The sequence below is a fragment of the Trachypithecus francoisi genome, unplaced genomic scaffold (assembly GCF_009764315.1).
Source record: "Trachypithecus francoisi isolate TF-2019V2 unplaced genomic scaffold, Tfra_2.0 Lachesis_group10, whole genome shotgun sequence".
In the NCBI taxonomy this organism is placed as follows: domain Eukaryota; kingdom Metazoa; phylum Chordata; class Mammalia; order Primates; family Cercopithecidae; genus Trachypithecus; species Trachypithecus francoisi.
In genome coordinates this window covers 10432967-10701626 of record NW_022681455.1, presented here as the reverse complement: position 1 = coordinate 10701626, position 268660 = coordinate 10432967, and the positions used below count along the sequence as shown (strand labels likewise).

Genomic DNA, 268660 nt, shown 5'->3' with positions numbered 1-268660 from the left:
CCCCATGGTTTCTCAGCCTTGGCACTATTGCCATTTGGGGCTGGACACTTCTTTGCTGTGGGAGACTGTCTTACATGTCCTGACCTCTACTACTAGATGCCAGTAGCACCCTGCACTGCAGTTGTGACAACCAAAATGTCTCTAGACATTGTCAAATGTCCCCTGGGGGCAAAATCCCCACCACCACCACCCAGTTGAAAACCACTGGAATAGGGCAATGTTTTCAAACTCTAGGATGTATCAGAATCTCCTGGAAGACTTGCTGAAACGCAGATTCTTGGGCACCATCCTGAGTTTGATTCAATAGGTTTGGGGTGGGACCTGACGATTTTCAGTTCTCTAAAAAGTTTCTGGATAACAACACTCTGAAAACCACTGGCACAGGCATATTTTCCACTAGTTCAGCTTAGTTCTACCTAGAACAGAGGGTGGAGTTCTACTTTCACACTCCCCTCCTTAATACAAGGTGTGCAAGTCCCTATTTTCCTACAGGGCCCTGGCTTGACCAAGTATCCACCATCCTCCTCTAGCCATATGTTTTGGGGACCAGCACTATATTCAGCTCCAGGGAATGGCTCTTGTAGCATCTGAGCGATATGGAGTGATCACATTCCTCTTGCCAGTGATTGATAGACACATATGAGAAAATTCTGGCTAATGACATATGAGGTGATGTTTTATCTCATTTTTAAAGGGAACAAAAAAGAGACAACTACAGTCTCGTACTGAGCATTAGGTTTAGATGCGATGCCTGGTGCTTTGGCAGACATATTGTGACTATTAGGGGAACAATCTTAGGGAAGTGCTCATGCACCAGGCGTGGCAATGAAGGAAGATGGAAGGGACCTGGATCCACGATAATGGCATTGAAGCTGTTGAATTAGCCAACCCTGGATTCTCTCTTATCTGGACTTATGTTTAATCCACTCTGAATTTTTGTTATTTGTAGCAAAAGTATCCTGACCTAGCATGGGTAGATACAGAGAGCATGTGCAAAGGGCTTGATATCCTTGAACCAAAAGGAGGTCTGAGTGTCTAGAGTTGTGTGGTCTGATATGGTAGCCACTAGCCACATATGGCTATTGAAATTTTATTTAAGCAAAATTAAAGCTTTGCTTTTCCTTTTGCACTAGGTATGTTTCAAGTGTTCAGTCGCCACATGTCACTAGGGGCTGCCATATTGTGTAGCACTGGTCTTACAGGTAAGGGGAAGAGGAACCTGAGATTAGGTTAGGTGGATTTCTCAATTTTTCTTTAAACTCTTTTTCTAATTGCTCCCCCTCCGTAAGATTTTAATTCCATAGATATTATATATGTTCTACTTATACCTGTTCTTTATACACCGGAAAGAGAAAGATTTACTTTATCCCCTCTCTTCCCCTCCAGAACCAATATTCACCTCCTTGGAGGTTGATCTTGTCCCCTGTTACAAATACATGGCTAGTGTGGTAGTCATAAGTAATTTTAGGCAGGGATTTTAGGTCACTGTAAAGAATTTGGATTTTATTAAAGTTGTATTAGCAGGCAATAAAACAATTTTAAGGATGGGATGGGCATGGTCAGTTTTGCCTTTAGAAAGTCACTCCAAAGGCAGAGGGGCCAAGATAGCTGATTAGAAGCAGCTGCAGTACTCATGGAGCGGAATGAAAATAGGGAGTTAATTTAGCACCTTAAACTGAAATGTCAAGCTTCTTGCATTGGGGCTGACTAGGCAAACAACTTGACCCACAGAGAACAAAGAAAAGAAGGGTGGGGTGATGGCCCAACTGGGAACAGCATGGAGCCAAAGGAACCCCTGCCCCTAGTCAAAGTAAGTGGTGAGTGATTGTGCAGTCCCACTTAGGAAACCACAATTTCCCCATGGATCTTTGCAACCTGCAGATCAGAAGATCCCTTTATGAGCCCATGCAACCAGGGCCTTGAATCCAATACACAAAGCTATGCGGAGTCTTGGCAGAGCAGCTTCTCAGACACACAAAGACCCAGGAGTTTTACATACTCTGACCCTGGGATCCCTGGCAAGGCAGGATATCCGTCTGTAAATAATCCTAGGAAGGGACTGAATCCAGGGAGCCAAGCAGCATTGTTCTGTGGGCCCCACATCCATGGCACCTCACAAGTTAAGACACACTGGCTTAGAATTCCATCCAGCCAATGGCAACAGTCTGCCAGAGATGGGACTGAGTTCCCAAGGGGAGCAATAGCTGCCATCTCTGGTTTGGTAGACTCAGCTGTTCCAGCCTGTCAGCTTTGTACAATACAAACGGTCCAGACAAGGAAGGGTTCCCCCCAGTGAAGCACACCTGCTCTACCAAAAAGCAGCCAGAGTGCTTCTATAAGTGGGTCCCTGATCTCATTCCTCCTGGCTGGGTAATAAGGCCCTCCAATAGGGGTTTCCAGCCACCTTCTACAGGCATGTTTGGGCTGGCAACAGATCAGTACGCCCCTGGGATGGAACTTCTATAGGAAGGAGCAGGCTGCCATCTTTGTTGTTTTGCAGCCTTCACTGGTGATACCTCCAGGTATGGGAAAAACTGAGGCAACTAAGGGTCTGGAGTGGACCCCCAGCAAACAGCAGAAGCCCTATGGAAGAATCTCCTGACTGTTAAAGAAAACAGCACCAACAAAAAGACCCCACAAAAACCCCATTCAAAGGTCAGCAACCTCAAAGATGGGAAAGAATCAATGTAAAAACACTGAAAACTCAAAAAGCCAGAGTGCCTCATTTCCTCCAAATGACTACAACATCTCTGCAGCAAGGGCACAGAGCTGGGCTGAGACTGAGATGGCTGAACTGACAGAAGTAGGCTTCAGAAGGTGGGTAATATTGAACTTCATTGAGCTAAAGGAGCATGTTGTCACTCAATGCAAAGAAGCTAAGAATCTAAACAATATAGGAGCTGATAATTAGAATAGCCAGTTTAGCCGGGTGCGGTGGCTCAAGCCTGTAATCCCAGCATTTTGGGAGGCTGAGACGGGCGGATCACGAGGTCAGGAGATCGAGACCATCCTGACTAATGCGGTGAAACCCCATCTCTACTAAAAACAAAAACAAAAAACTAGCCGGGCGAGGTGGCGGGTGCCTGTAGTCCCAGCTACTCGCGAGGCTGAGGCAGGAGAATGGCGTAAACCTGGGAGGCGGAGCTTGCAGTGAGCTGAGATCTGGCCACTGCACTCCAGCCTGGGCGACAGAGCAAGACTCCGTCTCAAAAAAAAAAAAAGCCATTTTAGAGAGGAACATAACCAACCTGGTGGACCTGAAAAACACAACAAGAGAACTCCACAATGCAATCAGAAGTATCAATAGCCAAATAGATTAAGCATAGGAAAGAACCTCAGAGCTTGAAAACCGTTTCTGAAATAAGGCAGACAAAAATAGAGAAAAAGTGAAAATGAACAAAACCTCTGAGAAATATGGGATGTAAAGAGACTGAACCTATGACTGATTGGGGTACCTGAAAGAGATGGGGAGAATGGAACTAAGTTGGAAAACATACTTCAGGACGTCATCCAGGAGAACTCGCCCAACCTAGCAGGACAGGCCAACATTCAAATTCAGAAAATCCAGAGAGCCCCAGTAAAATACTCCATGAGAAGATCAACCCCAAGACATATAATCATCAGATTCTCCAAGGTCAAAATGTAAGAAAAAATGTTAAGTGGAGCCATAGAGCAAGCCGATTATCTACAAAGGGAAGTCCATCAGACTGATAGTGGACTTCTCATTGGAAACCCTACAAACCAGAAGAGATTGGGGGTCAATATTCAACATTCTTAAAGGAAAGGATTTCCAACACAGAATAATTTCATATCTGGCCAAACTGAGCTTCATAAGTGAAGGAAAAATAAGATCTTTTTCAGACAAGCAAATGCTGGGGGAATTCATCACCACCAGACCTGCCTTTCGAGATCTCCTGAAGGAAGCATTAAATATGGAAAGGGAAAACCATTACCAGCCACTACAAAAATGTACTGGAGTACACAAACCAGTGACTATGAAGCAACCACATAAACAAGTCTGAAAAATAACCAGCTAGCATCATGATGACAGGATCAAGTTTACACATAACAATACTAATCTTAAATGTAAATGGGCTAAATGCCCCAATTAAAAGACACAGAATAGACTGGATGCAGTGGCTCATGCCTGTAATCCCAGCACTTTGGGAGGGCAAGGCAGGCAGATCACTTGAGGTCAAGAATTCGAGACCAGCCTGGTCAGCATGGTAAAACCCCATCTCTACTAAAAATAAAAAAATTAGCCAGGTGTGGTGGCATGCACCAGCTATTCAGGAGACTGAGGCAGGAGAATTGCTTGATCCTAGGAGGCAGAGGTTGCAGTGAGCCAAGATCACGCCACTGAATCTTGGCTCTGGAGCCTGGGGTGACAGACTCCCTTGGTGGGGATGAGGTGGGGTGGGGGTGGGAAAGACAGAGAATAGCAAGCTGGATAAACAGCCAAGGCCCATCAGTATGCTGTCTTCAAGAGACCCATCTCATGTACAAAGAAACACATAGACCCAAAATAAAGGGATGGAGGAAAATTTACAAAGCAAAAGGAAAACAGAAAAAACGGGTTGCAGTCCTAGTATCTGACAAAACAGACTTTAAACCAATAAAGATTAAAAGAAGACAATGTCATTACATAATGGTAAAGGGTTCAGTTCAACAAGAGCTAATTATCCTAAATATATATTCACCCAATACAGGAGCACCTAGATTAATAAAGCAAGTTCTTGGAGACCTACGAAGAGACTCAGACTCCCACACAATAATATTGGGAGTCTTGAACACCCCACTGATAATATTAGATAATTGATACAGAAAAGAAGTACATTCAGGACCTGAACTCAGCTCTGGATCGAGTGGACCTGGGAGATAACTGCGGAACACTCCACCCCAAAACAATAGAATTTACATCTTCTCATCACCACACAGCACTTACTCTAAAATTGACCACATAATTGGAAGTAAAACACTCCTCAGCAAATGATAAAGAACTGAAATCATAACAGTCTCTCTGACCACAGCACAATCAAATTAGAACTCAAGATAAAGAATTTCACTCAAAACCACACAACTACATGGAAATTGAACAACCTGCTTCTGAACAACTATTGGGTAAATAATGAATTTAAGACATAAATCAAGAAGTGTCTTTGAAATTAATGAGAACAAAGAGACAACATACCAGAATCCCTGGGACACAGCTAAAGCAGTATTAAGAGGGAAATTTATAGCACTAAATGACTACATCAAAAAGCTAGAAACATCTCAAGTTAACAACCTAACATCTCAACTTGAAGAACTAGAGAACCAAGAGCAAACAAACCCCAAAGGTAGCAGAAAATGAGAAATAACCAAGATCAGAGCTGAACTGAAGTAGATAGAAACATGAAAAACCCTTCAAAAATCAACAAATTCAGGAGTTGGTTTTTTGAAAAAATATTGTTAGCTGGACTAATAAGGAATAAAAGAAGAATGAAATAAAATCAGAAATAATAAGGGGGATATCACCACTGATCCCACAGAAATACAATCATCAGATAATATTATAAATGCCTCTATGCATATATACTAGAAAAATCTAGAAGAAATGGATAAGCTACTGGACACATACACCCTCCCAAGACCAAACCAGGAAGAAATTGAATCCCTGAATAGACCAATAATTAGTTTTGAAGTTGAAGCAGCAATTAATAGCCTAACAACCAAAAAAAAAAGCCCAAGATCAGATGGATTCACAGCTGAATTCTGCCAGAGGTACAAAGAAGAGCTGGTATCATTTCTACTGAAATTATTCCAAAAAATTGAAAAGGAGGGACAGGGATTCCTCCAACTCATTCCATGAAGCTAGCATCATCCTGATACCAAAATGTGGCAGAGATACAGGCCAATATTCTTGATGAACATTGATGCAAGTATCCTCAATAAAATGCTGGCAAACCAGTTCCAGCAGCACATCAAAAAACTTATCCATGACAATCAAATTGGTTTCATCCCTGAGATGCAAGGTTGGTTCAACATACACAAATCAATTAATGTGATTCATTACATAAACAGAACTAAAGATGAAAACCACATGATTATCTCAGTAGATACAAAAAAGGCTTTTGATAAAATTCAACATCCCTTCATGTTAAAAACTCTCAATAAACTAGGTATTGAAGGAACGTCCCTCAAAATAATAAGAGCCATGTATGACAAACACACAGCCAATATAATACTGAATGGGCAAAAGCTGGAAGCATTCCTCTTGGAAACTGGCGCAAGACAAGAATGCCCTCTCTCACCACTCCTATTCAACATAATATTGGAAGTTCTGTCCAGGGTCAGGCAAGAGAAAGAAGGAAAGGGTATTCAAATAGGAAGAGAGGAAATCAAATTATCTCTGTTTGCAGATGACATGATTCTATATCTAGAAAATCCCATCATCTCAGCCCAAAAGTTACTTAAGCTGATAAACAACTTCAGCAAAGTCTCGGGATACAAAATCAATGTACAAAAATTGCTAGCATTCCTATATACCAACAACATCCAAGCAGAGAGTCAAATCATGAATCAACTCCCATTCACAATTGTTACAGAAAGGATAAAATACCTAGGAATACAACTAACAACAGAAGTGAAGGACCTTTTCTAGAAGAACTACAAACCACTGCTCAAAGAAATCAGAGAGGGGCCAGGCACAGTGACCCATGCCTGTAATCTCAGCACTTTGGGAGGCTGAGGCAGGTGGATCACCTGAGGTCAGGAGTTTGAGACCAGCCTGCCCAACATGGCAAAACCCCGTCTTTACTAAAACTACAACAAATTAGGCAGGTGTGGTGGTGGGTACCTATAATCCCAGCTACTTGGGAGGCTGAGGCAAGAGAATCACTTGAACCCAGGAGGTGGAGGTTTCCCTCTGCACCAGAAAGAGGAGGATTAAATCAATAAAGATGCCTATCAATGGAGAAGGCACTGACTTTTAAATTTGCATGATGAAATTTACCCTTGCTTACTGTGTGTTTCCTGGTCACCTCTCCATAACCTGCCTCCCTCAATTTCCTTTGAGATGAAGATGGTGTTAAAGCCTGAGTTCTAAGCCATCTCTCTGAAAGTCACTTATTTTTCCCTGGGTATCTTCTGGGTATGGGTATGTATACATGTTAATAAATGTCAGCTTTTCTGTTGTTAATCCATCTTTCATTATGGTGGGGAGGGCACCTAAAAACTATGAAGGGTATAGGAAAAAAATATCTTTCCTCCCCCATAGAACTTTCAGAGGACTCCAGCCTTAGCGGTGATCCCACATGAGAAGCCTGGTCTTTATTGCTGATCCTATTTAAAATATTTCCACAAAGATGACACTATGATTTGGCAGTGAAATGAAAAGGGCACAAAAAACAAATCAGCAGGGCCAAAATTTGAATTTAGTGGAGCAAATGTTTGTTTTTACAGAAATGACCACAAATCCATGTTTTCTTGCATATTTGTTGTAAAGAAATGACCAATTTATTTCATTTATATCAATCTTGTGTATAAATAAAAAATAAAGTATGATTTTTAAAAGTGTGTCTAAATGAAGCAAGAGCAGGGGTTGGCCAGATAAATATTTCTGACTCTGAAGGCATCCTGCAGAAGCAGCCAGAAAGGAAACCAGTGAGCTTAGCTGCCTCCCAGTTAAACTTCATTTACAAGAACAGGTAGCAGGTTGGATTTGGACCATGAGCTATAGTTTGCAAATCCTTGATCTAAAAAACAACTCTTGAAATTTATTGATTGATTGATTTTTTGAGATGGAGTCTCGCTCTGTCGCCAGGCTGGAGTGTACTGGCGTGATCTGAGCTCACTGCAACCTCTGCCTCCCCGGTTCAAGCGATTCTCCTGCCTCGGCCTCCCGAGTAGCTGGGATTACAGGCACGTGTCATCACATCCAGCTAATTTTTGTATTTTTAGTAGAGATGGGGTTTACTGTGTTGACCAGGATGGTCTTGATCTCCTGACCTCATGATTCACCCGCCTCGGCCTCCCAAAGTGCTGGGATTACAGGCATGAGCCACTGCGCCCGGTCTAAATTTTTTAAAATAAAAATTATAAGCGGTTATAAAAAAGCATTGTCATAGTTTAATTGGCAAGCTTTTATATTTTTTAGTGGTACAAGAAATTATGGAACTTATAATTAGTAGAATTTTAGGTTCAATAACACAGTGTGTATGTCTGTAAGGGACATAGTATCACACAATAAGGCTTGATGAGAATGAATAGAAGTTAACAGATTATGCTTCTAAAGTCTTGGGCAGCATTGTGAAACTCAGCTTGGTGGAGCAGCATATGACATGACATGCAGAACTTGATGAAGCTTGATTAAGAAAGTCTAGATTTAGGGTGTGATGAGGGAGCTCAGGATAAAATGAAAGCATCAGCATACATTCATATGTTTAAAAGGCTCCTGCTCTGTGGCTGGAGTAGCCCACACTACACGCTGCCTCTAATATCATTCTGCTCCTCACTAGTACTCCTGTGAAATGATAAATATCCAGCTTAATCATGAAGGCTGTCTTCACACATGTTCTTTTTTTTTCAAGATGGGATTTTCCGGCTGGGTACAGTGGTTCACACCTATAATCCCAGCACTTTGGGAGGCCACGAGGGATGGATCACCTGAAGTCAGGAGTTTGAGACCAGCCCGGCCAACATGATGAAACCCCATCTCTACTAAAAATACAAAAAAGTAGCCAGGCATGGTGGCGGGTGCCTGTAATCCCAGCTACTCAGGAGGGTGTGGCAGGAGAATCGCTTGAACCCAGGAGTCAGAGGTTACAGTGAGACAAGATTGCACCACTGCACTACAGCCTGGACAACAACAGCAAAACTTTGTCTCAAAAAACAAACAAATAAAAGATGGGGTCTTGTGCCTGGGTACGGTGGCTCACACCTGTAATCCCAGCACTTTGGGAGGCTGAGGCAGATGGATCACCTAAGGTCAGGAGTTTGAGCTAGCCTGAACAACATTGTGAAACCCTGTCTCTACTAAAAGTAGAAAAATTAGCCAGGTGTGGTGGTGTACGCCTGTAGTCCCAACTACTTGGGAGGCTGAGGCAGGAGAACCACTTGAACCCAGGAGGTGGAAGTTACAGTGAGCTGAGATCATGCCACTGCACTCCAGTCTGGGCGACAAAGCGAGACTCCATCTCCAAAAAGAAAAAAAGAAAAAAAAAATACAAGGTCTTGCATTGTCACTCAGGCTGGAGTGCAGTGGTGTTTATTAACATGTATACGGCCAGGCATGGTGGCTCACGCCTGTAATCCCAGGTATTTGGGAGGCCGAGGCAGGTGGATCATGATGTCAGGAGATCAAGACAATCCTGGCTAACACGGTGAAATCTCATCTCTACTAAAAATATAAAAAATTAGCCGAGTGTGGTGGCACGCACCTATAATTCCAATTTCTCAGGAGACTGAGGCAGGAGAATCGCTTGAAACTGGAAGGTGGAGGTTGCAGTGAGCCAAGATTGCACCACTGCACTTCAGCCTGGGCAACAAAGTGAGACTCCATCTCAAATTTAAAACAAACACAAAAACAACAAAAAACATGTATACATACATAGAAGATATACCCAAGGATCATAACTCACTGTAACCTTGAACTCCTGGGCTCGAGCACCTCAGCCTTATGAGTAGCTAGGACTACAGGCATATACTGTCACACCTGGCTACATATATATGTGTGTGTGTATATATATATATATACACATTTTTTTTTTTCAGAGACAGGGTCTTGCTATGTTGCCCAGACTGATCTCAAACTCCTGGGCTCAAGTGATCCTCCCACTTCAGCCCTCCAAAGCACTGGGATAACAGGCGTGAGCCACTGTGCCCGGCTGACGTATTTTTTTACCAAATGGGATCAGGGTAACTTGGAAGGTAACCAAAGCTGGGGCAGAGAAGGCAAGAATGGCCCTGCTCTCACTGATTGTTGGAGAATGATAATTCTTTCAGAGTCTTCTGGGTTAGCAATGATGGGAACAAAAAGTCTAAGGCGAACAGTGAGGCTCCCTGTTTTGGCAGGGACAAAACGGGGGCAACCTATGTATGAGAAGCAATGATTGCAGTCCATTGAAACAAGCTACCAAAAAAACGTTCAATGCTCCATGATTCTAAAAAGGAGACAGGTGAGCAAAAGCACAGATTCTTACATAGTGTTGATTATTTCCATCCGGGGTTGCTGTAGATAGTGAGAGGCCTGTGCTTAAGTTCTGGCTAACAGCTGTGTTATCAATCATTGATTGTTGGGACCCTACCAAGTCCTACCCTGTTTAAGTCCCTCTGTTTAATAGTGAGTGAATGAATGAATTGTGATAAGCCTTTCCGGGCCTATTTTGTGAGCAATGTAGGTAATAGATCATCAATAGTGAACGCTGTAGTTTTAGTTGTGATGATCTCATCCACAGGGATGAGCATATGAGAACAAGGACAGGCAATGTTTCTGTGCTGGGAGTAGAGAGATAAGAAAGGAAAAGCCATCTTGTCTTCATCATGGTTGATGACCACTGCCTGGAACAACGTGTTGATTTCTAGTGCTGATATGTTCTGCTGGGATAAGACAAAGAAATCCACTGGGTCAATAGGATGGAATCCCCAGGCTCTGATGAGGCGGCTTTAGGCTTCTGTGAACCAGTATTCAGTAGATCCTTCCTTCTGATTTAGTTGCCTTTGGGGAGATGGGGTCTGGAAGAATTAGGCTCTTACTTGTTATGAAATTGGTGGCAAATGCTGAGAACAGACTACCGCAGTCTCCTGGGTGGGACTGCTGTAGTGTACCTGATGCTTTGAGACCTGTGATATGCCTTAGCTTCTCCTGAATGAGCTGCAATTGAAATTACAGCGGCAGACACCCCAGGCCAGCTAGAGTTCTATAATTATTAAGATATGGTCTCTTTTAGAAACAAGAAATGGCAACTAGAGGGAGAGGGTATGTGTGGCTCCTGTCACTACTTCCTTTGTTACTGTATCTTTGTACACAGGCTTCTGCCTCAAAGAGTCTGGATGTTGTATAGTGGGGACTTACTTTTGTCTGCCTGGGCCTCTTTCACCCTTTTTTAGGAAATGCTTTTCTCACTCAAATCTGGCTATTCTAGTAGGGCGCAGTGGCTCATGCCTGTAATCCCAGCACTTTGGGAGGCCAAGGCAGGAGGATCACCTGAGGTCAGGAGTTTGAAAACAGCCTGACCAACATGGAGAAACCCCATCTCTACTAAAAATACAAAATTAGCCGGGCATGGTGGCGCATGCCTGTAATCTCAGCTACTTGGGAGGCTGAGGCAGGAGAATCGCTTGAACCCGGGAGGTGGAGGTTGCAGTGAGCCAAGATCGCACCATTACACTCCAGCCTGGGTGACAAGAGTGAAACTCCGTCTCAAAAAAAAAAAAAAATCTGGCTATTCTGGTGAGGACTTCCCTATTTTCATAAACCCTTCCTCTCTGGTCACAGCTGAAGACTGGTCTAGGAACTGGCTCCAACCCAACCTATCCAATGTTGGGTTGGCAGGTATCTTAGTCCTTTGGGGCTGTAATTACAAAAATACCTTAAACTAAGCAGCTTATAAACATCAGAAATTTATTTCTTATACTTCTGGAGGCTGATGAGTTTAAGATCAAGGCACTGGCAGATTCGGTGTCTGGTAAGAGGTTCCTGGTTCATAAATTGTGCCTGGTTCATAGATTGTGCCTTCTCACAGTGTCCTCTCACGGACCTGTTTTTTTTTTTTTTTTTTTTGGAGACGGAGTCTCGCTCTGTTGCCCAGGCTGGAGTACAATGGTGCGATCTCGGCTCACTGCAACTTCCACCTCCCAGGTTCAGGTGATTCCCCTGCCTCAGCCTCCCGAATAGCTGGAATTACAGGTACATGACTCCACACCCGGCTAATTGTATTTTTAGTAGAGACGGGGCTTCACCATGTTGGTCAATCTGGTCTTGAACTCCTGACCTTGTGATCCGCCCACCTCATCTCCCAAAGTGCTGGGATTACAGGCATGAGCCACTGCTCCCAGCCTTCCAGGGCCTCTTTTACAAGGACACTAATTCCATTCATGAGGGCTCCATCCTCAAGACCCAGTCACCTCCCAAAGATCCCATCTTTAAATACCGTCACCTTAGGGGTTAGGATTTCAACTTACAAGTTTTTGAGGGGACACAAACATTCAGATGATAGCAATAGGGTGGCCACATGACCTAAGCTGAACCCATCTATTCTTCCCTGGAATTTTTTGAACTGGAATTAAAAGGAAGCTCAGTCATCCTTGATGGTAGAGCTGGAGGAGATGAGTTCCATTGCTGCCGTAGCAGTGTTTCCTGCTGTGGCATAAAGTTGATTTACAGAGAGGAGCAGGGAGTTATGCCAGAGCAAGAGTCATGTGGTTTCTTCTCTGGTTTTTCGGTTTCTGCATCCTGTTTCTTTTGGAAATCACAAAGTTTCCAATACAAGTCTCTTGGTTCAGTTTCTCTCACTGGAACACAAAGTGTCCCGATTGAATTCAGTCCTTAATTTGGCCATCTCATGTGGGTGGGTTAGAAAGACTTGGGTGATATTTCCTCCATTTTCATTCCTCCAGCTAACTCAGTCTCTTCTGTCTCTACTTTCCTCAGGGTGAGCTTATCCATTTCCATTCCAGTCTACACTTTCTGTGCTAGGAGCCTGCATTCATTTTTGCAGCCCAGCCTTTCTTTTGAGCTTCCCATTGTATGTCCTGCTGTTTATTTGATAACTCATTTTGGGTGCCAAATAGGCATTTCAAAATTAGCATATTTGTAATGCATTGCTCCCAATTCTACCTATGTCAACAAATGCCACACTCTATCAAGAAATGGGGTGAATACTTGGGGATCCCTATGCCCTTGACAGGGAGGGATTTGGACCTGAGAGAGGGGAGGGGGACAGCTTCGTGAATTTACTGCTATAGCTGGAAGGTGAGTTTTGAGCTTTTGACTCTGGGGAAAGGAGGAGAAGGGGGCTGTAGGGGTGGTGAAGCACCTGTCCACTTGAAAGAAATCAGGCACATTCCTCAGTCCTGGGCCCAGTACAAACAACATTTATCTCTCAATTTCCTGGGCCCAGTACAAACAACATATATCTCTCAATTTCCTGGGCCCAGTACAAACAACATATATCTCCCATATCTCTCAACTTCCTGAGCCCAGTACAAACACGTCCCACCATATATCTCAACTTTAGAAAAACACCACCTGTAAAAATCCCGGATAACGACACAGCTGTTTGTAGTTTTACTGAAAGCACGGGAACCAATAGATCACCGCTAAATGTATAACTTAATATGTTAACCAATTGTAATGCTGTAACCTAAAGAATTCCCTTGTTCCTCTGTAACCTTACAAGTCCCATCTACATTGGGCTATAAAAAGCGAGCGCACGCATTGTTCGGGGCCCTCTTGTATGTTGTGGAACCGAGGGACCAAGTTCGAACTTGCAGTAAAGATCCTTGCCACTTGGCTTTGACTCTGGACTCTGGTGGTCTTCTTCGGGGAATAAACGGTCTGGGCATAACACACTCTCTACTGAAGGTCTGGTCCAGGTGCTATGATGGAGCCTGACCCCCTGCTGTGGTTGACCTTAAAGGTTCTGGATGGAGCAGAACATTTGTGTGGCTGTTTTGTAATTTGAAAAACTTTTTTATTGAGGTAAAAATCAATATAACATAAAATTTAAGATCTTAATCTTTTTTTTTTTTTGAGATGGAGTCTCACTCTGTCATCAGGCTGGAGTGCAGTGATGCGATCTTGGATCACTGCAACCTCTGCCTCCTGGGTTCAAGCAATCCTCTTGCCTCAACCTCCTGAGAAGCTGAGATTACAGGCACGCACCACCACACCCAGCTAATTTTTGTATTTTGAGTAAAGACAGGGTTTCACCATGTTGACCAGGATGCTCTTGAACTCTTAATCTCATGATCCTCCCACCTCCGCCTCCCAAAGTGCTGGGATTACAGGCATGAGCCACTGTGCCCAGCCGATCTTAACCATTTTTAAGTGTACAGTTCAATGTCATTAAATATACTTGTGTTGTTGGCTACCATCACCACCATCCGTCTCCAGAACTCTTCATCTTCCCAAACTGAAGCTTTGTACCCATTGAATAATAACTCCCCATTCTCCCTCTCCTCCCACCCCCTGGCAACCACCATTCTCTGTCTCTGTAGATTTGTTTATTCTGGACATTTCGTATAAATGGAACCATATAATACATGACCTTTAATGTCTGGCTTCTTCCACGTAACATAATGTTTTCAGGGTGCATACACGTTGTGGCATGTGTCAGAATTTCCTTCCTTTTTCAGGCTGAATCATATTCTATCGAATGTATGTGCGCCCCATTCTGTTTATCCATTTGTCTGTCCAAGGGCATTTGGGTTGCTTCTACCTTTTGGCTATTGTGAATAATGCTGCTATAAATACATGAGATTTTTAAGGGAAAGTAATGGCTGAGGGTTACATTCTGCCAGCAGATCAGCTTTGACAAACAGGCGTGAGCCCCAAGCAACAGAGTTCCACTGTCTTCTTCTTGGTGGCCAATTCTTCCACTAAGAAGTGAGACTAATTTTCACAAAGCTCTCAAAATTCAAAGAGCTTGGTTAAACCTTTTTCCCAGAATAATAAGGCTCTTGGCTCTGTACTTACGTAAGTGTTCAATCATTTAGTGGTTCTTGGCACAGCAAGAAGGAACTACTTTGCTTTAAGGTAACTTCCCATTCTTGCTTACATATCAAATAGCTGGCAGCCTAGGCAATATGGTGAGACCCTGTCTCTGAGCCCAGGAGGTCAAGACTGCAGTGAGCTGAGATCAAGCCACTGCACTCCAGTCTGGATGACAAAGTGAGCCCATCTCCAAAAAAAAAAAAAGAAAAAAAGAAAGCTGGATTTCTCTCTCACTAAGGGAGACAGGGAAAACTACTAATTTCTGGAGGGACACTCCTTAATTAGGGCATTCTACAACATATGTAATATAATATTTAAGACTATGATAAGAATGGGTTAGACTAGGAGTTAAGTTAGATTGGGAGTTAGGAAACAGCAGCTCATGGCTAAGGTGCCAGCTGCAGTCAATTGAACTTTCACGCCTTCCACGTTCACATTGACCCAGGGATGTTCTTCCTGCAGGCTCATAGGCGGTCCCCAGGGCTGCCATGTGTCCTAGACAAGATGTATGAGGAAAGTAGGGCACATATTCCAAAATAAGAGTTATTAGAGTTTTTTTATTGTTGATATTTTATATTTTCTTTGAAGTAGCTCTTACTCTTGGAGCAAATACCAGTCTGGTTCCACTGGGACTTCACCCTGATTCAGAGTTTTCTCTCGAATCCTCAGTTCTAGGCATTCCACAGTAAGTGGATATGTCTCCAACTCCAACTTGTTTGCGAACATGCTGGAAGATTCATAGAGCCACTTTAAATCCTCAGGTCCATAGATGCAGCTGTCTCGCCGATAGTGGCCTGCAAGTAAACAAGAAGACATCAAGAGAAACCAAGTGAAACAATAACCAAACAAAAACATCTTGCATCCGGAGAGAGAAAGCATTCTGGATTCTTCCAGCTCTCTGAGATGAGTGTTTGTGGTGTAAGATATGCTGCTTCACTTGCAAATGAATCTCTCAACTGCATTTATTTGCAAAAGCGGCAAGGGTGAGTCTGAAATAGAATTTTGTGGGTGAATGCAAGTTTCAAGCTGACGAGTTGTAGAAATTTTTAGCACGAATTCATTCAGTAAATATGACAATGAGTATTCCTACTACCAGGTGACACTTCAGATTTGCAAGATGAATCAGGCATCTGATCACATCTGGAGAGGCATATATAAGGAAAAGAGAATTTCCCCAAATACTAAAGTACAGAATAAAATATGCTACATGCCCCAGAAACCTATGGAGTACTATGGAAGTTAGGTCAAGGAGTACAAATAAAGGCCTACATGAGGTAGTAAGTTTTTTTACAAAATTGTCTCAAATTATACTTTAGTTTCCTAAGCATCTTTGCATAGCCAGTAAGTGAGAATTTGGATGACTAAGCACACGTTGTCTTATACAGAAGACAGCACCATCATGCTATGTGTATGTGTATCATGCTATGTGTATGGTTCCAAATTTAGAAAGTGAAGTATCTCTCTTCTCCTAATGACCCTAGTCAGTACATCCTTTCCAAAGAATCCTCTCCACTCCATATAGCCCCTTCTCACTGACTACCTCCTCTGTCCAACTCCAAGCTGGAACTAGAAGCCACACACTTCTCCCTCCCTCCCACAATGCTTCACCTTCACAGAAACCTGGGGTGCCCCAGAAACCATGCTGGGAAGCCTGATCTCAAAATGCCATGCCCTCTTCTTTTCCTTGTTTTATCATATTGCTCCTTTAGCTGCTATCCTGCCCTTAGGGGGAAGCTGAGACCCAAAGGGTTCACGGGGTGTGACCACGCAATGGTGGTGGGAGATGGTTCAGGGTTGGCAGGCACAGGGTTGAAGAGGGACACTATGTTCTTGTGTGTCGAAAGGACCCTGTACATGGACAGTAGGGAAGAACTGTAAGCCCTGCATGGTGTGGTTAGAGGCGTGGCTTTAGAAGATGACTTTGACTTTGGCAGGAGTGTAAAGGAAGGATTGAATGGATAAAGATGACTTCTCTTGAGAGGCACATGGTGAATTTACGTGCACAAAAGGAAAGGACGAGACACATCAACAGTAGGAAGGGGCTGGGTGAGCTGAACCGGAGAAAGGAGAAAGGTAGCAAGGCACAGGAGCTTTCACTGGAACCACGGGTGCAGGTCAGAGAAAGGAGGCAAGGTTAGAAGTGACATCAATTGGCGTAAGGGAGAGGAAAACACTGGGTTAGTTTTGCTACCGATGAAGTAAAGTTGTAGGAAGAGATGTGGGCACACAGACACATCCACATACTGCAGTGTGGCCCATCTCAGTGTTCTAAATGCAAAGCTGGCCTAGGGGGCATGCCATCAATGTTCTCTCCTAGAAAACAGGCAGCTGCTGTTTCAGAGCATGGTTTCCCAAACTGCGATCTGTGAAACATGAGAGTTAAGAGAAAGATGTGAACGAGATGAACTACTAAAAATAGGGGTGGTGGTTCTCTGGTCAAATAAGTTGGAAAAAGATTGCATGTTGCTCCCCGTATCACCAGATGAATGGCTCTGAAATTTCTGCATTATTTTCTCAGCATTTCCCAAATGGATTGGGCCATACCTCTTCTCATCACATCCTTGCAGAGTCTGGTGTTACAGAGTGTGATGTTCTAACTTCATGTACTGCAGGGGTGTCCTACAGATGGGGGCTGTTTTCCCAACTATTTAACCGCTAGTCTGCAGTAAGAAAATGAAGAAATTGTGCAGATAGGGGAACTTGTATAACAATCTGACAGTACCACAACATCTAGGCAGCATTTTGGTTTTTTTTTTAATTAATCCTTTTCATTTATTATAATGTTGCTGCACAACTGATTGGAAAGAAAAAATTGATATGGGTAAAAGCACTTTTAAAAAAAAGCACCGGCTTAAAGACATTGTTCTCATAGTTTTTTTTTTTTTTTTTGGAGACAGAGTCTCGCTGTCTTGGCCAGGCTGGAGTACAGTGGCACAATCTCGGCTCACTGCAACGTCCACCTCCCAGGTTCAAGTGATTCTCCTGCCTCAGCCTCCCAATTAGCTGGGATTATAGATATGTGCCACTATGCCCAGCTAATTTTTGTATTTTTAGTAGAGACGGGGTTTACCATGTTGGCCAGGCTAGTCTCAAACTCCCAACCTTGGGTGATTCGCCTGCCTCGGCCTCCCAAAGTGCTGGGATTACAGGCATGAGCCACTGTGCCAGCCCTGTTCTCAGACATTTGAATCTCATGGATTAGAAATACTAAGAAGATTAACAAATATATAATGGCCAACTTTTTGTTTTGCCATTTAATTAAGTGACTTCCATCATCTATTTCTTTTTTTTTTTTTTGAGACGGAGTCTCGCTCTGTCACCCAGGCTGGAGTGCCATGGCCGGATCTCAGCTCACTGCAAGCTCCGCCTCCCGGGTTCATGCCATTCTCCTGCCTCAGCCTCCCGGGTAGCTGGGACTACAGGCGCCTGCCACCTCGCCCGGCTAGTTTTTTGTAGTTTTTTTTTTTAGTAGAGACGGGGTTTCACCGTGTTAGCCAGGATGGTCTCGATCTCCTGACCTCGTGATCCGCCTGTCTCGGCCTCCCAAAGTGCTGGGATTACAGGCTTGAGCCACTGCGCCTGGCCTCCATCATCTATTTCTATCATTTCATTTCTAAATATGATATTTTAACATACATACAAAAGAGGAAGGACTTAATTTCAAATAAAGGACAGTCCTTTAAACTTCAGAAACATGGCTTATTGAAAAACTTGCTACATCGTCCCTTTTTCTCATTTTGCCGCGGTTCAGTGAGGATTTTATCACGCAGTAGCATTCTTCATAGACTAGGCTGTGAAAATGACTCTGAGAAAAATCGTGATTGATTGAGTAAGCAGGGGGTGCGTGACTGGGGGCTGCATGCATCGGTAATTAGATCTGAACAAAACAGGATGGGATTTTCACAGTGCATTCCTATACAATGTCTGTAATCTGTAGATAACAGAACCAATTAGGTCAGGGGTCGATCTTTAACTACCAGGCCCAGGGTGCGGTGCCGGGCTGTCTGCCTGTGGATTTCATTTCTGCCTTTTGGTTTTTACTTCTTCTTTCTTTGGAGGCAGAAATTGGGCATAAGACAATATGAGGGGTGGTCTCCTCCCTTAAGGGAAGGACTTGAGTGTGCATGGATTTTGGTATATGTGGGGGTCCTGGAAACAATCCCCCCATATACTGAAGGACAACTATATAGTTTCACATAAATACTAAATCTGCCACTTCACCATCTCCTTCTTCTTTTCTGATGTTTCCCTTGGTGGCAATTGTGAAACAGTCTGGACTAACATCCAACTCCTCCTCATCCCACAATTTTTTATAAAGACAGTCCTCTCTTATTGATTTGTAATTGGCCACTTTATATAAAAAGATGATTAAATCTGTATCAGTTACATAAGCTGAACATTTTTTTTCCCCACCTTGTCTTTTATCTCAAACATTTCTTGTTTAAATTGTTTATATGTATTTTACGTTAGTGGGATCTTTCCCCATTACATTTCTTGGTGATTATTATAAGAAAGTTGTTGAATGTCTTATGTTTTAGTTCCTTCCTATCTTTTTAGGAAGTCACACAAAGATGGGAAGAAATAAGAAGTCCCAGGTGACTCAGCAATTGCCCAGACCTCTGACCAACTGTCAGACAACACTTTGGTCAGTCTCTGACTCTGCCGAAAAAAGTGAGTGTTCTGTGGACCGTGTGCAAAGGAGCCCCAGACCTTGAAGAAGAGAGGGAATTTGTATCATAATGTTCTGGTGTCTTGCCATAATTACAACTAGAAGGAAGGCTGCTTGGAGGGCATCTCTGTACTTCTTTGCACTACTAGTGAATGGATTCTGTCCAGTCTAGATATCTAGAATAGATAGCCCACAGATTTAGGGAAAATGCAGTTAGTTTTTATAGGATTCTGTTACAGCTTCTGGCCAACATTTTCAGAATGGAGGAGCCTAGATAGATCACATAATCTGGTCTTTGTAGCTAACCACACTGTGTCTCTTTTCTAGGCCACAGGTTATATGAGAGAGAGTGCTCTTAAGCATGTGGTCCTGGCACCTCCTGCCTTAACAGGAGTATGCAGAGTCAGGGTCCATTAGCAAACAAGTGCCCATAACAATGAAGACAAAAAGCCTAGAGCATGATTTTAAGAAAGATAGCCCAAGAGGAATGCGAGGTTCTAAAGAACAAGAATCAAACAACATTGTGACCAATGACTCCAAAAAGAAATTAGACACAGGAGCTATTTGATCATCTGTGTTCTAAAATGGTAGAGACAGATGGCATAAAAATAAAAATAAATAGCATGAACCCATGTAAGTATTGGGAGCAAATTATGGTCATAAATGAACTAAGACTTGTGGCAATTGAAAGGAAAACAGAAAGGGCACTTCAGTTATGTTTAATAGAAAGAGATAAAATAATAGATAAAGTTTAAAAAGTCAATGACTCCAAAAGAGCCAAACAATCTTTAAAAAGGACAAAAATGAAGAATTCACACTTACTGATCTTAAAACCTACCATAAAGCTACAGTAATCAAGACAATGTGGTATTGACATAACAGTACAGATGACATAGATCAAGCCCATCCAACCCGTGGCCCATGGTGGCTTTGAATGCAGCCCGACACAAATGTGTAAACTTTCTAAAAAACATCATGAGTTTTTTTGCAATTTTTTTTTTTTTTTTTTTTTTTAGCTCATCAGCTATCGTTCGTGTTAGTGTATTTTCTGTGTGGCCCAAGACAGTTCTTCCAATGTGGCCCAGGAAGCCAAAAGATTAGATACCCCGATATAGATAACTATGGTCAATTGATTTTCAACAAGGTTTCCTGAAGGGGTGGCCTGCCCCTCCACACCTGTGGGTGTTTCTCGTTAGGTGGAACGAGAGACTTTAGAAAAGAAATAAGACACAGAGACAAAGTATAGAGAAAGAAAAGCGGGGCCCAGGGGACCGGCGCTCAGCTTACAGAGGACCCACGCCGGCACCGGTCTCTGAGTTCCCTTAGTATTTATTGATAATTATCTTTACCATCTTAAACATAAGGGAGTGGCTGGACAATAGGATCATTGTAGGGAGGAAATCAGCAGTAAGACATATGAACAAAAATCCCTGTGACATGAATAAGTTTAAAGGAAAATGCTATACCTTGACATACATATGCAAACTCTCCACAAACCTTTTAGCAGCATTGCTCCAGCAAGTCCCACCTTATTCCTAAAGGCGGTTTTCTCCTTGCTCAGTAAACAAAACACACAATGGGTTTTACACCGAGATGTTCCATTGCCCAGGGACGGGCAGGATTTTTAACCAGCAAGCTACCTTCAGGTACTTGTTTAACAAAGACACATCCTGCACAGCCCAATATCCATTAAGCCTTGAGTCACCACAGCACATGTCTCTTGCAAGGACAAGGTTGGGGGTAGGGTCACAGATTAACAGCATCTCAAATACAGAACAAAATGGAGTCTCTTATGTCTGCTTCCTTCTATATAGACACAGTAACAGGCTGATCTCTCTTTCTTTTTCCCACAGTTTCCATGGCAATTTGAGGCAGGAAAGAATAGTCTTTTCAACAAATAACACAGAAATAACTGAATATCCACATAAAAAAAAGAATGAATTGGGATCTCTACCTCATATCTTTAACAAAAATTAAGTCGAAATGGATCAGAGATCTAAATACAAGAGTTAACAGTAAAACTCACAGAAGAAAACATAGGAGTAAATAAATCTTCATGACCTTGGGTTAGGCAATAGTTTCTTAGATAGAACACAAAAAATGCAAGTGACAAAATAAAAAATTTGACTTCATCAAAATTAACAACTTCTGTGCTTCAAAAGATACAATTAAGAAAAGACAAGCCAGGTGCAGTGGCTCATTACAATCCCAGCATTTTGGGAAGCTGAGATGGGTGGATCATCTGAGGTCAGGAGTTCGAGATCAGCCCTGGCCAACATGGTGAAACCCTGCCCCTACTAAAAATACAAAAAATTAGCTGGGCGTGGTGGCCCGTGACTGTAATCTCAGCTACTTGGGAGGCTGAGGCAAGAGAATTGCTTGAACCCAGGAGGCAGAGGTTGCAGTGAGCCAAGATCATGCCGCTATACTCCAGCCTGGGCCACAGAGCAAGACTGTCTCCAGAAAAAAAAAAAAAAAAAAATGAAAAGAAGACAACCCACACAATGAAAGAAAGTATTTGCACATCATATATCTGATAAAGGACTTGTATCCAGAATACATAAAGAACTCTTACAATTCAATAATAAGACAAATAACCCAATTGAAAAATGGGCAAAGCATTTCTGCTGAGTAGATACACAAATGGCAAATAAACACATAAACAGATGCTTGACATAATTAGTTATCAGGGAAATTTAAATCAAAGCCACAATGAGATATCAATTTACATCCACTAGGATGGCTAGAATTAAAAAGTCAGATAATAGCAAATGTCGACAAGGATGTAGAGAAATTGAAATCCTCGTGCATTGCTAGTGGGAATGTAAAATGGTACAGCCACTTTAGAAAACAGTCTGGCAATTCCTCAATTAAGCAAGAATATGACCCAGAAATTCTGCTCCTAGGTATATACCTAAAAGAAATGAAAGCAAATATGTCCACACAAACATTTTTACATAAATGTTTATAGTAGCATTATTCATACTAGCTTAAAAGTGGAAACAATTCAAATGTCTATCAACTACTGAATGGACAAACAAAACGTGATATACAATGAAATATTATTTAGCCATTAAAAATGTAGTACTGATACATGTTACAATATGGATGTACCTTGAAAATATTATGCTAAGTGAAAGAAGCCAGTTTTTAAAGGTCACATATGATATAATCCTATTTATACAAAAATCCAGAATAGACAAATCTCTAGAACAGAAATTAATCTAGTGCTTGTTTAGGGTTGGGAGATAGGGATGGGAATGAGAAAAGAGGAGAGGGGAGAGAAGAATAGAATGATAGCTAAAGGGCATGAAGTTTCTTTCTGAGGTGATGAAAATGTTCTAAACACATTGTGCTGATGGTTGCACTTATGTGCGAATATGCCCGAGGCCACTGAGCTGTGTACTCCAAATTGTATTCACCCTTTCCATTTTCACCTTTACCTTATCTTGTCAAAGGGTGGTCAGTAGTCAACTAGTATACATTTTTTTTTTTTAACAGAGTTTCATCTTGTCACCTAGGCTGGAATGTAGTGGCACAATCTCGGCTCAGTGCAACCTCTGCCTCCCAGATTCCAGTGATTCTCCTGCCTCAGCCTCCTGAGTAGCTGGAATTATATAGGTGCCTGCCACCATGCCCAGCTAATTTTTGTATTTTTTAGTAGAGATGGGTTTTTGCCATGTTGGCCAGGCTGGTCTTGAACTCCTCACCTCAGGTGGTCCACCCTCCTCGGCCTCCCAAAGTTCTAGGATTACAGACATGAGCCACTATGCACAGCCTAGTATATCCTGAGGATCCTTTTTGGCAGCGAAGCAATCCACATATTCCTCTTTTCTTATGGTGATATAATGTGGAATTGAATAGACTTTAATTTTTATGGTAACGGAGGAGTCTTTACTATTACTAAAAGTAATAGTTTTTACTATTTAGTAACTATTTACTAAATAGTAAAGGAAAGTATACTTTTGTATTCAAAAATTAAAATCAATGCATTACTAGGTTTTATATTCAATATCCCGTTGCTAAGTCTGGCTTCTTATGAAACTTACCAATCTCGTGAAGCTCCTACTGCATACGCATGTGAATGGATCTCATTGGAACTCCATAGGGTACTTTGTTATCAGTGTAGTGCTGAGCTGGTTTTGTTTTCAATTGCTTTTCTTGTTTTTAAATTATTATTAGTAGTCTTACAATTTAATTTGTTACAGCCTGCTTTGCTGAAGCTAACCCTAGACTGCAGAGGTGTATGTTTGGCATAGCAATATTTGGGTCTAGAATGTTTCAATGTAAGGCATCTATCACTTAAGGTAAAGCACATGTTTTCCTAAAACTTACTTATACAGTCCCACTTCATTGGTGATATGTGATGCCTGAATCTGCTATTTGAATAACTTGGGTCACACTCTTAGAGTAAGAGTAACACTGTTTCTGTATTAACGATTTATGTGTGAGTTTACTGCGTATCAGGCCAGGACTAGGGTCAAGATGAGGAAACATGCTCCCTATACCCTCCAGTTAAGACTGCAGCCCTGCCAATGCCTTGAATTTAGTCTAGTGAGACCCGCGTCAGACTTCTGACCCATAGAAAGGTAAGATCATAAATTTGTGTTAAAACAGCTACTGAGGCCAAGTGCAGTGGCTCATGCCTGTAATCCTAGCACTTTCAGAGACCGAGGCGGACAGATCACCTGAGGTCAGGAGTTCGAGGCCAGCCTGGCCGATGTGGTGAAACCCCATCTCTACTAAAAAAATACAAACTTAGCCGAGTGTGGTGGCATGCTCCTGTAATCCCAGCTACTCTGGAGGCTAAGGCAGGAGAATGGCTTGAACCCAGGAGGCGGAAGTTTCAATGAGCCAAGATCGTGCCATTGCACTCCAGCCTGGGTGACAAGAGCGATACTCCATCTCAAAAACAAACAAACAAACAAACAAAACCAGCCACCGAGTTTTTGGTAATCTCTTACAGCAGCCGTATGAAACTAATACACATCCTGAGATAAATGAACATTTTAAGTATTGTTTTTTGGTTTTTATATACTGTAGCTTGGTGGGCTAGATGGTGGGGTCTGGCTATACTATTTGAGGTGCGAATAGCACTTCCAGAATCCCCACTTGTTCTGATGAGCAGAACAAGCTGCTTTCAGGTGGAAAGACTCCAGGGCCTCCCTTGGTGCTGCAGTGCCAGCTGTGACGCTACAGTTGCTGCCCCCAGAGCTCTTAACTGGATATTGTTGCTGAAACTCAAGGCCACGTGGAAAGATGTGTCTATTCTGGTGGGAACCAGAGTTCACTGCCACTTTCCGAAGCCCCGTACCTCTATTTGAATGTAAGAGGACCTATCAAAAAAATTTAGAAAACCATTTTCAATAGCTAAAGAAAAATTTGAATCTTTTGATTAAAAGTTCCCTTTTTTTTTTTTCTTTTTATAACTTGAGGTGGAGTCTTTCTATGTTGCCCAGGCTGGTCTTGAACTTCTGGGCTCAAATTATCCTCCCACCTCAGCCTCCTGAGCAGCTGGTATTATAGGCATGTGCCATTGAGCCTGGCTTGGAAAGTACCTATTGAGTGCCAGACAGTTAATTTTTAAAAGAAATCCACACATTAGATACTGTCTCATAAAATTTCAAGTCTTCAAAGTCAAAGAAGAAAAGATCCTAAAAGATTATATAGTGAATAGATTATCAAGAAAGGGAAGAGATCTAATTAGTAACAGAGTCATTAGTGACATTTGATACAAAAAGTGATCAGAGCAAAGTTCCAAGGGAGATTATCTTAAATTCAGAATTATGTACCCAACAAATCTATCATTCAAGAGTGAAAACAAATATAAGAACTCAAAACATGTACACTACTTTCACAACATTTATTAATAATTACCCAAAGATGTACTCTAATTGTATAAAATACTAATTTAAGAAAGAGCTAAATGGAATATAAGAAAACATAGCAAGCAGAGAAATAAGTTAAACTCAAAGTTAAGTGTAAGTAGTTGTTGCTAACATTACTTTGATGCTCATGGTAATTGTGAAGAAATTGCCTAAGAACTGCCTAAAAAGTAGAAACAAAGATTAGATAAATCTGGTGTATTCTCTCTTCCTGCCCCAATTTCTACTTTTGACAGAAAAGGTCTTTCTCTTTCAACTCTTATAGCTTTTTTCTTTTTCTTGCCTTATCGAGCTGGCTACAGTTTCCTTTAAAATGTTGAATATGAAAGTGGTAATGTCATCCTTATTACTTTAAAGAAAATACTTCTGACATTTCATCTTTAAGAATGACATGTTTGGGCTGGGCACAGTGGCTCATGCCTGTAATCCCAGCACTTTGGGAGGTCGAGACGGGCGGATCACAAGGTCAGGAGATTGAGACCATCCTGGCTAACACAGTGAAACCCTGTCTCTACTAAAAATACAAAAAAAAAAAAAAATTAGCTGAGTGTGGTGGCAGGCACTTGTAGTCCTAGCTACTTAGGAGGCTGAGGCAGGAGAATGGCGTGAACCCAGGAGGCGGAGCTTGCAGTGAGCCAAGATCACACCACTGCACTCCAGCCTGGGCAACAGAGCGAGACTCCATCTCAAAAAAAAAGAAAAAAAGGAATAACATGTTTGCAGTAGATTTTTGGTAGGTAGTTATACATCCAACTTATCCATGAGTTTCCTCCTTTAGCCTCTTCTCCTTTGCTTCTTTGGAACCAAACCAGGTCCATAGACATTCTTTCTGTCAGTTCAGGCATTGTTATCGCACTGCTATAAAAAGAAGCCAGGACTTGTGCTTTTGTTCCTCTAAGAGTGTCCTCTCACCTTGAAGAAATCGACTTTGCTGGCTCTTTCTGAGATTTGTGGAAATCAATATCCCCTGCCTGCTTCTTCCCACATGCAACACTGTTTGATCTTTGCTGCTTTGGAAGCTCCTTTACATACTTTGTGGTTTACAGTTTCTATTTCTTCTAGTTTCAATAAAGTTAGAGTTTGTAGTTCTCATTTTCCTTATGGCTTTTGGATATTATCCACTGAAGGGGATTGCTAACTTTTTATTGACATCATCCAGTAAAAATCACAACCAAATTCTTATCAGAACCTTACAAGCTAATCCTAGTACTAATTGGCAAGTGCAAGGACCAAAAATAGCCAAGAACATTTTGAGCATAATAACTGAAATGATGCTATTGGTATTAGAAAAATAGACTAATGGAAAATAATAGCTTAGAAACTGACCCAAGGAACTTAGACTGAGAAGGAAATGGCATTAAAAATCAGCACTATTCAATAAATGGCACTGGAAACATTAGCTATCCAAATGGAGAAAGATAATATTAGATGTATTGCTTTTGCTGCCCCCCACAAATAATTTTCAGATATATCAAAATGGTAAATCAAAACCAGAAAAACCATTAATAGAAAATATGGGAGAATATTTTTATGGTCTCAGGGTAGGGAAGGATTTCTTAGAGAAGGCTTAAAATGTATAGACCATTATAGTACCAGGATGGCTGGAGTAACAAGGGAGGAGGTGCAAGCTGGGTGTGGTGGCTCATGCCTGTAATCCCAGCACTTTGGGGGGTCAAGGCAGGAAGATTGCTTGAGATCAGGAGTTCAAGACCACTCTGAGCTACATAGGGAGACCCTGTCTTTTCAAAAAATAAAAATAAAATTAGCCAGGTGTGGTGGCACACACCTGTGGTCCCAGCTACTCAGGAGGCTAAGGCAGGAGAATTGCTTGAGCTCAGGAGGTTGAGGCTGCAGTGAGCTGTGATTGCACTACTGCACTCCAGCCTGAGCAACAGAGTAAGAAGCTGTCCACCCTGCTGCCCCACAAAGAAAGAAAGAAACTAAGGAAAGAAAGAAGGAGAAAGAAAAAAAAAGGAAGGAAGGAAGGAAGGAAGGAAGGAAGGAAAGAAAAGAAAAGAAAAAAAAAGAAAGAAAGAAAAGAAAAAAGAAAGAAAAGAAGGAGGAGGAGGAAGGAAGGAAGGAAGGAAAGAAAAGAAAAGGTGAGAGGCCCAAGTTGAAGAGGGAGGGACAAGAGTTGGGCAGACCCTGTGGCAACCTGCAGGCTTTAATGAGTTAAAGACTTTTTGGCAAAGTGGCAAAAGTGCTTGAAGCAGGAAAGTAATCCTATCACGTCTGTGTTTTTAAATATTAGGTTGCAATAGGTTGCAAGGGGACGGGGAGATATTAGGAGACCATTCAGGAAGCAGTTGCTAAAGAGCAAATGATGAAGATGGCATGGTTTGGAATTACTGCAGAGTGAATGATAAGAATAGAATGGTTATAAGAAATAGACAGGATGTGGGCTCAGCAGAACCTGGTGCTTGTTTGGATTTGTGGAGTGAGGGAGGAGTTGGGGTCATTTTGGGATATGCTTATTTTAAGGACCCAGTGAGACACACAAGAGGAGAGGTTGGGAAACCAGTTGGGCATGTGTGTTTGGAACTTTTAAAATATATTTGAGCTCCAGGTTTAAATTTGGAATTTTTGTGTGTAGATAGTAATTAAGGTTATAAGGGTGACAAGAATATCTAGAGCAAGGCATAAACTCTGATCCTTGGGCTGGCCCTATGTTTCTGTATAGCCTACTAGCTAAGAATTGTCTTTATATGTTTGAATGGTTAGGGGAAAAATCAAAAGAATAATAATATTTTCTGACATGCGTTAATTATATGAAATTCAAATTTTGTATCTATAAATCAAGTTTTATTGGAACGTGGCCACACCCATTCATTTGGCAGATGGTTTGAAAGTTTAGTGGCTGTGACAGAGACCTAGAGACAGTGTAGTCTGCATAGCCTAAAATACTCACTGTGTGGCCCTTTTACAGACACTCTGCTGACCCCTGACTTAGACGAAGACCAAAGCATGATAAGTAAACAGGGCTTTAGGCCACTTTCTGAGAAGTGTCCGTATCAGTGGTTTATTAAAGGATAAGGAACTGACAAAAGAAGCTAAGAAGCTGCCAAAGAATTAGGAGAACCAGGCGTGGCTCACGGGTGACCAGTTGATTTATCGACACAGAGGTCATTAATGTCCTTTTTGGAGGTTATTTGAAAGAAGAGGTCAAGGGAGGAAGAGTGACAGAATGGAGATGAGGTAGGTTGAGGAGCAAGGCATATATGAAGAATAGAAGGAATTGGAGATGGCAGCTATTGACCGCTCCTTCCAGAACTGTGGCTGGATGAGAGGAGATGAAGTGTCTTTGAGGAACATAAAGGCCTAAGGCAGACTAATTTATCTTTTATTTTTATTAAGATGGAAGAGACTTGAATATATCGAAAGGCAAAAAGAAAGAAGCCATTAGAATAGAATAGGACGAAGATTTAGAAGAGAAAGGATCATCGTTTGTACAAGTTTCCTGAGAAAGAAGTCTTGAACATGGGTAGGTTTTGCTTATTTCAAGATGTGCATAAATAGATTCTTCCTCACCGGGTGCAGTGACTCATACCTGTAATCCCAGCACTTTGGGAGGCCGAGGTGGGTGGATCACTTGAGGTCAGGAGTTTGAGACCAGCCTGGCCGACATGGTGAAACCCCGTTTGTACTAAAAATACAAAAATTAGCCCAGCATAGTGGCACATGACTGTAGTCACAGCTACTTGGGAGGCTGAGACACAAGAATCGCTTGAATCCAAGAGGCAGAGGTCGCAGTGAGCCAAGATTGTGCCATTGCACTCCAGCGTGGGGATCTGAGCAAGACGCCGCCTCCCAAAAAAAAAAAAAAAGGTTATTTTTCTCAGCCTACAAATTTTTTTTAACCAATCCCATCACCCTTGTTGCTTCTGGTCCAACGTTCCATTAGCCCCTCAGGTTTCTTTCTGTTGTTTCCTTAATGAGGCCCAATTGTCTAACCCTATCCCCACCAATCTAAATTAGACCTCAATTGTCTGAATAAATGAGGAGATGCAGGGCACAAATAAGGAAATATTTTGGCCAGGCTCAGTGGCTCATGTCTGTAATTCTGACACTTTGGGTGGCCGAGGTGGGAGAATTGCTTGTATTATAAATATTATATAATACAAATATATAATACATTTAATATTTATATATTATATAATATGCAAATATATAATATGTATTATATATAATATTTGCATCATAATATATAGTTATTTTACACACACACGTATATATGTAAAATAAAATCACTATCACGGCGTGGTGGTGCACACTTGCAGTCTTAGCTATTCAGGAAGCTGAGGTGGGAGGATCGCTTGAGCTCAGGAGTTAGAGGTTGCAATGAGCTGTGATCGTACTACTGTATTGGGTGACACTCTGTCTGGGTGACAGAACGAGACCCTCTCTCAAAAAAAAAGAAAAAGAAAAAGAAATACTTTGACCTTGAATGGAAGGATTCTTCTCTGTTGTTACAAGAAGAAAGAATGTATACAAATTCAGACAGCTGAGGGAGTTTCCATCTGTATTCTCTGTTTTGTGTTGCTATAACAGAATACTACAGATGGTAATTGATAAACAAGAGAAGTTTATTAAGCTCACAGTTCTGGAAGCTGGGAAGTGAGAGATCAAGGGGTTGCATTTGCTGAGGAACTTTATGCTGCACCATCCCATGGTGGAACAGAGAAAGGCAAGAGGGGGTGGAACTCACTTTTATAACCAACCCACTCTCAAGATAACTAATCCACGCTCATGATAATGACATTAATTCTCTCATGATGGCAGAGCCCTCCTGACCTAATCACCTTTTATTAGGCCCCACCTCCCAACACTATTGCATTGGAGATTAGGTTTCTAGCACATGAACTTTGGGGAACACATTATAATCATAGCACCATCTGTTTGTCTGTATTTGCTCTGTGAATTTGGAGGCAAGACGATTTGTAGCAAGTGAGGTTGGTAGGGGAGGCTGGAAGTTTGAGAAGAGTGGAGAAAGTCTGAAGTAGTCGTTGCTGGTAGTGGAAATGTGTGATGATCAGATCGTCATAGCAAGAGCCTGGCTGGAATTGAGGACCCAGTTGAAGTGGTAGGTTGAGAACATACAGAGATAACATTCTGCTTGGTTGTGCAATTTCTGTGCTAATACTCAGCCGTCTAAATATAGAGATGATGGATATCTGAATTCGTTAGACTGTGGATTTCCAGATGGGTACAACCCAAAAGACAGAGGGGCAACAAGAATGTTTGCAAAAAGACAGATTGACAGTAAGTATTATGAATGGCAAAGAAAAAGAAGCTAGGAAGAGACGAATGGAGAAGGGGAAGGTCAAGGGAGTAAAATGTGTAAAAAAGGGGAAGTGATGGTTAGTTATGCAAGCTGCAAGGGATGAAGGAAGTGGTTAGATTAAATCAGATTGGGGCAATGGGCAGGTTTGGGGGATGTTTGTGAAAGTTTGTTTTAACATGATAATGTCCTTACACTAGAAAAGAAATGTCAGGTTTTTCTGGAAATGGAAACATTGTCTATGCCATCACGAGATGGGGCCAGAAGTACTTACTTCGTATCAAATAGTTTGGTTTGAATCTTCGTTTCACTGCTTGTTGGCTGTGTGACAATGTCTGCTTCTATAAAAGGAAAAATCATCACAGGGCCTGTATCCCTGGGAATGTCAGGATGATTAACTGAGACAGCCTTTCGAAAGCACTTAGCGCAGTGCCTGGCACATACTAAGAATTCAATAAATGTTCATTATTGATGTTGCTGATGTATTACAGGTTGAATCTGTAATGCTTGGCACCAGAAGTGTTTCATATTTTGGATTTTTTCAGATATTGGAATATTTGTGTTATGCTTACCGGTTGAGCATCCCAAATCCAAAATCTGAAGTCCTAAATGTTCTAGCGAGTATTTCCTTTGAACATCATGTTAGTGCTCAAAAAATTTCAGGTTTTGGAGCATTTTGGATTTCAGAATTTTGGATTTGGGGTGCTCAACCTATACATGGAACCAAATCATTATCTCAAGTTTGTGTGTGTGTGTGTGAGATGAGGACTTACTCTATCACCCAGGCTGGAGTGCAGTGGCACAATCTCAGCTCACTGCAACCTCCGCCTCCCAGGCTGAAGCCATCCCTACCTTCTCAGCCTCCTGAGTAGCTGGGACTATAGGCACACACCTCCATGCCCAGCTAATCAAGTCCTTTAATCTCACAACAATTGTGAGCCTCAAAAGTGACTCTTTTGTACATATCCAGCTGATCCTGAGTAACTCTGATTTCTCTTGGAATTTAAACATGAATTCTATGAGAGTCACATGGATCTTATAGTTAATAGTTACTACAAACATGGCCCCAAAGCCTTGTGACCAGCATTGCTATAGTCTGTGAAATATTGGATTGTGAATTTTTTCTTATAAACAAGATTGCTAGCACAAAACTGAATTTAATATTTTAAACATTTAAATATAATTTAATATACTAATAAAAAGAACTGGAAAAGATACTACTTATTCATATTGTTATTCAAATGTTTACTGTTGCCTGTAAGGGAGTACTACATACAGTACTCAATAGTGAACATTTAATTCAACCATGTATAAGGAATTAAGGGCACTGAATATGACTGACCCTTTTCAAAAAGGATTCCCAACCTGGATATGAAGAGAAACAGACGTGGCCGGGCGCAGTGGCTCAAGCCTGTAATCCCAGCACTTTGGGAGGCCGAGACGGGCGGATCACGAGGTCAGGAGATCGAGACCATCCTGGCTAACACAGTGAAACCCCATCTCTACTAAAAAATACAAAAAACTAGCCGGGCGTGGTGGCGGGCGCCTGTAGTCCCAGCTACTCAGGAGGCTGAGGCAGGAGAATGGCATAAACCCGGGAGGTGGAGCTTGCAGTGAGCTGAGATCCGGCCACTGCACTCCAGCCTGGGCGACAGAGCGAGACTCCATCTGAAAAAAAGAAAGGAGAAACAGACATTAGATAAACTGTCAGAAATCCAGTCACAGAGGAGAAATAAAAGTGATAAGGGAGTAGAGGGGAAGAAGGATTAATTCTGCCTGGGACAGTCAGGTAAATGAATCTCTGTCCTTAGATCTGTTTATTTTAAGCCTACTCAAATATCTCAATGGCTTCTTCCTGGCCAGGGCAGTGTGGCATGAATGGAGAGGAAGGATCTGATCCAAGAAATGCTCCTGGTTTAGAAACTAAAAGGAATGTGGGAGTCATTGAAAAGGGAAGAATGCAGGATGTTTCAGAAGATTCTGCCTTGAATGAAGACAGATGAATAGAGGAGGGTGAGAAGGTTGAGAGTGTGCGGGAGTTCTCCTGTTCAGGCAGCAGTTGAAAGAAGTGCCTCTGGACTGGGTGTGGTGACTCATTCCTGTAATCCCAACACTTTGGGAGGCTGAGGGAAGCTGGATCACTTGACGTCCAGAGTTCAAGACCAGCCTGGGCAACACAGTGAGACCGCATCTTCACAAAAGTAAAAAAATTAGCCAAGCATGGTGGTGTGTGCACCTGTAGCCCCAGCTAGTTGAGAGGCTGAAGTGGGAGGATCAGTTGAGCTGGGAAGGTTAAGGCTGCAATGTGCTACGATCCTGCCACTGTACTCCAGCCTAGGTGACAGAATGAGACCCTGCCTCAAAAAAAACAAAACAAAACAAAACACAGAGAAAAGAGTGCATCTGCTGAAGCCAGTTATTAATTGTAGTCACCTAAAAGTGAGACAGACATTATATGCATTCTGATCCTATGCAGCATGAAGCTCTCAGCACCGCCCCCGTCCCCCCGCCCCGCAGAGTCTTCTTGCCTTCCTAACCAATTAAACCGTAATTCAATCAAGGTTTTACATCTAATTTCCAGTCTATGGAATATATATGGGATAGAGAAACAAGTTAAAACAAGAAGGCAGTCAGCCACATCTCAAATGTGGGATGTTCTACAAGGCAAAACGTCTATTCTAGAAGAAAGGAAAGAAAGATTTAAGAGACATTATGAACACATTCAGTGAGTGATCCTTATTTCAATAAACCAACTGTATAACATTTTTTAGACAACTTGAGAAATTAGAATTTAAATTGGTTATTCAATTACAGATGGTTCCTGACTTACAATGGTTTAACTTAGGATTTTTAGATTTTAGGATGATGCAAAAGCAATCCACATTCAGTGGAAACCATACTTTGAATGGCCATGCAACCGTTCTATTTTTTACCTCCAGTACAGTATGCAATAAATTACATGACATACTCAACATTTTATTATAAAATAGATTTTGTGTTAGATGATTTTGCCCAACTGTAGGCTAATGTAAGTGTTCTGAGTATGCTTAAGGTGCGCTAGTTATGATATATTCAGCAGGTTAGGTGTATTAAATGCATTTTTGACTTAAAATATTTTCAACTTACAATGGATTTATCAAGATGCAACCCCACTGTAAGTTGAGGGGCATCTATATATTAAAGAGCTATTGTTAATTTTGTTATAGGTGTTATCAGCATTATGTTGGGTGATAAATGTCTATTTTTTTCTTTTGAGATGCACACTAAAATATTTAGGGGTGAAATGACATAATGGCTTGGATTTGCATGAAAATATTGCAGTTAAAAAATGTGGAGAACCATAAACAAAACAAGTATAGCATTATATGGGTGACTGTGAAAGTTGATTGATAGGCTTATGGAGGTTCGTTGTACTGTATTTTTGAAATATGTTTGGAAGTTTTATATTAAAACATTAAAAATAAATTGCATCAGAAAAGAAATATGTATTGGGAAATGAGGAGAGAAGATGGGGCTAGTGATAGAAACAAAGATTTGAAAAGCTGTCCCAAGGCAGAGTACTTGGTGTGCATGACATGCTGGTACTGTTTAACGTGGACAGCTGCAGCTTTATAGACCCCACCAGGGTGACACTGAAGGACAGTGGAGAAAGAAAATTCTCAAGCCAGGCACGGTGGCTCAAGCCACCCTGGAAAGCTGAGGCAGGCAGATCACTTGAGGCCAGGAGTTCGAGACCAGCCTGGCCAACATGGCGAAACCCAGTCTCTACTAAAAATACAAAAATTAACTGGGTGTGGTGGCACATGCTGTGATCTCAGCTACTCAGGGGGCAGAGACACGAGAATCGCTTGAACCTGGGAGACAGAGGTTGCACTGAGCCAAGAACACAACACTAGGCTCCAGCCAAGGTGACAGAGTGAGACTCCATCTCAAAAAAAAAGAAAGAAAGAAAAAGAAAAAAAAAGAAAATTCTCTGGTAGTTAGATCTTTAAGTAGTTCATTGCTAGTCTGTCTACTTTGGAGAGACAGTTGGCCAGACACATGGCTCTATACTCATTACATGAGCAGTTGCATCATTGGTCTCAATGTTTAGACTTGGAAAAAACAGGATTGAAAGATTGGTGAACAGAAGACCTGGGGAAGAATAAGCACAAACAATGAAGATATTTGTGTCCCATGTGAATTCTCACCAGACAGCACACACTACAGAGAAAGAAGAGAAAGCTTTTGATTATCAGGTGAAACAAATGACACACTCTGTGTATATCAGCCAGCCACTTTCTCCAGAAAACCCAGTGCTTCCTCAATGGGCCCATAAACAAAGTGGCTATGGTGGCAGAGATGGAAGTTATATATGAGCTTGATAGTATGGACTTTCCATTACCAAGGCTGACCTGGCCAATGCTACTGAGTGCCTAATCTGCTAACAGCAGAGACCAACACTGAGCACTGAAATGGCAGTTTTCTAAGGGGACCAGTCAGCTATCAGGTGGCAGGTTCATTATGCTGGACCTCATTCATCATCAAAGGAATAGAGATTTGTTTTCACTAGCATAGACACACATTCTAAATGTGGATCTGACTTCCCTACCCACAGTCGTCCTGCTAGCACCACTATCCATGGACTAACAGAATGACTTGTTTTTTTGTTTTCTTTTCTTGAGACAGAGTCTCGCTCTGTCACTCAGGCTGGAGTGCAGTGGTGAGATCTCAGTTCACTGCAACCTTCACCTCCTGGGTTCAAGAGATTCTCCTGCCTCAGTCTCCTGAGTAGCTGGGATTACAGGTGCCCGCCACCATGCCTGGCTAATTTTCATATTTTTAGTAGAGACAGCGTTTCACCATGTTGGCCAGGCTAGGCTGGTCTCGAACTCCTGACCTCAGGTGATCCACCTGTCTCAGCCTCCCAAAGTGCTGGGATTACAGGCCTGAGCCATCGTGCTCAGCCTCAGAAAATGACTTATTTGTGATCAAGTCACTGTAAAATGTTAAGAAAACTCATTCTGATCCTTCTTATCAAGGAACTCATTTGATACAAAGAAAACATGTCAGTTGGCTCATGTCCATAGAATTACCAATTCTCAACACACACATATCTCCTCAACTGGAAGTGTCTGGCCTTGTTGAAATCTGTAATCGCTTACTGAAGGCTCAGTTCTAGAACCAGTTGGGAGACAACTCCCTGAAAGAATGGATCTTTCTCTTTCCAAAGTAGACTACCAAATGTATGACTTGAAGTACTGCTTATTGGAGGATTTTCCTTCACCACTGTCCTTGGGTGCCATATATACTTTGTCTAAGGATACAGTACATGTTTTGAACCAGAGACCACTCCTATAGTGCTATCTTCTCTATAGCTAGAACACAAGGGTCTGGGAATGAAGGACTGAAAGTAGGAGTGGCTCATAAAAACCCATGCACAGAATTTTGCTTCCTATTCTTACAACTTTGGGCTCTGCTGATCGGATGATCTTAGTTTCCAAGGAGGGAAGTGTGGTCACCAGGAGGCACAACAGTGGAGCCATTGAATGCAAAGATGATGTTGCCACTTGGCCATTCTGAACTGCTCACACCACTTAACCAACAGGGAGAAGAAATAAGTTTCACTCTACTGGCTGGAGTGATTGATCCAAATCTTCAAGAGGAAAATGCATACTCAGCGAAGGCAAGGTGGACTATGGAATTCTCTGGCAGGAGGATCTCTCAGTACTTCCATGCTTAATAGTAAAGAGGTTTTTTTTTTTTTTTTTTTTTTTTTGAGATGGAGTCTCGCTCTGTCACCCAGGCTGGAGTGCAGTTGTGCAGTCTTGGCTCACTGTAACCTCCGCCTCCCAGGTTCATGCGATTCTCCTGCCTCAGCCTCCTGAGTAGCTGGGATTACAGGCGTGCTACCATGCGTGGCTCATTTTTGTATTATTAGTAGAGACGAAGTTTCACCATGTTGGTCAGGCTGGTCTCGAACTCCTGACCTCCTGATTTGCCTGCCTTGGCCTCCCAAAGTGCTGGGATTACAGGTGTGAGCCACCATGCCTGGCCAATAGTAAAGGTTAATGGAAAACTACAGCAACCAAAAAGAGGCAAGACTATCGCAGACTCATACACTTCAGCAAAGATGATTTAGTTCACCCCACCAGGTAAAGAAACTTGACCAGCTGAGGTCTGGCTGAGGCAAAGGAAATCTGGAATGGGAAGTGGAAGAAGAAAGTCATAGATATGATTTTATAATTGATCTTGTGACCAATTATAAAAGTGAAGACTATAGTAGCTTTACATATTTTCATTTTGCTTGTATATATTTATATATGCTAACCATTTCTAATTTTCCTTCTTCCCATTGTTATTTTATATACTGGTTGTGGGAGGTTAACTCTATCATTTATTCTTTAGGTAACAGAATATTCTGTTGGACTGTGACTACATTGGAGGAGTAATTAATTCATATAGCCAGTGATGGGTATGATGACTTTCAAGACTGAGCGTCTCCTAGTTTTAGAGAAAGTATGAAAACTTCCTCAGTTGCGCAAAGAGTAGATGTGTCCCAGGTGGAAAGAGAGTTGTTTTGTTGTTATATGGAAGTCCAAATTCCTGTAGGGATACAAATGGAAACAATAGCCAAAGGGGTGGACTGTGCCAGTTACTAGCTTGTTACCTTTCAGCTGTAAATGTATCCTTCTTTGTGATCATGGATCTGGATCCTCTAAATTGTAAATATTTCTTCTTTGCCAGCTCACAATTGTTAGAAAGGCAGGAGAAGGGCCAGGCATGGTGGTCATGCCTGTAATCCTAGCACTTTGGGAGGCTGAGGTGGGTGGATCACCTGAGATCAGGAGTTCGAGACCAGCCTGGCCAACATGGCGAAACCCTGTGTCTACTAAAATTAGCTGAGCATGGTCCTGGGCCCCTGTATCCCAGCTACTCGAGGCTGAGGAAGGAGAATTGCTTGAACCCAGGAAGTGGGGGTTGCAGTGAGTCTAGATTGCGCCACTGCACTCTCCAGCCTGAGTGACAGAGCAAGACTCTGTTTCAAAACAACAACAACAACAACAACAACAACCACCACCACCCAGGAGAAGGACACTGCAAGAGGAAGAGAAACAAAGTTCAAGTAGGCTTAACTTCCCTTTAGTTAAGCATTGACAGAGCCAATAAACAGATTACAAAAAGTTTTAATACCTAAAACATACTAAATAAGGCATATTAATTTATATGAATATATGTAGAATTTTATACCTTGAAAACCAAGAATACACATTTTTTTTTCAAGTGTCCATAAAACATTTGCTAAAACTGATCGTAGATGCAGCCACCGAGCAAACAACTTTCCCAAAGTAGAAATAATACAGATAACATTATGTGATCAAATGGAATAAAAGAGAAAAATGAAATACTAATTTAAACACACACACACACCCCAGAAATTTTTTAAATGCCACTTGACACTTTAAAAAAACCTTTTTTTTTTGGCTGGGTTCAGTGGGTCATGCCTGTAATCTCAGCAGTTTGGGAGGCTGAGGCAGGCAGATCACCTGAGGTCAGGAGTTTGAGACTAGACTGGTCAACACGGTGAAACCCCATCTCTACCAAAAATACAAAAATTAGCTGGGCGTGGTGGCAGGCGCCTTTAATCCCAGCTACTCGGGAGACTGAGGCAGGAAATCGCTTGAACCTGGGAGGTGGAGTTTGCAGTGAGCTGATATCGCACCATTGTACTCCAGCCTGGGTGATAGAGCAAGACTTCATCTCAAAAAAACCAAAAACCGAAAAACAAAACAAAAAAAAACAACTTTTTTTTTCTCACACAACTCCTTGGTCAAAGAGGAAGCTGAAATTAAAATTGTACGATATCTAGAAAATAGTGATGAAAAGCCTACTTAGAACTTATGAGAATCTCATACCTAAGGCAGTGACCAGAAGAAAATTGTAGCTTTAAATAATTAATAAGGAAGAATAAAAGAAAAAGAAATAAGCATCTACCACCAAATGTTAGAAAAAGAATACCAAAGTTCATAAAAGCAAAATGAAGAATTAATAATAACTACAAATTAATACTTTGCAAAGAAAAAAATGGCAGAACCAATAAGTGAAATCCAAGTGCTGGGTCTTTGAATCTCAACAAACAGCAAGAAACTGTTAGCTGAGCTAATTTTTTAAAGAAAAAGAGAAAAATCACAGTTACACAAAGTAAGAATTGATAAGTAGGAAATTAATGGTAGACATATAACAAATTTAAAAGATGTATAAGAGATGCATATGTTCTACTCTGCAAATGTATTTGAAAATCTAGATGAAATGAATAATTTTCCAGGGAAATACAATTCATCAAAAACCAACTCTAGAAGGGCAGAAAGCTCTAAAGAGACAATTGCTTTGGAAAAAGTAGGGAAAGATGCTAAAGGCTCCCTTCCCATTCCCAACAAACAAGTATGCACTCACCAAACACACACCTAGAAAGTTTCTTATTACAGTTAAGTACAAGAGAATTACCATTATGAGTACTATTATTCTGAAAGTAGTTGTTAACAAATTAGATAAACAAATGAACCTTACCTTTGGAAGTTAGGTTAATTTATCATTTATTTGCACATTATAAAATTGAATACATGGGAAATTCAAGAGAATCAACTAGAAAACTGCTAAAAAGGATAAGACAGGACGGGCTCACACCTGTAATCCCAGCAGTCTGGGAGACCAAGGTGGGCAGATCACCTGAGGTCAGGAGTTTGAGATCAGCCTGACCAACATGGTGAAATCTCGTCTCTACTAAAAATACAAAAATTACCTGGGTGTGGTGGCGGGTGCCTGTAATCACAACTACTCGGGAGGTTAAGGCAGGAGAATCACTTGAACCTGGAAGGCAGAGGTTGCAGTGAGCCGAGATCGTGCCTTTGCACTCCAGCCTGGCCGACAGAGCGAGACTCCATCTCAAAAAAAGAAAAAAAAAAAAAGGATAAGAGAATTTAGCAATATGGCTGAATTTAAAAATAGTATACAAAAATCAATAAACTATAAGTAAAATAATCAGAAGAATGTAACAGAAATTACTGTCCTATTTATAATAACTTCAAAAAAGAAGCAACTATTAAGGTTTTAAATTCTTCTTACTATAGAAAATTTTAAACACATGAAAATTGTAGATCAATAATTAACTCTGACATACCCATCATCCAGTATCAATAATTATAAACTAATCACGATTCACTTCCCCATCTACCCTCAGATTCTTTTGAAGCACATGTGTGAGTTCGTATTATTTAATTCTTAAATATTTCAAGATTGATAATAAAGATAGATATAAAAGATAGATAATGTAGATTCTATGGAATATAAAATTCAACATCATAACAAGGAAGAGAGTTCCCAGGTAAGATAAATGCTGACAACAGGCCCATAGAGACAATGTCCAGATTGAGAGGGCATAAGAAGTTGAACATTGCTGGGTGCAGTGGCTCACACCTATAATCCCAGCCCTTTGTGAGGCTGAAGCGGGTGGATGACTTGAGCCCAGGAGTTTGAGATCAGCCTGCATGACATAGTGAAACCCTATCTCTACTAAAAGTACAAAAATCAGCCAGCCATGGTAGCACAAGCCTGTAGTCCCAGTTACTCAGGAGGCTGAGGCACGAGGATGGCTTGAGCCTGGGAGACAGAGGTTGCAGTGAGCGGATATCACACCACTGCACTCCAGCCTGGGTGACAAAATGAGACTGTCTCAAAAAACAACAACAAAAAGAAGAGTTGAATATTAAAAGAGATAAGTGAAGGAAAGTTTGTGGGTAGAGGATATAAACATTCTTAATCACTATAACAGGATATTGCTACCTAATATTAAAATTAATGTGTCAAGAAATGGCAGTGTAAGCATGTTCTTTGCATAGTAGTCACTGATAGGAGGAACAGCTAAAATCCGATAGTTTTTTTTTGTGAATTGGGATTGCACATGGGGAGAAGCAGGGCATAAGGCCATAAATCTTTGTTATAAGAAGGCTTTTAGGCCGGGCGCGGTGGCTCAAGCCTGTAATCCCAGCACTTTGGGAGGCCGAGACGGGCGGATCACGAGGTCAGGAGATCGAGACCATCCTGGCTAACACGGTGAAACCCCGTCTCTACTGAAAAATACAAAAAAACTAGCTGGGCGAGGTGGCGGGCGCCTGTAGTCCCAGCTACTCGGGAGGCTGAGGCAGGAGAATGGCGTGAACCCGGGAGGCGGAGCTTGCAGTGAGCTGAGATCCGGCCACTGCACTCCAGCCTGGGCGACAGAGCAAGACTCCGTCTCAAAAAAAAAAAAAAAAAAAAAAAAAAGAAGGCTTTTAATAATATTTGATTTTAAAATCATAATTATACATCACCTTGATTGAAAAATAAAAATTGGTTGGGTGCGATGGCTCATGCCTGTAATGCCAGCACTTTAGGAGGCCGAGGTGGGTGGATCACTTGAGCCCAGGAGTTTGAGACCAGCCTGACCAAAGTGGCGAAACCCCATCTCTACTAAAATTGCAAAAATTAGCCTGGTGTGATGGCACACGCTTGTAATGCCAGCTACTTGGAAGGGTGAGGCAGGAGAATCGCTTGAACCCAGGAGGCGGAGGTTGCAGTGAGCTGGGATCATTCCACTGCATCCCAGCCTGAGTGCTGGAGGGAGACTTTATCTCAAAAAAAAATAAAAATAAAAATAAATTAACAAAAAAGAAATGAGAAAGGAAACCACACTAACCTGGAATATTGTTGAGTGTAATCCAGAAACGTTCATCTGGACTGTAGGTATCTTGAGACCACTGGAGTAACTCAAAGGCTATTTTATCATAAAGAGCAAAATGGACAAATTCCCTTGTAAGGGCAACATAAGTTGAGCCAAAGGGGATTTTGAGTTGACGTGGAGGTGGGCTCTTCTTTTTACGCTTCTTTAGGACAAAAGCTAGTGCTCTGGTTCTGTACTCTCTATGGGTATATTTGATCCTTTCAGTAGAATTCAGAACAGACACTAAATTAGGTGTAATATTTGTCCAATTCATTGTTTTCAAATACTGAACTATCTCCCTGTTGGTTTTTAGGGGGAAATCGTGATCACCAATGTTAATGACATATCCCCACTGAACAGCTGATGCTATAAGATCTTTCATGCAGGCCAGGTCTGCCTGGAGCCTGGATTTGCCCCATAAATAATATACTCAGACTGTGAGGATATAAATGCATTTGAGAAGCACTCCAATGTGAATACAGTAGACTTTTTGAAGCATGTAAATAGCTTGGAAAAGCTGTTCAAAATATCAAAATCTTGACTGATGCCAAAGGGAATGCAGCTTCTTCCGTGGACAAAGGAGTTGTGATATAGTGGTTCTCTAGCACATAGTAAGGGCAAGAATCTATTCCAAACATTGTGGATACAGCACTTGGCAATGCTTGCACCATCTTCCCATTTAGGGCTGTGTCATCACAGATGTGCAGTCAGGAAAGGGCTTGATATTCACCGCCTACATCATCATTTGACCACAGTCTGGTTGACTTACATACCCATTGTGTAATACTGTGACTATGATTATAATTTGAAGAGTAATGATACAAAGATAACTGCTCCAAAACTTCAGTTTAGTTTTTGACACCTTGGGGTAGAAGGGTGGAGAGAAAGAATTCTTCTTTAAGAGTTAAAGAAATAAATCATTTCTAAAACATTTTGCTTCTCTACAAGTCTCTACATTTGGTCACTTTATCAGTTTCACTCACTTTTCCAGATCCCATTTGCTTATTTTGATGCCTGGCCATTCCTCAGTTGAATGTCAATTCTGTGATGTTTCTTACTTCTTGCTCTGTGAATGTTCTGATCTTTTAGTCAATGCATCCTCATCCAGGCTGGGCTACCAAGACTACTCAGTGTGACTCACCCTCCTTTCTGTCTTTTGTGGCTGTAACTGGGGAGATGGGTAAAGGGTTAGTTCCCATTTCCTGTTTCTATTGTTGAATCATCTAATTTGTCATAATTGTGTAAAGTTACATACCTGTCTGTATCCACCCCTCCTTTTGTGGCTAACTTCTCCCTCAGTATGCATATCTGGAATATTCAAGTAATTTCCCATCTTGCTTATCATTCCTAACCTTTTAAGCAGGCGGATCCTTCCAGATTTCTGTCCATTCAAGTAAGAGTACTACATTAAGGCATAGCCAGGTCTTAAGAGTTTTTATCCAAAGTGCTCAGCATAGTGCCTGGCACATTTGGGTACTCAGCTGATTCTTCCAATGAATAATTGAATGAGTGACTCATTTCCCTCATTCATTTAGTTTTTGAAGGGTCCTGCGACATTGGATGGCAAAATCTCCCCACAACTGGCTGTGGATTTTAGAGGAGACAGTTTCCATATAAACTGCTGTAGATCGTGGAGGATTAGGAACTAAGTTTTAACATGACCTGTTACTCATATATATTAATAATTTTGATTATTCATACAATTTCAAACTATTGCTTTTACAGGTAGACTCATGTATCCTCATGTGAATTTTCCAGATAACTAGAGTGCGTTTCTTTATGGGCCAACTCTCTCTCTCTCTCTTTTTTTGAAATGGAGTCTTACTCTGTTGCCCAGACTGGAGTGCAGTGGTGTGATCTTGGCTCACTGCAACATCTGCCTCCTGGGTTCAAGTAATTCTCCTGTCTCATCCTCTTGAGTAGCTGGGATTACAGGTACACACCACCATGCCCAGCTAATTTTTGTATTTTTAGTGGAGATGGGGTTTCATCATATTAGTCAGGCTGGTCTCAAACTCCTGACCTCAGGTGATCCACCTGCCTCAGCCTCCCAAAGTGCTGGGATTGTATGTAATCCATGGTAGCTGAGCTACCATGCCCAGCCAGCCCAACTCTCTTTTAATTTTTATTAGTTTTTCTAAAAGTTAATATGTTTTCTCTGCCTTCTTTAATAAGCTATATGAAGATAAGTGCTTCTTGATGACTCCCCAAATCACATAATAAATATTATTATTATTTTAAGACAGGGTCTCACTCTGTCACCCAGGCTGGGATACAGTGTTGTGATCACAGCTCACTGCAACCTCAACCTTCTGGGCTCAAGGAAGCCTCCTGCCTCAGCCTTCTGAGTAGCTGGGATGATGGGCATATGCCACCTTGTCCAGCTAATTTTTTGTTTTTTTTCTTGTTAGAGACAGGGTATTGCCATGTTTCCCAGGCTGTCTCAAACTCTTGAGCTCAAGAAATCCTCCTACCACAGTGCTGGGATTACAGGTGTGAGCTGTGGTGCCAGGCCTACTATTTTCTAATTATTATAAATTCTATCCTTTAATGCACTCTAGATTTCTTTCCTTTGCATTTGTAGCCCCTTTTATCTCTTTTTTCTCCCTCCTGCTTTTTCTATGATATTGATGATGACAATGACAGCAAAACAACAGCAAATTCATTGAGTTATTTCTAGGAGCCAGCCACTGTACTAAATTTCATGTCAAACTGTAACCCCCAGTGTTGGAGGAGGGGCCTGGCGGGAGGTGATTGGATCATGGGGACGGAGTTCTCATGAACAGGTCAGCACCATCCCCTTGGTGCTGCTTTTGTGATAGTGAGTGAGTGAATTATTATGACTTCTGGTTGTTTAAAAGTATGTGGCACCTCTCTGCCTCTCTCCCTCTTCCTCCTACTCTGGCTACCTGAAATGCCTCACTTCCCCTTTGCCTTCCGCCAAGATTGGAAGCTTCCTGAAGCCTCCCCAGAAGCAGAAGCCACTATACTTTCTGTATAGCCTGCAGAACCATAAGCCAATTAAACCTCTTTTCTTTATACATTATGCAGTCTCAGGTATTTCTTTGTAGCAATGCAAGAATGGACTAATACAGAAAATTGGTACTGAGAAGTGGGGCATTGCTATGAAGATACTGAAAATATGGAAGCAGCTTTGGAAATTGAGTAATGAGCAGAGATTGGAAGAGTGTGGAAGGCTCAGAAGAAGGCAGGAAGATGATGGAAAGTTTGGAACTTCCTAGAGACTTGTGACCAAAATGGTGATAGTGATATGGACAGAGATGGCCAAACTGATGAGGTCTCAGATGGAAATCAGGGTCTTATTAGGAACTGGAGCAAAGGCCTCTTTTGTTACACCTTGGGAAAGAATGTGGCTGCATTGTACCCCTGCCCTAGGAAATCTGTGGAACTTTGAACTTGAGAGTGATGGTTTAGGGTATCTGGCAGAAGAAATTGCTAAGCAGCAAGGAGTTCAAGTTGTGGTCTGGCTGCTTGTAACAACATATGCTTATATGTGTAAACAAATAAATGACCTGAAACTAGAACTTATATTCAATAAGGAAGCAGAGTGTAAAAGTTTGGAAAATTTGCAGGCTGGTGATGTTGTAGAAAAGATAAGCCCATTTTCAGGGGAGGAATTCAAGCAGACTGCAAAAGTTTGCATAATAAAAAGGAGCCAAGTACTAATATCCAAGACAATGAGGAAAAGGCCTCAAAGGTATTTCAGAGACCTTTGCCGCAGCCCCTCTCATCACAGGCCCAGAGGCCTAGGAGGACTGAATGGTTTTATGGGCCAGGCCCAGGGCCTCACTCCCCTGTGCAGTCTTAGGACACTGCTCCCTGCATCCCAGCTGCTCCAGTTCCAGCCTTGGCTCAAAGGGACCAAGATACAGCTCAGGCCATTACTTCAGAGAGAGAAAACTGTAAGTCTTGGCAGCTTCCACGTGATGTTAAGCCTGTGGGTGTCCAGAGTACAAGAGATGAGGCTTAGAAGCCTCTGCCTAGATTTCAGAGGATGTATGGAAAAACCCAGATGTTCAAGCAGAAGCCTGATGCAGGGGTGGAGCCCTCATGAAGAACCTCTAATAGGGGAGTGCAGAAGAGAAATGTGGGGTTGCAGCCCCCACACAAAGTCCCCACTGAAGCACTGACTAGTGAAGCTATGAGAAGAGGGCCACCATCCTTCAGACTCCAGAATAGTAGATCTACCAGGAGCTTGCACCCTGCACCTGAAAAATCTGCAGGCACTCAATGCCAGCCCATGAGAGCAGTTGCAGGGCCCAAACCCTTTTAAGTCATAGAGGCAGAGCTGCCCAAGGCTTTGGGAGCCCACACCTTGTACCAGTGTGCCCTGGATGTGAGACATGGAATCAAGTGAGGTTATTCTGGAGCCTTGAGATTTAATGACTGCCCTGCTGGGTTTCAGACTTGTGTGGGGCCTATAGCCCTTTTCTTTTGGTTGATTTCTCCCTTTTGGAACAGGGGTATATACCCAATGCCATTGTAATTTGGGAAGTAACTAATTTGTTTTTTATTTTACAGGCTCATAGGTGGAAGGGACTTGCCTTGTCTCAGATGAGACTTCGGACTTTGAACTTTTGAGTTAATACTGGCATGAGTTAAGACTTTGAGGTAACTGTTGAGAAGGGATAATTGTATTTTGCAATGTGAGGACATGAAATTTGGGGGGCCAGAGGTAGAATGATATGGTTTGGATTTGTGTCCCCACCAAACCTCATGTTGAATTGTAATCCCCAGTGTTGAAAGTGGGGGCCTAGTGGGAGGTGATTGGATCATGAGGGCAGAGTTCTCATGAATTATTTACACCATCCCTTTGATGCTGCTTTAATGATAGTGAGTGAGTTATCGTGAGATCTGGTTGTTTAAAAGTGTGTGGCACCTCCCTGCTCTCTCTCTTCCTCCTACTCTGGCCACATGAAGTGCCTCACTCCCTCTTTGCCTTCCACCATGCCTAGAAGCTTCCTGAGGCCTCCCCAGAAACGGAAGCCACTATGCTTCCCATACAGCCTGCAGAAGCAGGAGTCAATTAAACCTCTTTTCTTTATAAATTACCCAGTCTCAAGTATTTCTTTATAGCAGTGTGAGAATGGACTAGGACACCTATATTACAAAGTTTAATCCTCACAGCCCCTCTATGAGGTATTATCATCTTCCATTTTATGAGGAGATGAAGAGCTGTGAGAGTAATTTTCATGTCCAAATCACACAACTACCAAGCGATAGCAGAAATCAAGCCAGAGTCTTTCTGATACCACAGGACATCTCTCAGGAACAAATGAATATTTGAGTAATCTGGCTGCTCACAAGGCACTTTATTGGTTGTGGCTACTTGTCTTTCCCACCACAACTGGCTATGGATAACCACTGCATGGCAGGTCACCAGCATGCTCTCTCTTGGATGTGTATCCTTGGCAGAACCCAGCAGCTTCTATATTGTCCAAGTTCTCTGACATGGGATGTCAGGACCTGGCTCAAACTCTCCCACAACTGACTAGTGGGTAGTCTTCTGGGGAGGCTGCAAGCCCCTCTCTGTATAATTAGGGCAGAACTGATCAAGTCCAGTTTCCTTCCATTGTGTTCCCTGGAGCCAGGGGAACCTCACATGACTTTGTCATACCAAATAGTTGCTGCTTCTCTCTCTCCATTTTGCCATCTCTCTGCCCTGCCAACTTTATCTAGCTCATCTTCCTTGCTCACCTACATGAAGTGCAGTACTGTAATTTCATTCCTTGGGTGAAGATCTAGCTAGAGTAGCAGATGCCAGTCTTCCCTTTCTGCACACTCTTTTTTTTTCCAAGTTATTCTCCTGATTCCTTAACTTGGCTGGAGGTCGTAGGTTGGGGGACAGGGCTAGCCTTCTCGTTAGGCTGATAATTCACACTTAGGATGATGATCTTTCCTCCTCTTCGGACTGAGACTTACATTGAGGAAGAAGAAATGTTTAGAGCAGGGGTCAACAGGCGACAGCCCCGGGCTGTAGATAAAGTTTTATTGGAACACAGCCACATTCACAGTTTGTCTATGACCCTAATGGCATTAGAACAATGACAACAGAAACTGCTGTAATTGTAGTTCTCTATGCAACAGAAACTGTGTGATCCACAAAGCCTAAAATATTTACTCTGTCCCTTTACAGAAAAAGTTTGCTTGTCTCTGGGTTAGAGAATTACGGTTGATTTAATAAGGTTGGTTTTGCTATCTCTCAGTAATCCCTAGTGGGGATGTCCAACTCCATTTATGTGGAACTTAACTTTTCTTTGACCTCAGTTCTAGCTGTTGTCATTAATTTCAATATGCTATAACAATGGCTTAGACACATTTTCACACACACACAAACACACACACTCATTTGAAGTTTGTCTCTTTGCTTGATAGTTTGTTCTTTGGTTCATAGATTGAAGTCACATTTCAATAATATTAATCAAAGTATTTATATCCAAGTTTCAGTATGAGTTTCAGTGGGAGAGAGGAGGGGATGAAGAAACTTATAATTCATGAGATCTCTGAGTAACAAAGAACTAACCCTTGGCTTTGTGAGTAGTCTTCATTGCGTGGTTGTTTTCTATTTCATTAATTTCTGCTTTCTTTGTAATTTCTGCTCTTTTACTTTCTTGGGGTTTATTTATTTTTATTTATTTATATATTTTTTGAGACAGGGTCTTGCTGTGCGCCCAGGCTGGAGTGTGGTGGAGCTATCACAGCTCATCGCAGCCTTGACCTCTGGGGCTCAAGAGGTCCTTGGGCTTGGTGCAAAAACTCAATCCATGTCAGTGGTCTCTTATACATTTTATTTAATATATATGCACACATATACATATATAACACACACACACGCATGTATATATTCATGAATTCTTATTTTATTTACTGAATTACAGTCTATTACTATCATCGTTCGTTTTGATGCTAAAAGTGTTCCAGATTTTGCTTATAGGAGCCCCTTCAAGGGGATTCCTGTGCCTTTTGACATATTCTCCTTAATCTTTGAGCACTACTCTACTTTCGGGAGCAATAATATGTTCCAGGCCCTTCTTAACCTTTCCCTGCACAAGCGCTGGAACCAGTTTTTACCCAAAGGAACCCTTAAGGATTGGCTGAACTTTTGCTAAAACCAGGGAACACAATGGTAAAGGCAAGTCCTAACATCCAGTCACAGCTTTTGTGATCACTTGCAGATGGCAAAACTGCAGTCTGAAAATGTCTCTTCGGTCGAGAGGCCTTCCCTGACAGGCTAATCTAAAGCCCTCACCCCCAATTCTGGTGACCTATATCACCGCACCCTGTTTTATTTTCTTCACAGCACTTAATGACTATCTAAAATTTCCTTGTTGGTTGGTATATTTTGTAATTTCCCTATCAATCTCCCATTCGAATATAAAGGATCTTTTTTCCTTCTTAATTAATAGTGACTAATCAGGAGAGATCATGTTAAATTTATTTCAAGTAATAGAACGAGTGACAAACACTAAGGATAGATCATTCAGAATCCTTTACATCCTTTTGCAAGAAAACAAAATACAAAGTGGTCTTTGAAATTTACAAAGATAGTTTTGTAATGAGTTCTACCAGGGCAAGATTTTGTCTCTGTTAATCTTCAACAGTCAGCCAAATGCCTGGCAGGTAGGAGGAGGTGCTTAAGTATTTGCAAGTAAACAAAAACAAATGCATGGCTTTACACATATGTGAGTCAAATATTCCAAACAAAGCTTCAAAAGGATAAAATGGGCTGGGCGCGGTGGCTCATGCCTGTAATCTCAGCACTTTGGGAGGCTGAGGCAGGCGGATCATGGGGTCAGGAGTTTGAGACCAGCCTGGCCAACATAGTGAAACCCCGTCTCTACTAAAAATACAAAAAATTAGCCAGGTGTGGTGGTGGGCACCTGTAATCCCAGCTACTCAGGAGCCTGAGGCAGGAGAATGGCTTGAACCCGGAGGCAGAGGTTGCAAGGAGCTGAGATTGCGCCACTGCACTCCAAACTGGGTGACAGAGCAAGACTCTATCTCAAAAAAAAAAAAAAGGAGAAAATGATGCCAAGTAAAAAACCGACCCCTTTGTAATGTGCTTAATCGGAATCAGCTGTTCCTTGTGAGGACCTGTCAGTCTTAACACATAGCTATATACCAAGAATGTGAACCTGGCAGTTTGTTAAAGACATAAAAGAACAAATGGAATATTCCTGCTCAAAAATCCTATGAAAACACAATGTTAGGTTTTTACCTCCATTTTATATTTGCGGAAGTTTTTCAAATAACCTTTCCTCCAATTCCCACTATTCCTTAGCAAAATTTCTCAGTCACATATCCAGATAGAAAAGCTTCCATGCGGCCGGGCGCGGTGGCTCAAGCCTGTAATCCCAGCACTTTGGGAGGCCGAGACAGGCGGATCACGAGGTCAGGAGATTGAGACCATCCTGGCTAACACGGTGAAACCCCGTCTCTACTAAAAAATACAAAAAAACTAGCCGGGCGAGGTGGCGGGCTCCTGTAGTCCCAGCTACTCCGGAGGCTGAGGCAGGAGAATGGCGTAAACCCGGGAGGCGGAGCTTGCAGTGAGCTGAGATCCGGCCACTGCACTCCAGCCCGGGCGACAGAGCGAGACTCCGTCTCAAAAAAAAAAAAAAAAAAAAAAAGACACCAGTGTTTTAGTAAGTTTCCTCCCTTTTCAAGTCTGTCTCTAGCAGCCTATATGGTACTCAAGTCACTGTGCTTTCAAAAGAATCTCATGCTGTTAACCGTGGTTGCTCTTTAAACCATTCCTTTTCCACTGGGTCATTGCTGATAAGCAGCCCAGCTACTGGAAAGTCTAACTTGAATACTTTCTGCTGGGTTCTCTTTGAAAGCCACTGTGTGAATGCTAATTACACCATTACCTCAGCTCACTGGCTCAGGGTATGTGGAAGGAGCTCACCAAAAGTATTAAGCACCAGAGGTTAAAAGCACAGACATGGCAGGAATCAATGGTTTTCCTCCTGTTTAAGACTCATTAAACCTTCTTAGGAAAATCCTGAGAAAATGAATCTGAATCTTGGTTTTCTGGCCGTGATTTGTAAGATACAAGTCCTGTTGTCATTAAGGGAGGAGTCCACCCTCATACTGTCTTATGCCCAATTTCTGCCTCCAAAGAAAGAAGAAGGCCGGGCGCGGTGGCTCAAGCCTGTAATCCCAGCACTTTGGGAGGCCGAGACGGGCGGATCACGAGGTCAGGAGATCGAGACCATCCTGGCTAATACGGTGAAACCCCGTCTCTACTAAAAATACAAAAAAAAACTAGCCGGCGAGGTGGCGGGCGCCTGTAGTCCCAGCTACTGGGGAGGCTGAGGCAGGAGAATGGCGTAAACCGGGAGGCGGAGCTTGCAGTGAGCCGAGATCTGGCCACTGCACTCCAGTCCGGGCGACAGAGCGAGACTCCACCTCAAAAAAAAAAAAAAAAAAAAAAGAAAGAAGAAGTAAAAACTAAAAGGCAGAAATGAAATCCTCAAGCAGACAGCCAGGCACCACACCCTGGGCCTGGGAGTTAAAGATCGACCCCTGACCTAATTGGTTATGTTATCTATAGATTACAGACATTGTATAGATAAGCACTGTGAAAATTCTTGTCCTGTTCTGTTCCAATCTAATTACTGGTGCATGCAGCCCCCAGTCAAGTACCTGCTGCTTGCTCAATCGATCATGACCCCCTCAAGTGGACTGCCTTAGAGTTGTGAGCCCTTAAAAGGGACAGCAATTGCTCACTTGGGGAGCTCAGCTCTTGAGACAGGAGTCTTGCCCATGCTCCCGGATGAATAAACTGCTTCCTTCTTTAACTCGGTGTCTGAGGGGTTTTGTCTGCAGCTTGTCCTGCTACATCATCACCACACATCTGCTTTCTTCTCCACCGTCTTCTGAGGGATGTGACTATGGACTTGCTCTCTCTCTCTCTTCCGTCCTTTTCTTTCATCTCATTTTCATAGTCTGGAATAGAGAATTTTCTTTTCCATATGTCAGCCTGTTTAGCTGCTGTAACAAAATAGCATAAGCTGGGTGGCGTAGAAACAACAGAAATTTCTCTCTTACAGTTCAAGATGCCAGCAGATGTAGTGTCTGGTGAATCCAACTTCTTAGTTCTTAGATTACACCTTCATGCTCTGTTGTCACATGATGGAAGGAGGCGGCTCTCTGGGGACTCGTTTAGAAGGCCAGTAATCCAAACACCCCAAAGGCCCCACCTGCTAATACTGTCACCTTGGTGATAAGGTTTCAGAATATTAATTTGGAGGCGGGGCATGAATATTCAGTCTATACCACCATAGTACAATTTTCACCAGGAAATATCACTTGAGACCAATCCCTTGCTGTCATTTGGTCTACTCCAATGTCTCTACATATTATTGGGACTCACCTTACCTATCTCGTCTGTCCTGTGCAAAGGTAAATGGCAGCTGTTACCAACTCTCAACACACAGCCAACATAGAATTAAAAACACAGCAAAACTGATTTTGATAATAGAACTTTGTTTCTGTAAGATGCTGACATAAGGAGAAACTGAGTCAAAGATCGAGAACTCTGTATGGTTTTTATAACTTTTCTCTAAGTCTAAAATTATTTCAAAATTAAACTTTTTTAAAAAAGTCCTCTAAAACCTTCATTTTTGCCTGGCTTACAGCCAACGGCCTGAACTTGAAACTATTCACTTTAACTAACCTGGCGTTAACTTTTTCAGTGACTTCTCCTAATATCCTGAGTCCTCCATCACATTACGCCCTGCGCTCATTTCTGCAGTTTGATACTTGATGTTGAATGTCAGTTTTTGAGTCCTGTCTTTCTCAGGAACTCTTTTGGATTGTTCTGCCAGCCCGTCTCCTATAGCCCCCCAGATCCTTCCCGAGATGCAGGTTGGGCTTCCTGGGCTCAAATAAGATTGTCGAGGTTGACCTTCCATTCGGCCACTGTGGATTCCCACCACTTTCAGAGCTTGTAGGTGTTCCTCATGGAAAGGTGAGCAGAGTCAGCTTCACCCATGTCCTCCTCCTCTCAAAGACATCCTAGTTCCAAAGTCAGAAGTCAGCGCTCGTTGGTTGTCCACTTACGTGTTTTCCAATTGGCTTGACCTCTGAATCCCTAAACCATCCCATCCAGTATAGGGAGAAGTTACAATAGACACCTTCCAGCTCAGGCATTTGTGTTTCCCAAGCTCCAACTGTGTGGCTCTCTGTTTAAATGGATCCCTGCTCCAATCTTTTGCGTGGCAAATGCCACTGTACTCAATTCTAGCTGTTAAAAAAAAAAGGCGGGAGCAGTAACCTTTTTCCTTACCTTTTGAATTAATATGTGGGGAAAAAAATAAAAACAACAACACATTGTCACCCATAATTATATCAGCCAACAAAAAAGAAATAGCAACTGGGATTTTAAAAATTAGAATCATAACATTTATATTTATTTTCTGCTACTGTAATTCTTTTTTTTTTTTTTTTTTTTTGAGACTGAGTCTGGCTCTGTCGCCCAGGCTGGAGTGCGGTGGCCGGATCTCAGCTCACTGCAAGCTCCGCCTCTCAGGTTTAAGCCATTCTCCTGCCTCCGCCTCCCAAGTAGCTGGGACTACAGGCACCCGCCTCGTTGCCCGGCTAGTTTTTTGTATTCTTTAGTAGAGACGGGGTTTCCCCGTATTAGCCAGGATGGTCTCGATCTCCTGACCTTGTGATCCGCCCGTCTCGGCCTCCCAAAGTGCTGGGATTACAGGCGTGAGCCACTGCGCCCGGCCTGTAATTCTTAACTCAATAAAAGGTATCTACTAAAAAGCTATATCAAATCTCCAACAGCAGTAATTCAATGTGATTTTCAATGTTGGAAACAACACAAGGAAAGCTGCTACCACTGCTACTATTTAAAATTGCATTATGGGCAGGTGCAGTAGCTCACGACTATAATCCCAGCACTTTAGGAGTCCATGGTGGGAGGATCGCTAGAGACCAGGAGTTTGAGACCAGCCTGGAAAATATCGTGAGACTCCCATCTCTACAAAAATTAATAAAAAAATTAGCCGGGCATGGTGGTACACGCCTATAGTCCTAGCTACTTGGGAGGCTGTATGGGAGGATCACTTGAGCCCAGGAGTTTGAGGCTGAAGTGAGCCACGATCATGCCACTGCACTCCATCCTGGGTGACAGAGCAAGACTTAGTCTCTCTTAAAAAAAAAAAAGTCTAAAACAGTAAGTTGCAAAGATATATTACTTCTCTTATTTATGTAATCAATTCATTTTGAAAAAATATGCCAGCATATCTATGTGTTTATGGTATTCCCACTGTATATACAAGCACATACATATAACTGATGTTTGCTTCTATAACTGTGCTGTCCAATGGTAGCCACTAGTCACAGGTGGTTTTCTAAATTAATTAAAGTTGGCCAGGTGCAGTGGCTCACACCTGTAATCCCAGGACTTTGGGAGGCTGAGGCAGGTGTATCACCTGAGATCAGGAGTTCGAGACCAGCCTGGCCAACATGGCAAAATCCCCTCTACTAAAAACACAAAAGTTAGCCGGGCGTGGTGGCATGCACCTGTAGTCCCAACTACTCAGGAGACTGAGGCAGGAGAATCACTTGAACCCAGGAGGTGGAGGTTGCAGTGAGCCAAGATCACGCCATTGCACTCCAGCCTGGGTGACAGAGTGAGACTCTATCTCAAAGAAAAAAAAAATTAAAATTAAAGCTAAATAAAATGTAAAAGAATATTTCCCAGTCATACTAGTTGCATTTCAAGAGCTCAATAGCTTGTGTGAGTGGCAATTATATTGGGCAGTGCAGATGTAGAACATTTTTATCATTGCAGAAATTCTATTGGACAGCACTGCTATAGACTACATCAGTACACTGAGAAAGTACTTAAGAAGATATACCAGATATGACCAGGTGTGGTAGCTCAAGCCTGTAGTCCAGCACTTTGGGAGGCTGAGGCAGGTGGACCACTTGAGCCCAGGAGTTTGAGATGAGGCAGGATAACATGGCAAAACCCTGTCTCTACAAAAAATACAAAAATTAGCCAGGTGCGGTGGTGCATGCTTGTGGTCCCAGCTACTTTGGAGGCTGAGGTGGGAGGATCACCTGAGCCCAGGAGGTTGAGGCTGCAGTGAGCCATGATTGTGCCACTACACTCTAGCCTGGTTGACTCTGTCTCAGAAAAACAAAAACCAAAAAAGTAAATAAGTGATTACGTCTGGAGAAAGTAGTGTACTTTCTATTCTATATTCTTCATTATTTCCATGTTTATGAGCATGTATGTATTTACTATTATAGTTTAAAATGTTTTTCACTTCAGTTTTAAAGTATTTTTATTTGAAAAAATATGATGGATAAGATGTCCTTTAAATGATTTTTTTTTTTTATTTTTAGTATTGATCATTTTCCATGTGTCTGTTAGAGGCAATATTTAGCAAACTTACAACTGAAATGCTGCTCAAAAACGTTGGCACTTGATCAGTAACTATGGTAATATTAACATAAAACTTTTTCCTAATGTATATCTTGATTTTTTCAAATGAATAATAAAGGCAGGTAAATAATAAGTTAACCTATTCCTGTCTCAAATTTTAAAAACAGTTGTACCCTTACCCCCCCAAAAAAATTTATACCCAATTCAAATGACACTGATCTTTTATTGCGTCCTCTTCTCTCTATCACTCCCAGTTACTGTCCCCAACACCCCACAATGGGAAAGTGTAATGATTTTTCAGTGGATGGATGTTTCTTAGACAGGTATGCATGTATGTATGAATGTAAATTTTGTTTAATACCAGGAGAATTGCCTTGTTAGACATACCCTTTAGGGGATTTTTAACCAATTGTCATATAAAAATACACAGTATCCCCAAAGTGGAAAACAATATATTAATTTATTCCCAAGAAAACAAAACATGGAACCTCATTGAAAACAAACATCAGATACAGTAGTTTCAGGACATTCCCATGGCTGTCAGAAATCCACTAGCCCAAACACCATGCTCTTCCAACATTAAAGTGTTTAAGACATAAGAGAGATGACCAACAACATGCATGTAAACATCAATTCCAGAAAGATTTCTCGTTCTACATGAGAAACATCCAGTGTAAAAAACGTTTCTTCTTCTCAGGTGCTGTCATTGAAGTAAGTTGAAAAGAGACAATTTTTAAACTTCACTGCTGACCCTGAGTACGCTCCCTATCCCCCCATCTATTTTGTTTTGAGACAAAGTCTCGCTCTGTCACCCAGGCTGGAGTGCAGTGGGGCACTCTCAGTTCACTGCAACCTCCACCTCCTGGGTTCAAGCGATTCTCATGCCTCAGCCTGCCATGCCGCTAAGCCCAGCTAGTTTTTATATTTGTTAGTAGAGACGGGGTTTCACCATATTGGCCAGGCTGGTCTGGAACTCCTAGCATCAAGTGATCCACCTGCCTCGGCCTCCCAAACTGTTGGGATTACAGGCGTGAGCCACCGCGCCTGGCCCAAGCCAGTGCTTTTATAAGGGGACTCATCCCATCATGAGGATCCCACACTCGTGACCTCATCTAAACTTCCCTTACCAAAGGCCCCATCTCAAATACCATCACATTGAGGGTTAGGGCTCCAACACGTGAATTTTGGGGGGACACAGTCCCATCTATAGCAATGGTAATTTGTGCTTGGAGCCCACTCTGGTCACCTTAGCGGGGCTGGCCTCTCTGCATGTGGCCTTCGAGGGTTGCTTGTGTGACCAGCCTTCCCTATTCCTTAACTCTTTACCACCCAAAACAATTCCATTTTTTTCAGTAGCAAGAAAAAAGGTTTTACTTCAAAGTCATTCCCTTTAAATATGATTGACATTCAACAGGCACAGTTATAGAAAAAAAATAAAATTGTTCATTAAATGTGTCATCCATTGTAGTAACTGCTTTTTGTTAGAATAAATAAATATTTAGAAACTCAACGGTTTAGTATTACAGGAGTAGTAAAGTAGACTTCACATTTTTTCTGAGCTGACAGGAGTTCTTCTCAATATTAACACTGAGACCATTCTTAAAATCTACCCTCTCTGGTATACTAAATATGGCTTTATTTCACCTTCTCTCAGTAAATCCACCTCAGGAAATGAACCGAGAAGACCAGTAACGGAGTCCTAATTCTCACACAGAGAAATTGTTCCCTGGTGCTATTACCTTTCTAAGCCTCAGTTACTTCATCTGCAAAATGGGAGTAATTATAGAAGGTCCTCAGAAGACTGTTGTGAGGTTTGAATGAAATTAGATACATAAAGGAATACCAGAATGGCTGGAACACAACAGGCTCTCTCTCCCTCTCCTCCTTTCTCCCTCTCTGTTGAATAATCTCTGATTTAACCCTTAATTTGTGATTACTGATCTCCTGGGTCTGGTATCATGCTACACAGCCCTGTGCATTCCTGTATTAAACTACAATCACTCTGCAAGATTCTCCAGAGGAGGCTTTCTGGTGTTGACATTATTGCCAAGATTTTTAGAGTGAAAAAGCTCTTGTGTTTCCTTTCTGTTTCAGTACATGTCCTGTGCATAAGAGACACTCAAGAAATGTTTATTGAATGTAGGCTGAATGAATGAATGGATGGATGAATGAGGGATAAATAACAGAGATGCTCATCTACAATTGAAGGCTTTTAAAAATCGAGCCACTAGTATCAGTACCAGGCATTGTAAAGCTACTCAGAGCACACTATGGTTCAATTAAAAGCCTCACAGGATAGAATTCGGTCTCTATTTTGCAAGTAAGATAATATCAGGGAGAGGGGGGATCACAGAAGAGGAAAGTGTTCCAGACTTCAGACTAGATCTATGTGATAGCACCTCTCTTGAATGCATATCTCCATTCTTGCAAGGACTTTTTAGTGTTCTCAATGGAAGACATGACATAGGGACCAGCCTACATTCTGGCATATAATGGAGAAATGTTCTATTTCCCCGAGGTCCTTTTACTGAAGCAACAGACAGTGAATTCTGTCTTAAAGCATATCCTGTTTCTTGTTAATGACTTTATACTATATACAGAGCTTTGGCCATGAGTAAACCAAAAATGCTAGTGTTGAAACTCAGAAACAAGATCAATTCTCCATTCAGGTAGCTTATGTTTTAAAGGAAATTGGTGAATTACCCAGAAAGCTGTTTCAGTATCTGTCTGGTTGAGCACAGTGGTGACAGTTAATGTGTTATAAAAGATTCCTTCTTCAAAGAAACCTAATTCTTAGTTTCCTAGACAGTATTATCTACAATTCTCTTTTTTATTAGAACATTTGAATATGATGAGTATCTGGTTCAAAGATCTGAGGTCATTTAAAATTATTGTTGATCCCAACAATAAGCTAATATGGAGGTGAGCATCAAGAAACAGCAAGACTAAAACTGGCCAAAGTGCCCAGATTGCTCTACCCAGCCATCCTGTTAGTGTATTTCACAGTGTCCAGTGGACATTTTAAGTATAATTATGTAGCCAAGTCCTGAAGCTATAAACGTCCTGAAACCATTAACATTACGAAGGCAAAAGTCTCTCACAAAAACGGGCTCCTCTTCCCAACTGCCATTTCCCTTCAGTCATGAGTAGTAGCTCATGAATAGCTCAAAAATACCAGCTGGGCTGTATCGCAGTTTCACTCTGATTGAGGGTTCTTTCGCGATGCCTTAGTTCTAGACATTCCACGGTAAGGGGGTAGGTATTAAGCTCAAACTTGTTAGCAAACAGGCTTGGTGAATTAACCAGCCACTTTAAGTCTCCGTTTCCATAGATACAAATACCATGTACATAGTGGCCTGCAAAAGAAAGAACAAGAAACAGAGTCAAAACATGCTTGCTTTCAGAAGGGTGATGAACTTACAGAATACTAGAGGTACTCTCTGACTAACGACAACTGTGCCGGTGCTATAGGATTCAAATGAAATATGATTGTGCAGTCTCAGCCCACAAAGAACTGGAACTCTATTTAGAAGAACAAGAGGTACAAATACGTTATTTGAAAAAAACGAGTTAAATCATAGAAGGCATAAAATAACAGATGTTAATATTTTGATTATGTTAATTACTGTGTTTATTATGTCAATATTAATATTAAAATTGTGTTAGTAACAAAATAGGTGTTACAAGGCCATTCATGTACAGTAGTCCCCCTTTATCTGCAGTTTTGCTTTCTGAGGTTTCAGTTACCCGAGGTCAACCATGATCCAAAAATATTAAGATATTTTGAGAAAGAAAGAGAGCATATAACTTTTATTCCACACAACTTACTTTTATTCACATAACTTTTATTACAGCATATTGTTATAATTGTTCTATTTTATAATTAGTTATTATTGTTAACCTCTTACTATGCCTGTTTCAAAAATTAAACTTTATCATAGATATGCATGTACAGGGAAAAACAAAGTACATTTAGGGTTCCATACTGTCTGTGGTTTCAGGCATCCACTGAGGATCTTGAAATGTATTCCCCGTGCATAAGGGGGGCCTACTGTATTACTAAATGAGAGTTACAGATGAGAAGTCCTACAGTGGTACAGGTGGAAGAGGTCTTTATGGATTGCATAGGGTAAATCTTTTTCCTGAGTTCTAGTCTATCCAAGTGCCTACTTGATATCTCTGCCTAGATGTGTAATAAACCTCAGTGATGTAACATGTCAATATTGAATTTTTTTTTTAACCTCAATAGCTTTTGGGGTGGGGACTTTCTGGGAGAGGTGGTTTTGTTGGGAATAGGTTAGAAACAAGAATAGTAGGGAGTTGCAATCATTTTCCAGAGATTCCTCTGGGCACACAGTAGGACAATTGCTGGTTGACCAACTTCACAGACTGAAGGGTTGGGCCTTGTATCTCATAAGTATGGACAGGCCTTAAAGATTTTTGAATAGAAGAATCATATGATGAAACTGATTTTAGCAAGATTAATTTTGAAGTGTTTTGCAGGGTACATTAGAAACCAAGAGGCTGCAGTAGTAACATAAACTGGAGAGCTCGTTCAAAGTTAATGTCTGTGATGAGTGAGAAAGGGAGGATATTGAAGATGCTAGTACAGACGGACAGACAGAATGTGGTGATTAATTCAGTGGGCTGGGAAGAAGCATAACAGAGAGTGGAAGTCACTGGGGAAAGAAGCCAGAATTGTAGGAAGTGAAAGAATGACCAGGCGGCGAGAACCGAAAACACAGGTCTTAAGCACATGCTTAAGGAAATGGAAGTGAACAAGGAAAGAATCTTTCGGCCTGGAGAAAGCAGAGGGTTCATAGACAACTCGATGTCTTCAAGATAGGGGAGATGAGTACACACTTTTGGAGAGAAGGAAAAGAGGCAGCAGAAAGGGAGAGGCTGAGAATGCAAAAGGGTAAGGGTCCGAGAGAGGGGGCCCACAGATAGCTGAGACCATAGCTGGTGGCTTTTGTTGGGAGGATGGGTGACTTTTCCTCTTGAAACAGGAGGGAACAATGAGAGAATGTGTCCAAACCGCTCTAAGACGGTGGGACAGGATGACATGACAAGGGACTAGATGATGAATTTTGATCACATATCTTGAAAGTTCTTTTTCATGTTGAAATGGTTGCTTTTGAGAATAGGAAAGGCTGTTTTAGCATAACCTTGTGATATGGTTTGGCTGTGTACCCACCCAAATCTCATCTTGAATTGTAGCTCCCATAATTCCCACGTGTTGTGGGAGGGATGCAGTGGGAGATAAATGAATCATGGGGGCGGTTTCCCCCATACTGTTCTTGTGGTCATGAATAAGTCTCATGAGATTTGATGGTTTTATCGGGGGCTTCCCCTTTTGCTTGTCTGTCATTCTCTTTTTCCTGCCACCAGTAAGATGTGCCTTTTGCCTTCTGCCAGGATTGTGAGGCCTCCCCAGCCATGTGGAACTATGAGTCCATTCAACTTCTTTGTCTTTGTAAATTACTCAGTCTTGGGTATGTCTTCATCAGCAGTGTGAAAACAGACGAATACACGCTGGGAACTTAAAGGTGAGAAGGAAAGCTGAAAAAGTGTCCCTTAGGAAGGGCAGCAGGAAAATAATGAGGTAAACAAAAGGATAAGTAGGTAGCCAGGAGGCCTAGCTGAAGTTAGGTGACAGGACGCAATGATGGGTGTGTCTTAAGAGAGTTCCGCAACACCCTCCACCAATACTCTGCCTAGGGAAGTACAAATGGCAAGAAAGGCAGATGGTGGTAATGATTAGGGTTCAGAATCAGCTTTGTAGGGTCAAAATGGCAAAGGGACCGAAAATGTTGGTGAGGACATCTTGTAGTGGCTGATTACAATACCCGGGTCAGACAGGGAGTCCTCAGAAGGAAGCTCACAGAAGGAAAAAGCTCGAAATGTCGAACCTCTGGAAATCCCAATTCAAACCAAAAATAACATGGTTTAGGTGTGGACATAAAACAGTGAACAAACTGGTCAAATTTCCTAGCTGTCTTGGAGCTTCTGCTCTGGGAAGAAAGACAGTAAAATAAGTAGGTGAAGGAAACTAGTAGAGGTGACAAAGACATTGTAATCAGAGATGGGCACTCCAAGTTGAAGATCATTCTAAGTGCTAAGAGGGCTGATGAAGGTAGTACAGGCCGGGTGTGGTGGCTCATGCCTGTAATCCCAGTACTTTGGGAGGCCGAGGCAGGTGGATCACGAGGTCAGGAGATCGAGACCAGTCTGGCCAACATGGTGAAACCCCGTCTCTACTAAAAATACAAAAATTAGCTGGGCGTGGTGGTGGGTGCCTGTAATCTCAGCTACTCAGGAGGCTGAGGCAGGAGAATCACTTGAACCCGGGAGACAGAAAAGAACGTAGGCAGGTGGCATGCATTTCTCCTGAAGAAAATATGGACTGATTAAAGTAAATATATCAACATGCTTCAGAATGGACCGAAATTTCTTTGCATGAGAACATTGCTGTCCACAGTGGGATGAGACCATCAAGAGACACATGAGAAAGAAGTTGGTGTAATGGAGAGTTTTAGAGATGGAGCAACTTGGAAATTTTCACCTGAAACATTTAACATTTAGGTACAGGTAAGATGGGGCTGGGTGTGGTGGCTCACACCTGTAATCCCAGCACTTTGGGAGACCAAGGGGGGCAAATCACGAGGTCAAGAGATCGAGACCATCCTGGCCAACATGGTGAAACCCCGTCTCTACTAAAAATACAAAAATTAGCTGAGTGTGGTGACATGCGCCTGTTGTCCCAGCTACTTTGGAGGCTGAAGCACAAGAATCCCTTGAACCTGGGTGGTAGAGGTTGCAGCAGTGAACTGAGATCTTGCCACTGCACTCCAGCCTGGTGATAGAGCGAGAATCCATCTCAAAAAAAAAAAAAAAAAAAAAAAAAAAAAAGATGGACTGATGAGTAGAGGCAAAGCCTTGTTACCATAGGGAGAAAAGGCCAAATCACCATATTGTCATTCATTCACTGATTCATTCGTTCAAACAATCACTTACTAAATAAATATTTATTACATACTATGGGCTGAATTGTCTCTTTAAATTCATATGTTGAATCCTAATGCTGAGTGCCTCAGAGTAGAGACAGGGTCTTTAAAGAGGTAATTAAGTTAAAATGAGACCTTTAGGGTGAGCCCTAATCCAGTATGACTGGTCTCCTTAGAAGAAGAGGGGATTAGGACACAGACACACACAGAGGGAAGACCATGTGAGAACACAGGGAGAAAATGCCACCTACAAGCCAAGTGGAGAGGCCTCAATAAACCAGCCCTGCTGACACCTGGATCTTGGACTTCCAGCCTCTAGAACTAAATAAATTTCTATTAAGCACCCAGTCTGTGTCACTTTCTTATGGCAGCTCTAGCAAACTACTACTCGTGCCTGATATGTGCTGGGCAATATTCTGAATGCAGTGTGTGCCAGGACTGATACAAACTCTTCTTCATAAAGTTCTATAGAAATGGAAATAACTTAGGATTTCTAGTTCTTTTCCATTTGGAGAGGAACCCTTCTTGCTAGTGTCACCTGCCATCCATCATGCCAGAGCTGTGCAAACCCCAACAGCTCTCCAAGCCACTGGGAAGGCTGCCCAACAGCTCTCCAAGCCACTGGGAAGGGGAGCAGGGACTGGCCTGAGGGTTAGGGGCCCAGCTTTCTCTGTGGTGAGAACATGACATCACTTCTCCTCCTTATGGCTTTCCCTTCTGAATAGCTGGACTCTCAGAAGGCACAGCAAGAGGAATAAACAAGAAGAAAGCTGACTCTATAAGGAAAAAAAAAATTAGCCAGGTGTGGTGGTGCATGCCTGTGGTCCGAGCTACTTGGGAGGCTGAGGTGTGAAGCCTGAACCCAGAATGTTGAGGCTGCAGTGAGCTGTATTCATGCCACTGCACTCCAACCTGAATGACAGGTGAGACCCTGCCTCTAAAGAAAGAAAGAAAGCTGAAAACTAGCAAGGAGAAAAAAATGTCGCCATGATTTGAACCCATCTTTCCATCTCCCTAGGTAATTATAAGTTGGAGAATATCAGTGAGATGTTTAAACTTATTTTTGAAGGACTGTGTCTTGAAGCCTTTGGCTTCTCCAATAACTAATAGATTGGTCTAATTATAGCAGCAATTCTCTCTCCATGAGAACCCTGGATTCCACAGCTCCCTTCCTGCTAACACCAACAGGCAGTGGCCTAGAAGTATGGAACGAGAGCCTCACCATGACAGCCTCCGTGACTGTCTTCCATATCACTCCACTTTATAGCTCTGAGGTTTCCAGTCCAGGATGCATTTGGCATAGAGCCAGGAACACCTGCAATGTTGATAAAGAAAAAATGTAGAGATGAGAACCACGAGAGAAGGGCATCAACTGCATCAGGTAAGCCTCTAAATTAGGCTTACTTTCTTTCAGTTTATTACCTTTCACATTTCACACAGATTGGTATGTACTGATCTACCCATCTTCTGTTTCCTCCAGATGATCTTTTGACCAGAATTTTAGTTGTGACTCATCATCTAATTAGTATAACATCTAATTCAATCAATATACAAATCAGTATACTAATACAATTCTGATCCATTTACTAATACCTAATTCAGTTGGGGGGTGGGGTGCTGTAGGTTGGCATCTTGCTAAGCTAGGGTTTCTCCACCTCAGCGCGATTGACACTTTGGGCTGGATGGTTCTTTGTTGTGGGGGCTGTCCCGTGTTTTGTAAGATGCTTAGCAGCATCCTTGGCCTCCACCCAATAGATGCCAATAGCACCGTCTCCTCAACTGTGACAACCAAAAACATCTGCAGATATTGCCAAATGTCCTGTGGGTGAGCAAAATCACCCCATTTGAGAACCACTGTGCTCAGTGTTTCTCAATAACCCTGTCTATAAAATAAATTTGGTAGGTCATAGAGATTGAAGGGCCTATTTAATCATAGTTAGACTCCAAGATTATAATATATAAATCATTACTAGAGAAGAAGTTGCCAGACAGAGTGGCTCATGCCTGTAATCCCAGCATTTTAGGAGGCTGAGGTAAGAAGATCCCTGGGCAAGAGAATGAAACCCTGTCTCTACAAAAAATAAAAAATTAGCTGAGTGTGGTGGCACGTGCTTGTAGTACCATCTACTTAGGAGGCTGAAGTGGGAGGATCATGTGAGCCTAGGAAGGTCAAGGCTGCAGTGAGCCATGATTGTGCCTCTGTACTCCAGCCTGGGCCACAGAGCAGGACCCTGTCTCAATAAATAAATAAATAAATAAATAAATAAATAAATAAATAAATAAAAGAAAAGGAAAACATGGGAATCAACATAAATGCAACTAAAGAGAAATACTTTGCTTTAGAGTTATAGCATTTTCCACCAGTGAGTAATGCAATCTGAATGTAATTTTGATGCAATGGCACTATGCAAATGCTATCTGTACCCAAATTACAATAGTCCTCTCTTAGAAGATTCTTTTTAATTATTGAGAAGACATATTGTGGTAGGCAGAATAAAGGCTTCCACCCACCCCCTCAAACACACACATACGGAACAGACAAAGATGCCCACATCCTAATCCCTGGAACCCGAGAATATGTTATTTTACACGGCAAAGGGGGATTACAGTTGCTGATCAGCCAACCTTCACATAGGGAGGGTGTCCTGAATTATCTGGGTGAGCCAAATGTAATCAATCACAAGGGTCCTCAATGTTGGAAGAGGGAAACAGGAGAGCTGGACAGAGTGACGCAATGTGAGAAGGCTCTACTCTGACTCTGCCTTTGCTGTTTGAAGATGGGGGAAGAAGCCACCAGCCAGGAATGTGAGTGGCCTCTAGAAGCTAGAAAAGGCGAGGAACTGGATTGTATTCAGAGCCTACAGAAAGGAACCTGACCCAGCCAATGCCTGGATTTCAGCCTAGTCAGGCTTTTGTCCTACAGAATTGTAAGACAATATATTTATGTTGTTGAAGCTGCTAAATTTGTGGCAATTTGTTGCAGTGCCAGGTAAAAAGCTGATACACATGCTAATGAGAAAAAAACAACTCAAGGGCTGTGTGCAGTGGCTCATACCTGTAATCCTAGTGCTTTGGGAGGCCAAGGCAGGAGGACTGCTTGAGGCCTGGAGTCTGAGACCAGCCTGGGCAACATAGTGAGACCCTATCTCTACTAAAAAAATTTTTTTTAATTAGCCAGGCATGGTGGCTAATGCCTGTGGTCCCAGCTACTCAGCAGGCTGAGGCAGGAGGATCACTTGAGCCCAGGAGTTCAAGATTGCAGTGAACAATGATTGTACCTCTGCACTCCAGCCTGGGCAACACAGACAGACACCATCACCACAAGTTTTTGTTTTTTGTTTTTTTTAAATTAGCCAAGCATGGTGGTGTACTCCTGTAGTCCCAGCTACTGGGGAAGCTGAAGTGGGAGGATTGCTTGAGCCTAGGAGCTCAAGGCTGCAGTGAGTTTGAGTACCACTGTATTCCAGCCTGGGCGACAAGAGAGGGATCATTCCTAAAATAAAAGAAGAAAAAAGCTACTTAAGACAATGAGTATTTTTAATAAAGAAAAAATTGGACAAGACCAGTATTTTAAAGAAATTTAATTAAATTAGGCTTTTAAAAATATTAATAAAAATGTGCATTTTCAGAAGAAAAAAGGTCTGTTCTTTTGCCCTGATGTTACATGATTATATGATGATCTGATTTGTAACCAGGTTTCCTAACTAAAATTAAATTTTGTTACAGCCTTTCCTGTAAACAGCATGAGTCTTAAACCCTAAGGGCTCTCTATAAGGCAAGGATCTTTTCTTCTTCTTACCTAAACTTGAATGTATTTAATAAAAGTATTCAAGTTTTCGAGAAAAACACTATTTATTAAGCAATATTTCTATTTCTTTAACTTGCATTTTAATACTTTACAATTATTTTGGTGCTTGCCTATCTAAAAAGAAGCTACCTTGTTTTGTTCTTAACACACATTTTAAAAGAATTGAAGTAAAACTTGTCTGGTTAAGCTGTGGGATGGGGAAGGAGAGTCTGGAAAGCAAAGAGAGAATCTGGCTTATTTACCTACATCTGTGTGATTAGCTGATGTGTTATTATGAGCCAATGTCTATTAAATAACTACATCATAAAAGTATGAAGAGTACATTCCGATGGCAAAAAGTCATTTAATGTTGAAATGACTGTATTTTTGAAAGCACAAGACATTTTTCTTCCTTTTCATTCTCTTTAATATTGATAATCCCAAACTGACTCTTACTCAGAAACAGATTCCATTATTGCAGAGATAAGATCGTGACATTTATAATTAATGACTTGCTGTCTTTATAAAATGAACACATAACACCTACTAACCTCCTGTTACTGAAATTTCAAACATCAACTTCCATACTTTCTGTTTGATGACAGGTGTCAAACACATCTGTGCTTAGATCTTATTCATGTTTGTGCATTAAACCATTACATTTTTAACAGCAGAAGGGGGGAGAAGGGCAAACAGAACAAGTTGAATTCTACTTTTTTTGCAAAGAATCCTGGGGCACAGAAATATCTGGCAGAAGTAGGCACAAAGCCTTGCTATTCGAGTGTGGTTCTTAAGAGTAGGGGCATCAGTAGCACCTGGGAACTTGTTAGAAATGCAGAATCTGGCCAGGTGTGGCGGCTCACGCCTGTAATCCCAGAACTTTGGGAGGCCGAGGCGGGTGGATCACCTAAGGTCAGGAGTTCAAGACCAGCCTGGCCAACATGGTGAAACCCCGTCTCCACTAAAAATACAAAAATTAGCCAGGTGTGGTGGCACATGCCTATAGTCCCTGCTACATGGTAGGCTGAGGCAGGAGAATTGTTTGAACGTGGGAGGTGGCGGTTGCAGTGAGCCAAGATTGCACCACTGCATTCCAGCCTGGGTGACAGAGTGAGACCTTGTCTCAAAAAAAAAAAAAGAAGAAGAAAGAAATGGAGAATCTGGCCAGGCGTGGTGGCTCATGCCTGTGATCCCAGCACTTTGGAAGGCTGAGGTGTCAGAGGCATGTGAACCAGAGCAACTCCATCTTAAATGGGAGCTAAGTAAAAAGAGACTGAAACCTACTGGGCCGCATTCCCAGACGGTTATGGCATTCTAAGTCACAGGATGAGATAGGAGGTCAGCACAAAATACAGGTCATAAAGACCTTGCTAATGAAACGGTTTGCAGTAAAGGAGCCGGCCAAAACCCACCAAAACCAAAATGGCAATTAGAGTGACCTTTGGTCGTCCTCACTGCTACACTCCCAGCAGTGCTGTGACAGTTTACAAATGCCATGGCAATGTCAGGAAGTTGCCCTCTATGGTCTAAAAAGGAGTAATAATCCACCCCTCGTTTAGCATATCTTCAAGAAATAACCATAAAAATGGGCAACCAGCAGCCCTCGGGGTTGCTCTGTCTATGGAGTAGCAATTCTTTTATTCCTTTACTTTCTTAATAAACTTGCTTTCACTTTGCACTGCAGACTCGCCCTGAATTCTTTCTTTCGCGAGATCCAAGAACCCCCTCTTGGGGTCTGGATCGGGATCCCTTTCCTGTAACAGAGGCAGGTGTATCTCTTGAGTCCAGGAGTTCGAGACCAGCCTGGGAAACATATAGAAATCCCGTCTCTATGAAAAATACAAACATTAGCTGTGCATTGTGATGTGTGCCGGTGGCCCCAGGTACTCGGGAGACTGAGGTGGAAGGATCCGCTGAGCCTGAGAGGTCAAGGCTGCAGTAAGCCAAAATCAGGTCACAGTGAGAGCCTGAAAAAGAGAAAGAAAAGAAAGAAAAGAGAGAAAGAGAGAGAAAGAGAAAGAGAGAGAGAGAGAGAGAGAAAGAAAGAAAAGAAAGAAAGAAAAGAGAAAGAAAGAAAGAAAGAAAAGAAAGAAAGAAGAAAGAAAGAAAGAAGAAAGAAAGAAAGAAAGAAAGAAAGAAAGAAAGAAAAAAATTGAGATCCACGCCAGGCCTCTTGTACCAACATCCAACGTCAGCATCTTCACAAGATCCCCAGAAGATTCTTGTGCATGATCAAGTGTGAGTAGCTCTGAGCTGTAAGCAACACTGGAGGAGGATGCAGCTTTTCCTGGGGAGCAACAGCACTGTCCTTTTTTCCTCCCCTCCTTGACCTCCCTCCCTCAGTCTTCATCAGGTTTCTAGGTTAGTCTCTTACTGACTCTATTCTCACTCAAAATCTGCTCTTATGAACGAATCTGGTCCCTATATCCTTGGGTTAATTGCAACTAACTTGTTCCCACTGCTAGGAATATATGCATTTTAACAGACCTCTCACATCACCTCCTTGAAGGCATCAGCCCACCTGTTATAGGAGAAAGCTACACTGAACAGAGGGCCAGTTCTCACAGTGCCTTTGACTTCATAGCACTCGGCCACCAGGAGACTCTCACCCAATCTTAAAGGAACGAATGAGCGTCCATTCCCAACGCAAGGGTGGCCTTATTGACTTAGTCAGTCTTTAGTGCTGATGGGAAGGACTGTTTAGCTTGTGTGAGGATCAGACAGGCCTGGATCCTGTCTTGATTTCCCAATAGGACATGGCAACTTAAGGTGTAATAATCTCTACTTCTCAGTACCAAAAAGCATTTCTTCTTCCTCTTTTCTTTTCCCCTTCCTTCCTTCCTTCCTTCCTTCCTTCCTTCCTCCTTCCTTCCTTCCTTCCTCCTTCCTTCCTTCCTTCTTTCTCTCTCTCTTTCTTTCTTTTTTTTTTTTTGAGACAGAGTCTTGCTCTGTTGCCCAGGCTGGAGTCCAGTGGCATAATCTCAGCTCACTGCAACCTCTGCTTCCCAGTATCAAGTGATTCTCCTGCCTCAGCCTTCCGAGTAGCTGGGACTAGAGGTGCATGCCACTAACGTCTAGCTAATTTTTTGAATTTTTAGTAGAGACAGGGTTTCACCATGTTGGCCATGCTAGCCGCGAACTCCTGTCCTCAAGTGCTCCACTCGCCTTGGCCTCCCAAAATGCTGGGATTACAGTCGTGAGTCACCATGCCCGGCCTCTTCTACCTTCGTAGCAAGCACCAACCCATTTCAGTTTGCCCTTCAATAATGACCTGGGTGACCAGCAATCATCTCATCTCCAAATCTGTCCTGCTTGGTTCAACTTGCTTAGGGAAGTGAGAAAATATTCAACAAGACTTCTGGTGACAGCTCAATTTGAATACTTAGTAAGCATCACTTGGTTATTACTTTAAGGAGATAATGGCAAGCTTAAGATTGAAGACCCTGAATGTACAATGTGCCCACTGTTCAGTAAATAATCTAATTTGGCTTGGGCTGAAAGATACACAGAGATCCCAAAGCTACCAGTCCCATCACTCTTGCCAATATCCAGTTGCTCCTTCTCTACTCCCCAAAAGCCTCTCTATTAAGCCTGTTTCCTGTGTCCCCCGCTGCCAGAGACTGATCCCAGGCTGAGGACCATGATGGAGTAGACACTGGCCTAGGGATTAGGGAACTTCCATTCTCATTCCAGCTTTGCCATTAACCAGCTGGGCATCCCTGGACATCATCTAACGTCTCCAAACCTCACCTCTCAAATGAAGTAGGTAGATTTGATCAGTGACTTTTCAACCTTTTAGACTGCAACCCATAGAAAAAGCACTGTATACTGTCATACACACACGTCTATAAAGCAAACAAGTTTCATAAAACAATACCTGTGCTTATTACATGCGATACACTTGTTAATTTTACGTTGTTTTCTAGTCTCGTTTCATCTTAAAACTTCAGATCAAAAACTACTAAAGTGATTTCTGTATCCTCTAATGGGATACAACCAGTAGTGGAAAAATACTGGACTCGATTCTACTATTATTGTATTTGCTGTTGGGATGACTATTCCTATTGTTTGTCAGGACTCTGGGAGGGTAGTTACAGGGAGTGTGGGTAGGAGCGTACCCTTCATTCACCAGAATCCTAGCAAAGGCCTATTTTTCACTATTTCTAGGACGGGGCAAAAAAACTGTCAATATTATCTGAGAAAACATTTTAAACTATAAAATCCAATGATCTCATTTGCTCCTCATAGGCTTAAATAAACAGAGCTTTTGAGGCAAAGTTTACAGAGTAACAGGCATGTTTTTCTTGGGGCTCAGCCTTTCTTAGTCAAATGACTGCGTTTGTTAAATATTCTTTGAAATGCAAGCTTATTTATATTGACTTGACGGTCTCCTTATTATTCTTACACAGTTTGGTCCTCATTTTGGGAGAACTATCTGTGGTAACAAGTTCCAGAAACTGCTTCTGATTTAAGCTCATACATACACTTTTTAATTTCTTAAGTAAACAAGGAATTTTGTTTTTAAATGTCACATAGCCAATGCTGATGACAATATATTGAAAGAGCTTTCTCACAATTCAAGGTGGTGCTGACATTGGTTCAGTCGTAGAAAATCAATTTAGAAACATGTAGGAAAAGCCACCATAACTGCCAATTCCCTTTGACTCTTTAAACTAATATCTTCAAAATAAGCTAAGGAAGTCACTTTTAAAATGCAGAAATCTGTATCTGAAGGTGTGCATTATGACATGACATACAATAACTGACAGCACTGGCTTTGAAGTCAGATAGAGAAGCATTGCTACTACTCACTGTACAACTCTGAACAACTACTGAATCTTTAAGACATGGTATACTCGTCCTTAAAACCTCACAGGGATTTGGGAGGGTTAAGTGAGAAAAATCTAGGTGCAGTGCTTTGCAATGCCTGGCGTACATAAACACCAAATACATAGTTGAAAATATAATCCCTTTAATAAAATCACGGCGATAATGTATCTGTGGAAAAGACTGCTTTTTTACTATAATCTAAAGCAGTTTTCTCAGCCTCAGCACTATTGACATTTGGGCCAGGTAATTTTTTGCTGTGGGGGCAGACCTATGCCGTTTAGGATGTTTAACAGCATTCCCAGTCCCTTTCCACGAGATGCCAGTAGCAGGCCCCCAAACACAGATGTGACAGATCAAAATCTCTCCAGACATTGCCAAATGTCCCCTCAGGTGCAAAATCACCCCTGGTTGAGAATTACTGATCTAAAGTTATAACAAAAACAAAGGCCAGGTGCAGTGGCTCACGTCTGTAATCCCAGCACTCTGAGAGGCTGAAAGGGGTGGATTACCTGAGGTCAGGAGTTCAAGACCAGCCTGGCCAACATGGCAAAACTCTGTCTCGACTAAAAATACAAAAATTAGCCAGACATGGTGGTGCACACCTGTAATCCCAGCTCCTTGGGAGGCTGAGGCAGGCAAATTGCTCCAACTAAGGAGGCAGAGGTTGCAGTGAGCCGAGATTTTGCCACTGTACTTCAGCCTGGGCAACAGAGTGAGGCTCTGTCTCAAAAAAACAAACAAACAACAACAAAAAAACCCCCACAAAAACACCAGAGTATGAAATTGTATACTATTAACAAACCATGCACACATATTTGCATGTGAAATGTGAGTGGAGGCAATACCAGTGTTTTCCTTACTTATAAAACTTTCTTTAATGTTATATTGCTTTTATATTTTTTACAAAAGTTTATTGATATACATCTGAGTTTCATTTGCTTCATTGATTTAGTAATTGTGACTAATTCTAATAATTAAATTGATTAACAACAAAAAAATGGACAATTACCCAATGGCAGGGAGTTGTAGTGTTAAATAACTTGTAGCCTCTTATTCTGATTGCTAATTTGGGTCACTTTTAGAAATTGAAAGTATATATTTGTTTCCACCCAGTACTTGTTCATTGATCAACTGATAGGATTTTTTTTTCCCCCAAACAGATATGGATCTCACTATGTTTCCCAGGCTGTCAAACTCCTGGACTCAAGCAATCCTCCCACCTTGGCCTCCCAAAGTGCTGGGATTACAGGCATGAGCCACCACGTTTGGCCTATTTAGGATTTTTAACACAAGAAACTTACTAAAAGAGACCCTGTTTTGTTTGATGTGGATGTTTCTAGTTTTGTAGTCCCTGAGACAGTGGTATAGCATTCTTAATATGACATCTCTGCGTTCCTCTCTCATAACTACCAACAAATTCACTCCTTCTTAGTTTAAAAGGAGAAGATGAAATGAAGGAGGAAAACCCCTGAATTTTAGAACTAAATGGATTTTAAAATTTTTCTAATGTTTCCTCCTTGTTACCAAGCTATGTAAACTAGAGCCTAGAAAATTCACTTAAATTTTCTAGGCTCTAGTTCAGGAGAGTGGACGCACTAAAGAACTTGTTGATTTTGTTTCCAGATAATTTACTCACTTATTCAAATACTTTCTTGCATGCCTCCAACATTCCAGAGTAGATGGTGGGGGTAAAGCCATGAATGGGATAATCTTGGGGTTTTCAGCTTAATGTATCTAGAGAATTTATATTTATCAATATCTTCAGTAGCAGCCTAAATGCCTTCAAGCCAGAGTCGTTCTTGGACAGTTTTCTGGTGAAGACTAGGCAACGTCAGTAGAAAGTCAACAAACATGCGCAATCCTTGGCTCAGAGCAGTTCAGATTTCATTACAATGCTCACATGGTCCATTGGCCGCCTGCCTACGCATCTCTGCTCTTTATAATTTTTAGCTTTTGTCAAACACTCTTCTAATTATAGCAGATTTTCCTGAGGTGGTGAAGGCCTTCAGCTTCCATACTCCCAGACACGAAGCCTGAGAATTTTCCCTTCTTTGCTCCACTAAACCCTGACATACTTCAAAATCTTTCACCTTCGTGATTAATCTGATCCACTAATTATTCCCTTCCAGCTACGACTGTTGAAATTTTGCACAGTACAGGAGTCCCCAGTGGATTTCCAATCTACCATCAGTTCTCCAAACTGGTTGATAATAGTGTTGCTCAAACACATACCTTTTGCTTTCCTTTGATGCCACAGTCCTCACTCAGGTGCTCAACGTCTCTCATCAAAACTACTGTAATTGCCTGCCAATGAGTCTCTCTGTCTGCAGTATTTCCACTAGATGCTGTCAATACCACCAGATGGCTCTTCCTATAATCAGCACTGATCCTGTCACCCTTCTACTTGCAGGGAACAGGTTACTTTGAATGTATCTGATTTTTCAAGCTAGCTTGAGATGCCCTACAACCACTCACCTTCCAGTAAACAAAAGCAAACTCAGACTTGCCCTCATCCCAGACCTCTTCTGCCACCTCTTACCACCTCTTACCAGAATTCCAACTCCTCACCTCATTTCTTATTTTACATTTCTACATGTGTTCCCCCTGGACCCAGCTTCATGCTTATCTCCTCCCTCAAGAGCTAGATTCTCAACTGTCATTTCTTTCCTTTGCTTCAAACTGTCACTAACCAAGCAGACTGCCCCAGCCAACTCCTCAGAATTATAACCCTGGCCGGACCCATCACTTCAGTTCTATAGATCACGTCCTGGCCAGGAAGATCTCAAAATGCTGACCACAACACATCAGAGGTTTTACAATCTTGCCCTCTGCTATGGTTTGAATGTGTCCCCCAAAATTCTTATGTTGGAAACTTGATCCCCAGTGCAACAGTTTTGAGAAGTGGGATCTTAAGAAGTGATCAGGTCATGAGGGCTCTGACATCATGAATGGACTAATGTCATTATTTTGAGTATGAGTTCATTATTGCAGGGTTGGGATCATTATCACAGGAATGGATTTAGTGTAAAAGCAAGCTTGACCCTCTCTTGGTTCTCACTCTTACGTGCTCTCTTGCCCTTCCTTCTACTTTATGCCATGGGATGATGCAGCACAAACGCCTCACCAGATGCCACTGCTGTGCCCTTGAGCTTCCCAGCCTCCAGAATCAGGAGCCAAATACATTTCTTTTCTTTATAAATTACCCAGTCTCAGGGATTCTGTTACACAGCAGAAAATAGACTAAGACACCTCCAGACTACAAACAGCAGACTGGGAGCCATAAACCACATTTGATTGGTAGGCCTGTTTGGTTGACCCCCGCAGTAGGGTGGAATTAAGCCAATATGGAAAAGCCAGACTTTCTATGGAAGCCTGAATTCCTATTGTCCCTTGACAACAATTCACCAGGGCATCCAGGAGCTCTCTGGCTACCCTGGCGCCAGTGTGTTTCATTCACCTACTTTGTCTGGCCCTGTGGACATGTAGTTTGCAAAACTGGGTTCCAGGCCTCATCTTTCAACACCGTCCACACATATCCAACTGTCCTGCCACACATGTGGGAATTCCTGAATTGGCCTTCCATTTTCACATAGCTCTTTGCACCTTGGCTTACACAAATGTCTAACACAAGAAAACATGCTCAACCTCATTAGGAGCCAAAGTTATGAAAGTTAAAATCCTAAGAGAGCCTCTCTTTTTGTGTTTGTTTTGTTTATTAGAGATGATGTCTCTGCTGTATTGCCCAGGCTGGATTTGAACTCCTGGATTCAAGGGATCATCCCACATCACCCTCCTGAGTGGCTAGGATTACAGACATGTGCCACTGCACCTGGTAATTCCTCTTTTTATACTTATCAAGCTGGCAAACATTTAGAAAATAATAATGACCCATGGTGGAAAAGGTAGAGTGAAATGGAGCTCTTAAACCTGCAAGTGGGAGTATAAATTGGTACAATTTTTGGAAGAGCAATATGATATTCTGGATTAAAAGCCTTAAAAATGTGCATATCACCATTAAGTCGTGGTGGCTCATGCCTATAATCCCAGCACTTTGGGAGCCCGAGGTGGGCGGATCACCTGAGATCGGGAGTTTGAGACCAGCTTGACCAACATGGAGAAACCCTGTCTCTACCAAAAATACAAAATTAGCCCGGCGTGGTGGCACATGCCTATAATCCCAGCTACTCAGGAGGCTGAGGCAGAAGAAACACTTGAACCTGGGAGGCGGAGGTTGCAGTGAGCTGAGATTGTGCCACTGCACTCCAGCCTGGGCAACAAGAACGAAACTCCATCTCAAAAAAAAAAAAAAAAAAAAGGTGCATACTATTTAACTCAGCATTTCAATCTTTGGCATCTGTCTTAGGGAAGTTATTTATAATTATTATTATAATTATAAGGAAGTTATTATAAATTATTATTTGAGGTAGAGGAGATATTCTGAAACCTAAGCAAGTTCTTGAACCTAAGCAGGATTCAAGTGCCTGCTCTGTCAATTACTGTGAGACCATTGACAGGTTATCTAATCTATCTGTTCCTCAGTTTCCCTATCTGTAAATTAGAGTGAAAACAGCACATTTACCACATGAATTTATTGTGAAGTACATAATATACTTAAAACACTCTGAATGGTGTTTGGTACATAGTAAGTGCTATTAAAGTATCTATCATCATTAATTATCAACTTTATTAACAAAACAATTGATTACCAATAAGACCTCCCAAATGTCCATAAGTTAGGGCTTTTCTAAATAAATTATATTACATTCAAATGATGGCACACTACAGAGCTATTAAAAATTATGGTGACAAATTCTTCATGACATGGAAAGCCATGACATACTGTTAGGTGAGGTGAAATGGTTTGGATCTCTGTCCCTGCTCAAATCTCATGTTGAATTGTAATCCTCAGCATTGGAGTTGGGGCCTGGGTGGGAGGTGATTGGATCATGGGGACGGTTTCTAATGGTTTAGCACCATCCCCCTAGTGCTGTCGAATTCTCATGAGATCTGGTTGTTTAAAAGTGTGTGGTATCTCCCCATTCTGCTCTTTCTCCTGCTCCAGCCATGTGAGATGCTTCCTCCGTCTTTGCCTTCCACCATGTTTGAAAGTCTCCTGAGGCCTCCCCAGATGCTGAGCAGATGCCAGCATTTTGCTTCCTGTACAGCCTGTAGAACTGTGAGCCAATTAAGCCTCTTCTCTCTATAAAATACCCAGTCTCGGTGGATCACCTGAGGTCAGGAGTTCGAAACTAGCCCTGCCAACGTGGTGAAACCCCGTCTCTACTAAAAATACAAAAAATTAGCTGGGTGTGGTGGTATGCCCCTGTAATTCCAGCTACTTGGGAGGCTGAAGCAGGAGAATCACTTAAACCCAGAAGGCAGAGGTTGCAGTGAGCTGAGATCACGCCATTGCACTCCAGTCTGGGCAACAGAGCGAGACTCTGTCTCAGGAAAATAAATAATAAAAATAAATAAAAAAGTAAATAAATTACTTAGTCTCAGGTATTTCTTTATTGCAATATGAGAATGGACTAATACATGAGGAGAACTGGTCACAAAAACCAGTGAAGCCATGTAAAACTATGCTTTAATATAAAAAACATATACTGAACTATTATCTCTGAGTATTGAGTTTAGTGACGGTTTTTATTTTAGTCTTTACAGTTTTCTGCTTTTTCTTTATTTTATTTATTGATTTATTTTGAGACGGAGTCTCGCTCTGTCACCCAGGCTGGAGTGCAGTGGCGGGATCTCAGCTCACTGCAAGCTCCGCCTCCCGGGTTCACGCCATTCTCCTGCCTCAGCCTCCAGAGTAGCTGGGACTACAGGCGCCCGCCACCTCCCCTGGCTAGTTTTTTGTATTTTTTAGTAGAGACGGGGTTTCACGTGTTAGCCAGGATGGTCTCGATCTCCTGACCTCGTGATCCACCCGTCTCAGCCTCCCAAAGTGCTGGGATTACAGGCTTGAGCCACCGCGCCTGGCCGCATTTTCTTTATTTTTAAAATGTTATTGGGCAGGTAGTGATTTTAAAATTTAAAAATTTCTTAACCACTATTAAATTTCTTATAATGGAAGTTAAAGATACATTCCCAAAATTAACTAGAAAAAAATTATTTTTAAAAGAAATCCCAATAAATATCTTTCTTTATCATATGTTTCCGCTAAACAAGGATATATTTTGATTTGTTGTGGCAGACTGCAAAAAAATGGCCACAAATGTGTCCCACTGCTATATGCAGTCATTGTTCAGTATGACTTTGCAGCTTTTCCATTAAGAGGGGGAAAATGTTTCTCTACCTCTTGGATCTAGTCTTGGCCATGCGACTTGCTTTGGCCAATGGGACATTAACAAACGTGACACGAAGGAGTCTCACTCTGTCACTCAGGCTGGAGTGCAACAGCGTGATCTTGGCTCACTGCAACCTCTGCCTCCTGGGTTCAAGCGATTCTCCTGCCTCAGCCTCCCAAGTAGTAGGGATTACAGGCGTGCACCACCACACCCAGCTAATTTTTGTATTTTTAGTAGCGACAGGGTTTTGCCAAGTTGGCCAGGCCGGTCTCAAACTCCTGACCTCAGGTTATCTGCTCGCCTTGGCCCCCCAAAGTGCTGGGATTACAGGCGTAAGCCACCGCGCCCGGCCAAAGACTTAAAAAATGTTTGTTGACCAGGGCTTGTCCTCCTTTTGAGGCCATTAAATGAAGCAGCCGAGGCAAGCCCACCAGAGAAGAAGAGATCACTGGGGAGAAGGCCAGGTCAGGTGAGTGATACCATCCAAGACCACCTAGCCCTAGTGGAGTTGGTCTTGATCAGATGAACTCAAAGAATCGCTAAAAAACTTTTTTCAAGTCACCAAGTTTAGGAAGTTCTTTTTCTCCCGGGAAAATCTTTTTTTTTTTTTTTTTTTTTTTTTTTTTTGAGGCGGAGTCTCGCTCTGTCGCCCGGACTGGAGTGCAGTGGCCGGATCTCAGCTCACTGCAAGCTCCGTCTCCCAGGTTTACGCCATTCTCCTGCCTCAGCCTCCTGAGTAGCTGGGACTACAGGCGCCCGCCACCTCGCCCGGCTAGTTTTTGTATTTTTAGTAGAGACGGGGTTTCACCGTGTTAGCCAGGATGGTCTCGATCTCCTGACCTCGTGATCCGCCCGTCTCGGCCTCCCAAAGTGCTGGGATTACAGGCTTGAGCCACCGCGCCTGGCCACTCCCGGGAAAATCTTAACAGATTTTTTTTTTTTTTTTGAAAGTAGACAGCAGGTGCAAATGATAGGGAATAAATGAGGTCCAAGTCAACAAGTTAATAAATTCCATTCTTCAGTTTTTATCCCTGACTTTAGCTTTCAGGTGTACCAGGCATTTCCTCACTCTGGCTGCATGTTAGAATCATCTATGGAACTTTTTCAAAGTACCAATGACAGGGCCCCATCTCCCAGGCATTCTGAATACCTGCGTGGAGGTGGGGCCCAGACACTGGTATTTTTAAAAAATGTCCTAGATGGTCAGGTGCAGTGGCTCACGCTTGTAATCCCAGCACTTTGGGAGACCAAGGCAGATGAATCGCCTGAGCCCAGGAATTCAAGACCAGCCTGGGCAACATGATGAAATTCCATTTCTACAAAGAAAAAAAAAAAAAAAAAGCCAGGCATGGTACTGTGCATCCCAGCTACTTGAGAGGCTGAGGTAGAGGGATGGCTTGAACCTGGGAGGCAGAGGTTGCAGTGAGCCAAGATTTTACCACTGCACTCCAGCCTGGGTGGTAGAAGGAGACTATGTCTCCAAAAAAAAAAAAAAAAATTCCTACATGAAAGCAATATGTGGCCAAGGTTGAGAACACCTGTTTTTTGCTTTTTTGTTTTTTGTTTTAAAGAGATAGGATCTCACTGGGTCTCCCAGGCTGTAGCACATGGCGTGATCATGGCTCCCTGCAGCCTTTACCTCCTAAGCTCAAGTGATCCTCCCACCTCCGCATCCCCGAGTAGCTGGGACCACAGGTGTGCACCACCATGCCCAGCTAATTTTTAAACTTTTGTGTAGAGCCAGGATCTTGCTATATTGCCTGGGCTAGGAATACCTGTTCTTCATAGAAGTCTTTTATTGAACATCTTTTTATAAAGATAATACATGTTTTTCTTTTTCTTTTTCTTTTTCTTTTTTTTTTTTTTTTTTTTTTGAGATAAGGTCTCACTCTGTCACCCAGGTTGAACTACAGGGGCGCAATCACAGGTCACCAGAGCCTGGACCTCCCCAGACTCAAGTGATCCCACCTCAGCCTCCCAAGTAGCTGGGACTAGCTGGGTGTGCCACCATGCCTGGCTAATTTTTGTATTTTTAGTAGAGACGGGGTTTCACCATGTTGCCCAGTCTGTTCTCAAACTCCTGGGTTTGAGACAGCCACCTGCCTTGGCCTCTCAAAGTGCTAGAATTACAAGCGTGAGCCAGCACACATGGTCCAGAGATAATACTTCATAGTATTATCCATAGTACTAAAGCACCAAGTATTGTGTCTCAGTAAGGAGAGAGTTTAATTTTCACCAAACACAGCAACTTTCTTTAAGTCTTGGAGACTTTCAAAGTACAGAAAAGTTCAAAGAAGTAGCCAATTGTTTATTTTCCAACTCCCTCAAATTAGCTAGTGTTAGCATTTTGGCATATTTACCTTGTGAGTCTTTACTTATTTTCTCTTAAAACTATTATTCTGTAACTTGTGCCAAATAGAACAGTGGTTATTAGAATAATTTCAAATAATACATAAAAGTACAAAAAACAAAGATCAAATTTAAAAAAACACATTATGAAATCTAATACCTACAAGTAACAATCATTAAGAAAGCATAGGCTGGGCACGGTGGCACACGTTTGTAATCCCAGCACTTCGGGAGGCCGAAGCGGGCAGATCACGTGAGGTCAGGAGATCGAGGCCACGCTGGCCAACATTGTGAAACCTTGTCTCTGCTAAAATACAAAAAAATTAGCCGGGCGTGGTGGTGCATGCCTGTAATCCCAGCAGGAGGCTGAGGCAGGAGAATTGCTTGAACCGGGATGATAGAAGTTGCAGTGAGCTAGGCCGGGCGCGGTGGCTCAAGCCTGTAATCCCAGCACTTTGGGAGGCCGAGACGGGCGGATCACGAGGTCAGGAGATCGAGACCATCCTGGCGAACACTGTGAAACCCCGTCTCTACTAAAAAATACAAAAAAAAAAACTAGCCGGGCGAGGTGGCGGGCGTCTGTAGTCCCAGCTACTCGGGAGGCTGAGGCAGGAGAATGGCGTGAACCCGGGAGGCGGAGCTTGCAGTGAGCTGAGATCCGGCCACTGCACTCCAGCCCCGGCGACAGAGCAAGACTCCGTCTCAAAAAAAAAAAAAAAAAAAAAAGAAGTTGCAGTGAGCCAAGATCATACCACTGCACTCCAGCCTGGTCATAGAGTGAGACTCCATCTCAAAACAAACAAACAAACAAACAAACAAAAAACACATTAAGATAGCACTATTTAAAAAAAAAAAAAAAAGACTGTTAGCCAGGCACAGTGGTTCACACCTGTAATCCCAGCACTTTGGGAAGCTGAGGTGGATGGATCACTTGACACCAAGAGTTCAAGACCAGCCTGGCCAACATGACGAAACCCCGTCTCTACTAAAAATGCAAAAATTAGCTAGGTGTGGTGGCCGGCGCCTGCAGTCCCAGCTACTCGGGAGGCTGAGGCACAACAATGACTTGAACCCAGGAGGCGGAGGTTGCACTGAACTGAGATTGCACCACTGCACTCCAGCCTGGGCAACAGACAGAGACTCTGTCTCAAAAACTAAAAAAAGACTGTGGCTTATACCTTTCCTTCCCCCGTCTGCATCTGGAACTGACACGGGTGCTTCCCGCTGTGGCGCTGTGTGGTGTGCTGTGCCTCTTGTTTCTAGGGCAACTGTGAATAACATTAAAGTTTTCTTCCAATGGCAGAAAACAAAGGGAAGAAAATACCATTTCCTCAAACATCTTCCTGCACAAATAATTACTTTCATGTCAGCTCATGACAATAACGTAACTATTAAATAGCTGACTAACCCATATTGAACATAGATTGAAAACCTTTCCCAAGGGACCTGTACCATCGAGATACAGGAGGTTTCCTTACATTAAATGAGGTGAGGCGTCACTCATGTACACGTTTATCACTTTGATGAGTTTTTGAGTTCAAAAACTGCCTCCTTAGGACTTAAGTTTTATTGGATTCCAGAAATGAGAGAGTATGTTGCTTGCAGCACTTGAACATCAAGTAGTAAGCTTTTTCTGCCATCTACTTATTCAGATGTGTTTGTTCACAGCTTGACGTAGGTATTTTGCATTTCAGGTGGCGTTTCCTAGGTTTTATTGACTCTTTCAAATAAAAGTAGAGCATTGATTTGCTTCTCACAGCAGGGTCGTCTCTTTCACTGAAATCAACAGAACACAGTATGCCCTATACTGTTTTGTTTGTAATGAGGTGGGGGAGTTCTTTTTTTTGGGGGGGGGAGGGGAACGGAGTCTCGCTCTGTCACCCAGGCTGGAGTGCAGTGGCACAATCTCGGCTCACTGCAAGCTCTGCCTCCCGGGTTCATGCCATTCTCCTGCTTCAGCCTCCCAAGTAGCTGGGACTACAGGCACCCGCCACCATGCCTGGTTAATTTTTTTGTATTTTTAGTAGAGATGGGGTTTCACCATGTTCGCCAGGATGGTCTCGATCTCCTGACCTCGTGATCCACCCGCCTCGGCCTCCCAAAGTACTGGGATTACAGGCGTGAGCCACCGTGTCTGGCCAGGAAAAGTTCTTAATGACTCCACTAGACAAATTTACATCTTGCCCTGCACACAGTGCCTTCTTCACCTTCAAAACAAGGCACCAGGCTGCACCCAGCTGGATATAAATCAAGAATTCATTCGCAACTTGTAAAACCTTCCCTCCAATTCCACGTAAGAGCAGCCAAATAAGAAATTATGCTCACTTAGGACTCTTGTTTAATTTTAACCCCTATTTACAAACCAAGACAGGTCAAAAGCTGTTGAAGGTCAGTGGTAAATTCCATTTGTTGCTGCGTGTACTGGAGTATATATAGACTGCTCAGTCTGGGAACTAAGTCCTTATCTATTGCAAGCCTAATGTTTTATAAAGAACAGCAGGGCAGTTCTGTTTACAGTCTTATTCTACAAATATGAAAAAACACCTAAATAAACTTTTAGAAAGAGCAAAGACATGGGAGACAGAGTCTTTTGATGTGCAGGGAAAGCTCTCCCCCTCCCCTGGCCACAGAGAATATGCAGAAATACAGGGAACCTAGGCCTGGCACTTCTTCCTGAAATACCCATTGAACACGGACATTTGGATGAAAAGCCCTGAGCTTCAGTTAGAAGTTACACAGCAACACAAAAACACACACATCTAATTAATGGAGTCAGGACAATTGTTAATCTTGGACGTGGCTGGGAAGGAGCCCTTGGCGGGTAGGCGGTTCTAGGAGTACCAGGAACATGGTTTCTTGGGCTGCTTGTAACAATAATGTAAAAATTCAGTGATCTGTTCAATTCTGATATGTGCAGTTTTCTGTATATAGAATTATATTTCAATACAAAATTTACAAAAGTTACAGAGTAGACAAAAATGTAATATTTAAATACCTGCAAAATAAAGCATGAGACTTCAAAAAAAATGTTGGCCTCTTCAGTAGTTTGCCCTCGTACCTTCTCCTCTGCCCAGGGCCAATTTAGGGACTGCAGTAGCAGTTTCCAGTATCCAGTTTTCCAGCATCAAGGGTTTTACTTTTTTTTTTTTTTTAATTAAGACAGAGTCTTGCTGTGTCGCCCAGGCTGGGGTGCGGTGGTGTGATCTCGGCTCACTGCAACCTCCATCTCCCAGGTTCAAGGAGTTCTCTGCCTCAGCCTCCTGAGTAGCTGGGATTACAGGTGCCCACTACCACGCCTGGCTAATTTTTGTATTTTTAGTAGAGACAGGGTTTCACCATCTTGGCCAGGCTGGTCTTGAACTCCTGACCTTGTGATCCACCTGCCTCGGCCTTCCAAAGTGCTGGGATTACAGGTGTGAGCCACCGCACCTGGCCAAGGGCTTTACTTTTAAATACTTGAATATTTTAGAAACAGAATTATGGACATCTTCAGATCGAGACCAATGACTAATATATTCAATTTATAGGAAAAAATAAACCATTGAGCCATCTGTAACCTAAGCAGAGCTTTTCCTGTATGAATTCTGATAAGAAACCATATTGGTGGCCGGGCGTGGTGGCTCACGCCTGTAATCCCAAATCTTTGGGAGGCCGACACAGGCGGATCACAAGGTCGGGAGATCGAGACCATCCTGGCTAACACAATGAAACCCCGTCTCTACTAAAAATACAAAAAATTAGCCGGTCATGGTGGCGGGCACCTGTAGTCCCAGCTACTCGGGAGGCTGAGGCAGGAGAATGGCGTGAACCTGGGAGGCGGAGCTTGCAGTGGGTCGAGATTGCGCCACTGCACTCCAGCGTCTAAAAAAAAAAAAAAGAAAAGAAACCATATTGGGGTGTTGTGGCATGCTAACCATGACACTCTTGTATAATCTGATTGATTGGTGGCAAGTTTTGTGAGTCTGTCACGTGTGTTTTCAGAATAAAAGTGGAACACACTTTTGGTTGTTCTTGTTCTTCCAATTAAGTTCATGGTGTTTCTACTATTTATTCTAAATCCCTGATATTGCAAAATCAAAGGTAAAAAAAGTACAAGTTTAACTACATAATTAAATGCTGTACTTACTTTAGTTTATTACCCCAAATGAATAATATTACTAAAAACAGCCCTACTTTTTCAAAAAAAAAACAAAAAAAACAGGCCCAACTGCTTCTGTTATTTATGGGAAAAACAAATAACATGGAAAAAGAAAAGCAGGGCAAAAGGAACCAATACTCAATAGATATGAAAACTACCAGAGGGCTGGGCACGGTGGCTCATGCCTGTAATCCCAGCACTTAGGGAGGCCAAGGTGGTTACGTAAATTACTTGGGTCCAGGAGTTCTAGACCAGCCGAGGCAACATGGCAAAACCCCATCTCTACAAAAAAAATACAAAAAATTAGCTGGGTGTGTTGGCATGCACCTGTAGTCCCGGGTACTCAAGAGGCTGAGGTGGGAGGATTGCTTAAGCCTGGGAGATGGAGGCTGCAATAAGCCACGACTGCACCATTGCACTCCAGCCTGGGCAACAGAGTGAGATGCTGTCTCATAAATAAATAAATAAATAAAAATGAAACTGCCAGAGGATCTATGAGAGACACTCATAATCACCTTGTAACATGCAAAGGACATTCATTTAATAGAAAAGAAAGAATAAGCAGCGCTTTTCCAGCCCCCAATGGCTACATACTCTGTGATAAAAATATGATGTTCTGGAAAAGGGAATTTTGGGGACTGACGGAATTGTTCTTGACGATGGTGGTGGTGGATGCGTGACTCTATGCCACTGTCAAAACACGTGGAACTACACACTAAAGAGAGTGAACTGTATGTATATAAATAAAAAAAATACAAAGCAGCTGCTTCAAAATCAACAACAATGTAAAACAGAGTGGATCTCCTTCATAGTAAATGTATACGTTTTAAAAACTGTATTATATAGTATACCTATAAGACTTTGGTGTGAGTAATACTAACATGCACTCTTTTTCCATAAATTCTGAACACTTTTTGAGAATCCTGTCATTCAAACCCTATTTCAGTATTAGTATAGATACCAAAATATTCATACTGCCCCTTTGCTCCGGTATCTATTATGTTTCAGAAAGAAATTATAAGAAGCACTAACTATATAAAGACTATTGTCTTGAAGGACTTAAAATCCCATCTTTATGACCAAGTTCAGCTGCTAAATCATGCAACACAAACAAACCATTTCATCTCCCTGTGCTTGGTTTCTCTAATTTTAAACGATGAGAGTATTCCTTCCAACCCTAGCACAGAATGACCCATTCCACTTCACAAAATCATTCTGTTATTTGTGAAGGAGCCTGTGTTTCTGCTTCTTTCGTATCTTCTACTCAAAAAAACTTCATCACCACAAGCTTCCTCTTTCTATGTGCCAGGAGTGATGCTCTTGGCTTTAGAATTAATGACTTATAAGTTATTAAAGAGTTCATCATTCATGGCTCACAGCATGTGCCTTCTCCTCCCTTGCCACCATGAGATTAGCGGTTACTATCATTCCTTGACTGGGAAAACCAAGTGTGGAGAATTGAAAAAGATCTGTCCAAGATCGTAAGCTACAAGAAGCCATGATGTAAGCCCCATACTCTTGGAGAGAGGGGAAGCTATCATCTTCATTCTACCATAGCTCTCAATTCTCTGGGGACCACTGGCGGACTCTGAAGATACGTGGCCTCATGTCTAATTCATATGGCACACTGTCTCCTGCTCTTACCTCCGCTGGGATACAATGGATGGAAGCTGATAGGGAGATGGACAAGATGCCTCTCACTGAAACACCCTGTTTCAGTCTGGTTCAGGTGTTCCCTCATTCTGGTGGAAACAATACCACATATTTTACTGAGGCGGAAAGAGAGAAGATTCAGGTTATTTGGGAATTGTAGGTGTTCTCTTTTCAAGAGTCAATGAACATTGGCCTAGGACTGTTGTTGGCTACCTGTGTTTCCTAGCGTTGCAGTGCGTGAACTGACGTGCCTATGAACAGCGCACATGGTACAATCAATCCCATTCACCATCCAGAGCAGTTACTCTGCTCCTCATTCCTTGTGCAGGATGAGCTCTGGTAGTATGGGAAGCTGAGGGATGGAGGGAATTCAAGCTGCTTTTGTCTGAGTTTCAGAAATCTTCCAGATCATTTGGAGTAGCACTTTGGGGTATTGCATTTTTTCCAGTCCCTTAACAAGGGGAAATTGTTCATTGTTAATTTTCCCCTTAACAAGGGCAATTGGAGGCCGGGCGTGGTGGCTCACACCTGTAATCTCAGCACTTTGGGAGGCTGAGGCAGGCAGATCACGAGGTCAGGAGATCAACACCATCCTGGCCAACATGGTGAAACCCCGTCTCTACTAAAAATACAAAAAATTAGCCAGGCGTGGTGGCGGGTGTCTGTAGTCCCAGCTACTCAGGAGGCGGAGGCAGGAGAATGGCGTGAACCCAGGAGGCGGAGGTTGCAGTAAGTAGAGATGGTGCCACTGCACTCCAGCCTGGGCGACAGAGTAAGACTCTGTCTCAAAAAAAAAAAAAAAAAAAAACCCAACCAAACGACAACAACAAAAAAAACAAGGGCAATTGGGTGGAATAAATACAAAAGTTATTTACACTTACTAGGCACCATGCACCATTCCAGGCACTTGATATGTATTCATACATTTCATTTGCACAATGGTAGGTAATGTTAGTATCTCCATTTTACATACGCAGAAACTGAGAATCAGAGAGGTAACATAATTAGCCTCACATCACACACACTAGGAATCTGCAAAGCTGGATTGGAAGCCAAATGGTCTGGCTCCAGAGGGTCCCTTCCCTCCCCAACACTGAATACACCACACTAGCCCCGTCCAGCTCAGCGTCCCTGGGCACATTGAGAAAACACTCTTGGAAACAAGGGGAAACGTACTATATTAAGAACAATCAGAGAGGTGACGCTATTGTGTAAGTACTTGGTACTCAGTTTCCTCCTTTGGTCAGAATTTTACAAAAATCACTCCCACGCACTGCCTATGGTGGCTGGCCTGAATTCTAAATTGTGACAATAGTGGTGGTTGGCATCCAGATGTGGACACGGTGACCGTGACAGCGAGAGAAATTCAATGCCCAGAGGCCATTGTTTCATTAATCCTACCGTCCACAGTGTAATATAAATAGGAATGTCATGACATTAATATACAGTAGAGAGGGAGAAGGGGGAGAGATAGAGGTGATAACAGAATTAACAATGGCTGAGCTGGGAGATATACCCCCATTGCTGTAACTCTCACAACGATCTTATGAAATTGGTATTGCTCTCAATTTATGGATGAGTCAACGGAAGCCCATGTTAAGATAGGTTAATTGCTCAAGATCTGACAGCAGGTAAATAAAGCCTAAGTCTGCCTGCCTCAAATACTTTTGCTTTTTCACTGCATGCTCCAGAGTTAAAGCAAAATAATACAGGAATCTCTTCTGAAATGACCTAGCCCAATTTCTTCATTTTACAGATGAGGAAACTGAGGCCCAGAGAGGTTAAGTGACATGTCCAAGGTCAAATAGTTATTTACAGACAAAGGCTAGAACTTAGAACAGAATTGTGTAGTGCGGGTACCTAAGTCACAAGCCTCTCTTACACAGTACTTGAAAGCACTTCAAAAAAAAAAAGGAAATTAAACGTTCACACATGGCTCATAATCCTTACTTTCCATTTGCTTAGATTCGACTGTTCTTAACTGTGCAATGTGAAGTGTTTAAAAAGTCAAAGGTCATGAGCTACTGTTCCAATCCTTAGTGTCTTCTGGTGTCATCAACACTCATATCCTGGCCGGGCGTGGTGGCTCACACCTGTAATCCCCGCACTTTGGGAGGCCAAGGTGGGAGGATCGCTTGAGCCCAGGAGTCCAAGACCAGCCTGGGTAACACAGTGAGACCCCACCTCTAGTAAAAAACCAAAACAACAACAACAACAAAAAACCCCTATAGCCTTGGAGCCACCCAGAGAGTCTTCTGGCCCTTTTACAAATATCTTTGAAAAGAAATGTTAGCAAGTCATAGTCACTGCTATGAGACTGTCTCCAGACCAATTCCAGATATATTTTATGGGGTGGAAGTTGAATTGAGACAATTCCTGGCCCGGCGTGATGGCTCACACCTATAATCCCAGCACTTTGGGAGGCTGAGGCAAGCGGATTGCTTGAGCTTGGGAGTTTGAGACCAGCCTGGGCAACATGGCAAAACCCTGTCTCTACTAAAAATACAAAAAATTAGCCAGGCATGGTAGGGCACACCTGTAGTCCCAGCTACTTGGAAGGCTGAGGCATGAGAATTGCTTGAGCCCAGGAGGCAGAGGTTGCAGTGAGCCGAGATCGCGCCACTTGCACTTCAGCCTGGGCGACAGAGTAAGACCGTGTCTGAAAAACAAACAAAAAAAAGGCAATTCCTGCTTTCTAATAAATTCTCAAACACCTTGAAAACTTTCTTTAATGTCCTAGAACCAAAATTAACTGAGGCTCAGTTTGGTTAAATAACTTGTTCAGTGACTGACAAGCTGTTAAGTAGTGAAGCCTAGGATTCAAAAGATCTGTCCTGTTCCAAAGTTTGTATTCTTTCATCCACATCACGCTGCAAGACCAAAGACCTCATGCAAAGTAACAAGGTTTAATAACTGAGGCATCTCAAATTAAGTTACAGATGTGAAAAATTAACAAGAACATTGAATCTCACAGAGAAGCCTTTGTGAGAATACACAGTAATGGAAAATACATTCAGATTTGGCTGAAGGCAAAATATCATCGTGTCAATTCTATGTTCAAACATACTTCGGACTCATTGTCTTTTTTTTTTTTTTTAATAGAGGAAGCAGAATATTCAGTCTAGAGAAGAGATGAAAACAAGGGAACTTTAATGGTTAGAGGCATACACAAGAAACAGTGTACCCCACTAACCAATTTACTACTCTTAGTACCATACTCTTTCCCATTTTTCCTCCAGGAAAAGGGAGGCCAAGGGAACAGAAATCTTTTTTTTTTTTTGAGACGGAGTCTCACTCTGTCACCCAGGCTGGAGTGTAGTGGCGCGATCTCAGCTCACTGCAACCTCTGCCTCCCGGGTTCAAGTGATTCTCCTGCCTCAGCCTCCTGAGTGTCTAGGATTACAAGCATGCACCACCACGCCTGGCTATTTTCTGTATTTTAGTAGAGACGGGGTTTCACCACATTGGCCAGGCTGGTCTCGAATGCCTGACCTCGTGATCCACCCGCCTAGGCCCCACAAAGTGCTGGGATTACAGGTGTGAGTCACCGCACCCGGCTGAATGGAAATCTTAACAAACCACATTCTGCCTCTTACTTCGAATGCCTAAAGAGCTTGTGCTTGTAGATTCAGCTTTGTCGCTGAAAAAAGAAAAAGAAAAAGAAAACTCAGTCTAGTTCATGTAGTATATCCTAAAAGTTGAAGTTGGATGGAAATATTTTTACTTTTCAGTGAACTGTTATTACAGGATGTGGAGAAAGCCTTAGTCTGGAATATCAGAATTTTGCATTTGCTTTGAAAAGAGGAAGCTACTCATTTATGAGAATCATAGAGTCGACTCAAAGATTTGTCATACATTTTAGGTTTTTTTGCTTTGTGTTTGCATAACAAGTTGATGATTGTTGAAACTGGCTGATGGGCACATGAGGATTACAGTACTGTTCTCTGCACTGTTGTGTGTGTTTATAAGTTTTTCTACTAGAGTTTAAAAATTACTCCTGTGCAAAGAGGATGGGCAAAATTTGTTTTAACATTGAGGAGGTTGAACACTCAAAATGGGAAGGATGTGGCCAGGCCAGTCAAAACCTATGTAGAATAATTGTGAAAAGGCTCTTATTTTTTTCAGATCTTGGCTATGTTGATTTCCTTTCCCAAGGAATTATATTATGACATCTTAAGTCGTTTCTGGAATATGATACAGCTTAACAAAATAAAGCAACCCAATCAACCGGCTGGGCACGGTGGCTCACGCCTGTAATCCCAGCACTTTGGGAGGCCGAGATGGGCGGATCACGAGGTCAGGAGATTGAGACCATTCTGGCCAACACAGTGAAACCCTTTCTCTACTAACAATACAAAAAATTAGCCGGGCGTGGTGGCAGGCGCCTGTAGTCCCAGCTACTTGGGAGGCTGAGGCAGAAGAATGACATGAACCCAGGAGGTGGAGCTTGCAGTGAGTCGAGATTGTGCCACTGCACTCTAGCCTGGGTGAAAGAGTGAGACTCCATCTCAAAACAAACAAACAAACAAACAAGAAACTAAAGCAACTCAATTCCTGCTCCTTTCCTGTCATATGATTGATTTCAAAAACAGATACTATTGACATCCTTCATGTTTTTAAGGAAACACTCTTCTAATGGATAATACTCACTTCATAGTGTTATGTAAGAGGTAAGTGAAACATGTTGGTGGTCATAAAAATTACATCAATAAAACTAATGGAAATCAAAATGATCAAGAACAGTATCCCAGTCTGGGCAACATAGTGAAACCCCACCTCTACAAGAAATTAAAAGTGAGCAGGGCATGGTGAGGCAGGCTTATAGTTCTAGCTACTGGGAAGGCTGAGGAGGGAGGATTGCTTGAGCCCAGAAGTTGAGGCTACAGTGAGCCGTGATCACACCACTGCACTCCAGCCTGGGGAACAAAGCAGGGACCTTGTCTCAAAAAAAAAAAAAAGAACCGATATCCATCTGAACATGTCAATTTACTTAAAGTTTCACACATTTCCTCCTATCCATCTTTGGGTACATCTATATCTAGTTTTATATGGTTGGTGAGCCATGGCATGGACATCCTTCCATAGTGAAATTTAAGTTGCTTTTATTCAATGCCTTGAGGATCTCATTAGTATAGGAATACAAGACCACGTTTAGGGTTTTCTTAATAAATGTTCACATTAGTAAGTGGATAAACACTTAACCTGTCATTTTACCCCATTTTAAAAATTTAATTCTCAAAACATCCTTACTAAGTAGCCATCATTATGGTGACTACAAAATGAAGAGTTTTAGGTTCAGGGTACACAAGGTCATCAAACTAATGGAGATAAAGCTAAAATTCAATATTGGGTTTGTGTCACTCCAGAGTCCATAATATTTCCTTAATAGAGTACTTCCCAAACATCAGTCATTTGCATACCAGTTTCATGAAGTCTGCCATATGCAGTCAACACCATAAAGCCTTTCCTTATATCAACTAGTTTTTATTTTTACTGGTGGTTGGAAATGAACAGAATCAGCATTTGCTGCAAATCTATATACATGTGCCAGTCTCGGTAAAAGTTGGTCCGAGTTAGCAGTTCTCAAAGTGTGGCTCCCAGAGGAGAAGCCTCAGGATAACCCAGGAAGCTGTTAGAAATGCAAATTCTGTAATGGGACATGGATGCAGCCGGAAACCATCATTCTTGGCAAACTATCACAAGAACAGAAAACCAAACGCTGCTTGTTCTCACTCATAGGTGGGCATTGAATAATGAGATCACTTGGACACAGGAAGGGGAACATCACACACCAGGGACTATTGTGGGGTGGGGGGAGGGGGGAGGGATAGCATTAAGAGATATGCCTAATGTAAATGACGAGTTAATGGGTGCAGCACACCAACATGGCACATGTACACACATGTAACAAACCTGCACGTTGTGCACATGTACCCTAGAACTTAAAGTATAATAAACAAACAAACAAACAAACAAACAAAAAAGAAATGCAAAATCTGGGGACTGCTCCAGACCTGCTAAATCAGAAACTTCAGGGTAGGGCGCAGAAATCTGTGCTTTAACAGGACCTGCTGAAGATTCTGAGGTTCATAGTCAAGCCTAAGAACCCCTGTACTATATGCATTAGCTTATTTAATACTCATAACTTCTCTGGGAACTAAGTAGTATTTATTATCTCCATCATCACAGATGAGGAAACTAAGGCCCAGCATAAACTAACACCAGTGTCACACAGTTAGCAAATATTGGGAGGACAGACTTACACTATGTCTGTCTCCAAAGTCATTTACCTAATAGCATGTGGGCTCAAACAAAGAAGGATGGAAGGAGATGCTTTTGTATTGTGTAGAGAGAAATAGGGTAGAGATATGTATTTTCAAGAGATAATGTAGATGTCGAGTATATATTGATTATTGTACTATGTACATTAATATATACATATATCAATTATATATAGCCTTGATATACAACTAATATTTTACTGTTTTTAAAAGCCATCGAAATGCAATACTTCATCTAAAACAAAGACAACTGTCTAAGTGTGATGGCTCACACCTGTAATCTCAGCACTGTGGAAGGCTAAGGAGAGAATCAGTTGAGCCCTGAAGTTTGAGACCAGCCTGAGCAACATATCGAGATCCCATCTCTACACAAAATTTAAAAATGAGCCAGGTATAGTGGTGCATGCCTGTAGTCCTTGCTACTTGGCAGCCTGAGGCAGGAGGATCACTTGAGCCCAGAAGGCTGAGGCTGCAATGAGCCAAATTAGTGGCACTGCACTCCAGTCTGGGTGACAGAGGGAGACCCTATCTCAGAACCAAACAAAGACAAAAACAACTGGTGCTTTTACACCTGTAATCCCAGCACTTTGGGAGGCCGAGGCGGGCGGATCACAAGGTCAGGAGATCGAGACCATCCTGGTGAACACGGTGAAACCCCATCTCTACTAAAAATACAAAAAATTAGCCAGGCGTGGTGGCAGGCACCTGTAGTCCCAGCTCAGGAGGCTGAGGCAGGAGAATGGCGTGAACCTATGAGGTAGAGGTTGCAGTGAGTTGAGATTGTGCCACTGCACTCCATCCTGAGCAACAAAGCGAGACTCCATCTCAAAAAAAAAAAAAAAAAAAAAAAAACCTCATACAATTGGTAAGGAATGACAGGAAGATGAATCAGCTGGAGAAATGATCTTGCTGGTTTAAAGCAGTAGAAAGGGTGTTCATCCTTTCCGCTAGAATTGAATTCATGATCAGTTCAGCTTAGTAGATATTTACCAGCCATGATTGTACTTATACTTAATTCAATATTCACTTTATATATATTTTATGCTAATATATACTTTAATCCAATTTGTCTTGTTTTATAAAACGTTGTTCTAGAGATTAGGAATTAAGAGCGAATTAAGGCTGTAATCCCAACACTCTTGGGAGCCTGAAGTGGGCAGATCACGAGGTCAAGAGATTGAGACCATCCTGGCCAACATGGTGAAACCCCATCTCCACTAAAAATAGAAAAAAATTAGCTGGGCGTGGTGGCGGGCACCTGTAGTCCCAGCTACTTGGGAGGCTGAGGCAGGAGAATTGCTCGAACTCAGGAGGCAGAGGTGGTGTGAGCCGAGACCATACCACGGCACTCCAGCCTGGTGACAGAGTAAGACTCTGTCTCAAAAAAAAAAAAAAAAAAAAAAAAAGAGCTAATTAAGAGTAGCGTTTCCCAATTATTTCCTTTTTAGGGGTGGCAAGCAGAAATTTTAGGATACAGATTCTCCAATGAAGGAGATGATCCTTCCCCAATAGTACAGTGGAGCCAGTGGCTGGAAACATCATAAATGATTCTACAAATGGCTATAGCTATTTGTTTATTCTGTAAATACTTTATAACCTGCCTAAGGTTTCTCTACCAGGAGCTCAGCATCTTATGATGTAGACCCATCAATCTAGGTGCTAAAGAGCTGGGATACATTGTAAATTAAAATCTTCCCCTGTGATCCTACCTGAATTACTGACCTGGGAAGAGCCAAGAGCCCTTTACTGCAGAGGTTAAATAAGCCAAACAGGCCCATATCACTAACACAATATTTTGAAAATCATGTTCACATTTATTATGCTTAATATTATCTGGCTGTCCAAAAATATTATTTTAAGAGTCTGTTCAATGGATACAAACCTATGGAAGTATTTGTTTTTGTGGAATTTCTCCTTCAGCCAGAATTTATCTCCATATTGACAAGACAAATACCAGTGTGGATTGTCCTCCAGCCCCCCAAATAGCGTTATTACAGACCCGAATGTCCTGGTGACATTTGTTAAGACATGATTCTACCCCATCATTCAACGTTTATAATTCTCAGTCACCGGTCCAATCAGCACGAGTGAATGCATCCTTTGTGGTCCTAGAAACTGAATTCAAAGTCTGGGCTGATGTACAGAGAACACAATGCATACTTTGAAAAAGACTGGGACTGATCCAGCCACACCCAGATGTAAGGCCCCAGTGACCTTCCTGCAGAGAACATATACCTTCTAAATAGCTCAGTGTTTACAGTTGTTGAGAGCTGGAGAGATGTTTTGAGTTTCTTTCTATTGTTATCTCTTCTTAGCCTCTCATATTCTTACAGTCTTGGTTTTTTTTGCTAAGCCAGCAATTCAGGAGAAGTCTACATCAAATTAAGTCAGAAGAAGCCCAGTGCATGAATGTGAGTAGCCCGGGAGTGGTACTAGCAGGAGGAGGGAGTGGGTGGCAGGTGTGGAAGAAACTCACACCAGGTGCAAGGAAGGCAGAAACTAAGTGGAGGCATCTGCATACGCCGCCTGCAGCGACTTTCTCTTGGCATCAGAATCCGAACGCATCATGGGCCCAGGTTGGTTGTGTGGGAGCCAGATTTTCTAAGGACAGACTCTATCCCATTAACATTTTATCTGGAATAAAGTGGGGCTTGCTAATTCTCTCAGGACTCTCTCATATTTACTGACATCATTTGTTGGCCTGGCCATTGTGGACTTTTACCTACTGTTTCTCTAATCCTTACTACCAAAAATTATCCCCACCCTAGGTACAGGGTACACTTTCATATGTTCCGCCCATCTTCTCAGAACTCTCCAGCACATTCCTGCCCCTCCTCAGACCCTTCCACACCCATCCAGCACTCTGCATATTGTCAGATCAGGCAGGTGCATAGTGATGCATGCAGCGTAGAAGTAGTGGTGGAGAACACAAAGAACAAAATATGTCACTTTTCTTATGCTTCAGGAGCTCAAATACTGAGGAGGTCTGGTAGAAGAGCTATTCAGTTAATAGGTGACTACAATTCAACGCTGGCAGCAGTGGCATTAGGTCCAGGAGAACCCAGAGTTGAAACACAAGGATCTGGGAGGGAGGTGATCAGACATGGCTTCCAGAGGAAGTGACTTCCAAGGTGGGCCACAAAGGATGAAGAGTTAGACAGAGTTAGACATAAAGGATGAAGAGTTAGACAGGAAGGGCACTGGACAGGAAGGACATTCTTTATGAGAGGATGTCATAAAAAGCCATAAAAAAGTAGGTGAAAATTAGACCGGGTGCCGTGGCGCATGCCTGTAATCCCAGCACTTTGGGAGGCCGAGGCAGGCAGATCATGAGGTCAGGAAATCGAGACTATCCTGGCCAACATGGTGAAACCCTGTCTCTACTAAAAATAAAAAAATTAGTTGGGCATGGTGGTGGATGCCTGTAATCCCATTTACTTGGGAGGCTGAGGCACGAGAATCGCTTGAACCTGAGAGGCGGAAGTTGCAGTGAGCTGAGATCGCGCCACTGCATTCCAGCCTGGTAACAGAGCAAGATGCCATCTCAAAAAAAAAAAAGAAAAGAAAAGAAAAGGTGAAAATTGCAGAAGCTGGCCGGGCTCGGTGGCTCAAGCCTGTAATCCCAGCACTTTGGGAAGCCAAGACGGACGGATCACGAGGTCAGGAGATCGAGACCATCCTGGCTAACATGGTGAAACCCCATCTCTACTAAAAAATACAAAAAACTAGCCGGGCGAGGTGGCGGGCGCCTGTAACCCCAGCTACTCGGGAGGCTGAGGCAGGAGAATGGCGTAAACTCGGGAGGCGGAGCTTGCAGTGAGCTGAGATCAGGCCACTGCACTCCAGCCCGGGCGACAGAGCAAAACGCCGTCTCAAAAAAAAAAAAAGAAAATTGCAGAAGCGTGTAGGGCCAAGTAGTTGCTGGAACAAAAAGTATGAGGCATCAAATAAAAAGAAATGAGGGTAGAGACAGAGGTGGTGTAGGGCCAGGTCCTGGAAGTCACGCCATATGAAAAGCTTAAGCCTGGCCTTTTTTTTTTTTTTTTTTGAGACAGAGTCTCACTCTGTCACTCAGGCTGGAGTGCAGTGGTGCAATCATGCTCACTGCAGCCTTGACTATTCAGGCTCAAGCAATCCTCCTTCCTCAGCCTCCTAAGTAGCTGGGAGTATAGGCATGCACCACTATGCCCAGCTAATTTTTTAATTTTTTGTAGACAGGGATCTCACTATGTTGCCCAGGCTGGACTCAAAATCCTGACCTCAAGCAATCCTCCTGCCTTGGCCTCCCACAATATTGGAATTATGGGTGTGAGCCACCTTGCCTGGCCAAGACTTAAGGGTCCTTTTAGATCAGGAGAAGCCATTATAAAGTCTGGAGCAAGGGAATAGCAGGTGTTCCACAGCAAGAGTTCTGCACTTCATGGCGGTTGGATGTTGTGGGGCAAAGGTCCCTTGTAACTTTGGTCCAGAAAGTTCCTTGTAGCTAGCTTTAAAAATGCTTCAAAGTAATGAAAAAAGAGCTTCTTAAATGTCTGCATATGATGTATTTAAATAAAGGACACATTTTGCTGTATTTTGTTTCTCACAGACAATATGGCACCTAAAATGAGGACCATTTTTCATTTTCTGGGTATATCCGTAGTGAACTTAAAGCCCACATGTAATGTTCTCCACATGTTTAATCACTTGTATTGTCTATAAACATAATAAAGTACCTCAGGAAAGATGTACAAGGAAGTATTAACATTGGTAGCTGATGGAGTGAAAACTTTAAAAATTTGGTACCTTTAAAATATATTTCCTATTGTTTGTAAAAAGCTAACTTAAATTTTTATTTATTTATTTATTTTGGTTGAGATGGAGTCTCACTCTGTCGCCCAGGCTGGAGTGAAGTGGCACAATCTCTGCTCACTGCAACTTCTGCCTCCCTTGTTCAAGGGATTCTCCTGCCTCAGTCTCCGAGTAGCTGGGACTATAGGCACGCGTCACCACGCCCGGCTAAGTTTTGTATTTTTAGTAGAGACAGGGTTTCATCATGTTGGTCAGGCTGATCTCGAACTCCTGATCTCGTGATACGCCCACCTTGGCCTCTCAAAGTGCTGGGATTACAGGCGTGAGCCACCACGCCCGGCAAAAAAAATATTTTTTAATTTTTAATTTTTTTTTTTTGAGACGGAGTTTCACTCTGTCACCCGGGCAGTGGTGCGATCTCGGCTCACTCAATCCCTGCCTCCCGGGTTCAAGCGATTCTCCTACCTCAGCCTCCCGAGTAGGGGGGATTGTACAGACACCCGCCACCACGTCTGGCTAATTTTTTTTTTTTTTTTTGAGACGGAGTCTTGCTCTGTCGCCCAGGCTGGAGTGCAATGGCGCGATCTCGGCTCACTGCAAGCTCCGCCTCCCGGGTTCAAGCCATTCTCCTACCTCAGCCTCCCGAGTAGCTGAGACTACAGGCGCCCGCCACCTCGCCCGGCTGATTTTTTGTATTTTTAGTAGAGATGGGGTTTCACCATGTTGGCCAGGCTGGTCTCAAACTCCTGACCTTAGGTGATCCACCCGCCTCAGCCTCCGAAAGTGCTGGGATTACAGGCATGAGCCACCGCGTCCGGCCAAAAAAAATATTTTTAAAAATAGTGACAGATATTCAGGAAAAAATTTTTTGCAAGTGGTTGAGGTGAGGGAAACTTAATCCAATACACTCTTATGAAACAGTCACTAAAACTTAACACTCAACCATTCAAATCTGCCTGGCTGCTTCTTACTCCCCAGCTTCTGAGAACATCAACCAAGGGCCACTTCCCGTTGGCACTGGCCCAGACCAAAGCCTGCTCCAGACGGACCCAGGACACAGTACAGAAGCCTGTGAGGGATGGTGGTTCCTTCCAGAAAGGACACCTGGTGACTCTCATGAGCACAGTGACCCAGACAAGCCTCACATACTTGCTGTCTACACAGACACGCACACACCCACACCACACAACCACACCACACATACACACACACCACACACACACTACAAACACACACCACACTACAAATACACCACACACTACACACACACTACACACACACCGCACTACAAACACACACACCACACTACAAACACACACACCACACATAAACACACCACACACTACACACACACCACACACTACACACACACTACAAACACACACACACCACACTATAAACACACCACATACTACAAACACACCACACACAACACACATACAAACACACACACCACACTATAAACACACCACACACTACACACACACCACACACTACACACACACCACACTATAAACACACCACACACTACACACACACCACACACAACACACATACAAACACACACACACTATAAACACACCACATACTACAAACACACCACACACAACACACATACAAACACACACACCACTATAAACACACCACATACTACAAACACACCACACACTACACACATACAAACACACGCCACACTACAAACACACCACACACTACACACACACTACAAACACACACACCACACTAAACACCACCACATGCTACAAACACACCACACACTACACACATACAAACATACACCACACTACAAACACACCACACACTACACACACACTACAAACACACCACACTACAAACACACCACACACTACAAACACACCACACACTACACACACACTACACACTACACACACACTACAAACACACACACCACACTACAAACACACCACACACTACACACACACTACAAACACACCACACTACACACACACTACAAACACACACACCACACTACAAACACACCACACTACACACACACTACAAACACACCACACTACACACACACTACAAACACACACCACACTACAAACACACCACACACTACAAACACACCACACTACACACACACTACACACTACACACCACTACACACTACACACACACTACAAACACACACACCACACTACAAACACACCACACACTACAAACACACCACACTACACACACACTACAAACACACACACCACACTACACACACACTACAAACACACACACCACACTACAAACACACACACCACACTACAAACACACCACACACTACACACACACTACAAACACACCACACTACACACACACTACAAACACACCACACACTACACACACTACAAACACACCACACTACAAACACACACACCACACTACAAACACACCACACACTACACACACACTACAAACACACACACCACACTATAAACACACCACACACTACACACACTACAAACACACCACACTACAAACACACACACCACACTACAAACACACCACACACTACACACACACTACAAACACACACACCACACTATAAACACACCACACACTACACACACTACAAACACACCACACTACAAACACACACACCACACTACAAACACACCACACACTACACACACACTACAAACACACACACCACACTATAAACACACCACACACTACACACCACATACACTACAAACACACACACACCCCACGCACATACACATACACACACACACCAGACACATACACTGCAAACACACACACCACACACATACACACACCATACACACACCATGCACATACACCACACACCACACACACCCACACCACACCTCACATACACCACAAACACACTACAAACACAAACCACACTACAAACACACCACACACTACACACACACCACACACACACCATACACATACCACGCACATACACCATACATCCACACACCCACACCACACAACCACACCACACATACACACACCACACACACACTACAAACACACCACATACATACACACACACCACACACACACACTCCACACACACACTACAAACACCACATATACACCCCACACACAACCACACACACCACACACACCACACAAGCATATTGGGACACCACACACACACAAATCATATCCCTGCTAACCTCATCTCCAGCTCTAAGTGATCAGGTGAAACTTCCTTCCACAGCCCTCCTCATTTTTTCTGAACACCCTCAATCCTTTCCCTTTTTTGGAATTCTGTAGGAAATTTGCTTTAGATATATAGGAAAAAAGAAATAGTCATTCCTTCCTTTCCTAGTGCAGGAGAAACGGCTCACACTTCAGGCCACACAAATGCGGGGTCACATTCCAGCTTTGCCTAGGAAAAGCTATGTGAACAATGTGAACATACTATTGCTTCAGTCTCTCTAAGCCTCATGTTTTTCATCTGTACGTGAGGTTAACACGATGACTTCCTATCATTAAAAGGAATGATGTAGGCTATCACCAACTATACCAGCAAAAATAAGATTAAATGCCATCTATGCAATATTTACATGTGTTTAAAATAGGTGATTGTAAAGAAAGGGTTAACACTCACACCATGATGATAAATGTTGGTTCACCGCCCCTCCTACAAGTCTTTGTGACCTGACAGTTTAGCATCTCTGAAAATAAACTGCTCATAAGATAGCATAATTCTCTCGTCTCCAGCCACCTTGCCCATTCTCTTTCTGTCCCTCTCTAAGTAGGTTTTTGTGACCACCACTCTAGTTTAGCTCTTACAAATGCCGTGTTATTGGCGACCTTTCTGCATTGAGTCTACTTTCAGGCATTAGGTGGCTTCAAACAGCACTCGAAAGTATGCCAGTGATGATGACACTAGACATAGGAGCTGGGAGTTATTTCAAGAATGGCAAGCAGGTGTGTGTGTATGTGTGGTGTGGTTGTGTAGTGTGTATGTGTGTGTGTATGTGTGTGTGTAGACATTAAGTATGTGAGGCTTGTCAGGGTCACTGTGCTCATGAGCGTCACCAGTCACCCACAAGCATGCTGGGTCACTGTTGAAAACAAGCACATGGGGACACACGAGAAAGACGTAATGCAGGTCACAGACCACCTATGGGAAATAGAGTTTAGAAAAGAAACCCAGTCCTGAACCAAAGAGGGAGCTTGGTGTTATCTTCTGCCTCAGCTGCCTGGCATACCTTGGATGCTTTCCCAAATTAACATCAACAACTGAAGCCTGCACAGTATATAAAAACAATAAGCTGCAAATTGGAATTTCCAATAAAAACCTATGACTTAAAAATTGAGAATTCTCTTTGGATCATCTGTAGTTAGATTCTCTCTCTGTATGTTTCAACTCATTGTTACCCACTCCTCCAGGCTAAAATATCAGGTTAGATTTGTATAACCGAGAAGAGCTGAAACCTGGTTACTTGTTCAGATCTTAAACTAGCGATATTTCAGCCAGAATGATGATCTGTGAACATCCGAAGCAGCTTCCAGGATTCTTTTTTTTTTTTTTTTTGAGACGGAGTCTCACGCTGTCCCCCAGGCTGGAGTGCAGTGGCGGGATCTCAGCTCACTGCAAGCTCCGCCTCCCGGGTTCACGCCATTCTCCTGCCTCAGCCTCCCGAGTAGCTGGGACTACAGGCGCCCGCCACCTCGCCCCGCTAATTTTGGTATTTTTTTAGTAGAGACGGGGTTTCACCGTGTTAGCCAGGAGAGTCTCGATCTCCTGACCTCGTGATCCGCCCGTCTCGGCCTCCCAAAGTGCTGGGATTACAGGCTTGAGCCACCGCGCCCAGCCAGCTTTCACGATTCTGAAATCAGTAAGTACCCCTGTAACAGCTCCACGAACTTTGAGCAGTGGGACTGCATCAATGAAAACGATGTCCAACATCCATCTAAAAGAAACATCACCTATTTCAACTCATAAATTCTAGAATGCTTATTTTAAAAGTCAATTTTGTTATGTTACAGTTGTGTTTATCAAGGACTATGAAAAGCATTAATTCAAAAAACAGTTAAAATTCAGCAACTGTGTAATCTAAGTTAGTTTTACCGGGGCGAGTGCAGCCAGCATTTCTGAGATCACTATATCACACACATTGATAAGACCACAGAGTCAACAATAAACTGTTGCTACAAGCAACCAAGCTAATAGTTTTCTAAGTATTTAAATTTATTTCATTAGAATTTCAAATGAGTCAGTTCTCTAGGCGAGCAGAATGTTAGCAAACTCAATCTCTCAATCAGAATGGAAATTAGTCCCTACCTGAAACCCTATTGAGTGTCACCCAGAAATGCTCGTCAGGACTATAGGTATCTTTTGACCATTGTCGCAGATCAATGGCCCTTTTGTCATGGAGAACAAAGTTGACAAACTCTCTGGTAAGCGCTACATAGGCAGTGCCAAAGTAGATGGTCAGCTGATGGGGAGGTGAAGTTTTCAAAATGTTAGTAGTTTTCACAAAAGAGCCACCTTTTTCTGTGTGCTCTTGGTGGACATATTTAGTTCGCTTAATTGCATGGTCAGGAGGCAGCACCCCTGGGGTGATATTTTTCCCTTTAAATCCTTTCAGGTGCTGAACGATCTCCCGGTTGGTTTTCAGGGGGAAGTCTTGTCCACAGGTGTTGATGACGTACTTCCAGGGAACCTCAGAGGCGACAAGGTCTTTCAGACAGTTCAGATCAGCCTGGAGTCTGGAAATTCCTGCATAAACCACAGACTCTGTCTTTGAAGCAATGAAAGCATTTTGGAAGCAACTCAGTAACTGCCTCACAGATTCCTTAAACTCAGCTGGGGCTTTCTCATCCACGTGAACACAGTAGGCATTTTGGGGCATATAGATAGCCCTAAAGAGCCTTTCAAAGGTATCAAAGTCTTTATGGATGACCGTGACATAGGCCAAAGGGAATGCAACCTCTTCTTCCGAAAGGGGACTTGTGATGTAGTGATTCTGGGTCAGGTAATCCTTGCAAGGGACACTTCGCAAAGGTGATGGTAATATATTTTCCCACAAAAAGACTGGCTTTTTCTCTAAGGCGTGATTACAGGCAGTTTTCCTAAAATATCTTTCACTGGAACTGTTCAGCGTCTCGTCACTTTTTGACGGGCTCAGTTGGCTACTGTAAAATCTCACAAAAATGACCACACTGAGCAGAGTGAAAGCAAAAAAGCAGTACCTCCAAAAGTTCATTGTTTTCACTTCCCTGGGGAAGCAATCTCTTCTTTTCAGGGGATGAGAAATGATTGGCGTGAGAGGCTGAATTGACTTCTCTTGCCAGTCTTGAATTTCGACAGCTTCTCCAGAGGGCTGCTTGCTTTCCTGAATCCTTTAATCCTCCTGTATCCTCTGCTTCCGTGTCTCCTCCATCCTTTTTGGATGTGCCTGGAGATGCGGTGCATCCCTCTCGCACTTTGGTCTGCAGTTCCCCAGGGCTAAATCCCTGCCGTGTGTAGAGGCTCAGCTAAGCCCAGCCCAGCCCAGCCTCCAGGAATCCTCCTCATTTACATATGAAATGCAAATTACGTTCTGGAATGGAATGACGGGTCCTTTTCACTGGAGCTGAGTTTCCCTTGCTTCACCCTCACTGCCTTCCCCTTCCATCAGTCTCTTTCGATCTGATCTCCCTTCTCACGCTTTTTCCAAGCCTTCTAGAATCAGAGGCTCTATTTTTTCTGGCTAGCCCCACAACCTGCTGGCAGTCCTTGGAAGCCACAGCATTTAAGGATATCAGCTTCTCTGGTTTATTTCTCTTCCTGTTCTCTGCCACTTCTTTTCATTTTAGTGTTATCTCTACCTCTGGGCACATACAGACACAGATAATGAAAAATGAATGTGTGCCAGGCATGGTGGCCTGCACTTGCAGTTTCAGCTACTCAGGAGGTTGAGGCGGGAGGATTGCTTGAGCCAAGAAGGTCAAGGCTGCAGTGAGCTGTGATCGCAGCACTGCACTCCAGCCTGGGTGACAGTGAGACCCTGTCTCTTCAAAAACTTATTTTAAAAAATACATTTGTAACGTGTCTAAGTAGAAGATTATCAGTGGCAGAAAAATATAACAAGGTAGATTTAGATTCTAATTATGTGTCAGAATATAGTATACACACACACACTCGTGCACACGCACACACACACACACTGACAAGAAGGAACAATGAATTACACCCTTGGGGACACAGGCACACACAGGGCAGAAGGAACCTAGGAGTGACATTTTACATGAAAGAGTCAGTGTTGATATCATAGAATGAAATAAATATGGGGAAAAGAAAGAGATCAGATTGTTACTGTGTCTATGTAGAAAAAGGAAGACATAAGAAACGCCATTTTGATCTGTACTATGAAAAATTTTTCTGCTTTGAGATGCTGTAACTTTTGTCCCAACCTCGTGCTCACAAAAACATGTGCTGTATCGAATCAAGGTTTAATGGATCTAGGGCTGTGCCTTGCTAAAAATGTGTTTGCAGGCAGTATGCTTTGTAAAAGTCATTGCCATTCTCCATTCTCTATTAACCAGAGACACAATGCACCGTGAAAGGCCGCAGGGACCCCTGCCCAAGAAAGCCTGGGAATTGTCGAGGTTCCCCCCCACTGAGACAGCCTGAGATACGGCCTCCTGGAAGGGGAAAGACCTTATAGCCCCTCAGCCCGGAGACACCCGTAAAGGGTCTGTGCTGAGGAGATTGGTGACAGAAGACGGCCTCAATGCGGTTGAGACGAGAGGAAGCCATCTGTCTCCCGCACGTCTCTGGGTCGGTGTAAAACCAACCATACATTCTATTCTAAGAGAAAACTGCCTTATGGCTAGAGGCGAGACATCATGGTGGCAATACTACTCTTTACTGCACTGAGATGTTTATGTAAAGTTAAACATAAATCTAGCCTACGTGTACATCCAGGCACAGCACCTTTCCTTAACTTATTTATGACACAGATTCCTTTACTCACATGTTTTTCTGCTGACCCTCTCCCTACCTTCACCTTATAGCCCCGCCACACTCCCCTCGCGAGGATAGTAAAAATAGTGATCAATAAATACTGAGAGAACTCAGGGACCAGCGCCAGTGCAGGTCCTCACTTACTAAGCGCCAGTTTCCTGGGCCCACTTTTCTTCCAATGTACTTTGTCTCTGTGTCTTATTTCTTTTCTCAGTCTCTTGTCTCCACCTTGCAAGAAATACCCACAGGAGGCCGGGCGCGGTGGCTCAAGCCTGTAATCCCAGCACTTTGGGAGGCCGAGGCGGGCGGATCACGAGGTCAGGAGATCGAGACCATCCTGGCTAACATGGTGAAACCCCATCTCTACTAAAAAATACAAAAAACTAGCCGGGCGAGGTGGCGGCGCCTGTAGTCCCAGCTACTCGGGAGGCTGAGGCAGGAGAATGGCGTGAACCCGGGAGGCGGAGCTTGCAGTGAGCTGAGATCCGGCCACTGCACTCCAGCCCGGGCGACAGAGCAAGACTCCGTCTCAAAAAAAAAAAAAAGAAAGAAAAGAAATACCCACAGGAGTGGAGAGGCAGGCTCCCTTCATCAAACACACCTAAGTTTGCATGCCTGAGAAAGGTGATAGTGTTCCCAGAGAGCAAAAGTTGGATCCCATTTCACAAAGAGAGTTTCAGATAACTTGAGCTGTTGACACAGTATTATCTACAATATGTGGAGTGACTACCTACTGGCTCTCTTTAAAAGCCTGACAACCTCAGTTCTGAGGTCATTTCAAAGAACTTAAAGGATTCTTGTTCTCTTTCCTACCCAACCCTCTCTCCAACTTCCTTTTCTGAAGAAAGAACAAAACCGCCAGGGCTGCTGCAAAATTCCTGGATGTATCAGTCACTGTAATTCAGGGGAACCAGGAAAAGCAGAGGTCTGGTCGCATTACAGAGGGTTCTCAGAGTTCACCAGCTTGCAGTGCTGCAAGCGATCTCGCAGCCAATGTGAAGTGTATTGGAGATTGATGTGGACAGTAAGGACACTTCCAAGGGAGAAATTAACCAGTCCAACTAAAAGATCAACTGTGGCAGCTACACAAGGTGTGTTAAGAGTGGACCCTGCTCCCATCTCACTCCCGTAGTCACCTAGCAATCCTACCTGCTGAGGCTTGTGCCAATTGGAACAGCTGCTCCTGTTAGGAAAACATTTGATGAACAATGCAGTCATTTCCCTGCCCCCTCTCTGTTCCACTCCACCCCTTAATTTCCTGCAGTGAACTGTAGGAATGAATGGTAACAGTGGCATGGATGCGATGGATATTGATTTGGATATTAATGTGGTGAGCTGCTAGAGAATTGGCGGGGATCTTTGAGATCACCCATCACAACCCCGTTATTTTCACAGATGAGCAAATTGAGGCCTTTAAAAACATTCTCCCCAATGTCATTCAGCTGGATAGAAACCAGAGCCTTAATTCTACAGCTTCCTGGTCCAGGTGCTGAAGCTAGTCTGTTTGGCTAAATCCCAGCTGCTCGAAGTGCCGGGGTAAAGTTACTTAACCTCTTTACACAACCAGGCCTTCCCACTGTGAAAAGATAAAGAACAGTGGCTCTTGTTTCAAATGGTTGTCAGGAAGACTAAATGAGATACCTCTTGCTGAGGGTTTGGCAAGAATCTGGGCACCTGGTACATGTTCCATAAGCATTAGCTATGGTTGCTGTTGTTGTTTCTCTTTTGGAAAATACCCAACACTTCTGACCCTGCTAATGAACTGATATTTTGATTTCTGTTCTTAGTAATGGAAAAAACAAAAAAAAGCATTTACCTTAAGCCTTTCAAATGCTTTATTCCCGGAGGTTAAATTCCATTCTCCTTCCCCATCACTGCCTCCCCTTTAGCCCATGGGAAAATATATTTATATATAAACATATAAATGTTTTTATATAAATATAAAAATATTTTAACACATATATATGCATATATAATATATGCATTTATAAATATATATTTATATATGTACTTTAAGAAATATATTTTTGTATGCATAAAGTATATATTACATATGTATTTTAAAATATATATTTAAAATGTATACATATAATACATATGATATATACATATATACACATAAATATATTTATATATGCATATAAGTGTGTGTATATATATATTACTATTTTATTATATATATTCTCACACACACTCTAGAAATGTAACCGTATGAAGGGAACAATCCAATAACCATTCTGATGCCTTCATGTCTCTTCATTCTTACTAGAACCACACCCTTTTCTGTAAAATTTGTCGTTGGCAGGTCTTGCGGAGAACAGAAGGGGAGAGTTGGAGTCGGAAAAGGGAGGCAAAGGGCTTTCATTGCGTGTTCAGTTCGTTTTTTTCCCTTCTCTTTGCCTTAAGCCCTGATCCTACAATAAGGAGCTCTGATAAGCGCCAATGCAAAACAAACTCAAGAAATCATTCATCATGATTTAGCCAAAGCAGATTGCAGATGGGAGTGGCAGCGTGATTTATAGTTCAAAACAGCAGCATCCAAAAATAACTAAATGAGGCCAGGCGCGGTGGCTCATGCCTGTAATCACAGCACTTTGGGAGGCCAAGGCAGACGGATCCCCTGAGGTTGGGAGTTCGAGATCAGCCTAACCATCATGGAGAAACCCTGTCTCTACTAAAAATACAAAATTAGCCAGGTGTGGTGGTGCACGCCTGTAATCCCAGCTACTCGGGAGGATGAGGCAGGAGAATGGCTTGAACACAGGAGAATGGCTTGAACCCAAGAGGCAGAGGTTGCGGTGAGCCCAGATCACGCCATTGCACTCCAGCCTGGGCAACAAGAGCAAAACTCTGCCTCAAAAAATAAAAAATGATAAATAAATACATAAAGAAAACAAAACCCCAAAACCACAGCCATTATTTGTCCTGACTTATTTACAGTGGTTTAGATGAACAGACTGAGCCTAGCATGTGATGCCTTCCAAGTGGCTGGCCCTAGCAGTAGGTTTGTTTTCTTTGGTATCTGTGGCAATTGAACAGGCATTTCCTTCCAGTAAATAACTGGGCAAGCTAAGCTATTAACTTCCAACCAGGGCATTATTTCTGCTCTGCCCACTCTAGTTGGCTCCACAGACTGAAAATTGGCGTTAAGTGGTCATTCCGTATCAGTCCCACCTCTCTCTGTCCCAGGATAAACTTTACAGTCACAAACAAGAAGACAGCACGAGGACTATGGCTAACAACACGTCATCATCTCAACTCAACATGAAAACCAAGGGCTGGGCTGCCTGGGGGTTCCTTCTGAGCATGCTAGGATTTCTCTTCCCTCACAATGAGTTAGTTCTCATTAATTTTCCACGAGCTCTGCTTCCATTGCAGGTGAGTTTATAAAGGCTAAGGCAGATGCCGGTCAGGGGAGGGGCAGGACTGGAACCCGAGTCTGACCTGCTCTCAAACCTTACTGTTCTTCATCACCCTCTGCAGAATGAGTGGCTATTGAATGAAGGCAGTGCTTTTTTTATTTTTTATTTTTAAGGCAATGCTTTTTGATGAGTCCTCTCATCTCCACCAAGACCACTCCATCTTGATCTGTGTCTAAGGCTTTAGTTGTGTCCGATTGGCAACCTCAAACTCTTTGGCCACAAGCGAGATGCAGGAAGTAAGCAAAAACAGATCTCCAAGCAACCACAATAATCATCACACATTGTAGGACGGATTCAGGCACTCAGTGCCTACAGGCAGGTAAGGCACAGTGCGGGAAGCTGGTGAAGGGTCAGAGAGCAGGGCCGATGAGTTCACAGAGGGCTGCGGACATTGAGGAGGGTTGGGTGGCGGCCACAGGGAATGAGAGAGCTTGCATCCCTCCCCACTCCCCTACCCCTGGCAATTAATGCCACATGGGATCATGAGCCCAGGGCTGCCAGCTCTTCCAGTGTTTTCAGAGAAGTGAGAATCCTGAATGTTAACAGAAAAACTCTCAAACTTCCCCCTAAGGACTGCATTTGGCCCTCAGGATGCCAGTTTTGTCTTCTTTGGTTTAAGCATCAAAGCTTACATCCTTTATATCCCTCTGAGGCTTAGCCTGTTAACTCTTAGTTATCTAGTCACGATCATAACAAATGTTCTTATAGCTACACAGATACAAAGTCACAAATTAGAATAGGCAAACAAAACTGGCAGGTTCAGGTCCCCTGCTGACAGCAGTAGGTGAAGTAAGTTCAACTACGAATGCAGAGCTGCAGGAGATCATTTGGAGTAAGGATAACAGCATTTATACAGCTCCATGCCCATTTTATTACTTGTTTTTGGTTTTGGTTGTTTTTTTTTTTTTTGAGACAGAGTCTTGCTCTGTGGCCCAGGCTGGATGGAGTGCAGTGGTGTGATCTCGGCTCACTGCAACCGCCGCCTCCCGGGTTCAAGCGATTCTCCTGCCTCAGCCTCCCGAGTAGCTGGGATTATAGGTGCCAGCCCCACAGCCAGCTGATTTTTGTATTTTTAGTGGAGACGGGATTTCACCCTGTAGGCCAGGCTGGTCTCAAACTCCTGACCTCAAGTGATCCACCAGCCTCAGGTCTTACAAAGTGCTGGGATTACAGACATGAGCTACCGTGCCCAGCCCCATCTTATTTTACTTGATCAGTATCTCTAGTACTTACAGAGATCAAACAAGTTAATGTCTATGAAAGGACTTGAAAACTGTGAAGAAAATAGGCCAACCTAGCTTTCTTTGAATATAAGCAGAATACAAACATTTAGTGAAGCAAATAGAAATGGATTAATAGACATGTTATACATATATTCTGCACATTCTATTTAAAAAGGCATTTCTGAAATGTTTATTTAATATAGTGGGTTTTTTCATTGAGGCACTGTTTTTGATAGCACAGTATACAGAGACAACAGATTGGGATAACAGTTTTATAAGACTAGAGGTTAATATTCCTCTTGTGAAGAGGTAGCCTATAAATTAATAAGAAAAGGTAAATAACCAAAGAGAAAAGCAGGTACATGACAATCACAATGCATGACATCACATGACAATCACAAAGTACATGACAATCACAAAGCACATGACAATCACAAAGCAGAAAAAACTAATGGCCAATGAACATATAGAACCACACCCTTTTCACACTAGAGGTCAGAGAAATTCATATTAAAACAAAATCATGCAATGCGGTAAATTCCTATAGCTTGATGTTGCTTCAGCATCCATTCTGAAGATAAGCTGGACTTTCTCATACCAGAAGCAGGATTTAGTCAACCCTTACTTAAGACAGTTTCCAGTTCTCCGCCTCCTCCCAGTTCCTCAATGTGGTAAATCCAGATATCTGCCTCAAACAAGTGCTCAAAAGTGATGATCTCAACGACAACAACAAAAAAATGGATCTAAGTTAACTTCATTTTTGTATGTTTATCCTTTTCAATGTTCTCTCCTCCACAAGAATATAAGCTCCATGAAGACAGGGGCTTCAAATCTACTCTTTTTTTCTTTGTTTTTTTTTTAACTTTTAGACAGAGTCTCACTCACTCTGTTGCCCAGGGGCTGGAGTGCAGTGGCTCAATCTCGGCTCACTGCAAACTTCGCCTCCTGGATTCAAGCGATTCTCCTGCCTCAGACTCCAGAGTAGCTGGGATTATATATAGATGCACACCACCATGTCTAGCTAATTTTTGTGTTTTTAGTAGAGATGGGGTTTCACCATGTTGGCCAGGCTGGTCTCGAACTCCTGACCTCAAGTGATCCACCTACCTTGGCCTCCCAAAGTGCTGGGATTACAGGTATGAGCCACTGCACCCGGCCAGCTTCATCTACTCTTTTTTTTTTTTTGAGACGGAATTTCGCTCTTGTTGCCCAGGCTGGAGTGCAATGGCATGATCTTGGCTCACTGTAACCTCTGCCTCCCAGGTTCAAGCGATTCTCCTGCCTCAGTCTCCCTAGTAGCTGGGATTACAGGCATGTGCCACCACACCTGGCTAATTTTGTGTTTTTAGTAGAGACGGGGTTTCTCCATGTTGGTCAGGTTGGTCTGAAACTCCTGACCTCAGGTAATCCACCCGCCTCGGGCTCCCAAAGTGCTGGCATTATAGGTGTGAGCCACCGCACGTGGCCCTTCATTTACTCTTTACCACCGAAAATGGCAGTGCAGAGCAGAGGTACCCAACAGATATTTCTTGAATCAACTACAGAAGTTAGAAAAAAGACTACAAATAAACCCACTTTTGGATGAATCAGTGAGGGGTGGTCATACTGGTGGTGGGTTAAATCAAGGAATAAGTGTTTGCAAAGCGCTAATTTTAAGGCGCACCTCCTACCACCACAAAGTTCAAAAACAACGACCTGGCGTTTGCTTTAAATGGATTCAATAGGCCAGGTGCAGCAGCACGCGCCCGTAATCCCAGCACTTTGGGAGGCTGAGGCAGGTGGATCACCTGAGGACAGGAGTTCAAGACCAGCCTGGCCAACATGGTGAAATTCCGTCTCTACTAAAAATGCAAAAATTAACTGGGCAGGGTGGCAGGCACCTGTAATCCCAGCTACTTGGGAGGCTGTGGCAGGAGAATCACTCGAACCCAGGAGGGGAAGGTTGCAGGGAGCCGAGATCCATTGTACTCCAGCCTGGGCAAAAAGAGTGAAATTCCATCTCAAAAAAATAAAATAAAATAAAAATAAACGCATTCGACAAACCAAGGAATTCGAGCCCATTAACTTGGCCCATGAGCACTTCTGCTCCTGGGGCTCCGGGCAGACTGCTTAGTGACCTACCAGGAAGGAGGTTTCCCTAGCATTTCGCCAATTCCCAGGGCGACAGAGCCCACTCTGCCCACTTTGTGGCTGAGCTCCCTGGAGTCAGGGAGTGGAGTCACTTGCCTGGGATGAGAGGAGGCAACTCCAGGAGCCTCGGGGGGGGGCGTCTGAGTGCAGAGCCCACCCCCTGCCCTACATGGCTGTCACCTCCCTCACACTGCACAGCAGCCCCCTGGAGCCGAGGTGTGATTTCTCTCCATCTGATGTGCAAGAAAGCCTCAGGGAGGTAAAGTTGCTAGGCCATAGTCACATGCGCCCAATTCTCACCAGCCTCCTGAGTGCTTCTTTTCTATTTTTCATTTTCATTTAATTTTTTAAAGATGAGATCTCACTCTGTCACCCAGGCTGGAGTGCAATGGTGAGAGCATAACTCACTGCAGCCTCGAAATCCTGAGCTCAAGAGATTCTCCCACTTTAGCCTCCTCCTATAGCTGAGACTTACAGGCACTTGGCTAATTTTTATTATTATTATTATTATTATTATTACTATTTTTAGACATGGGGTCTAGCTATTTTGCCCAGACTGGTCTTGAACTCTTGGCCTCAAGTGATCCTTGAGATTTCAGATTTCAGGATCCATAAAGAAAGTTTTATAAGGACACAGCCATGCATTGTTATGGCTATTTTCACACCTCAACAGCAGGGTTGAGTTGTTGCAACAGAGACCTAGTGAATGGCCCACAGCTTTAAATACCTACTACACGGTCCTGTGCAGAAGAAACACTGAAGACTGAAGTAGAATCACATGGCAAATATATTTGCCTCACGTTATCTGAGGTAACAGTTTGGTCATAATTGTGAGTTTCCTAGATAATTGAAGCCTACCCTTTTGCGCACAGAATAGTTAATTAAAAAAACAAAAACCTATTCCAGGAGGCTGGAATTCAGGATCCAGAGGAAGAAGAATTTGAGAGGGAATGGAAAGACTTAGGGGGAGGTAGGCAGAATGGGTTGGGGAGCTCCAAAATGAGAGAGGGCCTTCGAATAGGACAGAGACAGAAAAAGATTTGGGGAGAGATAGAGAGACACACATAGAAAGAAGAACCAGGATTCAGAGCGATCACTGCAATCAGAAAAGGGGGTAAAGTGTTGTAAGCAGGAGCTCAGAAGCACTCAGGAAGCTGGATACAGTGGCTCATGCCTGTAATCCCAGCACTTTGGGAGGCCGAGGCGGGCAGATCACCTGAGGTCAGGAGTTTGAGACCAGCCTGGACAACATGGTGAAACTCCCTCTCCACTAAAAATACAAAAAAAATTAGCCGGGTGTGGTGGCAGGTGCCTGTAATCCCAGCTACTTGGGAGGTTGAGGCAGGAGAATCGCTTGAACCCGAGAGTCGGAGGATGCAGTGAACTGAGAACGTGCCATTGCACTCCAGCCTGCATGACAAGAGTGAAACTCCATCTCCAAAAAATGAAAAAGAAAGAAACAAAATGTCAACCCAGCCTTTTGGCCAGAACTGCCATCTTCCAGTTAAATCGATGCTATATGAGATACACTATCATGGAAAATGTGGTTGACAAGAAAGAGGATTTAATTTACCACATAAAAATTAATTTGCCAAGATGATGAACAAAAGGGAAAGAGGAAAGGCACCCAGTGTATGTTCTCTAGGCCTTTTAGAAAACATGGAGTTGTTCCTTTGGCCACGTATATGCGAATCTATAAGAAAGGTGACAGTGTAGGCATCAAGGGAATGGGTCCTGTTCGAAAAGGAATGCTAAGCTGGAAGAGTCTGTTCCCCAGCATGCCGTTGCCATCATTGTAAACAAACAAGTTAAAGGCAAGATTCTTGCCAAAAGAAATAATGTGAGTATTGAGCACATTAAACACTCTAAGAGCCAAGCTGGTTTCCTGAAATGCGTGAAGGAAAATGACAGAAAAAGAAAGAAGCCAAAGAGAAAGATGCCTGGGTTCAACTGAAGCACCAGCCTGCTCCACCCAGAGAAGCACACTTTATGAGAGCCAGTGGGAAGGAGCCTGAGCTGCTGGAACCTCTTCCCTATGAATTCATGGCATCGTAGGTGTTAAAAAATAAAAGACCTCTGGACCGGAAAACAAACAAACAAACAAGACCGGAAAACAAACAAACAAACAAAAAACCTTCCTGGCTCAAGGGCAGTACCAAAACAGGCAGATTTGGCTCACGGTCTATAGTTCCCTGATCTCTGCTCTAGATTAGAATCATGCTCTCCCCATCCTAAATTTTGCAATTTGGGGATCTTTACCACCACGTGTAATTTCTGTGTTTTTCCAGATGAGGAAGTGTGAAATAAGGGAAAATAACAGTGTTGAGCATCCTTCTCCCCACGCCCCCTTTATATGTACCATCTGAGTTGCAGTGCCAAGGGGTGGATTTATACAGAATGTAGGCAAGTAATTTACACTCATAGCCTCAGTTTTCTTTTCTGTAAAATGCAGGTAATAGAAACTACCTCACAAAGCAGTGAGAGTTCAAGGGGATGGTAGGTATATAAACACATGCATATAAATGTGGGTACATGTCCTGGTGCCCACCAAACCCGGTTTCTGCTGGAGGTGACAAGGAACCCATGAGTGGACAAGCTTCTCTTGGCCAGTCCTAGATATGCCAGGGCAGAGTCAGATGCCACCGTCTAAGGCAGGCTGCAGAGCCACTTTGCATGTCTCCGCTTCCTTTCGTCTTCTATAGAATGGAGACATTAAGAACGCCGGCCTCATAGGGTTCTTAAGAGACTGAAATAGGCTAGTATATAAAAAGAGTTTAGAACAATGCCTTGCATGTAGTTAGTACGTGACAAATCTCAAGACATCTCTCTCTGTTGCCAAACCCAGCTCATCTAGGCCCCTGAGCACCCTGACCACCTTCCAGGGTAGGTTTAGTGAAGCAGAATGGCTGGTGTGCAGGGGTGGTTCTGTCACCTGAAATATCCCTAAGCACAGGCAGAACCCCTCAAGGCCACTATTGTCATGGGCAGTCTCAGCCCAGTGTGGGGGGAACTGCATTTCATTCCCAATTGCAGCCTGGTCTTTGACACTGCATCTGACTTGGTTACTCCAGTGAGCCGGCCTGCTGGTGCACCCGCAAAAAACTAATGATGGGGTCAATATGTGGCATGGTGGTGAAGACCACTGCTTTTCAGTTGAAGACCACATTTAAATCTGGCCCTGCTGTTTGCTAAGGGGCCCTGAGAAAGCTTCTAAATATTACTGTGCCTTAGCTTTCCAATTTTTAAAAGGCAGTAGTAGAAAGCCTATCCAAGTGGTGGAAAGGAAATCTAAGAAGCTTTCCGTGGCTTCTCTGTCTGTTACACCACCTGCCCCCACCCCAACTTACCTTGCTCTTCCAGGGTCACACTGCTTTTCTCTGCTTCCCTAGCAACCCCACTGGGAGAGAAAAATTTCTTTCCTTTCTGGTGTTAACTGCCCAGCTGTTAACACTAAATACCCAAGCAAAGATAACAACAACAACAACAAAACCCACAAATGAAAACTTTATCTTTGACTCTACTCTGTTAAATTTCAAGGAACAGTGTAGGTAACTATTTGTCTTTCTGCACTGAATGTCTCATCCGAGAAAAAAAAAGATTAGAAATTCCAAGAGACACTGTTTGACAATCTAGCTGCTGCCAGATACCTATATCTAGAACATCCCATCCTTTATATCTTCCGAACACTTTCAAATAAATGGAAACAAAAGTCTTAAAATAGAGATAGGCAGTGATTTCTTCCAACTTCTAATTTTAATAGCCCTATTAAATTCTGGACTCATTTTCAGTTTACTCAGTCCACTCTTATACTAGCTCCTTTCCTACAGAGCCAGCCATTTGCCTGAGTTTAGACAGTTTGTTAGGGCAGAGGGCTTGGATAGATCCCAAAAACCAGATGTTTCTTCTGCTTTCCTAGAAATTAAATCAGGAACAAATTTGCCTCCAAGATACATCCTGTATTTGTACTTAACCGGAGACAATTTTTGCATTTGATGCTCTCACTGGGTAATATAGTTTTAAGTTCACATTTTATATTTAGCCATCTATCTTTTTATTTTATTTATTTATTTATTTATTTATTTATTTATTTTTGAGATGGAGTCTTGCTCTGTCGCCCAGGCTGGAGTGCAGTGGCACATTCTCAGCTCACTGCAAGCTCTGCCTCCCAGGTTCACACCATCTCCTGCCTCAGCCAGGCGTCCGCCACTACGCCCAGCTAACTTTTTTTGTATTTTTAGTAGAGACTGGGTTTCACCGTGTTCGCCAGGATGGTCTCGATCTCCTGACCTCGTGATCTGCCTGCCTCAGCCTCCCAAAGTGCTGGGATTACAGGTGTGAGCCACCGCGCCCGGCTTGCCATCTATCCTTTTAGATGACATCCTTAAACTCTATCCTCTCTCCTAAAAAACAATGCGAAAATCGTTATAAATGGAATAGGTCCAGTCCAGGTCCACTTTGGATGGGGTCTTCACGACTGATATTGTAGCTTTGATTACTACCCTTCAATGTGTTGTAACCTACATAAATGAGTGGTTTCAAGTATCTTTTTCTTTCCAGGTTATTGATAGTGCTGTTCTGCGGAACATAAACATTTTGGGCACCGAATTCTTCATCCTGACATGGAAAAGTGAGCAGGAATGGGGTGGGAGGTGCTTAGGGTGGTCAACTGTCCCGGTTTGCCCAGAGCTGAGGGGTTTCCCAGAACATGGGATTTCAGTACTAGAACTAGAGAAGCTTTGGCAGACCAGGGAGAATTGTTCACTCTAGACAGCATCAGTCCTAACCACTCCCAGATAGACAATTACTACGGAAGGTATTACTGATTAGGGATATATAATAACTGCTCAGTGTGAAAGGAAAAGAAACATTCAAATCATTATCTCAGGGAGTGTGGAGGGGGGAGGCATGCAAATCATCACTAAGTCTATAGTGCGGAAAATCTCTGCGTGATCCTTCTTCACATTTCCGTGAACCACTGAGGCATGGGGACAAATGATTAATATTCATGGGATGGCTTTATAGTGAACTCAAAAGAATGCATTTAAATTATACCAACTACACAGATGTTTTCCAGTGGATATAGGAAGGTTTTGGTAACAAACAATAATGGGAGAACATAAAGAGATAATTTCTACTATAGGGCTTGGCGCGGTAGCACACACCTGTAATCCCAGCACTTTGGGAGGCCGAGGTAGGTGGGTCACCTGAGGTCGGGAGTTCAAGACCAGCCCGGCCAACATGGTGAAACCCCGTTGCTATTAAAAATACAAAAATTAGCCAGGTGTAGTGGTAGGCGCCTGTAATCCCAGCTACTCGGGAGGCTGAAGCAGGGAGAATTGCTTGAACCTGGGAGGCGGAGGTCGCAGTGAGCTGAGATTGCACCATTGCACTCCAGCCTGGGTAACAAGAGCAAGACTCTGTCTCAAATAATAAAAAAAAAATAATAATTTCTACTATAGCATTACAGTTTCTAAACACCCCTCCCTCTATACCACGTGTAACTTGAGAGATCTTCTTTCAGTATGGGGTGGGATTAATAGAAATACACGGGATTGTAGGGATGGAATGCTCATTCTAAGCTTTATGAGAAATAGGCAGTGAGGCTAGAAAATGTAAACTCATGTTAAGGAGCAGGACAATCAGCCAGCCACTTGATCTCTCTGGCTCACAATCTCCACATTTGTATAACTCGGATTAGAGGATGCTCTCTAAGGCCCCTTGTGGTTTTAAATGCTGTCATTATTTTAGATTCAGCATAGAATAAAGAGGAGGCTGTTTTTAATGGGCAGACTGTACTTGAGCGGCTTGGTTTAGATTGAGCACCTGACAAACAAAGTCCATCAAGTGGTGGGATAATGGACCAGAGATAAATCTAGAAGGCTTAGAAGTGGGGAGGAAGCTGGTTAACTGCAACAGACCAAAATCCTGGGAGAGAAGAAACCAGACAGGGACGTGTTCAGCCTCTCTAGGACATGGCCCAAAACTTAGCAAGGACTTCAGGGTCTTGGGGAGAGTAGTTTTCACATAGGACACAAGAGAGGATTTGGACTCTAAGGCAGGAGGGCCTTTTCAGTAGGCCCCCCAAAGAACTTGAAGAAGGAGCTCAGACTTGGACCAAGAGCAGAATTAGATTTTCAGTGAAGGAAGAATTATGTGTGAAGATTGGGTCTAAGGAAGGAGATGGCTAGAAAGAAAATGAACCAGGAAATGTCCAGAAGAGAGGGCTGATGGTAGCACGAAGTTAAATTTATCAGGATGACATGAGTATCTCCAGCTTACTCAGGAAAGACTGAAGTTGTATCCTCTGATATTTTCACAGTTAAGTTCTGATCTTTTAAACCTGGCTGAGGAGGAAGGTTATGGTAGAATACATTTCACAAAAGTACAAAGCTGAAGGGCAAAGCTTCGAAAGCGCAACTCCCATCCATCCATTCTCCAGAAATGTGGTGTCAAAAGGAGACACAAGGTAAGTGGATTCAGGGAGAGCCTTCTAACACTCATGGCTTTGTCCAGAAGCACTTAAGAAAGAATGCCACATGCTGGGTGCTGTGACTAATGCCTGTTATCCTGACACTTTGGGAGGCTGAGACAGGTGGATCACGAGTCCAGGAGTTCAAGACCAGCCTGAGTAACATGGCCAAACCCCATATCTGCAAAAATTACAAAAATTAGTTGGGCATGGTGGTGCATGGGAGGATCGCATGAGCCTGGTAAGTTGAGGGTGCTGTGAGCCATGATCACGCCACGTACTCCAGCCTGGGTGACACAGTGCAACCCTGTTGAAAGAAAGAAAAGAAAAGAGAAAGAGAGAGAGAGAAAGGAAGGAAGGAAAAAGGAAGGAAGGAAGGAAGGAGGAAGGAAGGAAGGAGGGAGGGAGGGAGGGAGGGAGGGAGGGAGGGAGGGAAGGAAAGGAAGAAAGAAAGGAAGAAGGAAGGAGGAAGGAAGGAAGGAGGAAGGAAGGAAGGAAGGAAGAAAGAAAAGAAAGAAGAAAGAAAGAAAAGAAAGAAAGAAAGAAGAAGAAAGAAAGAAAAAGAAAGAGAAAGAAAGGAAGGAAAAGAAATCCACATGAGGTCAGAGGGTGAGAGAAAGACAGGTTCATGAGCAGTCCTAGCATCGAAAAACTACATTGAGAAATGGTTAGTTAGAAAAGCAGTTAACATATTTTTGCTTAGGGCATAGCTGACATAGCAAATGGTCCACTATGATGGTAGCTGGACCTTGGGTTGAAGAACAGCCTGTCTGGAGCAGATGCTGCCCCCAGGCTGGGCTCAGAATGAGAAGCATTCCCAAAATAAGCAGGATGCTTTGGAAAAACTGAGTGGGAGAGAACTGTCTCATTGCTGATGCCCAAGAGCAGAGGAGCATTTAGGAAACGTCAAAGAAAAATTGAACATGGGCCAGGTGCAGTGGCTCATGCTTATAATACCAGCTACTTGGGAGGCTGAGGTGGGAGAATTGCTTGAGCCCAGGAGTTTGAGGCTGAATGAGCCAAGATCACGCATTGCAATCCAGCCTGGGAGATAGAGTGAGACCCTGTCTCAGAAAACATGGCTGAAAGATATTGTTGAAAGTTGACCCTTCAGGATTTGGCAAAATTACCTAGGGTGTGTGTGTGTGTGTGTGTGGTGGGGGGAGCAGGTGGCAGGGGGTGATGCAGGTGGTGATGATTTGAAGTTGACTGGGCAACAGTGCTGTCCTAAAATTATTTCCATTTGACTCAACTCAATAAATGTTTCCTGTCAACCCACTGAATGCTCACTATGCTAGGCTGCCAAAAATACAAAAGACCTCAAAGACATTATAGTCTAGTCAGGGTAATATGATATTCACATTAATAATGATAATGCAAAGATTCTAGAATGATGTAAAAGAATTACAACAGAGGTTTATAAAGGTATAAAATTGGGAAAAAATGAGATCAGAAAAAGCTTCCTAAATGACACACCAATGACATAATGTGTTACCATTGAATGACATACCATTAAATAAGGCCATTATTTAAATGGAGAGATGGAAGACAATGGCCCAAACGGAGAGGGTGACATGAAGAAAAGGACCTATGGCAGGATTACAGGCATGGTGGCTTTTCTGAAGGGTCCCTTTCAGGGAAGGCAGCAATGGGAGTTGACTGTGGGGTAACACAGGTAATACTGAGGGGATCTCCAACAGGGAGATTTTGACATCCAACCTGCCATGTTGAGATGTCTATACTGAATAATTCAATAAGTTGTTGACACTCACTGAAGCTTTTGGACTTCTTTCTCTTTGAGATAGCATCTTGCTCTGTTGCCAAGGCTGGAATGCAGTGGCGCCATCATAGCTCATTGCAACCTTCACCTCTGGGGTTTTTCTTAGAGCTATGTCTTAAGAAGCAAAATATGTTAAGAGTGTTAGAACAGTTTGAAGAGGGAAACTCGGGCCAGAGAGACCACTTGGAATGGGTCTGACAATAATCTGCTTGACAGGTGCGATGGGCCAGAGTTAAGAACGGTAATGATGAAAACAGGAAGGGTAGAACTTGCTAGAAAACGCTCACAGACAAAACATACAGACTGTGCTGGCTGGATCTGGGGTTACCAGAAGGGGGGAAGTTGACTGACTTGAAGGATGGCCATACCATAGAGACTGTGAGTGGAAAGCTGGGTGTGTGGGGAGTAGGGAGGTGTCAGTAGGCACTCGTGGAAGCTTCGAAAAGAGATATCCAAACGATAAGGAGATGTGGCGGAAGGCCTGGGAGCTCACCATAGGGAAATGAATGGTCAGTCATGAGGTGGTGGGGAGAAACTGTAGATGTAATGAGATCACCAAAGGGGAAAGAACTGTAAGAGCCACGGAGTAAACTGAGGAAAGAACTAAGGAGGATGTTTCCTGAAAACATTTCTCGAATTCTGAATTTCACTGAGAATAGTGGCTCCAAAACTCCACCAACAGCTAAGTCTCATTTCAATAGTCAGTAAGTAAGATGATGAAAAGAACAGAGCTCTTCATCTACACTCAAGTTTCTCAGCGAGGGATTATAAAACCCCTTTATAATTGGCAATGTGATCGCCTTTTCATCATCTTGAGATTTCGGCTGAGAGTTCGAGGGCAAAGTCAAAATTCCATGATAAATTTTACTGGCTTCCATCTTTGATAATTCTCTTGCTAGCACTTGTAACCCTATCTGCCTTTCTCAATAACAACTTCCAGAAAAGATCGATTCTATACATTGCATTGTGGACAGCAGACAGAGCACTGGATTAGAAGTAAGAAGAGATCAATTTGGGCCCTTATTATTAGCTATTCAATACATTCAAGAAATATGTACAGTAGCTATACATCTTACACAGAGGTGAGGTTGCAGAGTCAATGAGTAAAGAGAAAAAAGCCTAATAGTTAAAATTCCTCTAGAGACATCCCTTAGGAATGCACCACATTCCAACATGGTCAGTCTTCCCTTTAATCTTTTTTCTTTTCCTTTGAGATAGCATCTTTCTCTGTTGCCAAGGCTGGAATGCAGTGGCGCCATCATAGCTCATTGCAACCTTCACCTCTGGGGCTCAAGTGACCCTCCCACCTCAGCCTCCTAAGTAGCTGGGACCGCAGACATGTGCCACCATGCCCAGCTGATTTTTTTTTTTTTTTTTTTTTTTTGAACTCTGAACTTTTTATTGGCCTCCGCTCCCCAAAGGGTACCTGCTTTTGCTGGCTTAATGCCTCAGAACTTTGGTGTCATTGGTCTCAGACACCACTTTGCCATCCACTATCCGGCGGGTGGTGGTCTTCTGGATGGTTTGCATGGAGTTGCTGCTGTCCAAGGCATCACCAAGATTGAATTCCTCGCCATCTTCCAGCAGGCGGCGGTAGGTGGCAATCTCAGCTTCCAGCTTGACCTTGATGTTCAGCAGGGCCTCATACTCCTGGGCCTGTCGCTGTCCCTCTGTCCGGGTCTGTGCCAGCTCTGACTCCAGGTGCAGCAGGATCCCATTGAGCTGCTCCATCTGTAGGGCGTAGCGGGCCTCCACCTCCCTCAGGCTGTTCTCCAAGCTGGCCTTCAGATTTCTCATGGAGTCCAGGTCGATCTCCAAGGACTGGACTGTACGTCTCAGCTCTGTGAGCGTCGTCTCAGCAGCTCCAACCTCGGCGGACTGTGTGGTGACCACTGTGGTGCTCTCCTCAATCTGCTGAGACCAGTACTTGTCTAACTCCTCTCGGTTCTTCCGAGCCAGCTCGTCATATTGGGCCTGAATGTCTGCCATGATCTTGGCGAGGTCCTGAGATTTGGGGGCATCTACCTCCACGGTCAACCCAGAGCTGGCAATCTGGGCTTGTAGGCCTTTTACTTCCTCTTCGTGGTTCTTCTTCATGAAGAGCAGCTCCTCCTTGAGAGCCTCGATCTCTGTCTCCAGCTGCAGTCGAGTGACGTTGGTGTCATCAATGACCTTGCGGAGCCCATGGATGTCATTCTCCACAGACTGGCGCATGGCCAGCTCTGTCTCATACTTGACTCTAAAGTCATCAGCAGCAAGACGGGCATTGTCAATCTGCAGAACGATGCGGGCATTGTCCACAGTATTTGCGAAGATCTGAGCCCTCAGGTCCTCGATGATCTTGAAGTAATGGCTCCAGTCTCTGACCTGGGGTCCCTTCTTCTCCAAGTGCTCCCGGATTTTGCTCTCCAGCCTCCGGTTCTCGGTCTCCAGGCTCCTCACTCTGTCCAGGTAAGAGGCCAGGCGGTCGTTCAGGCTTTGCATGGTCTCCTTCTCGTCTGGATGCCTCCATTCCTGCCAGACCCCAGCCATTCCTGAGGCCAGGCCCCCGGACCCCATGCCGCCCCGGAAGCTGGTGGGCGGGACACGGAGATCGGGAACCAGAGCCCCGGCGCCTGCATAGACACTGGCCGCGCTGCTGACCGGCCGGGCGCCGTAGCTGGGCGCCTGGACAGAGCCCAGGGACCGGTAGTTGGTAGAGAAGGTGGAGCGAGTGGTGAAGCTCATGCTGTATGGGAGGAAGGAGAGACGACAGGACTCAGGCTTTGCCGACCCTGATTTTTGTATATTTTGTAGAGATGAGTCACTGTGTTGCCCAGGCTGGTCTCCAGCTCCTGGGACCAAGTGATCCTCCCACCTTAGCCTCCTGAGTAGCTGGGAATACAGGTGTGTGTCACCAGACTTGGCCAATTTCATTTAACTATTTTATATTTTGTTGAGATGTGGTCTCACTATGCTGCCCAGGCTTATCTTGAACTCTTGAGCTCAAGTGATCCTCCTGCCTTGGCCTCCCAAAGTGCTGGGATTATAGGCATAAGTCTAGTCTTCTCTTTAATCTTAGTCCAGATGGTTGTTTCTTCTAATGAGCACTAGGTGAAGAAGTTAGTTTGAGCAGAGGAGCTATGTTATGAGATAGACACATACAGTCCTTTAACATTAGTGAGTCCTGGGAAGCAAACCCCATCGAGAGAATGAGCAGAATCCTTGGCTTACTCTGGACCCCACTCATTGGGTGAAATGAAGGGCAGGGTAGCATGGCCAACACCATTTAAATCCATACAAAACGTGTGCACGCCCATGTGTACATGTGTGCATGCATATCATTAAGTTTGAGTAGGTTAAACGAATATAAGTTGGGACTCCATCATCTTGAGTACTGCTCACGTGCCTGGGGTATGCTAGGTGTAAACAGAAATAGGTCTGTGCAGCTGCTGCCCTTGAAACCTAGTCTAAAAGGTCACTAGGAACACACAACACAGCCTGGCAAAACTGATATGGTTGGGTGCAGTGGCTCATGCCTATAATCCCAATGCTTTGGGAGGCCAAGGCAGGAGGATCACTTGAGGCCAGGAGTTCAAGATCAGCCTAGACAACACAGTGAAATTCTATCTCTATAAAGATTTTTAAAATTAGCTGGGCATGGTGGCACCTATAGTCCCAACTGCTCAGGAGGCAGAGGCAGGAGAACTGCCTGAGCCTAGGAGGTGAAGGCTTCAGTGAGCAATGGTGGTACCACTGCACTCCAGCCTGCGCCACAGAGCCAGGCCTTGTCTCCTAAAATTTTTTTAAAACATAGAAATAAAAAGACCAATAATAGTACAACGTGGTATAGGAGTCCAGAGGAGTGAGAATTAGGAAAAGAATTTTACAGAGTGTGCCTCTAAGCTGAATCTTAAAAAAAAAAAAAAAAAAAAGCACACGTCAGTCAGATGCAGGAGAGGGAGGAAGCGCATCCGGGAGGCTCCCGGGAGACAGACTGTGTGTGTCAGGGCAGGAAGACTGGGAGTGGCAGAACAGGGACCTGCAAGTTATCTGGGGAAGGGCGCAGCTAGAGAAGTCACTGGAAAGCCCAAGGGGGCCAGATCTCAAGGAGCTCTCTGTGTTTGACAAAGGCGCTGGGATGCTACCCACACAGTGTAGGGGAAGGGAATCCATAGACAGTTTCTAAGAAGGAGAGGGATGCAACTGGATGATCATGAGTGCATGTTACAAAGGTCATCCTGTCACTGTGGAGGATGGATTAAAGCACGGGTCAGGGAAACTAGTTAGGAAGAAGAGGGGTAGACGACAGCGCCGGAAGTGGCAAGTGTCACGGAGGAGTGATACTATCTTGGCCAGTGGTATGGGGGTAAAAGAATTCACCAAGACAGTTGTAGGTAGAGAAAGGTAGATTTTCTGTTTTGTTTTGTTTTGTTTTTGAGACAGAGTCTTGCTCTGTCGCCCAGGCTGGGATGCAGTGGCACGATCTTGGCTCACTGCAAGCTCCCCCTCCTGATTTCACGCCATTCTCCTGCCTCAGCCTCCCGAGTAGCTGGGACTACAGGTGCCCGCCACCTCGCCCGGCTAATTTTTTGTTTGTATTTTTTTGTAAAGACGGGATTTCACCCTGTTAGCCAGGATGGTCTCGATCTCCTGACCTCGTGATCTGCCCGCCTCAGCCTCCCAAAGTGCTGGGATAACAGGCACGAGCCACAGCACCCGGCCGAGAAAGGTAGATTTATTCAAGATAGTAGGAAGATACATTGCGAGAAGGCAACGGGCAGGCCAGCAGAAGCTGACTGCAAAGGAACAAAGGCTTACTGGAGATCTTGCAGGATAGCGTTCATGCCGAAGAAAGCTTTGTGCAGTACTGACAACACCAAGGTTGCAGGGAGCTAATGTGCAGGTGTCTGGTGATAGCTGGTCATGGGGAAATCGTGAATTATTTGCTCAGGAGGCTGTGTCCTGGACCATGAAGAAAGGCAGACTTGCAGCTTCTCTGCTTTCCCCTCTTCGCTTTTCCTTGATTCCACCAGCTTGAGTCCTTTTCCCTCACTAGGACTCCACAGAAAACAGGCCCGTGGCAAGATCCAGTTTGCTGAGTGTTTACTCTGTGCTCAGCACTTGCCCACGAGCAGGGCACTGCCAGATCTGTTTTTCTCTGGCCTCCTGCAAGGGCCTGTATGGTTCAAGCACTGCCTGCCTCATGCCCAGTCCAGCTGTCATCCTCGTTCGCTTTGCCATGGCCACGTGGGCTGCTTTTCTGCCTCTGCAGACACCAGGCTCACCCAGGACCCCTGCAATCCCTAATCCCTCTGCCTGGGACCTCTTTCACAAGTGCATGGCTGGCTCACTCTCATTTTGGGAGGCAGTTCATGTGCTACTGTTACCAAGAAGCTTTCCAGTCCCATTTCATCTACGGTAGGTTGCTCCCTGTATATTTCCCTCATAGCACTTCTCATCATCTCTAATGATCCGCCTTCTCTCTCTCTACTATTTATTGGCTGTCTCTCCCTTCTAAAATGTATCCTCCATGAGGTAGGGGCCTTATGTATCTCATTCACTGCTATTTCTCAGTACCCAGCAAAGTGTCTGGGTGTTCCATAAATATTTATTAAATGAATATCCATCTTATAGATGAAAATGCAATAACAATAACTAACACATTTAGACCTTACACATTTGCTATCTATTATTATTGTCCCGTTTTACAGATGAAGTCACTGGGACACAAAAGTTAGGTACTTTGAGGTCACACAACTTCTAAGTGACCGACCGGAATTCACATTCAGGCCGTCTGGATGCAGGGTCCAGGCTTCTGCCATCTGTGCCGTATTGCGGTGCTGAGACTAAGGTTGACAGATGTCAGGGGACACACGGCTGGTGATGGAGGAGCCAGGAGTCTGACCTGGTTCTCTCTGACTCTATAGTCTGAGCCCTTGACTCCTACACTCCAGGAAGAGCCAGATCAGCAGGGATGAGGGTAGGGAGAGCTAAGGGAGAGATAGAATCCAGCCCGCAGTTCTGAGCTAACAGAGAATGGTGTCAAATTCAGGGACTTGCAAAGAGGAGGGTCTGAGTTTAGTTCGAGCATCTGTAATTCGAGGGGCCCACCGCACACGTTCTGTACTCTGTTTCCTGCTTTTGGAACAGGGCACATTACTCAGCCCCTCTGATCCCGTCTTCACATTTGCAAAATGTGGATTTAAGTACCCACTGGACAGGATTGTTGTGGAGATTCAGCTGAGCTACTCTAAACCCACAGGCACGTGTTCAGTAAACGTTAATTGCCTTCATCTTTCCTGCACCTCTGCTCACATGAAAAAGCCACAATCTCCAGGAAAATGGGCTGAATATCAGGATGAAAGCGAGCTTTTGACTATTCTGCAAGCTGAATAAGATTTAGAATTAGCTAAGTTTCATCTTCGGAACACTCGCAGTAATTGCAATCATTCAATGAAGAATTCATTAAACTGGGTTCGATTTAAAATAAGCGGATAACATGTGCTACCTCCTTCCCTTGGATATTTCTTTTTATTCTGATTTCTTGTTAGGCATATGCATTATTTGTCTTTGGACAAGTCAGATAGATAGATAGATAGATAGATAGATTTTTTTTTTTTTCGAGGCGGAGTCTCACGCTGTCACCCAGGCTGGAGTGCAGTGGTGCAATCTTGGCTCACTGCAACCTCCGCCTACTGGGTTCAAGCAATTCTCCTGCTTAAGCCTCCCGAGTAACTGGGATTACAGGGTCCTGCCACCATGCCCAGCTAGTTTTTGTATTTTTAGTAGAGAAGGCATTTCACCATGTTGGCCAGGCTGGTCTCGAACTCCCAACCTCAGGTGATCCACAGGCCTCAGCCTCCCAAACTACTGGGATTATAGGTGTGAGCCACCACGCCCAGCCACGTCACATATTTTCATCTTAAACTTTCTCATCTGTAAAATGGGAACAGTCCCCTTCTTATGGGGTTTTATAAGAATTAAAGGAGATAATGTGTAAGAAATTTCCCTTGCAAATTAAGTACTGTCCAAATATAATAGAGTGACATTATTATTAAGCATGTTTTTATGACAGAAAAGGATATGGTTAGGTCAGTTAAAATTGTTCAAGTGGTTAAAGTCGTATCCACCCACACACCCATATGCATATCACTAAATCTTGCCCCCTAATATCACAGGAGGGATGTGCTTTTGTTTGGAGACCAAGTCTCACTCTGTCGCCCAGGCTGGAGCTCAGTGGCGCGATCTCAGGTCACTGCAACCTCCACCTCCTGGATTCAAGTGATTCTCCTGCCTCAGCCTCCGGAGTAACTGGTATTACAGGCGTGCGCCACCACACCCAGCTAATTTTGTATATTTAGTAGAGGCAGGGTTTCACAATGTTTCTCAAACTCCCGACATCTGGCAATCCGCCCACCTCAGCCTCCCAAAGTGCTGCTAACAACCCCCAACCCACCCTGCCACCCAATGTAGGACAAGGGGTATCCAGCAGTGGGCCTGTGCTTTGCTCTGCCCTGCGTCACCCTGAGCAGCCTCCTCCACCAAAGCCTGTCCCTAGCCCTTGGCTTCAGGGTAGGAAAGGGATCCAAGAAACGTTGGTGAGCATTCTTCACCCCTGTGATTTGTTTAGGGATAGGAATTTGTTTTTGTGGGTTTTTCTTCTTTTTTTCAGAGAAGGTCTGACTCTGTCAAGCGATCCTTCTGCCTTGGCCTCCTGAGTGGCTGGAAGTACAGGCGCACACCATCATGCCTGTTGAATAATTTATTTTTTGTAGAGACAGGGTCTCACTTTGTTGCCCAGGCTGGTCTCAAACTCTTGGGCTCAAGGGATCCTTCCACCTGGGCCTCAAAAAGTGCTGGGACTACCGGTGTGAGCCACCGTGCCCAACCAGGGATGGGAATTTGGACCAAGCAGGGCCAATATGAGGTCTCCCTTAAGCTGCTGCTGGAACTCTCGGGAAAAAGGGTTTCTTGTACTCCAGGAGTAACCACTGTGAAAAGCAAGTACACTTGGAGATACCTCGGCTTTCCGGGGAGAACTTGCCTGATGGAAGCCAGCACAGAGATGCAGAGAGATAGGGGGACCATCTCGACCTGGCTGTACCCATCAAGGGCCCATGCCCAGGACTGCCCCTCAGACCTGGGCAAACAGGGACAGTTGGTAACCCCACAGGGAGACGACCTAGCAAGAAAGGGTCCTGAGCACACAGTTTCACTCACTGATCCAGCTCGATTGGGAGCTCCCTTGGGCATCTCAGATATGTGACCCAGTAACTTCTGGTGCTTATTTAAGTTCCTTTGACTTGAGTTTCTGACACTTGCAACTGAAAGAGTCCTAACACCCTCCCAAAGAATGTGCGCATATAAATAAAAGTCACAGTTAAAAAAGCAAAATAAATCAAAGTAGGAAACGCGGTATTTTTAGAATTAAAAAATAAGGAAATGGGATCATGTGGTCCCTTCTGAGGTCGAGAGAATTTGACAAAGGGGCTCTGAAAAGAAAAGAAAACGTATACAAAATGGAAAAAGGAAACGAGACAAATGAAAACATTCTTATGGAGGAAAAATATCATGGCATGAGAAAGGTCAGAGTAATGAATGAGCAAAGACTCCAAAAACACACTTAGTGCAGTGAGGGAGAAAAGGGAACTGAAGCCAAAGAGTGGGGTAGCTCTGTTCCTTAGAGACGAAACCACGCCGAAGTGTAAGAAGACAATCTAGCCATGGGAACGGACTGGGAAGAAGATCAACCAGCTGCCACTTGGGTACATGCTGAACAATTTCACAAAGCGTAAAGCAAAAATCTAAATGGCTTCAGGTGCTCTGCCTTCAGGAAGGTAGGCAGATGAAAATGCTGGAAGAGCCGGGCGCAGTGGCTCACATCTATAATCCCAACACTTTGGGAGGCCGAGGTGGGCAGATCACCTCAGGTCGGCAGTTCGAGACCAGCCTGACCAACATGGAGAAACACCATCTCTACTAAAAATACAAAAATTAGCCAGGCGTGGTGGCTTACGCCTGTAACCCCAGCTACTCGGGAGGCAGGAGAATCGCTTGAACCAGGGAGGTGGAGGTTGCAGTGACCCGAGATCTCGCCACTGAACTCCAGCCTGGGCAGCAAGTGTGAAACTCCGTCTCAAAAAAAAAAAGAAAAGAAAATGCTGAAAGAATAGCCAGAAGAGCTAGAGCACATGGGCTCTTCTTACAGTGACTTAGAGCCATCATTACAAAGATCAGAGATGTTACAAAAGGTAAGGGCGCACCGGAAGTCAGGGGGAGTTACTGCTGTCACAGCCTGATGCTCTGTAGGGTGGGTCAGAGAAATCTGTGATCCTGGAGAATTTCCTTTGAGAATGTGGCCAGAAAGGAGGCAGCTAGACACCCCATCTGTGCACTAGCCACACAGAACAGAAGGATAGCCACTCTACCTGGTTCCCCTGAAGAGGAGTGTGAGAATGGGGCCCCTAAGGACCTCTTTTTGGCCTGTTCTATCACCATTTCTAAAGTGTGGAGAGAGCCTAATGGTTGAAAACCAAAAGAGAAGTCACTCTCAGTTGAAAGGCACCAAGAAAAAAAAAGGGCAGTGTGAAACTCTGTGATTTAGTGCTACTTCTATGAATATCCCTTCTATTCAGTCTCGCCAATTCGGACCGATTTTCACTTTGTTTTCTGAAACTAATTCTAGGGTACTGATCATTTTCTTGGTCACGTTGCTCTTGGGGGTATTTTGGAAAACCTGAAATGCCTGCACAGGGTCTTGCTAACACATTTTATTTTATTTTATTTTATTTTATTTTATTTTATTTATTTATTTTTTTGAGACGGAGTCTTGCTCTGCCGCCCAGGCTGGAGTGCAGTGGCCGGATCTCAGCTCACTGCAAGCTCCGCCTTCCGGGTTTCCGCCATTCTCCTGCCTCAGCCTCCCGAGTAGCTGGGACTACAGGCGCCCGCCACCTCGCCCGGCTAGTTTTTTGTATTCTTTTAGTAGAGACGAGGTTTCACCGTGTTAGCCAGGATGGTCTCGATCTCCTGACCTTGTGATCCGCCCGTCTTGGCCTCCCAAAGTGCTGGGATTACAGGCTTGAGCCACCGCACCCGGCCCGCTAACACATTTTAATTTAAGGTGTTTAGGAGAAAGGGAGGCGGTCGCTTTGAGGGAAGAAATGAACAGCACCACCTGCGCATGCACGTTGGCAAAAATATGTTTACGCTGTGCGGACAGAAGAATGTTTCCCCTTAAACCATGACATTGAAAATAGAAGAGCTCGGCCTGGCGCGGTGGCTCACGCCTGTAATTCCAGCACTTTGGGAGGCCGAGGTGGGCAGATAGCCTGAGCTCAGGAATTCGAGACTACCCTGGGCAACATGGTGAAACCCCATTTCTATTAAAATACAAAAAAATTAAACGGGTGTGGTGGTGGAGGCCTATAATCCCAGCTATTCAGGAGGCTGAGGCACGAGAATCACTTGAGTCTGGGAGGCAGAGGTTGCAGTGAGCTGAGATCGCACCACTGCACTTTGGCCTGGGCTAGACTCTGTCTCAAAAAAAAGAAAACAGAAGAGCTGATATTGATTAAAGGCTGTGTGGTTATATAAGAACCAGATTCACATGCCAAATCTTAAATCACAAAGAACACTCAAGTGTAAAACCATGAGAGTTACTCGAGCGTGGGATTAGATTTCCCGTTGCCTTTGAAGGCAGAGAGAGGCACCACTCTGGCTAGAGCATTTGAAGATTTGTTTGCTGTAATTCACTTGTAATTTGTGAAGGCCCTACCTAGAAGCAGGATATCCTTTCTCCCTGAACCAGGATGTTGCCCAGAGTCTAAGAAAGGAGAGAGACAAAGCCCCAGGACATGGCATGTTATCCCGAAAGGCATCCCTTGCAGAAGCAGACACGACAGACTACTGACATGGGCTGCACTGGCCTTTCTCTCCAGGCAGTTGCTCTCTAGAGGAGTTCTCGCCTCCGATTTCTGCAAGGGAAATGGGATGCACTTCCCAAAGCTGATGGGCAGTACATGATCCAGGCTCACCAGCACTTCCGCCTTTCTCTACAGATTCCTAGTAGCAGCGTGGGAGGTCTTTACATTGTTCTAGACATTGTGTCTTCTGCAAAGAAAGGTATGTGTAGGAATGAAAGGGGTCTTTCTACCTGGGTTCCCCATTTTGTAGCTGGAGAGATTTGAGGTCCCATGAGGTTCTGTGATTTACATGAGGTCATACTGTTGCAGTGAAAAGGCAGAAGCCAGCATGCCATGGCATAAACCTACAGCAAACAAGGTGTTCTCTCCTCCACCCATCTAGATAGCATTCTCTCCTCTACCTATCTAGATGTCATTCTCTCCTCCACCCATCTAGATAGCATTCTCTCCTCTACCTATCCAGATATCATTCTTTTGGTCTCCCAAGAGATCAGAAAGGGGTAAGGAAAAAAGGGGAATTCTTTTTCCCTTGATTTTCTTATATTATTTGACATTGGTAAAACTGATCAGGCTTCTGGCAAAGTAACCACAAATATTTACATTTAATAGAAACCAAAACCCATGTTTTTCTTAAAAAAAAAAAAAAAAAAAGCAACAGTTCAGACTTTTGTTAACTTACGAAATGCCCCCATCTCAGCACAATACTTAAGGAACCACTTGACTGGGACCCAATTTTTATGAATTTTAAAGGAAGAATGAAAATAGAAAGGGAATATTTAAATATGAAAATCAGCTCCTAAGTACCTAATACTCCTCAATGATATGCAAATGGTAGGAACAACAGATCAAGGGCGAAGAGAGGATGAACCCAGGGAGAGGCAGGTGCGGAAAGAGTGTGCGCAGCGTGCAAGTGAGCCCCCTTCACCAGACAAGCCACTCTGGGATTCAGACACCAGCCATGGTATTTTCCAGAGAACGCTGGCGTGTTTATTGCCCAGCAGGCCCTGCCCTGCAGCCTGAGAGCACCTACAAGCCTTTCCAAGTTGGCAACCCCCCAACAGCCAGAACAATGATTGCTTTTCTCTTGCTATAATAATGCTGTCTAGTTCATCAGAGATCCATTTTGTATTTTTCATTGAGTCCAAAGCACGTTGTTTCCTTCAGAAGAAATCCTATCATGTTTTATACACTTTAAAAAACAATCGGTCTGGTAAATTAGTAAAGATAGGAAAATTCGGATGAGAAAGCAAGGAGTTTCTCCTAGAATCTCATTATTTTATCTGAAATAAAATGTATTTTTAAAAATCCTACACATATAAAATGGCACATGCATGAGTCCAAATATTTCTCAGCTGAACAGTGTCTTAGGGAGACAGCTCTGGTGCCATAGTAAAGCCTCATGCTTTACCATTCATTCACTCACTCATTCATTTATTCATCTCATATATACTTATTGAGCATTTACTCTCTGTTCTAAGCACTGAGGAGCAGTTAATGAGATAGAAAATAACCCTGGCTTCATGGAACAGATGCAGAGGAGACCTAGAACAAACCCATGCAAATAGGTAAATATCCTAATTCCACATGGCGAAAAACTCTTTAAAGGAAAAGCAGGGTGATGTGTTGGCCAATGACCGGGAGTATCAGCACTGCTGACACCTGAAAGCAGAGATCTGGCTAAGGGGAAGGAGGCTGTGTAGGCCTGGAGGCAGGAGGGTGGCCAAGGCAAAGATCCTGGGGTAAGAGCAAGCTTGACAAATTTCGAGGAAAGAAAGAACAGCAATGTGGACTAATAGCTATTGTGGTAAAGATGTAATAAGATGATGTGTGCAAAAGAACTTAACAGACCACAGAGTGATACCATGGAAAGGTATTACTTAGTGGTGCTAGAACATGTGAATTATCACATAAAGAACATCATTCTGGGCCAGGCATGGTGGCTCCTGCCTATAATCCCAGCACTTTGGGAGGCCAAGGCGGGGAGGATAGCTTGAGCTGTGGAGTTGGAGACCAGCCTGGGCAACATAACGAGACCCTGTCTCCACAAAAATTTCTTAAAAAGTTAGCCTAGCGTGGTGGTGTGCACTTATAGTCCCAGCTACTCAGGAGGCTGAGGTGGGAGGATTACTTGAGACTAGGAGGTCTAGGCTTCAGTGAGCTGTGATGGCGCACCTGCACTCCAGTCTGGGCCACAGAGCGAGACCCTATCTCAAAAAAAGAAAAAAAAAAAAAAAAGAACATCCTTCTGCATTTAGAAAGGACTAGAGTGAGAACTACATATATTCATTCCAGTTTTCATTTTCTACTTCCTAATAAAAAGTGGCTGGTTATTCTAAAGACCTTTCAAATATGACACATTTCTTTTGCATGAAATATGGAGTTGTACGTACCTGGAATCCTATTGAGTGTCACCCAGAAATGCTCATCGGGACTGAAAGTGTCCTTGGACCACTGGAGCAAATCAACAGCCCGTGGGTCATGCAGAACAAAGTTGGCAAACTCTCTTGATAGAGCCACATAGGCAGAGCCAAAGTAAATCGTAAGATTATGGGGGGGAGGTGGTTTCAATGCTGTTGTTCTTATCACATATGAAAGCTCTTTGCCCAGGTGCTCTTGGTGGACATATTTAGTCCGTCCAATTGCATGAGCTGGGGGCAGCACCCCTGGGGTGATATTTTTACCTTTAAATCCTTTCAGATACTGAACTATTTCCTTGTTGGTTTTCAGGGGGAAGTCTTGCCCACAGGTGTTGATAACGTACTTCCATGAGACCTCCAAGGCAGAAAGATCTTTGATGCAGTTCAGGTCAGCCTGGAGCCTGGAGATCCCACCATAGACAACTGGTTCCATCTTGGAAGCCAGAAAAGCGTTTGGGAAGCAGCTCAATAGTTGCTCTACCGCATCTTTAAATTCGGTTGTTGCTTTTTCATCCACATGAATACAGTAGATATTTTGGGGCATGTAAATAGCCCTGAAGAGCCTTGCAAAGGTGTCGAAGTGATGATGGATGACCATTATATACGCCAAGGGAAAGTCATCTTCTTCCTTAGATAAAGGGGCTGTGATGTAGTGGCTCTGGGTCAAGTATTCCTTGCAAGAAGACTTCTCATGGATCATTAGTTTGTTTTTCCACAGGAAACGTGTTTTTCCATTGATAAAAGATGTGCAAACTTGAGTCAGCATCAAAGGGTCTGAGATATTTAGCCTCTGGAAGCTTTGATCTCCCCCAAAATTGAACACAGAGAAGATGATAAAAATAATTACACTAGAGACAGAAATTACAAAGAGGTAACGCATTGATAAAGGCATGCCTCCAAGAAGGGTGAAATGTCAGAGACCGTCAAAATCTGTAAGTCTTTGTTCCAAACTCACTCGTTTCCCTGAGTTCTTATTTTGGGACATACTCCAGTCACTCCTGCCCTGTTGCAGACGCTGGGAATTGATTCCGTTTCATCCCGAGAGTCCAGCTGCTGTCTCTGTCCCCATGCCGATATTACAGCCAGATCCCGCCTCTCTCTCAAACCTCCTTTGTTTAAATCCCCGTGGCAGGTTGCTGAAGCCCAGCCTTCCCTCCTCCCTGTGCCTCTCCGTTTGCATCTGCTAGCTGTTTGGCTAAAACTCCGGTAACTCTCTTTCCCCCGGCAGATTTAGTTTCCCAGATCTCTTGTCTTTCATTTCCCATGCCACCCCCGCCCCCTGGTTACTGCCATTCAGGGAATGAGCGCAGTGAAAGCCAGAGTTGAAGTGATGAGCTCTGGCAGGCGTGCTGCTTCCTGCTAGTCCCCTAGCAGGCGGCTGGACTTGCCCTCTCTTGTTGTTCGTGGCAAGGATCCACAGTCTGGTCTCTCGGCTCTTCCAGCGCAACCCACGGGATAGAAAATAGCTTCTGTTTTCCAATGCACTGTTTCATGAAACCTGACACAAGTGACATCTCAAATAAAAGAAAGCCTCATCCACCCCAGCTCCATTGTAATGCTCTTTTGGCCCCACCCCACTGTTTTTCAAAACAAGAGCTTACTGGAGGAGGAGCTCCTGTCCCTGGGGGTCTGAAATTGCTGGGGCACCTTGGGCTCCTGACTGAAACGAACCCCTCTCCTCTCACTTCCAGCATCGGCTGTGGTGTTTGTGTTAGAATATTGGGGTCAAACGAACAAGTCGTGAGCTACATCCACTGAGTTAGATGAGACCTTAGAACTTTATGGGAAATCATTTGAATCTTGGTCACAAATGATGCTCAGACAGGGGAGCATCATTTTTCTTTAGGAGTAGAATACGCGATAACCTCATATTTAAAAGCATTATTCGGAAGAACAGCTTGGGATTGGAGTTTTCTTCATCATACATTTTAGATCATTCTCTTTGCTCTACTCCATAGAAGACACTAAGAATTAGATTGATCTGCTTTCTCATTTTCTTGTTTTCTACTTGACCTAAAAATCCATCATGACATTGAATGCTCAGAAGTGTCATATGCCTGCCCAGTTAAGCTTATGGACCACCAGGAAGTGAATGTTGTTATCCCCTATTTGTAAATACAGTGGTGTTCTGGCCAAGGAGTATCAGGCTGTTTTACTTGGAAGGTTCTTGTCTTCAGCTTTCCACTTTCCCACCAACTAATTTTTAATGAAATGTAGATGAATGCATTTTATGTGATATCCTCTTAAAATGGCTTGCAAAACACCAACTTAACCATTGACTGCCTGCCCATTTCCCCTCACTGTTTACCTGACCTCAACAACTCAGTGCCTCAACCCCAACACTTTCACTACCCCACCCCATGAAGAAAGAATGTCCTTTAATGCACATTTTCTTCCATTTGAAAAGTCTCTACCCTGCCATGAATGGAATTGACAGGACAACACACGGATTCCTTGCGTTCACAATGGGCAGGAAAGCCAGTGCTGCCCTCATGGGATTCAGGGCACCCTGAACTCCGACAGAATGACACATCATTTCCTGAGCACACTGTCACTTCCATTCTTCTAGCTCTCATTGTTTACATTTTTCATGAGTTTCCAGCTTGTACATTATTTTTCTCCCTCCCTTACCAAAGTCTGCTAAATAAACTCTCTATATAACCCAACTCTGGATTTTTAGAACAAGTAGAAAACAAGAAAATGAGAAAGCAGATCAATCTAATTCTCAGTGTCTTCTACGGAGTAGAGCAAAGAGAATGATCTAAAATTTATGATAAAGAAAAATTCAATCCCAAGCTGTTCTTCTTCTGAATAATACTTTTAAATATTAAGTTATTGTGTATTCTACTCCTAAACAAAAGAGGGATCTTGTTTAGCAAAGACTTGTGGCTAGAATGAATATTAAAATAGTTACAGTTTGACAAAGCGTTCAGTGCACATAACTTAATTTGGGCAACAGAGTCTGTTTACATTATTGTTTCCAACTGGCCAATAACATGGAGGTTTGGATTTATACAAACTTTTTTTTTTTTTTTTTTGAGACGGAGTCTTGCTCTGGCACCCAGGCTGGAGTGCAGTGGCCGGATCTCAGCTCACTGCAAGCTCCGCCTCCCGGGTTTAGGCCATTCTCCTGTCTCAGCCTCCCTAGTAGCTGGGACTACAGGTGCCCACCACCACACTCAGCTAGTTTTTTGTGTTTTTTTAGTAGAGACGGGGTTTCACTGTGTTAGCCAGGATGGTCTCGATCTCCTGACCTCGTGATCCGCCCGTCTTGGCTTCCCAAAGTGCTGGGATTACAGGCTTGAGCCACTGCGCCCGGCTGATTTATACAAACTTAGGAGACAGATATTAATAGTATTACTATATTAAGAAATATAGACACTAACCAAATTAGGAATGTTCATGATACTTCTATACTCAATCCAGTACTTCAAATGGCATTGTTTGTGTGTTGAAAAATACAGTCGATTTTCCTCCCAGCTCTTTTGTCTGTCCTTGGCCCAATTTTCTCCACTCTCAGATTCCGGTATTAAAAAATCTTGACAGGAGAACTTTAAAAAAAATCACTTATCATATTAGAGGAAGACTGTTACCTGTTACCTTTCTTTTCTAGTAGGCTGTGCAACCTGCTTATCCAGACACCATGCACTTTTTTGCTACTGAGACTGAACAAGTCAGTCCTCCCAGCCTGCCTTTAACTATAGCTGAGGACAAAGTTGACACTAGCCAGCCATGCCTTGTCACTCATTTTGGATACAGTTATTTCCAAACTAGCCAATTAATCAGGCTAGACATGTTAACACTCCCCTGGGGCCATCTTAGAGGCTTTCTCTGTATTCCATTCAGAAGTCTTTTACTTTGCAGACATTATTTGAGGTATGTTTGCTTTTACTTCCTTTGAGGCAGTGTCTGACTCTGTCACCCAGGCCGCAGTGCAGTGGCGCCATCATGTCTCACTGCAGCCTTGACCTCCTGGGCTCAAGCAATCCTCCTGCCTCAGCCTCACAAGTAGCTGGGATTACAGGCATGTGCCACCACGCCCAGCTAATTTTTGTATTTTTAGAAGAGATGGGATTTCGCCATGTTGGCCAAGCTGGTCTTGAACTCTTGGGCTCAAGCGATCCACCCACCTTGGCCTCCCAAAGTGCTGGGATTACAGGCATGAGCCACCGTGCCCAGCCTATTTAATGATTGTTTTTCCACTTAGGATGATATGTAGAACATAGCTCCAAAGTGAAGACAGTATCCTTTCTTTGAAACGACAGAGGACTTAGAATCTCAATGAATTAAAATAATAATAATCAAAGGCGGAAAAGATTGCCCTCCTCCGTGTGCTCAGCACCTCTTGGCTTCCCATCTGAAGGCTAAGGTGGGAAAGACCTGGGGAAAACTGAGTTGGAGGCAGACAAAACTAAGAGTTTGCTACCTGCCAGGCTAAGTCAACCAGTGAGGGAGGTGGAAAAAACCTTGCATAATGCACTAAAAATCTGGGACTTCATCTCCTTGCCAGAGGAGCACCTCCAGGCAAGGCGTGCCAGCTGGAGGAAGATTGTGTCCACATTCCCTCATGCATCTTTCCTCTATTTAATTAGATGTACAAATGCAAACTTCATTACACCCTCATAATTGTTCTGAGACTTGTTTGTCTGTTGTCAAATAATCGCCATCCTTTAGTTGGGAAAGGACTTGAGGGGACACAGGTTTGAGCAGCAACACTAGACAAGTAAAGTTAAATGAAAGCAAAGATGGCACTGAGAAGACTGGCTCAGAGAGCGTGTGTTAAAGTCATGTCGAGAGGCTCAGCTGCACTGGCAGAAAGGTTAGGTAATGGGGTGAGGTTGTATCCATTCTGATGGCTTTCCTTGGAAGGGTATTTTTATGTGGTTTGCTTTGTTACTATAGAAAGTCAAATGACTCAGGGATTCGTTTTTTTTTTTTTTGTTTTTGAGGCGGAGTCTCGCTCTGTCGCCCGGACTGGAGTGCAGTGGCCGGATCTCAGCTCACGGCAAGCTCCGCCTCCCGGTTTACACCATTCTCCTGCCTCAGCCTCCCGAGTAGCTGGGACTACAGGCGCCCGCCACCTCTCCCAGCTAGTTTTTGTATTTTTTTTTTTTTTTTTTTTTTTTTTTTTTTTTTGAGACGGAGTCTCTCTCTGCCACCCAGGCTGGAGTGCAGTGGCCGGATCTCAGCTCACTGCAAGCTCCACCTCCCGGGTTTACGCCATTCTCCTGCCTCAGCCTCCCGAGTAGCTGGGACTACAGGCGCCTGCCTCGTCGCCGGCTAGTTTTTTTTGTATTTTTCAGTAGAGACAGGGTTTCACCTTATTAGCCAGGATGGTCTCGATCTCCTGACCTCGTGATCGCCCATCTCGGCCTCCCAAAGTGCTGGGTACAGGCTTGAGCCACCGCGCCCGGCCAAGTTTTGTATTTTTAGTAGAGATGGGGTTTCACCGTGTTAGCCAGGATGGTCTCGATCTCCTGACCTCGTGATCCGCCCGTCTCGGCCTCCCAAAGTGCTGGGATTACAGGCTTGAGCCACTGCGCCCGGCCTCATTCTTAATTATAAAATACAGGGATTTGTTTTTTCCCCAACCTAAGAGTAAGACATGGAAAAGTAGAGAATGCTGGCAGCCCAATTCATTTTGGACAGCCTATTAAGTACAGTCATCCCTTGGAGGACCTCTGAGGATACCAGCGTCCACAGATGCGTAAGTCCCTGATACAACATGATGTAGTATTTGCATATAACCTATGCACAGCCTTTCTTGTACTTTAAATCATCTCTAAATTACTTATAATACCGAATACAATGTAAATGCTATAATGCTATGTAAACAGTTGTTATGCTGTATTCCTTAGGGAATAATGCCAAGAAAAAAAAAAAAAAAAGCCTGTACATGTTCAGTACAGAAGCAACAATTCTTTTCCCCGCCCAAGGTTGAATCCGAGGATTCAGGACCTGGGGAAACAAGGCTGAGGTTGGGTGAATCCAAGGATTTAGGACCTGGGGAAACAGTGCTGAGGATGGTTGAATCTAGGGATTCAGGACCTGAGGAAACAGAGTGCTGACTGTAATTCTGTTCTGGGTGGCCAGGTGGTTTATAAAAATTTTTTTTTTTTTGAGATGGAGTCTTGCTTTATTGGCAGGCTGGAGTGCAGTGGCATGATCTCGGCTCACTGTAACCTCTGCCTCCTGGATTGAAGCAATTCTCCTGCCTCAGCCTCTCTAGTAGCTGGAACTACAGGTGCACGCCACCACGCCTAGCTAATTTTTGTATTTTTAGTAGAGACGGGGTTTCACCATGTTGGCCAGGATGGTCTCCATCTCTTGACCTTGTGATCCGCCCGCCTCGGCCTCCCAAAGTGTTGGGATTACAGGGGTGAGCCACCGTGCCCGGCCGTAAATGTTTTTTTTTTTTTTTTGACACGATAATGATCTTGATACTAATGTGAAGAAAGAAGACATTTCCAAAGCGCATCTTCAACTAAAACAACAATCCTCCCGTAACAAAGACATTCTCCAGCTGGATTCCCTGAGGAAAATCCTGCTTCTCCGGGGACCCAATCATTTTACTTTCTATACCATTCATCTAATTAGCAACAAAAGAAGTTGTTGTATAGATCACAGAACCCAAAGCATTATTTTAAATTCTCATCTCAGGCCGGGTGCAGTAGCTCACGCCTGTAATCCCAGCACTTTGGGAGGCCAAGACGGGTGGATCACCTGAGGTCAGGAGTTCGAGACCAGCCTGGCCGACATGGTGGAACCCCCATCTCTACTAAAAAATACAAAAATTAGCTGGGCTTGGTGGCAGGCACCTGTAATCCCAGCTACTCGGGAGGCTAAGGCAGGAGAATTGCTTGAACCTGGGAGACAGAGGTTGCAGTGAGCCAAGGTGGCACCACTGCCCTCCAGCCTGGGTGACAAGAGAGAAACTGCGTCTCAAAAGATGAATAAATAAAAAATAAAAATTAAAAAATAGCCAGGCACAGTGGCTCATGCCTGTAATCCCAGCACTTTGGGAGGCCAAGGCGGGTGGATCATGAGGTCAGGAGTTCAAGACCAGCCTGGCCAAGATGGTGAAACCCCATCTCTACTAAAAATACAAAAGTTAGTCAGGCATGGTGGCGGGCGCCAGTAGCCCCAGCTACTCGGGAGGCTGAGGCAGAGAATTTCTTGAACCTGGGAGGTGAAGGTTTCTGTGAGCCGAGATCGCACCATTGCACTCCAGCCTGGACAACAGAGCAAGACTCCATCTCAAAAAAAAATAATAATAAAAATTTTAAAATAAAAAAATAAATTATCATCTCAGAGGCGGGAAAGAAGTTTAACATGCAGAATTTTAAAGACCCAGGCGGCAAGTCCAGAGGTGGTCTTGCCATCCGTGTGAGCTGGTGTAATCTGCACCTGATTTCGATGCAGCAAAGTTACGATGGAAACACTTCCTGGATGCTGAATGATGCCAAGCAAATACTTGCAAAAGACTGTATACAAAGTATTTAAATAGGCAAATGTTAAGGCACATGTGGCTAGGGGCAGTCTTCTATTAGCATACATCTAGCAATTAGAAATATGAAAATCCTGACACCTGGGGCCTTGGAAAATGAAAACTAAGTTGCCAAAAATAGGTCATGACCAATGAACATCTCAAGACAAGACTTACCACCGAATTTACTTGTGGAAATTGTTTAACACTGGGAGGGTGACTGACTCATTAACTGTGTTACCAAAACATTGGTCTCCACAACTGTCAGCCAAATTGGGTGTGCCTGTAGCTTGAGGATAAGGATAGTATTGATCAGTGGATTGCAAACTTTACTTTTACATCTCATCATCTGGAGGAGCTGTAGAAATACAGGTTACAGGGCCCTAAGAGTTCAGTAGGTTCCAGGTGACTTTAATAATTGACATTTCTGGCCGGGCGCGGTGGCTCAAGCCTGTAATCCCAGCACTTTGGGAGGCCGAGACGGGCGGATCACGAGGTCAGGAGATCGAGACCATCCTGGCTAACACGGTGAAACCCCGTCTCTACTAAAAAATACAAAAAAATTAGCCGGGCGAGGTGGCGGGCGCCTGTAGTCCCAGCTACTCGGGAGGCTGAGGCAGGAGAATGGCGTGAACCCGGGAGGCGGAGCTTGCAGTGAGCTGAGATCTGGCCACAGCACTCCAGCCTGGGCGGCAGAGCGAGACTCCGTCTCAAAAAAAAAAAAAAATAATTGACATTTCTGACAAGTGTGGTGGCTCAGCACTTTCGGGAGGCCGAGAGAGAGGATTACTTGAGCCCAGGAATTTGGGACCAGCCTGAGCAACATAGTGAGACCTTGTCTTTACAAAACCGTTAAAAAGCCAGCCACAGTGGTGCATGACACCTACCTGGGAGGCTGAGGTGGGAAGATCACTTGAATTTGGCAGATCAAGGCTGCAGCAAGGCATGATGGTGCCACCGCACTCTAGCCTGGGTGACAAAGCAAGATCCTGTCTCAATAATAATAATAATAATTTGCATTTTGGTCCCAGATAAAGCTGAAAGTACTCATCCTAGGACCAAAGTTTGGGAGTCAAGGGACCAGAGACCAAAATTATTTGATTTTTTTTTTTCCTCAATGACCCCATCTCTACTTTCCCTATAACTAATATATTGTAAGGGGAAAAAAAAAAATGTTAGGCCGGACGCGGTGGCTCATGCCTGTAATCCCAGCATTTTGGGAGGCCAAGGCGGGTGGATCACCTGAGGTCAGGAGTTCAAGACCAGCCTGGCTTACACGGTGAAACCCCATGTCTACTAAAAATACAAAAATTAGCCAGGCATGGTGGTGGGCGCCTGTAATCCCAGATACTCGGGAGGCTGAGACAGGAGAATCGCTCAAACCTGGGAGTCAGAGCCCAGATTGTGCCACTGCACCCCAGCCTAGACAACAAGAGCAAAACTCTATCTCAAACAAACAAACAAAAATGGGTAAACAGTACTGTACAATTTGGAAATACTTTGTAAACATGAACTCAAATGATGGGTAATCTAACCACTACAGCAAAATTTACTATGGAAAACTAATTGGTGGTAGTAGTGGGAGAAAATGAATACACAAACACCTGGTGCTTATCTTTAAATGAGAGAAACCCTGGTTACGAGTCATCTCTCAAATGCCATCTCTAATTACTATACACAGCAACCACATCTGGGCACAATCCATATTTTACAAAATACAGAACAGAATTATTTAACAATAAACACTGCTGCACTGAGTACTGGGCATAAGCTGGATTCGAAAAGGGTGTAAGAAAAGGATTTAAAAAAAGAAACAGAGAGCTACTCAGGAGACTGAGGCAGGAGAATCGCTTGAGCCTGGGAGGTGGATGTTGCAGTGAGCCCAGATTGTGCCACTGTACTCCAGCCCGGGTGACAGAGCGAGACCCTGTCTCAACAAAAAAAAAGAGAGAGAGAGAGAGAGAGAGAGATTGAGAGAGAAAGGAAGTAAGGCAGAAACTACCAATTTAATTCATGAAGATATGGAGCAACGGGAATCCTCACGCCCTGATGGAGGAGTGTGAATTGGTATGACAACGTTGAAAAACCAACAATGTCTACTAAAGTTGAGCATATCTATATCCTATGACCCAAAATTCCATTCTCCAGTATTTACTCAACAGAAATGCAGTATATTCATCAAAAGACACCTAAGTCAAGATTCGCTGCGGCCGTATTCATAATAGAGCCAAACTGGAGACTGTTGGTGGGCATTCCACCAAGAGCAGGGTTTCTCAGCCTTGGCACTATTGGCATTTTGGGCTGGAAAATGCCGTGTTGTAAGGGCTGTGTGTTGTAGGATGTGCTGCCCTATGCACTGTAGGATGTTGAGGGGCACCCCTCGCCTCTACCCACTAATGCCAGTAGCACCTTTTGCTTCCCTCCCTCGACCTCTGACAACCAAAAGTGTCTTCATGCCAGGTACAGTCACACACGCCTGCAATCCCAGCACTTTGGGAGGCTGAGGCACGTGGATTACGAAGTCAGGAGTTCAAGACCAGCCTGTCCAACATGGTGAAACCCCGTCTCTACCAAAAATACAAAAGTTAGGCAGGCATGGTGGCACGAGCCTGTAATCCCAGCTACTCAGGAGGCTGAGGCAGAGAATTGCTTGAACCCGGGGGTGAAGGTTGCAGTGAACTGAGATCACGCCACTGCCTTCCAGTCTGGGCAACAGAGTGAGACTTCATCTCAGAAAAAAACAAAACAAAACAAAACCTCTTCAAATATGGGTTCTTCTCTCTATGAAGCAATGAGAATGAATGAAGAAGAAATGCAACTGCCTGCAACAAAAAAAGGTGAATCTCACAAACATAATGTTGAACAAAAGCAAGCCAGATAGAGAAAATAACACATGCTCTATATTTCCACTTATATGAAGTACAAAAACAAGGCTTTATATATCTAGATTATACCAGGAGTGGGAGGGGGCTGCCCTGGCAAGTGGAGTGGATGGTAATAACAGTGTACCAGGAAAGTATGAGTGACAACGCTGATAGCTGGCATTAGGTGCCAGACTCAGAAGGTCACTGGTGTTTGCCCCCAGTCACTCAGGTAGCAATGGCTGACCTGAGACCTGAATGTGAATGGCTTGGCTCCCAAGCTCTTGCTCTTTTGCGCATCCTTTTGCAGTGCCCTTTCTGGGAGGCCCAGGAACATCTTGGTGTCAGGGCCCAGATCCGCTTCATGGAAAAATCCTGAGACATAAGGAGAACTGTGGTGTTCGCTTTCATTTATTTATTTTTAACTTTTTAGAGAGACAGAGTGTCATTCTGTTGCCCAGGCTGGAGGGCATGGAGTGCAGTGGCAAGCTCTCAGCTCACTGCAGCCTCAAACTCCTGGGCTCAAGTGATCCTCCTGTTTCAGCCTCCCAGATTTTGATCTCTAAATACCATTCCCTATTCAATAGAACCAGGGCTTCCTTCTTGGAGAGAATGGCTGATTGCAAGACTGGGGCAGGTTAAGTGCAGGATTAGCTTGGAACGTCTGTGCCAAAAAGAATCACGGGGACTTGTTGAAAGAACACACAAGCCAGCTTGAACAGGCTTTCACTGGCCAAGTCTGGGACAATTCGAGCAGTAAAGTAAGTACAAAGAGTAATGGATTATAACCCATTGAATAAATAGAAATCTAAGTCCCTAGAGATATAAATAAATAAGCCAACACACAGAAGAAGAGATGGCTCTACCTTATAGTTGAATGTCAACTAATAAACATAGAAGAAGGATGAATTTTATTTAAAAATCATGATTTGGTAACTATCACAGTAAAAATTGAGTCGGGCAAGATCCAATGAATGGCAAAAGTGGGGAGTGATTATTTGATAAATAGGATATCTACTTAGTAATAATTAAAAACACTTTCTAGCTTTTCACTGGAGAAATGTGTCAGGTAGTGTCTTAGGCAACTGATAAAAAGTCATCATCATCATAAGGCTCTACAGCATTATTTCTGCCATATGTTTCCCTAAAAGGTATAACCTAAATCTAATCATGAGAAATCACCAGAGCTGCACTCTTCAAAAATGAGAAGATCTTAGAAGACAAAGACAGACTGAGAAATTGTTCCAAACTGGAGGGGACTAAAGAGATATGATGGCCAAGTTTAGCTCAAGATTCTTGATCAGATCCCAGATTCGTGAAGGACATGATGAGTATAACCGTGCATACTGGAATAGGGTCTGTGGATTAAATAGTGATGCTACTATCACTTGATAGTTGTACTGTGGTTACGTGGGGGTGGGTGTCTTTGTTGCTAGGAAATATGCTTTGAGATATTAAGGGATAACTTGCAAATAGTTTAAGAAAAATATATGAATAAGAGAGAGAGGAGAATATGATTAGGCAAGTGTACAAAGTATTACGGTTTGGGAAACATGGGTAAAAGGTATACGAGAGTTCTTTATACTATTCTTGTAAGTATAGTAAGTTTGAACTAGTTTAAAATAAAAGGTTGAAGGAAATCTTTGTGATCTCAGGATGGCAAAAATTTCTTAAGGTAGGACATAAAATCATGAACCATAAAAGAAACAAAAAGTATAATGATTCCATAAAGCATATTTTTATATGTGGATGGGTATGTCATAGATTACCAACATATTATTAATGTTGATTATCTCTGGAAAAAGAGTGTAATACAGAGAAGGATGAGGAAGTATGGATATGTTTTATTTTTCTTAATCTTTTGTGTACTGTTTAAATTTTTAAAATAAGGATATACTACTTTCATAAAAACCAGCTTTAAAATATAAATAATAAATAAAAGGTTGAAAACCTGTCTGAGATCTTTCAACATTTTATAGATCTTCAAAGAGCAGTATTTTCTTTTCTTTCCTTTTTTTTTTAAGACTCTGTCACCCAGGCTAGAGTACAATGGCGCGATCTTGGTTCACTGCAACCTCCACCCCCTGGATTCAAACGATTCTCCTGCCTCAGCCTCCTGAGTAGCTGCGATTACAGGCACCCACCACCACACCTGGCTAATTTTTTTTTGTATTTTTGGTATAGACAGGGTCTCACCATATTGGCCAGGCTGGTCTCAAACTGCTGACCTCAGGTGATCCGCCTACCTCGGCCTCCCAAAGTGCTAGGATTACAGGCGTGAGCCACCGCGCCCGGCCAATATTTTCATTAAATAAGTTGCATAACTTACAGGAACTTCAGAGAAGCAGTATGTAGATTAGAATGATCATGAATTAGGGGTGAAACACACTTAGATGAAGTAATTTTACCTTTTGAAGCCTCAGCTTCCTCATCTGCAAATTGGAGATAATAACCATATTCCTCAGAGGTTTTCTGTGAAGTTCAGATGAGTTAACCAAATAAAGCATCAATGTTAGTGTCTCTGCTCTCTCTTTGATAAAATATTTGTCCTATAGAATTTCCTCTTTAGAAAATATTTACATTCCCGTCAACAAAACAGTGCCAGTGTTAGAGTTGCCTATGTTGTCTGCTTGATAGAAATTGTCTGACTCAATAAAATTAATATAGGATATTTATTAAAATGTGATTCCACCTAAAGATCGATGCTCTATTAACAGATATGGCTCTTCCCTGCCTTTTATGACCAAATGGAAACTGCCTTTCTGATATTTTGAAATCTAGTGTTTAACATGGGATGAGTTATTCAGTAAGGAAGTGCTTTTCAATGATGACACATAGTGAAAACAATTAAAGTTGACCCTTGGCAAACATTTATTTACTATTGCTTACTTTATTGTAACAACACAGTATATAATTGTTACTGGTAAAGCTTCCAGTCAACAGCAGGGTTTTTTTGTGTTTTTTTCTTTTTGAGATGGAGTCTCACTCTGTCGCCCAGACTGGAGTGCAGTGGCATGATCTCGGCTCACTGCAACTTCTGCCTCCCAGGTTCAAGCAATTCTCCTGCCTCAGCCTCCCAAGTGGCTGGGACTACAAATGCACACCACCACACCCGGCTAATCTTTGTATATTATAGTAGAGATGAGGTTTCACCATACGGGACAGGCTGGTCTCGAACTCCTGACCTCGTGATCCGCCCGCCTCGGCCACCCAAAGTGCTAGGATTACAGGCATCAGCCAATGTGCCCAGCCAACAGTAGGTTTTTAGTAGTTAAGTTTTTGGGGAGTCAAAAGCTATACATAGGTTTTTGGCTACACGGGGGTTCAGTGGGCCTAACCCGCACATTGTTCATTGGTCAACTGCATTTGTCTGACACCTGTAGATAGGATGGGCACAGCTGCTCTCAGTCAGAGGTATCTGGCCAAAAGGTTTCAACTGCCCTGGGTTTTACCTGCCATATATGCTGCTGAGACCAACGTGTAGCCCATCTGTAACCCAGTCCCAGCACGTCAGCATGCACAGACATGGCAGGGAAGCTCAGCAGTGAGGTATAAGGAACAGCAAAGGAGGCTGCCTTACAGAAATCAGTTTAGGAAGCTAAAAACACACACTGGGAAAAAATGACACATGGGGAAAAGATCAAGTCATTTCTAGCTGCCCTTGGAACTAGACCCTGCAACCTTTGGAACAACTCCAAGTTTCTACTTTCAGGCCCCACATCTTGTCAACAGTGACCTATCATTGTAACTGATTTCATTCCTTAATCTTGCCTTTTCTTTGATTTCATTTCCCCTGCCATCTTAACCATCCCTTGTACTGCTTGGGAGCTGAAAAGCAAGGAAGCCTTACACCCTACTCCACTGCTGGCTTTTGCCTGAAGACACTTGAGTCTCCCAGACCAGGACTAAACTCGGGAAAGTCACGAGAGCAGCTAAAAACAGCTTCGCATGGCTCAGTATTTGAATGGAAAATTCTACAAGGGTGACTGATTTACCCTTCATGAAAACTGTTATGATTTTTCACCAAGGCACGAAGGAGGTTAGGATTGCAACGATCATAGGAATTTGAAGTTCACTTTATTCCTAATAAGGAGAAAACTAGAAAGAGACATATTTATGAATCCTTCAAGGTAAAAACAAAAGAACATGAAACCCTGTCAGACACTCCTAAATTTGTCAAGCTCAGGAACACAAAAGGTAGTATTTAAAGCAGCAGAAATCACTAAGGAAGTTTGGAGTGAGCTGGTTTGATGTGGATTTAAACAAAACTCCTAAGTTTCTAGGTGGTAAAATGTACATAGCACAGACCAATGAGCACCCACAAAAATGGAGACCACAGCCAAGGGACAGCTCTTGTAAAATGGAAAAAAGCCAAAAAAGTAAAAGCAAAAAGCACTAACCAGGACTTCAGCACAAACCCTTCAGCTCATCTTGCAAGAGCTGAGAGGAAAAGGACATAGACTAGAAATACAAGATACAGTTTTCTTAGAAAGGAGGGAGCTGTACCCACTTGATTCTTAAAAAGAGGGATGATGGTTTACATAAAATCGCAGAAAAGGAATCTAATCACAGTAACTACATATTAGGATTAAATTAAATTGCTTTGTTTATTTGTTTATTTATTTTCCCAGGAGCTCTCTGACCATCCTATTTATTTATTTATTTATTTATTTAAGACAGTTTTTGCTCTGTCACCCAGGCTGGGGCTCAGTGGTGCAATCTCAGCTCACTGCAACCTCTGCCTCCCAGTTTCCAGTGATTCTCCTGCCTCAGCCTCCCGAGTAGCTAGGATTACAGGTGCCTGCCACCACGACCAGCTAATTTTTTGTATTTTTAGTGGAGACGGGGTTTCACCATGTTGGCCAGACTGCTCTCGAACTCCTGACCTCAGGTGATCTGCCTGCCTCCACCTCCCAAAATGCTGGACTACAGGCATGAGCCACTGTGCCCGGCCCCATTAATTAATTAATTTAATGTTTTATTTTATTGTGTTTTATTTTATTTTATTTATTTATGAGATAGAGTCTCACTCTGTCACCCAGGCTGGAGTGCAGTAGGCTGATCTCAGTTCACTGCAACCTCCGACTCCCAGGTTCAAGCAATTCTCTACCTCAGCCTCCCGAGTAGTTATGATTACAGGAGCCTGCCACCACACCTGGCTAATTTTTTTGCACTTTTAGTAGAGATGGGGTTTCACCAAGTTAGCCAGACTGGTCTTGAACTTCTGACCTCATGATCCACCTGACTCAGCCTTCCAAAGTGTTGGGATTACAGGGCTGAGCCACCACGCCCAGCCTATTTTATTTTATGAGATGGAGTCTTGCTGTCGCCCAGGCTGGAATGCAGTGACGTGATCTCGGCTCACTGCAACCTCCGCCTCCTGGGTTCCCGCAATTCTCCTGCCTCAGCCTCCCAAGTAGCTGGGATTACAGGCGCATACCACCACGCCTGGCTAATTTTTGTATTTTTACTAGAGACGGGGTTTCACCGTATTGGCCAGGTTGGTCTCGATCTCCTGACCTCAGGTGATCCGCCCACCTCAGCCTCCCAAAGTTCTGGGATTACAGGCATGAGCCACCAGGCCCGGCCCATTTATTTATTTTTTAAATGAGTCTTAGCTATTTTCTTGGTCACAGGATTTAGGAGTTACAGACCTAAACTAACGTTTTGTCCATATAGTGTGTCCTTAATTCAATGTCAGACAATTTCATCTCCTAATAGACCCCATTTAAAATTCAAATGTGATCATCTTGACACTGACACTTACTAGCTGGGTGTCCTTGGGCAAGTAATACAAACTCCATATCTCAGTGTCCTCAGCGATTGCAACAATCTTAATTCAAAGAAATAATGTCCAAAGGGCACTTAGTCCTCTTCTAAGAAGATATATCAAAGGCCAACAAGTACATGATGTCCAACATCATTGTTAATTAGGGACATGCTAATCAGAACTATAAGAGGATACCACTTCACACTCACTAGAAGGGCTAAACTAAAAAAGCTAGATAATAACAAGTATTGGCAAGGATATGAGAAAATTGAAACCCTCATACACTGCAGGTGGGCATGCAAGATGCTGCAACCCATTGGAAACCAGTTTAGCAGTTCCTTAAAATGTTAAGTATAGAATTAACATAGGGGGCTGGGCGCTGTGGTTCACACCTGTAATCCCAGAACCTTGGGAGGCTGAGGCAGCCGGATCATTTGAGATAAGGAGTTCAAGACCAACCTGAACAACATGACAAAACCCCGTCTCTACTAAAAATACAAACAAATTAGCTGGATGTGGTGGTGTGTTCCTGTAGTCCCAGCTACTTGGGAGGCTGAGGCACGAGAATTGCTTGTGAGGCAGAGGTTGCAGTGAGCCAAGATGGCACTACCACACTTCGGCCTGGCGACAGAGTGAAACTCTGTCTCAATTTAAAAAAAAAAAAAGGCCGGGCGTGGTGGCTCATGCCTGTAATCCCAGCAATTTGGGAGGCTGAGGCCGGTGGATCACTTGAGGTCAGGAGTTCGAGACCAGCCTAGCCAACACAGTGAAACCCTGTCTCTACTAAAAATACAAAAATTATCCAGGCATGGTGGCACATGCCTGTAATCCCAGCTACTTGGGAGGCTGAGGCAGGAGAATCGCTTCAACCTGGGAGGTGGAGGTTGCAGTGAGCCGAGATCGTGGCGTTACACTCGAGCCTGGGCGACAAGAGTGAAACGCTGTCTCAAAATTAAAAAAAAAAAAAAAGAATTAACATAGGGACCAGCAGTTTCACTCTTGGTGTCTACCCAGGAGAAATGAAAACATGTGTCCCCACTTGTTCAGGAATGTTCACAGCATCATTCTTCACACAAGCCAAAAGTAGAAACAACCCAAATGTCCATCAATGGATGAAAAAATAAACGTGGTATATCCATACAATGGAACAGCATCCATTTCTACAAAAAGAGAAGTACTGATTCACGCTATAACACGGATGAATCTCAAAAACATGGAGTAAGTAAAAGGAACCACGCATGAAAGAACACGTATTGTATGATTCAGTTAATATGAAATGTCCAGAAAAGGCAAATCCAAAGAGCCAGAAAAGTAGGGATTGGGTGTGGAAATGGAGGTGGTCATGAGGTTTCTTTGTGTAGTGATAAAATGATTCTAAATTAGCCTGGGATCATGGTTGCATAACTGTAAAGGCACTTAAAATCATTACATTGTACACTTAAAATGGGTGAGTTTTATGGTATGTAAATTATATGTCATAAATTTCACACTGTGCAAATTATATCTCAATAAAGCTGTTACCTTTAGGGGGGAAAAGGCCATCAGTTTAGTGCCTGGCATTGTAAGAACTTATGGGATGATGATGACTGGCAAGCCTTCTAGAAAGGCTGTATGGTGCCTAAAACTGGGGCTGGGAACAGCTGTAACTCTGTCAATCTGTTGTAGATTCTATCAGTGACTTGGACGGTAGAAACCTATTTGATTTTCTTTTCTTTTTTAATTTCACATTGCAGGTCTTATTAGCAGAAAACTGCTGTATTTGTGTGAAAGCAACAACACAATTTATTTCATACTAGCAACATAAGGTGAATTTGAATTCAATCTGACACCAAGCTTTGCGTCGGTTGAGGCTCACAAAGATATAAAGCTCCCTACTCTCCAAGACTCTGCTTTCTGGCAGCAGCAACAGATGATTAAACCGCAAACCCTAACAAAAGTGACAACAAAAAGTACTTGGGGCACAAAGGACAAACTACTCTGCCTGGGAGTAGGGGCTTGTCAATGATTTGGCAGCAAGACCAACTCAACTGGATCCTCAAAGATAACCAGGATTTTTGTAGGCCAAGAAAAGCCTAGGGGGAAAACTGGCTCGAAGGCAAAGAGGTCTGTTTGAATTCCCTGAATTGAATTCAGAGTCCCTTGAATTCCCTGCAATTACACAATTACCTGCCAAATCAACTACTTCAACTACATTTTCTGAATATTTTAAATCACATCCTCTCAGGGCCAAAATAACTCTGCTAAATTCCCTTAATTAATGATTTTACTTTTTTAGACCTGAACTAAAACATACAGGAATTTGACCCAGCAATCTCTTAGACCCAAAGGAATATAAATCATTCTGTCATAAAGATACATGCACACATATGTTAATTGCAGCACTATTCACAATAGCAAAGGCATGAAATCAATCTAAATGCCCATCAATGATAGACTAGATAAAGAAAATGTGGTATATATACACCATAGAATACTATGCAGCCATGAAAAGGAACGAGACCATGTCCTTTGCCGGGACATGGATGGAATTGGAAGCCATTATTCTCAGCATACTAATGTAGAGACAGAAAACCAAACACCACATGTTCTCATAAGTGGGAGCTGATTGATGAGAACTTATGGACACATGCAGGGAACAACACACACTGGGGCTGGTGGGGGACGTGGCTGGAGGGAGAGCATCAGGAAGAAGAGCTAATAGAGATGCTGGGCTTAATACGTAGGTGACGGGATGATCTGTGCGGTAAACCACTGTGGCACACGTTTACCTATGTAACAAACCTGCACATCCTGCACATGTACCCCTGGACTTAAAATCAAAATTGAAAGAACAAAAGCAACATACAAATTCAGTCCTCAAATGCATGGAGGGTAATTGATACTGACCCTAGCAATCAGATGACTAACAGCTCCCAAAGGCAGACCACACTCCCAAGAGTGTTTTCTAATGGATTTAGCGTAGGTGGCAGCAAAGGATGTCTGTCCTTTGGAAAAGTTGGTGGAGGTGATGAGGGAGTTGGGGTTTAGGTTTAGGAATCCCACCCTGTCAACTGCTTAAAAGCCGAGCTAGAATTGAAAAATCAGAAAATAAACTTCCTGTAATGCTAGAGGGGAATTTTCTCCATTTGTTTATTTATTTATTTATTATTATTATTTTTTTATTTCTTATTTTATTTTTTTTTGAGACGGAGTCTCGCTCTGTCGCCCAGGTTGGAGTGCACTGGCCGGATCTCAGCTCACTGCAAGCTCCACCTCCCGGGTTTATGCCATTCTCCTGCCTCAGCCTCCCCAGTACCTGGGACTACAGGTGCCCGCCACCAAGCCCGGGTAGTTTTTTGTATTTTTTAGTAGAGACGGGGTTTCACTGTGTTAGCCAGGATGGTCTCGATCTCCTGATCTCGTGATCCGCCCGTCTCGGCCTCCCAAAGTGCTGGCATTACAGGCTTGAGCCTCCGCGCCCGGCCTCCATTTGTAGAGAACATTTTATTAGACACGCAGACCATTTCTCTCCCATGTCTTCGCTCCTCATGCAAAGTGATATTGGAAGCCCGCTCAGTGATGAAGCTGGATAAAAGTCTAGGTCCTGGGCCAATCATTCGGTTGCATACTCACATTTGGTGTGTTGGTGGTGGGGGGTGGGCAGGGCTCCGGCGTAGAGGGGACTGAGATCCACAAATAGTTAAGATGCAATGGAGGAGGCGCTGCAAGACGAGCGTGGATAAAGTGGGGGCAGGGGAGCTGCTTCTGCAGGAGTGTAAAGCAGCTGAGGCTTTTCAACTGGATCTTAAAGAGAACTGATGAGATGAGAACGAGCAGCAAAGATAAAGAGTATTCCAAGGCCGGGCGCGGTGGCTCAGGCCTGTAATTCCAGCACTTTGGGAGGCCGAGGCGGGCGGATCACGAGGTCAGGAGATCGAGACTATCCTGGCTAACACGGTGAAACCCCGTCTCTACCAAAAATACAAAAAATTATCTGGGCGTGGTGGCGAGTGAGTGCCTGTAGTCCCAGGTGCTGGGGAGGCTGAGGCAGGAGAATGGCGTGAACCCAGGAGGCGGAGCTTGCAGTGAGCTGAGATCACGCCACTGCACTCCAGCTTGGGCGACAGAAGGAGACTCTGTCTCAAAAAATAATAATAATAATAATAATGAGTATTCCAGAACAAGAAGACAGCATGAACAAGGTTGTGGAGGCCATTTGGCTTCAGACCAGTCTAAAGTGAGAAGCCTGGCGAGGTAGGAGGCTTTAGTCACAGAATGCTGCTTCCTGGTACAAGACTACAGACAGGTGACATTGCTAAGAAGAATTATACCCGAGGGAACCTCTGCAGCCACATACCTAATTTATTCCTCCATCCCTCCCTCCCTCTTTCCCTCCCTACCTCCCTTCTTTTTCTTTCTTCCTCTTCCTTCTTCCTTTCTTTCTTTCTTTCCTTCTTTCCTTCTTTTTCTTTTCTTTTTTTTTTTGAGATGGGGTCTCACTCTGTCACCAAGACTGGAGTGCAATGTCATAACCACCCCTCACTGCAGCCTCAACCTCCCATGCTCAAGTGATCCTCCTGCCTCAGCCTCCTAAGTAGCTGGGATTACAGGCATGCGCCTCCAAGCCCGGCTAACTTCTATATTTTTTGTAGAGATGGAATTTCACTATGTTACCCAGGCTGGTCTCAAGCAATCCTCTGATCCTCCTGCCTTGGCCTCCCAATGTTGGGATTACAGGCATAAACCATCACGCCCCCCCTCACATACCTGATTTCTAACAAAAAATTAGACCTTACACTTTCAAAACCAAATGTAAATGGGTTTTGTTTTTTGTTTTAGTTGCACAAAGAATTTTTAGAATAGTAACATTAAAACCTCAAAAATCAACACCTGAGAAGTTCATCTGTTGTCTCTCTCTACGTTTAATGAGTTTCTATGATGTGCCAGGTATAGTTTGCACACTTTCTGATCCTTCAACAGTCCTACAAAGAGATATTTTATCCCCAGGATATAGATGAAGACTCAGGCTCAGTGAAATGAGTTAAAGTTAAAGAGAGATGAGGGCCAGGCGCAGTGGTTCACGCCTGTAATCCCAGCACTCTGGGAGGCTGAGGTGGGCAGATCACCTGAGGTTAGGATTCGAGACCAGCCTGACCAACATGGAGAAACACCGTCTTTACTAAAAAGGCAAAAATTAGCCAGGCGTGGTGGCACATGCCTGTAATCCCAGCTACTCGGGAGGCTGAGGCAGGAGAATTGCTCGAACTTGGTAGGCAGAGGTTGCAGTGAGCTGAGATCGCGCCATTGCACTCCAGCCTGGGCAACAAGGATGAAATTCCATCTCAAAAAAAAAAAAAAAGAGACAGAGAGATGGTGAGCTGTAGAGACAGGCTTTAAATTCAGGCCTGTTTGTTTCTAAACCCCACCAGTGAGTGTGAGCTGCCTTCTAACTCTAATAGAGAGTCAACAAGTCCTCAGACTATTTTTCCAACCCATTCACCAGTCCACTTAAATCTTAATTGATGTCATTCTAATTGATGTCTAATTGATGTCATCTGACGATACTCCAGCGGGGCCCAAACTTTAGTTTTTTCTTTCTCATCAATCTACTTTTAGCTTCCTCAGTATAAAATTAAGATAGGTCCCCATAGGAAGAAACACTATTTTTTGGTTTTAAAAAGGAAATTGCTACCTGAAGGAGCAACAGAATATTAAAACAGGGTCACATCTCTGGTTATTCCTCTGAGATCCCAGAAGATGGTGTAATTGGCAAAGCAAAACTATTCATATACATTAACATTATTATGTAAGCCATTTTCGATGGTAATATATATGGATATATAAAATGCATATAAATCCATTAAACTACATATTGGGGCAATTTCTGACCTGGGGAAATTACAATCTTTTTATAAACTCAATAAAATGTCAAAATCATTAGCAGTCCTCAGTTGTGCTGTGTCACTTTATGACTTTCAGCAACTAAACCTGTTATTCCAGAACAAAACATAGATGCCATCAGATCTATCAGGGTTTATATTTAAGGTGTCATGGGTATGAATTCAGGAAAGAATAAAGAGAGTCCCTGACTTATAAGAGTTCAACTTATACATATATATATTTTTTTTTTTTTTTTTTGAGATGGAATCTCGCTCTTGTTGCCCAGGCTGGAATGCAATGGTGTGATCTCAGCTCACTGTAACCTCCACCTCTGAGGTTCAAGCTATTCTCCTGCCTCAGCCTCCCAAGTAAGTGGGATTACAGGTGCCTGCCACCATGCTCGGCTAATTTTTGCCTTTTTAGTAGAGACGGGGTTTCACCATGTTGGCCAGGCTAGTCTTGAACTCCTGACGTCAGGTGATCTGCCCGCCTCAGCAGCCCAAAGTGCTGGGATTACAGGCGTGAGCCACCGCATGCGGCCTCAACTTATAATTTTTTTACTTTATGATGTGAGAAAACAATGGGCATTTAAGTAGGAACCATACTTTGACTTTTGAATGTTGGTTTTTTCCCAGGCTAACGAGACGCGGTGGATCATGATGCTGGCAGCGGCAGGCAGCCCCAGCTCCTGGTCAGCTACAAGATCACAAGGGTAAACAACCAATACTGTACTCTACACTGTACTGTATTCAAGAAATCACATGACATAGACACCACTTTATTATGAGATAGGCTTTGTGTAAGATGATTTTGCCTGACGGTAGGCTAACAATGTAAGTGTTCTGAGCATGTTTAAGGGAGGCTAGGCTAAGCTAGGATGTTTGGTAGATTAGGTACATTAAATGCATTTTCTTTTCTTTCGTTTTTTTTTGTTTTGGTTTGGTTTGGGTTTTTTTTGTGACAGAATCTCCCTCTCTTGCCAGACTGGAGTGCAGTGGCGCGATCTCGGCTCAACGCAACCTCCGCCTCCCGGGTTCAAGTGATTCTCCTGCCTCAGCCTCCTGAGTAGCTGGGATTACAGGCACCCGCCACCACGCCTGGCTAATTTTTGTATTTTTAGTAGAGACGGGGTTTCACCATGTTGGCCAGGATGGTCTCGAACTCCTGACCTCTAGTGATACGCCTGCCTCAGCCTCCCAAAGTGCTGGGATTACAGGTGTGAGCCACTCCAAGTGGCCATTAAATGCATTTTTGATTTATGGTATTTTCAACTTGCAATGAGCTGGCAAGGAGGAAGAAGAAAGTAAGAATAAGAGTGTGAGCCACAGAATGCCCAAAGAACAAACTCAGTGATCAGTGAAGAGGGTAGACAAAGATCAGATCACTTGCAGGTTAAACTCTTCTTTTCTCATTCTAGGGAAGTGATAAAACTAATGCCATTGTTTTCTTGATCATCTACCTATTTAAAAAATGAAGTCTGTCAGGCCATTTACCACCTTCCTAAGAAACTGTGTTTCCCTGAGAAGAACTCACAGGTGGCCGGGCATGGTGGCTCACGCCTGTAATCCTAACACTTTGGGAGGCCGAGGTGGGAGGATCACCAGGTCAGGAGTTCGAGACCAGCCTGGTCAACATGGTGAAACCCTGTCATCTCTAATAAAAAGGCAAAAATTAGCCAGGTGTGGTGGTGGGCACCTGTAGTCCCAGCTACTCGGGAGGCTGAGGCAGAAGAATCACTTGAACTCAGGAAGTGGAGGTTGCAGTGAGCTGAGATCACACCACTGCACTCCAGCCTGAGTGACAGAGCGAGACTCCATCTCAAAAAAAAAAAAAAGAACTCACAGGTGTCCCAACTCTCTGATTTCCTTTTCTAGAAGTTGACAAAAATCGGTATTTCTGGCAGATATAAAAAACAAAGATTGCTTAAGCAGAGCTAATAGTAAAAATCCCCACATTTTCCTCCCCTTAAGTCTGTCCATTCACCCAGCATCTCAGAAGTTCTGTGTGCACGATTGGTTTGGGGAATAGCAATTCCGTCTGCACGCAGTAAGACCCCAACCACATCCCTGGGGATAAAGGATGAGTTCCCAAGACCACCTTGATTCGGATCTGCCCTTCTCTGCTCCCAAAGCTGCATCTCTCAAGGTCTTGGCACCTGGAACCTCAGCATTGCGTTTTTACATATAGAGGGACTAACGGGATATACCAGCCTCAAACAGTGACAAAGAGTCAGGCCAGTATGGACTCTACCGCAAATAGAAATACAATGAGCCACCCACTTAAGGGTTCAGGGGAAGATGCCTGCCATGGAATATCAACAGGGCCGGTCCACAGGCTGGCTCCGGGGGAAAAACAAATTGGAAGCAGGGAGGGTCTGTCTTCCGGGCCCTCAATCACCTGCCAGGTATCTTCCTTTCTCTATTCCTTCCCCTTTGGACACCTTGGCACTCCTTCTTCCTCCCACCCCCAGCAAAGCCTGCTCCCAGGAAAGGCTGTTTTTGCATTCATTCCTATTTTAATGTGAGTTTGAAACAAACTCCCATGGAGTTATATGCAATATATTGCTTTGTAGCAAGTGAAACAGAAATCACTGGTCAGTTTTGAAATGTGTAAAATCCAAGGCACACATGACCAATAGAATAAACTCACTGAATGTCCCTATCACAGGCAAAGCCATCCAACCCAGAGGATCCAACTCAGGAGGAAAGTGGGAGGTGGATGAATTTGCATCTTGGGCCTATAAATGGAAATCATCCACAGCTGAATCAGACAAGAAACTAAAAGGCATGCCATCTTATTGTGGACCAGATTAAGGGTAAAAGACAGAAATGGGGAGAGGAGAAAAGGAGGGCAGGAAGCCCGAATTTCACAACAGCTAGTGAGGCTTCTTGGACATCTTTAAAGCCATATGTGAACTCCCTTTCTGTAACACTGTTCTCATGGGCACCTTCACCTGAGCAGGCCATGCAGAGAGTCTTATCCTCTGAGAGGCCTCCAAAGGACCTGCTGCTTCTTAAGGGACCTCTTAGGTATAGGGGAAGGACCATGTTTTTGTTTGTGTTTTTGAGACGGAGTCTAGCTCTGTCCCCCAGGCTAGAGTACAGTGGCACAATCTCGACTCATTGCAACCTCCACCTCCCAGGTTCAAGTGATTCTCCTGCCTCAGCCTCCTGAGTAGCTGGGATTACAGGCGTGCACCACCACACCTGGTTAATTTTTGCATTTTTAGTAGAGACGGGGTTTCACCATGTTGGCCAGACCGGCCTCGAACTTCTGACCTCAGGTGATCCACCTGCCTCAGATTCCCAAAGTGCTGGGATTGCAGGCATGAGCCACTGTGCCTGGCCCCATGTTTTGCTTTGCTTGGTTATTTATTTATCCATGTTTTGAGAGAGTCTCACTCCGTTGACCAGTCTGAGTGTAGTGGTGCTATTGCAGCTCACTGTACCCTCAACCTCATGGGCTCAAGCAATCCTCCTGCTTCAGCTTCTCCAGTAGCTGAGACTATAGGTTCATGCCACCATGCCTGGCTATTTTTTTATTTTTTTGTAGAGACAAGGTCTCTGTGTTGCTCAAGCAAAGCTTGAGACTCCATCTTAAAAAAAAAAAAAAGAGCAGCACGGAATCTGGCAGATACCAGGGGAAGACATAGGAAGCAGAAGCCACAGGGTGGAGGAGCCCATAAACCAGGGGAGGCGCTGAAGCACAGGCAAGAATTTCAAATAAAGTAAAAGAAGCAGGCAAAGCAAAACCAGCAGAGGTGGAGACTCTGCGACATGAGGATGGCCAACATCTCAGTGCCGCTAGGGCAGCAGAGCCTGACCACTGCACCAGCAATGAGGATGCAAGGTCCACCGCCCCTGCCTGTGGTCACAGCCACAGGCCATATGCAGAAGTGATATTTCAAATCGAGTTAAATAAAATACACTCTTTTTTCTTTTTGAGACAGAGTCTTGCTCTGTTGCCCAGGCTGAAGTACTGTGGCATGATTTCGACTCACCACAACCTCTGCCTCCCGGTTCCCTAGATCGCTGAAGCGATTCTCCTGCTTCAGCCTCCCGAATAGCTCACGTTACAGGCACAAGCTACCACGCCTGGCTAATTTTTTGTATTTTTAGTAGAATTGGGGTTTCACCTTGTCGGCCAGGCTGGTCTCAAACTTCTGACCTCAAGCGATCTGCCTGCCTCGGCTCCCCAAAGTGCTAGGATTACAGGTGTTAGCCACCCCACCCAGCATAAAATACATTCTTTAAATTCATATCATTTGCTTCTTTTTACTTCTTTTAATGTGGCTCCTGGAAAATCTAAAATTTGATTTTAGATCTATGGCTCCCATTGTAGCATTTCTGTTGGGCAGTGCTGTTCTCCCTTCTCATGAGACCACTTCAGCTGTTAGATGTTTTTCTGGACTAGTTACTTAATTTTTTAAATTTCTTTTCTTTTTTTTTTTTTTGAGACGGAGTCTTGCTCTGTTGCCCAGGCTGGAGTGCAGTGGCCGGATCTCGGCTCACTGCAAGCTTCGCCTCCTGAGTTTACGCCATTCTCCTGCCTCAGCCTCCCGAGTGGCTGGGACTACAGGTGCCCGCCACCTCGCCCAGCTAGTTTTTTGTATTTTTTAGTAGAGACGGGGTTTCACCATGTTAGCCAGGATGGTCTCGATCTCCTGACCTCGTGATCCACCCGTCTCGGCCTCCCAAAGTGCTGGGATGCCAGGCTTGAGCCACCACGCCCATCCAATTTCTATTTTTAAGATGGAGTCTCACTGTGTCACCCAGGCTAGAGTGATTCTGCCTCCCAGGTTGAAGTGATTCTCCTGCCTCAGCCTCCCGAGTAGCTGGGATTACAGGCACGTGCCACCACGCCAGGCTAATTTTTGTATTTTTAGTAGAGACAGGGTTTCACCATGTGGCCAGGCTGGTCTTGAACTCCTGACTTCAGGTGATCCACCCGGCTTGGCCTCCCAAAGTGCTGGGATTACAGGGGTGAACCACAGCGCCTGGCCTGGACTAGTTACTTTGGCGAATCCTAATCATAATCCCTCAATCACTACAATCAGTTGGAACAATATCAAAATGTCCCTTGCACCCCCTGCCAACAACAACAAAAAAAGAGAAATCGCAACATATACCACATCAACCAGAGGGACTCTTACAATGGACAATGGCTCATTTCGCCACATAGTAGGAGTAATAATTAAACAAGACAACCCTTAGGTTTCTAATTCCCTAACCTCTTGCATTCAGCCCTGCCTCGGGTCGTGAAAGAGTTGGCAAGGCTTGCCCGATATGGTGGCTCACGAGGCTGAGGCAGGAGAATCGCTTGAGCCTAGGAGTTCAAGACCAGCGCTGGCAACACAGCAGGACCTCATCTCTACAAAAGTTAAAATTAGCCAGGCACGGGGGCACGGGCCTGTAGTCCCAGCCTCTTGGAAGGCTTGAGCCTGGGAGGTAAAAACCAGCACGGGCTGGGTGCTGTGGCTCACGCCTGTAATCCCACCACTTTGGGAGGTTGAGGCTGTGAGCTGTGATTGTGCCACTGCACTCCAGCCTGGATGACAGAGTGAGATCCAAAAAAAAAAAAAAAACAAAAACGAAAGAAGAAAGAAAAATTCCAAAAATGAAAGAGTTGGTAGGGCTGATCAGGGTCCTCAGGCAGTGATCCTCCACACACATAACACAGAAATGATTTCAGGGGCTAACTTTTAAGTTTCTGAAAAACATTAATTGGTGCATTTGTTTTCTATTGCTTTGCCAATCTGTTCCTGCTAACACGGGGAGTAAAAATCCAGCTCCAATAGATACATCGAGTTGAGAAGTCAAGGGGGGTTTCCCTTAAGTTTCTGTTCAGTCAGCTGATGAGGATCACGGACTCAGAGCGGGAAGGGACTCAGAGGCCGTCCAGTCCAATCCTTGAGCTGTCCTCGGCAGCACGTCCCCAGCCCTGCTTCCCTTGGCTTTGCTCACCACTGAGGAAGCTGCCCGTTCTATTCCGAGCTCCATGTGTTCTCATCTCCCACCCGCTGGCCCTAGATTCTACTTTCAAAATGACAGAGTTGGTCTAATTTCTCTTTCCTGAGCAAATCTTTTAATTAAGTGAAGACACCGATCCCTCTTCAAGTCTTTTTCAAATCAATTATCCTGTTTCTTTGTCTTGGTCTTCTCTTAAAAAAAAGGGGGGGGGGTGGGGATTGGCCTTTTTACCTCCCTGGCTGCTCTCTTGGGAACTGCTGTGCCAGTTCTCCCAGTACAGTAGGGTGGCCAGACCTGAAGAGACTACATCCTACTCCAAGCACGTGGGAGAGAAGTGGGCCTTTCACTTCCCGTACTCTGGACACTACAATTCTATTTAAACAGCTCTGTGCTTTCCCCATGACTTTCCTGAGCCCGAATTTCTTTTGATCACTACACTTCCCCTTCTGGCTCTAAGAAAATCACAGATTTAAAGAGAATTCTAAGCCTATGAAGCTTTGTATGCCAATATCTAAAACAAGCACCTGCAATGGTTTGCACTCCTGGCTGTACATGAGAATCACTCAGAAGCTGTACAAATATCAATAGTTAGGTCTTGCCCCAAGGAGGGAAACAGGCCCTGGCTTAGGTATTTTTAGAAGCCCCAGATGATCATAATGTGCATCCAGGGTTGAACCAGCAATCCAAAGAAACCATGACTGTGATCTTCATATGGATTCCAGTTACTTTTTCCTTTGAACTGCGAGTATGAATTCTTTTTTTTTTTTTTTTTTTGAGACGGAGTCTCGCTCTGTCGCCCAGGCTGGAGTGCAGTGGCCGGATCTCAGCTCACTGCAAGCTCCGCCTCCCGGGTTTACGCCATTCTCCCGCCTCAGCCTCCCGAGTAGCTGGGACTACAGGCGCCCACCACCTCGCCCGGCTAGTTTTTTGTAATTTTTTGTAGAGACGGGGTTTCACCGTGTTAGCCAGGATGGTCTCGATCTCCTGACCTCGTGATCCGCCCGTCTCGGCCTCCCAAAGTGCTGGGATTACAGGCTTGAGCCACCACGCCCGGCCGCGAGTATGAATTCTTATTTTGAATTGAACTAGCAGAACTAAATTGGTTCACTGTAAACAACTTGAGATTATTCAAAAATCATTTGGAACTTGGACCAAAGGAAAGATGGAGTTGATTTAGCAACAATCGATACCTAATTGAAAGTCAACCTAAAAAGAACATCAGGCTTAGGAGACCTGGTTTATAATTGGTGCATATGCTTACTTACTAGCTGTGGGATCTGAGCACATCATGTAATCACATTGAAGTTTCTTCACCTATAAAATGGAGGCGCTGGTCTAGAAATCTTTTTTTTTTTTTTTTTTGAGACATAATCTCCCTCTATCACCCAGGCTGCAGTGCAATGACGTGATCTCGGCTCACCGCAACCTCTACTTCCCAGGTTCAAGTGATTCTACTGCCTCAGCCTCCTGAGAAGCTGGGATTACAGGCACGCGCCACCACACCTGGCTAATTTTTGGTATTTTTAGTAGAGATGGGGTTTCACCGTGTTGGCCAGTCTGGTCTTGAACTCCTGACCTTGTGATCCACCCACCTCGGCCTCCCAAAGTGCTGGGATTACTGGTGTGAGCCACCGCGCCCGGCCTAGAAATCTTTAAGGTGCACTAAGGGTTTTTTTTTTAACTTCTTGAAAAAAAATAGAGACAATGTCTCACTATGTTGCCCAGGTTGGTCTCAAACTCCTGGCTTCAAGAGATCCTCCTGCCTCAGCCTTCCAAAGCACTGGGATTACAGGCGTGAGCCACTATGCCTGGCCATGCTTTAAACTTTTGATTCAAGACCAGAAAAGAGCTTGCAAATAAAAAAATTAAAAGTTGTATCTTGCTCCCATTTCGAAAGGATGGGAGCTTCAACAGAGACAAAAATATTATTGAAATGTTCAAATTGTCATTCAAATTTTATTTATAATACTTATTCCTGATTTTAAATGCATTACGCTTAAAGGAGAATAAAGTTTATTTATTTATTTATTTAGAGACAGAGTCTCGATCTGTCACCCAGGCTGAAGTGCAGTGGCACAATCTTGGCTCACTGCAACCTCTGCCTCTTGGGTTCAAGCGATTCTCCTGTCTCAGCCTCTCCAGTAGCTGGGACTACAGGCATGCACCACCATGCCTGGCTAATTTTTTTAGTATTCTCAGTAGATACATGGTTTCACCATGTTGGTCAGGCTGCTCTCAAACTCCTGACCTCAAGTGATCCACCTGCCTCCGCCTCCCAAAGTGCTGGGATTACAGGCTTGAGCCACCGTGCTCGGCCACGTTTTTACTTATATGGCCAGTGTTCCTTGAATCTTTTGTCCTGTGAACAGAGCAGTTCACAAGAGTGGGTGACACAACACATCTCCATTTTACCATTTTACAGATGAAAGGCTCTTTTTTAATTTGACATTTAAAACTGTAAAGAAGTTTGTTCCATTTTCTCCATTCTTTTCAAAGCAACTTATTCAGTATTGACCATGCAGTGTTTTTCGTAAAAATAAAAGTTAAGAGACGTACATACCGGGAATCCTGTTGAGTGTTACCCAGAAATGTTCGTCGGGGCTGTAGGTGTCCTTGGACCAGGAGAGTAAGTCAAGTGCGAGCTGGTCTTGGAGAACAAAGTTAGCAAAGTCCCTTGTGAGAGCTACGTAGGCCGTGCCAAAGTAAATCACCATGTCATGAGGAGGAGGAGTTTTTAATTTTGTTGTTTTAATCACATAGGAATTTTTGTGGTCTAACAGTTCTTGGTGGACGTATTTAGTCCGTCCAACAGCATGGTCAGGAGGCAGCACCCCTGGGGTGATATTTCTCCCTTTAAATCTCTTCAGATACTGAACTATTTCCCTGTTGGTTTTCAGGGGAAAGTCTTGCCCGCAGGTGTTGATGACGTACTTCCAGGGAACCTCAGAGGCCACAAGGTCTTCCAGGCAGTTCAGGTCAGCCTGGAGCCTGGAGATCCCCCCATAGACGACTGACTCCTTCTTGGAAGCCAGAAAAGCATTTGGGAAGCAGCCGAGTAACTGTTTCACTGCACCTTTAAAGGCATCCGTCGCCTTCTGATCCAGGTGCACACAGTACACATTCTGGGGCATATAAATCGCCCTGAAGAGCCTCTCAAAAGTGCCAAAGTCTTTGTGGATTGTCACTGTGTAAGCTAAAGGGAACCCAGCCTCTTCTTCAGAGAGTGTTTCTGTTACATAGTGGCTTCGAACCATGTACTCATAGCAGGTAGCTTCATCAAGGGTAGTTTTCAATGCATTTTCTGTTGGGTCAAAAACTTTCCCCTCAAAAATCTGATGACAGGCTTCTGCTAACAGTGAAGCATTGGACAGAGCTGCCCTCAGAAAACGTTTATTCTCCCATAACTCAGTATTGTAAACAAATATAAAAATCAGGGCAGAAATAAGAGATACGCTAAAAAGACAGTGCTTCCAAGAGCCCATCATTCACAACCAGGAAATGAGTAAAATATCTCTCTCTTAAGATAGGATCAGAGTGTAGATATATTTAACTTACATTTTCTCCACGTTGCGAAATCATCCTCTTGATGGCTGAAGCTCTGGTCTGGCTATTCCCCGTCCCTTCAGTTCACGGTTCTAGTCCTTTTTCTTTCTTCTTCCCCTCTTCATTTACCACTAGGTTGCATTTTCACTTTTCTCTGACACATTTCTGAAGTGGCTCCTTTGCATTTGGCTTGCCTGTTCTCCCGCTAACCTGCAACCTGTGTCTACACAAAAACAAATGTCCTCAGAGCGGTGCGGATTCCGGGGAGTCCACCTGTTCCCACCGTGAAATCGCAAGTGGATGAGGTGACCATTCTGCAAGTCATCGGCTCTAAGACCTTAACCTCAGCCTCTTCTCCCAGCCAGAGTCTAGTAACTGTGTCCCCTCCCCTGCTTCCTGTTAATCATTGTGTTCAACAGCCTGAGTTTGTTTGCTTAAACTGCGCTGCCAAGTTAAGAGCTTCAGTTTAAAGCATGTGAATACTGCCTGGAGATATATTCTGTCAATAAATATGTAGTGCTTTAAAAAAATTCCTTAACCCTGTCTTTTTCCACAGCCACACCTGGTTCTCCCCACTGGCTGGGTATGCTATATGGCATGGTATATGACTGGCTGGCTATTGGGCTAAATTCTTTCCAGGGCTCAATTTTGTCTGCTGCTGGGTAAAGTCCTTTAAAAGGCACATTAATTAGCAAGCTTACCTTACCACTTAACTTACTGCACAAAGTGACTGTGGCACTCTGATGAATAAAGGCTAACTTCTTTATTAAAACAACAAAATAACTAACGGCCCATCAGCACCCAAAATTGCATAGAGGCTAACATCAGTGAATTTCAAGTTTATTTTGCCCTGGTCCACATAGGATGCAGACAGAGAACCCTGATGCTTAGAGGAAGGAGAGAAAAGCATCTCAGTTTTCAATGTTCCTGAACTTTAGGAGAGAGGCTCTTACGTCCAGATTTACAAATGCTTTAAAGGAGGTGTAAAAAATGAGAATAATTTTACCACCATAGATCAATTGTGAGAATAAAATGAGATAACATATAGAGTCCATCACCGTGTCCAGGAACAGATTGGGGTGGTAAATAAGCAGCGAAATTGTACCAGAGTAAACAAGAAGCTCGTTCACACACACACATATGCATACACACACACACAGGCATACACACGTACCCCTCATCCCACATTCATACTTCTAGTAAATGACACAATTACCACCTCTCCTTTAAAATCTTCTTATTCTTCCCTTACTCCCTCCTCTGTGAGCCCATGCCAATCAGATTATACATCTAAAACAGCAGCGAGACAGGGTGCGGTGGCTCAAGCCTATAATCCCAGCACTTTGGGAGGCCGAGATGGGCGGATCATGAGGTCAGGAGATGGAGACCATCCTGGCTGACATGGTGAAACCCCGTCTCTACTAAAAAATACAAAAAATTAGGGCGTGCTGGCGGGCGCCTGTAGTCCCAGTTACTCGGGAGACTGAGGCAGGAGAATGGCGTGAACCCGGGAGGCGGAGCTTGCAGTGAGCTGAGATCCGTCCACTGCACTCCAGCCTCGGCGACAGAGCGAGACTCCGTCTCAAAAAAAATAAATAAATAAAAAATAAAAATAAATAAATAAAACAGCAGCGATGAGTTTTGTGTGATGTGGTAGTCAGCTGCACCCGGTGTGAAAGCATGTTCCATTCGCGCCGAGCTCACGTATTCCTCATGTTTCTAGCTCCTAGCATTGTCTGTGTGTAGTAGACAATCAACTTTTTATTTTATTTTATTTATTTTATTTTATTTTATTTTATTTATTTATTTATTGAAACAGAGCTTCACTCTCGTTGCCAAGGCTGGAGTGCAATGGCGCTTTCTTGGTTCACTGCAACCTCCGCCTCCCAGGTTCAAGTGATTCCCCTGCCTCAGCCTCCCAGGTAGCTGGGATTACAGACACCTGCCATCATGCCCGGCTAATTTTTGTATTTTTAGTAGAGACAGGGTTTCACCATTTTTGGGCAGGCTGGTCTCAAACTCCTGACCTCAGGTGATCCACCTGCCTCGGCCTCCCAAAGTGCTGGGATTACAGGTGTGAGCCACCTGCTCAGCCATCAATCAACTATTTATTGATTGAATGCTCAAGTTTTCATGTCCCTGTTTCCCTGATCACATTAGTGAGAAATTCCAGGTAATACTGATTCGTCAGAGACATATATTTGTATCTAAGAATGTGGTGCAGCCAACATACCTAATTTTTCTAATATATCTTCTGATTTTTATTAAATTTAATTAATTAATTAATTTACTCTTTCAAAGAGGTGGGGGTCTTACAGTGTTACCCAGGCTGGTCTTGAACTCCTCAAGCTATCCTCCTACCTCAGCCTCCCAAAGCTTTAGGATGACAGCTGTGAGCCACTGCACCCGGCTCATTTTCTTAATCACAAAGACAACATGATATTGTGGATAGTTTCTAAACATAGTGTTTCCACATCCTGTACTTTCATTTACCTCTTGCCTACAGGACATACACATTTTTATTTTATCAAGAACACAGGAGAGGCTGGGTGGAGTGGCTCACGCCTGTAATCTCAGCACTTTTAGGAGGCCAAGGCAGGAGGAGCTCTTGAGGCCAGGAGTTTGAGACCAGCCTAAGCAACACAGCCAGGCCCCATTTCTAATTTAAAAAAAGCAATGCAGGAAGATGCAAGCTTAAATCCTGCATTTTGCACGTACTATTATACCATAACATTTTCCATAGTGCTTCCTGGTGTGCCTCAGGTATTATCTTCACAATCTCTGCTTTAGAATCTGGAGTTATTCTTGTTGGTTTTTCCGCTATCCCAGCTAACAGCGAACACATTGAGACGGCAGCTAACCCCATTTCACAGCATCAGGAACACAGGAAATGATGACAAGAAAGGATACAGGGAAAATTCTCTAGAACTCAGTGAGTCAGTTTTCAGTTGCTTCTGGAATCAGATTCTACAGCGTGACTCAGGAACACCCAGTCGTGCCCATAGGGCCCCCAAAATAGAATTTAATCAACCCAAATATCTATTTTCTTAACTATCTTTCATGCATCTATCCAGAATTCGTTTGAACAAATCACTTCTTCAATACAGTACGCATACAAAATCAATCTTTTCTGAAATGACTAAAATTTCTCTAATTTTTAGTTGACTTTTAATGTCTCTTTAGACCCTGTCCATATCAAATGAAATTGACTATAGGAATGATTAAATGAAAATGTCAATGCTGAATTATGCTTATCTAAACTAGTCAAGTAAGTTTTACCATGTTTTCTCCCACTGTATCCAGACAATTACATCAGGTCTTTCTTTCTTCGACTCTCACCTCGTTCTTGGCCTAGTTCTATCCCTCCAGACATTGCAGGCATAGAAGCATCTTGAATCATTTGCCTGCTCTTCGAATTTACAACTCACTTGATTTAGTTGCAAGGTAACAAACACTTGTATTTTGTGCTCTGCTGCAAGTACAAGCAAAGTTCATACATCTTTACTTGTACCTTACCTGAAATGCTATGAGGGTTCCTTGATTTTGAGCTCTGGAGCATTTATGATTATGTAAAATAGTATCTTTGACAATGCTAGACATTTAAAAAATAATTAATATGAATCTTTCCTTTTTCATCAAGCCAGTGCTAGCTGGTGCATTTCTTTTTGGTAGGCATATGGGACACGCTGGTCTTCCTGACCCTGCGTGCCCTTGTACAATCTATCACTAATCACTCTCCTCAATTCTGGGCCCTAGGCTCTTGCATTTGTGTGATATAATGCGAGGAGATGGTAATCAGGGAGTGACCAAAAAGAGTAGAGATTGTTCATCCCAGCTTGAACTTTGGATCAAAATTAATACTCCCAAATTCTAAGTTGGAGGCACTGATCAGGTGGGATAGAGAGTTCTGAACAAATGGGGAACCAGCAAAGACTTGTAGTTTGGTTGCTCAGTAACTGGCAGGGTGTATATTATGTTCAATCTCTAATTGCTTATTTCTCCATAACACATACTCTTATAAATTCTCACTCCAGGATATAAACTAATTTTTATTGCACTAAGATACTGCATTTAGAGTTTAATCTCAATAACTGATTGTAGAAAGAGAAGCAGAAAAAAAGGGGTTCCTTTCCACAGACAAGAATCCCATCATCCTCACCTTAATTATTCATGGACCATATGAGGCCCAAAGCGCTTTTCACATATTCATTTTACCGTGACATCACCTGAGTGCCCAAATTAGAAACCGGGGGGCGGAGGGGGGGGGAGTGGAAACTTTCTCAATGTTTATAAAAGCCTGATGCGGTCTCAGAGGACGAACAGCTTGGAATAAACTGGGTTTTTTTTTTTTTTTTTTTTTTTTGAGACGGAGTCTCGCTCTGTCGCCCAGGCTGGAGTACAGTGGTGCGATCTCGGCTCACCGCAAGCTCCACCTCCCGGGTTCACGCCATTCTCCTGCCTCAGTCTCCCGAGTAGGTGGGATTACAGGTGTGCGCCATCATACCTGTCTAATATTTGTATCATTTTGTCCTTTTTCAAAAAGACAACCTTTTCCTGTCCTCCTGTCTGCCTCCTCTTTCTTATTTATATGTTTTCTATTGACAAGTTCGGTACCCTGTTTTATCCTCATCACTATTTCTTTTTAAGCACAGGTTATAACCACAGGCTTCGAGCAACAGGGCTTAAATAGTATGGTTAAAAAGAGCCCTGGATCGAGTTCAAGACCAGTGTGACCAACTAAAAACACAAAATGAGCCGGGCGTGGTGGCTCATGCCTGTAATCCCAGCTACTCGGGAGGCTGAGGCAGGAGAATCGCTTGAACCTGGGAAGCGAAGGTTGCGATGAGCCGAGATCATGCCATTGCACTCCAGCCTGGGCAACAAGAGAGAAACTCCGTTCCCCCAAAAAAGCCCTGGATTATGTGTCAGAAAGTCTCCGTGGACCAAGGCCACTCTTGACAGGCTTGGAACCCTTGAATAAGTCATTTTATTTATAATCTCTCTCTCTCTCTCTCTCTTTCGGAGTCCCAGACTGGAGGGGAGTGGTGCGATCTCGACTCACTGCAAGCTCCGCCTCCCAGGTTCACGCCATTCTCCTGCCTCAGCCTCCCCAAGTAGCTGGGACTACAGGCGCTCACTACCACGACCAGCTAATGTTTTTGTATTTTTAGTGTTTCATTTCATTTTGTATTTAGGTGTTTCACCATGTTAGCCAGGACAGTCTCAATCTCCAGACCTCGTGATCCGCCCGCCTCGGCCTCCCAAAGTGCTGGGATGACAGGCCTGAGCCAACGCGCCCAGCCTTGGTTTTTCAAGTCTAAAGTCAAGACAACAGCAATCTCCAGGTCTTGCTGGGAGGATTCTGGAGGTAGGGCACCTAACATGCTCAGCTCAGGGCTTGTAGAGAAGTCAGAGCTAATTCCAGACCTGGATGGAAAGCTGTGGGTAAGAAGAGGCTAGGAGGGGGAAATGAAGTGGGTTGTGACCGTTTAACAAACAATAGCTGGGAAAAATTGTAATAGGAAAATATAAGAGAAAGCTGGTCCTTGGTCCTTTTTTTTTTTTTTTTTCTTTTGAGACGGATTTCGCTCTTGTTTCCCAGTCTGGAGTGTAATGATACCATCTAGGCTCACTGAAGCCTCCGCCTCCCGAGCTTAAGCAATTCTCCTGCCTCAGCCTCCTGAGCAGCTGGGATTACAGGCATGCACCACCACACCTGGCTAATTTTTGTATTTTCTCTTTAGTAGAGATGGGGGTTTCACCATGCTGGTAGGCTGCTCTCAAACTCCTGATCTCAGGTGATCCACCTGACTCGGCCTCCCAAAGTGCTGGGATTACAGTCATGAGCTACACCGTGCCTGGCCGAAAGCCGGTCTTTTCAATCCAGTCAATTAAATAACTGTGAGGCAATGCAAGGCTGAGGAAAGTTAAATAGCAGCTCAGTTACTAGGCAGAGTTCAGGCCTTAAAGGTACTTTCCACCTGCGTTTGCACATGAAAAGATGTCTGACAACTCCAGGCTTTCCAAGCCAGGGTCTAGGGGAGAAGCCAGAGAACCTCATACATTTTAGCAGTCTAATTTCACTGTTGCAGACAGTTACCCCGGAGTTGAGGACTGAGTGTTTTCTCTAAGTTGGATATTATGAGAAGCTAGAACAGCAGCCCCATCTCGGTGCCCCAGGCTTTATGTGTTGTTTTCACCTTTCTGGAGTTTTGCTCTTAACCTCCCGCCCTCTATCGCTCAGAAAGTCCTTGATAGGATTTTGAAGTTACAGGAACCAAAAATCACTGCCATAGGTAGAATACTTCCACAAGGGAGACCTCAAGCTTCTGATCACTAAGAATAATTACATGAAAGAATGTAGCCTCCCTTCTTCCAATGATTGCAATATGCTGTGCAATCAGAACAGAGTGCAAAGAAACAAATCCTTTATGCTGTAGGGTCCCCAGGGCCTGGGATTACAGTCTCCCTATTTCTTCTGGAAAACCACAGCCTACAGGTAACTATCCTCTATTTGGCCAATCTGCTACCAGGTGCGGAAAGACTCACTTTACAAGCGACGACTCTCAAAGGCCTACATTTAAAAACAATGAAAATAGAAAAGTAGCTTTGAGTTTGGCAAAACCTGAATTTACTTAGTAGACCTGTCTTTAATATCAGAAGATGGGTTTTCATAGAATGGCAATATGGATCTACTACTTTTCTACATGGCCCAGAGCTTCATTTTCAATTTTACCTATTATCAAATGAAGTCCATACCTCACAGGAATGTTTCAAAAGAACTAATTAAATAAAATACATTTTAGGCTGGGTACGGTGGCTCACGCCTGTAATCCCAGCACTTTAGGAGGCCGAGGCAGGTGGATCACATGGAGTCAGGAGTTTGAGACCAGCCTGGCCAACATGATGGAACATTTTATATCTCTACTAAAGATACAAAAATTAGCCGGCCTTGGTGGCTCATGCCTGTAGTCCTGCTACTCAGGAGGCTGAGGCAGGACCCAGGAGGTGGGGGTTGCAGTAAGCCGAGATGGCACCACCATACTCTTGCCTGGGTGACAGAGTGAGACTATGTCTCAAAAAAAAAAAAAAAAAAAAAATTTAAATGCCAGACAGTGCCAAGTACCTTGTCAAATTCTGGAAACATTTTCCCTTGCCTGAAGGGAACAGAGAAACATAAACCATTAAGTCTGAAGTGAGCGTTGTCCTTTCCTACAAAGTTAAAAGTTGTAACTGAGATATAGAAGGATACTCATGATTTAAAGAGACAGATGGAAAATCCTAGTGCCCAGTAGGCCCATCACGTAATGAAACAACATACAAATATGCTATTCTTTGAAAAAATACCTTTGGAAACAGAAATCTCATGACCAAATGACTCATTCAACATTTTTTGGTGTACTTACTTTATGCCCGGCATTGTGCTAGGTTCTGGAAATATAAAACATCCATGCAGCCCATGCGAGTACCAGTCTATTGAACCTTAAACTGCCGTCAGCAATTTAACAGAGGTAACCCGGGAAGACCAGCTCCCTGCAGTTTCCTCCCTCCACCAGTTTCCCAGCACGCTGACCTCCACCTACCTCTCTCAGTTCCCAGGAGGATAAGATTGCTCAGAGGCGTCCAGCAGTGAACACAGTAAGCCTGTTTAAGATAAACGCAGTTTAACCCTAGTGTTTTAAGTGGAATAACAAAGGCTGGAATGTGAAAGAGGGAAGGTCTGTTTGCTTTCAGTCCCACCCCCAAGGCCTGCCCTGAGAGTCTCAGAGACAGAACTACGGAGGAGAGCCTGTCTGGAGTCTGGATTTCTTAAACTGCTGGATACCAGGTGCTACCTGACACTAGCTCATCCCCCGCCTCCAGAATCCTGGAGGGCTTTGAGTTGATCACTTTCCACTCCAGGAATGTTGTAAGAAGAAACTCCTCAGAAAGATAACTGCCCTGGGTTTTTCACGAGGACACTCCAAGATAGACCTCAGGATAATTATTTGGGTGTTTTCCTAAGACTACCCTCCATTTTGCCGCCTTAGAGGCTGCTTTTTCAGAGGGGAAGTTTTGGATTCCCTCATAGACCCCTGTGTTTAAGGTTCCATCCTTACGTTTAGTTATTGGTAGGAAATCTTATCGTCTCTGCCCCAGGGTAACCCCTAACAGATTTAGATATGTGTTCTGCTCAAATGCGCCCCTCACTGAGGAAGGGAAATCCTAAGGTGGCAGCAGAATTTAGTAGAAAATGCCCTGGGCATTTTCAGAAGGCACGTTCTCTCTTCTCTAATGCAAGCTGTTTATCTTGAGCAAGTCACTTCCTCTCTCTGAACCTCTGGCTTTTCCCAGGCCAGGCAAACAGGCTCTTTACATACCCTTTCAGAAATGAACTGATTCCTGTCCCAGGGAACAAGCTAGTCATACCGTGTACTTAGCCATGTCCCTCTCTTCTGCCAAACACTTTGCAGTTAGAAGCAGCTTATAAAATTTAGTGGGGATAAAGCAGGGCATGGTGGTGTGCACCTGCAGTTTCAGCTACTAGGGAGGCTGAGGCGGGAGGGTTGTTTGAGCCCAGGAATTCTGAGACCAGCCTGGGCAACATAGTGAGACATCAACTTAAAAGAAAAATAAAAGAAAAAATCCAACGGAGTTAAAAAAAATTTTTTTTTTTTGCAGTCATAAGGCCGGGATAAACTGAAGAAATAGCAAATGAACCCTTTTTTTTTTTTTTTTTTGGTGACAGAGCCTTGCTCTGTCACCCAGTGCAGCGTCACAATCTCGGCTCACTGCAACCTCTGTCTCTTGGTTCAAGCAATTCTCCTGCCTCAGCCTCCCAAGCAGCTGGGACTACAGGCACCCGCCACTATGCCCGGTTAATTTTTGTATTTTTAGTACAGAAAGGGTTTCACCATGTTGACCAGGATGATCTTGAACTCCTGGACTCAAGTGACCCACCCCCCTCTGCCTCCCAAAGTGCTCGGATTACAGGCGTGAGCCACCATACCCGGCCCAAATCAACGATTATTTTTCTTTTCTTTTATTTATTTATTTATTTATTTGAGACGGAGTCTCGCTCTGTCGCCCAGGCTGGAGTGCAGTGGCCAGATCTCAGCTCACTGCAACCATTCTCCTGCCTCAGCCTCCGGAGTAGCTGGGACTACAGGCACCCGCCACCTCGCCTGGCTAGTTTTTTGTATTTTTTTTAGTAGAGACGGGGTTTCACCGTGTTAGCCAGGATGGTCTCGATCTCCTGACGTCGTGATCCGCCCGTCTCGGCCTCCCAAAGTGCTGGGATTACAGGCTTGAGCCACCGCGCCTGGCCTATTTATTTTTTGAGATCGAGTTTCGCTCTTGTTGCCCAGGCTGGAGTGCAATGGCACGATCTCGGCTCACTGCAATCTCCGCCTCCCAGGTTCAAGCAATTCTCTTGTCTCAGCCTCCAAGTAGCTGGGATTACAGGCATGTACCACCACACTCAGCTAATTTTTTGTATTTTTAGTAGAGACAGGGTTTCTCCATGTTGGTCAGGCTGGTCTTGAACTCCCGACCTCAGGTGATCCACCCGCCTCGGCCTCCCAAAGTGCTGGGATTACAGGTGTGAGCCAACGCACCTGGCCTCTTTTTCTTTTCTTTTCTCTCTTTTTTTTTTTTGAGATGGAGTCTTGCTCTGTTGCCCAGGCTGGAATGCAGTGGTGCGATATCGGCTCACTGGAACCTCCGCCTCCCGGGTTGAAGCAATTCTCTATCTCAGCCTCCCGAGTAGCTGGGATTACAGACGCCTGCCATCACGCCTGGCTAATTTTTTGTATTTTTAGTAGAGACAGGGTTTCACCATGTTGGCCAGGCTGATCTCAAACTCCTGACCTCAAGTGATCTACCTGGTCTCCCAAAGTGCTGGGATTACAGGCGTGAGCCACCCCGCCTGGCCAAATCAACAATTCTTGAAATGACCTATTTTGAAAAGACTAAAAGAAGCCCAACTCTTTTAACGGAATTTTTTTTAGAGTTTTAGGATTATGAGAAATTTTACTTTCTTCTTCATATTTTTTTCCTATTTTCCATGTTTTATAAAATGGTCATGAATTTTTTTTTTTCTAATTGGAAAGGAACCATTTTAATGGTCGTGCCTGGTTATCTTCTCCTTCATCTTACACTGCACCGCGTGTGTGGGGCCCAGATCTACAATTCAGCTTCCTCATGAACGCATGACTCATCATTTCTTCATGGGCTGTCATTCTGTACTATTTGCAAAAGTATTAAAAATAGAGACCAGTCCATGGGAATTTTGCTGGAGAGGTAAATAAAATGCTCCACATAATTCTATGCCTTTTACCAACAAAGGAATAAAATCATCAAATATCCAAGTATACATCAGTATTTTGCAAACCCAGAGTCTGGTGATGAAGGTCGGGAAAAAAGGATGACTATTCTGGAGATTCAGGACTGGATCTACTTATTGGGAAAGAACCAGTTAAGTCAAATCATTGCAGCAGGGGGCAATTTTTTCCTTGAGAAATAAGCTAACAGTATATTTAGTGACACATAGAAGCATAATTTATTTTATTAATTCATTCATTGATTCATTCATTCATTCATTGAGATGGAGTCTTGCCGTGCCACCCAGGCTGGAGTGCAGTGCTGCAATCTTGGCTCACTGTAGCCTCCACCTCCCAAGTTCAAGCAATCTTCTTGTCTTGGCCTCCTGAGTAGCTGGGATTCAGTGCCACCACACCCAGCTGATTTTTGTATTTTTAGTAGAGACAGGGTTTCACCATGTTGGCCAGGCTGGTCTCAAACTCCTGACCTCAAGTGATCCTCCCACCTCAGCCTCCCAAAGTGCTGGGATTACAGGCATGAGCCACTGTGCCCGGCCAGAAGTATAATTTATTTTATATTAATTCATTGAAACAGATATGCAAAGCAGTCAACAGGATATTCATTACGTCTAGAAACATAGGTGGGTATACATAACTTCATCAAGACCATTTTCAAGGTGTAACACACATGTGCACATTCACACACACAGTTTAGACTTTATGTAGATTGGAAATCAGGTTCCACATACCTAGAATCCTACTGAGTGTCACCCAGACATGCTCCTCAGGAGAGGAGGTGTCTTTTGACCACTCAAGTAAATCAATGGCCCTCTGGTTTTGAAGAACAAAATTAGCAAATTCCCTTGTAAGGGCCACATAGGCAGAGCCAAAGTGAATTGTCAGATGGTGGGGAGGAGGCCTTTTTCTCATCCAAGTCCACGGCATGAAGGAAAACAAACTGTATCTCTGCTCCAAGTGCATGTATTTGGTCCTTCTGATAATATGAGGAGGAGGCAGCACCCCGGGGGTGATATTTTTCCTTTTCAGTCCCCTCAATACTGAACTATTTCCCTGTGGGTTTTCGGGGGAATTCTTGCCCGCAGGTGTTGACGACATACTTCCAGGGAACCTCAGAGGCCACAAGGTCGTTCAGGCAATGCAGGTCAGCTGGAGCCTGGAGATCCCCGTGTAGACCACAGACTCCCTCTTAGAAGCCACAAAGACGTTTGGGAAGCAGCTCAGTAGCTTTCTTCCAGCGTCTTTGAAAGCGACTGGGGCCTTCTGATCCACACGAACACAATAGATGTTCTGGGGAGTGTAGATGGCCCTGAAGAGCCTTTCAAATGTATCAAAGTCTTTGTGGATGGCCATGACATAGGCCAATGGGAACTCGGCTTCGTCTTCGGACAGAGGTTCCATTATGTAGTGATTTCAGATCAAGTATTGCTGGCAAGTTACATTTCTCAGTGGCGTCACTGGTATATTTTCATTGAAGAACATTTTCTTGCCTGTCACAATCATGCCACACACTTCTGCAAGGACTGAAGAGTTTGAGGTTTTCCCTTGTGGAAGGTGTTTTTGCAGGACTAAATGGTTGGTATACAGGAATAAAAGAGTTATGGACATGGCCATAAGCCCTAGGACCACCTCAAATGCCTTCACCTTCATTTTTCCTGTGGTCTCTTCTCGGTTCATCACTCACCTCACTGTATGCCATTGCTGAAGTCAGTCTGCAGTTCCCTGCCCAGACTTGAGAAATCTGCTCTAGCACTTATTTTCAGCAAGAAGGGCAATATGACCATTTACTTAAAAGAAGGAGGATCAACCACAAGTCGGTAACTCTTCTCTTATATTGAAAAACAATCAGGTGACTCTTTGAACATGAGCCGGTGGGGCCAGCTGACCACTTCGCAAAAGCCAGGCACATTTGGGCCCCTCTGTCTAAGTCAACCACAAATTAAGACCCTAGCAAATCGGCCACAACTGCCGGCTCAGGGTGTTTTCCCACGTAGAGTAAGGGTGGAATGTGTGTTCATTTGGCACCTCTTTTCCCCATACAGAGCCACCATCACCATCACTGACGTCACCTTTGAATGCAAGGGACACTATATTTCTTCAATTTCAGGCAATCACAGTTGTCCTGAGGTAGGTCACCATTTACGTGGACAACACCCAGAACTCCTCAATAGTGGGGTCTCTTTACCTAAAAATAAAGATCAAGAATTTATAGTATTTCAGCATTGGAAGGAATCTTGCAGATTTTTCCCACCAACTTATTCAGTTTACAAATGAAGGATACTGACACTGAACTATAATGACTACTGTATCACACCTTGTCTCCATGTTCTCACTGATGGCCTGAGAGGTAAGCATTGACATTATATCCACTTTGCACATGAAGAAATTAAACCCAGAGATATGCTAGCTTGCCTGATATCCAGTAATTAGTTAAGGGTAGCATGGGGTTTTGAAACCTAACTCCTCCTCTTCTTTTTTTCTTAGAGATGGGGTTTGGGTCTGTGCCCAGGCTGCAGTGCAATGGCACAATCATGGCTCACTGCAACATCAACTTCCTGGATTCAAACCATCCTCCTGCCTCAGTCTCCTGAGTAGCTGGGACTCCAGGTGCCAACCACATTGCTTGGCTAATTAAAATAAGTTTTGTTTTTTTTTCCTTTTTCTTTCTTTCTTTCTTTCTTTCTTTTTTTTTTTTTGAGACAAGAGTTTCGCTGTTGTTGCCCAGATTGGAGTGCAATGGTGCAATCTCAGTTCATTGCAACCTCTGCCTCCCAGGTTCAAGCAATTTCCTGCCTCAGCCTCCCGAGTAGCTGGAATTATACTCACCCACCACCATGCCCAGCTAATTTTTGTAGTTTTAGTACAGAAGTGGTTTCACCATGTTGGCCAGACTGGTCTTGAACTCCTGACCTCAGGTGATCCACCCGCCTCAGCCTCCCAAAGTGCTGGGATTACAGGAGTGAGCCACTGGGCCTGGACTTAAAATTTTTTTTTGTAGAGACAGGGTCTCACTATGTTGCCCAGGCTGGTCTTGAACTCCTAGGCTCAAAGAACCCTCCTTCCTTAACCTCCCAAAGGGATTATAAGCATGAGCCACTGTGCCTAGCTGCAAGCTTGTCTCTTCTGACTGCGTAGGCCATCTACCTGGAATATTCTCTCCCCCTGCCTGGTCTTGAGTTCCTGCTCATCTTTCAGGTCCCTGTGTGACACTGCTTCCCTGGTGACCCCTTCCTTGCTCTTCCAAGTTAGGGTTAGAAGCCCTTCACCTGCCCTAATAAAACCTTGTACTCCTACAATTGCTTGTTTGTTTGCTCTACCACTAGTCCGTGGAGGACTATTTATTTTTAAAACAAAAAATTAATATTTTATTTTTTAATGTATGATTTACAGGTAATAAGTATACGTATTTGTGGGGTGCAGCATGGTGTTCCAATACATGTATACACTGTATAATGATCAAATCATGGTCATTAGCATATCCATCACTTTAGACATGTATTGTTTCTTTGTTATTAGAACATTCGAAAACTGCTCCTCCAGGTATTTTGAAATATACAAATTTTTGCTTTATTTTCAAGATTTCCTTGTGAATGCCAGAATGACATGATGTTTGGTAGCAAAGCATGAGCTTCAAAGAGAGATTTGTGTGGGTCTAGATCCTGGCTTTGCTGGTTCCTAGTTGTGTGACCTTGGGCAAATCACTTTTCCTTCCTGTCTTAGTTTCTTTGTAAAATAAAGACAATAGCAGTAGGGCTGTTTTGTGAGTTGATGTGTTAGTAAGTAGAATGCACTCTGAGCAGTATTCATATGTAGTGAATACTCTGAAATGCTAGCTATTCTTACTGGGCATGGTCACTTCTAGGGCCTACCTGTACCGCCAGTGAACTGGAAACTCACCCCACTGCACTTTGCCTGATGCCAGGTGGCCCAAGCTTTGGCGAGATGCAGTGCTGCCACACAGTGGCCCTATAAGGGGTGGCTTGGCACACTCTTCCTTTTTTTTTTAGGTGATTGTAAATCTACGGATGAGAGCAAGGGAGAGTTTTCACACCATCATAGCATTTTATTCCTCACCTGACTGGGAGCAGCTCGAAGGAAAGGACATGTCTCCAAAGACATGAGGAGTATTCAATGTGGCATTTGAGGCACGTGGAAAAACCTGCCTATCCCAAGGTCTCAGCCCCATCAGCCAGCCAAGGGATCCACAATGACCCTTAGGAGATTTCATAAGGAAGCTAATTGCTTAAATAAGATTTGAGTCAAGAAGGATGACCCAGCAATAACCTCTATATATCTCATTACACCATGAGTAAGTAATCAATGCCATCCAATAAAGGTTCTGGAAAAAATGGAACAAGAGACAGGTTAGATTAGATGGAAGAAAAGGCCTTCCATCTAAGCAAGGCCTGGCATGTGGGGTGCTAGCGAGGGCCCTCTGGACTGCGCTGGCAGGGTGGGTTAACCAGCTAGGAGAGAACGTGAGGGTGGAAAGACGCCTCAGGGTGACGTGCCATCACTTAGATTTTATTTATTTATTTATTTATTTACTTATTTAGAGACCAAGTCTCCCTCTGTCGCCCAGGCTGGGGTGTAGTGGCACGATCTCGGCTCACTGCAACCTCTGCCTCCCAGACTCAAGCGATTTTCTTGCCTCAGCCTCCCAAGTCGCTGGGACTACAGGTGTGCACCACCATGCATAGCTGATTTTTGTACTTTTAGTAGAGACAGGGTTTCACCATGTTGGTCAGGCTGGTCTTGAACTTCTGACCTCAGGGGATCTGCCCACCTCAGCCTCCCAAAATGCTGGGATTACAGGCGTGAGCCACTGCACCTGACCAGGTTGTTTTCAGAATTAGAGATGAATCTTAAAAATCAAAATTTCCCCAGTGTCCCAGGCACACTCAAAGCAAAATTAAATGGAAGTTCGACATTCCTAGTCTGAAAATCTGAGATCTGAAATGCTCCAAAATCCAAAACTTTTTGAGAGTTGTTGTGGCACCAGGAAAACTCCACACCTGACCTCATACAATGGGTCGCAGTCTCACAGCAGTCAAAACTTTGCTTCTTGGACACAATTATTGAAAATATTGTATAAAATGATCTCTAGGCTATGTGCATCAGGTGTATATGAAATATAAATGAATTTCATGTTCAGACTCAGGTCCTACCCCCAAGACATCTCATTATGTATATGCAAAGAAATTCAGAACACTTCTGGTCCCAAGCGTTTTGGATATGGGATACTCAACCTGAAGTTTCATTTTAATTATTTTGATGTAACTTAACTAAGCATCAAGTTTTAAATTTGCTTTTTTTTTTTTTTTAAATTCAGAAAACTTAAATGGCTACGTAAGAGGACAGTCCAGTGACAGACATGGAAAGAGGCTTAGAGGTCATCTCACCCACCACACCATTTTACAGAGGAAAGCAAAATGCCATCCAGAGAAGGAAAGTCACAAAGCCATCTAGCCCCAGACCTGGGAGTGGCAGCTGAGCATAACTGGTCAGACACAAGAAGCTGCTTCCAAAAGTGTTTCCTTTCATTTGTCCTACAGCAAAGACGCCAGAAAACAAAATTTTATAAGCATGTCTCTAGCTCTAAGTCACTATTCAACTAAAGGACAAATTAAATCGGGAATGAGATAATCTTAACTTCGTGAGATTTGTTCTTATACGCAGTTTCTACCCTGAGAAACCAATCTATGCTAAAGATAATATTTGTGCTTTTCAACGAGGCTGGTAAAATATTTGCACTTTGAACCTCAGAGCGACAACATTTATTCATTCGGGTGAAACTTATCAGGATTAGGTAAATATAATCAAAGCAAAACAAAAATGATTTGGGAAACTTTGTGACCAAAATCAACAGGTGTATTCGATACTCCTTTGAAGGTCACCTAATTCTAATAACATTTATATTTATAAATGTCCTCTAAATCTTTTATCTTCTGCAAATAAATTATTTCTCACAATTCCAAGGTTAGTTCAATACATCAGCCTATTTTCAACCACGTACTCAGTGTCTCCAGGATGAGGACATATTGTGGGGCTTTTCACACTTCTCTCTCCCATCACCCGCCCCCCTCCTTCCATATTTAACATATTGTTGCATTTCTGTCAAATTAGCTGGGATGGAAGAGTAGTGTTTTATCAGATGTACACACTGCCACAGGAACCTGGAAACTTGAAATTCTATCCCTAATCGCTAATGTTGAAGACTTCATAAAAGAGTGTTTTGTTTTGTTTTGTATTTATTTATTTATTTATTTTATGGAATCTAGCTCTGTTGCCCAGGCTGGAGTGCAGTGGTGCAATTATCTGCTCACTGCAACCACTGCCTTCTGGGTTCAAGCAATTCTCCTGCCTCAGCTTCCTGAGTAGCTGGGATTACAGACATTTGCCACCACGCCCAGCTAATTTTTTGTAGTTTTAGTAGAGATGGGATTTCATTGTGTTGGCCAGGCTGGTCTCAAACTCCTGACCTCAAGTGCTCCACCCGCCTCGGCCTCCCAAAGTGCTGGGATTACAGGCATGAGCCACCGCGCCCGGCCTAAACAGTTTTAAAAGTTGTGTAAATAACACCTACCATAAAATTTACCATCTGGACCACCTTTGAGTTGCAATACAGTAGTGTTAACTGTATTGCATATTGTTGTATGACAGATGTCTCGAACTTTCTCACCTTTGCGTAATTGAAACTTCAGACCCATCAAAGAACAACTCTCCATTTCCTCTCCCCTCATCTCCTGGCAACCACATTCTGCTTTTTGTTTTCATGAGTTTGATTACTTTAAATACCCCACATTCGTGAAATCATGCAGTATTTTTCTTTTTGTGACTGGCTAATTTCACTTAGCATAATGTGTCCTAAGCATCTTTGACACACACCGGTCTACCCAGCAAACGTGAGCTGAGGGCCTAGAGCTGGCTAACATTGCCAGGAATAGCTGTTGTACTAGAAAAATCTACTTGTAAAATGGTAACAACAGCAGTATGGATTTGTAGAGGGTTTTCACACATACTATGTCATCATCATTTAAAGCAGGGTTGCTCACCCTCAGCACTATCAGTATTTTAGATAATTGTCTGTGGTGGGGGCGGTTGTGTTCATTGTTGGACGTTTAGCAGCATGCCTGGCGTCTACCCACTAGATGCCAGTAGCATCTTCCCCCTCCAGCTGTGACAACCAAAAATGTCTCCAGGCATTGCTAAATGTCCCCTATGGGACAACCTTGGACCAATAAGCTACCTTCCAAAAGAAGTAAAATGCAGCTAACAAAATTATATGAGGTTTGTATAACGACTTGTAATACCAGGGCATGATGACATGCACCTGTAGTACCAGCTACTGGGGAGGCTGAGGTGGGAGGATTGCTGGAGCCCAGGAGTTCAAGGCTGCAGTGCATTGTGATCCAGCCTGTGAATAGCCACTGTACTCCAGCCTAGGCAACATAGCAAGATCTGCTCTCTAAAAAGCAAAACAGCCGGGCGCGGTGACTCAAGCCTGTAATCCCAGCACTTTGGGAGGCCGAGACGGGCGGATCACGAGGTCAGGAGATCGAGACCATCCTGGCTAACACGGTGAAACCCTGTCTCTACTAAAAAATACAAAAAACTCGCCGGGCGAGGTGGCGGGCACCTGTAGTCCCAGCTACTCGGGAGGCTGAGGCAGGAGAATGGCGTGAACCTGGGAGGCGGAGCTTGCAGTGAGCTGAGATCCAGCCACTGCACTCCAGCCTGGGCGACAGAGCCAGACTCCGTCTCAAAAAAAATAAAAATAAAAAGCAAAACAAACAAAAACAGTGTATGAAGCTACTTGGCACATAACAGGCACTGAATAAATAAGAGTTGTTATTATTTAATAACATCATATAAAATATATGAAATTGAGTAGCTGGATATTGAGTAAAACCCATTAATGGGACATTGAGCAACAGAGGTTCACGGGATAGGAACTGAAATATTTTTATTCGAAATCTGCCTCTACTTCTAATTAGATGTGTGATGTTGGCAAAATCCCTGAGTCTCTTTGGGCCCCAGTTCTACCAACTGTTAAGGGAGATTAAATAAACTTGCCCTGTGTACTTTATAAGGTTATAATGATATTAAAGTTATATAATAAAAGAAAGGTACTTTGAAAGTAGGAACTTGTTACACACGCAAGCCATTGTTATGATGTAAATTTTCTGTAACAACTTTATTGAAACTTAATTCATATACCATACAATTCTCCCATTTGAAATGTACAATTCAGTGGTTTTCAGTATATTCACAAGGTTGTGCAACCGTCATCTCCATCTAATTCCACAATATTTGTATTATCCCAAAAGAAACCATCCAACCATTACGTCCCTGTCCCACCTCCCTGGGTCCCCGAGAGCTGCTAATCTACCTTCTGATTGTAAAGTCTCTCCTATTCTGAACATTTCGCAACTAGAATATGGTATACATTTTAATAGTTCCCTTCACAGTACTGTAACAGTCTAAGCTGTCTCACATCTTTTTTGGAAGAGAAGAGGTGTGTTTGTTTTATTAGAGTAAACAATAGCGTTCTTTTTGTCAAGAATATTATATATATATATAGTTAAAATGCATATATATATATATATATATTTTTTTTTTTTTTGAGACAGAGTCTTGCTCTGTCACCCAGGCTGGAGTGAAGTGGCACAATCTCAGCCCACTGCAACCTCCACCTCCAGGGTTCAAGTGATTCTCCTGCCTCAGCCTCCTGAGTAGCTGGGATTACAGGCGCACACTACCATGCCCAGCTAATTTTTGCCTTTTTAGTAGAGATGGGCTTTCACCATGTTGGCCAGGCTGGTCTCGAGCTCCTGACCTCAAGTGATCTGCCTGCCTCGGTCTCTCAAAGTGCTGGGATTACAGGCATGAGCCACTGTGCCCAGCCATATTTTAACAATATTTTTATCACAGAAATAGCTCAGGGATAGAATAAATGTTCTAGAATTATCACCATGCTGCTCAGTGAATGTTTGTCAAACCACATTTGTGACTGAAGCCCACGTAGAAAAGACTTGTGAAATCGTATTGTGGAAGCATCCTCATATTCCTCCCACCAGTAAGGATTTTCCTTTGTTCTTTCATGTTCATGTTTGCTTTAGTTCTAAGACCCAGAGGGGGCCCGTTTATTCCCAGCTAGTTTGCGTAAGAAAGGACAGCTTGTGAAATACTCTATGAACAGGTTTGGCCAATCAAACATTCAGAGTGGCGTTGTCAGGAAGCTTGCCTCTCACCAGAAGGGGCACATCTGGGAGTTCTCACTGTACTAGACCATCACCAGGTGGAGATCAGGCAGCTCCAATGGAATACTTGAAAGTGGTTAAGAACAGACCCATTGTGATCTCTTTTTTTTTTTTGGTAGAGTCTCACCATCTTGCCCAGGCTGGTTTCAAACTCCTGGACTCAAGCAATCCTTTCACTTTGGCCTCCCCAAGTGCTGAGATTATAGGCATGGGTCACCATGCCTGGCCCCTAATTTTTAATATTATTCATGCTCTACTTAAGAAATGCCTTTCCTATACCGAGGACCGAGGTAGATATGTGCTAAGTACTTGAAAGACAGGGGTGAGAGACAGTTACAATTTTTTTTTTTTTTTTTTTTGAGACAGGGTCTCACTTTGTCACTAAGGCTGGAGCGCAGTGGCATATCTCAGCTCACTGCAACCTCTGCCTCCCAGGTTCAAACCATTCTCCTGCCTCAGCCTCCTTAGTAGCTGGGACTACAGGTGCCTGCCACCACACCCAGCTAACTTTTGTATTTTTAGTAGAGACAGGGTTTCACCATGTTGGTCATGGTGGTCTCGAACTCCTGACCTCAGGTGATCCGACTGCCTAGGCCTCCCAACATGTTGGGATTACAGGAGTGAGCCACCGTGCCCGGCCCAGACACATTTCTTGCTACACAGATGCACACACATACATTCACACATACACAGAATAAAAAGACTGGGATGCATGCACAAGAATGTTAACGGTGGTTCTCACTGAGTTGTAGCATTATGGATTATTTTTATTACTTTTACTCTATTCCAGAGCTTGCACTGCTTTTATATGCAGGAAAAAGATTTTGTTCAGTCTCAATTTGCAGAGCTAATTTCTGAAATCCAGAAATGTCAAAGCGGAAACTGCATCTGCTCCAGGAGTATTACAGTGGACCAAATACCACATCCTGAGACAGTACCATGTTCCAAACTACAGCATTTCAAACTGCAATTCCTGAGAGAAGTACCCAGCGACTTCTGGGCAGTTTATATTCATGCAAAGAAAAAAAAAATCTCATCTGGTATTTTTATGAAGTCCTTTTCTTTGTTCTGAAAAACTTAATTCGCTTTAATGAAATTAAGAGATTAATCAAGAATAAATTAAAACACTATCCATTTTTCTACATATTCTTTCCAGATCCAGGAGAGGGTTTGGTGGAGGGAAGCAGTCATTTCCGGCCCTCCCTTGCCTTCTGACCTCCTGGCCACTGAAGCGCACAGGTCAACGCCACATTTAATAACCTTCAGAGACAGATGCTTGTAAAGTGGAGCCCTGACGTGATTCATTCAAACAGTGCCTAAAATCAGTGTTTTTGTTTTATTGCCTTATATTTGAAGTTTAAGTGTCTACTGGTTATTGATCAACTTTTACTATGGATTTACTCATACAAAAATAAATGTCTACTGGTTATTGGTCAACTTTTATTACGGATTTACTCATACAAAAAGGTGATTTGAAAAAGGCTAATCCTTCCCACCTTGAAGGTTGATGACTTAAACTACCTCAGAAGAAGATCTGAGAAACAGTAAAGAAACTTGCTTGGCTTTATTTCTCCCAGTGTTGCCCCAACTCATTTTTTTAGCTAAGTTTCTTTTTTATTTTGAGACGAGGTCTTGCTTTGTCAGCCAAGCTGGAGCATGGCTCACTGAAGCCTCAACCTTCCAGGCTTAAGCGATCCTCCTGCCTCAGCCTCCCAAAGTTGAAGTGCTGGTATGACAGGTGTGAGCCACCACGAGTGGCCATATGTGAGCTTGTTTGACAATACAGTCCCCTCTGGTAGGGTAATGTCTAATTGAATTATACAGTGTCTGAAAATACATGTGTATCTTTTATGTTTTTTCTTTTGAGACAGGGTCTTGCTTTGCTACCCAGGCTATAATACAGTGGTGTGAACACAGCTCACTGCAGCCTTGACCTCCCGGGCTCAAGAGATCCTCCTGCTTCAGCCCCCTAAGTAGCTGGGACTACAGGCACACAACACCATGCCTGGCTAATTTTTTGTAGAGACGGGGTTTTGCTATGTTGTCCAGGCTGGTCTTGAACTCCTGAGCCCAAGCGATCCACCTGCTTTGGCCTCCCAAAGTGCTGGGATTCACAGGCATGAGCCACCGTGTCTGGCCCTGTGTATCATTTATAACTAGGAAGCTAACTTGATAATTGAGTGAATAGAATGAAGGCATGTTTAAAAAAAAAAAAAAGTCAGATGTTCTGACCAGACCCAGGGCTCCCACTTTGACTTGGAGAAAAGTTTAATTTGTAAATTTAAATTTATACATCCCTATTGCATTTGAATTTTTTTTTTTTTTTTTTTTTTAGATAAAGTCTCACTCTGTTGCCCAGGCTGTAGTGGAGTGGCACGATCTTGGCACTCACTGCAAGCTCTACCTCCCTGGTTCATGCCATTCTCCTGCCTCAGCCTCCTGAGTAGCTGGGACTACAGGCGTCTGCCACTATGCCCGGCTAATATATTTAGTAGAGACGGGGTTTCACTGTGTTAGCCAGGATGGTCTCGATCTCCTGACCGCATGATCTTCTTGCCTCAGCCTCCCAAAGTGCTGGGATTACAGACGTGAGCCACCGCGCCCGGCTTGAAATAGATAAAGTCTCACTCTGTTGCCCAGGCTGTAGTGGAGTGGCACGATCTCGGCACTCACTGCAAGCTCTACCTCCCTGGTTCATGCCATTCTCCTGCCTCAGCCTCCTGAGTAGCTGGGACTACAGGCGTCTGCCACTATGCCCGGCTAATATATTTAGTAGAGACGGGGTTTCACTGTGTTAGCCAGGATGGTCTCGATCTCCTGACTGCATGATCTTCTTGCCTCAGCCTCCCAAAGTGCTGGGATTACAGACGTGAGCCACCGCGCCCGGCTTGAATTTGTTATAATAAGCAAATGCCTTTGAAATATTGAGGTTTTAGGCCGGGCGCGGTGGCTCAAGCCTGTAATCCCAGCACTTTGGGAGGCCGAGATGGGCGGATCACGAGGTCAGGAGATCGAGACCATCCTGGCTAATACGGTGAAACCCCGTCTCTACTAAAAAAATACAAAAAATTAGCCGGGCGAGATGGCGGGCGCCTGTAGTCCCAGCTACTCGGGAGGCTGAGGCGAGAGAATGGCGTAAACCCGGGAGGCGGAGCTTGCAGTGAGCTGAGATCTGGCCACTGCACTCCAGCCTGGGCGACAGAGCGAGACTCCGTCTCAACAACAACAACAACAACAAAAAAAGAAATATGGAGGTTTTAAAAAGAGATTAAAATGCCATTAAAAGACAAATATGCTAAAAGAAAGGCAAAGAGGTGGATGAAGTACAGGCTGGGGAGAAAAACAAACAAACCTGGGAACAAGAAGTTGCATCAAATTGGGGTTCAGGGACAAATTTTTATCACAATTAGAAAATAAAGATATAATAGCAACAAGGAGACTCCAACAATGGTGAATGTGAACCTCAGAAGACAGCATGGTAGGAGAACCTAACACAGGAGTGAAAAAGCGGAAGGAAGCTCGGCTCTGCAGGATACTGAATCAGCAAGAGCAGGGCCAAGGATGAAGGTTTACAATTCTCAGTAGCCTTCTTCTTTCCTGCCGCTGGGGTGTTTAAGTTCAGAATCAAGGAACATTCTAATGTATATATTATCGGGAATAATTCAAGTAAGTTATTAAACCAAAAGGAAAGCTTAATTAGATAGCAATTCAGTAATCAGGATGCATACTTCATTGTTACTGTAGCCAACGGTTTGCAAACACAGGACATCACACAGCATGGGACAATGAACTCGGAAAGAGGGGAAACTAATGAAGTGAGCCCTGCGATTGCCCCAGCTTACTGAGTACAGAGTTATTCTGCCACAGGGCAGGCAGAGGAGTCCAGGGGAACCTGGCCATCTCCTTGAATGGAGCAGACAGATTTGAGAGTTTGAGGAGGTCAAGACTGCTGAGGTTTCTGGGACGGAGTTACTGCGAAGGAAATAGTCCAGAGAGAGAACTTCAGACACATGCAAGGGTCTCCCTCAAGTCTTTAGCTAAGGATTGATCAGGAAATATGCAAAGAAATGACCCAATGCCAAGGAAAGAATGACCCAAGGAATAGAGAAAAGAAAGAGCAAAACTTATATGGGGCTAACAATTGTTTGTGTTCCTCCCAGCCAGAGTAGAAAAACCTTGTAATTCAAAGTCATTAGGTAGTATACTCAGAGGGGGATTGCCTCAGTCCAGTCAAATTAGATGAACAGCTGCCACAAAAACAGGAAGGATATAAGTCGACCTATTGGACAGAGAAAGAGCCCTTTGCCCAACAATATGAGAATACACATTCTTGGCCGGGCGTGGTGGCTCACGCCTGTAATCCCAGCACTCTGGGAGGCTGAGGCAGGTGGACCACTTGAGGTCAGGAATTTGAGACCAGCCTGGCCAACAACGCGAAACCCCGTCTCTACTAAAAATACAAAAATAAGCCGGGCGTGGTGGCTCATGCCTATAGTCCCAGCTACTTGGGAGGCTGAAGCAGGAGAATCACTGGAACCCGGGAGGTGGAGGTTGCAGTGAGGTGAGATCGAACCACTGCACTCCAGCCTGGGTGACAGAGCAAGATTCCACCTCAAAAAAACAAACAAAAGAAGAATACATATTATTTTCATGTACACAAGCAACATTTACCAAATAGACCATCTTCAGGGCCATAAAGCAAGTCTTGATCAATACAATAGGATTCAAGTCCTATAAGGAACGTTGCTTCTCATGTGCCCACTTCCCCTTTGACCTTCTCTGCCATGTTTTGACGCAGCACAAAAGCCCTTACCAGCAACCAGGCAGATGCTGGTGCCATGCTTCTTGTACAGCCTGCAGAACCGTGAGCCAAATAAATACCTTTTCTTTATCTTTTTTAAAAGAATTATCTCTTTTTTTTTTTTTTTTTTTTTTGAGGCGGAGTCTCGCTCTGTCGCCCAGACTGGAGTGCAGTGGCCAGATCTCAGCTCACTGCAAGCTCCGCCTCCCGGGTTTCCGCCATTCTCCTGCCTCAGCCTCCCGAGTAGCTGGGACTACAGGCGCCCGCCACCTCGTCCGGCTAGTTTTTGTATTTTTAGTAGAGACGGGGTTTCACCGTATTAGCCAGGATGGTCTCGATCTCCTGACCTCGTGATCCGCCCGTCTCGGCCTCCCAAAGTGCTGGGATTACAGGCTTGAGCCACCGCGCCCGGCCAAGAATTATCTCTGATCACATGGAATTAAGTTGGAAATCTGTAACAGGAAGATATCTGGAATATCCCCAGATATTTGGAATTTCAGACCATACTTCTTTTTTTTTTTTTTTTTTTTTTTTTTTGAGACGGAGTCTTGCTCTGTCGCGGGGCTGGAGTGCAGTGGCCGGATCTCAGCTCACTGCAAGCTCCGCCTCCCGGGTTCACGCCATTCTCCTGCCTCAGCCTCCCGAGTAGCTGGGACTACAGACGCCCGCCACCTCGCCCGGCTAGTTTTTGTATTTTTTAGTAGAGACGGGGTTTCACAGTGTTCGCCAGGATGGTTTCGATCTCCTGACCTCGTGATCCGCCCGTCTCGGCCTCCCAAAGTGCTGGGATTACAGGCTTGAGCCACCGCGCCCGGCCCAGACCATACTTCTAAATAATTTATAGTCAAAAAGAAACATTAAAAGTGAAGTTAGAAAGGACTTTGTGCTTAGTGAAAATAAAAACACAATGTATGAAAATTTGTGGAATTCAGCTAATGAAGTGCACAGAGAAAAATTTACAGCAGAAAACACCTACATTAAAAAAGAAGAGGCTGGACGCAGTGGCTCACGCCTGTAATCCCAGCACTTTGGGAGGCCAAGACGGGCAGATCACGAGGTCAGGAGATGGACACCATCTTGGCTAACGTGGTGAAACCCCGTCTCTACTAAAAATACAAAAAAAAAAAAAAAATTAGCCAGGTGTGGTGGTATGCGCCTGTAGTCCCAGCTACTCAGGAGGCTGAGGCAGGAGAATGGTGTGAACCCAGGAGGCAGAGCTTACTGTGAGCAGAGATCATGCCAGTGCACTCCACCCTGGGCAACAGAGCGAGACTTCATCTCAAAAAAAAAAAAAAAATTTAAATTTTTTCTTCAACTTTTATTTGAAGTTCTGGGGTACATGTGCAGGATGTGCAGGTTTGTTACGTACATAAACATGTGAGAAGCATGTTCTTAAAAATAAAGAGCAATAAAGTTGATTTTTTAAATAATAAGCAAAAGATTTGAACAATTTATTAAAGAAGACACACAGAAGGTAAATAAATACGTGAGAAGATATCCAAAATCATTATGCATTGCAAGTTAGTGCTAATTAAAATTACAAGGAAATATCGTTATAATCCCATTAAAATAGCGAAAATTAAAGAGATTGGCCATACCGCGTGTTGGTGAGATGTGAATCGACTGGACATTTCCTATCCTGCTGGAACTGTGAAATCACACAAACACTTTGAACAATAGTTCAGTAGTTTCCTAAACTGTTAAATATACCCCTGTCATAAGACCTATCCATCCCCTCTCTAGGTACAATTGCTTCTCATTCTTTGAGGTAGCTATTTCTATAAAGTCGCCACAAACACTGAGTTAGCTAACTCTGAACTATTGTCCCTAGAGGGTATGCATCTCTCATGGATTATAATCTTAAATCTCCAAGACAACTCATCCTGACTGATTTGCTTTTCCTTAATTTATTAAAAGAGAAAACTATGTTCCCAAGTGTTAAGTGTCTTGCCTGAGATGCCCCACCAAGGGGCGTTTTCTGCTACTGGTTTCCAACTTAATTCCATGTGATCAGAGACCATTCTTTGAAAGATATCCAAGGTCCTAATGCTCCGGGATCTACAGGCACTGGAGCTGAGATTCAGAGCTGTCCAGCTGGCTCCAGAGCTGCAACTTTTTGCCCTATAATGTATAATGTTCCCTCCCGTTTCTATTTTCTTTTCTTTTTTTCTTTTTTGAGATGGAGTCTTGCTCTGTCACCCAGGCTGGAGTGCAGTGGCACGATCAATCTCAGCTCACTGCAACCTCCGCCTCCCAGGTTCAAGTGACTCTCCTGCCTCAGCCTCCTGGGCTGCTGGGATTACAGGTGCCTGCCACCATGCCCGGCTAGTTTTTGTATTTTAGTAGAGATGGGGTTTCACCATGTTGGCCAGGCTGGTCTCGAACTCCTGACCTCAGGTGATCCAACTGCCTCGGCCTCCCAGAGTGCTGTGATTGCAGGCATGAGCCACCGTGCCTGACCCGATCCCTATTTTCTAGTCACCTCTGTGTATGAGCTGAAACAAGAAAGCAGCGTCACCTTGTTCAACCTTAGCTGGGAATGTGCAAGCCTGGGAACTTAAACTTTTGGCAACTCTGCACATATGGGCAAGTGACCATGAATAATACTTGTAAGGTTAATACTTTTGGGGTTACACAAACATGTTAATGAGTGGGTGTATTTAAAACACATAACCTGCAAATAAGGATCAACTATATTTATTCCAGGGAATTCAAATCATATGTTCATATATACTCTTGTATACAGCTATTCACGACATCTTTGTTTATTAAAAAAAAAAAACCCAAGCACAGTGGCTCACACCTGTAATCCCAGCACTTTGGTAGGCTGGGGTAGGTGGATCATGAGATCAGGAGTTCAAGACCAGCCTGTCAGCATGGTGAAACCCCATCTCTACTAAAAATACAAATATTAACCAGGCATAGTGGCATGTGCCTTTAATCCCAACTACTTGGGAGGCAGAGGCTGTAGTGAGCTGAGATCGCACCACTGCACTCCAGCCTGGGCAACAGAGCGAGACTCCGTCTCAAAGAAACAAAACAAACAAACAAACAAACAGTGAAAGTAATACTAATGTCTATCAGCAGGTGAATGGATTAAAAAACGTGTAGTATAGTCATCCAGTGGAATACTTCCCAGTAGAAAAGGAGCAAACTATTGATACACGCAACAACATGGATAAACCTCAAAATATTTATGCTGAAAGATGCCATGCCAGAAAACAAAGCTCCTGCTATAAGATTTCGTTAATATAGAAATCTAGAAAATGCAAACTAAGAGTGAAACTTTCTATAGCAACAGAAAGCCAATCAGTGGTTATCTGGAAGGCAGACATCTCAAAGGGACCCGGGGAAACCTTCTGGGGCTGATTAATACGTTCTGTGTTTTATTGAAGTGACGACTTCACAGATATTTTAATATGCTAAAACTCATCAATGTGTGCATGTATGTGAAGTTTATTGTATCTCAATTGTATCTCAGTGTTGCTGGATTGGGTGGAATACGGGAGAAAGAAAAAATTAAATTGGTACAGTAATCTATATCCATTAAATTCTATAGAATACGGCTGGGTGCCATGGCTCATACCTGTAATCTTAGCACTTTGAGGGGTCAAGGCAGGCAGATCACCCGAGGTCAGCAATTGGAGACCAGCCTGGCCAATATGGTGAAACCCCGTCTCTACTAAAAATACAAAAAAAATTAGCCAGACATGGTGGCACACACCTGTAATCCCAGCTACTGGGGAGGCCAAGGCAGGGGGATCGCTTGAACCCGGGAGGTGGAGGTTGCAGTGAGCCAAGATCATGCCACTGCACTTCAGCCTGGGCAACAGAGCAAGACTACGTCTCAATAAATAAATAAATAAATAAACTAGTTAAATATTACACTAGCAAACTGAAATCTAATCTATTGAATGACTGAATTCTAATCTATTGAATTCAATAGAATGGTTAAACATCAAATTAATGCATATTGTACTGCCTAAGATATGAATGAATGCAATGATATGGAATATTTGCAAACACTTGTAACACACAATGTGCCATGCACTGTTCTGTGCTCTTTACATACAATAAATCATACAGCAACCCCATGAGAGGTATACTATTATTATCCTCCTTTTACCCAAGAAAAATATGAGGCACTGAGAGGTTAATTAACTCTCCCAAGGTCACACAGGCTTGAAACTAGAGAACCAGGTCTCAAAAGCAGGCAGTTTGGTGCCAGAATCCATGCTGTTAGCAGCAAGGGTCCATCGTTTTCTTTTCTTTTCTTCTTTTTTTTTTTCTTTGAGACTTATTCTCGCACTGTTACCCAGGCTGGAGTACAATGGTGCAATCTCAGCTCACGGCAACCTCCACTTCCCGGATTCAAACGATTCTCCTGCTTCAGCCTCCTGAGTAGCTGGGATTACAGGTGCCCACCACCACGTCCAACTAATTTTTGTATTTTTAGTAGAGACCGGGTCTCACCATGTTGGCCAGACTGGTCTCGAACTCCTGACCTCTTGATCCACCCGTCTCGGCCTCCCAGAGTGCTGGGATTGCAGGCGTGAGCCACTGTGCCCAGCCCAGGTCCATCATTTTCTTCTCGAAGGAAGGCAACTAACATGTATTGAGCAGCTACTGCATATCAGACACTATGTTTGGTCCTTCTGCATTCATTGTCCAACTTAATTCTCACAATTACTCAAGAGAAAGCTGGCCGGGCACGGTGGCTCAAGCCTGTAATCCCAGCACTTTGGGAGGCCGAGACGGGCGGATCACGAGGTCAGGAGATCGAGACCATCCTGGCTAACATGGTGAAACCCCGTCTCTACTAAAAAAAATACAAAAAAAAAAAAAATAGCTGGGCGAGGTGGTGGGCGCCTGTAGTCCCAGCTACTGGGGAGGCTGAGGCAGGAGAATGGCGGAAACCCGGGAGGCGGAGCTTGCAGTGAGCTGAGATCCGGCCACTGCACTCCAGCCTGGGTGACAGAGCAAGACTCCGTCTCAAAAAAAAAAAAAAAAAAAAAAAAAAGAGAGAGAAAGCTATTATTATCCTAACTTTTCAGATGAAACTGCTTAAATTCAAATCAGGTTCCACAGTGATTTTATGCATGAGCTGTATTTAAATTTTATTACATCGGCCTTGCGCTCCACGTCTTTTCCACTGGTCTATTTCCTGTTCACCTCTATGTCCTACGTCCACAGTGTCCAGGACAAAATTTAACTACTAAGTTAGCTATGAAAGGATGGACACATTGTCCCTCACAATACAACGAAATGGCAAATTATAAACAGGGGAGGATGGGAGCCAGGTAATCCCTAGTTCTCAAAAAAACATCTAACACTTTTACCCCAGGTGGTGAAGTTTAATCCCCCCACCCCTGAGGGTACACTGATTTAGTAACTCACATCCAAAGAATGGGGTATGGAAAGAGAAAAGGGATCACTTTACTGTGGAGAAGCCTGGAAAACATTATCTTGACCAAGGGATCAAAGATAACCCCTCAGCGACATCCTGTGGCTACGCTACCCACGATTTGGTGTGACGAGAAGGGCATTTTACCTCTGTGGTGTTCTTTCCCCCAGAACTCACAACTGCAGTCTAAGCATGAGAAAAATGCATCAAACAAACCTAAATGGAGGACCATTTGAAAACATACCTGGCTAGTGTTCCTCAAAACTGTCAAGGTCACAAAAAACAAGGTAAGACAGAAATTGTCATAGAGTGAAAGAGACAAAGGAGGTATGACAACCAAACACAACGTGTATCATGGGCTGGATCCCGGAACAAAAAAGCGACCTGAATGGAAAAACCAGTGAAATCAGAATAAAGTCTGGGGTTGAGTTAGTATAGTGCATCAGTGTTAATTTCTTAGTTTTGACAAATGTACCACAAATGTAATATGAGTTGATAATATTAGCAAAAACTAAAATTGGATAGTGGGTATATAGGGATTCTGTACTCTCTTTGTAAATTTCTTGTACATTAAAAAAACTTCCAAAATAAAATTTATTTTTTAAAAATCTCATCAGCAGCCCTTACTCAGGCAAAAGCAGAGCTTGGTCCCTTTTTGCTCAGGAAGAGATATTTAGGGGCATCGTGGACGCAGCCTGCCTTTCAGACCACCCTGGTATCGCTATGGAGCCTGTGGCCCTGCAGCCAGGTCTCCAGCACAAGCCCTGAGTCCAGAGAGCACCAGCTGGGTTACATTTAACACTTGGTTAGAGGAGCTTAAGCATTAACCTCCCTCCAAGTAGAAAACTGACCTCATACAGAAAATAAGGGTCAATGTTCTTTAACTGTGGCATCCCTTGATAATCTGATTCAATAACATTCCAGAAAAATTTGGGATACAGGGCCAATAAAAGTCTGCTAATTGGGTTGCCCCGCTGGTGAGAAGAACAGAGTCCTGGTTCCTGAGTGTTATCTGTGCGAACTTCAGCAAGATTCTGAACTCAGAGGAGCCGAGGTGATAGCTAGATGGATGAATGGATGAATTGACAGACAGACACAACTTAAAGGGTTTTCTCTCAGCAAACTCCTTCCTTAGCCAGGCATTAGTGGTACAATCTCAGAATTTTCCAGAATACTACACCTTTCCTGTAAAATCCTGCCAGCTTCACATTCTAACTTCACAGATCTGACTTTTATTTTGCTTTTCAAAAATTTGTTTGCTTTTGTTTCACAAACAACATTACTGTATGGTAATGAATACTAATAGTTAGTTGCCCCTCAGAGAATAGTAGACAAGCTTTCCAGATCCAAATAAGAGTGAATTTGGGGCTGGGTGCAGTGGCTCACCCTGTAATCCCAGCACTTGGGAAGGCCAAGTGGGCAGATCACCTGATATCAGGAGTTCGAAAGCAGCCTGGCCAACATGGTGAAACCTTGTCTCAACTAAAAATACAAAAATTAGCCAGGCGCGGTGGCAGGCACCTGTAATCCCAGCTACTTGGGAGGCTGAGGCACGAGAATCACTTGAACCTGGGAGGTGGAGGTTGCAGTGAGCCGAGATCATACCACTGCACTCCAGCCTGGGTGACAAGAGTGAGACTCTGTCTCAAAAAAAAAAAAAAAAGAAAGGGTGAATTTGGCCAGTGTAGGGTCATGAGGGCTGTGTGCTTGGGGGCAGGTTATGGACCAACTGCTGTGTAAGCTTGTTGCATTTCCAAAGTAGGCAATAAATTATACAGTTTTAAAAAATCACTTGAGAGAACACACTAGAGTAGATCATATGCATACGTATCCACGCACACACGCACATGCCTGCACGCACACATGCATGCACGCACATATTAGAGAGAGAGTAAGATGAAGTTTTCACAATCTAAGGATTCCAGGTGTTTCCTGCTTTCACCACCAGGGAAGTAGAAATGACGGCTGTTAAACAGACATCCCCTGCAAGAAGTCCTCAGCACTAGTTCAACGCATTTGGTACAAAGCAGAGAGAGACCGTGAGCCCTGGGTGCTATCACAGAACTATAGCCGTGTGTCGTTTCTGCAAAGGCAACTCCAGAACAACTGAGAAAAGGGTAGAAGCAAGGCCCTACCAGGCTTTCTGCTGCCGACCACACACTTTGAAAAATCCGTAACTGTGGCTGTAACAGGCACCTATTAAGGGTGGTCCCGGACCTTAACGATCACTAAGATCCTCCCAGGAGGAGTGACTGTCACTTGAGTTACCACTGAACTTCATCCAGATACATTTCCAATCCCACCACTAATGTTTTCATGCAAAGAGCCAAAGACTTCATATCTTTTTAAAATAAAAAACAAAACAAAACCAAAATCCGGCAATGGAGATGTGCACACACAGTTCTGAGCACGTTTCTCTTGTTACCCACTGAGGTTTGGAGCCGTAGTGCCTTTGTTGCCTTCCTGCCCAGTTATTGACTGCAAGGGGGACCGTAATCCTTGACGCCACCTTTTTGCGCTCCTTGTGGAAACAGGCGCTGCCCCCGGACTACATGCTTTTTCCATGTAGTCAGGTGCAGCAGCTCCAAAGCCTTCCAGTTCTCAGAGACTCAGCAGAGCTGGCAGGGCCAGCGGGCACCACTGAGTCCCGCAGAGCCAGGCCCAGTCTCTTTGCTTTATTGACGCAAATGTCTGCGGGACTTTTTTTTGACATTTATGGTAAGATAAATGCTGCCACCACTAAAGGCAGCAAAGAAATGGCCTGGTGAACTTTTAAAAATCTTTTGCCAGACTCTTTTTCAAATCTCTGATTTCAATTTGGGCAGAGAGGGAGAGCCAAGATTCTGGGGTAGGCTGCCCAGATCTAAGAGGTAGGAGATGGTCTCTTAATAATTTTTAAGAGGGGAACATGGAAATGACCACATTTTTCTCAAGGCAAGTTTTCACTTGTTGCACGATCAAACCTGTGCATGCACTTCACACAGCAATGCTTTTTGCACTATAAGGAGACAGTGGTTGATGTTTTGAGAAAGTGAGGCCCTGGGAGTTGGGTGCAGGTATATCTGGTTTTGATTCAGAGCATACCTTTCTTTCCCCTCCCCAGGGTTCTCATCCATCCACACAGCGGTAGGAAACCAAGGTCCTAATGCTCCGAGATCAATGTGAATATCTTTTTAATCTTTTTTTTTTTTTTTTGGTGACGGAGTCTTGCTGTCTCCCAGGCTGGAGTGCAATGGCACGATCTCGGCTCACTGCAACCTCCGCCTCCTGCCTCCTGGGTTCAAGCAATTCTCCTGCCTCAGCCACCCAAATAGTTTGGATTACAGGTGTGCGTCACCATACCCGGCTAATTTTTGTATTTTTAGTACAGACAGGGTTTCACCATGTTGGCCAGGCTGGTCTCAAACTCCTGACCTCAGGCGATCTGCCTGCCTCGGTCTCCCAAGGTGCTGGGATTACAGGCTTGAGCCACTGCGCCCAGCCATGAATATCTTAGTAATCCATTGCAGACTTCCATGAAATCCATTTAATTGGCTCACTGGAATTGCTCATTGGGATTAGCTATTGCATTCAAGACTAAGACTGAGCTCACGGTGGCCATTCAGAACTACCACAGACCAGACTGTCTCCTGGTGCGATGAGCGATGAATCACCCTGTAACCAGTTTGTGTTTCAAACACCGCTAGAGAAAATGGTCCATTTAAACTTTAAGACTCTGTTTTTATGTTTCCCTCTTTCCTCACTTTTAGTCTTGTTTTCATCATCCACAGATTTTGTCATTCCTTCCCAAAGTATGTAAACATGATTACATGGAGGTGGAGACACCAGCTCACATGACATAAATGTGACACTGGTACATAAACCATTCGCCAAGCACGATAGCTCACGCCTGTAATCCCAGCACTTTGGGAGGCCAAGGCAGGTGGATCACCTGAGGTCAGAAGTTCGAGACCAACCTGGCCAACATGGTGAAACCCTGTCTCTACTAAAAATACAAAAATAGGCCAGGCGCAGGGGCTCACACCTGTAATCCCAGCACTTTGGGAGGCCGAGGTGGGCAGATTATGAAGTCAGGATATTGAGACCATCCTGGCCAACATGGTGAAACCCCGTCTCTACTAAAAATACAAAAAAATTAGCCAGCTGTGGTGGTGGGCGCCTGTAGTCCCAGCTACTCGGGAGGCTGAGGCAGCAGAATCGCTTGAACCCGGGAGGCAGAGGTTGCAATGAGCCAAGATCACGCCACTGAACTCCAGCCTGGGCAACAGGAGCAAAAACTCCATCTCAGTAAGTAAGTAAGTAAGTAAGTAAATAAATAAATAAATAAATAGAAATCACCTGGGTGTGGTGGTGCACGCCTGTAATCCCTGCTACTTGGGAGGCTGAGGCAGGAGAATCGCTTGAACCTGGGAGACAGAGGTTGCAATGAGCCGAGATCGTGCCTTTGTACTCCAGCCTGGGCAACAAGTGTGAAACTCTGTCTCAAAAAAAAAAAAAAAAAAAAATCATTCTATGTAGTTCTCGTGACAATTCCACGTTACAAATAAGAAAATGGAGGCAGGTGAAGTTAAGTAACTTGCCCTAAATCACAAAGTGACAGATCCGTTTTGAATCCAAGTCCGTCCTAACTTCAATGCCCATGTGCTCTTCATTGACCACACTGCCAAGTTCCACTCAGCCCCCTTGACCTTCCAAAAGAACCTCAGCCCAGGGATGACACGGCCGGAAAGAAATTCCACCACTAGAGGCTCTGAACTCCATGTTGGCCTGGGAGTTACCAGTTACACTGGAGTCAGACTTCTTGAGTTTATGCCCAACAATCAAGTGTCTGCAAACCTCACCTAACTTCAGGAAGCCCTGATTTCCTCATCCATTGAAAGGCGATGTTGGCTGGGTGTGGTGGCTCACGCCTGTAATCCCAGCACTTTGAGTGGCTGAGGTGGGTGGTTTACCTGAGGTCAGGAGTTCAAAACTAGCCTGGCTAACATGGTGAAAGCCGGTCTCCACTAAAAATACAAAAATCAGCCTGATGTGGTGGCACACACCTGTGATCCCAGCTACTCAGGAGGCCAAGGCTGGAGAATGTCTTGAACCCGGGAGGCAGAGGTTGCAGTGAGCTGAGATTGCGCCACTGTACTCCAGCCTAGGCAACAGAGCTATACTCTGTCTCAAAGAAAAAAAATAAAAATAAAAAAGGTGGGGGGGCAGAGATGTTACTAGTATTCCACTTGTAAGATAGTTTTGAATATCAGGTAAGATAAAGCATGGTAAATCCAGGTCTGTCTGTTCTATACTGCTCAGCTCTGAGCAACTCCTGCCAGTGGATAATGAGAAACCAAGGCAATTTTCCTTGGTTCTGTGCTTCCAAGTAGTCTTTTTATTTTATGGAGTCCTTCAAAAACTTTAGGGAAACATAATTGTCTAATTTCTAAAGCCATTTGTTCATTCATTCATTCATTTCACAAGAACACATTGTAAGCCCAGAGCCCCTCCTTTAATAAAAAAAAAAAAAAAACCCTTCAACTTAACACAGATGAACAAATGAAGTCTAAGGCACTGAGTGGTCAGCATCTGAAGGTGGAGCCTGGACAGAGGGCCTTAAAAGTAGTGGTCTTCAGCCTTTTTGGCACCACGGACTGGGATAGTCACTGGTGAAAACCACAGACTGGTTTCATGGAAGACATTCCATGGATGAGTTACTGGGAGTTGGGACTTCCACAGATGAGGATGGATGAGGGCAGGGATGGTTTTAAGATGAAACTGTTCCACCTCGGATCGTCAGGCATTAGATTTTCATAAGGCATGTGCAGCCTAGACCCCTTGCATGTGCAATTCAAAATGTGGTTAATGCTCCTATGAGAATCTAATACCACCACTGATCTGGCAGGTGGTGGAGCTTAGGTGGTGATGCTCGTAAACCTGCCACTCACCTCCCACTGTGTACCCGGTTCCTAACAAGCCACAGACTGATACCTGTCCATGGCCCAGGGATTGGGGACCCCTGCTTTAAAAGAACTCAGAGCAGTTGAGAACCTCAGAGATTGGGGAAGTCTCCACAAAAACATGTTGAGCCTTTGGGCCTGGAAATATTTGGATAGAAACACTAACACAAATGTTCCACTCTCCTGATAAACTAAAGTTGACAAACACCTGGCGGGTCAGATTAATACTGGGAATCCTGGGCTCATTTCCACCTTGGACAGGCTTCCCCCGCAAGGGTTTCAATGCCTTTTCTTCTTGACACATGTCTGCAGGTAAACAGTAATCAACGCTAAGATTGTGCTTCATGTAGATGTCAGCAAACAGCATCTGTCCTGCACTAGCAAAGCATGGGTTTGCAAGGACTATTTCAAAAGCTCAAAAAACAAACAACCCCATCAAAAGTGGGAAAGGATATGAACAGACATTTCTCAAAAGAAGACATCCATACCGCCAAAGAACATGAAAAATGCTCATCATCACTCGCCATCAAGAAATGCAAATCAAAACCACAATGAGATACCATCTCACACCAGTTAGAATGGCAATCATAAGAAGTCAGGAAACAAAAGTGTTGGAGAGGATGTGGAGAAATAGGAACATTTACACTGTTGGTGGGATGTAAACTAGTTCAACCATTATGGAAAACAGTATGGCGATTCCTCAAGGATCTAGAACTAGATGTACCATATGACCCAGCCATCCCACTACTGGGGTATACCCAAAGGATTATAAATTACTCTACTACAAAGATACATGCACACGTATGTTTATTGCGGCACTATTCACAATAGCAAAGACTTGGAATCAACCCAAATGTCCATCTGTGACAGACTGGATAAGAAAATGTGGCACATATACACATGGAAACTATGCAGCCATCAAAAAGGATGAGTTTGCGTCCTTTGTAGGGACATGGATGCAGCTGGAAACCATCATTCTTAGCAAACTATCACAAGAAGAGAAAACCAAACACCGCATGTTCTCACTCATAGGTGGGAACTGAACCATGAGATCACTTGGACTCGGGAAGGGGAACATCACACATGGGGCCTATCATGGGGAGGGGGAGGAGGGAGGGATTGCATGGGGAGTTATACATGATATAAAGTCATGCACATGTACCCTAGAACTTAAAGTATAATAAAAAAAAAAAAAAAAAAAAGCTCAGAGCTCCTATCTCATGAGTATAAGTGGGTTGTGAGAGCTCAGCTCAGAAACCAGAAAGCACCCCTTCTTCCCCGGTCAGATTGGCAGTGGCAGGCAGTATGTGCTATTCCTGCCCACTTTGTGGAGTTGCTCTGTTCTGATGCCTGTGGCAGAGTGGTCTGGTGGTTAAGAAGCCATGAGAGCAAATGTGCCTTCAAATCCCTGTTCTTTGGTCTTTACTATGATCTTTGGCAAGGTGTAGATCTCATCTCAGTCTTAGTTTCATCATTCCTAAGAGACAGGCTGTTATGGACTGAACTGTATCCTCGCAAAATTCATCTGTTGAAGTCCCAACTCCCCATAACTCAGACTGTCACTGTACTTGGAGATAGGGTCTTTAAAGAGGTAATTAAGGTAAAATGAGGTTATAAGGGCATGGCCCTAATCCAATAGGACTGGTGTTCTTATAAGAAGAGGAAGAGACACCAGGAGCATAGGCACAGAGGAAAGGTCATGTGGGGACACAGTGAGAAGACGGCCGTCTGTAGGCTAGAAAGAGAGCCCTCACCAGGAACTAACCCTGCTGGCAACTTGATCTTGGACTTCCAGCTCCAGACTATGAAAAAATAAATTTCTGTTGTTTAAGCCATGCAATCTGTGGCATTTTGTTACGGCAGCCCAAGCTAGCTAATACAGGGACCACAGTGCCTACTTTCCTGGATTAACGTGAGAGCAAATGAGACCATGTACCTAGCACATAGAAAGCCCTGGAGAGACGCTTATCTTCCTCTTCTCCATCATCATCATCATCATCAGAATGTGCTACCTCCCAGGAGACATTCAGTGCTGATTTCTCCCAGGGAAGAGGTACTCCTTACAAGTCATCTTACATAACTTCCACCATTTTCATCAACAGATAGTTGCTACTCATTAAACTTTTATATATTGTGTATATATATATGGATTATATGTATATATGTGGATTATATATTTATGGATTATGTGTATATATGCATGGATTATATACATGTGGATTTCATATATGTATATATCATCCTCTTTATAACTTCTCTATTATATATATAATTCTCTTTACAATTTCATTTGGCTGAGCAAAGAAGAAAAGTCACAACCTCATTAACATGTCAAATAGGAAAAGCTTCACACATTGGCAGTCCTTTGAAGCACGGTAGAAGCAACATGAGACCACAGACTGGAAGTAGGATTCAGGGAACAGTTACGCAGCTGGCACTGAGGGGTCAGGTACCTAAGCCTGGGAGGAGCAGACTGAATGGAGACCTTGGGGGTTTCCTGAGATCAAGGACTGGGATTAACAAAGGGGTCACCAAGTCTAAGGTCAGGTAAAGGAAAGATCCCACTTCTTAGAGGCATGCGAAACTGGGATAGTCACTGGTGAAAAGGAAAAAAGCCTGGAGATGAGGAGGCTGGACCAGCAGCCCTGGAAAAGCATGAGTTTGTAAGGACTATTTTGAAAGCTCAGAGCCCCTGTCCCGTGAGTGTATCTTTTCCATTTCAAGCAATTCTCCTGCCTCAGTCCCTGCTAATAGCTGGGATTACAGGCGCCAGCCACTACGCCTAATTTTTACATCTTTTGTAGACAGATGGGGCTTCACCATGTTTGCCAGGCTGGTCTCAAACTCCCCACCTCATGTGATCCGCCCACCTTGGCCTCCTAAAGTGCTGGGATTACAGGCGTGAGCCATTGTGCCTGGCCCTTTTCTGTTCTTAAAGATGCATTACTTGGAGGCCAGGTACGGTGGCTCATGCCTGTAATCCCAGCACTTTGGGAGGCTGAGGTGGGTGGATTGCTGGAGGACAGGAGTTTGAGACCAGGCAGGGCAACATGGCAAAACCCTGTCTGTATTAGTCAGGATCCTCTAGAGGGACAGAACAAATAGGATAGATGTATGTATGAAGGGGAGTTTATTAAGGAGTATTAACTCACATGACAACAAGGTCCCACAAGAGGCTGTCTGCAAGCTGAGGAGCGAGGAACCCAGTCCAAGTCCCAAATCTGAGGAATTTGGAGTCTGATGTTTGAGGGCAGGAAGTGTCCAGCGTGGAGAAAGATGTAGGCTGGGAGGCTAAGCCCGTCTAGTCTTTTCACATTCTTCTGCCTGTTTTTAATTCTGGCCATGTTGGCAGCTGATTAGATTGTGCCCACCTAGATTGAGGGTGGGTTTGCCTTTCCCAGTCCACCAACTCAAATGTTAATCTCCTTTGGCAACACCCTCACAGGAGCAATACTTTGCATTCTTCAATCCAATCAAGTTGACACTCAGTATTACCCATCACACCGTCTTTACAAAAAATAAAAAAATTAGGCCAGGAGTGGTGGATCACACCTGTAACCCCAGCACTTTGGGAGGCCAGAGTGGGCGGATCACGAGGTCAGGAGTTTGAGGCCAGCCTGACGAACATGGTGAAACCCCATCTCTACTAAAAATACAAAAATTAGCTGGGCATGGTGGTGCATGCCTGTAATCCCAGCTACTCAGGACGCTGAGGCAGGAGAATTGCTCAAACCCGAGACAGAGATTGCAGCGAACTGAGATCATGCCATTGCACTCCAGCCTAGGAGACAGAGCGAGACTCCATCTTTTAAAAAAAAAAAGAAAAATAGAAAAATTATTTGGGCATGGTGGCACCGTGGGAGGCTAAGGTGGGAGGACTGCTTGAACCCAGGAGGTGGGGGTTGCAGTGAGCTGAGATCACACCACTGCACTTTAGCATGGTTGACAGAGCGAGATCCTGTCTCAAAAAAAAAAAAAAAGAAAGAAAGAAAGAAAGAAAAGAAAAAAAAGATGCAATACTTGGAAATTTACATTCATTCAATACAGACTGACTGAGCACCCACCATGTACAGGCACTGTACTGTGTCCTAAGGGAATAAGAAGAAGAGAAACGTTTTCTGCCATACAATGGAACAAGAGCCTTAGTTCAGATGGCTTCACTTCCTGAGAGGTGAGCAGGTGACAAAGTCTGTATGTGATTATATGTGTTAGGGCACAGGAGAGAATGGAGTTTTTCCAACCCTTGAAAGTGATTTACCAACATAATTTTTTTTTTTTTAAAGAAAGCTTCTATATTAGTGACTACTACTTACTCCCTCAAACAGTTGTTTCGGGAATTAAGCTAGAGGAAGTGACTAACGCCCAGCCCTTGGTGCACCTCAGCACTCCACCAATATCACGAACCCTCCTTTCCCCTCCTTCTGGGAAGACAACAGAGAGGAAAAGCACAGATGGATTTTCTCCTTTGTAAGGAAGTTCCAGGTATTGCCCTCTTAGGGAAATCCACCCTGTAAAAAGCAAGTGTCAGAGACAATGAAAACCACCAGACCCAGAAAGATAAACTTTCCAATAATAAGGAATTGAAAATGAAAAAAAATCCACCCACACAGGTTGAATTAAGCACCCATTGCAACACTAGAGAGGAAGGTGGAGGCAGCTGATACACAAGGAACACATCTGTGGTGTGAGTTTCCACAGTGCCCGAAGATCAGTGAGCAGGGGTCGGCCACACATTTGGAAGAACTGGGCACAGCAGGGAAGGCGTGGGGGAAAGGCCAACTCCTGTCGCTGGCCCTGTCACTTGCAATGCACCCTGCTCAAAGAAAAGAAGGAAGGAGCTTCTTGCAGAAAGGCTGACAGCCCCTGGGGCAAAATCTGGTCAAGAATGAAGGATAACCAAACCAGAATGACAGAGGTAAAAAATAAAATAAAATAAAAAGAAGAAAGAAGGGCTACTAAGGCAAATGTTCTTCTTTTTGAGACACAGACTCTTTTTTTTTTTTTCTTTTTGAGACAGATTGCCGCTCTGTCACCCAGGCTAGAGTGCAGTGGTGCGATCTCGGCTCACTGCAACCTCCACCTCCCAGGTTCCAGCGATTCTCCTGCCTCATCCTCCCTAGTAGTTAGAATTACAGGCATGAGCCACCACATCTGTCTAATTTTTGTATTTTTAGTAGAGACGGGGTTTCACCATGTTGGCCAGGCTGGTCTCGACCTCCTGACCTCAAGGGATCCACCTGCCTTGGCCTTCTAAAGTGCTGGGATTACAGGCATGAGCCACCGCACCCAACCTACAAAAAGTTTTTAAAAATTATCCAGACATGGTGGCATGCCTGTGATGCAGCTACTCAGGCTACTGAGGTGGGAGGATCACTTGAGCCCAGGTGAGCTCTGATTACACCTCTGCACTCCAGTCTGGGCAACAGAGCAGGACCCTATCTCTTTTTTTTTTTTTTTTTAGACAGAGTCTCGCTCTGTCGCCCGGGCTGTAATCCAGTGGCGCGATCTCAGTTCACTGCAACCTCTGCCTCCTAGGTTCAAGCAATTCTCCTGTCTCAGCCTCTTGAGTAGCTGGGATTACATGCACCCACCACCATGCCCGGCTAAATTTTTTTTTGTATTTTTAGTAGAGGCAAGGTTTCACCATGTTGGTCAGGCTGGTCTCGAACTCCTGACCTCAAGTGATCCTCCCACCTCGGCCTCCCAAAGTGCTGGGATTATAGGCATGAGCCACCATGCCTGGCCCAGAGCAAGACCGTATCTCAAAAAAAAAAAATTTTTAAATAGAAAATAAAGTCACATGGGAATGAGTAGGGCTTGTCCTTCAGCTGACATTTCATCCCCTAGACTACGGCCACTTGACTGAATCCTAAACCCTGTGGCTGTCATCCAAATGGCAACGAGGGAGGGACATAGAATTCAAAAGGATAAACTTGGAGCTCCAAGAGTAGGACCAGGGAAAGCACAAACCCTGTTGGTGAGGAGGGTGGGGAGATGGACAATAAGCCTGCTCTAAACCCAAGGCAGGGTCGCTAATGAACAAGTCAGAGATTTACAGTTGCTGTTTAGTGGGTGAGAACACCTATGGATCAGGTGCACATGCAGATTCCGATGTGGGAGGCCTGGGGCAGAGCTGAGGCTCCTCCATGTCTACTCAGCTCCTGGGCGATGCCACGCTGCTGGGTAGCACGCTCGAGGAACCGCTAGATAGGCGTCTATCATTCTTCCCCAGTGGGCTGTAGAAACACTCGGTACTGCCGCGGAAATTAAACCTATGGTGACCTGGAGCACTTGAGGGAGGACTTACTCAAACCATGTGAGGATAAGTAGGCAGGCCAGTTTTTATCTCATGATGGTCTAAGATCTGCAGCTCTCAAATAAAATTAATACCTGCACCCCACACAGTCAACAACACAAGTTTACTCATTTACAGCACTTACTGAGATATGGTTTTAACCATCTAACTCTTAGAATGAGTGCAAACTGATTTTTGGGTGCTAAAACCAGAAAGATAGGTTCTAAGGCAACAATGGTTGTAACACATCATTTCAACTGTTGGACCGTCCCACCTACCTGAGATGAGATAGTCTCCAGCACGATGAATGCTGTGAACATCCTTGTCAGCTTAACCCACTTGGGTTCATGCTGACAAAGGTGGGTTAGTGTTCCTATAATCTCCTTCAGGGCCCCTGTGAGCCACGCTAAAGAAACCTAAAATCTAGGTAGAAACAGCCTCTCTTTAAAAAAATGCAATGCAGCTCATCTTCTCTCCAGATTGCTGCTCCATGCTATTCGTTTAGAAATGTGGTAGCTTCTACTAGGGGAGATGACTGCCATGGGAAGTGTTTCATATGTCAGGAATCAGGAGGCCTAGAACAAATTGTTAAAATCAGAGTGCTTTTACCTGAAGAGGCTTCACTGAGCTTTATTAAACCTGCTGAGAACTGTCAATCCAGCCCAGGAATCCGTGCTTGGACTCAGAACTCTGGTCCACTAGGAACCTCAGCACTGTCAGTCTCTACTTCTGATGCTTGGGGGAGAGCAGCAGATGCCTTGACCTCCAGAGAACTGACACATAATAAAGGCTTTGTAAATGTTAACTATTATAATAATTTTCGTTTTACAAAGTGCAGCCAGAATACTAAAACAGGACTGTTAAGAAAATGCAGCAAGTTATTTTATTTTAATCCATTGTAGAAGGAGGAGGGGCTCCTCCCAGGCTCAATACGGAAACTAAATGAAGCATAGTGACAGGTCATACTCTGAGGAAGGGTGGTGAAGGCCCCAGGCTTGCCAGGAGGGAAGCATGGGTGAGAGATTTGGTTAACAAACTGGAGGATGGATGGAGATCCCGAGCTTGGGTGGATTAAAACATGAAGCCCAGTAGTTCTTGGAGGGACCAGCTCCCACCCTCCACAGCCTGCTGCCTGGAGGCTACAGAGCTCCAGTTAGTAGGACCCAGGAGAGAGGTATGTACCCCTCAGCAGAGGAGAGCTTGACACCTGACGTGGGAGACTCAGGAACAGCTCCCACATAAGAAATGCAGAGGACCGGCCCCCGTGAGCAATGGGGCTCCCCATGACGGGGATGCTGCCTGCTGGGCAGAGCAGGGTGACCCTGGCAGCCCCTCTACTCACCTCTTTGTGAGGCTCAAAGGATCTCAGAGGGCAGACATAGGAGGACAGAAACCTCTTTTCCTTTCTCCCTTTGCTCTTTCCCATTTTCACCTTCGACGGGAAGTCGAGTACAAGGAGACACTATTGCTATTATCAAGGGAAGGAATTGCTTGCCTCACAAGCACTTTTTGATGAAGAACATGAGGATCCAATGCAAAAGAAATGTGCCATTACAGGTCAAATGTGGGGCTGCAAAGCGGGAGTTGTTGGCTTAAACCCACCTGGGGTGGGAGGAGAGAGCTGGGCCCAGGGGAGAGACGGGGAGAAAAGGAAGGAGGATGGGAGAAGAAAGAGGGGACATCTAGGGGCCATTTGAGAAGGGCCTGACGTGCACTCAAAGGCAAACCAGGGATGAAGAGTATGAAAATACTCTGAGGGACAGCCGATGTGCTACAGATGTATTTGGAATCTTTTTAGATCTCTCTGGTGGAGACTACATCGCGAGGGCCTCACAGGAGGATTAATGGAGGATCCTTGGCAGCTTATTCAGACACCAGCTGGTAACAGCTTTTAGAGTTGGGCCTGTTGGTTTTTGAGGTAACGGAAATAACCTTTGTGAAAGTATGTGCAGATACTCCTGTGGGACCTCTAAAGCCACTCCTGGGCCAGGCGTGGTGGCTCATGCCTGTAATCCCAGCACTTTGGGAAGCTGCGGCAGGTGGGTCACTTGAGGTCAGGAGTTCGAGACCAGCCTGACCAACATGGCAAAACCCCGTCTCTACTAAAAATGCAAAAATTAGCTGGGCGTGGTGGCGGGTGCCTGTAATCCCAGCTACTCTGGAGGCTGAGGCAGGAGAATCACTTGAACCCAGGGGGTAGTGGTTGCAGCGAGCTGAGATTGTGCCACTGCACTCCAGTCTGGGAGAAAGAGCAAAACTCCATCTCAAAGAAAAAAAAAAAAAAAAGAAAGAAAGAAAGAAAAGAAAAAGAAACATACTCCCCTCCTGCAGAGGGCAAATATGTCAGACAGAAGTACTGAGAGTTTGGGGAAGAATAAATGCCCCTATTTTAGCTTTGCTTGTGGAAAAGAGATACTTGATGCAGGCTACCTCTATGAAAACAAGTACCTAGAAATACATGAAAGTGGATTGTAAGGTTGTGGGGGTCTTGGAAATTTATAGAAGGATCTGGGGAAGGTGCTAAATAAATGTTTATTACATAAATGAATGTTCGTGTGAATACATAAATAATAAATTCACGCAGGAGTTTGTATACCAGACATGCATTCACTGTTCAGTCCCAGCACTGGGAGGAGGGACCATGCCTCACCTACGATCATGGCTTATAGGGTCACCTATGGGCATAGCTGATAGGACCTTTGCCATCCAGCAACTCTGTAACGTAGCTTGATTTGAAAGATGAAATGAACCAATGAAATTATTTTGAAATTTTGGAGTATGGCATTAAGATACTTAATAACTCAGAGGTGCTAGTACCACAAGGTCTCGTGAATCTGGAGCCAGAACCATTAAGGGGTGGGGGCGGGCAGAGAGAGGTACCGCTTCCAAATATCTGATACCTGATTCTCTTTTGAGAAAATCGGATATCAAAGGGGGATTTGGAAAAATCCCCATTGAGAAAATGGAGACTTTCTCATTGAGAATTCCAGCATTCCTTCTTGTATCCTAATGGCCTTGTCACATTGTGATATTCATGTCCAAGGTAAAGCTAAAATGAGCTGGCCAGGAGACACAGCACAACAGAAAACAAAGCAAACCAGCACGCTCGTTCTGCACACCCACTGCGTTCTCCTCTGAATATGCCCTCATGGTTGCTGAGCACACATCATTTGAATTTGCCTACAGCTTTACTTGCTGTGGTCCTGACCAAACTCTCCATGACCCTCATCCAAATGCCACCCATCATTTGTCCGAAATTTCTGCATTTTTGTTGAGATTCTTTGGAGCTCTCCCTGGTCCAGCTTAGTTATTTAAGGACCAGGCTGTGAGTCTGTCATCAACCTCCGATCTAATCAGCTATGGACAGGGAGATGAGATCACATATTCCCTAGGGCTACTCCTTATAAGGGCTGGGTGGTCAGGAGAAGTTAGGTAAGAAGCGACAGTTTGGTCCCAGGCAAAACACCTGGAATGGTCATTTTTTTTTTTTTTTTGAGATGGAGTCTCCCTCTGCTGCCCAGGCTGGAGTGCAGTGGCACAATCTTGGCTCACTGCAACCTCCACCTCCTAGGTTCAAGGTATTCTCCTGCCTCAGCTTCCCCAGTAGCTGGGATCACAGGTATGTGCCACTGCACCCAGCTAATTTTTTTGTATTTTAAGTAGTGGCAGGGTTTCACCATGTTGGCCAGGCTGGCCTCGAACTCCTGACTTCAAGTGATCTGCCTGCTTCTGTCTCCCAAAGTGCTGGGATTTTGGATGTGAGCCACTGCGACTGGCTCAGGCTCCCTCTTGGGGATTTCGTTCTCTGTCTACCTGGAGGACTGATATTTTTTCAATTCCTGAGGACTTTATTAGTTGGAACTGGAAAGTTTGCTGAATTTGGAATTCTTTGGAATTTTTCCTGAAGTCCACTACTTGCACCAAAACTTTCTTCAGTCAATTTGCGCTGTCATTCCAGAATTGTTGTATTTCAGGTTTCAGGGTTAGTTCCTATCTTCCCCTTCAAATGAAAATAATTCCAGTTTAAAGAAATCATAATATGACCGCATTGCTACAAGTTCTGGCTAGTGCTTGGAAAGTGGCTGTTCTCTCAGAAGCTAGGTAGATTGCAAAACACCTGCAAATTCCTCCCTATGGGGACATTGCACGGCTCTTTGCAATGTGACTTTGCAGCTCCTCTCATCAAGAGACAGACTCTGTTTCTCCACCCCTTAAATCTGTACTTGGCTGGGCCGTGTCAGGCCTGTAATCTCAGCACTTTGGGAGGCCAAGGCGGGCTGATCACAAGGTCAGGAGATCGAGACCATCCTGGCTAAAATAGTGAAACCCTGTCTTTACTAAAAATACAAAAAAATAGTCGGGTGTGGTGGCGGGCACCTGTAATCCCAGCTACGCGGGAGGCTGAGGCAGGAGAATGGTGTGAACCTGGGAGGCAGAGCTTGCAGTGAGCCGAGATCGCACCACTGCACTCCAGCCCTGGCGACCGAGCGAGACTCCATCTCAAAAAAGAAACAATCTGGACTTGGCTTTGTGACTTGCGTTGGCCAACGGGACACTGGCAAACATGATCCAAGGAGAGGATAGTGCTTGTGCACTGAAGTTCCCCTCCTCTTGCTGCTAAGACTCTTTTGCTACTCCATGAATGAGTCTGGGCTAGCATTCCTGAGAATGAGAGGCCATGTGGAGACAGGCCCCCATTATCCCAGCTATCCTAGCTGAGGAGCCAGGCACATGAGTGATATCATCCTAGTCCATGCAAATCCAGACAAGAACTATGCGGTCAACCCAGAGAATTGTGCAAAATAATAAAGCTGCTAAGTTTGAGGGTGGTTCATTATGCAGCCTTTGCTACTGGAAACTGGAGCCTTCTGGGAAGACCCTCTAGTGTCCTGCTTCTCTTCTAAGGTGAGGGTCCAAGTTGTCACAGGATCTACTACCTCTGGATCCAGTGGCCATTCAATATATCCTTCAGACTGCACAGATTCCCAATCCCCACCTTGATATCTGTCAACTCAGTGAAGTGGAGATTTTCTCATTGAGAAATCCAGTACTCTTTCTTGTATCCTAATGGCCTTGTCACGTTGTTACATTCTGTGATTACTCTTTTTTCTTCTCCAGTTATTGACAAGAAGAGGGGTAGGTATTGATAGCACAGACGGGAAAGAGGATGGCTCCGTGTGTGTGCAGGCGTGTGTGATGCAGAAGGAAGCCAAGAATTAGAATGAGTACATTGTTGAAACAGTGTCCAGTAGTTGAAAGGAAGGAGGTGTAGAGACAACGTGTACAGACCAGGCCGCATCTGATGAGTAGAACAAACAGCATCGAGAAATGGGACAATGTCAGTATCTACTTCATTTGGTAAACCGCTTAGGAGGATGGTATCTGGCATGCAGTCCGGGCTATGACGGTTATCATCCACAGGCCCTGGTAGTTTACACACGTGTCATGGACCCCCCTTCCTGCCGTGATGGAGAGTTGGTGTCTAGCAAAGTCCAGCCTTATATCTTCAGCAAATCATTTTGAGGCCTTAACAGTCATGTGAATCCAATTCTTTTTCTTGATAACAGACAGAAGATACCACGTATAATGCTCTTTATTCTTATTTATTTATTTTTATGCTAGAAACCTGAAGCAGTGGGAGCAGAGAAGGACAAAGAAATCTGTAACAAGGGACACATGTTCTCAGGATCTCCTGGGCCTGTGTCACGGGGGAAAAGAATATTTGTAACTGTAACTGATTGTGATCAATTAATTGTAAACACCACTGCACTCGGACCAGCCTGAACGATGCTCTTGAGGGCACATAATGAGTGTATATAAGTTGATTTGGGCAGTAGAGAACTAGGCAGGTAAGGCATCTTGTTGTCTCAGGTCCTCTTAGACATCAGTGGAAGATGCAAGGTTGAATGTTATCGGCCTGGTCCGCACCATCAAGGTGGGGTGAGGGATCTGTCTCTAGAACTGTCCAGGAGCCCCCTGGCTCTGCTTTTCAGGGTTATCTCCTGGTCATTTGGACTCAGCCTTCTGAATTGTAAAAATTAGAGATTATATTCAGAAGTGTTAGCAACTAAAATTCATTCATTAAAAGATGCTCCTTGGACAACAAATAGAATGCTATTTATTATTCATATTCCAAGAATAGTTAAGTATTAAGAGATGTCTAAATTTGGATGAAAACAGCTAAGAATAAGTACCCACTTCTCCTATCCAAATTCATAAGAAAAATGTTTTTAAAAGACTAATGCTAGAATCACACTGAAAAACAGGAACAAGTCTGCAGTGAATGCTGTGATGTGCAGCCTAGATTCCCCTTTAGAATCTGGTGCTCACCCTCCCCCAACCCCTGCTGCTGAGTGTGGGGGCTGCTCATATATGAGCGTTGTCCAGAAATTTCCCTCAGCTGAAGGAAGTTGCCTCGTCCAAGGTTTCACTCTCCCCTGGAACATCCTGCATGCAACGACTAGTCTATGAGGGGTACAAAGATCCAGCCCCCTTGCCTCTATTGAGACAGATCTGAAGGGCCACCCAGAGCTCCCTGTGGGATGTGCAGTGCTCCTGCACCAGGACTGCAGTTCAACTTCTCTCTTCTCCTATGCCTGCTTTCCTTCCCCCTCAATCGGGTTGTTCCTTATAGCACTGCCCCGTAAACCTCCTGCAAGCAAATCTCAGAGATTCAGGCTCTCTCCCAAGAAACACAATCTCTGAAAAGTTTCATCAGTGGCCTAGAGGCTGGCAGGCATTGTCCTCAAACAAGTTCCTTAATCTTTCTGAGCCTCAGTTTTCTTAGCTGCAAAATGGGGATGAGTAGCTGCTTCACAGAGGCGGCGCTGTGCTAGGCACAGGACAGGCGAAGGCTACACTTGTAGGTCAGTTGCATGCACAGTCTCACATCACTCTTTTAACTTAAATCATTGAGCAGTCTCAGTCAAGAGTTTTCAACAAACTTGTCATCAGGTCCCTCAAGTTTGGGACTTGGGTCATCTGACTCATTTACTCTATTTCCATGCAATTACATTATTCCTGTGGATGTCACTTTTCCGTTTGTAAATACCCCACATTCTCTGGCTCCCAGTGGGAAAGGCTTATCCCTTTAATTGTTGATGTCATCAACTCAGCCAGTTCCCTATTACTTTGGGTTTTGTTACCAGGAATCTTCATTTCCTTTAGCTTCTCTCTGATCTGTTCTCTTAGTCTTCTAGGCCAAGATCTAGTCCCTTGGCCCCTTGTTCTGGATGCCACATAAGAAACAATATGGCACAGGAGCTGGAGTTAGAGATTAACCAGAACTGAAACACCAGCTCCCACATTCATGAGTTGTGTGGCCTTCTCAGACGCTCATGAGCCCTCCACACTTCTTGGCATCGGCTTGGCATCATACGAAGTCTCACTTTTCACCTGAACTCTACAGGTTTTACCCTTCAGAGATTATTGTCACACACCAGGTGGCCCACTCAGCCCAGGGTTCCACTGAAGACCCGCCTACGTTGTAGCAAAAATCAGCTAAAGACATCAATAAAACTTAGAAGAGCCATGGAGGCCAAGAATAACTGCAGTCTTCTGCCTCAGGTCCTATGCTAATTCAGACTGTTTCCTCATCTTTTCAACTTTGTGTGTTTTGCATATTGATTAGCTTTGATAAAGCCTTCTTCAATTAAAATCAAAGTTGTCCCGGAAAGGAAAATGTTGACACTTAAATTGGATATAGCTGAAAAATATTGTGTGCGTGTGTGTGTGTGTGTGTGTGTGTGTATATATATACATTTTTTTTTTAGACGAAGTTTCTTTCTGTTGCCCAGGCTGGAGTGCAGTGTCATGATCTTGGCTTACCACAACCTCCACCTCCCAACTTCAAGTGATTCTCCTGCCTCAGCCTCCTGAGCAACTGGGATTACAGGCACGCACCACCACACCCGATTAATTTTTGTATTTTTAGTAGAGACGGGGTTGGTCAGGCTGGTCTTGAACTCCTGACGTCGTGATCTGCCCACCTCGACCTCCCAAAGTGCTGGGATTACAGGCGTCAGCCACCACGACCAGCCAAAAGATTATATTTTAAATCTTATTTTAACATTAGAATGTAAGATAAAAAGGTAAAAAGTATTTGCCTAGAACATTTCACATTGTGTGACATCTGGGAACAACAGGCTTTACTGTAAATTTTGCCCTAAGCACACTAATACATAATTTATTAGGTAGCACTATTCTTGCAGTTTAAATTTTGTTTGTAAGAGTTAGAGATTAACCACTTTAACCACTTGTAAGATATAACCGCTTTTAAAAATTCAAAAGCAAAACAACTTAGGATTCAAATTGTTTTAAATGTTTAAAAATCTACAAAATCTCCCTGAAAGATACTCTCTCAGTTTCTGGATTCCAGAAAATTCACTTAGAAATAGGGAGGGTTGGCCAGGCGCAGTGGCTCATGCCTGTAATCCCAACACTTTGGGAGGCCGAGGCAGCGGATCATGAGGTCAGGAGATTGAGACCATCCTGGCCAACATGGTGAAACTCTGTCTCTGCTAAAAATACAAAAATTAGCTGGGCATGGTGGGGCACACCTGCAATCCTAGCTAGCTACTCCGGAGGCTGAGGCAGGAGAATCGCTTGAACCAGGGAGTCGGAGGTTGGAGTGAGCCCAGATGGGACCACTGCACTCCAGCCCTGGCAACAGAGCGAGACTCTCTCTCTCAAAAAAAAAAAAAAGAAATAGTAAGGGTTTTAACATGAAAATATGTGGAAGCATTGCCAGAGCATTGCTCTGCTGCACCGGGCAAGCTTAACAACTAAACATGAGTTACAAATAAAAAAGACTAAAAATGGTCAAAGACTTCAAAACTAGCTCATTAAAAGATGTGCAAAAAATTTACTCGACTTCACCAAGATTCTAAATAAAAGACAAAAATGCCTGAAAGTTCACCATTTCTGTGGGGACTGAAGTCATAAAACTCCTCCACCATGGTGCACAGAAATGAGCAATAATGTCAAAGTAATAGCTGATAAAAACACATATTACCAATTTCTATTTGGATAAATTTATTTTACAGTAAATATTTCTCTACTCTTTATTTATTTATTTATTTTTTGAGACAGAGTTTTACTCTTGTTGCCCAGGATGGAGTGCATCTGGGCTCACTGAAACCTCTACTTCCTAGGTTCAAGTGATTCTCCTGCCTCAGCCTCCCGAGTAGCTGGGACTACAGGCACCCACCACCACACCTAGCTAATTTTTTGTATTTTTAGTAGAGGTGGGGGTCTCACCATGTTGGCCAAGCTAGTCTTGAACTCCTGACCTCAGGTGATCCACCTGCCTCAGCTTCCCAAAGTGTTGGGATTACAGGCGTGAGCCACTGCGCCCGGCCTCTACTCTCAGTTTCTACTTCTTCAGTCTCAGACTGCAGTCAGAAAGTTTCAGTTCAAATGTAAAATACAAAAGACATTTTTGAACGGGCTATGTAGTGCATCATCTAAAGACAAAGTGAATTTTGAGATTTTTCAACTATTTCTCTCACAGTTTCTCAGCATTAGTGCATATCAGTGAAAACAAATGGCAATTAGAAAGACCAATGTATCAGCCAGGCTTCTCTGGAGAAACAGAACGAATAGTATATACTTCCTCTCTCTTCTCCTCTCCCTCTCGTGTTTAAAATGCTGTTCCTGGCCGGGCGCGGTGGCTCAAGCCTGTAATCCCAGCACTTTGGGAGGCCGAGACGGGTGGATCACGAGGTCAGGAGATCGAGACCATCCTGGCTAACACCGTGAAACCCCGTCTCTACTAAAAAATACAAAAAACTAGCTGGGCGAGGTGGCGGGCACCTGTAGTCCCAGCTACTCGGGAGGCTGAGGCAGGAGAATGGCATAAACCCGGGAGGCGGAGCTTGCAGTGAGCTGAGATCCGGCCACTGCACTCCAGCCTGGGCGATAGAGCAAGACTTCGTCTCAAAAAAAAAAAAAAAAAAAAAAAAAATGCTGTTCCTCTAAAGCTACTCTTGGAGAGATATATAAATGACATGGAATTGGCTCACATGACTGTAGAGACTGAGAAGTCCCAAGATCTCCAGTTGGCAAGCTGGACACTCGAGAGAGCTGGTGGTATAGTTCCAGTCTAAGCCTGCAGGCCTGAGAACCCAGAGAGCAGACGGCTTAAGTTCCAGTCCAATGGCAGACGACTGATGTCCCAGATCAGTAGCCAAGAGGGGCAACATTCTCTCTTACTCAGCCTCTTTTTTACCTATTCAGGTCTTCAGCTGATTGGATGAGATCCATCCACGTTAGGAAGAGAATCTGCTTTACTCAGCTTACCAATTCGAAGTTGAGTCTCACCCAGAAACATCCTCACAGACACACCCAGAATAATGTTTGACCAAATATCTGGGCACTGCATGGCCTGCCCAGTTGTTGACATATAAAATTACCTGTTACACTCAATAAGTAAGTTAAGGTGCCGGGCATGGTGGCTCACACCTGTAATCCCAGCACTTTGGGAGGCCAAGGCGGGTGGATCACTTGAGGTCAAGAGTTGCAGACCAGCCTGGCCAACATGGTGAAACCCTGTCTCTGCTAAAAATACAACGAATTAGCCGGGCATGGTGGTGGGTGCCTGTAATCCCAGCTACTTGAGAGGCTGAGACAGGAGAACGGCTTGAACCCAGGAAGTGGAGGTTGCAGTGAGCAAAGATCATGCCACTGCACTCCAGCCTGGGCGACAGAGCGAGATTCCAAAAAAAAAAAAAAAAGAAAAGAAAGTTAAGGTCAGGAAAGCAGATGCAGATTTTTCAATCTGCCTGGAATAAAGTGCTGTTGTGTGTGTTTATTTTTCTTTTCCTGACCTGGCAGTGTTTGTGACAATGCTGCCTATAAAACAGAAGATACTTGTTCATCTAGCACAGCTGTCTGGAAGATAATCTAGATTAAAGTCACTATGCCACGGTAGGTGACTAAGATGTGTTCTCTGAAATTATAAAGTGACTCAGGTTCTGAAAATCTGTGGAAAGAAATTTAAGGACAGAAAATCCTAACAGGTCTCAAGGAGCATCTGTTCATTACATCTTTTCCAAAAAGAAGTCCATCCTCTCGTTTTATCTTTTTGAACAAGACTTTCATCCTAGCACACACCTATGACCAAAAAGTCATCAAAAGGAAGGAAAGGAAGAAGCTTGAGGAACGAAAGAAAAAGTCAGATGAGTGATTTTACATACACAATCTCATTCAATTTATTGCTCGCCAAGACCCATAAAAATAGATATTAACCTAGCAATTACACTCTTAGGTATTTATCCCAGAGAAATTACAATGTACATTTACATAAAAACCCATATAAGAATGTTCAAAGGAGTCTTGTTCATAATAGCCAAAAATTTGGAGATGGTCGAAATGCCCTTTAATGAATAGTTAAACTGTGTACATCCAAACCACAAACTATCACTTAGCAATAAAAAGGAACAGATTCACAATAAATGCAACAACTTGGATGAAGCTCCAAGTATGCAGACTGGAAAAAAAATCCCACATGCCTATATGATTCTATGTATGTAACATTATTGAAAATACAAAGTTTTGGAAGTGAACAGATTTGTGATTGCCAGGCGTTGACGGGGTCATGATGAAGACAGATGGGTGTGGCTGTAAAAGGGCACCAGGCTGTAAAAGGGTCAGAGTTCTTTGTGGTGGTGGCTGGGGAAGTAAATGCACAAATCTACACATGCGATATAGTTATTTAGAACAAAAATACACATGAGGAACAGTGAAACTGAATAAAATTGGTAGATTATGTACATTTTAATATACTGGATGCAATATTGTATGATAGTTTTGCAAACTTGTATCTACCATGGGAAGCTGGGTAAAGGGTGCGTGGAATCTCTCTGTAATACTCTTTACAATTGCATGTGGATCTACAGTTATCCCCAAATAAAAATTTTAATTAAAAAAATAGATAATAGTGGCCGGACATAGTGGCTTATGCCTGTAACCCAAAGCTTTGGGAGGCTGAGTTGGGAGGATTGCTTGAGGCCAGGAGTCCTAGGTTGCAGTGAGCTATGATTATGCCATTGGACTATAGCCTGGGTGACAGAGCAAGAACCCCTTCTTAAAAAAAACAACAAAACTATTATCTCCATTTTGTAAAGTAGGGAACCAACTCAGATGTGGTTTTGCTCAAGAACATTAAAATTAGTAAGCCATTAAAATTGGTGGAGCTAAGTTTTTTTATTTTTATTTTTTTTAAGTCTCACTCCGTCACCCAGGCTAGAATGCCTGGAGTGCACGATCTCGGCTCACTGCAGCCTCCACCTCCCTGGCTTAAGTGATTCTTATGCCTCAGCTTCTTGAGTAGCTGGGATTACAGTTGTGTGCCATCACGCCTGGCTAATTTATTATTATTATTATTATTTTTTTTTTTTTTAGTAGAGATGGGGTTTCACCATGTTGGCCAGGGTGGTCTCGAACTCCTGACGTGAAGTGATCCACCTGCCTCAACCTAGGTCTAAGTTTATATTCCTCCAACCCCTTTTTTCTCTGCAACCTTTCCCAATTTTAATGGAGAGAAAAAAATGCTAAAATGCAAATGGTGATTTTTATATAGATTAACAAATTAATCTCATAGAATCAGCTGACCTGCAACTGACGGATTCAGAGATGAAAGATAATTCCTGCATAGAGCGGACATGACCTGAAGGCTGCTGTGCTGTGATTTCCAAGACACTCAAACCCACCAGGTAGAGTTTTCTCATATATTGCTGAATAAAATGTGAAATGTAACATCCTCTTAGAGATGTTCTGGGAATATGAATTAATAAAAATACTTAGGCCCTTTCACCCTGAAATGGCACAGCAGGGGCTAATATCCTATCATCTGTTTTTACTCACGGCACTTCTGATAACTCTGGACACTGACTGGGTTTCCTACAATTCAGTTCCATTCTGACAATAACTACCTGGACTTAGCATCAGGTTCCGCAAGTTTCAGTTCAGTTCAGTCCCACGAGAGTGCTCCCACTTTAGACGCCAGCCACATGTAGGGTCTCCAGGGTTTCCACACTTCTGTCTGACTTGGCTGCAAAGTTAGGGGTCCCCACACCCTTTCCCCTTCACGGTAAACGATTTGCTGGAGCAGCTCACAAAACCCCAGAAAGCACTTAACTTATTATTTCCACTTCATTATAAAGGACACAGCGGTGGCTCAAGCCTGTAATCCCATCACTTTGGGAGGCCGAGACGGGCGGATCACGAGGTCAGGAGATCGAGACCATCCTGGCTAACATGGTGAAACCCCGTCTCTACTAAAAAATACACAAAAAAAACTAGCCGGGCGAGGTGGCGGGCGCCTGTAGTCCCAGCTACTCAGGAGGCTGAGGCAGGAGAATGGCGTAAACCCGGGAGGCGGAGCTTGCAGTGAGCTGAGATCCGGCCACTGCACTCCAGTCTGGGCGACAGAGCCAGACTCCGTCTCAAAAAAAAAAAAAAAAGGACACAGATGGACAACCACACGAAGAGGTAAACAAGGCGAGGTCTGGAGGGAACCCGAGGCCAGGAGCTTCTGTCCCCCTGGAGCTGAAATGCGCCATCCTCCCTGGATATGGATGTCTTTGCCAACCTGGAGGCTCTTCAAACCCTGTCGTTGGGGTGTTTTTGTTTTTTGTTATTGGAGGTTCTGTTATGCAGGTATGATTGATTAAATCATTGGCCAATGGTGATTGAACTCAGTCTCCAGCCCCCTCCTTCTTCCTAGAGGTCTGGGAGTAAGGCTAAAAGTTCCAACCCTCTACTCACATGGTTGGCTCTTTTGGCAACTGGCCCCCATCCCGAAGCTATCTAGGGGCCCACAGAGCTCACCTCATTTGCATAAACTCATATATGGGCTTGTTATGAATAACCAAAAATGTTCCTATGTCTCAGGAGGTTCTCAGGGTTTTAGAAACTCTGTGTCAGCAAGTGTCTTCCAACTTTTACCACCTTGTGAATTCTATGTATTTATTATTCCCTTTGAAATGGAAGGGGACACAACAGAGATACCTGGGGGTCTTCCATCTGTATATCAGAAAGCACTGCGTCAAAGAGAACAGAAGATACAGATCTGGCAGAAAACTGTGAAGGAGGCTCATTTGACAAAGGATCAAAGGAAGCAGTTCCAGGTACTGGTAGAGAACAAGTTTTATGAATGGTTGATTAATACAGGACATCACCAACAGCTGGATAGCCTTGTACCCTCTGTAGCAGGCTCCAAACAAGCGGCTGGATAAGGATCTTACATGCAAACACTGGGCCCTGGAAATACAAGGATAAATGGAGGATAGTGCTCATCTTGAAACTAAATTGGGAAGGTGCTCTTGCTGCTTAAGAGACAATGGGACTTTTCTGTCCTTTTTTTTTTTTTTTTCAGATAGTCTCACTCTGTCGCCCAGCCTGGAGTGCAGTGGCGCAATCTCCGCTTACTATAAGCTCTGTCTCCCGGGTTCAGGCCATTCTCCTGCCTCAGCTTCCTGAGTAGCTGGGACTACAGGCGCCCGCCACCACACCCGGCTAATTTTTTTTGTATTTTTAGTAGTGACGAGGTTTCACCGTGTTGGCCAGGATGGTCTTGATTTCCTGACCTCGTGATCCACCTGCCTCAGCCTCCCAAAGTGTTGGGATTACAGGCGTGAGCCACCACACCCAGCCTTCTGTCCTACTTAAGAACTTTGATTTCCATTCCATATTCATTTATTACTGTGTAGGCTGAATTTTCGCTAAACTTCTGACTTTTATATAAACGTATTGTTTATAGAACATCAGAGGACTCATCTTTGTGATGGCTGCATGAAAAAGTTGGTGAAGGTAGTACCATTGTATGTGTGTTAATATTAAAGCAACTGAGTGTAGATTTGCAAAAAAAAAAAAAAAAAAAAAAAAAAAAGAAACTCTGTGTCAGGAACTGGGATGAGGACCAAATATATATTTCTTATTGTGTCATACTTATACAGGCAAAAGCACCAGGACTTAAACGTGTGTGTGTACCTGTATAGACACAAACACAAATCTTTGTATACACACACATATATTTCCTTGTGTGTGTATATTTATGTATATATGTATTCACTGTAGCATCATTCATAGTGCAAAAAATAAAAAAAAAAACAGAATAATTCCTGTTAGTAGGGGAATGACTGAATAAACCATGTCTCATACATATTCTATGGAGTATCAGGCAGTCTATTAAACACTGATGAGAAAAGCAAGATGAAGAAACACATAAAATATTATTTCACATTTGTAAATTGAAAAATGGCAAAAATCTATATATTTCCATAAGTACATGAGCATATACAAACATATATACATCTGTACACTCATGTACTATATACATGTATATACACACACACATATGATTAAATAAATATCATATCAGTCAGGATTCTTCAGATAACAAAACAGAAGAGAAAAAGAGAGTAAGACAGAGAGACAGAGAAAATGATTTTACGGTATTGACTTACATAATTGCAGGCGCTGGCAACTTGCAGGGCAGGCTGACGGCGTGGAAATCCAGGCAGGGTTTCTCCACTGCAGTCTGGAGGAGAATTCCCTCTTCCTGGGGGGACCTCAGTTGTTGCTCTTAAGGCCTCAACTGATTGGGTGAGGCCCACCCACATTATGGAAGGCAATCTTCTTTACTTAAAGTCAACTGATTATGGATGTCAACCTCATCTACGAAACGCCTTCACAGCAACATCTAGACTAGTGTTTGATTAAATAACTATAGCTTAGCCAAGCTGACTCAAAACTGACCATCACAAGTAAGAAGAAAAATATGCAAGGTCCTATAATAGTTTGTGAACATGGTCTACCTTGGGGGCCTAGCTGGGGAGGGAAAGCTAAGGTGGGTGGAAAGAGGGAGAAGGGAAGGTGTAACCAAGTAAAAAAAATGGGGGAGGCATATTCTGATCACCTCATACATTTAAGTGTATGTATGTGTGTGTAAAGAAGTTAAATATACTTTAACAAAACAAAAAGAAGGCCAGGCACAGTGGTTCATGCCTTGTAATCCAGGCACTTTGGCAGGCTGAGATGCAAAGACTACTTGAGTTCAGGAGTTTGAGACTAGGCTGGGCAATATAGTGAGATCCTCGCCTTTAAAACAACAGTAATATTACCGGGACATAGTGGCATGTGTCTGTAGTCCCAGCTACTTGGGAGGCTGAGGTGGGGGAATGGCAAGCTCAGGAGGTTAAGGCAGCCGTTGAGCCATGACCGTACTACCGCACTCCAGCCTGGGTGACAGAAGGAACCCTGTCTCAAACAACAACAACAACAACACACAAAGAGAAAGAAAAGTCCTCTTTTTCTACTTTGAAAACCTTAAGTTCGCTGTCAAGTTTCTCTTGTCTGGACAGAGCCTTCACACACTCCTGTGAGGCCGTACCCAGAGGAATCTTTGCCCACAGCATCCTGAAAATGCAAGTTGCCCTCTTGAGACAAAGGGGTGACTGCTGGCCGGCTTCTGCAGCGCTGTCCCCTACGGGCTCCACCTTGCTGTGTGCCGCATTCTGCCATGGCCCTGCGTCCTCCTCCCCAGACCCCAGACACAGCTGACTGGAGCGCAGTGAACCCATGGCTTGCAGGGCTTCTCTCAAAAAATGAGTGAGTGTTACCAGATTTTTCCTGCAAACGTCAACCAAGCAATGAAAGCTGTTTCCAGGCCGTAGGGAGTCTTACAATGGGAAGGGAAGCCTGTCGGTGTGTGCAAGTGGCATGTCCAAGATGATGTGGAAGCAAGAGAAGCCCGACAGGAGAGCGCGGAGCAGAACAAGCCCCGGGGAGTGGTGCAGTTGAGACCTAGCCACCCTGACTAAGAGGAGGAGATGGAGACCTCCTGGTTCCATAAAGTCTGGCTGGGCTTTGCTTCCTGGTCTGGGCCCTATGAAGTCTCGCCCTAACCTCATGAGACGCCCACCCTCTTTGCTCCAAATATCTCTCTGGGACTTCTCTGTTCCTTGCATCCCAAAAGCCCTACCTGGAAGGCTCTCGTGCAGCCCCCGAAGGCATCTTCTGCTTTGCAGCAGGATGCCAGCTGTCCTGAAAGGAGAGCTGTGGGGAGGAGGACTTCCACGCCTCCTTCACTGGGGCTGTCAGTTACTGCAGGGTCAGCCCCGGCAGGACAGGACGCTCATGGTCCCAGTAAGCACTGCCCTTTCTCACCCTCTCAACAGAATGCTCCAGAAGGCAAGTGAGGGTGAGATGATTTTAATGACACCCTAACTCTGTCCTAGTTTGTGTGTTTCTATGTTTGTTTGTTTGTTTGTTTTTGTTTTTATAAGATGGAGTCTCACTGTCGCCCAGGCTGGAGTACAGTGGCCTGATGATCTCGGCTCACTGCAACCTACGCCTACTTGGTTCAAGCGATTCTCCTGCCTCAGCTCCTCCAAGGAGCTGGAATTACAGGCATGCGCCACTATACCTGACTAGTTTTTGTATTTTTAGTAGAGATGGGGTTTCACTATGTTGGCCAGGCTGGTCTCGAACTCTGGACCTCAGGTGATCTGCCCACCTCGGCCTCCCAAAGTGCTGGGATTACAGACGTGAGCCACCGCACCCCTGTGTGTGTTTTAATGACACATTTTGTGCCTGCAGGCACACCTCACCACTAATTATTGTGAGCCACTGACTCCTACATGATGTCTTATATGTATTCATCATTTCACATTCCCGTAGGCACTTGGGAAAATCCGGAGGGAATAGCCACTGCACACAACCCTCCTAAGAGCAGGAGCGGCAAGGATCACCGCCCCCATTTCACACTGGAAGGAGCCTGTTTTCACATCAGCCAGGGCAGCTCCCAGGCCCATGCCCCTGACTGCCCCACGGAGCTGCCGGGTGGGGAGGAAGGGCAAAGGGATGGAAGCCACTCGGCCAGCTACCCAACTTGACTTAGTAAGAGCTGTGCTAGAACCATTAGAAAAACAGACATGAAAAATAGCAAAACCATCAAAAGCAGGAGATGAGGAATAGGTAACTCTGTTGCTACACTGTGAGAACATGTGTCTCCATCAGGACATCTCAGAAAGCCTGCTATTCTCTGACCCAAGCCCCCTTCCCATTTGTGATATAGTGGAGGCTCTACCTCTGGGGCCATTGGGCACATTTCATCTGTCTCTTTTATTTTTATCTTTTTTTTAGAGACAGAATCTTGCTGCTTTGTCACCCAGGCTGGAGTGCAGTGGTGCCATCCCAGCTCGCTGCAACCTCTTATTCCTGGGCTCAAGTGATCCTTCCAAATAGCTGAGACCACAGGTGCGTGCCACCATGCCAAGCTACATTTTACATTTTTTGGAGTGACCAGGTGTCACTCTGTTGCCCAGGCTGATCTTGAACTCCTGGCCTTCAAACAATCTTCCCGCCTTGGCTTCTCAAAGTGCTGGAATTACATACTTGAGCCACCTCTTTAGCCTCATCTTTTATTACTGCCTCTGTCATTTAGAGGGAAAGCACAGGCCCAGATTCTCTTGGATTCTCAATGAAAATTACTACTAAAAATGGGAGCTATCTGAGTCTTTTGGAAAGAAGGAGGCAGCAGCTGCTGCCTATTTACATCTGGATTCAACTTTACAAAGCAATTTCTGAAGCATCTCCTCTGCCTTTCCACGCCTCAGACGACGAAAAAAACAGCAATAGTTACTCACCACAAAAACATCCCTGTTATTCAGGAAAGGTTAAATTATACCCACTCCACCCTGTTTTGGTGTAAAGAAGACAAAGAAGGGAGGAGAAAAACAGAAGCAACTTTCTTTAATTTCCTACAATTGCTAAGTAAACTGCCTGAATGGATTAGCTTATTCCTCATTCCATCAAGACAGTGTGGCGAGTGCTCAAAGACCTAGAGGCAGAAATACCATTTGACCCAGCAATCCCATTACTGGGTATACACCCAAAGGAATATGAATAATTCTATTATAAAGATACATGCGCATGTATGTTCATTGCAGCACTATTCACAATAGCAAAGATATAGAATAAACCCAAATGATAGACTGATAAAGACCCATCAATAATAGACTGATAAAGAAAATATGGTGCATGTGCACTATGGAATACTATACAGCCATAAAAATGAATGAGATCATGTCCTTTGCAGGGACGTGGATGGAGTTGGAAGCCATCATCCTCAGCAAACTAACACAGGAACAGAAAATCAAACACCGCATTTTCTCACTTCTAAGTGGGAGCTGATTGATGAGAACAGATGGACACATGGGGGGAAATAATACACACTGGACACCTGTTAGGGGTGTGGGGGGAGGGAGAGCATCAGGAAGAACAGTTAATGGATGCTGGGTTTAATACCTAGGTGATGGGATGATCTGTGCAGCAAACCACTATGGCACAGTTTACCTGTGTAACAAACCAGCACATCCTGCACATGTACCCTTGAACTTAAAAATTGAAGAAAAAAATTTATAAAGTGCATTTTTGTGCTACAGATTAAGTATCCCTGATCTGAAATGCTTGGAACCAAAAATGTTTTGAATTTCAGATTTTTTCAATTTTTGAAATATTTGCAAATACATAATGAGATATCATGGGGAATGGGACCCAAATCTAAACACAGAGGTCTTTACCTTTCATATATACCTTACACACATAGTCTGAGGGTAATTTTATACAACATTTTCAATAATTCAATAATTCTGTGGTGAAACTAAGTTTGTATTAGAGTTCTCACTCACAGAATATTCTACTTGTGGTGTCGTGTTGGTGCTCAAAAAGTTCAGATTTTGGAGCATTTTAGATTTCAGATTTTTTTTTTTTTTTTTTTTTGGAGACAGAGTCTCGCTCTGTTGCCCAGGCTGGAGTGCAGTGGTGAGATGATCTTGGCTCACTGCAACCTCCGCCCCTCAGGTTCAAGCGATTCTCCTGCCTCAGCCTCACGAGTAGCTGGGACTACAGGCACACACCACCACAGCCAGCTACTTTATGTATTTTTAGTAGAGGCAGGGTTTCACCACGTTGGCCAGGCTGGTCTCGAACTCCTGGCCTCAGGTGATCCACCCGCCTCAGCCTCCCAAAGTGCTGGGATCACAGGCGTGAGACACTGCACCTGGCCCTACTAAATTTTCAAAGACTTTTTCCACTTGGCTCTCTTTTCCTCTTCTGTTTTTTTTCCCCCTTCACCTTCCATAACTGACCTCTTAGGGTCCAAGAGAAGTCTGATTGCACTGTTTATTTTCACCTCCTTGTTTGTACTTTCTCCTAAAGCAGGAGTCAGAAGCCTTTTTCTGTGAAGGGCTAGATCGCAATTTTTTTTTTTTTTAAGATTTCCTTTTTTTTCCATTTTTTAACATTAAGTTCCGGGGTACATGTGCAGAACACGCAGGTCTGCTACATAGGTATACGTGCGTCATGGTGGTTTGCTGCACCTATCAACCCGTCATCTAGGTTTTAAGCCCCACATGCATTACATGCATTAGCTAGGTAGGTTTTAAGCCCCACATGCATTACATGCATTAGCTAGGTAAGTTTTAAGCCCCACATGCATTACATGCATTAGCTAGCTAGGTTTTAAGCCCCACATGCATTACATGCATTAGCTAGGTAGGTTTTAAGCCCCACATGCATTACATGCATTAGCTAGGTAGGTTTTTAGCCCCACATGCATTACATGCATTAGCTAGGTAGGTTTTAAGCCCCACATGCATTGCATGCATTAGCTAGGTAGGTTTTAAGCCCCGCATGCATTACATGCATTAGCTAGGTAGGTTTTAAGCCCCACATGCATTACATGCATTAGCTAGGTAGGTTTTAAGCCCCACATGCATTAGCTATTTGTCCTGAACATCTGTCTTTTTTTTCTTGAAGGAAAGTTGCACATCAGACAATATTAGTAAAAACTCAACTCCAAATGTTTTGGGACTCAGTGACTGTGGTCTTTCCTCATGAGTTTGTCACAACCAAACAGATATTGACCCACAGTGGTCAGGGAGGTATTTTTTTTTTAAAAGAGCGAAACAAAGAGACATAGCAATAATATGGCACCATCTGCAGGTTAACTTGTAAATTACAATGATTTGTGTTGCATTTAATGCACTAGTTCTTCATTTAACTTTCCTGCTGGGCGGTCATTTCAGATCACCATCAAAAGTTACAAACTGGAAACAGTAGAGGAAGACACTAGCCCTGTGTTTCTGATTCAGTATCACTGAAATGCTTTGGAACCATATAAAGGGCAAAGTACATTCCACATGTTGAAGGACAGTGCCTGGCCCTGTGGGGTGTCATCCCCAAGCTGTAGGCGCAGTGGCAACCCCGGGGTTCATCTCAACACCCATCAGGTCACTAGCTTTTTGGGTAATGAACTGTATGGTCGGGATCAGCAGGTCCCTTGGTTATGTACCCCCTGCATCACCTCATTCACTGTAGAATGTCCTAGGCGCTGTTACTCTGGATCCCATGTCAGTAAATCAGGTACTCAGTGACCCTTAGGAAAGGCTATTGATGTAGTGGATCATTGTGATGTTTTGCAAAATGTCCCCAGAGTTTAAATCTCTTTATTGTATTATGACAGAGACATGAGAGTTAACTTAGCCCTGGGACAAAATTGTGAAAGTGAATTGTGAACTGCAAAACAATAATAATAAGAATGAATGAAAATATAAACCAGTTTTGATCATATTTCCTCATGGGGATAGAAAAGAACACAGTCAAAATCAAATGCGAAATCAATGGCTTCATGTCATGTACCTAAGACTGCATGAATTTCTTCCAGCCAGGGTGCCATATCTGAACCAATTTGGGTCTGCTACTTGGCTGAGTTGCATAATCTACTATCCCAGGACAAACCAGGGTTCCTCATGATCCAGACTGGTTAATGAAATGGATGGTTGGGCACAGTGGCTCATGCCCGTAATCCTAGCACTTTGGGAGGCCAAGGCAGGTGGATCACCTAGGTCGGGAGTTTGAGACCAGCCTGGCCAACATGGTGAAACTCTCTACTTAAAAAAAAAAAAAAATTAGCCAGGCATGGTGGTGCATGGCTGTGGCCTCAGCTACTTGGGAGGCTGAGGGATGAGAATCGCTTGAACCTGAGAGGTAGAGGTTGCTGTGAGCCGAGATCGTGCCACTCCACTCCAGCCTGGGTGACAGAGCGAAATTCCAACTCAAAATAAATAAATACATAAATAAATACAGATGTTACAAGGAGCACCAATCCACCATGTTTTAGATTCTTACGGCACCAATTTCCGCCATCTCCCTCCATCTCCCTCTGTGCATCTCATAATGGCCCCTTCTCCACTCTCCCATGGTCCCCTCCTCCCCCGGATGAAATATACACAACATATCTATTTTGTTTGCTGTCTTGGCAGAGTGGATAGGGTCAGTTTCAGAAATTTCTACTTGGCTTTCCCCATGGAATGCCCTCACCCCACAGGCCAAAGACCCAATGGGGAGGCTATGCCAACTTCTGAGAATATTTACCCCAGTTATGCATTTGTGAACTGGGGACATGACTGCTGGTGGGCCTGTAGTCTTACTGAATCCACTGTGAGCCACCAGGCCATGGACAGGACTCCATGGATCACCTGGTCGCCATGTGCCCCACAGAAGCAGAGTGAGGGCAGCTGCAATGCTGCGGCAGGTCTCAGGGTATCAATGTCAGTTCTGACCCTGTTCCAACAGTCCTCCAAATACTTCTAATACTTGAGTATTTCCCCTTCCCTGGTGAATAGTTCTGTGAGGTCTTAGGTCCCCTTGCAGAAGGACTCAGGAAATCATGACTGTGCTCATTTGCCAGGCTGTTACAGGGTCTGTCTCTTAGATACCTGGCCCTCCTCCCAGTCAGGGGCTTCAGGGTTTGAAAGCTGGCTCATATTCAGAAACTAGGCAGGTGGTCCTGACTTTTATTGGAGCACCCATCCTCAGTCTCCTGGTTATCCATCCTGGATTTCTTCCCATGACACAGGTTGAGAAGCGTCCCTGTCTGCATGGGTATTTTGCTGCTAGAGATGTGGTCCTCTAAGAACTATATCCATAGCTCTCTGTGGTCCAGGCTCCCTCAGCTGCTTCTCTGAGCTTTTCCCTGATTGCGGTCATTGCTTCCACCTGCCTTCTGAGGGTTACGTGCCACCATCTAGTTCTCCTATTTTAGGTTCTTGTCATTCCACTTGCTATCGGTAAGCCCAGCTCTGTTGAACCCTTCCAACTGTCTGCCCAGGCTGGCAGAGGAGAGCCACCACTGAGCTTCCGAGTGACATGGGAGCTTTACATCTTGGTAGAGGATGTTTTCTCTGAGCCTTCCTGTGGAACATAAATATCTGGAAGTGGTCTGGTCTTGGATAGCAATTCACTCTATTATGCACACCTCCCTGAGCCTTACAATCCCTTAATCCACTGTCTGACTTATACTTCTGATATTTTTACATTACCTAGCATGGGCATCCTCTTTTTCCATGGTCTGAAAGCTGTCTGTACTAGCGTCTGTGGCTGCCATAATAAATGACCACAAACTGGATGGCATAAAAACAACAGAAACTGTTCTCTGACAGTCCTAGAGGTCAATATGTCATCAGGGCCATGCTCCCACCAGGCCTCTAGGGGGAGAATCAGTTCCTTGCCTTTTCCAGCTTTTGGTGGTTTCCAGCATTCATTAGCTTGTGGCCGCATCACTTCACTCTCTGCCTCTGCCTTCACATGGCCTTCCCCCGTTCTCCATTATCTATCTATGTGTCTCCTATAAAAACACTTGTCATTGGATTTAGGGCCCACCCAGATAATCAAGAATGATCTCATCTCAAGATCCTTAATTCTGCCAAGACCATTGTCCCAAATAAGGTCACCTTCACAGGTTTTAGGGATTAGGATGTGGACATATCTTTTGGGTTCGCGGTGGGGGGCACCAAACTCACGATGTCATCCTAGTTCCAAATGTACACCATCTCCTCAGGTCTTTATTGGGGAGTTAAATCCTATATCTCTGGCCAGGGATCTCCAGTCAATACTCTTCCCCATGCACATTTATATTCTGGCCCCCTTGACCAAGTACCCCCAGAATCCAGTCTTATTCATACCCCCTGACACTTTCTGGTACCTGTTAGCTGGGTCACCAGCTCTTTGTGAGTTTAAGCCCTTTCTTCCCCAGTGCAACCTCGGCTGGGTTATGCTGGAATTTAAACCTATACTAGTATCCGAGAAAGAATCTGGGGCTCATCCTGGAGGGAGGGCACAAGTGGCTTGAAGGGAAGAGGCCTCTGCATTGTCTTCAAGCAATGGGGCTGGGGGTGGACTGGCTCTTGCTATGGAGGGATAGCCCACATTTGTGGGGTTGGAGAGTCTAGAGGAAATTAGAAGTTCAAGGGGGTAGGGCATCAACACAGATGTTTGCATCCCATATGTCAGAGTCCTATTCTTCCCCAATCAGGGCCCTGAACTTGACACAGCAGATCTGGCATTGTTGAGAGTGTCACCTTCTTTGGTCTCAGATGATTAATTCTTAGCCCTGGTCCTCAGCTTTCTCTGGCCTCCCAGTGCGAAAGAGTTACTCTGTACACTTCCAAAGAGGTTCTCTGGCATTCATACTCCGATTTCAATTGCTTGGCAATTGCTTTCAACCTTTTGTTATCTTTTTCTAGATAAAAGGAGCTTAACTGTATGGCCATTCTCCAGGCTGCTGCTCTAAGCAACAAGGGCTGAGTCTACCAGCACCTCTAAGAAGTGCGCAGAATTCCTCCCAGCATTTGGGAGCTGGGGCACTCGTCGTTGGCTCTCATCCTCGGTTATGGGAAGATTGCCACCAGATGCGTTCATTCCATGCATCTGGCACACTAGGGTGCACTTCGGAGACTCACGTGATTTGGAGAAGGCAGAAAAGCAGAGCTGTAGAGAACAGGCTTGAGGCAAGCAGGCAGCTGAGCTCTTATGGAACTGTCTACCACAGCAGCAGCTGAAATCAGAGGCAGGCCCAGGGGCAGGATGCAGGGTACCAGAATCTGCTGCTACTGCGTGCACATTTCCAATTAGTTTATCAATGTTAAATTTTAAACTTTCTATATCCACTTGTGTTCCTTTCCAGAGTTCAAACATTGAATTACTTGTGCAATGGAAGGAGTATTACCAGGACCCAGATGCAGTCCAAGGGAAAAAGGAAACAAAAGGAGACACACACAATAAGGGGTGTCTCATTGTGGTTTTGATTTGCATTTCCCTAGTGACTAGTGATGGGAAACATCTTTTCATGTGTTATTGGACATTTGTTTATCCTCTTTGGAGAAATATTTATTCAAGTCCTTTGCTCTCTCTCTCTCTCTTTTTTTTGAGTTAGAGTCTCACTGTATTAGTCTGTTCTCAAACTGCTCATAAAGACATACCTGAAGCTGGGTTATTTATAAAAGGAAGAGGTTTAATTGACTCACAGTTCCACATGGCTAGGAAGGCAAAGGAGGAACAAAGTCACACCTTATATGGCAGCAGGCAAGAGAGAGTATGCAGGGGAACTCCCCTTTATAAAACCATCACATGTTGTGAGATATCTACTATTACAAGAACAGCGTGGGAAAGACCTACCTCCATGATTAAATTACCTCCCACTGGTTCTCTCCTATGATAAATGGGAATTATGGGGACTACATCTTAAGATGAAATTTGGGTGGGGACTCAAACTCCTGGCCTCAAGTGATACTTCTGCCTCAGCCTCCTGAGTAGTTAGGACTACAGGCACATGCCACTCTGTGTTAGACTCTCTCTCTCTCTTTTTTTGGAGACAGAGTCTCACTCTGTGGCCCAGGCTGGAGTGCAGTGGCACAATCATGGCTCACTGCAACCTCCACCTCCAGGACTCAAACGATTCTCATGCCTCAGCCTCTCGAGTAGCTGGGTCTACAGGTGTGCACCACCACACCCAGCTAGTTTTTGTATTTTTAGTAGAGACAGTGTTTCTCCATGCTGGCCAGGCTGGTCTCGAACTCCTGATGTCAAGCCATTCACCTGCCTCAACCTCCCAAAGTGCTGGGATTATAGACTCTCATTTTTGATAGTCTGTTTCCTCGAACCTCTCTGGTAACAAGCCTGAGTCAGGTTTAGAATCAGGAAAGAAGCAGCCACATAATGTTATTTCAATGGAGGGAATTCACTAAAGGTAATTGGTAACACATGTGTTGAAGAGCCGACCAAACAAGCATCAAACAAAATGAAATAAAGCACCATGCTAGTATAAAATAACTTCTTCCCTCAAGGGTTGGAGGGAACAAAGAGAAGAGTCTGGAGTTTTTGAAACTGAGAGGCTTGGTGAAGGAGGCAATCATGGGTTGAGTGGTGTTCTCCAAAAGTTCAGGTCTACCTGAATGTGACCTTACTTGGAAATAGAGTCTTCGTAGATGTATATCAGGTTAAGATGTTCTACTAGGCCAGGTGAGGTGGCTGACGCCTCTAATCCCAGCACTTTGGGAGGCTGAGGCAGGTAGTTCAGGAGGTCAAGAGATAGAGACCATCCTGGCCAACATGGTGAAACCCCGTCTCTACTAAAATTACAAAAATTAGCCAGGTATGGTGGCGGCCACCTGTAGTCCCAGCTACTCAGGAGGCAGAGGCAGGAGAACGGGGTGAACCCGGAAGAGGGAGCTGGCAGTGAGCCGAGATGGCGCCACTGCACTCCAGCCTGGGTAACAGAGTGAGACTCTGTCTCAAAAAAAAAAGTTCTACTAGATTAGAGTGTGCCCTAAATCCAATGACTTGCGTCCTTATCAGAAGGCCATGGAAAGACACAGAAGACAAGGGAAAAGACATGGTGCGAAGACAGAGGCAGAGATTGGAGTATTGCAGCTACAGGCCAAGGAACGCCAGTGATTGCTGGCAACCACAGAAGCCAGGAGAGAGGCGAGGAAGGATTCTTCCCTGGAGCCTTCAGAGGGAGCACGGCTCTGCTAACATGTTGATTTCTGACTTCTGGTCTCCAGAACTGTGAGCGAATACATTTCTATTGTTTTAAATGACACCATCTCTGGTTATTGGTTACGACAGTCCCTAGGAAGCTAATACATGACCCTATGAAGCTGGGGCTCAGACCTCTGAGAAGGGCACACGGCCTGGCTGCTGCGGATCTGTGTAGGGGGAGCAATGACGCTAGCGCTGAGGGGAAACGGAGGCTGGAACCAGCTGCTGCTGAGGGGGAAGCGCCATTGCGGGACAGCACTCAAACCAGAAAAAGGCAGTCCTGCCCCCCTCCTCTTCCTGCCTTCACATCTCCCCCAGGATAGAACCCAAGCCAGCCGGCAAGACAGAAGTGCAGCTGTGGAGCTCCCAGGTGCAATGTCGCAGAGTAAAGGGAATGTGCTCTGGGGGCCGAGAGGCAGCAGTAAGGTGTGGTGTGAGGTGCCTTTGTGTTTGTGGGGATGAGGCCTTGGGTTGTGGGATGTGGAAGAAGAGTTTGCTTGCAGAGATACTAGTTGGAAAAGAAAAAAGTTTGCTGGACTACTGAGCAGTGCTGATCCGACTCCACAAATATTCTGCCTCCGAGGCTGGAGAAAAGGGGACTCAGGAACTCCAGGGAGAAAAGGTGATGTTGCAAAACGATCTAAGAACAAAGGTGCAAAAAAATGTGTACTTCTGAAAGACGGGTGATAATTAGAAGAACACCACTACATTAAAAACATTTGAACATTTATAACAGAAGTATTGCCTGCAACATTTGTGTAGTACATCTTTTTTCCTTGGGCTTGTCTGTAGCTTGATCTCTGCAAGGATGATTTCCACCAGGTGGAGCCGTGGAGCAGGTGACCTCAGTGCCTGCGGCTCCCTTCCACCCTTAAACCGCCCCTCCCCCACCCCACCTGCAGACCCCTCAGCCCCCTCAAGCCGCTCTGGCTCCTCCTCCCCTCATTCAAACCTCTGCTCAGATTTGTCTCTGTGGACAGCACCTCTTCTGACCTTTTCCTTCGCCCACCTGATACCTGGTTTTCAATCCTGGTTGAACCATTGCAAGTGCAAAAATGACGGCTACTATTTTTTTAATCAACTACGCCAGAACTACTATGTTCCATTGTCACAAGTCTATTTTTAAATTTAATTTAATTTTATTTTATTTTTGAGACAGAGTCTCACTTTTTCTCCCAGGTTGGAGTGCAGTGGTGTGATCTCAGCTCACTGCAACCTCCACCTCCCAGGTTCAAGCAAGTCTTCTGCCTCAGCCTCCCGAGTAGCTGGGATTACAGGCACGTGCCACCACAACTGGTTAATTTTGTATTTTTAGTAGAGATAGGGTTTTGCCATGTTGGCCAGGCTGGTCTCGAATTCCTGACCTCGGGTGATCCTCCCACCTCGGCCTCCCAAGGTGTTGGGATTACAGGTGTGAGCCACCGCGCCTGGCCATTTACTCTTTTCAGAGAACTGGAGTGCATGTTATCAGCTGACAGTGACAACTGACAGGAGGATGGGTGTTTAGAGGCTTGAGGAGGAATAAGTGATGAAATAATTATCTAGGAAACAGGGAGAATGAACAGGGCCCACATAAGTGAGTGACCACAAATTTAAAATATTCCCCAGGGTTGGATGCTTTTCTATAGGGACAAGCATGGAGCAGGCAGAGTTGGATTTCATCAGGGTTGTGGTGGAGCTGCCTGAAATGATGGAGAAGAGAGGGCAAGAGAGCTCAGGGTTCAAGCAAGAAGTCATGATAATAATTGACCACAGAATTTAGCTGAATAAGAAGGGAAGAAAGGATATGGTAGTATTGAAAGAAGTAAAAGAGTGATAGGATCATAGGTGAAGTCCCTTTGGGGTCAAAGGATTGTTGGAGTTGGAGAAATGAGAGGGAGAATGCCAAGATGGTGGTAAGGAGGAGGGTGAGTTGTGGTAATTGACATTATGTCAGGGTTGTTGTTATTTGATTGCAACAACGTCAAGGATGTGGCCACAGAAGTGAGCCGCTGAGGTAAGGTGGACAAAGGGGTCATTGGAGGAGAGGTCATCTAAGTGGACATTGAAATCACCAGGAACTGGGGCAGAAGTGTATTGCCTAGAGTGGCAGTGTATCTCTACAAGGAATGGGGGTGTGACCCCAGCAGATGACGCTTACAAAGTGGAATTGTGTGGAAGAGTCTGATAATGGCACGAGATTTGTAGCTGGATGTATCTGTGAAGATGAAAGGGAAGATCGTTTGAAGCAGTGATGAGGAATGACGAAGAGACTTACTCCACCCCTAGTTTCAGTGGCACAAAGGTCATAGGAGAGAAAACACCATTTGAAATGCTCAGGGAAGGCCGAGTCCCAGGGAGCCAGGTTTCAGTGAGAAGAAGACAACCGGGGCAGATTCCAGATAAGTTTATCGAAGGCTCTGACATTCTCCGCCAAACGACAGCCTGTAGGGGATTGTTCAGACAAAGTTTTTCAGTTGATTCAGCAAACACAGTCATCTAACCAGTAATAAGAGGTGACTTTTTTTTATTTGTTTTTGGCTTAAGCAACAGAAGTTTATTTTCTCACAGTTCTGGAGGCTGGTAAAGAGTAAAGTGCCACAAGCTTCCCCCAGCCTGCCTGCCTCTGTGCCCATATACCCTCCCTTCTCCCTTGCCAGTATGGATGAATTGACCCTCTTCCCAAAGTCCGTGATCCCATTCAACCTTCTCCTACTCACGGACATCACTCTAGCATTCTGTCCCTCTGCTGTGCCACAAAATTTCCCCTCTTTACCATATTATACTAATCCTCATAAAGCATACTCTTATTTCTCCCATCCCAAAAACAATTCCTTCCTGACTCCACTTACCCCTCCGTCTGCTACCTCATTTATCACCTTCCTTTTGCAGCAACATTCTTTCAAAGTGTTGTGTCTAGCTACTGCTTTCAGTTTGTGTTTTCCCATTCATGAACGCATTCCAAAGAGGTTCTTTCTCTCAACACTACTGACGAGTTTTTGTTTGTTTGTTCGCTTTGTTTTGTTTTTAGATGGAGTCTCGCACTATTGCCTGGGCTGGAGTACAGTGGCACGACCTCGGCTCACTGCAAACTCTGCCTCCAGGTTCAAGTGATTCGCCTGCCTCAGCCTCCCGAGTAGCTGGGATTACAGGCACCAGCCACCACACCCAGCTAATTTTTTGTATTTTTAGTAGAGACTGGATTTCATTATGTTGGCCATGCTGGTCTCGAACTCCTGACCTCGTGATCCACCTGCCTCAGCCTCCCAAAGTGCTGGGAGGTGTAAGCCACCGAGCCCAGTGAGTTGTTTTTTTGACAGAGTCTCATTCTGTCACCCAGGCTGTAGTGTCACCTCCTGGGCTCAAGCGATTCTCCTATCTCAGCTTCCCACGTAGCTGGGACTACAAGCATACATCACCATGCTCAGCTAATTTTGTTTATTTTTTTGTGGAGACAGGATCTCACTCTTTGGCCCAGGCTGGTCTCGAACTTCTGGGCTCAAGTGATTTTCCCACCTTGTCCCCCAGGTGCTGGGATGACAGGCATGAGCTGCTGTGCTGGCAGAATTTTTTTTTTTTTTAATCAAGGTCACCGATGACCTCCACATTGCTCATTTTATTTGTTATTCCTAGCAACTCTCAGTGGGATTTGAAACAGTTGATCTCCTTCTCTCTCTCTCTCTCTCTCTCTCTCTCTCTCCTCTCTCTCTCTCTTCCTTAGAAAACTTACCTTCCTTGGTTTCCAGACATCATATTTACTTGATATTTATCCTACCTTTCTGGATGCTCCCTCTTAGTCTCTCTTGCTGGGTCCTCCTTATCGCTCATGAACAGAATTAGTGCCTTATAAAAGTGGCTCAAGGGACCTCCCTTGGCTCTTCTACCGTGTAAGGACACATAGAAAGCACCATCTGTGAAACAGACAGAGGCCTCAGCAGACACGGAATCTGCCGGTGCCTCGATCTTGAACTCCCAGCCTCCAGAACTGCGAGCAACGAATCTCTGCTGTATAAATCACGCAGGCTGAGTGGGTGATTTTGTTGTGGCCGCCCAAATGGACTAAGTCCCAAGGGCTCAGATTTCGGAGCTTGCTTTCTTCTACTCACGCTTACTTCATAGGTCATTTCATCCACTCCCGTTCTTATGACTTTAAATTCCAAAAATAAGCTGACATTTTTTGAGCACGCTATTAATAGAAAGGGACTAAACGAGGATATGGATACCAGGAGACTAGAAATAACGGGGGACTGCCAGGGCCAGTTTGTTTGTTTGTTTGTTTGTTTGTTTATTTATTTTATTTTTTCAGACATGATCTTGCTCTGTTGCCCAGGCTGGAGTGCAGTGATGTGATCATGGCTCACTGCAGCCTCCAACTCCTGGGCTCAAATGATCCTTCCACCTCAGCCTCCCGAGTAGCTGGAACTACAGGCATGTACCGCCACCTTGCTGGACTAATCTTTCTTTCTTTCTCTCTTTATCCTTCCTTCCTTCCTTCCTTCCTTCCTCTCTCTCTCTCCTTCCTTCCTTCCTCCTTCCCTCCCTCCCTCTCCCTCCCTTCCTTCCTCTGTTTCTTTTCCTCCCTCCCTCCTTTCTTCCTTGCTTTCCTTTCCTTCTTTTCCCTTCCCTTACCTTTTATTTATTTTTTCCTTTCTTCCTTTCTTTCTTTCTTTCCTTTCTTTCCCCTTTCTTTCTCTCTCTCTTTCCTTCCTTCCTTCCTTCCTTCTTTCTTCTTTCTTTCTTTCTTTCTTTCTTTCTTTCTTTCTTTCTTCTTCTTTCTTTCTTTTCTTTCCTTTCTTCTTTCTGATGGTGCCTTCATATATTGCCTAGGCTGGCCTTGAACTCCTGGTCTCAACTGATCCTCCCACCTTGGCCTCCAAAAGCGCTGTATGGTATTGTAAATATTTTCAGCTTGTGTCCTGATAGATATAATGAGAGTTAATAAAAGAGTGGTGAATAAGTAGAATCACTCTGTAGATTTTTTAAGTGCCTGATTCTAATACTTCCACTTAGAATGTAATCTCAATGATGGCAAGCACCGTATCCTGTCCACTGAATCCCCTGTGACTGTAGCAGGCCATTGTAGCTGCCCAGTCCAAATTCATTGAATGAATCAATGCTTATGATGAAAACATGCTCACAAAGTTTACATCGATCATTAGTGCTTTGTTTTCCATCTCGATAGAGGAGAACAGAATCACAGATAATAGACAACTACCGGCCAGGGGCGGTGGTGCTTTGGAAGGCTGAGGTGGGCAGATCACCTGAGGTCTGAAGTTCAAGACCAGCCTGACCAACATGGCGAAACCCTGTCTCTAGTGGAAAAAAAAAAAAAAAATTAGCTGGGTGTGGTGGCACACACCTGTAATCCCAGCTACTCAGGAGGCTGAGGCAGGAGAATCATTTGAATCCGGGAGGTGGAGGTCTCAGTGAACCAAGACTGAGCCATTGCACTCCAGCCTGGGCAACAAGAACGAAACTCCATCTCAAAAAGAATAAAAAATAGACAACTACAAATAATCTATTTATATTAGCAGCTTCAATTTTGAGGAGTATTACATTAAGAATGGCTTAGCACAGGACCCTTAGTGAGTCTCCCACACTGTGTCAGTTTACTGATTATTAGTAAAAATAGAGCAATCCAAAGACAGTGCAGCAATTATCAGTTCATTGAAAAACTCCCCTCACTCATCACTGGTGAAGAGCACCACCAGATTCACCAGATAAGCATCAACATTTTTTTCTTTTTCATGTGGAAAGAAAGTATAACCTACAGAAAAGCTGGAAGAATAGTCCAACAAACACTCACATACCCTTCGCTTAATTGTACTCAGTGTTGGTTGCAAACACCAGGATGCTTCATCTCTAAATACTTCACATGTATCTTGTGAGATTAAAAATTTCTTTCTGACATAAAAAATTATCACATCTAGGGCCGGGTGCGGTGGCTCATGCCTATAATCCCAGCACTTTGGAAGGCCAAGACGGGTGGATCATGAGGTCAGGCGTTCAAGACCAGCCTGGCCAAGATGGTGAAACCTCGTCTCTACTAAAAACACAAAAAATTAGCCGGGTATGGTGGCACATGCCCGTATTCCCAGCTACCCCGGAGGCTGAGGTAGAGAATTGCTTAAACCTGGAGGGGCGGAGGTTGCAGTGAGCCGAGATCGTGCCACTGCACTCCAGCCTGGGTGAGAGAGCGAGACTCCGTCTCAAAAAAAAAAAAAAAAAAAAAAAATTATCACATCTAAGAAAATTAATGTTGGAGGGGCAGGTCTTCGGTTTGCACAGCTAGAGGCCATGCAGCAGCAAAGGATGCACAGAACCTTGGAAAAGGTGCTGTGCCTGAGGAACAGTACCATTTTTAAGCAAGCCTTTCTCTCTTAAGGTTTAGAACTTCAGCACAGAAGCCCATCTATTCTGTAGGTGGCATTCTACTAAGTACCAGTCGGCCCTACGAGACAAAGCCCACCCACGCCATTGGAAAGTACAAGCCCCTAATTAAAGCAGAAGAGCCCAAGAAGAAGGGAAAAGTGGAAGCGAGACTCATTCATTTGGGGACAGATGATGAATATGGGATTTTAACCATTCATCTGACTGCGTATGATGACCTTGGCAGAGCGTTATGCCCAGTATGTTCACAACCTCTGCAACTCTCTCTCCATTAAAGTCGAGGAAAGTTATGTGATGCCAGCCAAAACCATTGAAGTGTTGTGGCTGCAGGACCAAGGCAGCAAAATGTTCCTGGACTCAGTGCTTACCACCCATGAGTGAGTGGTTCAGATCAGCGGTTTGCGTGCTACGTTTGCAGAGATTTTCTTGGAAATAATCCAAAGCAATCTTCCTGAAGGAGTCAGATTGTCAGTGAAGGAGCACACTGAAGAAGACTTCAAGGGGAGATTCAAAGCTCGACCAGAACTGGAAGAGCTGTTGGCCAAGTTGAACTAGCTACTGTAGACCCTTTCATGTCGGCACTGGTCATATTGAGTGCCAAGGAGAAGAGCTTACCGGATGGTCAGAATTCATCAGGTCACCTGACCCTTAGATTTCTTACGTACTCATTCTCATACCCAGTAATGCCTTCACTCCTTTGTAGCATGGCTGTACTTGCCATTTGTTACCACTTACCTAACCCTTGCTATCCTCCATCTAATACAAATCTGCTGCTGATGTGTATTTTTTTTTTTTAAAAAGGGAAATTAATGTTAATTCAATATCCTATGATAAAATAGTCCCTATTTATATTTTCCTAATTGTTCCAAAAATGCTCTTTATAGCTGGGTTTTTTCTTCTTTTTTTTTTTTTTTTAAACCCAGGATCCAATTAAGGCTCAAGTGCTACTTTGGTCTATGTGTCTTCAGTATCTTTTAATTTAGAACAATCTCCTCAGATTTTCTTTCATGATACTGAAATATTATGAAGTATCCAAAACAGTTGTTTTATAAAATGTCCCACATTCTGGATTTTTCTGATGGTTTCCATGTGATTTAACCTTTCTTTATGTGCTTATTTTTTAGCTTTGTTAAGAGAATTGAACAGGTGATGTTGATTATCTTATTGAATCACACCAGAAGTGAACAATGTCACCTTTTTTTTTCATATTGGTGACATTAAGCTTGATCACTTGGTTAAAGTAAATACTCAAGTTCTTTTTATATTCATGAAATATATTTCCCTCCGGTCTCTTCCTTCTGTTTTCAGGAACTCTACAGTCACCAAGCACTCATATCTGACAAATCAGCATTTATCTTTTCACCTTCCTGGCATCTAGCCCATCCAGTCCTCACTCCTCCAACCCCCTCTTCTGCACTAGGCTCAGGTTATAAGCTCTAGACCCAGACAAAAGTGATTGCATCTTGTAAAGGACCCCAGCACCCCTTAGGCTTTGCCTGAGTGTTGTAATTGGCACGACTGCGCTGAAGAGCAGGCCTTGTCTTGGCCCTGGGGACCTGAGTGCAGATTCTCTTTTTAAGATATCTGTGTTAGGCTCTCCAAAAGATATCCACATCCTAACCCTGGGACCTGTGTTACCTTATATGGCAAAAAAAAAAAAGACTTTACAGATGTAAAGTGAAGGATCTTGGGATGAGGCAAGTATCCTGGATTCTCTAGGGTCGTCCTAAATGCAATTACAAGTGTCTTTATAAGAAAGAGGCAGAGGGAGACTTTACACAGACAGAAGAGGAGGAAGCCCTGTGACCTTGGAGGCAGACACTGGAGCCATGTGGCTCCAAGCCACAGAATTTTCACAGCCAGAAGAGGCAAGGAGTGGATTCTTTCCTGGAGCCTCTGGAGGGACTATGGCCTTGCTGACTCCTTGATTTCAGACTTCTCATCTCCTGCACTGTGAGAAAGCACATCTCTGTTGTTTTAAGCCACCAAGTGTACAGTAACGCGCTACAGCAGCAACAGGAAACGGATACAGTAAATGAAGGATTTGAAATGAAAATTGAGACTTGGGATTGAACTATGATTTTGTTATTTGTTAGTAGTGTAATTTGGGGCATATTACTTGATTTCCCTCTCAGGCTGTTTTTTGTTTGTTTGTTTTGTTTTTGTTTTTGTTTTTGTTTTCTGAGATGGATTCTCACTCTGTCACCCAGGCTGGAGTGCAGTGGTATGATCTCAGCTCAGTGCAACCTCTGCCTCCTGGGTTCAAGCAATTCTCCTGCCTCAGCCTCCCAAGTAGCTGGGATAACAGGCGCCACCATCATACCTGGTTAATTTTTGTATTTTTAGTAGAGGCAGGGGTTTTTACCATGTTAGCCAGACTGGTCTTGAACTCTTGAACAAGCCATCTGCCAGTCTCGGCCTCCCAAACTGCTGAGATTACAGGTTTGAGCCATGGTGCTTGGCCTTCTCTTAGATTTTTTTTTTTTCCCCCAAAATGGGGATAATAGACTTTATTTATTTATTTATTTATTTATTTATTTATTTAAATTTTAGAGACAGGGTCTGGCTCTGTTTTCTGGGCTGGAGTGCAGTGGTACAATCATCGCTCACTGCAGCCTCAACCTCCTGGGCTCAAGTGATCCTCCCACCTCAGCCTCCCAAGTACCTGGGACTGCAAGTATGCACCACCACACTCGGCTAATTTTTGTATTTTTTTTTTTTAATTTTGTAGAGATGAAGTCTTGCTGTATTGTCCCTGCTGGTCTCAAACTCCTGGACTCAAGCCATCCTGCCACCTTGGGCTCACAACTTGCTGGGATTATAGGTGTGAGCCAGTGCACCCAGCCGTGATCTTTTAGAGTTACTCTAAGTATTAAGTGGCACAATATAAATATGTGTGTAAAGCACCTAGTAAAAGGCTTGGCACATGATACCCAATACATGAGAAATCTTGGCCCTCATTAATTAATTCAATACATGTATATTAGTTACTACTATGTGCAATACTACTGCCTTTAAGGATCCTACATTCTAGTGAGGGAGACCAAAAATAAATGAATAATAAGTATATTATTATTAGTTTATTTTTAAGATAGTAGTTTATATATAAGCTAGTAGTAAAGGCTTTTAAATTCTTCTTTTTTTTTTTTTGAGACACGGTCTCACTCTGTCCCCAGGCTAGAGTGCATTGGTATGATCATAGCTCACTGCAGCCTTGACCTCCTGGGCTCAAGTGATCCTCCCACCTCAGCCTCTTGAGAAGCTGGGACTATAGGCACATGCCAGCATGTCCAGCTAATTTTTTTGGGGAGATGGAGGTCTCACCATGTTGCCCAGGGTGGTCTGGAACTCCTGGCCTCAAGTGATCCTCCCGCTGCGGCCTCCCAAAATATTGGGATTCCAGGCATGGGCAACCAAGCCCTGCTGCTTTTAAGTTCTTGACTCTGCAAAAGTTGGATATAAGGCTGTAAACAGTACAGGATACAATTCACCCCTAGGAAATGGCAGAAATTAAACAGTGGCAAACAACCCATTAGGTCATGGCCCATAACTCTATGATAATACTTCTCTACTATTTGTAGTTACTACAAAATAATTTCCATTTGCTTGTTGGAAGTGTTACTTTTTAATAAACCTAAAAGTATTCATTTTAAATGATATAGATATGGGTAGATATGATGAATGAAACAGGTAGCGCACATAAATACTTTCTAACTTGTACCATACACAAGACACCTAAAAAGTTACATTTGACCAAATCTTAAATTTTGATACCCAAGTCATTGGATATTTAGAATTTCAAATCCAATCCAGCTTTAAGATAACTATTTTCATTGGAACCATTATTATGTGTTTTGTTACAGGTTTTATGGAGAACATTCTCAGGCACTGAAAATTACTTAAAATTCCCATAAACAAACAGACAAAACCCTCCATTTGAAGAGGCATTAGTTTCAAGAATAAATTACTTATATAAACCTACATAAAGTGTTAATGTCAGGCTTTCACTTCACTTAATTAAAAAAAATTATAGGCTTATGTGTATCATACCATGTTTAAGACAATGTTGCCAAGTCAACTGAAATAAACACAAAGCTATGCTCCTTTAATGTAAACAAATTTGACTAAAATTTAAACAAAAATCAGCAATATCCATTGAAAACCACAAGAACTCAAGATAGCTCTGGGATGTCACCAGTCAAAAAGTATCCTTTCCCACTGCTAGGGTTTAAAATATCTTTGTGAAAATGTGCATAGGGCTGGGGGAGATGGCTCACGCCTGTAATCCCAGCACTTTGGGAGGTGAGAGGATGGCTGGAGCCCAGGAGTTTGAGATTAGCCTGGGCAACAAAGAAAGACTCTGTTTCTCCAAAAAAAAAAATTTTTTTTTTCTTTTTTTGAGACGGAGTCTTGCTCTGTTGCCAGGCTGGAGTGCAGTGGCACAATTTCGGCTCCCTGCAACCTCTGCCTCCCGGCTTCAAGTGATTCTCCTGCCTCAGCCTCCCGAGTAGCTGGGACTACAGGCATGCACCACCACGCCCAGCCAATTTTTGTAATTTTAGTAGAGACTGGATTTCACCAGGTTGGCCAGGATGGTCTCAATCTCTTGACCTCATGATCCACCCTCCTTGGCCTCCCAAAGTGCTGGGATTATAGGCGTGAGCCACAGCACCCGGCCCCCCCAGTTTTTTTTTAATTAGCCAGGATGGTGGTGCACTTCTATAGTCCCAGCTACTTGGGAGGCTGAGGCAGGAGGAATGCTTGAGCCCAGGAGGTTGAGGTTTCAGTGAGCTATGATTGCGCCACTGCACTCCAGCCTGGGCAACAGAGCGAGGCTATGTCTCAAGAAAACAAAACAAAACAAAACAAAAAAAGTGCACAGCAGATTTGGAAAGTTGCAACCCAGAGTCTTCTTTTTTTTTTTTTTTTTTGAGAAAGGATTTCACTCTGTTACCCAAGCTGGAATGCAGTGGTGTGATCACAGCTCACTGCTGCAGCCTCAACCTTCTGGGCTCAAACATTCCTCTTGCCTCAGCCTCCCAAGCAGTCGAGACCACAGGCATGTGCCACCATACCAGGCTATTTTTAAAAAATTTTTTTTGAAGGGATGGGGTCTGGCCTTATTGCCCAGGCTGGTCTTGAATTCCTGGGCTCAAGAAATCCTCTCACCTTGGCCTCCCAAAGTGCTGGGATTACAGGTGTGGGCCACCACACTCTTTAGTAAATTAATTTTGATATATCAATACCAAGGTTATCAATGTTTAATAATTCATTTCACTGGCCAAGCGCAGTGGCTCATGCCTATAATCCCAGCACTTTGGGAGGCCGAGGCGGGTGGATCATGAGGTCAGGAGATCGAGACCATCCTGGCCAACATGGCAAAACCCTGTCTCTACCAAAAATATAAAAAATTAGCCAGGCGTGGTGGCAGGTGCCTGTAATCCCAGCTACTCAGGAGGCTGAGATAGGAGGTTGCTCGAACCCAGGAGGTAGAGGTTGCAGTGAGCTGAGACAGTGCCACTGCACTCCAGCCTAGGCAACAGAGCAAGATTCTGCTTCAAAAAAATAAAAATAAAAATAATAAAAATAGTAATAATTCATTTTACTGGTTACCATTAACAGGGCCTTAGTTATACATTCAAGTGAAAGCCTTAGTCATACATTCAAATGAAGTCATGGGGCTTCAGAGGGAAGAAAGAACTACTCCTAAAGATCAGATGGGCACAGTGGCTCATGCCTGTAATCCCAGCACTTTGGGAGGCCAAGGTGGGAGGATCACTTGAGCCCAGGAGTTGGAGACCAGCCTGGGCAACATAGCGAGATCCATTTCTACAAAAATAAAATAAAATAAATAGCTGGGCATGGTGGTGTGTGTCTGTAGTCCCAGCTACTCAGGAGGCTGAGGCAGGAGGATTGCTTGAGCCCCAGAGATCGAGGCCACAGTGAGTTATGATTGCACCATTGCACTCCAGCCTGGGCAACAGGGCAAGACCCTGTCTCTGAAAAAAAGACTCCTCAAGATGATCCTTGTGGCTGAATTTGAAAACTAAGTCAGCCATACTGGAGTTGGTTGACCAAATCAGCCTGACCCCGAGGTAGAAAATGGTCTTGAGTTACCACAAAGGGATGTTGGTCTGAGGAGGCCAAAAGTTGACCTACTTAGAGCTCCATTGGATTCAGAATGACCTTCAGGTCCTGTTCCTTCATCAGACCTGTCTGCCCTGTTGGTCTGGTGTTTCTTACCTCATCCTGATAATATACACTACTACCCGGAGAAACTTAAGTCTTTGGTTCCTGCAATCTAACATTTCATAAATAATAAACTTGTATTCTTAATCTTGGTTTTGTCTTGCCCATTTCTTTTTCTTTTTCTTTTTTTTTTTTTTTTTAAGATGGAGTCTCACTCTGTCGCCCAGGCTGGAGTGCAGTGGCATGATTTCGGCTCACTGCAGCCTCCATCTTCTGGGTTCAAGCGATTCTCCAGCCTCAGCCTTCTGAGTAGCTGGGACTACAGGTGTCTGCCACAATGCCGGGCTAATTTTTGAATTTTTAGTAGCAACCGGGTTTCACCATGTCAGCCAGGCTGGTCTCAAACTCCTGATCTGAAATGATCCGCCCACCTCGGCCTCCCAAAGTGCTGGAATTACAGGTGTAAGCCACCACGCCTGGCCAGCCCATCTCTTTTTCACTTGAGCCACAGCTATTTCTAGGAAGGCAGTGGCATTTCCTGAGCTGAAATAATTTTTCCATTTCTGAGTCACATTTCCATGGTCCTAGAGGTGAATTTAGTGGATTACATTTTAAGAAACAAACAAAAGGCCAGTTGCGGTGGCTCACGCCTTTAATCCCAGCACTTTGGGAGGCCGAGGCAGGTGGATCACGAGGTCGGGAGATTGAGACCATCCTGGCCAACATGGTGGAATCCCATCTCTACTAAAATACAAAAATTAGCCAGGCGTGGTAGTGCATGCCTGTAGTCCCAGCTAGTTGGGAGGCTGAGGCAGTGGAATCGCATGAACCCAGGAGGCAGAGGTTGCAGTGAGCCGAGATCGCGCCACTACACTCCAGTCTGGCGACAGAGCAAGATTCTGTCTCAAAAAAAATAAAAAATAAAAAACAAACAAAAACCTCAGTCACACAGGGACCAGGCTTTGCCTCCTTCCTCTCCATCTCCCGCTATTCATTCCTTTGCACATTTGCTGAGCCATACGGAAGGGCATGGCCAACAGAGAAGAAAAAGATTGAGTAGTAGTAAAGAAGTCCTACTGTTGCCTTGAATGTCAGCACGTGCACACACACAGGTGCGCACACACACACTTTCATACCTGTCCATTGGCAGTTTCTTTTGGTTTTCAGGATTGCCCTTAGTGTTTGTTTTCATCTGATGTTGCCTAGACCAAAATCCTGGAGGAAAGAATCTGATGAACTAGGTCTTGAACCCCCCCATACATGACCCCTGCCTGTAGGGTCTGCCCCAGGTGGATAATAAATAGGCCATTATCAGTCTCATTTCAGTGTCCACGGTGGAGAGATTTTATTCTTCACCTTGCTCTGGAATTGGCCCCTTTTCTCCTCCAAATCCCAGCCTTGGCCTAGAATTTTGAACTCTGCTTAGAATTCCAAGCTGCCAAATATGTCAGGAGATCAGAGTTAGCTGAGCAGGGAACAAGGGTGTGCTTTTCAGAAGCACGTGGGTCTATTTCACAAGAATATGCCATAAACGATATGGACAAGACTCGCCATAAATTTATGGGAGAAACAACTTATTCCAACTGCTGTCATGCCTGGCTTCCTGCAATCATCTGCTTGGCCTTCCCTGGGCCCAGCCGATGCTGCTCCTCCTTTAACAACTGCTTCTGAATGTCCCTGTGGTGTGGGCCAGAAAGGAGACTCTCTTCTTCCCCAAATCCACCTGCAGTATGGCAGAAACTAGAATTCATGGCTCCTCTCCCAACCCATGCCCACTTCTGCCGCTTAAAGAAAACACCCCATAAAGGGTGGGAAGAGAGAGCGTAACAGCAAGGTCTGTGCATTCCCAGAGATGTGACGCAAGGGCTGTGGGAGGCATGGCACTGCTGGCCTCACGCTGGAGAGCAGGCGCCCGGCCTGGCTTTCAGAGGAAATGCTCCCTGGAATGCGGTCGGCCCTGGCTGCGCCCACGCCTGTGGGGGAGGGGCTTATGTGTCTGGCGCATCATAGGTGGCTCCTGGGGTTTGCCGTGAGTCTCAGCACAGCAGACCTGAGAGGAAAAACATACAACAAACTCAAAGTGTTTCTTCTATGCTCTCACCCAACAACAATCAACACAGAAGACGTCTGTGACCACATGTGTGGGTTTTTTTTCTTCCCACACACCGAGAAGCAAATAATTCTGCCGTGGACTCTAGCCGAGACTCCTCCAATTCAGTTCAATTCAGACACTAGCCACCTAGCGGTAGTGTAAGAAGGCACAGGTTGAGGGCTCAGTCCCCAAGACCACCCCTCACTCCTGATGCCAATTGCAAGCTCCAGGTGGTTTTATCTGTGCATCTAATCAACTGGCAATAAATCAGGGGTCCTGTGACCCCTCCTGTGGCCTCTCCTTGGGTTTGATTAATATGCTAGAGCAGCTCACAGAACTCAGGGAAACTCCGATTTATTATAAAGGATATTACAAAGGATAAAGATTAATAGATGCATAGGGTAAAGTATGGGGGAAGGCAGAGCAGTTTCCATGTCCTCCCCAGGCACCACACCCTCCAGGAACCTCCGCGTGGTCAGCTACCCAGAAGGTCTCCAAACCCGGTTCTTTTGGGTTTTGATGGAGGTTTTATTATGTAGGTGTGATTGATTAAACTATTGGTCATTGGTATCAACTTTACCTTCAGCCCCTCTTCCCTTCCCAGAGGTCGGGGGATGAGGCTGAAGGCCCCAACCCTCCAACCATGCCTTAGCCTTTCCCATGACTAGTCTCTGTTCTGAAGCCACCGATGGGCTGCTGGCCATCTGTCAACTCATCAGCACACAAAAAAGACATCACTTTGGAGATTCCAAGGAATTTAGGAGTTGTACACCGGGAAACAAGGTGGAAGACGAAATATATATTTTTCAATATCGCAGTAGGGTGCAGTAATTTTTTAAGCCAATCCTTTTAGTCCAGTGAAAGATAACTGGAATGAACAGCTCCATAACTCTTGCCAATATAGGCAAAATAGGCTCATGCTGTCTTGGAGAGTAGCTGAGCAAAAGCCACCTCAGTGTTCAGTGTAGGGACCCAGGTCCTGGAGAGGAGGTGGGCCGTGTACATAAGGAGAGCAGGACATTTTTTGGGGGAGCGGGGGTAGGGCCCTGTCACTCAATCCCTGTTCCCTACAAATCAAGGTCAGGATCCCTGGCAAAATGGCCCAGAGCAGCCCCAGTAAGGCCAGGCGCTGGGAGGGCAGTAGGATAACTCAAGTAAAGCCACTCTGACAGGAGAGAGAGTTGAGCTACAGGCTAGCCCCAGTGACAAGGAGCCCGTGGGAAGAGGGAGTGGAAGTGTGGGTGCCATGGGGTTGCTGACACTGGAGCAGGTTCTCACTATCCTTCTGGGGCTTGCCTGGGCCATTCTGGGGCCTGCCTGGGCCATTCTGGGGCCTGCCTGGGCCATTCTGGGGTCTGCCTGGGCCATTCTGGGGCTTGCCTGCCTAAAGGAAATGGCCCATGGAATAAAGCAGGTTTGTTTGCGAGCTGTAAGGCATGGGACTTAGGCCTTCTGGGGCTCCACATCCTCCCCTCTGAGGCAAACCCCACCAGCCCTGGAAGCAGCCTGCACCTCACCTTACTGAACATTAAAGCTTTTGATTGGCTGTTGCTAAACTTTCTTCCTAAAAGGCTTTCCCAATTCATACACCTACCACAAGTGCATCATTCTTTTTCATTTTTGCCAACCTGAAGAAGGGAAAGGGCTCTATTGTGTAATTTACATTTGATTATTACTGAGCGAGAGCCTATTACCATAGGCTTTTCTCTCTTTCTCTTGTCCCTAAAATTCCATTTCTGGGAATATAATCGAAAGAAATTCTCAAAAAGATAGATGTTGAAGAATGTTCACATGGCATAGTTTATTTTTTATTTTTATTTTTATTTTGCAGGAGACCGGAGTTTGATTATTACTCAAATTAGTCTCCCCAAGCATTCGGGGAGCAGAGTTTTTTTTTTTTGTTTTTTTTTTTTGAGACGGAGTCTCGCAGTCGCCCAGGCTGGAGTGCAGTGGCCGGATCTCAGCTCACTGCAAGCTCCGCCTCCCGGGTTTACGCCATTCTCCTGCCTCAGCCTCCCGAGTAGCTGGGACTACAGGCGCCCGCCAACTCGCCCGGCTAGTTTTTTCTATTTTTTAGTAGAGACGTGGTTTCGCCGTGTTAGCCAGGATGGTCTCGATCTCCTGACCTCGCGATCCACCCGTCTCGGCCTCCCAAAGTGCTGGGATTACAGGCTTGAGCCACCGCGCCCGGCCAGCAGAGTTTTTAAGGATAACTTGGTGGGTGTGGGGAAGCCAGCGAGCCAGGAGTGCTGACTCATCAGAGATGAAATCATAGGGAGTCGGAGCCATCTTGTGTTCAGTGAGTTCCTAGGTGGGGGCCCTAAGATCAGATGAGCTAGTTTATTGATCTGGGTGGGGCCAGCTGATCCATCAAGTACAGGGTCTGCAAAATATCTCAAGTCCTGATCCTAGAAGCAGTTCAGGGAGAGCCAGAATCTTATAGTCCTAAGGCATTGTTTATAATAGAAGCAAAAATAATCCAAATGTTCATAAATAGGAAACTGGCTATAGAAATTATGATGTGTCCATACTACGGAAAACCATGCAGTTGGTTATAGATTGAAGTTGACCAACAGAGGCAGACAAAGAAAGATCTCAGGAACATGTAGATAAATGAAAAAAAAAAAAAATATATATATATATATATAATATGTAACAATATATTAATATATCCAGTTAATTTTTTAAATGTTTGCATATATATAATACGTACATAAATTCATAGAAAAGAAACTAAAGGGAAGTGAAAGTATTGATGGAAACTTTGGTAAAAGAAGGTCCAGGCATGTGACTCATGCCTGTAATCCCAGCACTTTGGGAGGCCGAGGCGGGATAATTGCTTGAGGTGAGGAGCTCGAGAGTAGCCGGGGCAACATAGCAAAACCCTGCCTCTATAAAAAAATGGAAATATTAGCCAGGTGTGATGCTGCATGTAGCCCTGTCATCCTAGGTTCTTGGGAGGCTGAGGCAGGAGGATTGCTTGAGCCCAGGAGTTTGAGGCTACAGTGAGCTATGATTGTGCCACTGCACTCCAGCCTAGGCAATGGAGTGGGACTCCATTTCTAAAAGAAGTTAATTAATTAATAAAAATGAAGAGGATGCTCAGCAGACTTCTGAATTCTTTGAGTGTTCACAAGAAAAATAAATTCATGTATCACATGTCCCATAAAAGAAAAAGGGGTTGGGGTTGCTTCTGCATATAAAGCAAGCTAGTTTCAACTTTTATTTTTACCAAACTCTGTCCACTGGAGAAAAGTGCTTGCTGCAGAAAACTGTTTTTCTGGTTCACTGAGGTATAATTGACAAATAACAAGTATATATATTCGAAGTGCACAATGTAATGTTTTGATATAAGTATACATTGTGAAAGGATTATTACGACCAATTTGTAGTAATTAACTTGATGAATTAACATATTCATCAAGTACATAATACATTATTATTAACTGTAGTCGCCATGCTATGCATTCCATCTCAGAAAACTTTGAGTATTACCCTAAAGTTAACTATGACCGTTTAGGAGTTTGCTCTAAAACACTGTTTTTCAAATTTTACTGTGGAAACAAATCGCTTGGGGATCGTGTTAAAATTTGGATTCTGAATCAGTGGGTCTAGAGTGGGGCCCGAAATTCCGTCTTTCTGACAAGCTTCCGGGTGACACCAGGGTTGCTGGTCCCTGAAGCATACTTTTGGTGGCAAGGTTTCCAGCGAGTTGAGGCTCTTGTATTTCTTTACAATCCAGACATCAGTTTCCCCTCCTTGTCATCACAATTCAGTGCATTTACCATTATATGGGGCTTTATATCCCTAGGGAATCAGAACACATGTTGTGGAAAATTGGCTGAGTTGCATCAAAATGCATTGGTTTGGTCTCAGACGTGTTGCCTGTATCTGTAGCTGTATTTCGGTTCCAATAAATGCATGTGGGTCTCAGGTAAACATATTGGTTTAAATGAAAATTCACTGGTTGGGAAACAAAAATAGGATTGCAATGAAAACACATTGCATTAAGTATTTGACATAATTCCCACAAACAGATGCTAGGAAGTCATGTTTTGGTTTCAGTGGCAGTTCATCGAAATCACTGGCATGCTATTTGTGTCTCTGAATATGTATGAGTTTTGATGAAAATGCATTGTGGAAAGAAATCAGTCAAGCTCTTCCTATACAGTCCAGCTGTAATGTTCTTCTAAATTTTATATTGCTATACCATCTTTTCTCTTGTTTATGAATACATATTATTTTTAATGTTCCATATTGCTTAGTGTTGCAGTAAATATAACCATTTTGTTTGTGTCTTGAGTTTCTCATGTAGTGGATACATACACTAAACATTAAAGAATACCAATGTGACTAAAATCTGTTATATTAACTAGAAAGTACCTTTAAATTTTTTTAATCTCAAAATATTATTATTTCTGCATTCACTTTTATATAGAAGGATACATTCTAAAAAAATATTGGACTAAATCTAGAATCAATTTTGAAATCATAATACCATACATTAAACAGATGGAAATATTGGCAATATTTGAGCAAATACATGGTGTAATTACAGTAAAGCAATTTACAGAACTGATGAGAACCGAATTACAATTTGTATCAAATTAATGCCCCGAAAGAAACCTTCATTAACTGTTGTATTATGTTAGTGATCTCTGTTGCTACCCAAAGACTAAATGGTCAGGGGGTGGAAGAGGGGCAAGAAATTTAATTTCATTTAAATTGTGACAGTGTTCCTATGCAGTATTTTAGACACTTCAATGGGTCAAAAGCATACAGCATGCTCAGCCAATTAGCTGGTATGCAAAATTATTCTTAATTCTTTGTGAGAATTGTAGACAGTGGGTTGAGGAGGTGGAAATAAAAGCTGCATAGTTACAAATAGTTAAAGGTCATTATCTACGTACCAAATCTAACTCGAGAAGAAAATCTTGCGATACTGTTATATAGCCGAATGTGCTTCACCCACAGAGAAGCTCAGTGTTATCCCTGGGCCTTGTAAATAAGGGTGCAATGCACTGAATGCTTATGTCCCCTCCAAATTCATACACTGGTATTCTAATTCCCAAGGTGATAGTATTAGCAGATGGGGCCTTTGGGAGGTGATGAGGATGGAGCACTTGTGAGTGGGATTAGTGCCCTTACAAAGAGACTGCAGAGAGCTCCCTTGCCTCTTCCACCATGTGAGGACACAGGGAGAAGACGGCTGTCTATGAGCTGAGAAACAGGCACTCATCAGACACTGAGTCAGCTGAGGTATTGATCTGGGACTTCCCAGCCTTCAGAACTGTGAGAAATAAATTTATGTTTAAAAGACACCCAGTTTCATGTATTTTTGCCATAGTAGCCCAAACAGACTAACAATGGGTATCATTTTGTTGAGCCAGTTATAAAATCCAAGTCCAGGTCAAAACTGCAGGCTGGTATTAGCTGGGCATGGTGGTGCATGCCTGTAGTTCCAGCTACTCCAGAGGCTGAGGTGGGACGATGGCTTGGGCCCCAGAGGTCAAGGCTGCTGTGAGTGGCGATTGCACCACTGCACACCAGCCTGGGGGACACAGCAAGACCCTGTCTCAAAAACACAAAAATACAAAAAACTTGCAGGCTCCACAGCTACCTGAACTTCAACCTACCTTCTTTCAATACTATGCCCAGAACATAGTCTCTCTCAATGACCCAGTCAAGCTGGAAAAAAAAAAAAAAAAAGAAGACATCACGACCTTCTCTCTTCAAAATCTAGCCTTGATATATATTTTGAGGGGACACATTCTGAAGTGTATCAGCACGATACATCATATCATCTGCAACTTACTTTCAATGGCCTAGAAAAAATATGATATCTACTATCTATTTATCTACCTACCTACCTATCAAGAGATAAGCAAACATGATGAAATAATAACAGTTGTTAAATCCACGTGAGGGGTATCTGGCTGTTTGTGTGCCATTTTTCAACTTTTCTAATTGAGCTTACTTTTTTAAAAAAGGCAGGAAACAGTACATGGCCTTGATTGTGAAGACAGACAAGGAAGAGCTGAGCCCTTCTTGTTTCCCGATACATCAAAAATGCAGGACACATGGTCAGTGCTAATACATACTCCTTAAACTTAAGAAACTCCTAAAAATTAACTTTGCTTGTGGAGTGTCAAACCAGAAATCAGTTAAAACAAAGAAAAATTTGAGATTTTTCTAGGGGTAAAAATTTCGTATTGATTTTCTGAGTTACCCCAGCCCACTGTCCCTGGGTACGCCTCTTGCCCTGGTAAAGGGTGTCACCCTTGTTCCCCAGGATCTCTCTAGAGTTTCAGTCTTGTTTCCCTGGCTGGAGTGCAATAGCGCGATCTCGGCTCACTGCAACCTCTGCCTCCCAGGTTCAAGCGATTCTCCTGCCTCAGCCTCCCAAGTAGCTGGGACTACAGGCACCCAACACCATGCCTGGCTAACTTTTTGTATTTTTAGTAGAGATGGGGTTTCACCATGTTGCCCGGGCTGGTCTTGAACTCGTGACCTCAGGTGATCCGCCCACCTCGGCCTCCCAAAGTGCTGGAATACAGGCGTGAGCCACTGTGCCAGGCCCAGGATCTCTTATACAGTAGAATTCTACTCTGTCATTAAAGAGGCAAGCATAAGCTATTCCAAAACCAAGAAAGAGCACAACCCTAAGTGCCCAGAATGGTGAACAATTAAAGAGCTTTAACTGCTTGGCAGAGTCTTTATGTTACCTACATAGAAACCTACAAAAGAGGCTAGGCGCGGTGGCTGATGCCTGTAATCCCAGCATTTTAGGAGGCCGAGGCGGGTGGATCATGAGGTCAGGAGTTCAAGACCAGCCTGGTCAATATGGTGAAACCCCGTCTCTACTAAAAACACAAAAGTTAGCCAGGTGCGGTAGCACACACTTGTGATCCCAGTTACTCGGGTGGCTGAGGCCCGAGAATAGCTTGAACCTGGGAAGTGGAGGTTGCAATGAGCTAAGTTCATGCTACTGCACTCCAGCCTGGGCAATGGAGCAAGATTGTAAAAAAAAAAAAAAAAAGAACAGGCCAAGGAAAATCAATGAAGACAGAGTCTGCATGTACTACAGGTGAAAGAAATGTTCAAAAACTACAAAAAAAATTAGCTGGGCATGGTGGCACCCACCTGTAGTCCCAGCTACTCAGGACGCTGAGGCAGAAGAATCGCTTGAACCCGGGAGGTGGAGGTTGCAGTGAGCTGAGATTGCACCACTGCACTCCAGCCTGGGCGACAGGGTGAGACTTTGTCTCAAAAAACAACAACAACAACAACAACAAACAAACAAACAACAACAACAAAAAACAACAACAACAGCAACAACAAAAATCTGTAAAAGATAATAACCCCTCAAGTATTTGAGAAGTAACGCATTCTGGGGACCAGTCATGCTCATTTCCTCCATCTTCTGAAAAAAACACAATTGTTCTTCTAGATACTTCTCCAGTGTTAATTTAAAGATGGCAATGGTAATACAAAGGTGACTGAGTCACATGTCAAGTCAAAAAGCTAGTCTTAGATATGACTTTACATTTCTCTTTCTCATCCCTTTGGTTCTTTAGAGACAGTCACCGGAATGAGTATTAAAGTCTGATAATTTCAGACATTTGTTTATTCTTTGGTCTAAGTATATACTCTCATGGGGTTTTCTGTAATATTCATGTCAGAATCATCATTCCTTTACACTCTCTGCAGTCCTTGGTTGAGGAATGTCTTATTCATTTCATTCATTCTAAAAGATTTATTGAAGTGCTATGATATGCCAGTGTTTGGGATACATACACAATAAAAGAGCCTTCCATTACTGACAGATTTTTCTCCTTGCAACTTCTCTCCCTTCCCACTGCCCCAGCCTCATGGGAATACCTCCTTCAGAAATATGTAAGTTATAGCACAAGCTCTTTGTTAGAACTCCTAATTCTAATTCAAGATCCATTTTTTTCAATGTTTTATTATAAAACCTTTCAAGCATATCTCAGAATTGAAGGAACTGTACAGTGAACACTCATATGCTCACCAGCTAGATTCAACAATAAACATTCTACTGTACTTCTTTTACTATTTATCCATTTATCCAGCTCTTTCCACCCACCAATTCATCTTGTCTTTATTTATTTTTATTTTTATTTTTTTGAGATTGAGCCTCACTCTGTGGCCTAGGCTGGAGTGCAGTGGTGCGATCTCAGCTCACTGCAACCTCTGCCTCCCAGGCTCAAGTGATTCTCCTGCCCCAGCCTCTTGAGTAGACGGGATTACAGGCGTGCACCACCACGTCCAGCTAATTTTTGTATTTTTAGTAGAGACGGGGTCTTACCATGTTGGCCAGACTAGTATCGAACTCTTGACCTCAGGTGATCCTCCCGCCTTGGCCTCCCAAAGCATCTTGTCTTTTTAACTCATTTCTAAGTATGCTGCAGGCAGCAATACACTTCTCCCCATATGTTCCAACATGCATATCTTTTATTAGAGTTCAATATTGGGTTTTTTTTTTTCTTTTGAGGTAAAATTTAAGTACAATAAATGCACAGTTTCTAAGTGTGCCACTCAGCAAGTTGCAAGGAGGGCCATGTATGCGAGCAAGGCAAATCCCTGGCAAGATCCAGTACATTAAGACTTCCCTGAAAGCTCCCCTGCATAGCTGGTCCCCATCCCATGGCCCAACTCCCAAAGGTAACCCTTTCTCTGGATTCCCCTGCCCCCACCTTAGATTAGTCCATAGGTTAGTTTTGCTTGTTCTGGGATGATATATATAAACAGTATGTGCTTTCTTGTGTAAGGCTTCTTCCATTCAGCCCAGCATTTTTGGAATTCATCATGATGTTGTATATATCAATGGTTCCTCCCTTTTTTTTTTTTTTTTGAGACGAAGTCTCACTCTGTTACCCAGGCTGGAGTGCAATGGCGCGATCTCAGCTCACTGCAACCTCTGCCTCCCGGGTTCAAGAGATTCTTCTGCCTCAGCCTCTTGAGTAGCTGGGATTGCAGGTGTGTGCCACCACAGCCGACTGATTTTTGTATTTTCAGTAGAGAGGGGGTTTTACCATGTTGACCAGGCTGGTCTCGAACTCTTGACCCCAGGTGATCCACCCACTTCAGCCTCCCAATGTGCTGGGATTACGGGTGTGAGCCACTGCGCCCAGCCAGTTCCTTCCTTTTTTATTGTGTAGTATTTCGTTGTCTGAATTTGCTACAGTTAGTTTATTCATTCTCCTATTGGTTGTTTTCAGCTTTTATTTATTTATGAATAAGGCTATGGACATTTTTGAGCAAGCCTCTTTGAGGACATATGCTTTTATTTCTCCTGGGTGAGTAACCTAGGCACGGAATTGCCAGGTCATAATGTAGGTGCACTCGGCCATCCATATCCATGGGTTCCACATTCATGGATTCAACCAATATTCATGAATTCCATAAAAAATCAAGGGGTGGGAGAAAGGATGATCATGTCTGTATGGAACATGTATAGACTTTTTTCTTGTTATTATTTCCTAAACTGTATACAGCATAATTATGTTCACTATCTGAGTGGTGGGATCAGCTGAACTCCAAACTTCAGCATCATGCAATACACTTACATAACAAACCTGCATACGTACCACCTGAATCTAAAATAAAAGTGGAAATTATTTTTTTAAATACAGTATAACAACTATTATATAGTCTTTACCTTGTACTAGGTATTATAAGTAATCTAGAGATGATTTAAAGTATACAGGAGGATGTGTGTGGGTTATATGCAAATACTATCCTGTTTTATATCAGAATCCTGAGCATCTGTGATTTTGGTATCTGCAGGGGGACCTCGAACCAGTCCCCTGCAGATACTGATGGATGATTATGTTTTGCATAAGAAATTGCGGGCTGGGCATGGTGGTTCACGTCTGTAATCCTAGTACTTTGGGAGGCCAAGGTGGACGGATCACTTGAGGTCAGGAGTTTGAAACCAGCCTGGCCAACATGGTGAAACCCTGTCTCTACTAAAAATACAAAAAAATTAGCCGGGCATGGTGGCGGGAGCCTATAATCCCAGCTACTCAGGAAGCTGAGGCAGGAGAATTGCTTAAACCTGGGAGGCAGAGATTGCAGTGAGCCAAGATCGCGCTACTACCCTCCAGCCTGGGGGACAAGAGTGAGACTCTGTCTCAAAAAAAAAAGGAAATTGAAAAATCTTTTTCAAGATGTATTTTAAATTGATAAAACACTAACTTAGTATACATTTAGATTAAGAAAAACATTGCTATATAGGTTGATCAATGTGATATGGTTTGGCTCCATGTCCCCACACAAATCTCATGCAAATTGTAATTCCTAATGTTGGGGGAGGGACCTGGTGGGAGGTGATTGGCTCATGAGGGAGAATTTCCCCCTTGCTGTCCTCACGATAGTGAGTGAGTTCTCATGAGATCTGGTGGTTTTAAAGTGTGTAGCACTTCTGCCTTCACTCTCTCTCCTGTTGCCGTGTGAAGATGTGCTTGCTTCCCCTTTGCCTTGTGCCATGACTGTAAGTGTCCTGAGGCCTCCCCAGCCATGCTTCCTGTACAGCCTACAGAACTGAGTCAATTAAACCTCTCTTCATAAATTACGCAGTCTCTGAGAACAGACTAATACATGATGCTAAATGTCTCAACATTCTCTACTCTTTGGGTGAATATTTGCTTATGTAAGCTGTGGAGAGAAGAAAATTAAAGAAGCTAGGGAAAGCTCTCTGGGCCACCGTCCACTACTAGTGTTGCCTTAATTATTAGTCCTACATCATTTTAGAACTTGCACTTCAATGGCAATGGGTATTCCTCCAGGACTGGAATGCAGTTTCACCAGAACTTTCTCCTGACACACCTTGTGGCTCTGAGTCACAGACGTTTTTCTTAAAGGGAGTGTCTTTCATCTCAGGGCCTCAAGCTGCCTGTCATTCCCCATAGTCCAGAGATCCTCCTCCCCTGTGATCACCTTCCAGCTTGCATTCTCTCTCCTCACTCCCTTTCCTTCTAGTTCCCGCAGCCACTGCTGAACGGCCACATGCCAGCTCTCTGCCTTTCTACGGTTTGCCATTTCACAAGCCTGTCTCACAAGCCCTAGCCTCAGATTTTATAAGGTTTATCGGTAAATTGCAGAATGAGAGGTTTTATCTTGCGTTACAGGAATTTCAGGCAGAAGCAAGCAGATGCCGTAACAGGCCAGTCCAAGCACAACACAATCCACAGGTCAGGGCTCAAAGCTCATGTGACCTGCCTCTCCCAGGCACTGAGCTGACACCCTGGCCACACCTCTCAACTTCCTAATCGTCTTCTTGCAGGAAAGAAAAGTTAAGCATTCCAGGCCGGGCGCGGTGGCTCACGCCTGTAATCTCAGTACTTTGGGAGGCTGAGCCTGGCGGATCACGAGGTCAGGAGATCGAGACCATCCTGGCTAACACGGTGAAACCCCATGTCTACTAAAAATGCAAAAAATTAGCCGGGCGTGGCGGCGGGCGCCTGTAGTCCCAGCTACTTGGGAGGCTGAGCCAGGAGAATGGCGTGAACCCGGGAGGCGGAGCTTGCAGTGAGCCGAGATCGGGCCATTGCACTCCAGCCTGGGCGACAGAGCGAGACTCTATCTCAAAAAAAAAAAAAAGAAAAGTTAAGCATTCTAAAGTGTTCAGCTGATTTGAGCATTTTGTCCAGGACATCTGATTCCAATGTTTGAATGTGTGTGTTTGTGTCTGTGTCTGTGTGTGTGTGTGTGTAAAGAGAGGGTCTCCTTGTGTTGTCCAGGCTGGCCTTGAACTCCTGAGTTCAAGTGTGGTAGTACACACCTGTAGTCCTAGCTACTGACCCTCCTGAGTATCTAGGACCACAGGTGTGTGCTACCTACCATGCTAGAATCAAATGTGTATTTTGCATTTGTAAATTTATTGGCGTAAGTGACAGAGTCCAGGCATATAGTAAAATTGGTGACTCTGAAGAACAAATATTTCATTTTCTTCCATTTTCTCTCAGTTCTTGCAAACTTTCCTGAAATCTTGTCTCAGTTGAGAAACATGTTCTCACCATAGTCACATGAAGGGTGAAACTCGTCTTCCCAGTGGTCATAATGAACACAGCTCATATTGTCCAGGTATTTTCTTCCACTAGAGGGATTTTACTGCCCTCCACTTTATTCTCCCAAGAAACTTTTAGTTAAAAAGCTTAAATGTGGCCAGGTGCAGTGGCTCATGCCTGTAATCCTAGTACTTTGGGAGGCCGAGGTGGGCGGATTACCTGAGGTCAGGAGTTCGAGACCAGCCTGGCCAACGTGGCAAACCCCTGTCTCTACTAAAAATACAAAAATTAGCCCGGCATGATGGTGCATGCCTGTAATCTCAGCTACTCAGGAGGCTGAGGCAGGAGAATCACTTGAACCCGGGAGGTGGAGGTTGCAGTCGGCCGAGATAGCGCCATTGCAGTCTAGCCTGGGAGACAGAGCAAGACTCTATTTCGGAAAAAAAAAAAAAAAAGAAAAAGCTTCAATGTTCTCACCACACACATATGCAAATGGTAACTGTGTGAGGTGATGGATGTGTGAATTAGCTTGATTATGATCTCTCACCTCACAAGATACATGTCTATCAAAACATCGCATTGTACACTTTGAATATATACAACTTTTAGTTGTCAATTATACCTCAGTAAAGCTGCAGGGGAGGGAAAGTTTTAGCCACAAAGAAGATCCAGTTGGAAAATCTTAACATCAAATGCTAGTTTTGCATGTAATTTTTTTTTCTTTAAAAAATACATGGCCATAATACAAAATTCAAAAGGCAAAATGATAAGTTGCAAAGCTTGTCTCTGTTCCTCCCCTTTCCCCTAGTCATCAGATCTTCCCAAAGTCACCTATACATACTGTTACTAGGTACTTGTGTATTTCTAGACATCCCAAACTTTTCTTAACATATACATATTATATAATCTCCTCATCACATAAATGTTAGCATAAGAGACAGCAAGTTGCCTGTCTCAACATCCATTCTCCCACCTTCTTTCTTTTTCTTTTCTTTTTTGACATGGAGTTTTGCTCTGTCACCCAGACTGGAGTGCAGTGGCATGAACAATGGCTCAGCACAGCCTTGACCTCTTGCCTCAGCCTCCTGAGTAGCTGGGACTACAGGCACGTACCACCTGGCTAATTTTTAAATTTTTATAGAGACAGAGTTTTGCCATGTTGCCCAGACTGGTCTCAAACTCCTGGACCTAAGGGATCTTTTGACCTTGGCCTCCCAAAGTGATGGGATTACAGGCGTGAGCCACTGCGTCTGATCTCCTCACTCTTTTTATAACAGTACTCCAAATGTATTTGAAGCGACTCTCATTGCTGTCCAGCAAAAACCTGCATTTCTCAGCCTTTCTGTTAGCTAATAATGTAGGGGCTATGTAACTAAGTTTTAGAGACTGGAGTGGAAGATACTAGAATGTAACATTTGTCAGATCTTTTGCCTTTCTGCTGGCTGGGATATGGACTTGATGAATGGAACTTATGCAGCCTTCTTGGACCGTGAAACAGCCTACTTGGGATGGTAGAGCAACAAGATGGAGGAAATGAGGTCCTGAGAATGATGGAGTTCCCTTGTAAGCCATGGCCCTGTCTATATCTATTTTTGTTGTTGTTGTTGTTTTAAGCAGTTGAAACAGCTTAAACACCATAACAAGCTCACTGTTACTTGCAGCAAAATACAATTCTTTTTTTAAACATAGGCAATTTTTATTTGTCAATTATACCTTAACAAAAAATGTAATAGTCAAAACAAATGATATAGCCATGGATCAAAAAATAAGTCACATTGAAAACTAGAAAACATTTTGAATTGACAGTTGTGAAAATGCCACACGTCAAATATTGTGGCATTCCACAAAATCTATTTTGAGTGAAACGTATAGCGCGAAAGCCTATAAAATGCTGACATTTAAGAAGTGGGAAAGATTTTTTTAAATTAGCTAGTCATCCAAATTAGAATTAGAAAACAACAGCAAAATAAATTCAAAGATCAAAAAATGAAAACTAAATTTAAGAGCAGAAGTAAATAAATACAACTAAAATTTATAACATAGAGCATTACAAAGACAAGCAGTTCTTTAAAAAGCCTAATACAATGGAAAAACCTGTGAGCAAGAGTGGAAAAGCAAAAAAAGAAAGGACACAAACTATATTAAGAATGTAAGAGGGGGCTGGGCACAGTGGCTCATGCCTGTAATCCCAGTATTTTGGGAAGCCAAGGCAGGAGGATCACTTGAAGTCAGGAGTTCGAGGCCAGCCTGGTCAACATGGTGAAAACCCATCTCTACTAAAATTACAAAAAAAAATTGGCTGGGCGTGGTGGCACATGCCTGTAGTCCCAGTTACTTGGGAAGCTGAGGGAGGAGAATGGCTTGAACCCAGGAGGCAGAGGTTGCAGTGAGCCAAGATCAAGCCACTGCACTCCAGCCTGGGCCACAGAGAGAGACTCTGCCTCAAGAAACAAAAACGAAAACGAAAAAAACAAAGAGGAATGTAAGAGGGGCCAGGCGTGCTGGCTCACACCTGTAGTTCCAATGCTTTGGGAGGCTGAGGCAGAAGGATCACTCGAGCCCAGGAGTTTGAAACTGGTCTAGACAACATAGTAAGACACTGTCTCTCCAAAATAAAAGTAAGAGGAGACATAAATGTAGAAGCTGTAGACATGAAAGAGATAATAAAATTTTTCTATTTATAGGCAGTTTTATAAAAACAAATTACAAAATATAGATGAGATAAGTTATGTTCTATTAAAGATATAAGGTATGGTATAATACAGTAAAATACAATTCTTAACAGATGTGTGTACCATACATAGTGCACTACACCTTGCTTTCTTTCTTAACAATAGGTCTTGGAAATGAATCTGTAGAGTACATAGAGAACTGTCTCATTCCTTGTAATGACTGAATGTTATTCCTTTATACGACTGAACCATCATTTATTTAAATGTGTCTTATTGATAGCATTTAGATTGTTTCCAGTCTTTGCTATTATTAAAAAAAGGCACAATATACAAACCCATCATTTCACACACTTGCAACTCCATCTGTAGGATAAATTCCAATAAGTGGAATCACTAGGTTTAAAGGCATGCTCATATTTATTTGGATCGATTTCACAGAGAAGCTATACCATCTTACACTACTCCCAGCAAAGTAAAAGAATGCCTATTGAGTGTCCTAACAACAGCATCATTAAGGCAGCACATTCCAATGTCTGTTGCATTTCTTTCATGAAGCTGAGCACCTTTTCCTGGCTGCATAGTCTTCTAACCAACTCTATCATAGTAGAACTTGTTCCTCATCACCAGCAGGTGAGCATTTGCTAGCTTCAGATCTGAAACTTTTATTTTCCTCTAGTAGGCTTCCGAAAGTAACCCTCTTGCTTCATGGATTAGGTGAGCCAGAATGCCAAATAACTTATAATTGAGAAATAAAACTCATGCGAATGAGAATTTGTCTCCAAACGTAGAAATGTTTCCATCAATGTCTCTCTTTCCACAACTTGCATTTGTGAAATTTAGAATGAATGTCGGAAGTAGGAAAAGACTCATTCTGTCCTAGTAGAATCTTTGTATATTTCCTAGAATACTTATTGTAGGATTAAATTGAAAACAAAATCATCCAGTTTTACACTTACTAAGGAAGAAAATGATCACAGCAACATATAAGATGTTGACAAAGGGCTGGGCGCGGTGGCTCACGCCTGTAATTCCAGTACTTTGGGAGGCCGAGGCAGGCGGATCATGAGGTCAGGAGTTCCAAACCAGCACGACTAACATGGTGAAACCCCATCTCTACTAAAAATACAAAAACTAGCCGGGCGTGGTGGCATGTGCCTGTAATTCCAGCTAGTCAGGAGGCTGAGGCAGGAGAATCGCTTGAACCCAGGAGGCAGAGGTTGCAGTGAGCCAAGATCGCGCCACCGCACTCCAGCCTGGGTAACAGAGCAAGGCTCCGTCTCAGAAAAAAAGAAAGAAAGAAAAGAAAAGAAAGGAAAACGAAGGAAGGAAGGAAGGAAGGAAGGAAGGAAGGAGGAAGGAAGGAAGGAAGGAAGGAAGGAAGGAAGGAAGGAAGGAAAGAAAAGAAAAGATTGACAAAGAATGAAGTCCAACACATGAGCTTTGACCAACATTCCAATAGATGGCAGTATTGGCTAACTTTTTCCTTAAAAACTTAGGTTCTTTTCAAGATGCTAATTAAACCTTGTTAGAGACAATAGATATATTTTGTGTAATTTCTCAATGAGAAGTATGTGTAGTTTATTATATGTTGTGCTCTATATTGTAAAAAATAACAAAAACCCTGAAGTGGTAATATCGTAAGGCAATAATAATGCAGTAACCGAGGTATGAATGAACAGTTTTGAGCACTAAAACACACTAAGGGCTTTGTTACGGACTGAAATATGTCCTCTCCCCACAGTCACAGGATTATGAAGCCATAATCCTCAATGTGACTATATTTGGAATCAGGGCCTTTAAGGACATAAATAAATTAAATGAGGTCATAAGAGTGGAGCCCCAGTCTGATAGGACTGGTGTCCTTACAAGAAGAGGGAGATTCCCCAGAGAGTCCTCTCTGTCGGCTTGGACACAAAAGAAAGGCCATGTGAGGACACAGAGAGAAGGTGGCTGTCTACGAGCTAGGAAGAAAGGCCTCACCAGAAACCAACCCTCACAGTAGCTCGATCTTGGACTTCCAGCCTCTGGAACCGTGAGAAAAATAAATGTTTGCGATTAAAATCGGTTGCATTTTGTTAAGGCGGGCCTAGCAAATGAATGCAGGCTCTTTCCTAACATTGTCTCTTTAAGAGCTCACCAGCCTGAGGTAGGAATCATTCCATCTGTATTACTAATGAGACCGCTAAGGATCAAAGGGGTGAGTAAATTGCTTAGCAGTGCCTAGGTTTTATGTAATGAGTTTGGCTAAAACGGTAGGGCTCCCTGATTCTAACCTCCCTGCAGGCTTTCCACCACATCCACTGACCTCTACATGGCGAAAACCAAGGGTTCACTCTGTCTTCAGGGAGCTCCACCCAGCAGCAGCTTTTGACAGAGCTGTTCACTTTCTCTTCCTGGAGCTGTGGCTTCCAGAGTCCATGCTCAGCAGTTCCCTTCCTTCTTCGGCTTCTTCTTCTTCAGGGAAATGGTGTCCTTCATTTCCCTGACTCTAAACATTGGAGAACTCCACGTCCAGTCTTGGGCCTCTTCCCTGCTCAGCCACAAGCACTCCCTAGGTGACCTCAGCCGTGTGGTTGTTGGCCACAGCCTCCAAACTGGTTTTGCTGCCTCCACACTTGTCCCCCTGCCCTGACCGAGCAGCCAAGGTGACTCTGTTAAGATATGAGGCAGATTGCGCCATTGCTTGACTCAAGCCCCTCCAAAGTCTCTGCTCTCACTCAGAGGAAAAGCTGAGGGTTTTTTTGTTTTTTTCTTTTTCTTTTTGTTTTTTTGATGGAGGTTTCACTCTTGTTGCCCAGACTGCAGTGCAGTGGTGTGATCTCGGCTCACTGCAACCTCCACCTCCAAGCGATTCTCCTGCCTCAGCCTCCACAGGTGCCTGCCACCAAGCCCGGCTAATTTTTGTATTTTTAGTAGAGATGGGGTTTCCCCCATGTTGGCTAGGCTGGTCTTGAACTCCTGACCTCAGGTGATCCACCTGCCTCGGCTTTGCAAAGTGCTGGGATTACAGGCATGAGCCACAGTGCCTGGCTAAGCTAAGGTCTTTATAACATCTCCCTTTGGTGCCAACAGCTCCACCCTCCAACTCCCTTCACTTCTCCATTTCTCTCTGGCCTCCTCTGTTGCTCCTCTGTCCTTAGCTCACTCATGCCTACCACACAAGCCAGTCCTGCTTCTGCCTCAGGGCCTTTGCACTCACTGGTTTCTCTGCCTGGAATGTTTCTCTGGTAATGCAGATGCCACCATATCCTTGGAGACATCCTTATCTCAACTGCAAACCACCCTCCCTCTCAGTACTTCCTGACTTCTTTGTTTATGTTTTTCCTTCAGCCCATACCATTCATTATCTGCCATACTATATATTTTACTTACCTTGTTTATTTTCTCTCCTCTGGAATACAAAGTCCACAAGGGCAGAGATTTTTGTCTTTTGTTTTCATGGTTCTAGGCTCAAAACCTCTAACAATGCCTGGCACATGGAAGATGTGAGAATTTGCTGAATAACTGAATGGCACCATGTTGCTTCACCTAAGGATAATGACTAAGAATAGGAAAAATGTACTGTGCAAAGATCAGTTCTCAATAGCCGTCTACATCTCAGAACAAGAAAAATTAGATGTAAACTGTTGCACAAAGGATTAGATGATTTTTTTTTTAATCAGACATTGGAGATAAGTATTGCCATAAGCCATATAAGCAAAATAATCAAATCTCTGGAGACACTGGAAAATAAGATTGATTCTAAATTTGCTTCTGATGTTTACCATTGCTTTGCATAAAGGCAAAAGGAAGGGCTGGCCAGCTTCTCATGGTTTTCCAAGTCCAGGTGTCTACGGCTGAAATAATAGACAAGGAGTAACACTGTAAAATTTGGCAGAGCTAGGAGACTGCTTGAGGCCAGTGGTTCAAGATAAGTCTGGGCAACATAGTGAGATTCTGCCTCTAAAACAAAACAAAATAAAAGACAAAACAACTAATTCTGGTTGTTTGTTTTTTAACACAACAGCAAACTTGACTATGAAAATTATTGCTGGGTGTGGTGGCTCAGGCCTGTAATCCCAGCACTTTGGGAGGCCGAGGCGGGTGGATTACCTGAGGTCAGAAGCTCAAGACCAGCCTGGCCAACATGGTGAATCCCTGTCTGTACTAATAATACAAAAAATTAGCCGGGCGTGGTGGTGCCTGCCTGTAATCCCAGCTACTCGGGAGGATGAGGCAGGAGAATCACTAGAACCCGGGAGGTAAAGGTTGCAGCGAGTTGAGATTGCACCACTGCACTCCAGCCTGGGCGATAAGAGCAAAACTCTGTCCAAAAAAAAAAATTATTATGTATAATTCTTTCAAGGCCTGTATCACTCAGTTCCCTTAGAAAAATGTCATAATTTTTTTGGTGGGCACGGTGGCTCAAGCCTGTAATCCCAGCACTTTGGGAGGCCGACGTGGGCAGATCACGAGGTCAGGAGATCGAGACCATCCTGGCTAACACGGTGAAACCCCGTCTCTACTAAAAAATACAAAAAACTAGCCAGGCGAGGTGGCGGGTGCCTGTAGTCCCAGCTACTCCGGAGGCTGAGGCAGGAGAATGGCGTAAACCCGAGAGGCGGAGCTTGCAGTGAGCTGAGATCCGGCCACTGCACTCCAGCCTGGGTGGCAGAGCGAGACTCTGTCTCAAAAAAAAAAAAGAAAAGAAAAGAAAAAGAAAAAGAAAAAAAAGAAAAATGTCATAATTTTTCTTTTCTTTTTTTTTTTTTTGAGACGGAGTCTCGCTCTGTCACCCAGGCTGGAGTGCAGTGGCCGGATCTCAGCTCACTGCAAGCTCCGCCTCCCGGGTTTACGCCATTCTCCTGCCTCAGCCTCCGGAGTAGCTGGGACTACAGGCACCCCGCCACCTCGCCCGGCTAGTTTTTTGTATTTTTTTAGTAGAGACGGGGTTTCACCGTGTTAGCCAGGATGGTCTTGATCTCCTGACCTCGTGATCCGCCCGTCTCGGCCTCCCAAAGTGCTGGGATTACAGGCTTGAGCCACCGCGCCCGGCCCCCATAATTTTTATGATATTACTGAATGCTATTGGCATTATTTGTGTAGCCCATTTAAGTGAAGTCAATAACATGATTAAGTGGCATATTATCTTCATGTCAGGCCAATGTTATTTGGATTTTATAAGTTAGGGTGAGATACAAATAAGTGAAAATATTTTTTCTAATGAATAATGGTGAATCTAAAATGGGATCGACTTGGCCGGGCATAGTGACTCATGCTTGTAATCCCAACATTTTGGGAGCCTGAGGCAGGAGGATTGCTTGAAACCAGGAGCTTGAGACCAGCCTGGGCAACAAAGGGAGAACTCTTCTCTAATAAAAATAAGAATAAAAAATTAGCCAGGTGTGGTAATGTTCACCTGTGGTCCCAGCTACTTGGGAAGCTGAGGCAGGAGGATCATTTGAGCACAGGAGTTCAAGGCTGCAGTGAGCTGTGATTGCATTTCAGCCTGGGCAAGAGAGCAAGACCCTGTCTCTAAAAAAAAAAATAATAAATAGGACTGACTGGCATATGTAAGCAACTATTTTGTTACCAGTGACAGAATATATGTGATGATGTTTTCTAGTCTTGTGACTGGTTTCTTAGTTGTATGTTTTATTTTTAGAATCATTGTTTCCAGGCTGTGTTGTTTGGAAACTCAGCTGACAGATGTATGAATCTGATTCCAAGGTCTCTGAGATCTGGAAAGGGCCTCAGAGATGGTTGGGAATGATACTCTTGCATTACAGGTTAGGAAATGCAACCCGGAGACAAGAAGAAACTTGCCCAAGGACATAACAGCCATCCTGTGGCTAGGCTGATACTAGAATCCTGTTCTTCCCATTCCAGTCGCATGCTACTCAGGAAACTCATCAACATTCCTGAATATTGAGTGTTTCCTACCTGTTACATTAGCAGTTTTTGAGAAGGGTATATATTGTAGTTAAATTAATCAGCTCTGGGAAAATATGGGTGCAGCATGCGAATAGAGACTGCCATTTGAGAATCATTGCAGAAATGACAAAATCCTGAGAATGAAGAATGGGCCTGAAATAGTCCTGGCACTCTGCTCTTCCACCAAACTGAACTGCAGCTCTAAGGAAAATGACTTCACGTCTGTCACTCTAAAGCCTGTTCTAAGATCACATCCCCTCTGGCTCTCCCTAATACTTCTGATTATAGTTGGTAATCATGCCCATTAAATGTCTTTGGTTTCTTGGCACACAGAGAGAAGGTAAATAATGGGTTCATGATTTAGGTAAGAATACACAAATATTTTTCACACTATAAATCTGCTTTCTCTTCAGTTAAATATTAGACTATCTGATAATGGAGAAAATGTTTGAAAAATCCACCTAGCTTAACCTAAAATGCTGCATTTCCTGCCTTTGGGCTTTGAATTTTTAAGTTTCATGTCTTCATAGATGGTGATCAGGATAAAAGTAGTATCTCTCTTATATTTGTGCACATGTTTAAGTCTGTGTACATATACATATAATTCATATAGCAAGCCCCATGCCAGTATGCTTAGGAAACACAAGAGTGCTAAAGACTAGAGTCAAGTTCCTCTAAGCAACTCAGGGTACGGTCACTTATCACTTTTTTTTTTTTAAGTAAAATTTCTATTTTATTTTTCTCTAGAAAATAGTCCATCTTCAGTCTTTAAGGACTCAGCTCTTTACACGGGCTTTGGTGGGGGCTGTGGAGCAGCACCTGCAGGTCTAAATCAGGGTTGGGGGTGTTTGG

At 43.8% G+C, this 268660-nt stretch overlaps 2 protein-coding genes, 1 long non-coding RNA gene and 2 pseudogenes across 6 annotated transcripts; 1 reads left to right on the top strand and 4 right to left on the bottom strand.

The window, feature by feature from the left end:
* Positions 1–55135: 55135 nt before the first annotated feature.
* GCNT2 (glucosaminyl (N-acetyl) transferase 2 (I blood group)) lies at positions 55136–171275 on the bottom strand. 4 transcript variants are annotated; one of them, XM_033216187.1, is made up of 4 exons: positions 171215–171275; positions 162649–163854; positions 62924–63016; positions 55136–58050 (listed from the first exon to the last, which is right to left on the bottom strand). In XM_033216187.1, the coding sequence occupies exons 2-4, from the start codon at positions 163571–163573 to the stop codon at positions 57860–57862; spliced, it is 1209 nt and encodes a 402-aa protein (XP_033072078.1). In that variant the 5' UTR covers positions 163574–163854; positions 171215–171275; the 3' UTR covers positions 55136–57859. The 4 variants fall into 4 exon arrangements, with proteins under 4 accessions (XP_033072078.1, XP_033072076.1, XP_033072079.1 ...); XM_033216185.1 differs by lacking the exon at positions 171215–171275 and having other exon boundaries at positions 162649–164189; XM_033216188.1 differs by lacking the exons at positions 162649–163854; positions 171215–171275 and adding an exon at positions 132117–135186.
* LOC117086714 (keratin, type I cytoskeletal 18-like) lies at positions 120186–144414 on the bottom strand. The gene is made up of 3 exons (XM_033216184.1): positions 144388–144414; positions 138060–138063; positions 120186–121593 (listed from the first exon to the last, which is right to left on the bottom strand). The coding sequence occupies exons 1-3, from the start codon at positions 144394–144396 to the stop codon at positions 120260–120262; spliced, it is 1347 nt and encodes a 448-aa protein (XP_033072075.1). The 5' UTR covers positions 144397–144414; the 3' UTR covers positions 120186–120259.
* Positions 171276–174643: 3368 nt separating the features above from the next.
* On the bottom strand, positions 174644–176163 carry LOC117088302 (annotated as a pseudogene).
* Positions 176164–238786: 62623 nt separating this feature from the next.
* Positions 238787–239475, top strand: LOC117088651 (annotated as a pseudogene).
* A 2581-nt stretch (positions 239476–242056) lies between these two features.
* On the bottom strand, positions 242057–264274 carry LOC117088650. The gene is made up of 4 exons (XR_004439261.1): positions 264201–264274; positions 246996–247149; positions 246236–246314; positions 242057–242403 (listed from the first exon to the last, which is right to left on the bottom strand). It is a non-coding gene; the product is annotated as an uncharacterized LOC117088650 (long non-coding RNA).
* Positions 264275–268660: the final 4386 nt, after the last annotated feature.

Coding starts and splice junctions, on each gene's coding strand:
- GCNT2 (XM_033216187.1), bottom strand. CDS start 163,573: ATGATGGGCTCTTGGAAGCACTGTCTTTTTAGCGTATCTCTTATTTCT. Junction 63,017..162,648: donor AACACTCAACAGGATTCCCG/GTATGTACGTCT, acceptor TCAACATTGCAG/GTGTTCCTGGCTCTATGCCA. Junction 58,051..62,923: donor CAGTCACGGAGGCTGTCATG/GTGAGGCTCTCG, acceptor TTTCTTTTGCAG/GCCACTATGTACATGGTATT.